A 243,793-nucleotide genomic window follows, 5' to 3' on the forward strand; every position below is an offset into this window, starting at 1 on the left:
TACCAAGTGCCATAAAAATGTGGAATTTCGTATTTTTTGCCAGAAGTCAAATCACGGGTGCGTGTTTATTTGTTTGTTTTTTTGTTTTTTTTTTTCCCCCAGGGGTCATCGTATCGACCAAGTGGTCTTAGAGTGTCGCAAGAGGGCTCATTCTTACGTAAATGAAAAATTGTAGTGCCCTTTTTAAGTGATCAAAAAAATTGGAGGGCACCTAGGCCCCCTCCCACGCTATTTTTTTCCAAAAGTCAACGGATTAAAATTTTGAGATAGCCATTTTGTTCCGCATAGTCAAAAACCATAATAACTATTTCTTTGGGAATGACTTACTCCCCCACAATCCCTGGGGGAGGGGCTGCAAGTTACAAACTTTGACCAGTGTTTACATATAGTAATGGTTATTGGGAAGTATACAGACGTTTTCAGGGGGATTTCTTAGTTTGGGGTGGGGTTGATGGGAGAGGGCTATATGGGAGGATCTTTTCTTGGAGGAATATGTCACGGGGGAAGAAAAATTCAATGAAAAGGGCACAGGATTTTCTAGCATTACTATAAAAAAACAATGAAAAAATAAACATGAAAACGTTTTTTTCAATTGAAAGTAAGGAATAGCATTGAAATTTAAAACGAACAGAGATTATTACGCATATGAGGGGTTCCAAAAATACTTCAGCATAAAGAGCGAGGTATTTAGGAGGAGATAAATACCTCGCTCTTTATGCTAAAATATTTTTAGTAATTTCAACTATTTATTCAACGGCCTTTTTGATTCAGGGGTCATTCTTAAAGAATTGGGACAAAACTTACGATTTAGTGTAAAGAGCGATGTATTAACGAGGGTACAAGCCCCCTCGTGCACATAATAAAAATATAAGAATATAAAAGTTTGTTACGTAAGTTAATTCTTAAGTTACGTATATTTTTTACTAATAAAAACGTTCGTTAAAAATTAAAAGTTCTTGTAGCCTTTTTAAGTAACCGAAAAATTGGAAGGCAGCTAGGCCTCCTTCCCCACCCCTTATTTCTCAAAATCGTCTGATCAAAACTAAGAGAAAGCCATTTAGCCAAAAAAAAATTAATATACTAATTTCATTTCAATAACTTATGTGCGGAGAGCCAAAATCAAACATGCATTAATTCAAAAACGTTCAGAAATTAAATTTAAAAAAACTAGTTTTTTTTTAACTGAAAGTAAGGAGCGACATTAAAACTTAAAACGAACAGAAATTACTCCGTATATGAAATGGGTTGTCCCCTCCGCAATCCCTCGCTGTTTACGCTAAAGTTTGACTCTTTGCCACAATTCTACTTTTTAAAACAATTAAAAACTTTAGCGTAAAGAGCGAGGAATTGCGGAGCAGACAACCCATTTCATATACGGAGTAATTTCTGTTCGTTTTAAATTCTAATGTCGCTCCTTACTTTCAGTTAAAAAAAAACTAGTTTTTTTTTATTTAATCTTGTGCTGAAGACGCCTTGTTTGGATACAGGCGAAATATCCGCGTTGTTTTAGTCTTTCAATTCTACTGGCCGTCGTCTCATTTGAAGTTTTCTTTTTGTAGTTTTATCTCTCTTGGTTGCTTATTGTCATGTCTGGCCAGTTCGGCTTAAGAACTTTCACTATATCTACATGATTTTTATAATGTTAAAAATAATACTTGATACAACAGGGTTATAGAAAAAGGCAGTTTTTTGTAAGAAATTGATTCTTGTAATTATGTATTTCTTACATTGTTATCTTGTCGAAAGACAGGCTTGTATAAACATTGCATTCACTTATTACGCCTTATATGTTTTTAACTTATACAATTATAACATCATTCATCAAGCTTGTGCACAAAAAAGCAGTTTTTTTTTGTCAAAATTGATTCTATTTTAAAAATTATTATATTTTTAATTTAGTTAAATTGGCTGTTACTTATGCACTTATGATTTTGCATTTGGGTTGGCCCCATTCTCTAAGAGGTATTCACAATTTGATCACTCTCAATCTTGAAAGGGAAACTAAAACTTCTGATTACAAATCCAACAAGGCCCCCTCCAAAGTTTATATGATCACTCTTTCTATATAAACTTTATAAGCCCCACGGGCACAATTTTCAACCCTTGAAAATACGATCGTGATTATGAACATACAAGGATTGGGGGGGGGGAGGGAGAAAAACGCCCCTCGAATTTTTTACGATCACTCTTTCCATATAAATCTTATATACCCCAGGGTATAACTTACAACCCTTGCCCTGAGGGCTGTGGGGAGAGGGGTCGTCATTCTCAAAGACTTATTTTATGGGCCTTTCAATTACGTTGAAACAAATGGCTATCTCAAAATTTTCATCGAATGTGTTTGGGAAAATGGTGGGCGTGGGAGGGGGGTTGGTTGCCATCCAAATACTTGGGAATAATAAAAAGGGCACTAGCCCCCTTTAAATTTCCAATCGAACGAGCTCTTTTCAAAGCTTTTTGACAACAAATGACCATCTCAAAATTTCTATCAGATGCATGTAAGGAAAGTATGAGGTGTGGAGGGGGGGGGATTTCCACCCTCCAATCACTCCCAATCTTAAAAGGAGTGCTAGAACTTCTGATCACCAATCCCGTTTTGGCCGAATTCGGCCTAATTTAAACGAGATTAAAACGTAAACGAGATTTTCTCCTTTCTCATTGGCTTAATTGCTCCTTGAGGGGTGTGCGAGAATATCTAAAGACTGTTGACTTAAGCTAACTGGCCAACTTAAGCCAATGAGAAATATGGAAATCTTGGATATTAAAAATTATTGCTAAAAATCATATCTTATAACTACAACCTTAAGAATCTTTGGGATTATTTATCGGTATAAGATCTACAAAACGACACAAAAATCTAAGCTGTATGATTAGTACAATCCTTATAGATAGTAAAGGAACCATATCTTAAATGGCCAATTTTAAAGAAAACTGATAATAATAATAAAAAAAGAATTCAGGGCCAGAAATTTTGGAATCTTGTGGCAAATCGAGAGGCTACTTTACAATGCTCTACGTCTTGTAAGAGAAGTTTTATTACTACTTTTAAACATTGGAGGTGTCCCCACTAATTAATTTTCTATCAAGCTCTAAAGAAAAAAATGCATATTTGTCCGGTCTATTCATGTTAAAGCTTTCAATGAAGCCACAGTAATTTTTCCATAAAAGATTCTGCTCATGTCTGTTGTTAATACACATTTCACCGTTATTAAAAATTGCATTGGCATAAAACCTGGGAGATCGACCTTAAGGTCATTTGATCCCGATTTAAGATTTTCAACTCCCTGAAAGTTTATACACAAAATTAATAAAAAATTAAAGCCAATATCGATTTGCATCTGCATGCTCGGCTTTTTCCTGGTTAAGCACATTTAACTCCAATTTAAACTTTTCAACTCCCTTAAAGTTTATACACCAAATTAATAAAAATTAAAGCCAGTATCAATTTTGAATTTGCATACTCAACTTTTACTTGGTTAAGCACATTTAACTCCTATTTAAGCTTTTCAACTTTCTATAAACTTATATACATAATTAACAAAAACTAGACCTAAGCTGCATAGGCAACGTGTGGTGTTGCCGCAACCTTTGTTCGGCTTCGTCAAGTAAAGTGTTGCGAGAGCAACGCTTTGATTTTGTTTCGTCGCTTCGATTAAACGCTGATGTTGTTAATCTGTAAGGATCTGAAAATAGATACTAGGTACACCAACTCGCAAAAGTTGCCAACCTCTCGTTGCAACAAGCAAAAGCTGTAAACCCCTCGTCGCTGATTAAATTTTAATTAAATTTAATTAAAGCCAATAGAATATAATACCAAATTTACAAAAATAAAAGTCAATATCAATTTTGGATCTGCATGCTGAACTTTTTCCAGGTTAAGCACATTTAACTCCTATTTAAGCTTTTCAACTCCTTGAAAGTTCATATAAACAAAAAACAGAACCAATATCGATTTAGCATCTACATACTCGAAATTTTCTTGGTTAAATTCACTTAACCCCGATTTAAGCTTTTCAGCTCCATGAAAGTTTATATAACTTTCTTAAAATCGACCAATATCGATTTTAAATTTGCATGCTCGGTTTTTTCCTGGCTAAGTGCATTTGACTCCGATTTAAGCTTTTCAAATCCCTTAAGATTTAAACACACATATAAAAAAAAAAAAAATTAAGCCAATGCAGCCAATCGAATTTGAATTTGAAGGATTGGCTTTTTCCTGGGTAAGTACATTCAATTTCGATTTAAGCTTTTCAACTCCTTGAAAGTTTGTACAGAACACAAATAAAGATTCAAAACTAAAAAAATATATCGAATTGGTGATATGGCCAGTCAATTTAAATTGTGCATGCTCAGCTCTTTCTTGGTTAATAGCTTTAAACTCCGATTTAAGCTTTTCAACTCCGGCAAAGTTTATTAAGGACATAAATAAAGATCAAGAGTGGACATTCGTTTATAATAGATTTTATCAAGTGGGCTTACCATTTTCACCTGTTTGTATTGGAACAATATACAGTGTATTCTTTTATCGAATAATCTTAATTCCGGCTTTGTTCAACAGGCAATTCCAAAGACCATACTGCCTTTCTATGACGATAGACAAAAGTTCGAATAGGGATATATCCTTTTATTAGACAGTGATGTTTTGTGAAAGTTATTATCGCTATCTAATAAAAGCATTTATCCCTATTCAAACTTTTATTTATTAATCAACAGGTAAGAGTACAATCAAAATGAAAATAAAACCAAGTATTATAAATAGGTCACTGCTATAAAAGGGGCTCTTCCCTCTTAGATTCAGAACTCCAGGCTAGCTTGAAATGCATTTAATTCAACACATTCACTTCGTTATGCCGAAGAGCAGGAATAAAAAACAAACCATAATTCATTTACATATATCCATTTTGCAAAATTACAAGATACTTTATCGTATTAGGGAAAAACTGAACCATTTCAATGTTGAATATAAATTTATTGATTCCCAAAGACAAATGCGCTTTCAAAAGAAAGCTGAATCTTCTTAAGCTGTTCGGTGTCACAACTTTTGAGCTTCTTTTTGCTACTTTTCTGCTTTTTAATTAAACATGCACCTTCAAAAGAAAGCTGGACCTTCTTAAGCTGTTCGGTGTCACAAGTTTTTGGCTTATCTTAGGCTGCCATTCAATTCTGCTTTTTAATTTAACCAGCAACTTCAAGGAAAAGGTGGATCTTCTTAAGCTGTTCGGTGTCGCGAGTTGTAGGCTTATTTTATGCTGCCTTTCAATTCTGATTTTAATTTAACCTGCACCTTCAAAGTGCGGATTTGCATTGGATCTTCTTAAGTTGTTCGGAGTCACAATGTCTGGGTCTATTTTTTGCTGCTTTTCAATTCTGCTTTTTAATTTAATCTCCACCTTCAAAAGAAAGCTGGATCTTCTTATGCTGTTCGGTGTCACAAGTTTTCACTTTTTTTGTTGCCTTTCACTCCGCCTTTCTTCTTTTTGATTTGGCACCCGCTTCTACCAAATATTACATAACTTTATGAGCAGGTGTTTTTAAACAAAAATGAAATTCCGGATTTTTCATAATTTTACATGATATAAAGGGTTGTGTAGTTGTTTCCATTAATTCGAACAGGTTTCATTGCCGCTGTGATTAGTACTGCCAGAACCTTGGGGATTGTATTTTGCCCTTAAAAGGGTTCTTTAATTGTAACTAAATAGTCATGTGGAAAAAGATAGTCACCGAAGTCACGTCCAATCGATCCATAATCCGGAAGCCTCATCCAACTGTATTCTATCACATAAATTTGATAGCAGCAAAATTTCATAAATAGCATTGTTTTTCAAGGGGATATAAAGCTGCTCCAAGGGATTTTGAGGTCTACCTTGAGTTATCTAATTTATACATTAGGTTGTTTTAGGGGAATTGTGTGGAAGCGCAGATGGCAGTGACTTAATTTTGTTGGGTATTGGTGTTCTTGTTTTGTTTTGTGAATACGGCCACTGGCTTTGAACTACACATAACATAGGATTTATTTCTGAAATGTTTCTATCATAAGTCCAGATGGGCCAAATTCAATTTTTAGTCAATAAACGAAAAAAAAGCACAAAAAAAGCAAGACAATACAATAGGGCTAGTGAGGGGGAAAAAATTCAGAACGTCATATATACATAGGTATACATGTATTGTCCTTACGGATTCAATTACATAGTGGTCAATAAAAGCAAACAATACCAGCAGTAGTTCCGTGGCAGGGAAGATTGTACCATTAGCTAAGAAGCTATCCTTAAAAAAACAGGAACCCTCATCTTGCCCTAATTTTCCAGCTCTTGAATTTGACTGCACACATTTTCAAACAAAATTTTATACATGGTACATTCATCTGTCTGTAAAATTGGTTGTGTTGGTAACTCTCGCCTAACTATCAATCTTAAGCTCTGGAAACGATTGCATGACTTTATACAACGAGTACCCGAAGTGAGAATTTTTTACGATCAGTCAGTAGGTATTTGATGCTCACAAGGGTGCACATTACTTTTTTTACTTCCTTTTTTTATCCTGACGAGCAACAGGCTCTATTGCTAGTGGCTACTAACAGCAAATAATGACAGCAATAGTCTCTTATAAGAAAGGGTGTGCCACTTGTTTTGAGGATATTACTACTTTTCAAGGAAGCCTTACCTTGACCTGATTTTCCAGCTCTTGAATTTGACTGCAGGCGGAGTCCAGCTGAGCGTTATAAGCAGCACATTGCTCTTCTACTTTTGACTTTATCTCGAGTGCTAGATTAGCCTCCTTTAGAGCGCAAAGAGCAGATTCTCTCTGAGTCTGAAAAAAAAGATTTAATTGACAAAAAAAAATTCAAGATGTTCGAAATAAAAGAACATTCGCAGATCTTAAAGCTTTAATAAGAGCAACTAAATTACCACCAACAAAACTAATTACTTATTTGGACAAAATAAATATTTCAAAACGACATGACAAGAACTGCCTCTGATCGGCATGACCGTGTAAGGCGTTTAAAAAATCAAATCGTTTATTATTATTTTTTTTATGTCACGACCTGCATTTAATGAAGAAATGGTCACTGGTATTCAAACAGCATTCGGAATATAGAGCTTGGTTCGCCGGCTCTACAATGCAATGCAACACGCAGAAGACCCATTCGGAACTTATTTTTTATTCGGTTTTTATACCGGGGCAATCGATCTAATTCTCCACTAAAAAAAAAAAAGAAAAAAAAAGAAAAAAAATTCATACCTGGTTGGGAAAACGTAGAAAATTATTGGCGAAGTAAGGGACACCTTAGGGTGGTAGATGGCTATATTAAAATAATTATTGCAAAAAATTAGTACCTGAAAGTACACTTCCGAACTAACTCGGCCACTTAACGTTTCCCTCTTCAAAATGACCCAAATATAAGCAAAATCAAAAGCAGCTCAATTAGGTGGCTTCAGGAAAATACCCAAGGCACAAAATTCGAGTTTCTCAAGATAGGTCATTTATACTAGGCAAGGTAGAACACAAATTTAGATTTATGAGTTTGATAAGTTGTAATTCCCTGTAGGTCCCAAAGGGGAACTGATTTGTAGTTGACATCAGTTTCTGTGTGTTTTTCTATATATGGTGTCTATAAATACATGCGTCGACGTTAAGGATTGAATATCTATAAAAATCCGAAAGTAAAACAGTTCAAAATAGGGATGATACCTTTTTATTGACAGTGAAATATAAAATTATTTAACTGGATATTTCAAAGCAAAATACCAAACCTGAAGATTTCACGTCGGCCCTCGCGGAGCATATCTTTAATTTTCCAAATCATTTTATTTTGTTTGAAAATGTTTCTTTGATTTCTAGGGACCAAGGTTTAAAGCAAACTTTCAGGGAAACAATCGAAATTAAAAAAATTCTATTCAAGAATAATTCCATAAACAGAGATACAGGTGAATTTGGATTGAACTCAATTTATGATAATTTACTGAGGTCAAATAAAGTAAATATCACTTCACCTAACAGCTATGACCTCTGTCCACGTAATACGTCAGTTAAATCTAATGAACCGGAACCGAAAAGGTCAAGGAGATTTGCCTCGGCTGTTGCATTGAAAAAAAATAAGAGCAATAAACTATATGTAATTGGTTTATTAGGTATAAATTCTGTTTATTTTTATTCATGTCTTTTAGTTTTACTGCTGATGATGAACACTGTATATGTGTTCGAAATATCCAGTTAAATAATTTTATATTTCACTGTCAATAAAAAGGTATCATCCCTATTTTGAACTGTTTTACTTTCGTCATGGAAAGGCAGTGTGGTCTTCGAAGTTATCTACTATAAAAATCCGCGATAAAAATAGTAATCCCCGGATCTATACCCTAAAATACAGCAATATTCATAAGTTTTTTCACAGTATCTTAAAATGTTCCAATAATTTACTTTTTTCTGATGCTTCCACGCATACTCCCCCACTTCATAGTACACGTACAAACCTACCCCTTTATTGTGGTCCTTTTGGATCATTCAAAATTAATCAAACTTTGAAAATAAATAACAAGACAGTCAAAGTTAGCAGCTTGTTTATCAATAATGAAGTCACTCATTTAACAGAACACTTAAATTCACATATCATAAAACATAAGACTGAAATACTGATGCTCTTAAATATGTGCAAAAAAGACGGCAAATTAGCAAATTGTTAATTTACTTTACCATGTACAATCTTTCTTTTTTAGAAAATAGAATAAGATCAGATAGAGCAAATGATCTGAAAGTGGGGACAAAATGAATGAATTTGAGAGGCTTCGAGAGTCAAGCGTATGAGAGTTGGTCGAAAATTATAGCTTTGTTTCAATAGGCAGCATCATTAGTATTGATAGTGGATACAGCAAAGATATAAAAAGAGGAAGTGGAAAAGTGGCAAGACACATAGTGTTTATTTTATAAATGAAAGAGAATCAGGATTAATACGTGATTGCCCGAATTCAAACGAGGGGATACCTTCACTTAAATAGGTGGCATTGTCAGTAAGGATGGTGGATGCAGTGAAGATATAAAAGGTAAATACCGAAGGTAAAGGGTATCTTTTTAACAATTAGGGGGAAATTGAGACAAAGAGGTACTTCGCCAAACTGGACAGGTAGAAACACTATTAAATGGGTAGCCTTATTAGTGAGGATGGAGCTTGTAGTTACATCAGGATCATGTGTTTTCCGCCCCATCTCGTATCTGACATCAAAAAAGTAACTGACCAAGGCAAGGGGTGTTTTTTTGCGAATAAGGGAGAAATGAGGATGAATCGGTGCCTAGCTGAGTTGAACAAATGGGTAGTTTCAATTAGCTAGGTAGCATTAATAGAAAAATTGGTGGATACAGTCACAATGTAGAAAGTAAACAGCAAAGCCAATATATTGTTATTCTGTAGTCAATTAAAGTTTGGAAGAATAAGAAGATACATCTTAGAGCTGAGACTAGGATATCAAGAGACACGGAAGCAACGGTCATCAAGTATGCATTGAGCTAAAGCTGCTTGTTACTACGATAATCTTTAAAATAGGTAGAAATTAATCGTTTAATGGTATATTATACCTTTGACTTAGTCTAGCAAGTAGACAGGAACGTAATCCCAGAAAGGAGGGCCCAAAATTACAAAAAGAGAAATAAACTAACATAAAACTGCAATTAAATAGAAAGTATGAAAAAAATAATGATATCTACATCAAGCAGGATCCTGAGCCCACCTTGCAGTGCAGTTGCCTAGATGAAATTATCGAACATATCGAGACAAGAGATAAGAAAAAAACGAACCTCTAATGTAGCATATTCATTCCTGAGATGTTTCAATTCGTATTCAGTATTTGCCACCATTGTCATTTTCTCCTCTAATTCAGTAATCTTAAGAGCAGAGTCAGTTAACAGATCCTGAACTTGGTCAAACTCTTGAAATTGACAATTATTAACGGCAAGTTCTCCAATCTTAACCTGCAATGACTCAGCTTCAGCAATTTTTGCGTCTAGTTTCATCTGAAAGTCTTTTTCACACTGAACAAAACGCAGCAATTCTTGTTCTTTCTCATCCTGGATGACTGTTAGTTCTTGACGTAATGACAGAATCTCTTCATTCCCTTTAGAAATGACTTCATTTAGTTTTTCTTTTTCATTTTCAGCAGAGGATATTTGTATTTGAAGTTGGCCTTCCATGTCCGAAATTCGTATTTTTAAATGGTTAATTGATTCTTTCTGATCATCAATTTGTTTTTGTTTTTCTTGAACCGAAGCGAGTAGCTGTTCATTTTCTTCTTGCAGAGTCTGGCTGTTGGCTTTGAACATGACCACTTCATTTTTAAGGTTACCTAAGCATATTTTTAGCTCTTCATTTTTAACATCATCTTTGATATTAGCTCGGGCTTCACTAAGTTGTGCAGTAGTCTCGTTTAAACTTTTCTTCAACAACTCGATTTCTCTAACTTGTTCATTCAATACAGTCTGGTTAGCTTCCAACTCACTAATATGTCCATTCAAGCTAGCCAAAAGCTTTTTCTGTTCATTAATCAAGCCTTCTTTTTCGTTCAGATTGTCACGTAGTGTTTTAAGTTCTTCTTCAAAGCCTTCTTTGTGTATACCTAAATCTCTGATCTCAATTTGGAGGCTAGAAACATGCCCTTCCAATTCCGCAATCTTCACCATAGCTTCCCTATTCTTTTCTTGCTCTTCTTCTATTATTTGTTGATGATTTTTAGAAGCGACATCCTTATCAGAATAAGCCTCATCAAGTTTTGATTGAAGTGCATTAATGTTCACTTCTAGGACCTTTAAATCAGATGGGCGTTCAGTCAATTTTGACTGCAATTCAGCCACTTCTTCCAACGCCGATTGGTTACTCTCGTTCGTACTCTTTAATGACTCCAAAGAAAGTTGAAGACACTTAACCTCTTCATTCCTGGATATAAGTTTTTCAGTGTAAGATTCAACTTCATCTTCAAGCTTTTTGGTCAGGTCTTCCAAGAGATTAATTCGTGATTTTTTTTCATTCATTTCTTTTTCATAACTCTGCTTAACTTCTTCAATCTCAGTTTCATAGTAAGCAACTAAACATATCGTAGTATCACTGGCTTCTTTAGTTGATACTAATTCCTCCTTAAGCGTATTAATTCTCTCTTTCAAATCTTTTGTTTCTTCAAAATGACAATGAGTTCGGGCAATCTCTTTTTTAAGATTTTCTATCTCTGTAAGGCGATATTCAGCTAGCTTGGTTAATGACTCTGATGATATTTTTGTATTTTTGATCTCCTCTGATATTTCAACAAATAATCTTGTTTTCTCGTTCAAATGCTTTTCCAAAACGTCCTTTTCATGGGAAATGGTTTTGATGTCACTTTCCAAAACCTCAATTTGTGATTCTGACTCTTCATAATGGTTCTTGGAATCCAGGAGAGTTTTTTCAAAGTTGGCTAACTTGCTAGAGAGATTATAGATGGCATCTTCTTTCTCTTGGATTATTTTTTTGTATTCTTCACTCATTTCTTTTTCTTGTTGCAATTCTTTGATTTTGGTTATGTAGTCACCAGCGAGACAAATGGCTTCATCACTGGCTTTCTCTTGAGCTGATTTTAATTCTTCTTGAAGAGTGTTAATTCTTTCTTTAAATTCTACTGTTCCTTCAAATTGACAATGAGTTAAGGCAATCTCTTTCTTAAGATTTTCAATCTCTGTAAGACGATCTTGAGCTAACTTAGTTAATGATTCTGATGATGTTTGTGTATTTTTGATCTCCTCTGAAATTTCAACAACTAAACTTGTTTTCTCATTCAATTGCTTTGTCAAAACGTCCTTTTCATGGGAAATGGTTTTGGTGTCACTTTTCAAAATCTTAATTTGTGATTTTGACTCTTCATAAAGGTTTTTCAAATCTAGGAGATTTTTTTCTAGGTCGACTATTTTATCAGAGAAAGTATGGATGATGTCTTCTTTGTCTTGGATTGTTAGGTTGTATTTTTCTTGGTCTTCTTTGATTACACCCTTGAGAACGGCCAGCTGATTCTTGACAACTTCAATTTCATTAGATGATAATGTTTCAGCTGAAAATTAAATAACAAAATCAATTCAAAAATAAGAAAATTAAATCTGTTTAATTCGGTACATTCAGAAATATTCAATGCTTTATCAGTATTATACAAGGAAATTCTCAACTTATATTTACAAAAATATTAAATTCTAAATACTTTCTTCGTAATTGTCAGTCTTTTTGCCTAATGAAGAACTCAACAAAGCATGTGTGTGACGTATATATATATATATATATATATATATATATATATATATATATATATATATATATATATATATATATATATATTCTATGCTAGATTGTAGACTAATTTCTCCTAAAATGTTCCAGGGCATTTCTAAAGCATTTTATCCCTTAGCCCATGAAATATTTGGTCAAAGCTGTCGAATTTTGTTATAAGGGAAAATGTTATTTTTCGGTTATGTCTTATTTAAATTGTAGTTTCTCTTGAACCACTTTTCTGCTCATCCTTAGAAGTAAATTATGGCGTTCCCCAGGGATTAATTTCAGGGCCTGTGGTATTTTCATTTCATACAAAAATCTGTTTTATATGGTATATAAACAAACACCTATAAGTTATTGTAGACTGGACCACCTACATCTTTTCACATCCTCAGTGGCAACTACAGTTCGCCACTTTCAGATGATGTACATGCTTCTTTCTGTGATGACCACGCCGTCGGTACTTTTGGAACAAATGAATCAGAGCTTAGGTCAAATCTAGCATTTTTTTTCTCTCTCTTTCTAAATTCAATGGTTTGATGTTAACATATTACCCTAAATTTACCCAAAAATTGAAGTTTCTTTTTATTTTCTCACACGTTTTTTATGTTTTTCCTCAGTTATCTAAAATCCACCTGTCAAATCGGACTAGATCTAAGGATTGATACGTCCGATTCGTAGGCATTCTTATTGATAAAAAACTGTCTCTCAAAAGTGACACTGATTAGATTAAAATGAAGAGATACAGAAGTCTTATGTTTTTAAGAAAGCTTAAGCATACTTTTCCCTCTTTTTAAAATCACTTTCTCAGGTTTATTATAAAGTCAGGAATGTAATCGTTCACAAGTTATCCCTTTACTAGCTCTTGAGTCACTAAATATTCTTTTGTGAGCATCTTCTACTTTTTCTGAGGTTCCTGGTGACCTCCCTTAGCCCCTGTGTAGTACGTCATCTTCTATCTTTGGTTAAAACAATTATCATTTTCATAATACAAATTACATTCAAATTCCTTTTATTCCCTGCGTAAGGTCGGTTTTCACTCTTATAATTGTTAATAATGCTGTAGGGAATAAGATGCCTGAATTCGCTCGAAAGTGCCACTCCTTTAGCCAATTCCAAAAAATTGTAAAACATTTTTGGTTTCCTAGAATTTTTAAATTCCTTCTTTTCTTTGCTATTCTTTTTCTCTTTTTTGTGTTGGACTGATTAAGTCAATTTATTTATTCAATGCATTTAAATTTGTTCTTCTATTTTCCCCCCTTTTTTGGTGAGTGATATTTATCTGTATAACCTTTTTTTATTTAATGCTTATTTGAATCATACATCTCCCCCTCCTTTACAGGCTTAGGAGCCTTATGGGGATTACTACCATGTATTCAATGTATGTTTAATTAATTGTAAGTAAATTTTATCTTGTTAGGTGTGTTGCTTCAACAGTTAACTATAATTAAGCCAATGAGAATATAAAATAGTGTGAAACAAAAAATCACCAACTGGGATTAAACCTCCATTAAAAAAAACAAAAACTAAAAAACTTCACAGGGTGGCATCATTACTCAGATAGAAAAAAGTAGGGTTGATAAAATTCATACATAGCGTCCTGTAGGGGTACAGTGGGTTATATCTCAGCTTGGTAATACGAAACCCTGAGTTCAAACCTGGCTGTATAAGCACAGTGCAGGGCTCAAAATTTGATTCCGTGAATGAGATTATGCGGATGCGTCTCCAAATTAATCCAAACAAGAAGAAGAAGATAAATAGGCATATATAATAGTTTGAGCAACCTCTAAAAATGGTTTGGGCCTTGGGTTTCACTCCCATCATAGTATCATTGATACTAGATCAGTACTGTTTTACTATTCTTTTTATTTTTCATTCAAGTAGTATCATTGGACCATTCAAGTACCGTCTTCAAGACATGTCAGTTCTACACGCAGTTTATTTACTATTATTATTCATTGATTTGTTCGTTATCTATTATTGTTCGTTATATTTATTGTAGTCTAATGACTCAAATAATATCACGATGAATAATCTTAGAAGAGTCTTAGCTACTCGGCCCCCGGTTAATCGTCAAAGGGAACGTATCAAGTACCATGTGCCCACGGAACCTGAGACATGGGTGGAATTCATCGAAACTTAGAAAGGCAACTAAAAGGGCAAGAAAAGTCCTGAATTTGAGCAGAAGCCCTGAATCTTTTGAGTCTCTTCTGAGCAGCCAGATTTTGGAAACCAACGTTTTTTGTTCCCTTTGAATGGAACCATAAGGGAATCGCTAGGGAATTGAGCAAAATTGTCCCTGAATCGATAGAAACAAAGCGAATTCAATTATGCATCTTTAAATAGAAACATAGCGCATGCAAAACTTGGTCTAAGAAAAATTCACCTCGAGCAAAATCGAACTTCAAAAATTTAAACAAAACGAAAATACTTAAGGCGTTAAAAACACAATCCACAACAAACATAACCAAGGAAAATCCATCTACTCAGCATGGGAAAATCAACCACTTGGGAAAGCCAACAAGCATAATCTCGGAATGCTCAATACAGAAGAAGATATCTTAAAACCCGAAATATACAAAAATGTTGCTCCTGTTAATCTTGAATCATACCAGGACACAAGGACAGACTTCAAAAGTGATTTGGCCTACCGGTCCCAGGCCTACTGGAGAACCTATCTTAAGTTTCAGGCCTAGAAACCCGTTTTACGCGTTTTCAGTACCATGTACCCGCGGAAGCAGTGGCATCGGTAGAATTCATCCAAACTTCTAAAAGTCTAAACGTCTAAAAGAGCAAGGGAAGTCCTGAATTTAAGTTGAAACTCTGAATCCTTCTGAATAACCTATGAGCAGCCAGATTTTGGAAACGCCCCCTTTTTGTTCCTTTTGAATGAAATTACTTTGATAAGGAATAACTAGGAAATTAAGCAGTTGTCCGAAGAACGATGGAAATAAAGTGAATTTAAGCAATAATACATCTATTAATGGAGATATAGGGAATACATACCTAAGATTTTGTACACTAATCTAATAAAAAACAATATTATGCAATCTAAAATAAAGGTAAAATTATGAACTTGTATATAGAAACAAATTCAAGCTAAACGCCCTGAATTTGAAAATACATTTTTAACTTCCATGATACTAATACGCTAAGACTCTACGTTTGGGCTTTTAATTTGAATTTGATTTGTACCGGGGAGTTTTTCATCGTGAGTTGCTTTAATGGTACTTATTTAGTGTTTCTTCTTGTTCGCTGAGGACGGTAACTGGTCAAGGCTGAATTGAACCGTAATGTTTTTCTTAAAGGAGGGGGGGGCCAAATACCCAAAAATACCATTATTGGTTACCATTTCTCAAATATCGAACAGACAGAGAATTCTTCAGACTCCCACTATACTACTTTCCTCCCTATCTCTTCAGTTTACAAGTAGGGCTCTGGGGAAAACCATGATGTGCTGTCGTTAAATTTAATTATACTGCTCTTCTTAAAGGGGGGGAGGGGGCTTTATCCAGTACAGGTACTCATCCACTCTTTTTTGTGTATTTCAATGGTTCTTTATTCATAAATAGGAAGTGTATAATGAAGCTCCAATTTTTCCCATTTTTCTTCAGATCAATATTAGTGATAAGAGTCCCATTCTTGCAAAAATTAATTTGAAAAACTTTTTTTTACAAAATAAATTTTTCAAAGAAAAGTAAAGAGCTCGAAAAAGCCAAAAATTAGCAGAAATAAAGTCAAATAATCTTCCAAGCGTAAAACTACCAAAAATCACTATCAATAAATAAATAAAAATCAAAAAAGAGAGAAACTACAATAAATAGCCAAGTCGAACTCAAAACGAGCAAAAACCAACATGAGTACGAACAATCTTATTAAACAAACAATAATCACCGGGCAAAGATCTGTCCCCTGGTATGCAAATTATTATTGCTTTTTTCACATTTAATGCGAAGCAATTAAGGATCTTAGAATAATTTAACAGCTATCAATGCAAAAATATCTTTCTGAAAAAGCTTGGAATCAACCGGTGTGCCAGTAAACAATTTGCACTTCAAAACTCCACCTGCTGATCCTGAAGACTTTCAACCTTAAGGTCTGTCTCTAATTTCAGTCAGCAGACGATTTATGAAAATACTCACGGGGCACGAATTTCCCCAAAGTCATAACCTATCTAGATTGTTTTTTCACACCGAAAATGGTAGTATATAAATTTTTGAAAGAATTAAAGTGCCAACTTTCGAGAAAAAAAAATAAACATGTGTATTTACATATATACAATTATTGCTAGTTTAATATATATGACGTTAGAGATCTTCTGTCTGGAGGCTTATCTTGTTACAGTTGTATGTCTGCAAAACCATAGGCTAATGTCTGGAGACTGATCTTGCTGTACATTTACTTATCCCCTTTTACTACGAAATTTTCAAGGGTTCAACCACTTTTCATTTTACTTATTAGTTATACAAGAAACTATGAGAAAGTTCCATGACTCAAAATTGGCATGTTGTGGCCGTTTGAAGGTATAGAATCGTATCAATTCGGCTGTGTTTAAAGCTTGTCAGTTACAAACTAGGATTTGACATTTTTCTCATTTTTCTTTTTTCTCATTTTCATTTCTCATTTTTATTTGTTCAGCTTTCAAGGTATCAACACACGTTGCTTTATTATAACGATGATCCGATAAATGAGAGTAAGAAACCGTTAACGTCAGAGCTCTTTCGAAGGATCAGAATCGAATAAATTTTCCCGACTCTCAAAAAGATCCCAGGGTGTGATCAAGCTTCTCTTTAAAAGAAAAAGAAAAAAAAAATCTGTTTTTCATCCAAATAAAAGATCATACTTCAACTCTCTAAGGCTGGATAATCGAATGCGCATGCTGTGACTTGCAAATATCACAAAAACTAATCTAGGTAGCATTAGATAGTGCTTAAGTCTATTCTCGAAGAGATTTTGTCGAGATTTAGCTAGCGCTAATTTGAGCCAATAAGATTTCTGATGGGCTGAAACGTCTATGAAAAATTCTGATCGGCTCAAATTAGCGCTGGCTAAATTCCAGTGTGAGTAAAACCTAAACCCAAGCCAGAATTAAAGTATAACAGCACAAACTTGCACTAAAATGAGCAGATACATTTTGCCTAGTAAAACTGCTTAAGACCTACATGGACAAAGATTGTTTTTAATGAGTATTCTTTTATTCTTTTTATGAATAAAAAGAAAAAAAAATTTCTTTCTCTTTTATTGATTTCGGAAAGTATACTGAATTCCTTTGAGCCAAATGCCATAAAAATACTGTAGGTTCATAAAGAACAATTCTTACGAACTGATTAAAAGTAATCTGAAAAGCAAATTTTGTATAAGAGCTATCTAAGGGAACAAAGCAAATTTGTTAGCAAATTTACCAGAAAATAATACTAAAGAAAGACAGAAAAGAAAATACAAAGATCTAAACAGTTAATAAGACCACATTGGCTAAGAATGACAACAGAGCAAATGTAGAACAAGGTAGAAAAATGGTACTAATCATAGCTAGTGAAAAAAAGAAACTGCAAATAATCTGGCTGGGACCTCGCATAATCATCATAAGACCAAAAAAAAAGAATAAAAAACTATAGGGGAAAGTTAACAGGATAATACAAAAAGAAAAATATATAAAAAAAATTGGAGAAAAGGCAACTGAATACGTCTGGTGAGCCATTCAACATCTGGTTTTTCTTTCATTTGGCTTTCCACTGTTGCTTGACTTTTACTTATACTTTACTTTTCCTCCTTTTTCACTGGTTGTGATCTACCACGTTTTAATTCATTGCCCTACGTTTTCTCACTATATCATAAGTTGATCCCTACATTTTTTCGTTATATCTTAGGTTTCTACAAAATTCATCAAGCTATTCTTTTGAAACATAATATTCCTAAAACGTACCAAAGTACTGAGGAAAAACTACTACTATTATTACTACTACTAAGAACTTACTTCAGCACCAAGCCACCGGAGGCCAACAAAGCTACGCACACTCCTCCTCCATTCTAATCTACTTAAAGTCTCCCTCTTTACACCCTCCCAGGAAGTTCCCATTTCCCTTAAATCTTTATGACATCCTTCCACTCCAACAGCAAACGTCCCGCTATCCGTTTAGCCCCAGACGATTGGCCAAAAAGGACAATCTTTGATAATATGCTGAAGCAAAAACTACATCGACGGAAAAAACTACGATAGCGTAAATGAGCTTTAAAAGCAAAAAATACAAACACATAAACTCTTACATTCTTCATGTAGAGAGGTGGGTGTTTGAATGTTCAAACTTCGCTCCGCTCGTGGAAGCTCAAATGACAATCTCTTCAAATTCTTAGAAGAAGATGGACTCCATGTTTTTCGTCGATTTGCTCGTTCCAACTGCAAAACAAGGGCGATATTCCGAAATTTAAATAACTAAAGGTGACATGAATTGTGACTAGGGGAGAGAGGTAGGATTGGCCAGAAATTTCTCCTGCATTTCGAGAAATTGTTTATCATTCTGGACAGAGGGGGGGGGGGGGGCTCGAACCTTTCCCTATAAAAACATCATAGATCGATTAAAAAAATTAGAAAACATTATATACCATACACTTCTTATAATATATATATATATATATATATATATATATATATATATATATATATATATATGTATATATATATATATATATATATATATATATATATATATATATATATATACATGCATGTATGCGTGAGAATGTGTCAGTGTTTATCTGTCTGCACTGCTTCCAACATACAGAAAAATCGCAAAATACACACATACTAAATCTTATTTATATATAAGTCCGAACGTGTTATTTGAACCTTTAGCTTTAAATTGTCTTTTGTTTGTATTTCCTTGTATTTTCTCTTAGGTTAGGCTTAGAAGAAGTTTAAAAATGGTCATGCAGAGATTGATGGATGATTAAAACAGTTCGTGGTAACGAACTGTAAGCAAGGAGCAACCAGGGCTAGTAATACCCCAAACACTCAGGAAAGGAGATTAGATAGCAATATATATATGTATGAATTAAATCTGATTTTTATGCCGATTCCACATACATAAAATGTATCACGATTAAAGTTACACATCAAAAGCTAGGAGATTGAGAAAATTTGCCTTACTTTCAAAAAAGAGGGGAAATTAAGACAACTAGAAATTATTCTTTGTACAAAAGGGTTTTCCTCCCCCTGAACTTCGCTACAATTTAAGCTAAAGTTTCCGTGATTTAGAAATTTTCTGATCTCAATTCTTATTTTATTGATATTACAGTGTTAAGAGCAGTTGTTCTCAAAGAATTTAGACAAAAGCTAAACTTTAGGGTAAAGAGTAGGGGTTTTGGAGGTGGAAACCCCCCTCATATACATAATAACTTCTGTTCGTTTTTAAGTTTTAATGGTGCTCCTAACTTCATTCAAAAAACATTTTTTTTTTCTTTTTTTAGGTCTAAAGAACAAGCAATAGTTACGGATAAGATTACATCCATATTCCCGCCACTTCAGCTTAGAGGGGTAGTTAATTAAACAAATTATACATAAAATGCTAAGTATATACATTTACACATAATAAATTTTAATCAGGCGGGATCTTTTTTTTTAATTATCAACATTTGCATAGGCTTGAATGATAAGTTCTTTTTAAGTATAGTACTGACAATATGGAAGTATGGTACAATAGTTCTCGTGTGGTAAATTCTTGCTCGTCTGGAAAAATCTCATTAGAGAATATTGGTAGAATAGTTCTAACTTATTGGTAGAATATCAATATTGATAGAATATCGGTAGAATAGAATATATATATATATATATATATATATATATATATATATATATATATATATATATATATATATATATATATATATATATATATATATATATATATATATAATACCTCGGCAGCATTCCAGCCTTTTGGCGTTGGATCATAAGTGGACACGATGAGCTTTTCTTTAAGCTCACGAATCATTCTATCTTTTTCTTCGATAAGGGCAGAGACATCTAACATGACTGTCGATTGGTTCAAATTTGAACCACTTTGCTGTAAAAGAGAAGAAAACATAAGGAACATGAATGATCCAAACAGTTAAGGATTAGCATATTCAGAGGTCTATATCCAAACCCGAGCAAGTGTGGAGGGGGTATAGTTTGGGCTTAGGCCTCCTTCTCATAATATGAACAGCTGGATAATTTTTTATAAAATTATACATTCCTTTCGTGCGACAAAATTGACCCAAAACCAAAATGAAGATGAAATTTAATTTAAAGCTCAGTGAGATAAGAAAATTATAATAGGAGAATTTAAAAGATAATAGGAGATAATAGATAATAGGAGATATAATAGGAAATTTTTTTCTGCCAGAAATGTTTATGGCGGTACTTATTATTTTGAATTTGGCTCATTTCCATCATTTGCAATATTTTGCAGATATTGCGGTATTTTCAAAGCTGCCCATACTAGTATTCGGTTCCCCTTTTTAAATATCTGGATTGTTTGGATTCATCTCCCTTCATAGTTTCCTACATTTAACGTACCCATTAATTCTAAAATTTGGTGGACATTTTGTGTAGTTTGTCCAAGTCTTAAACGAAAAGAGAAAGCCCAGGAATGTACCTCCTCTCGCTCCTCATCCGTACGGATTTGGATCAAACCCCTTACCAACGCATCACCGTTCCCTATAGTAATGCATCCATAAATTCTAAGAGAGAAGTTTTAGGCCTCGCAAACAAGTGAGGTGTTTCTCAAATACAATCCAGAATGCAGGGCTGAAGAAAATTCGAAGCCAATTAAGAAAACATTCACGTGTTTAAGTTACACGACTTAGCAATTTTAGCATAAACGAAAAAAATCTAAAAAATTGTCAAAATCTCTAGATAAAATTTTATAAAAAAATTAATTACTTACGAAGAATACATACAAATAACGGATCTAAAGAAAGAACAAATTAGCTAAATTACAATGTATTTCTAAGACTTTGTTTTCCTTGTTCGAAATTCTTTGCCATGAACTGGGAAACTTAAAAAGTCTATGACATATTATTTCATTACATGTGAAGGGGTCATTCTAACCACCCAAGTTACCGCTCTTTTTCCAGTTGACATTGAATCAACATTGAACCAAAGACGCTTTCCAAATTTTTATTTTAAAAAACACTTAAGAGCACAATTAAAACCTGAAAGGAGCAGTAATAGTAATATAATAAGTAAGAATTAAACAAACAGAAATTAACAAGAATGGATAAACGAATTCTGAAACTAAGTGAAATCCAAAACTATTAATAAAGCCATACTTAGTCGAAATAGAAACTACTAAAAGTGAGAGTTGAATAGTAATATAAGCAATACCCATAGTACTTGAAGTCTCCTAAGGACCTGTGACGTTTGTAATTTACTAAGAACGACATATACACCTATATTTTGAACAGTGTTTTCTCCTCCATACTATTAAAAAAAAAACTATGTATTGATCAACTCACCGGGAAAAAGAATCGTTCAAGTAAATACATTTGTGACAATTGATTCAGATATATACTTTTAATTATACTATTAAATTTTAATTTGTCTTAAAATAAATGCCACGGAAAAGTAAACAAAACTTAAAGGATCACGTGTAAAAGGAACACAGTTTGTTTAAGTCATATCTGTTTTTTTCCTTCTTTTTCGCGTACACCAGCTTCGTATTTGGATACCCTAAAGGACTAGATAATTCTAACTTTAGGACACTACTTGGGGTGAGTGGCCCTCTTCCATCCTAAAACGATTGAACACATTCTAAACAATTTATTACCTCTCACATTGGGTTTTGATTCTAATTAATATTAGTGAGTCCAAGCCAGGTAAATAAGTAGGAAGGGGGCGACTTTTGATTCTTGTCCTTCTATACCTTTTCAAAAATTTCCTTCTTTTCTCTTGCGTTTCCAAATGACTCGCTTGTTTTTGAATTTCATTGTTTTTGAATATTATTATGTCTTTGAATTTGAACTTATTTCTTTCGCTAGTTTTTCCTTTGAATAGCCTTTTATTCCAAGTTTTTCAAGTTCTAGACAATTGAGAGCTAAAATACAAGCTTCATAAAAGAGTTGGCAGTTTTCCAGCCACTTATGAAATTTCTAGTTAAACACAAATCCCTCTATCCCTCCAATGAGTTTTGGGGACTGGTAGCCCAAAAACCCTTAGTGCAAAACTAAGAATGAAATTCTTAGTTATTAAAGAATTAGCTGAGTCTTAATTCTTAGAATGAACTTACTTTCGTCAGAAACACGTTTCTTTTTGTTTACAATTAACCTTTGTTAAATTTAGAGTATTTAGGTTTTGAAAATATAGACAACCAATCTTATAAAAAGGTCTTTTTCCAATTTAGGCAAAAAACTGTAGAAGTCATCATGAGTTTTTGCTAAAAATAGAGCAGTAAATGTAAGTTTAATTTCGCGTCTCTCTTAAACATTCCGGAAAAAAAAATCTGAAGCTCGTCCTACTAAGGGCCTATGGTGTATATTATCCTTGGCACATTTTAGAAGTTATAAAAAAACATTCAAGTATCTATGAAACATTATCTTATATGAAATATATACAGATTTTAGAAATCTGAAGGACATTAAAAGAACTTTAGATGTGAAGTTAATATACTTACGCTAATTCCGGTTATTACTAGTGCAATTTTTCTGCCACAACGCGGCAACCAATTCGAACTTCTCATCAGAAAAAATATTTTGCTGATTTTCTCTTCTTTAACTATATCATTTTAGGAGAATTGATGATTAGAAACTATTAGGTCCTTGAAAGAGATTTTGTTCGTTCAGCGTTTATCTTAGCCTCATTTAAATTGTTCTGATTAGTTCCGACATTTCGTACTTTGTAGTAAATCCTACTTGTAGTAAAATCCATTTTCGGCCTTTTTTTACTATCAGTATATCAACTCATTTTCCTCCGATTTCTTTGTTTTTGTCAACAATATTCAGGCAAAAGTGGCAAATGTTTACCTAGATTACCAAATTACCATAAAAAGTCATAAGACTTTCAAAACGTAGGTTTCAGTGCTTAACTACCCTCAACTTACAAAGAGAAATGGCGGGTACTAATACTATTAGGCACTGTACTGTGGCGGTTCTGGCCTCTCTTGCGACCGGATCAAAAGCCCGAGGCAAAAGTCCCTCCCCTGCATCCCAAAAACTTTCAGGCAAAATTTTCATTCATTAACGAAATTTTCATTTATCAACAATTTTTTGCATATATTCAAATCTGACTTTCCTTGCTATAGCCTCTTCAAAATTACTAATCATCTTGTTAGGAATGGTGATGAAGATATTGGAAAAAATGAGAATTTTGGATTCAATTTGCTTATCCTTGCTGCCAACTACGTCCTCTACTTTATTTTAATAAAATTTGAAAAATTACAAATGGTTATAACCGTTAAATCTTTTATTTGAAATTTAGCGCCCCAAAAGTTTCTTCACGCGGGGCAAGTGCCCCCTCTGTCATCTCCCTAAAACCGCCTCTGGCATTGCAGCACCGAGCCGCCAGAAGCCAACAGAGCTACCTATATTAGGTTCCCCTTTGTCCCAATCTCTTCAAGGCTTCCCTCTTTACTCCTTCCTATGGAACTTTTAAGGAATGCAATAGGGTCAAAATGAATGTACAATAGGGATAGAGGAAAGTGAAAAAGCAAAAAAAAAGAGAAGAAACGGAATAAGTGGATAAGTAGAATAGAATAATGGAGAAAACAGAAATGGAAACTAGAAATGGAATACAATAGATTTAACTCTTTAAAACGGCTTACCAGTTGAAGCTGAAGGTCTTTGATCTTCTTTTCGTACCTCTTCAACATAGCCTTGTCATTAACGACCTCATTGACCACTGGCTTGTTCATGATTGTTTTTGCTCCAGTTGCAAATCTACAAAAGAAACGTTTATTCGGCTAATATCTTCACTTGTTTTTTTTATTTCAGCACATCCTCGCAAGCTCCGCTTTTTTTGTGCTACTATTTAAAAAATGATTCTTTTCAAGAAAATTGTTCTACTACTACTAATACTCACTTCAGTCAATCACTCAATTCGTTCAGTGTCGATCTTGCTATCCTTAAGTCTTGTTATACAGAGGGAAAAAATCGAGATCGATTATAAAAAAAAAGTAGTACTTCAAACTTGTACAATGGAATACGAATAGGGCTACAAATATACAAACCATCAAGCCTCTGAATATAATAGCTCTATTCCAGCAATCTTCATTTTGGCCTGCCTTTTTGGAAAAAAAAGGCATATCCGAGATCACAGACTACGGTAAAACCAACCAGAAACCAAATAGAATATTTTGCAAAATCATCTTTTTTACAAAAGTTTGCAAGGCATAATTAGGCTATTTACCACACCTCCTCATCGTTTTTATATTATATTTAAAGCAGCTTTTTTCTTTTCTGCTTCATCTTGAAGGCTGCCCTCAATTTCAGTTTACGTTTATAAACAAGTCTATAGTCTTTATAAACAAGAATTTATTAGCTGAATTCATGGAAGATACGTCACAAGCAAGAGTATACAAACAAATAAAACTAAAGATAGTGAGTTATTGAATAAACTAAAAACACAATGAGAGGGACAAAGATTAAGAAACTAATAATATTTAATTACCTGTTAATAATTATTAATTATAATCTTTAATCATTTGTTATTAACTTCAGTCTAAAGTGGAGGATAACAATAAATTTAGACCACAAAATGTTTATAATAACAAAAAGGTCAACATTGAAGTCTGTTTACATATACTACAAATTACTTAAAATTTAGAGGTATTCGGTGTTTTGAAACGAAAATAATAATAATAATAATAATTTAACTATCATTAATGATACTTGGGTTGTAGAACATGCTGTACACGTGGTCTGTAGCAGTCACTACAACAACTGTAAAGTGTAGTGAATTAAAAGTTGTTACTTAGTTAAAAGTGTTGGAGGAGAAAGTTGTATCATCTTAGGGATATTAGAGGCTCTAGTCGTAAGGGACACATTAGTCTCTTTCTTTTCCCTTCTCAGTAGTTCCCCCATCGCTTTTCTTTCTTTGGCTTACTATAAGAGTTTTACAAAATATTAAAAAGGATACTATATGAGAAAAAACGTTAGTCAATTTTGATTCTGAATAACTCTAATGAGGTAATGAAGGATCGATCCTGATTGGTGCAAAAGATGTTTTCGAATCCCTGGGTCTAAAATTAAAAATTGAAAATTTAATAAATATTCTACAAATCGTTCATCCTTAAAGGAATAGCTGCCTCGCAGCCATTGCTATTTTAACTTATACTTTTAATACAACTAAATTATACTTTGAATCATTTACAGTGATTGAATACGAAAAAAGAAATTTACCTGAAAAAAAACCCTTTTGGGTTATGTTTCTTTGTTTAACCTGACTCGCAGCTAGCTCTGGGATGCTTTTTGTTATTAGCTTTTAAACCTTAAATTCGGAAATACCAAATACTTGATGGCCTAATACTGCAATTAGTTTGATTATTTAATCATTATTTAATTAGTTTAATCATTAGTTAATGTGGATACCAAATGTTAATACTATCTTACTTGTACTTGGGTCACGTTCGAGCCTTGTCCAGGCCCATCGTGGCATCCAGAATTTGCCGACAAGCGCCCCTCCATCGTTATCTTTCAAGTGCGACTGGCTCGATCAACTGAATCCATTGTCTATTCCATCGATGCCCGTGCTTCTTGAAAACTCCCATTGGCTCGAGGTCGGCTCTAACTGTCAATAACCATGTCTTTTTCTGTCATCCATGCTTCTTCTTCCAGTGCGTAAGGGGTTGGCATTTCAAGCACTGTTTGCTGAACGAGTCATCCGGTCGGCGCAGTGCATGCCCGAACCACCGTAGACGTCTCGCTTTGACAACATCTGAGACAAGTGGTATATCACCACATCTTCTGATGACATTATTAGAGACGCGGTCAGAGACGCAGGCCAAGAATACAGCACAGACACTTGTGGAGGAAGACATTCAGGTCATTAGCTTCCCCAGCTCTGAGGGGCCACGTTTCGCAACCATAAAGAAGTACAGAGAGGACCAACGAGTTTTATATCCGGAGCTTTGTTCGAAGATTGCATTTCGTAACCAAAGACACTTCTGAAGCTGAATGAATGCTGCCCAGGCTGCGGCGAAGCGGCTTTGTATTTCGTTTAGAGCTCCGCCCTTGGGATTTATTAGGGAACCTAGATATTTGAAATTCTGGACCTCCTCGATTGGGACGCCATTTAATGTGATCGGAGTTTCACTAGCCCAGAGGTGCGCATTGATTTTGTTTTCGATTGGCTGATCTTTAGTCCGGTAGCAAGGGATCTAGCAGCAATGTCGTATATCATTAGCTGTGCTTCTGTTACAGACTCAGCCAAGATATCTACATCATTGGCGTAATCAAGGTCTGTTATTGATAGTGTTTGACTGATTGCCACACCTTTGTATTTGTCAAGGGTCTTCATGATCTGGTCGATGACAAAGTTAAACAAAATGGGCGATAGGGCACAACCCTGTCGCACTCCTTCGTCAATTGATAGTCCTTTAGAGATTTCTCCGTCTGCTCTTACAAATGTCCTCATTCCCTCGTAATAAGCCTTAATTAAACGGACATTTTTTTCCGGCACTCCATCATCCCTCGCGATAAAGACTTGAATTGTTTCCTGCTGGTGTATAAGGCGGTGTTCCAGGATCTGTCTCAGGCTAAAAATATGATCGCAGCATCCCATACTAGGTCTGAATCCTGCTTCATTTGGCCTCGTCCGACCGTTCCTTATATTTCTGAACCTATTTAATACTATTATAGTAAAAACTTTTGCAGAAATCGGTATCAAGGGAATTCCTCTATAATTTGTACAATCGGCTCGATCCCTTTCTTAAATACAAGAATTATTACAGAGGTCCTCCGCTCTTCAGGAATGTATTCATTGACCCAGACATCCGTAAGTAAGTCGTGGAGCTCATCGATAGCCGCTTCTGGAAGGGCCTGGAGAAGTTCAACTGGTAATTCGTCAATGCCAGAGCTTTTATTATTTTTCAATAGTTCTATGGCATGGATAATTTCTGCTCTGCTTGGAGGGGCGATATTGTAATCTTCATACACGGATGGTGGCTCAGAACTGTTATGGGATGGGATGGGAAGGTTGTGGTCATTTTCTGGCGGGTGAAGGAGCTCCTGGAATGTTAATACTATCGATAGTGTAAGAAAAACACCAAAATGATATACAAAAAAAAACAGCCAATAAGTGACCTTGGAATCATATCAAAAACTGTATCGGAACCAAAACGTCAATGAGAAATCGGGATTAATATTAGGCTCAAGAAAAATTTTGGCATCGTTTCATTAATGCTAAAAACACATTTTAACGTAAGAAATCATGGTAATGACCGCGGCCTATTTTGTCGGTGAACATACATTCGTTTCTTCTCTTCTTCTAATCAGTTTACTGTATTTCTGCGAAATCAGATCATAGGCTTGTTGAGTCTTAGTTCAGCACAAAGGTATCGTAAGTTCAAGGCTATTACCCTTAGTTCCCACATGCTTCGATTCGTGGAAACACACGATTCGAGTCACGCCTTTATTTTATAGAGAAATAGCACAAAAAGACTGAAAATTACAGGCATAATACGTATAAATCGCAAACATCCTTACCTTTCCTTGTATAATCTGACTCTAAACACGTTTGCAGCTGTTATAATTTCATTAATGCAACAAAATAATCAACAAACCCCTGGAATTAGGTTAGACATCTCACAGAAATAGTCTGTTTTTAATAATTCGTACGTTTATTTTAATAATTCGCAAGGCTTGTCATATGCGATGGAAAACTTCACCGCATGCGGATCTGGGTTATTCCAACAAAATGCTGGTAAAAAATCTTTCGTAATCCGCAGAATCGTTGCGTTCTCCACAAAAAGCAGCGTGTGAAAACAAGGGTCCCAGGAAGTACTGTATCTCGAATGTCTGCGTTCAAGTTTTTCATTTGAAAACTCGTGTCCAAGTTTCTGCATTTATTCGAATTTAAGTTCTACTGTAAGTAAGTAAGTAAGTAAGCAAGACGGCACTAAACCCTTAAGGTCCAAACCGGCGTTGCTGATCTCCATTTCATGGCCCTTCAGCCAGGAAGTGCAATGGGGGGTTGGGGGCCAACCATCCTGTGCTTTCGCACACCCTTCCTGCTTACCTTCCCTATATTTCTCCAGGTACCCATTTAGAGCTGGGTCGACTCTGGCTGAGCTTACAGAGTCGTGCCACTGACCCCCGTCCCAAACTAAATAACTGGTCACAATTGGGATTGAACCCATGCCCCTTGGACACAGAACTCCCACGCCAGCGCGCCAACCACTCAGCTACTGTATGATTTCTACTGTATGATTTCAAAAACGAACATCCGATATTTTCGTTTTCGACTGGCGATAATTCAATAAACCATGATACAGCACACCTCCGAAAACTTTTTTTTTCGCTTACCTTAAGGTAGAGAGAGTTTCATCAACCGATGCAGGTGATATGGCACATATGATGGCTGTCCTTGCGTTGCCACCCAGCGAATTGCGTAGGATATGTGTGAGTTTGTTGTCTCTGAAACTTACGTGCCTGCAAATGAAATCACCAAATTGGTAAAAGGAAAATATCATGGGTAAGGAAAGATTAATAATTAAAGAAAAAGTAAGATCTCAGATAACACTACCCAAATATGCAAAAAAGCAAGGAGAAAACAATATACATTAACCAAGTCCTTTTTACAATTAAATTGGTCTTTATTTAAATTGCATAGAAAGGTTGTTCTCTTTAGTTTAATTATGTTTCTTCGTGGTTTAGTTTTACTTATTCCTAACACATACAGAGTGTACATCTTTATATAATGAAAACATTATTTTGCTTCATCGTTTAGAGTTTAAGGTTGTCTCTCCAATTGGAAGATATGAACATTACTTATCTCTATAAATGTTAGTATATAATATGCATTTATGGCTATAAGTATTAATATATAATATATATTTATCTCCATAAATATTACTATATAATATACATTTATCTCTATAAATATTAACATCTTATATAAGTGTTATAATGTATAACATTGTAAAGATTACATTATAACGATTAGAATATTATTATTATTAATATAATAATTAATAAAATATAATAATTCATATAATAAAATATTATTATTATTAATATAATAATTATGTTATATATTTATCTCCATAAATATTACTATATAATATACATTTATCTCTATAAATATTAACATCTTATATAAGTGTTATAATGTATAACATTATAAACATTACATTATAACGATTAGAATATTATTATTATTAATATAATAATTAATAAAATATAATAATTTATATAATATAAGATTATTATTATTAACATAATAATTATGTTATTAACATTATAAAGATTAGAATATTGGAAGCTACAGTGATGACAGTGGTCAAATATGGCTCTGAAGCATGGGCACTCCGAAAGGCAGATGAAAATTTACTAGAGGTTTTCCAGAGAAATTGCCTACGGATTGTTCTGGGTACCCGGCTGACTGACCGTATTTCAAACAGTAGGTTGTACGAAAAGTGTGGTTCAATCCCGCTTTCTGGGGCTATAATGAAAGAATGGTTGAGAAGGCTGTACGGATGAAGGATGACAGATTACCGAAGATTGTCCTTTTTGGCCAACCGTCTGGGGCTACACGGAAAGCAGGTCGTCCTTGTCTGGGTTGAGAGGATGTCATAAATAGAGATTTAAAGGAAATGGGAAATTCTTGGGAGGGTGTAAAGAGGGAGGCTTTAAATAGATTAGGTTGGAGGAGGAGCGTGCGTAGCTGTGTTGGCCTCAGGCGGCTTGGTGTTGCAGTGAGTCATTAGTAGTAGTAGTAGTAGTTATAATGTATAGAACATGATATACTTTTTATATCTCACTAAAATTATATTAGATGTCTTTGTGGTTCACTGCTCAAAATTTGAGATTGTCTCTCCAATTAGGCGAGTTGGATTATCTATTTTGCTGTGATTCTATTAATAAGACCATCGGTCTTGTGCATCTGTTACTGCGAAAGCTTATCAAGAAAGGGGCTTAGGGGTTGGAAACCCCACCCTAAAAAAAGTGTTTGTCGAACCCATAAAAACGCAACGAAATGAATATAACATTTTTGTGATGCATTTTTAACGTTTTACAAACCCCCCACCAAAAAAATCTTTTTTGTAACCACCCCCCCCCCAAAAAAAATAAAATATTTTAATGCCCCTCTCCCTCAAAAGATCCTTATATACCCACACAAATCCCACCCAGTCGGCAAGTAATACTGGAGTTAAAAAAGAAAAAAAAATCACAGATTGTCGAAATGGTTGCCCTCCAAAGAGGGGTAATTTTTCCGTTTTATGTGGAACCCTATCAAGAACAGTCTAAGCAGTCTATCAGAAGGGCATTCCGAGTACACTCAAGTCTACGCTGATAAGTATCCAAAATTAAATTTTCTGTAATTACTTACAATAGATTCCCACAATATTTTACAAGATTACTCTGTTTTCAAGATAATTTACCGGGGCTTTTCTTTCCCGTTTCTCAATGCTGCTGGAAAGCGACACAAAGAAGATAAGGAGATGAAGCTATGAGAAGGCGAACAAAATCTGCACAGAAAGGTGAGGTACAACGGAACAAAAGAAATGATTCAAGAGTCAGCACAGAACAAAATCTGCACAGAAAGGTGAGGTACAAAGAAACAAAAGAAATGATTCAAGAGTCAGCACAGAACAAAATCTGCACAGAAAGGTGAGGTACAACGAAACAAAAGAAATGATTCAAGAGTCAGCACAGAACAAAATCTGCACAGAAAGGTGAGGTACAACGAAACAAAAGAAATGATTCAAGAGTCAGCACAGAACAAAATCTGCACAGAAAGGTGAGGTACAACGAAACAAAAGAAATGATTCAAGAATTGGACCCCAAGCTGACAAAGCATCTATTATGACTTAATAGGCCTGAAATACGAATGGTTATGGAAACAATATCACAGAGAATTTACAGGGAGTCATCGTACCAAACAGGAATAGCTAGTTCTCTGGTTTGCGAAAAACGCTATATGGCTGTAGAAACAAAAAGGCATCTGATGGAAGAATTTCCGGTCGGCATTAGAAGCCAGTTGGAGAAATTTTATCAACTGAATATTAAGCTGAAAAACACGATATGGGTGTAGAAACAAAAAGGCATCTGATGGGACAAATTCCAGTCGGCATTAGATGCCAGTTGGAGATATTTTATCAACTAAATGTTAAACTGAAAAACACGATATGGGTGTAGAAATAAAAAAGCATCTGATGGGAGAATTTCCGGTCGGCATTAGATGCCAGTTGGAGATATTTTATCAACTGAATATTAAGCTGAAAAACACGACATGGGTGTAGAAACAAAAAGGCATCTGATGGGACAAATTCCGGTCGGCATTAGATGCCAGTTGGAGATATCTTTATCAACTGAATGTTAAACTGAAAAACATGATATCGGCGAAGAAATAAAAAAGCATCTGATGGGAGAATTTCCAGTCGGCATTAGATGCCAGTTGGAGATATTTTATCAACAGATTATTAAGCCGGATGACACAGTTAGTGATGGTAATGCCTTACAGTTTGCAAAATACATGGTATAGATATGAAACTAAACATCCCTCCTCCCTTTCCACTACCAATAAATAGTTTTGTTTTTGCATGTGGAGGTAAAAGGCGTTTGTGGTCTGGGCCTCGACTCAGTTTGGTAATAACAATAAGCTATATAGGGCTGAATTCAAATACCAAACATAGAAAGCGAATATAATTTCGTAGATGTCTTTGTCGTGATAATAATTAATGCACAGAAAAATGAAAACAATGCAGATTATAAACTCATATGTAAGCTGTAACTTCTAAACGAAAACCTTAAATGTCTTTTAATAACATATTGAGAAAGCCCGCCGGATATTTTTCCTTTTTTTCTGAATAAAGGATAAGTCAACAGATATAAGGTGATTTCTAATTAAACAAAGAATTTGTTTAATTAGCTCTATTACTATCTACCTTAGTTCTGCCCTAGGAATGACGCATGGACGGATGATAGATAAACTTATCTGTCAACAAATGGACCAACCTCATTTTTATATGATCCTAATAAGGGCTTATGCCAATTTGCCTCTCACTCACTCAGACTATCTGTCTTGGCTTTTTCTACAATTAGCCATGGCTTGATGCCTACAACTAAGTAAATTTTGAACCAAAATCAAGTAGTTGTGGACGTCAAGCCATAGCTAATTGTAGAAAAAGCCAAGACATATAGTCCGAGTGAGTGAGAGGCAAATCTGGCATAAGCCCTTATAAGCACCTTGATTTTAAAAACATATTGAGACAGCCCGACGGATATTTTTCCTTTTTTTTAAATAAAGGATGAGTCAACAGATTTAAGGTAATACTTAATTGAACAAACTGAAAATACAGCGAGACTTTAAACCAAGTCGAAAAATTTACCTCTCATTTTTACTCAGTTGGTCAATAACCTTTCCCAGGGCGCTGAGACTAACGTTGATGGCACACCCTTCAAAAAAAAGGATGAGTCATAATTCAGTATCGCAGAACATAGGTAGAAAGTACATGACCAAACCTTAGAGGAGAGGAGATTTGGGAAGCTTTTACCAATTGAGATGGGGTAGGGGGGAGGATTCAAACTCGAAAGAAGTTGATTATGAGATCACTAGTTTTCAAAATCTCTGGCAGGAAAGAAAGAAACTTCACAAACAGCAGAAAAAACAGCTTTATAGTGTAAAAGGGTGCTGAAAAAAAAACTGCACGACCTTCCACATCACGACTGGAACCGAACAAGTATTACTGCAAATAACGTAAGGTGGTTATTCGCAACAGGCCATGTATTAACGTACGAAAAATGTCGTTCAGTCCCGACTTTTAGGGCTACAATGAGACACGTTCTGAGGATGAAGAGCGACAGATTACCAAATATCCTTGTCGGCCAACCGTCTAGGGTAAATGAAAAGCAGTTCGTCCCCAAATGTGGTGGATGGATGTCGCAAGGAAAGATTTAAGGGAAATGACAGCTTCTTGGGAGGATGTAAAGAGGGAGCCTTTGAATAGATCTTCATGGAAAAGGAGCGTGCGTAGCTGTGTTGGCCTCAGACGGCATGATGCTGCAATGAGTTGTTAGTAGTAGTATGAATTAACGGCAAAAAAGTGTCGGCCTTAAATATTCAATGGAAGACAAAGCTGGCTTATAAGACTGGTTGTAAAAATTTCTCAAATGTCACGTAATTGAAAATTACCTGTAATCAATTGTGGTAATTGCAAAAAAGCAAGGTAATTGAAAATTGACTATACTTCCATTGTCTTATAAACTTATCTTAATAAACTGTTATTATTAACTGTGTCTCGGTTATAGTTTAGCAAGCTTTCAAAATATTATCCCCTACAAGAAAATACTGATTTAAAAAAAAGATAAAGGAAACGTAAAGATTGTTTGAAGTCAAAAATATAATAATTTGAATTTGGCACCAAAAACCTTTCGCAAAAGCACTTTCCGCTAGTAGCCTAGATTCACTTTCCCGAGTCTAGCCGATTCTTGTCTTCTCACGAATATCAGTCTAGTAGCTTCTCGCTAGTCGCAAATATTAAATGCAAAGCTAAGTCAGCTTCGCTAGCCGGTCCACGAATAGCACCATACACCACAACTGTTATTCAACTTAACACAAAAAACGTTAGCCGACAACGGATAGCAGATAGTAGGATAGCGGAGCTCGTGGGTCTACTTCAAAATATAATGTTCCTGCCCGATGTCATTTACAGAGAGTGGAAGAAAAGATTAACCGGTTGGATATAAAATCTTTTGCTTCAAGTTGTAATTTTCTTGTGAGTATTGGTGATTCTTTGTATTTCTGTGATTACTTTACCATATTATACTTTAGACAATCGTGATTGCAGCTGAATGCTTCAGTTGCCTGACCAGGGTTTACCTGGTCCCACCCAAAATTTCCATCCCCCTTACTCTCAACCTCTAATTAGAATTCTCCCTAATGGACAAAGTGTAACAATATATACGCCAGGAGAGCTCCAGAGAAGCTCAACTCAACCAATTGTTACTGCAAGCCATAACTCAATCCCGCCACCCCAAAGTTATATTATACGTCCCACCTACCCAAGCTACTCCATCCCGACCTCAAACAAATTTTCTGCACTCAATGAAGAGAGTTATCCAGCATTACCCTCTTATGACAGTGATGAAGAGCTCAGAACATCTGTAAATCCAATGGAAATAGAAGGTATCATAACGCATGAAAATGGATCAGTATTACCAAGACTAGGACAGAATCCAAACATTGGTACAAAAAGGAGAGATTTGTCCCCAGATAGTGAAAATGGTGTAAATACAAAGTGTAAACAAAGGAAAGCTGCAGCACCTCAAGCAGAATACACTAACAAGGATACACCAAGCTTGCCAGAGCAAGAACAGTATAAAGTGTTAATAGAAATCATAATTGCAGAAAATGGGAAAACATTTCCCCCTGATCATGAAATAGCAAAGTCAATCCAGACAACATTGAAAAATTCAAAATTTGAGCTTGAAGTAAAGAAAGAAAGAAAGAATATGTTCTTATATCTACAAGGGGAGAATGATAGTGAAAATATTCTTTCCATTAGCACACTCTGCAACATATCTGTAATAACTAAACGAATACAACCTACAGTAAGAGGAATAATTAAAGGTATCCCTCTTAACCTAACCATAGAGGAAATCAAGGAAAGCTTACAATCTCCTACAGCGGTACAAGATGCTATAAGGCAGAAGAGATATAATAAAGAATCCAAAAAACTTGAAGACAGTCTTGCTATATTAGTTGTATTTGAGGGTAGGACCCTACCACCAAATGTTTGGTGCTTTGGAAGAAAGAGGGAGGTATACCAGTACTATCGCAGAGTACTTCAGTGTCACAAGTGCCAGAAATATGGACACACTCAAAAAGAATGCAGAGCTAAAGAGTCAGTCTGTTTGAGGTGCTCAGAGAAACACCAATCAGGCCAGTGCCCACTGAAAACAATAGACCCAGCAATTAGACAAAAATCATATTCATGTGCCAATTGTGGTGGAAGCCACTCATCAACATCCAACTTATGCCCAGTAAGACAACAAAACCAAGGAATCCTTCAAGTGGCCGAAAAATATCAAATAGGATTCCGTATGGCACAGGTAGCCTATAAAAGCTATGCAGACGTTCTAAATAAGAAGAGATTTCATAATAATAAGTTTAATCAGACTGCACCAAACCAAACTACTGAAAGACTCATTACATCATCAAAAACAGAAGTAGCTGAAAGGTTAGTAATTGGTCTACTTTGCAGCCCAGATCTTATAAATTTATCAAGCCTAAGCTTACCAGCTCGAATTGAAAAACTCTGCAAATTGGTAAAAGAATTAAATTTTGGGGACCTTAATGAACAAAAGATTTCAAATGTCTGTTTACTTAATAGAGCCTCATTAGGTAACCACCATGGCCCTTAAAATACTGTCTTGGAATGCTCAATCTATAGGAAAGGAAAAAAAGGATATTATTCTTGACCACTGCCAGGAAAATTCTATAGATATAATATGTATCCAGGAAACTTGGCTACAACCCCATATGAGAATGAACTTTAGAAACTATAATGTCATCAGGAAAGACAGAACTAATGGCACCAAAGGAGGAGTAATTATTTGTTTAAAAAATAACATTCATTTTACTAGAATTGAGCCAAAAATCGAAGAAAACCCTCAATGGAATTTGGAAATTACTGGATGTAAAATTATTCAAGATAATGGCAGTTTTTTAAATATATTCAATGTATACAATGCCAATGGAAGCAATCCCACTGTTGGAGACATAATGAAAAAACTACACCAATTGATCCCAAGTAATGAGGACCTAATTATAGTGGGTGATTTCAATGCCCACAGTAAAGTATGGTGTAAGTGCGATTTGATTAACCCATCTGGAAGAAGCTTGGAAAAGTTGCTGCTTGATACCAACATATGCCTGATAACACCAAAAGGACTACCCACCAGATGTAATCCCCTTTCTCAAATTAGAACTACAATTGACCTGATTATGACCAGTCCTAACATAGCAGGTATGACATCCATTTGTATCCCATCTGATACTTTACTATTTAGTGACCATTCTCCTATCCATTTGGCAATAGAGTCTAATAGACAAACCAATAGTAGGTCATTTTCAGCAAGTCATGGTAACAGATTCAGGTTCCAGGTAAAAAGGGCTAACTGGTCCCATTTTAAATACAATTTAAATCTAATTCCCATAAAAAATATCTTGACTACAGATACCTTTATTGATGACAAAATCCTCCTATTTCAGAATAAACTATTAGAAATTGCAAAGACGTCCATGCCATTTACTGCAAGCACTAATAAGAGGGTAAAAAGCAGCATTTGGTGGAACAGAGAGTGTGAAGAGTCAAAAAAGGAATATAAGAAACAAAGCAGAATATATTCGGCTGCAACTACTTTACCTAATCTGATTCAAATGAAAAAATCATATGCAAAATTTAAAAAATCAGTTTCAGCTGCAAAAAATAAAAGCATCAGAGATTTTATGGAGCACCTTGATTTCAAAACTCCAGCAAACAAAGTCTATTCCTTTGTAAGACACATGATGAACAAGCCCTCTCCAAAAAGTAATAACCCTCCTATGATTTACAACAACATTCCTCTTTTCACTGAAGCAAGCTTAGAGTTCCTCAGCCAAACTATGGGTAAAATGGATCATGATACAACTGGAATCATTTGCCAAAACTCAAAGATCAACAGACTCTCCAGTAGAGAACTACATGAGCCATACAATAAGCCATTTACACTAGCAGAAATACAACATGTTATATCTTATCTTCCAAAAACTGCTCCGGGATCTGACATGATATTTCCTCAGTTTATTTTCAATCTCAATGATGAGTGGATATCATGCCTGCTTGACTTAATCAACCAAGCATGGGATATTGGCTATTTCCCAAAAATATGGAAAACAGCAACTTCAATAATGATTCCTAAAGCCAGTAAAGATAGCTCAAAGATTGAAAATCACCGCTTTATAACACTTTTGCCTGTTTTGGGCAAAGTGTATGAAAGACTTATTAAAAGGAGATTGAATTGGGAAATAGAAAAAAGAAAGTTCCTCAAAGACGTCCAGTGTGGCTTTAGGAAGAATAGAAGTACCATTGACAACCTGGTGTGTTTCCAACGAGATGCCACTAATGCTATTCAGAACCAGCTAATAATGATTGCAGTATTTTTAGATGTTGAAAGTGCCTTTGATTCTCTCACCCATAGACAAATTTTGAATGGCATTATTGAAAGTGGTATACGTGGAAGACTATTAAAATTTGTCAAGAGTTACCTGGAAGACCGGGAAATTCACATTAGAGTAGGAAATACCATATCTACCAGCACATTGAAGGTCAAAAGGGGTGTGCCACAGGGCTCAGCACTAGGACCTGATCTATATAACATCGGCGTGTATGATATACCACTAGATGATGGGACATCCAGAGCAAGCATATTTGCAGATGATAAAGTCTTTTGGGTCACAGGAAGAACCATCAGTGAGGTCACTAAAAGCATAAAAGCTGTATTGCAACAACTAGAGAATTGGACAGCCAGTATTGACATCAATTTTTCTTTACATAAAACCAAAGGTATGCTTATAACTAGAAAAACTGCTATAAGTGCTCCAACATTGACTTTAGGAGGTAGGAAAATTGACTATGTTAATCAAATGAAGTTTTTAGGCTGTATTATTGATAGAAATCTAAATTGGAATCCTCACATAGAATACACCAAAGCAGCATGCATCAGAAGACTAAATGTTATGAAATCATTAACAAGGTCCTCTTGGGGTAGTAGAGCAAAATTCCAGATTGAATTTTACCAAAAGTATATTCGATCAAAGCTTGAATATGCTGCAGCAATTTATCAATCAGCTCCACAATCAACCCTTAAAAGACTAGACACAATCCAGAATGCAGCTCTGAGGATTTCCTTTGGAGCAAGGAACACAACACCAATTCCATTCCTGCTATCAGAAAGTGGCCTAGAAGACCTTGAAACAAGAAGAAGTACTACAGTATTAAAATATATCAAGAAACTATGGGCAGCTGACAGAACACATCCAGTAAAATCAAGAATAGTAAAACCAGGTATCTTTATCACAGATAACAGCCAAAAGAAACGCAATCAGAAAAATATTTTTGAGAAAGCCATTGAACTCTGCTCTCAATTTGATTACTGTTTAAAAATAACAGATATGCTAAAGGTCCCAGAAAACAGGCCATTACCTCCTTGGGAACAGAGTCATCTTGAGTGTGTAAATAATATTGGTGAAGTATCCTGGTTCAATCTTGCAATCAGTTTTAGATTACACATGGCCAACTTATATAGCGACTTTGTACATATATATATACAGATGGATCAAAAATTCAACATGACACACCAGTTGGGGCTGCATTTGTAATCCCTAAGCTGCAAATTACAAATCAATTTAAGTTACCAGTTGAAACATCTGTATTCCAAGCAGAAGTTATTGCCATTAAGAAAGCCTTGGAATATATAGGAACCAATCTTCAAAACTATCCAAAGATAGTTATATGTTCAGATTCTAAAGCCTCTATTGATGCCATTAGTAATGCAAATAGAAATAGGATGTCCATAATGGAAGTAATTGCTTGTTACTCTATGTTTACATCTGTCTGCAAAAAACACAAAGTAATTCTACAATGGGTACCAGCTCATGTTGGGATTGATGGTAATGAAAGAGCAGACAGAGCTGCAAAGCAGGCCACAAAAATGACAGGCCCCTTTACTGAATGTGATTCTCCCATGGAAGTTAAGATGATTGACAAAGTAATAAAGAATCTAGATAAATTTTCTTTTGAGGAAAACCGGAATTTGTCAGGCAACTATTTTGTCACCAGCAAAACCACAAGGAGGCATGAATTAAAAATATACGACAAATTAACAAGAAAAGAGGGAGTTATTTTGTTTCGGCTAAGATCTCAACATACAGGGGTTCAATCCTATCGTGCAAGATTTTTTGGAGAGGATGAACATTGCAGATGTTGTAACAACGAAGAGACAATTGCACATGTTCTTCTAGATTGTGATAATTATCAACATCAAAGACAAAGTTTTGTAAAGTTCCTTACTCAGAATTCTATGCAATGTAATATAAATCTTCTTTTGGGTGGAGTGGCTGACGAAAAACTTAGTATACAAATCTTTCGACTAGTAGTTCAGTTTCTACAAAATATAGGAGTAGACAAGAAGATATAAACTAGTGTGTTACTTAAACCTGTTAAATGATGTGTATCAAGGCGAGACAATATTAGTGAAATGTTTAATTACTGTTGACCAATCTTAGCTTTGGGAGGCAAATCCGCCTTCCCTTGTATTTTCAACCTTCCAGGATGATTTATTTAGAACCATTGAATGAGGACCTAAGTGACATCTGCAGTCAAGAAAGGTCCGAAATCTGCTGCTGCTGTCATTTACAGAGTAAAATGTGACCAGAGTCAAACCTCTCAAATCTGGCACGCCAACCTCCCAATATCTAAAGATACATTTTTAGAGGGAGGTAGGATGGGCAGCAAAACAAACCAATATATGAAAAATACATGAAATAAAAAATATATAATAAATATAAAAACAAATGAAATATATAAAATCTTAGAAATAAAGAAATTTCGAATATACACCAATCAATAGAGACTGAAATCATTGCAAAAGTAACAAAGGCTGAAGTCTGGAGGCTTCGTACAGAAATTTATTTAGTTAAAAGATCAGGCTACATAACGAATTCAAATGAATTTTTATGTATTTCACGGTGCAAAGCATCAGAGATGTATCTAAACTTTTTTGTTTTAGCTTCTTCTATCATGTCAGTAAGCCTGTCATCCTTATTCCTAAATAGATATTTGAGTTTTGCAGTTTCCACATAATTCTATTATGTCTATAAAAGTTGCGGGTGTAGAGATTTTTGTTCTTTGTTGCATAGTAAAAAGGAATGAAAATAATCCTGAATTAGTAGGGATATTGCTTAGAAATGGCTAATGTATTTTCTTTTAGGGCCTTAATAATGGCAACATCAGTATTCATTGTATAATATCTTTTAAAACTTTTAATATTATTTATTTTCTTATGCATACTATATAATATTATTATACGTGGTGTAACCTACAAAGAAAAAGGAGAAAAAACAAAAAATAATAGGAAGAAAAACTAACAACTGAAGAACCTAAAAGGGCGGTGATGTGGTAATTCTTTCCTTTTAGGTGATTTTTAGATCTTTGCAGAAGTACCTTTTCCGATAAAAAAAAATATTAGGATATGAACAAAAAAAGACGGAAATTCTATAACTTGATTTAAAACATCAATAAAAAAATCCCCCATCCCCCGAAAAAATCCAAACAAATGTTGCCTACTAGTCAAATAAACGAGGAAAACCTATATACAAGAGATATTTACAATTCTGAATATAGTGTGCGACCGAGAACTCCTCTCGTTCATGTTTGTACACGCTATGTGACGGAGTTTTTCACCCTTTTTCATAACGTCTATTACCTATGAACAGAAACAATTAATAGAAGAAAAAAGAGCTAGAAAACAGCATAATTAAATTTAAAAGAATTGGCAACTGGCGATACTGGGAATAAATCGTTCTTAGTCTTGAAAATTATCATTATTAAGACACATATTATTATACTAGCTGTTGGGGTGGCACTTCGCGCCACCCCAACACCTAGTTGGTGGGGGCGCTTCGTGCCCACCCCCAAGCCCCCCCGCACGCGTAACTCGTTACGCGCCATTGTAGTTGTGTCCCTGTGATTCTAATGATTGCCCTTGAGCTTTGTTGATGGTGATTACTAATCGGCCATTCCCTGTGTCACAATCGTCATCTTTATATATCCCCCTGTGCCCCCGGCGTCCCCGTTGTAGTTGTGTCCCTGAATCCGGGTCGTCATTTATATTCCCTGTGTCCCGGTCGTCATTGGTGTCCTGGTGTCCCAGTCTGTAATTTCTCTTTTAGTGTCCCGGTCGTCATTTATATTCCTTGTGTCCCGGTCGTCATTTGTGTCCCGGTGTCCCGGTCTGTATATACATTCATTTTTGAATTGGTCTTTTTTTAGTTTTTAGTTTTTTACTTTTTTTAGTTTTTTTTAGTTATACCTCATGATTCTAATGATTGCCCTTGAGCTTTGTTGATGGTGATTGCTAATCGAACATTCTCTGTGTCCCCGTCGTCATTTATATATCCCCCTGTGTCCCGGTCGTCATTTATATTCCCTGTGTCCTGGTCGTCATTTGTGTCCCGGTGTCCCGGTCTGTATATACATTCGTTTTTGAATTGGTATATGATGAAATAAATTTTTGTCTTTTTCCCCTTTTTTTCTTTTTAGTTTTTTAGTTTTTATCTTTTTTTTCTTTTTTTCCTTTTAGTTTTTTTTGTAGTTTTTACCTTTTTAGTTTTTTTTATTTTTATTTTCATTTTTTTTTAGTTTTGTTTTTCTCCTTTATTTTCCAGTCGACAAACATGACGTCAGTCGACACACAAACATGACGTCACTCGACACACACACAGACAACTTATTTTTATATATATACTAGCTGTTGGGGTGGCGCTTCGCGCCACCCCAACACCTAGTTGGTGGGGGCACTTCGCGCCCCCCAAGCCCCCCCGCGCGCGTAAGTTATGACTAGTCACATAAGTTACGCGCCATTGTAGTTGTGTCCCTGTGTCCCACCTGTGAATATAGATAGATATATATATTTATGTTTTTAACTACGTAAAACCTTCGAATATACAAAATTCTTCGCTGTCCCATTGTCTGTACATATAAATAGATTGTCAGGTTTACCGACTCTTGAACATGCAACATATAATTGTCCATGGGAAAAACAATCCATATTCAGATCTATACCTCATTATTCTAATGATTGCCCTTGAGCTTTGTTGATGGTGATTGCTAATCAAACATTCCCTGTGTCCCCATCGTCATTTATATATCTTCCTGTGCCCCCCGGTGTCCCCGTTGTAGTTTTGTCCCTGTGCCCCAGTCGTCATTTATAGTCGACAAACATAACGTCAGTCGACACACAAACATGACGTCAGTCGACACACACGTCCCAGTTTTTTCTTCTTTTGTATTAATGCTAAAGCCAAGGTTCGAATCTGGAACCTCTCGGACCTAGAACCTGGAACATAACGCTTTACCAACTCAGCTACTTCGGCTTGAATACATTTACCTTTTTTAGTTTTTTTTTTTTTATTTTTATTTTTTAAGTTTTCTTTTTCTCCTTTATTTGTCAGTTTTTTTCCTTTTTTTAGTTTTTTTTTCTTTTTCAGTTTTTAGTTTTTTATTACTTTTTAGTTTTTTTCTTTTTAGTTTTTTTGTAGTTTTTACCTTTTTTGTTTTTTTTTTACTTTTTTAGTTTTTAGTTTTTTACCCTTTTTTTTAGTTTTTTAGCTTTTTTAGTTTTATTTAGTATTTTTTTTGTAGTTTTTATCTTTTTTAGATTTTTTTCTTCTTTTGTGTTAATGCTAAAGCCAAAGTTCGAACCTGGAACCTCTCGGACCTAGAACCTGGAACATAACGCTTTACCAACTGAGCTACTGTATTTGTATTTGTATCGGATTAACGACGCTTCTTGACTACTAAGGTCCCTGTGTTGGCCTTGTAGTGCATTCCTGCAGCATGGTTCGATCTCTGGGTCCCGTATTACCACGCTAAGGTCAAACCCACTGCGCCAACACAGGTAGTTATATAACTGAACTATTTCGGCTTGAATACATCCGTTTTTGAATTGGTATGTGATGAAATAATTCAGACGTCATATGTTGACAGTGACGTCAATCGACACACAGACACACAGACAATTTATTTTTATATATATAGATAGATGTCCCGGTTGTCATTTGTGTCCTGGTGTCCCGGTTTGTAATTTCGTCAGTCGACAAACATGACGTCACTCGACACACAGACAACTTATTTAGATATATATACAAGCCCCCCCCCCGCGCGTAAGTCGTTACGCGCCATATTAGTTACGCCCCATTGTAGTTGTGTCCCTATGTCCCACCTGTGAATATAGATAGATATATATATATATATATATATATATATATGTTTTTAACTACGTAAAACTTGCGAATATACAACATTCTTTGCTGTCCCATTGTCTGTGCATATAAATAGATTGTCAGGTTTACCGACTCTTGAAAATGCAACATATAATGGTCCATGGGAAAACAATCCGTATTCAGATCTATACCTCATGATTCTAATGATTGCCCTTGAGCTTTGTTGATGGTGATTGCTGATCGACCATTCCCTGTGTCGCCGTCGTCATTTATATATCCCCCTGTACCCCCCGGCGTCCCCGTTGTAGTTGTGTCCCTGTGTCCCGGTCGTCATTTATATTCCCTTTGTCCCGGTCGTCATTTGTGTCCCGGTATCCCAGTCTGTGATTTCTCTTTGAGTGTCCCGGGCGTCATATATATTCCTTGTGTCCCGGTGTCCCGGTCGTCATTTGTGTCCCGGTGTCCCGGTCTGTATATACATTCGTTTTTGAATTGGTCTTTTTTTAGTTTTTAGTTTTTTACCTTTTTTTAGTTATTGTAGTTATACCTCATGATTCTAATGATTGCCCTTGAGCTTTGTTGATGGTGATTGCTAATCGAACATTCCCTGTGTCCCCGTCGTCATTTATATATCCCCCTGTGCCCCCCAGCGTCCCTGTTGTAGTTGTGTCCCTGTGTCCCGGTCGTCATTTATATTCCCTGTGTCCCGGTCGTCATTTGTATCCCGGTGTCCCGGTCTGTATATACATTCGTTTTTTAAATGGTATATGATTAAATAAATTTTTGTATCTTTCCCCTTTTTTTCTTTTTAGTTTTTTTTTTTGGTTTTTACTTTTTTTTAGTTTTTTAGTTTTTAGTTTTTTCTTTTTTCTTTTTAGGTTTTTTCTATTTTTATTTTTTTTTAGTTTTGTTTTTCTCTTTTAACTTTCATTTTTTTTTTCCTTTTTTATTTTTTTTTATTTTTCTTTTTTAGTTTTTTTTTAGTTTTTTAGCTTTTTTAGTTTTCTTATTAGTTTTTAGTTTTTTTTTTCTTTTTAGTTTTTTTTAGTTTTTACCTTTTTTTTAGTTTTTTTTTACTTATGTCCTGGTCGTCATTTATACTCCCTGTGTCCCGGTCGTCATTTGTGTCCCGGTGCTTTGTTGATAGTGATTGCTAATCGAACATTCCTTGTGTCCCAGTTTCTTTCTCTTTGAGTGTCCCGGTCGTCATTTATATTCCCTATGTTCCGGTGTCCCGGTCGTCATTTGTGTCCCGATGTCCCGGTCTGTAATTTCGTCAGTCGAAAACATGACGTCAGTCGACACACAAACATGACGTCACTCGACACACACACAGACAACTTATTTTTATATATATATAGATAGATATGTAATAAAATTCACTCTTCAGAAAAGCATAGGGTCATTGTTGAAGACAAAAAGTAACAGCTAAAAAAAAGAAAAATCGGCATGCCTTGTTTACCTCTCATTCCAGACAATCTAATGATAATCCTATGCCAATTTTAAATTCTTGGTCGACTTGCCTGGGACTCTAGGCAGGCATGACTTATTAAAAGATAACAAACAAGTATTAGTCCAATAAGAGAGGTAAGCTCAGTCCCCTATTACCCGTGCCATTTAACAAAACACTTGGAAAACTATAGGTTCTATGAATATATTAGCTCTATGACTATCTATCTACCTTTGTTATACTGCCCTAGGAGTGAAGCATGGACGGACAATAGATAGACATATTATTGAATTGAATTGAACTATCTGTCTTGGCTTTTTCTACAATTAGCCAGGACTTGATGCCCACAACTATTCTATTTTAATTCAAACTAATGTGTTAATAAATTGAATAAAACATTCTCTGTCTGACACAAAAGGTCTGTTCGAGTGCACCTTTAGTTTTATTGTGATGAAGGATCAACCCCAAGCAATCTCAATCATCAATAACTCTTCCACAATTCATTCCCCAGACATATTTCTTCTCAGATTCCCAAGTGAAAACGGGCACGTAAGCTAAACAAAATGTATCTTCTTCCATACTGTCACACACAGAAGCATAAGAAAAGGGCTCCAACACTACCATATTTTTTTTATTAATTTGAGCTAAAGCACTAGACTTATGTTTAGCAGTCTTCGTGAATAGGCCTTATCTTCTCCCTTCAAAGTACTAGTAACAAGAATCAACTAAAAGTGAATCCATTAAATTGGCACAGATTCCCGTCAAGTGTAGGGTTCGACTTCTTAACTAGTCAAAGAGAAGGGTTGTCCTTGTATTGTAAACAATCATTTGACTTTCCAGATTTGCGCGAAACAGGCACGAATTCTCGGAAGCTCTATGTTCAATCCTCCCTGCCTTGGAATTTACAGTCTTCAGTTTCATACTTTCCATTAGTCTGCATACAATTCGCCACCAACTTCATGCTATTTCGACAAATTTGTGCTTTGGTACTTATTAAAACCATTCCTCATTTCTGTGCCCGGCGTTCTGAACTTTTGCCCGAAAAGTCCATTAGTTACCCAACTGACAGTGAGCTCATCCCAGCAAATAATAACGAGCTCCTCTGCAACTCCTCTCTATTTGAAGCTTCAGTCATTACTCCCTCTCACAAAACTCCACCTCCTTTAAATATTTTTACTACCAATTCCTATCACCATTGAAGACATCCTACATTTCGGTTGACACCTGTTGGATTGCCATTTTGACTTCTCCATTATAATGAGCCGCAGAATGATGGAATGAGCCACGTTTTTGTGCAGCTTTTTGTATGATGTGTAGTCACTCAAACCAGTCCTAATTTAAAAAAACTTCCAAGAAGAACATCTGGCATTTCTTCTCTTTTTTTCCAATGAAGTTTAAAAACAAAATCAAGCAAAACAAAAAAAAAAAAAGAACAGGACTTCAATCTTCCCTCTGATAAAACATATATAGCATATATTCCCTCTGATAAAAATATATAGCATACAGACACAAATACACAAATAAGATCCTCTCCACTGAGGCCCTCGATTCCAACTACTAAAATTCTATCGTTTTTTCCCTTTTGTAAAAAACTAATATGAACTGAAAACATCAACTTTCAACTTGAAAACAAATCAGTCCTTCATCTACTTTCAAACTGCTCAAGCAAGGTCATATCCAGTTTTTTTTTCTGGGGGAGGGAGGGGGGGTACATAACGATTTTTTCGAGGGGGTCACAAGAGGATTTGGGGGGGGGGGTACAAAAAACTTTAAAAACACGTCAAAAACATTTAAAAATAAATATATACAAATTTTTGTATATATTTAAAAATATTTAAATATTTAAAAATAACAAAAATATACAAATTTTTGTTATTTTTTTTTAGTCGGACAGTCCTTTCAAGGGGGGATTCGAGCCCCCTAAGCATCCCCCTTCTGGATACGGCCGTGTGCTCAGTTTTCAGGAACATACTTAAGAACTGTCATTACACTGCTTCTAGAATCCAGACCTTATTGCTAAGACTTTTACCTTGTTCTTCCAAACGTCTCAATTTTCTAAAATGAGGCACCCTTCACCATCTCCTCTTTCTAAATCTTCACTGTATCTCCCTTCCTTACTATTAGTATTACTACCTATGCAAGAACAGCTATTGCCACAATTATTTGTAAACCTTGATTATCCCTGTGATATTACTTTTTTTATGACAAGTAAAGACACACCACTCAAAATGCAGATCTCTTTCAGTAAAAGGCAAATGACACTTTAGTGTTTAGAATGCTCAGGGGACTGAAGCCCTACGTCTTTTTGTCGTACTTGTTTTTCGTTATAAGTTTGAATTGATTGCTCGTTTTAAATTTTGTTCATTTTAAGACTGATTTGTTAATAAATAGCAGGATCTGTTATCTATATTTTTAATGTGATGATTAATTTGATTTCTGATCGTTTTGGGGTTCGTTAATTTACTGGTAGTAATTTCTATTGATTTGAATTGTTTGAAGCTTGAATTATTATAAAACCTAATTTCTCCTCGTCTTAGGGTTTAATATGGTTTAATTTATTATATATATATATATATATATATATATATATATATATATATATATATATATATATATATATATATATATATATATATATATATATATATAGAGAGAGAGAGAGAGAGAGAGAGAGAGAGAGAGAGAGAGAGAGAGAAGAAACACTTCCCTTGGATCCTCTATTCAGACTAAAATATGTTTGCCTTTTTTCCGGAAAACCAAAGTGTACTGAAACAAATAAAAATTCGTTCTGAAAGAAAAACCCTTCCTTCTTTAATTCTCCCCCTCCCCCCAATTTTTCAGGACCATTTTAAAGACAGACGTTACAGCGGGTTCTAGAATCCTAACCTTAGTTCTGAGACTTTTCTTCCCATCCTTCTGAACTTTCCAAAACCACGCTGCCCCTTCTGTACTTTCCAAGTCTTTACTTCATCTACCTTCTTTACTATTAATATTACAACCTATTTAGTAAAAGTAATCCGTTTTGGTCAACTTTCTAATTACCAAACATCATTCATCCATTACATTTTTTCCTAGTTCAAGCAATAAAATCTTCTTAACCTTAATTTTCAGATCTGTTCTAACCCATCAAAACCTGTCAAAATTATTAACCACAGTTATACACGAGAGAGACATCTATGTTAACAAAATGTTGTGATTTGGGCATTTCATTTGCTGTTCAACTTTAGCCGAAACAAGGACGACAGGAGGACACAACTTGTACCCCTGGGGCGAATTCCTGTTTTGCAATATTTTCTATTAAAAAATTGCTCTTGAAGCCCAGTTGACTTAATTAGTCAACTTTTATTTAAGTATAGATATTTTATATTATAAATATAGATATTTGATATATTATATATGTAAACATGGATATTTTTATGGAAGTACAGATATTTATAATTTATATTCAAGGGAAACAGAGCGAACCCATTTAAAACTAAAAACGATTCAAAAGTAAATAAGAAAGCTAATTAAGTTATTGTATGTTAACTACTAGTAAGTATTGCATTTAGTCATGGCAAAAGAAAAGATGCATTATGAGAATAGAGATAGAAACATTAAATAGGGGCCAGATTTTTGCCAGTTGGTGTTTATTTATTCTATTTTCTTATTCTACAGTATATTATTTATATTCAGAATATATATATATATATATATATATATATATATATATATATATATATATATATATATATATATTCTAAAACATATTTATTCTAATAATTACTCTGGAATATCTTATTCTAAATATACAGTGTGAGTCGCTGTTAATGACGGAATCTGATCATGAAATTTTGTACTCCGGCCTCGATTCTTTTTTCTTTCTCTATGAAAAAAAGCTATTCCATAAAACATTTAAAAAATCATAAATTTTAGAATTAATTCTCTGCTTAAAATACTAATTTCATATTCACAAAAAAAAGAAAGCTCAACAAAAGCACTGATACGGTTCTTTACAGAAACAAAATGGAATGGAATGGCCACAATAGAATACAATGGAATGGCCAAAACAGCGGAATTACTTTCGCTTTTTTGGCAATACATAAAACACTGTCATTTTTTATCTCATAAAAAGGTTCGTTTAAGGACCTTGCAGAGCCAATTTTTCTCCAGAAATAGCTTTTTAAACACATTTAGTATTTTCTCCGTTTTTCGCTTGCAATCAAAAAATCTCAACAATATGTATCTAAAAAATACTTCAGCCAAAATTCATTTCTATACTAAAATAGACGCGTTAAAGTTACAGTTTATCGCCTCCAAAAAAATTTGATTAGACAGATTTGCATCATGTAGGATTCGCACAAATTCGCAACAAATTTTTCTGTACATACTTGTTGATAACTTTAAAGACAAAACTGCCTTTCCATGACAAAATATAACAGTTCAAAATAGGGGTGAAACCTTTTAATTGACAGTAAAACAAATAGAATTTTTCTTAAGTGGATATTTCGGACACATATACAGGGTCCATCATCAGCAGTATATTTGTATTTTTTAAGCATATCGAAAAGAGGAAAAATACATACACTATCAGGAGTGCAGCACATTTCTTCTGATAGCTCCTTAATGACGACTTCGTTGTGAGTATCCCTTACTTTGAGTCGAGTGGAGCCTGTCAGCAAGTCAGTTATCTGCTCTTGATAGATCTCAATGAATGAAACTCTGAAAGCAACATGGAAAGATTAACATCTTGAGCACACAAATAGCAATTTTCAGAAACAAAAAGAGTAATTTTGAATCTTTCATTCCCCCTCCCTCCCCCTAAACTCACCAAAAAAAACAGGAAATACCTTATTTTGGGGCATTTTCACAGAAAAAATGCTGTTTTTTGGAGATTTCAAATTATTTTAACGGGCAAATTGGCTTCCCTCCCCTCACTAGATACTGAAAATATTGTTTTCCCTCTTCCCAATTTTGGTGAATTAGCGCTTTAGCCCCTTCCTCACTTGGGAATCCTTTCTTTTCGGCCTACCAGGCAGCGTCTTTTGATTTACTGGGGTTCGGAAATGAGGTCATCTTTCTCTGCGGTAAATAGTATCCCCAAGTTGGTGTCTTATCTACTGTTCCATTTTTGGTTTATTGTGGTGACATCATTCTTATATGACGTCCATGATTTCTACCTTGAAAAACCGAGAAATTGACCAAGTTTAAACCAAGAAAACTTGGAAACTAACCATTAAAAAAGTCACTAGACTTTCACTGCAAGAAAATTAATTTTATGAATTAAGTTAATTAATTGAATTAATTTTTTTGAAAGTTAAATTAACTTAATTTAACAACTCGAGGGTCATAGTTAATTAATCTTGTAAAAATCAATGAATTGGTAAAAAAGTGGATAAATTGGCAAAACCATCAAAAAGTAACCTATTATATATTTTCTTACTTGATTTTTACAATCGACTTTTACGATTAAATCCATGAGTCAAGGCCAGCGAAAGACGCTAATATCAAAGAGTCCAGAATCAAAAAGACCTTTGGTTTGTTTTGGGGCATGGTTTAATAAAACAAAAATAAATGGCTATTCCTTTTGGCGGATAAAATACAGCCATTAATAAATTTCTTTACAGTTGGGAATACTGTTAAAATTTGATAGGTTTATTTTTGTACAAAATTATTGTTGAACTATGAGAATTAATACATTATTAAATGTATTAATACATTGTATTGTATGGTCCCTCCCAGATACATAATTATAATCTATAAAGAACTGTTTCCTCCTTTTCAGTTCAAAAATGTTGTTCCATCTTCTTTCACATAAATTGCGCCTATTTTCTATATAGCTAAATATAAAAAAGATTGTGACAATTTTCTATATAGCAAAATATAAAAAGATAAAGATTGTAAGAAATACCAGAAGATAGGTAAACGTGCATCCCTTCTCAGAAAAAGAACGATTACTTTTAAGTTTGACAATATAAGGAAGGGGCAGATCCTAAGGGGGGCTGGAGGACCCTCTCCCCCCCCCCAAGACTTCTCTGGCACCTTCCTTTGGTTTTTTCTCTTTTTTAACTTTTTAAAATGAAACTTGTCAATTATTGGTCCCTAATCACATTGCCAACCCTCCCCCCCCAAGACTTTACTCTAAACATACATTTGATATTGGGGGTATGATTTTCATCCTCCAGGGGGTGAAGAGTGAAATTCTGATGACAAATATAAGTAGATAAAATATTACGGGATACATAAGGAAACGTAAGCCTATTTGTAATAATATTGGCTACCCTCTCAGACAATTTTTTAACCTTTTGGGGTTAAAAACAAACTCTAATTATCGTTTGTTTGTTATAATAAATTTTTCTTTCTCTGTCCAGAACAAACAGGCCTTCAAAAGTTAAAAACAACAAAGATATTTAAAAGATGGGAGATTTAATCCCAAAAAGATTGCATACATTTTGAAAATCTTCTTTGAACCTACAACTTTTTTTTTAAATTAAGTCTTCTTATAAACAGCACTTACTGGAAGAGAATGTTAAAAAGCATATCGCTTATTGTTAAGAATGTCAAAAAGAGTCCCTTGGTTATTTTCGCCCATTTCAGAGATTTTATAGTAAAAAATAAATTGTAAGACATGTTGTAACTCTTACTTCGATGTTGTTCTTTTAACATGAGCACCACCAAGGATATCCTGGGAAGGGGGAGGCATGGCATTACCAGAAGTTTTATTCTTACCGAAATTTCAATGGGAATGTTTCTCATTTTCCAAGGTTCTATGCCTTCTTGCTTCTAATGAGTGAGACATTGATTGAAACCCCCTCCCCAGCCTCTGTGTATTATAGGATCGTAGCACTGAATGTTTGCCTCAAAGAGCGATGTAAATTATATAGTGCTTACCTGAGCAAGTACTCCCGGTCGGGATTACTTTCAATACCGTCAAATATCTCGTTTACGACGAGTTCCAGGACCCCTCGTTCTGTTTTACTACCCATCATAGTGTGGGTTTTACCTGAAAAAGAAGATTGTAATAAAATATAAAATGAATGACAATTGGAATAACTGCTGGGTCAGGTTTTGCCTTTAAGAAAAGATACACCCGGGTCATCGCAGAAGGCTAAACTTTCATCGGATCACTATTTTGTTTGGATTATTTTATTTATTGTATTACAATACTTTAATGCATCTATTTACTGCAATTGTTATTTCCCTATAAACGGTGGCTTAAATATTACTGATAAATTAACTAAGTGTATATTAAAGCTGCGGTATATTCTTTTCAATGGAATTTATGCTAAAGCAAAAGATAAAAGTAATGTGTAGACATAGGCTTTTTACCGATTCGTTGTGAAGTACCAAGGACACTGAAAATGAAATTTTGTTCTTTGAATTGGTTAAATGGTGAACCATGTACATCTTAAGAGATTAGGAAAAACAGAGAATTCAACTTTTAATGAACAACACCTCTTATGCAGTTCTCCAGTTTGGGTAGCAGCAGGCGTCCAATTCATGAATAAAAAAAAAATCACCCAAAAATATAAGCTAAAAACATATGGTAACACCTCTTAGATTTGGAAATATCTTTTTTGACAGAGTATATTTATTGAATATATTTTTTTATATTTTCAGCGAAAACGAAGCGACAAATTTATCCCCCTAGATTTTGAAAATATATTTTAGCCCCGCCTAAATCTTTGTAAATTGTCACCGCTGGGTACCAAATAGCTTAAGACGATATACCTTTCCTTTAAAGTTATCAGAAATTAAATAAAAAAAACAAGTTTTTTCAACTGAAAGTAAGGAGTGACATCAAAACTTAAAACGCACAGAAATTATTTCGTATATGAAAGAGGCTGCTTCCTCATCAACGCCCCGCTCTTTACGCTAAAGTTTGACTCTTTCTCTCAATTCTTCTTTCTAAAACAGTGAAAAACTTTAGCGTAAAGAGCGGGGCGTTGATGAGGAAGCAGCCTTTTTCATATACGAAGTAATTTCTGTGCGTTTTAAGTTTTGATGTCACTCCTTACTTTCAGTTGAAAAAACTTGTTTTTTTTATTTAATTTCTGAACGTTTTTGAATCAATGCATGTTTTGATTTTGGCTCTCCGCAGTGGAATAATCAAAACGAAATTTGCATTTTTTTTTTTTTGGCTCAATGGCTTTCTCATAATTTTGATCGAATGATTTTGAGAAAAAAAGAGCGGGGGACGAAGCCTAGTTGCCCCCCGATTTTTTGGTTAATTAAAAAGGCAACTAGAACTTTTAATTTTTTACGAATCTTTTTATTGGTAAAAGATTTACGTAACTTATAAATTAGCTTACGCAAAGAACTTTTGTATTCTCATGTTTTTATTACATATATGAGGGGATTCGCCCCATCGTCAGTACCTCGCTCTTTACATTAAAGCTTAAATTTTATCCCAATTCATTAAGAATGACCCCCTGAATCACAAAAGCCGTAGAATAAGTAGTTGAAATTACCGAAAATACTTTAGCGTAAAGAGCGAGGTATTAGAAGGAGGTGAGCCCCTCATATGGGTAATAATTTCTGTTTGTTTTAAGTTTTATTGCTGTTCCTTACTTCCAGCTGAAAAAGCTTTTTCACTTTTATTTTTTAATTGTTTTTTTTAAATAATGCTAGTAAATCCTGCTCTCCCTTCATGGAAATTTTCTTCTCCCATTACAAATTCTCGAAGGAAAGTTCCCCCAGCATATCCTCCTCTTCTCAACCCCTCCCCCAAACCAAAAAAATCCTCCTGAAAACGCCTGTATACTTCCCAATAACCATTACTATATGTAAGCACAGGTCAAAGTTTGTAACTTGTTGCCCCTCCCACGGGGACTGTGGGGGAGTAAGTCGTCCCCAAAGACATAGTTATAAGGTTCTTCGACTACGCTGAATAAAATGGCTATCTCAGAATTTTGATCCGTTGACTTTGGGAAAATAATTAGCGTGGGAGGGGGCCTAGGTGCCCTCCAATTTTTTTGGTCACTTAAAAAGGGCACTAGAACTTTTCATTTCCGTTAGAATGAGCCCTCTTGCAACATTCTAGGACAACTGGGTCAATACGATCACCCCTGGGAAAAAAAAAAAAAAAAAAAAAAAAAAACAAATAAACACGCATCCGTGATCTGCCTTCTGGCAAAAAATGCAAAATTCCACATTTTTGTAGATAGGAGCTCGAAACTTCTACAGTAGGGTTCTCTGATACGCTGAATCTGATGGTGTGATTTTCGTTAAGATTCTATGACTTTCAGGGGGCGTTTCCCCCTATTTTCTAAAATAACGCAAATTTTCTCAGGCTCGTAACTTTTGATGGGTAAGACTAAACTTGATGAAACTTATATATTTAAAACCAGCATTAAAATGCGATTCTTTTGATGTAGCTATTGGTATCAAAATTCCATTTTTTAGAGTTTTGGTTACTATTGAGCCGGGTCGCTCCTTACTACAGTTCGTTACCACGAACTGTTTGATTGTTGTCTTTGATAATGCACAGATTGTTAACGTTTAATTACTAGGGATGAAAGGCGACGTCAAAGTTATTTCAGTTTTGCTTATGACCTGAAAAACTAATTAACTTAAAACAGCCTCAAGAAAATCTTAGAAACTCATGGTTGTCCGGTACAAATAGACAATAGATGGGTAAAGGGGGCATACATAGAAAAAAAAATATTTTTTTTATCTTTGATACTTTAACTGTTTGAGTCACAAAAAAAAAATTCTCATCTTACCTTTCAATTTCTATTTCTTTTTTCACAAATGGCCTATTAAACTTAAGACATATCAACAATACCAAAAAAGATGTACATTAACACACTTGTGTGTTACTACTGCGCCGTATGTTCCCTTAAGAATGGGTGAACCTTTTTTAACATTTGATTTCAATTATATAAAGACTTCCAGGGATCTTTTGTGCTCTTTTTTGAATATGACTATTTTCTGAGTGCAAGTTTTTTCTTTTTTTCCTAATTTAGAATAATAATTTCTAATTTTTTCTAATTCGCATATTTAGAGTTTATTGGCTTTAAAAAAAACTGTATATTTTAGTTGTTAATTCCACTTACATCTTTCTGTTCCTTTTTTTGATAAAGGTTTGCAGAGGCGAAGCCGAAATATTCAGGCCTTTTTCAGTTTATGTTATTTGTTATCTCGATTACAATTTTTACGCTTATATATTTCTATATTTACATTTTATTTGTGATATTCAAGATTATTTGTTTGTATAATCCAAATTTTAATGGCCATTTTAAATATTTTGTGTGCCCCTCTGAAGTGAACTTACCAGTCTTTCATATGCTATATTATATCCAGATAATTTTTACAGCATTCAAATTTAAATTAATAAGTATTATAGAACATTTAGTTTGCTTTGTTTTAAATCTAGCTACCAAAATGATTTTTTTTTTCTCATACTGTCTCGTTTTCGGGACAATTACAATTACCATAGAAAATATATTTCACTGCCAAACTCTTGGTTAGAACGTAATACGTTATGGGTACATTTTTTTCAAATGGTAGCTAGATGGCCTAAAAATGCAGCAGCATAATAAGTGGCTACTGCTGAAATAGCTGATAAACTAGGGTTACCACGCTTTGAAACCTCCATGTTATGGCAACTATAAGTGCTGGAAAATTAAGTTATGAAATCAAAACTTCGAAGAAAGTTTTCGCATAAGCATAGAACCTTAACAAAAAATAACTATAAACATAATAAATTTAGTACAAACGTAATACAATCATAATAAAAACTGAAAAGAATAGAATAAATAAGGAATTGAATTAACCAAAATAGAGCGAAGTCAAAACTTAGACAAATATTTACGTACCAGCGTGAAGTTTTTTTAGTATGGAAGACAAAGTAAAAAACTAAGAGGAATAGAATAAAAAAGAAATCAAATCAAATAATAAAAAAGATGCTCGATCAAACTTCTAAAATAATTAAAAGGTAAAAAGCAAAAAAAAAATTTGCTTAGAAACAAATGAAGCTTAAAGACACTACTTAAGAAGCGAAATTAGCTTCTGTAGATTTGAACATACAAAATCCAGGTGCAGTTTCAAGTGGATCATTCTAATACAGCAGTTAAGACATATTCACAAATATTATTTTGCTAATAGCGGTATAAAGACTAACGCTGACTTTGACCCAATCATAGAATTTTCTGATTGGCTAAAAAAAAATTGATTGGCTAAAATTAACAGTAGCTAATCTCGACACTAGTAAATACTTCGTTGTGAGAGGATACTTACCAGAGGATGTTTGACCATAAGCAAAGATTGTGGCATTAAATCCGTTGAAAGCCGAATCTACTAAAGGCTTAGTGACCTTCTCGTAAACATCCCTGTTTGTGGCCTTCATATCAACACATGATCTGCAAAATTGATAACATGATAATTACAAACCGACTGAATACATAAGTATATACTTATATTAATAATAATTTATTTATAACCAACTGCATAAAACAATGTGAGGATAGTGGAGTAAAAAGAGAGAAAACAAAATAAACATCATAAAAGAAAACAACACAAGAAAAGAAAACAACACATAGGTACAACAAAATCAAAAGAACAAACGAATGAGAACAAAGGCAACAATGACAACAACAATCAACAATGACAACAAAATCAACAAGGAAAAGGGTCAACAAAACAAACGGATGAGCCCGTGATATGGGATAAGCCGTCGATATGCTTGTGCCGATAACTTATCATGAAGCTCCTGCAGTTTTGCGGTTATATCGGGAGCTTTATATTTTCGGATTATTCTCCGATTTCGACACGATGGAGGTAGATAAAGCAGGTATTTATAGTATTTATGATAATATCTACATAGTTTACATAAGTCACTCTTTTTCAGTAGAATGAAGGTCTCAGAAAGAAGTACAGAGTGATCACTTGCCCAGTAAATAATTTTTAAACGAAACTTCAAAACAATATGGAAGTGATCTGGAATATCACTCACCAAGGCATAGCTCCAAAGAATTTTAGGCATATTCTTCAAGAGCAGCTTTGACCTCAGTCGTTTTCTTCTTAAGAGCTTTGGCTATTCCCAGTAACAAAAACACCCCTATGAGAGCCGTAGTGAAATAGCCTATAGCTCTTGTGACAGTTCTTTGATTTAATTTTTAATATACGTGACAGCCAGACGGGGTAACGGACAAAATTTGCTAGAGCCGTATCTCCAATTTTTAATTTAATCATCTTGATAATAGATATATTTGTTAAAAACTAAGTTTTTCTGATGAAAGTAAAGAGCGAAGCTGAAACTTAAAACGAACAAAATTACTGTTTCACGGTTTATGCAATATATTTTTGAAAAATTGTTTCAAAAAAACTGGCTCGTGATATTTCTTTATACTTACAGAATTCTGAAAACTAGCACTTTACTGAAAACACAAAATTGGCACGACAAAATAGAAATTGAAACAGGAAAACTCTAAAGTGGTCTACAGAAAATAAAAGAGTAACTTATAAAGCTCTCAATAGTCTATTACCAGCCATGAAATCAAAAATTCTAAGATACGATTTTAACTCTATTAACTCTCTAAAAACTCAAGAGAGCTTAATTTTCAAAAATGTGTTGCAAAAATAAGCAATAGTTTTTGTTCATTATAGGCTCCAACCTCGCACTTTACTTTCATCAGAAACTGATGAAACTTACCACTCGATGCACCTATTAAATGCTTCATTATAAATCTATAAAAAGCACGCTGAAAAGATCAATAGCTATAACTTGATCCTTTAAACGTCTCACTATAATTTTACCTGTGTGCTACTTCTCTTGGTGGGAATGGGGGGAGGGGGTTCCCGTTCTCCCTAGTTTTGCCCCAGCCTATATTCTGAAATATACCTTTTTAAAGGTTTTCTCGGAAAAGTCCTTTTTTGGGCGTTTTCAGACAAAATGAAAAAAAGCACATTTTATGTCATACGGTGGCGTTATCAATTCGACTTTATTAGATATCAAAATTGGCTTTTAAATAAGCCCTAAAACAGCTCTCTATCATGTTACATTTGCCTCCTAGTTTTGCTTGTCATTGGACAATTTATGGAAAATATTAGAGGGACTATTAAAGAGGGAGGATTTAAAACTTTGACATTTCCAAACCATGAGTCAAACCTTTGAGTTTCCAAACCATGGAGATTATTGCAGTACTCATTTCATTCTTCGCAACCTTTCCATTCCAGAAATCAGCTTTTAAATGAGCCCTTAAACAGCTCTGTACGATGTTCCAGTACTCCACGAGCAAAGAAGAAAAAAGAGCAGCAGCAGAAGAAGAAGAAGAAAAAAGACGACAGTGCTACCCATGCAAAAAAGTAATTTTCTTTGTTGTTAAAGGTGGGGGAGGGGGGAGGGTGAAGTTCTTAAACAGGGTTTTCGACAATGGCAATTCCAATTGGGTACCTTTTGTTTGGCTCCACCACCATTTTAGAGTGGTTTCAGGCTCTTTTTAAAAATCTCTCCAAATATGTTTTCTAAATAACATTTTACTATTAGAGTAAATCGAAATAATAGCTACCATTCCTAAATCATTTACAACTGTAAATGATAACGGTTCAAAATAAGGTTAAAAAAAATACCTTTTTCTGGGACAGGCCCTTACTAGCAGTTGCGAACACCTTAAACAAATTCAAAGGTCCAAAAATCAAGTACGTAAATATTAAAAAAAAACCAGATCAAATTTAGTGACCAACCAGAAAAATATAAGCACTAAGTCGCTGCATTAATTATGTTCGGTATAATTAGAGACCTAAAGAACTTCTCTTTATTTCACAATTCATAATAATCTCTAAATAGGGTTCATACAAGTTTGTCCAGTCTAGATGTTTAACACTAAGTCACTGAATTAATCATTTTCGATATTTTCAATGCACGTAATAGATTCTCCTTAGTAACAGAATTAGTTCGTAAACTCGTATTAAATCAAAAATAGGTTTCACATAAGAAGCCTAAATACAGTTTATATGAAGCCTAAAAAGTACTTTTGAGGCTTCAATCTTCTTCCCCCCATCCGCTACAATACTACAGATTAAAGTTGTTCTGTATTTTCCGATAGACGTGCTTTTTGCATTACTAAATAAAAAAAAGTGCTACTTTATGTCTGCTGTTTCAAAGGTATTGCCCCCCCCCGAAAAAACTGCGTACTTGCCTGAGTTGGAGGTGTCGGGATTTTTTTCGGGAGGGGGACTCGTACTTCTTTCGTTTTCTTGTCTGTCGTCTGACACGTTCTTGAGCTAGGTAAGAATTATACAAGCTAGAGGACATCAAAATTCTTATTTAGTGAATTCATAAAATTTTACCATTATATCCCAATGCAAAGCTATTATCAATAACACACTTTAGAATAAAACATATTTTATCACCATTATTGCGACTCTGTTAACAAAAAGGTTGGCCTGTTTGACCTCATTTTGAGTAGCATTATGCAATAGTCTTCAGTCTGTGGAGACACAAAATAGGTCTTTGGGTCGTAAAACACCTTCAAACCGTCCATCCAAGGACCAGCTTTTGTAGGAACTGTAGGGGAAGGTAAAGAAAGGAAGGCGAAAATAATTTTCAACCTGAATGATTGAACCAAGGGGTGCCACTGGCCCCTCCATACACCTGAACAGCATGCTAAAAATTTGCAATTCGCGTCGCTTTGCAATGCTTGCCGGCAGTTTCGTTCTATTTGACGGTTTCACCCAAAAGGTTTATTTTTTGGAGCAGAGACTTTTCCAGAATAATGGTTTAGACATATTGTCCATACATTTAGCTTGGAAATTTTTTCATGGAGCCAACAGCCAGGTTTCCATTTCAATTAGTTCTGGCCATATTGAGGGCCATTTAGAAGGCCTACTCTAGGGATTTGGTCTCTGTCTATCTGGATTATATAACCCAAACACCCAAGTCAATTATTAATTCAAATAGAACCAAGAAATTTTGCTAGAGCAACTAGAACCAAGGAAATGTCCGTCTGGGTTCAGGTCTACGTCCCTCACAACCCCCAAAATTATGATACTTTAATAAGGTTCCAATAATTTCTTATACTTTCCAAGTGATTCGTCCATTTGTGTTTCAATCTTAAGTTAATAATTGAGAAGTACCTTAGTTGTCAAACACCTTTGGTACTCAGTTTTAAAGATTGTGAGCAAGCGTTCGATACTTTTGATAGAAGAGCTTTAGCAAAGGTCTTATCCTTGCATGGTATTAAATAAAAAAAAAAGTTGTTTTTTTTACTGCAAGTAAGGAGCGACACTAAAACTTAAAACGAACAGAACAGTTTTCCCCTCCTTAACGCCTCGCTCTTTACGTTTAAGTTCGACTCTTTCTCACAACTCTATTTTTTAAAACAATAAAAGACTTCAGCGTAAAGAGCGAGGCGTCGAGGAGGGGACCACTCCTTTTATATATGGAATGGTTTATGTTCGTTTTAAATTTTAATATCGCTCCTTACTTGCAGTTAAAAAAAACTTTTTTTATTAAATTTCTGAACGTTTTTCAATTAATGCATGTTTTGACTTTGGCTCACCGCATATGAATAATTAAAACGAAATTTGCCTATTAATTTTTTTTGGGCTAAATGGCTTTCTCTTAGTTTGAATCGGACGATTTTGATAAAAAAGGGGTGGGGGAGGAGGCCCAGTTGCCCTCCAATTTTTTGTTACTTAAAAAGGCAGCTATAACTTCTTTTTTTTTACGTACGTTTTTATTTAGTAACACATATACGTAACTTACGAATTAACTTACGCAACGAACTTCTATATTTGTATATTTTTATTACGTATATGAGCCCCCCCCCCTCGTCAATACCTCGCTGTTTAAAATGAAGCTTGAATTTTGTCCCAATTCTCTAGGATTGGCCCCTGAATCACAAAGGCCGAAGAATAAAGTCGAAATTATAAAAATGCTTCAACGTAAAGAGCGAGGTATTGCGGAGGCGATGGACCCCTTATATACGCAATAATTTCTGTTCGCTTTATGTTTTAATGCTAATTAAAAATTCGTTAAAAAATACTAATTAATTAATTTATTTTCTCATCGTTTTTTTTTAATAATGCTAGAAAATCCTGCCCTCTTTTATGGAAATTCTCTTTCCTCATGATGAATTCCTCCAAGGAAAGATCCTCCCACGTAACCTCCTATCCCCGACCCCCCCCTCCAACATGAAAAAATCCCACTGAAAACGCCTGCATACTTCCCAATAGCCATTACTATATGTATACAATGGTCAGTTTGTAACTTGCAGCCCCTTCTCCGGGGACTGTGGGGGATTAAGTCTTCCCGAAAAACATAATTATTAGGTTTTTCGATTATGCTGAACAAAATGGCTATCTAAAAATTTTGATCCAGTGACTTTGGGAAAAAATGAGCATGGGAGAGGGCCTACGTGCCCTCCATTTTTTGGTAAAAGGCACTAGAACTATTAATTTCCGTTAGAGAGAGCCCTCTCGCTACATTCTAGGACCACTGGGAGTATACGACCACCCCTGGGAAGAAAAAAAAAATAAAATTCCACATTTTTGTAGATAGGAGCTTAAAACTTCTACAGTAGGGCTCTCTGATACGCTGAATCTGATAGTACGATTTTCGTTAAGATTCCTAGATTTTTATGGGGTGTTTTCCCCTATTTTCTGAAATAAGGCAAATTTTCTTAGGCTCGTAACTTTTGATGGGTAAGACTAAACTTGAAGCAACTTATGTATCTAAAATCAGCATGAAAATGCAATTCTTTTGAAGTAACTACTGGTATCAAAATTCCAATTTTTAGGGTTTCGGTTAATATTGAGCCGGGTCGCTCCTTACTAAAGTTCGTTATCACGAACTGTTTGATACCAGACAAATACACTAGAGTGATGAGTGCTATGCACGATAATAACACTACTTTGGTTAAGGTAGAATATGAGGTTAGCAGCTAGTTTTGTATTAAATCAGGAGTTAAGCAGGGTTGTGTTTAATCCCCCTCTATATCAATCGTTTTGAAGGACTTTGCCTTAAGAACCCCAGGAAAGGCAATGGGAAACCACGGAATCAAATGGGGAGAAAAAAATTTCATGGACTCAGATTATGCTGATGATTTAAGCATTCTAGATGAAAGTGTGAGCAAAATGAATAAGCCTTTAGATATTTCGAGTTCAGGGTGCTAGAATAGGTTTCAAAATCAACGTTAAGAAGACTAAGTCGCTAAGGCTACGAATAAGTGTAGATGAAAAGCTGACGTTGGGTAAAGAAAAGATTGAGCAGATGGGCAGCAAACATTTCCCCAGGGGCTGTAGTGGGTCATTTTATCTCTAAACTCCCAACGTTCTTGGCCCGATAGGTTAATATAATCAACATTGGAAAAAAAAAAAAACAAATAAGCATGCACCCGTGATCTTTCTTCTGGCAAAAATTACAACATTCCACATTTTTGCTGATATGAGCTTAAGACCTCTACACCAGGGTTCTTTGATATGCCACACATACTGTATTAGGCTACCCAGCGCTGAAATAATTGCTGAAGGTGTATTTGCCTGTAAAATTAAAAACAGGCCCGAAGCCCCAGCCTCTTCCTTGTCAGAACTTCACATAGCATTAAAGCAATAATATAGGCTATTTTACATGTGAAAAATGTTGTTATTCTCGTAGTTATTCATGCCGTTTCAAGTGACACGTGGCCAGATAAGTATTTGCTGTTATCTTTTAGGGGTTAAACTCCGATAAGTGGAAATCCCATTGGAAAAGTAAAAGAACACGGGGTAGGTTTTCCATGGAACATATAGCCGAAACTGGCGCAATTACTAGCCCAAAAAGAGCGAACGCTCCCAGCCTTTAATACCATAACACTCTTGGAAGACAATAGAAAGTCAGCTTGGAAGATGATGTGACTTGTCATACCCAAGCATCTCGCACACTCTATCCGATGCTGTTGTTGCGCGGCGGTGCCAACTCTAAATTGTTGGAGAAGGGTTCTTGAACCATAGCTACCATTTGATCACCTTTACTTAGTGGGCTTAAATTGCATCTCTCCAGCACTCTCTAGTCCTGATGGTTTGTTGCTTGACCTTAACACTAACCAGATCTATAGCCATCATCAACTACGGAGCATGACAGTTCTTGAAACTGATTCGCTCTGAAGTGCAAATTAAGGTAATAATCTATGCAGACGGCTTTTTGAGAGAGTAGGGCAAATACATTTGGCGGAAATGGCAGTATTTTCAGTGAGACAATCAAGAGAATTTGCTGTCTTTAGCTTGTCATATTACGTATTTCCCAAAGACAAGATAATACACCATTTATTGATTCCTAAATGCAATAAATAAAAGCCTTTATGCTGCAGTGGCAGTGTGACGCAAAGAGGAAAAAAGTAAGAGGAAAAGAATCGCCGGCAATCAGAATATTCTTTCAATTTCCTGTTCTTCAAAGTCACAAAGCATCCACTAGTTTAGATTGACTACAAATTAATAAAAAGGAATAACTAATAATAGCATTCATGACGAGTGATCGACCTTCAAATTAGATAAAAACATGATTTTGACTTTTCAGAGTTGTTACTTCAGCAGAAACCCCAAATGACGATAAACATTACAAATATTTCAACTTTCCTGCAGAGTAATTAAACACAAAGCACATGTTTGTTTCAAAAACTAGTTATGGATGAGCATATATAGGCAAGATCTGCTACCATCACAATAGACTAATGCTTTTTTATGGCTACTTAAAGGGAAAAGTCAGATACAAAATAAAAGACCACGCCCCAATCATGAATGTTCAGTAGCTTGAACCTAGTAAAGAGCTAATCCCGACCCATACTATCTGAAAATTGAAAAGTGTGGTTTATAAAAACTCTGTGGTACAAGAAAATTTTCGCTTAACACTGATTCAGGAACGCAAACAGTAGGAAAGGTTTTGTGGTCTACACTGCAAATACTATGTAAAGCCTCTCCTCTCTTTTTTTGGCAAGTAGTTTACACGACAAATCCTTGACAAATTCTTGCACCAGGATTGGGAACTAAAAATTATGTTAAAAACCACTTACCAAAAAGAGATTGCAGCTTCTAGGTAGCGTTTTGCCGAATGAAAAAAGTAATTGCACATGCTGCACAGGCAAATACACCTTCAGCAATTATTTCAGAGCTGGGTAGCGTAATACAGTATGTGTGGCCAGAAGTTTAATTGTAATATTGCAAATTGTGGTTGTCATTTGCCTTTTTTGTCTTTCCGTTCAAGATGCTTTGGATATTTTTTATTGTGATAAATTGTCTTAATGCTCTGAAAAGGGAAAAATATTTCAATTGCATAGGATAGGAAAATTTCAGTAGGCTAATCAATATAAAGTCCTAAATTAGCCAGAGAAGTGTTTTTTTTTCACTAAAAAATCACCATCTTCTTTGAACTCCAATTATATAGCCCTGTTTTTGGCCCCCTTGAGCCAGTATCCAGATCCTGATTGTCATTTACACTAAATTTCACTTTTTCTGTAGCTCATTTCTTGTCAAAATTACTAAGGGGTCATAGTTAAGCACTAGAGAAGTCATTGTTAAATAGCATGTGCTTATGTATATATAGCCTCTTGCTACTTATTCTTCTCTGGTTATATAATGCTTGATGTGGTATAAGCCAAGAGAAGGACCTGTAGACCTATAGAAGAAAACCTGTTAAAAAAAGATGATTCTTTATAATTTACATCATAATTATAGCTAACACATTCTACATGCAGTCCTGCTCTACTTTAGCCCCAACCCTCCTAATATGGAAGTCTATAGCTGAAATTACATATTTTCTATTGATTCTGACAATCTATCCCTCAACCCTAGTACCTGTTAATTGAAGCAACTGTGGCAAAACAAGAACTGGAAAAACAAGTAAAAGGTGGCAGAAAACATTGGAAATCTATAATTTGGGCTATATATTTGCAAATTAGGCATGTTAGGGGTAATTTTTTTGTTGTTCATATTTTGACTTACAAATAAAGTGAACATACCACTTGATACCTTTTTGTATGTTCTTTGCAAATATAATAATTGCTTATATTGCTAGTTCAAGTTTAAGCACTTTTTGACCTTACTTAACCTAACAAATTTTGGCAGTGAAAAACATACATTATTTTGTCAAAAATGACCAAAAACACATACTTTAATTGGAAATTTGGCATCAAAGAAGAAGAAAAACAGCATAATATTGTATAATTTATTAATCCAACTTAACTGTGGAAAACCAGTGCTCATAGGTTATACAACATTTAAAAAATGGATTAATAATGAAACAGTAAGTTTGAGACCAATGTTTTAAGCTTTTTTATACCCAAAAACTATTTGGGTATATTTTGGTAATTTTCAAGAGCTCAAAAACTTGCAATTGAAGCACTTATTATGTTTGCAAAGAACATAAAAAAGGCATCTAGGGGTATGTTCACTTTATTTGTAAATCAAAAATATGAACAACAAAAAATTTACCAATTATTAGTATAGCTGCATGATTTTCCCCTGGGTATGTAGGCTAAGTAGAAGGTCACTTACACCTGATCCTGTCCCTACTGTTTTTACTTGGTTGAAAAAAATCCAAAGAAAGTTCCCATTGAAAAGGAAAGAGACCAAAAGTGAGATTGAATTTGTCATAGCTTGGAGGTTTGCCCCTTCAGTCTGTTTAAAGAAAACAGATTCATAATTGAAGCTTTGTTCATTTCAATCTTAGGGATGATCTACATTTGTTACACTTCATTAAATGGTTGTAAAGGGATACTTTTATTCATTTGTCTTGTTAGTTTTCTACATGATTTTTTAAATATTTAAATTGATATACATTTCTTACAAATTAATTAGTCATACCACAGTTCCATTTGCAAGTTTTGACCTACTTCGTAACCCTGGTCTCAGAATTGCATATAAATTTATTGAAGCTAGGAAACATAGAACTCCTCTCTATTTAAAAGAAAATGGATGGACATAAGTAGGTTTTAATACACTAAAGTCCTAGGGCCATGGCCATTAAAACAAAACAATGAAGATTAACTTTAAAATGCTTGACATTACATAAATATAACATTCACAAAATTTTACTTTTGTGCTCAGTTGCCAACCTGAGCAATTGCCCTAGATTTTTAAGCCTTGCAAAACATTCACCAGCCACCTCTTATGACCTACATACTTGTCTGTACATCAACAATTCATTGAAAAGGAAGGACCACCTTACTGGCATTGCTTCCTTTGTAATTATATTTAATGGATTTAAAAGAAAGCTTCTATGGCTAAGTCAGAAGCCCAGTAAAGGACCAAGTGGTCCTTTAGCCAGGAAGTGCAATAGGAAGCTAGGGGCCAGTCATCCTATGCTTTTGCATGCCCTTCCTGCTTACTGACCCCCAGAGGCGCCATTTGGGGGGTCAGGGGTGGGCAAATGCCCACCCCAGATTTTCCAGGGGGGCACAAGCTTCCACCACAAAAGGCCCTTTGCCAGCCATATTAATCCATTATGTCCAATATAATCCATTCTGTCCAATTGATTTTAAATTACTGCACACCTATTAACCAAAGAGCATAATTACTTGATGACCCTTGGGGTAATTATGCTATTTGCTATTAATCATTGTAGACTTTGAAAGTAGGTAAGATACATAATAAAATTCTTGAGTTCTGTCAAATGCCCATTTCCTAGATGATTGCGTGACACAAAGTGAGTCGGGGGGGGGGGGCCAAGATGGAGTTCATGCCCACCCCAAGATTTGGTCCAAATGGCGCCTCTGCTGACCCCAGATTTCTCTAGGTAACCTGTCAAGTTTGGGCCAAATCTGGCTGAATTTACAGAGTCACATCACTTATCTTTGTCCCAGACTAAATAAACTGCTAATGCCAGAAATTAAACCTGTGCCCTTTGGATAAAGGATTCTCAACCTAGAGTGCTAGCCACTTAGGAAGGAACACAAATGTCACCAGAGAACAAAAATTATTTGGAAAAAGAAAATATTGAAAAAAAAACAACTCAAGTCATAGTTGGTCTCATTTTTCACTGCTGTTGACAAACAATATGTATTTTATTTTGACAAATAAATTTTATGAAAGGTATCAACAAAACTTCATCAGAGATTGTATTTACTTAAGATACAATCAGCAATATGAATGCTTAGTTTTGTGGTATTCTAGTCTTGAAATAATAAAAAAGAGAAATTAGACCATGTTTGGAGGTGGGGACCATCCTGGCCACCCCTCAATTCAAAAAGGACAAGGTAGTGCTTGAGCAAATCCAACGATGGGCCACTAAGCTGATTGCCGGTATGGAAAACAAACCCTACAGTGAATGGCTGAAGGAACTTAACTTCCCCTGTTTAGTCTACAGGCAGAAACGTGGGGATATGATCCAGGCACATAAAATCCTCTCTACCAATCAAGAAAATGAGCTCCTGGAGATTGACTCCTCCCACATAACATGAGGACACCCAAAACAAAATCCGCAAACTTCATGCAAGGACTGGACCAAGATGCAGCTTCTTTTTGTACCAGATTGTGAACCTCTGGAACAGCCCCAAGGAGAACAATGTTTCTGCTGAATCAACAGATGTATTCAAATGCCATCTGGATGCTGAGCGGAATGACAAACCATGGAGATTTGACTGGGATGCACCAGAATCTAATCAACCACATATGCAACTGTCATCACAAGGAGTGATTCAACATGATCAAAAGTCCTTATTTCACTCCAAGCTGTGATTTAAGGTGATTATATGTTTTATTTGTTTTCCACCAGCCCATTTGAGAAAAATCATTTGTGACAACAATATACCCATGGTTGGCTCAGAATCTCTCTAAAATGCTTTAAACAGAAGGAATTTTAAAAACAATCATACTGATCAGCAAGAAGAATATTAACATAGCTCTCTAAACTTGGTACTTTTTAAGAAAATTTTTAGCAAAGCAAATGCAAAACTTTAATGGTGTCCAATGTCATCTAAAAAAACAAAACAAAAAAAAAACATTAAAATGTGTCAGATGTATTTTGATATAAGATACCTCAAAGACTTTTAGTTGAATCTATGAAATTAAGGGCCAGGTATTCCTTTACATTTTATACAACATGTAAAAGGAAAAACAGTTCAATTTTTTTCACAAAAGAAGAAGTTTGATGTAAAAAAATAAATGTATTTTTAAAAGAAAGCAACTGACATCAATGAAATCAACTAAAAAAAATGCATGGAGAATAAATAATATAAGCCATATATTTAACCTATAATGAGGTGGCATAAAAGATTATTTCTAAAATTAGAAAAAAAAACAGTGTTATGGCTTAAAGTTCTGCGCAATCAACAGGAATTGTATTTTCAGAACTAAGGCTAGAGAAAAAGAAACTGAAAACAAAATAATAAGGCACCCACAAATTTCAGGACCCTCTAGAGAGAAAAGAAGTAGAAGTAGGTACTTCAAAATACCTTCCTGGGAAGTACTTTAGCCTGTACATATCCCTGAAAGTTTCATTTTCCTAGCCTAACCTCTTTCAAAGATAGCCAAAAGGAAAATTTTACCCCTAATTTACCTTAAAAATCCAGTTTAAATAGCAATCTCAGGCTATAGCCTAGGTATTGGCCTAATCATTCTAATTTTTTTCAACTAAAAATTATAGGATGGTTTAGAAACTAAACCTGTTTGATATAGTAATATTTTGCTAACTTACCAATGTGAAAGCTGCCTTCCTAAGAACCAACCTTTTTAATAACCAAAAAACTTTTCTTCTGACTCCTTTTTGAGCTTAGCCTATGCAAGACGGGCCTTGAGCACCAAAAACCTTTGAGATCCTAAGGAATATGCATAAGATTACTTACAGGTCACAGAAAAGCTAAGATTATTTCCACTATTTACAGTCTCCTTGTCTTTTCTCTAGACTTAACGATTTCACACGTTTATCCATTTAAAAAAATATGTAACATTGACGTCATTTATCCTCGATAATCTTTTTTTTTTCGGGGTTAGAAAGTGCAAGCCCTATAATTCTTTTTTTAGAAGAAAGAACGAAAAAAGCGCTCTCCTTTAAATGCTTTGAAATGTTTTCCTGTTATCTAAAGCCTCCATTTGCTGTTGAGTTGCTTTTGTTATTCTCAGCATTGTGTGGCTGTCAAGGTATCCTATGAACCCATCTTTCATATTTTAAAACTTTGGCTCGTGCCATGTTTTAGTCATATTGTAGGCCAGCCTACCCTGTGTCATCCTCATATCCTAGAATTGTTATGCCATATGTAAATCCTGTATTTCTGTCCTTTAAGTTGCACTTTGTTTGTTTCTATAATATACAGGTATCAATGCATAACTCTTGCTTGAGAAGGGAATACTCTAAAATTCTGCAAAGAAATTTATAAAATAGTTAGGCTACTTAGCCTTAATCACTTCTCAAAGTAGGCTACTTCACATCATCTTATTATATCCCCAACCTCCCTAATATGCAAATATATATAGCCTAGATAATATATTTCCCATGTATTTTTCTGTTTCCTGATTACATAACAGCCTAGTTCAGGCACCAGCAGACAAAAAGATGCTAATTTTCAAATCATCCAGACACCTGTTTCAAAGAGTCTGAAGCCACTTCCTATTCCTATCAAACCTGCTGATTATGATTATACCTAAGAATAGGTTCCTCTAAGGGGTGCTTGACTCTGAAAATTTACAAGCTGCTATCAACCAAGTTTTACTTGCATCTTTGTCAGATTCACAAATTTACGTTTTGTGTGTTTACGGAGACAATTCAACACACCGGATTTTGGACGACCGCTTTACCTCCATACCGAGAACCAAAACTTAGCATCTTGACACGCTTTCACTAGCTCTCGATTCTTTGAGAACCCAGGGATTTGAGTATGTTTACGAATTTTCCTAGCGGGAACAGCAGCCTTTTCTGCAGTTAGTAGTGCATGGGTGATTTCACACAAAAGTTATTGACCTGTATTTTAGTTTCTTGGATATTCCTTTGCACGTTGGCTTGTAGGAGATTATATGGTACATTGATCTTCTGCAGCGTCTTGTCGAGCACTGTCTGATAAAGAGGAAAGTCGGCCTTTAACCAATCCTTTATTTCGTACCACTGTGAAGAACTTTTTTCCTTAGGAATACACACATTAACAGATGCTTCAATGGGGATATGGTCGGTGGAGTGACTTCCCATTAGCACGCTAACTGTGCCACTCACGTTTAATGTGCAAGCGACATGGTCTATATTTGAGACTGAACCACTAGTGTGTATGAAAGTAAAATCATTGTCTTTTGGAAGCACACAATACCGATTTTCCAATATGCTTAGGATCAACTGGGACCGAGGAGACGAGTCGTCGGCTAGATCACAGTTGTAGTCTCCAATTATAACACATTCCAGTTTGGACAACATAATGGTATTGAGGCACTCTGCAAGAGCACGCACTGCCTTTGAAAATCGGTTATCTGATTCGTCGTTGCTGTAGTTTGTGGGGAGGTAGACATTGACGATCACAAGATTCCCAGCTCTTATAACCATAAAGTTTTCAGCTGTATGAAGACTCTCGGAATCAACTGCAGAGCTACATACGATCGCCAGTCCGCCAGAGGGTCTTCCACGTTGACGAGACTTTGCTGGGACAAAATAAAATGTATGATTGTCTGAAAACTTGAGCAGGCTGAGACTATCACTTGTCAGCAGATGTTCTTGGATGCATAGAATATTGCCTCGCCAGCATAATTCTTCATTTAAGGGGATTCTGTGAGACACGCCTCCGTTCATGTTCCACGATACGATCTTAGTACTTGCATGCTGTTCATTCATTGGAGCGTTTTTGCTTTCCAATTTGCTTTTTCATCTCAGGACATTGGAATGACTGACAGGTATGTTTTGTCGATTTACATGCTGCACAGCCAATTGGATTCGTGCAGGGGGTAGTAGCATTTGACGTATGGCCAAGGACACCGCAACGGGGACAAACCTGGGGAGCAGAACACGCCGCTGAAATGTGACCGAATTTCTGGTAGTTATAGCATCGTTTTGGAAGGTACACAAACTCTTCAATCGGAAAATGTTCAAACTCTAGTTTTGGCGGACTTTTCATGGCCAGACCTAGCTGATAGCAGGAGGAAAAGTACAACTTATAGGTTCGACTTCTACCACACTGCTCTGCCCTTTCGCAGCCTGAAAGGCAGTTTTTCACCCTATCGGCATCATATGTAGTCGGAACGTTTTTGATCACGCCTATAAAAACTGGGGATTTCACTCTAGCTCCTGCACTTTGCAACTTCTGGTTGATAGAAGAGGCAATGCTGTTTGCCTTGACCTTCGTTTTAACTACAAGCCGCCATTCAGATCGACCTCTTTTCAATTCACCATCATCGACTGACAGGTCTTCTCCACACATACTCATCAAAAATTGTTTTCGTTCCTCTGGTGTGGTAGTGGGGGGTGGATTCTTCAAAACTATGGAATAGGGTAATGGAGAAAGTCTATCTGGTGCAGGATTGGGTTGGTTTCCGTCAATTACAGATTTGCCGGGAGGCCACGGGATTGGGACTTGGTTGTAGCGCTCGAGAAAACCCGAGAACTGCCGTTGCATTTCATTCACTGTCAATATGACACATGCGCCTACTTCTGCTCCACTGGCCGGTACTTCTTGAGGATCAAATATAACCAACTTGGGAAGTTCTATTCTTTCTTTAGCGCATCTTGCAAAAAGTTTAGCAATATCCATTAAATTGTCCTCATCTTGGACGCATTTCGTAAATCGGTCACCAGTTTTGGCCTCCTTAGTGAACAATTCTTTGGCCTTTAAGATTGAGTCTCTATCAAAAAACTCTACAGCTCGTTTCAAAAATACTTCCTTCTTTATCCCGTTATTCATTGAACGCGATATGTAGTCCAACACAGGATTTAGTATTATAATCTCCCCAATGCTTGAAGCAAGTTACTGAAATCACCCAGGAACAAGGGAAGTGTAAGGACCCCCTCACCTATTCCCCACAATTTACGGGTAACTGAATACCGGCGGGTACAGTACGACGCTTCAGGGGGGTTCCTTCCTCTCTTCTGCTTGTTCTGAGAAAAAATCAGCACCTTAATGAAATGAAAACAAAGATAGCGCTCTATGAATTTTTCAATATAGATGGCGGGCCAGTCCACTTGAGAAAAAAGATGGCGCTAATAAAAATACCCAGAGAGAAAGACCTATTCTAGGAATTGGAGAAAATCTCTCAAATAAATGTAACTATATATCTATCATTAGAGGGTATATATCAATGTGAAGATAGCCTCAAAGCAATGCAATAGCCTTATCCCATTAACAGCAAACAAGCAAATTCAGCTGCAATAACTCTGGCAATAAGGTCTTTTTCTTCAGAAATTTAACTATCTAATTCTTCAAAATTATAACTGTATAATATATAAATATTATTTATCTACGAGTCTAAATATTATTTTGGTTCACTGCTCAAGATTTGAGATTGTCTCTCCAATTAGTCGAGTTGAATTATTTATTTTGCTGTGATTCTATTAATAAGACCACCGGTCTTGTGCATCTGTTCTTGCAAAAGCTTATCCAGACTTGGGCTTAGGGGTTGGAAACCCCACCCCTAAAAAAAGTGTTTGTCGAACCCATAAAACGCAACGAAATGAATAACATTTTTGTGATGCATTTTTAACATTTTTTAAACCCCCCCCCCCAAAAAAAACAAAATCTTTTTTGTAACCCCCCCCCCCAAAAAAAAAAATTAAAATGTTTTAATGCCCCTCTCCCTAAAAAATTTTTATATACCCACACAAACCCCACCCAGCAATGGATTTCCCATATGATCAGGGATTGGCAAGTAATACTGGAGTTAAAAAAGAAAAAAAAATCAGACTTGTCGAAATGCTTGCCCTCCAAAGAGGGGTAATTTTCCATTTTATGTGGGACCCTATCACGAACAGTCTAAGCAATCTATCAGAAGGGCATTCCAAGTACTCTCAAGTCTACGCTGATAAATATCCAAACTTAAATTTTCTGTAATTACTTACAATAGATTCCCACAATTTTTTACAAGATTACTCTGTTTTCAAGATAATTTACCAGGGCTTTTCTTTCCCGTTTCTCAATGCTGCTGGAAAGCGACACAAAGAAGATAAGGAGATGAAGCTATGAGAAGGTGAACAAAATCTGCACAGAAAGGTGAGGTACAACAAAACAAAAGAAATGATTCAAAAGTTGGACCCCAAGCTGACAAAACATCTATTATGACTTAATAGCCCTGAAATACAAATGGTTATGGAAACAATTGCACTGAGAATTTTCAGGGAGTCATCATACCAAACAGGAATAGCTAGTTCCCTGGTTTGCAAAAAAATGCTATATGGCTGTAGAAACAAAAAGGCATCTGATGGAAGAATTTCCTGTCGGCATTAGAAGCCAGTTGGAGATATTTTATCAACTGAATATTAAGCTGAAAAACACAATATGGGTGTAAAAACAAAAAGGCATCTGATGGGACAAATTCCGGTCGGCATTAGATGCCAGTAGGAGATATTTTATCAACTAAATGTTAAACTGAATAACACAATATGGCTGTAGAAACAAAAAGGCATCTTATGGAAGAATTTCCGGTCGGCATTAGAAGCCAGTTGGAGATATTTTATCAACTGAATATTAAGCTGAAAAACACAATATGGGTGTAGAAACAAAAAGGCATCTGATGGGACAAATTTCAGTCGGCATTAGATGCCAGTAGGAGGTATTTTATCAACTAAATGTTAAACTGAAAAACACAATATGGCTGTAGAAACAAAAAGGCATCTGATGGAAGAATTTCTGGTCGGCATGAGAAGCCAGTTGGAGATATTTTATCAACTGAATATTAAGCTGAATGACACAATATGGGTGTAGAAACAAAAGGCATCTGATGGGACAAATTCCGGTTGGCATTAGATGCCAGTAGGAGATATTTTATCAACTAAATGTTAAACTGAAAAACACAATATGGGTGTAGAAATAAAAAAGCATCTGATGGGAGAACTTCCGGTCGGCATTATATGCCAGTTGGAGATATTTTATCAACTGAATATTAAACTGAAAAACACAACATGGGTGTAGAAACAAAATGACATCTGATGGGACAAATTCCGGTCGGCATTAGATGCCAGTTGGAGATATTTTTATCAACTGAAAAACACAATATCGGCATAGAAATAAAAAAAGCAGCTGATGGGAGAATTTCTGGTTGGCATTAGATGCCAGTTGGAGATATTTTATCAACAGATTATTAAGCCGGATGACACAGTTAGTGATGGTAATGCCCGACAGTTTGCAAAATCCATGGTATAGATATGAAACTAACCATCCCTCCTCCCTTTCCACTACCAATAAGTAGTTTTGTTTTTGCATGTGGAGGTAAAAGGCGTTTGTGGTCTGGGCCTCAACTCAGTTTGGTAATAACAATAAGCTATATAGGGCTGAATTCAAATACCAAACATAGAAAGCAAATATTATTTCATAGATGTCTTTGTTGTGATAATAATTAATGCACAGAAAAATGAAAACAATGCTGATTATAAACTCATAGGTAAGTTGTAACTTCTTAACAAAAACCTTAAATGTCTTTTAATAACATATTGAGAAAGCCCATTAGATATTTTTCCTTTTTTCCTGAATAAAGGATAAGTCAACAGATATAAGGTGATATCTAATTAAACAAAGAATTTGGTTAATTAGCTCTATTACTATCTACCTTAGTTCTGCCCTAGGAATGGCGCATGGACGGATGATAGATAAGCTTATCTATCAACAAATGGACTAACCTCACTTTTATACAATCCTAATAAGGGCTTATGCCAATTTGCCTCTCACTCAGTCGGACTATCTGTCTTGGCTTTTTCTACAATTAGCCATGGCTTGATGCCTACAACTACTTGATTTTAATTCAAGTAGATTTTGAACCAAAATCAAGTAGTTGCGGACGTCAAGCCATAGCCCCCCAGATGGTCGAATCTGGGAAAACGACTTTATCAAGTCAATTTGTGCAGCTCCCTGACACGCCTACCAATTTTCATCATCCTAGCACGTCCAAAGGCACCAAACTTGCCAAATTACTGAACCCCTCCCCCCAACTCCCCCAAAGAGAGCAAATCTGGTACAGTTACATCAATCATGTATCAAGGACATTTGCTTATTCTATCCACCAAGCTTCATCCCAGTTCCTCCACTCCAAGTGTTTTCCAAGATTTCCCCCTCCAACTCCCCCCAATGTCAAAAGATCTGGTTGGGATTTGAAATAAGAGCTTTGAAACACGATATCCTTCTAAATATCAAATTTCATTGAGATCCCATCACCCATTTGTAAGTTAAAAATACCTAATTTTTTCTAATTTTTCATAATTAACCCCCCCCCCCTAATTACCCCAAAGAGAGCGGATCTGTTCTGGTTATGTCAATCATGTATCTAGGACTTGTGCTTATTTTCTAAATAAGTTTCATCCTGATCCCTCCACTCTAAGTGTTTTCCAAGATTTTAGGTTTCCCCCTCCCAACTCCCCCCCCCCATGTCGCTAGATCCAGTCAGGATTTAAAATAACAGCTCTGAGACACAATATCCTTCCAAACATCTAATTTCATTAAAATCTGATCAACTATTCATAAGTTAAAAATACTTCATTTTTTCTATTTTTTCCAAATTAACAGGCCCACCACTCCCCCCCCCCCCTAGATGGTCAAATTGGGAAGACGACTATTTCTAATATAATCTGGTTGGTCCCTGATATGCCTGCCAAATTTCTTTGTCCTAGCTCAAATTGGGAAAACAACTATTTCTAATTTAATCTTGGTTGGTCCCTGATATGCCTGCCAAATTTCATTGTCCTGGCTTACCTGGAAGTGCCTAAAGTATCAAAACTGGGACTGACAGACAGGCCAACAGAATTTGCAATTGCTATATGTCACCTGGTTAATACCAAGTGCCATGGAAATTCAATGAGAACATATATATTTGGGGTATATATCTGAACATCAAAGGGGAAAGTGGTATTAAAAAAAGGCAGTACACTTTTATGAATGATAGTATTTAAAATAGTTTCCTTACTTTTAAAGCGCATTAGTTTATAATTGGGTCTGTTCAAAGGAAAAACTATAAAATTTGGAGAACAGCTTTTTTCAAAGCTGACATACTTAAAGCATTCCAAAAATGGCTTCAATTTACCCTCTACCCCTCCCTTAGACAGACAAATTCATACCAAAGTTTATATTTCCTATGTAGTTTTGTTTCTTGTTCTGTCACTCTTTCCTAAAAATAAATTTATCAGCAAAGAAGCATTGGTAAAATATAAAAATGGAAAATGACCCAAAAATGTTTAATTTGGGCCATATATCAACAAATTAGGCAGGGGTAGAATAGAGTAGTGATGCAATGGAAAAAACAGTAAAGAATGGAGAAACAACAATATTACAAGCCAGTGAAAAACATAGATAACAATGTAAATATTTCAGTCAAAACCTCCACTTGACCACCCTCAGTGCCTAATATTAAAATAAAAACTACTGACAAAAACCAAAGATAATATAAAAAAAAACTTTGAAACAAACACAAAAACTAAAATATGAAGATCTACTCAAAGTAATGGTGAAAGAATTACCCTTTCACCAAAACAGTACTTTAAAAGGTTCTTCATAATTTCCTATGCATTTGTCTTACCTTTATTTTGCAAATGTTGCTTTTATGGTGTTAAATCAGTGAACAAAAAGGAAGTCTAATCAAGAAACAGAACAAAAGAAGGGAAATGAAGAATTTGTACTATATATTTAGGGGGTTGTAAGGTATTGTAAAGAACTTTTAGAAAAGATATAAGTACATGTTTTAGGATTTCTTAAGTGGTTTTCATAAGTGTAAATGGTTAATGGTAAATAGCCTTGATTGTGCACACAATTCATTTGTTTCATTTTTAAAGAGATGTGTCTAACACTATGCTGGGAGCCTGTTAGCCTACAACTGGGGCTATTGAAAAGGAAAAAATGTTAATGTTAAAAAATATTACTTTATATTAATGAAAAATTTTAGTTCATAGGGTATAGCCTATTTTGAGGGTACTACTACCATACTTTACTCCCCCTCTCTCCCCATTTAATAATAAACTGTATAGATTACATATTTCCAGTACACTTTCCTGTTTCATAGTTTCATTATTGTTGATTCAAATTGTGGATGTTAAGTTGAAACAAGGGTCTATAACCATAAAACCCATATCCAAGGAAAATGCATGGGAAATCTAATTTGGCCCATATATTTGTAATTAAGGAAACTTATTGCAAATATATTTGCAAATAGGAATAAGTCATAGAGGAAACTACAATTTGCCTACATATTACAAAGAAAAATTTGTTTTGTTAAGTTAGTCTACTTCTTTCTCAACATTTCCAACTGTAGACTAAAACCCAAGGCTGAAGCAAGTCTAGCCATATTTAGCTCAGAAATAGAATGTTGCAGTAAATTTTAAAGAGGCCCATTACTGAGATTCTACATTTTCTATGTAGGCCTACTATGCAATGTATCAGTTATATTTCAACCCTTCTCTCTGAATATTGAATCAATGCTAACAAAACCAAGAGCCATAAGCCCATTACCTAGGAAATATACAGCTTGGTGTATTTGCACATTAGGGTGAGATTTGAAGGCAAAGTATAGTGAAATCACATGAAAAACATGTTAGCCAAACAATATCTAGTCTACTTTCTTCTTAAACACCCTATTTTCTAGACTTCTAGCCAAAAACGGAATTTTGTATTGACAGTTTAAAAAAAAACTATTAGCAGCCTATTCCAAAAATATCATTAGCAACCTACCTAAATAAAATAATATGGCCTATATTTTTCACTGCAATGTGCTAAGCCTGCGCCTGCTGCTCATTTCTTTTATAAACATTCGACGGTAGCTGAGTTTAGTAAAGGTAGCGTTGTGAACAGAAAAACCCGAGGCTTATTCGAGATCATTCGATATCAAGTCATTTTTTAATATAGTGTTTCGAGCAGTGGTTCCCAGGTTTTTTTTTCTAGCTCACGAACCAATTTTCATTCTAAGAATTTTTTCACCATCCCAGCCGGACTAATAAACTACAAATAAGGAAAATAGGAAATTTTTAATTTTAATGAATAAAGGGTAAACAGTGGCATAAAAATAAAATATTTTGGGGAGAAATGTTAATTGAAATTGTAATTTTCGTTTTAAAATAAAATAAAATAAATGAATGACTTAAAGAAAAACAATGGGATAATACAAGTGTAATTATACTTCAACCAATGTTTATAAACATCAAATATAAATCTCCACGAGTTTAATGTGTAGTCAGCACTGAATCAACACAAAATCAAATAAGAAGACGGATAAGCAATCAATACCTTTTGTATCCATAATGCTGACTATAAATTGTGATTGAATTTGAAGCCTATTTCTTGTAAATATTTTTGTAAATAATTTTTTATTTGTAATTTAATTGTAAATCTATTTTTTGTAAATAATCTTTGTAATAATTTAGCATTTCACCGTTTTTCAAAGGATGTCAGTGAATCCCATCCTTCTCGGTATAAAATTCACCCAGGGAATCCTCCCCAATCGAAAAATGTCCATGCAATTCAAATTAAAAAATACAATATTTAATGATGGGTAAATTTTATAGCCTATGGCCTTATACACAAGAATTAATAGGGGTCATGTCATTCCCAAAGGCACAGCTTAAAGACTTGACAACTAAGCTGAAAATAATATCTATTTAAAAAATGTTGTCAGATATATTGGGGGAAAACATAGGTGTGAAAAAAGAACTATTTGCCTTTCAATCTTTTTGGTCATAGGCAGTGCCCTTAATATACGGAATAGCTTCTGTTCGCTTTAAAATTTGATATTGCTTCTTTTGAAATATTTTAGTTGAATGTTTCTAAGTATTTACCATCTCACCATTTTTCAGAGGATGTCAGGGACTGCCCCCCCTCCCCTTCCCGGTGTAAAATTTACCCAGGGAATCCTTCTCATTAGAAAAAAGCCCATTCATTTCAAAATAAAAAATACAATGTTTAACGATGGGCAAATTTTATAGTCTACGGTTTTATACCCAGAAATTGATAGGGGTCATGTCATTCCCAAAGGCAGAGTTTAAGGACTTGTTAGCTATTCAGAAAATAATAGCCATTTAAAATTATTTATCAGATATCCTTGTGGAAAGCATATTTGTGAAAAACTGACTATTTGCCTTTCTATTTTTTGGTCATAGGCAGCACAATAGCACTGCCAGAGTAAACAGGGATGTGGGCACAATGAATTGTTATTCTTTTTTGTTGGTACAGTGGGGCAAAAACCTAGGAGGGGCAAAATTTCTTATATAAAATATAGGAAGGGGGTGGACAACTATGCTCTTCCCTTTTCTCACAGAGCTGAAAATATTTTGGTTGATAAAACCACTTTATCAAACTACAAAACTTTGACGACAAAGCAAAATGAAATAATATTATAATGTGCCCCTTAAAAAATAATATTTTAAATATATTAAGAGCAAAATTTCACTGTTACTTAATATTAAATTTTGTAATAAGTGCATTACAACAAATATCTTTATTACAACAAATCTTTCTTTGTTACAACAAATATTTACAATAGCACTACAGGTTTCATGGCCCATAGTAAGGGGGCTAAATAACACAAAATTTAAAACAAATAAACAATAGAATTCACTTCATTAAGTTTATACAATAATAAAAAAAAACTCAAGCAACAAGAGAAGACATCACTCCCTGGTCGATCCCAACATTTAAAACCAATCGATCCTTTGACCCCATCCAGTGCATAGGGCAAAAACAGCTACTGTCCATCCCAAGAAATTGCTGCCCCATGATTACTTGTTGAAAAGTATTTCCCTTGTTGAAATAAGGAATAACCCTTATTTCTTAAATAGGCAATAGAAATAAGGAATAGAAGAAATGGAAATAGGAAAAATAAGAAGTCGAAGAAGAAATAAGAACATCCAGTTCTGGAAGATGAAAAATCCTGTACCTTATTACATAATAATATTTTCCTATACCATATTACATGAATAAAACTTCAAAATTGACGTCTAAGAGAATTTTTCTGTGACCAAAAGAGGAAATGGTAAGAGAAAATGAGAGCAATAAGCAACGCTATCTAGCAAAAAAAAAACATCATATAAGTTTCATCAAAATACTTATTTTTTAAAAGTAGTCTTTTCGTTTTGCCTTAACCTTGATCAAGGATTATGGTGGTATTTCTCTAAAAAATAGACCCATCTGTGCCGCGTTTGTTCTTTAACTAACATAGTCCTTGCCAAATTTACTTCTTCAACCGCCCCTTTTCATGATAAAATATAACTCAGGGCTCCCCTGCGGATTATTTATTTTCAAATTTTAATAGCAAATAAACAGAAAAGAGTAGAAAATAATAAATCTAACCTTTTCGTAAATCATACTAAAGAAAGGAAGAAATTAGAAAAACTTATGCTATTACTAAAACAATTTTTATTATAAAGTATAACAAAGTGACAAAATTATCTACAATGAGATTTGTTTTTCGACAAAATCTTTAAACTAGCTGTCGAGCTTAGAATAGAAAAGTAATGCAAAACAGTTCAAATATGCAAAATCATCTCATTGAGGAAGATGAAACTTGTTTGCTGCTAATTTAGTTAGCTTTGGGGCAATAGTAGTCTTATGACACCTACCTTATTCTGAAAAATCGTTTTTTTTCTTTTTGAAAAACAGACAATAAAACATAATTACAAAAACAAACAAGGAGCGTTTTCTGACCTCATCAGGAATTATTAGACCATTATAAACATGAAAAAAATATCAAAAATTTGTAATTTCATCTGCTTAATAAGATTTATTATTTAAATATGTATTGTTTAGGATAAAACTAATTTATTCATTTGGTTGCGTATTATTTTTTTGGGTTAGACAAGGTGTGAAAAATAGCAACAGACAAAAGTGCTATAATAAAGATATGAAGGAAATTGTAAGCCGAATTTAGGTTGAGTAACAGGGGAGTCTGAAGTTATCATTATCTCACCATTATTTACTTTTAAAAAACCAAGACATTTCTTAAAATAAACTAATAGTTTTAAAGGGAAATGAAAAAAAGGCTTAAACAATGAATAAAACGCATCATAATTATGATTTAAAAACTAGGCTTTTTTTAATCTAAACTTTAATTTACGATTTTTTATGGGGTAGTCAAACTATTTGTTTAAAATGAAGTGCATTTTATGGTAAAAATCAAATGAAACAAACAAGTTTTTTCAACTGAAAGTAAGGAGCAACATCAAAAATTTAAACGAATAGAAATTAATAGGTATATGAGGGGGTTGTCCCCTCCTCGACACCTTGCTCTTTACAATAAAGTTTTTTAGTTCTTTGAACAAGTCGTCTTGCTGCTCTAATTAAACGACCCCAGTATTTCAGGAGTCATTCTTAAAGAATTGCGAAAAAATTCAAACTTGAGGGTAAAGAGGTTTTGAGGTGGCAACCTCCTTAACATAGAGAAGAATTTCGTTTTGTTTAATTTTTAATGTTACTTCTTACTGTCAGTTGAAATAAACTTGTCGTTTTACTATATTTTTGATCATTTTTAAAAATATTTTCAGAAAATATTACCCCATCTCCACAGAGGAACCCCTTTACCATGGCAGTATCCTCTAGATAATTCAATCCCAGTAAAAATTTACCCCGGACAATTACTTTTAACCACTCCTCGCGTAAAATTGAGACGGAAAGAGAAAGCAAGACATATAAAAAGAATTTTGTATAAGAATTCTGGCAAATTCTCTTTACAAGTTCACTCCCTGGAAACTTACCTTCCTATGGCATATTCCCCTGTGGAAAAACTCCCAGCAGACAATTCGTCCCCTCTCCACCTGAAAATGTATGCATGTATCTTAATAACAAATACTATGTGTAAACAATAGATAAATATTATGACTTAAATACCTTCCCATGGGGCTGTACGGAGGAGAAGTTCATGTTATACCCCAAGAATCAGCTATTAGGTCTTTCAACAACGATGATCAAAATGACTATCATAAAATTTTTATAGGACGATTTTGGGAAAAAAGTTGCGGGGAGATGGGCTAGTCGCCTTTCAATTCATTTGCTCACTTGAAAAGGGTACTAGAACGTTTAACTTTCGCTCAAATGAGCCCTCTTCCAATATTCTAGGACCACAGGGTGAATACGATTACCCCAGGGGAAAAAAACAACCCCCCCCAAAAAAAATAAACACGCATCCGTGATTTTCTTCTGCCAGAAATACAAAGTTCCACATTTTTGAAAACAGTAGCTTGAAACCTATGCATTAAGGGTGTCTGATATGCTGAATCAGACTGTGTTGCGAGAGCAACACTTTGGTTCTGTCCCGGTTTTCTTTTTTTCCTATGCCGCCGATCTCAGCTTATTCCTGGAAACTGGTAAGAGTCTAACCTGTGCGGTTTTTACGGAAAGTGTGGACCTCAGGCCGGATTGATGAATATGACATTACATTTTGGGAAGCTCTGCAGAACTCTTGCCTGGGGCCAAAAAAGATGGTTTTTGCTTCTCCACGAGCCAGAGCTTATGGTGTGCAAAGTAAAGTGGAGTTATATAGTCTATGTCAGAGAGGAGTATCTGAAGTTGTGCAGCCAAGCTTTCGATTCATCAAAGTATGTTTCTGCTTTCAAGTGAAAAGCTCCGTTCTAGCAGGCAAGCACCACTTTCAAATTGAAGATGGACTAAAATCTATAAGTGTTAAATATATGCGGCAGTTACCCGGCCCCACAGCCAATATATCTTCTTTGAGTGATAAATAGAAAAATTTATAGAAGCAAAAATGTGGCATTTTCCCACGGGTCCGGAAGTGCTGCCATCAATTGTTTCTACCCATTTCTGGTCGTGATTTCAGCTGAGTTTATCATTCGATTTTTGGACTTGGGATTGGCGTAGAGAAATGTTATCAGATGTGCCTAATAAACTTTAAAAGTTCTCTCTTTGCTAAAGAAATTGGAGTTTATCCTTATCTCCTTTCTAAGTTGAGAAAAGTTGAAAGTTAAGTCTAAGTTGACGTTAGAAAGTTGCCCTAGGGCAAACAAAATCAACTTTTGAACTAAGACAGATCAAATATTTTTTTTCGACGGCAATCGATAGCTCTTGATGAGCTGATCAAAGTATATGGCATTCATTTTTGGTACCTTTATGAGGTACACCAGTTTGAAAGTTTCAAGGGGTTGACAACTTCAGTAGTAAGGTACACAATGAAATGAAATCTAGGCCGATACAAATTGTGAGACATATAGAGGACTCGTCACCAACAGGCGGCTGTTAGGTAATAATAACGTGCGGTAAAGAGGGGTTGCAACTTTTACTAGTTGGTGTATCTATTATTTGCTTCCAGTGTATTCGATGGTAAAACCAATTTGGTTTCAGTGGTAAGACATGTAGGGTACTTGTAGGTAATAACCTGCTGTTAGGCTACAGTCAACTTCAGCGATGAGGGGTTTGCAACTATACTAGTTGGTGTACCCATTTATTTGTTTCCGGTGAACTTGATGCCTATCATGGGAGAAGGACTTGTAAGTAAGAATCATTTCACTTTGTGTAAGAAATTTGTGGCATTTGGTGCACATTGTATTCGATCTCTATAATTCTGACAGAATTAAGTGTTTACGCAACGGGTACAAGCGATAACGTAAAATAATGAGGTAAATTCGTAATAATTAGTGTCACCTATGGTATTCTAATCCTGAAAAGTTGCGGATAGCTTTATAAGACCAACTAGATTATATAAGATATTCTTCCAAGTTTTCATCAGTCACGATGTCTACGATTGAAAAGGATAAAGTTCAACAGGCTGCAAAGTCAATTTAGTCCCTTCTTTCGATACTATTGTTGTTGTTTTTTGAACGCTGAGGAAGAGCCTTTGATTATGTGATTACTGATCGATAGCGAAGAAACAAAACCAAAGTGTAGCTCTCGCAACACTTAAGTCGGCGAAGCCGGACAAAGGTTGCTGCAACACTTCACGTTGTCCGGGCCACGTAGGTCTAGTTTTTATTAAGATCAATCGATTTTTAGGGACTGTTTCATTCTTTTTTCGACAATCAAGAATATATTCGCAGGCTCGTAACCTTTGATGGAGAAGACTAAACTTATTGAAATTTTTTATATTTGAAGTCAGCATAAAAATTTGTTTCTTTTGATATATATTTTTGTATCAAAATCCGTTTTTATATAACCGTTATTTCGAGTTTTGGTTACTATTCAGCCGATTCTATGATTTTTAAATGAAGTGTGGTGGAAATAATGGTTTTTAGCAGTTCTTAACAATAATGAGATGGCTAGAACCCTAATTTAAGGGCTTAGAAACCTATTTTTAGGTACGTTTTGTTTAGAATGTATTATATGGTAGATATAAAACATTTAGCATTCATTAGTCATTACGAGACACCCTGACCCTCTAAATTAACCGCCGATAAAGTTATTTGTAAGCACGATTTATTAAAAATGAATTGTATTTCATGTTAAAAATGAAGTTTTTTTTAGCAGTACTAAGCCATTATGAAATAGCCAAACAACTAAATTAATGGCAAATAAACTTATTTGTAAATACTATTTGTTTAAGATGAAGTGTAATTTATGGTAGAAATAATGATTTTTAACTGTTCTTAGCTATTATGAGATAGCCAGGTCCCATAATTAAGGGATTATAAACCTGTTTGTATATTTGATTCATTCAGAAGAAAGTATATTTTATGAAAGAGATAAAAAAACTTAGATGTCCTTGGCTATTACTATATAGAAAGACCCCTAAATTACGGGTCTATAAACTTATTTGTAAGTACAATTGTATAATAGAAGTGTTTTTTTCTTGTAGAAATAACAATTTTTTAGCAGTCCTTAGCTAATACGAGATAGCCAGGCCCATTAGTTAAAGGCCTATAAACTTATTTGTAAATATGATTTATTTACAGTAAAGTATATTTAAGGTAAAAATAAAGATTTTTAGCCGTCCTTAGCCATTAAGAAATAGCCAGGTCCCTAGATTAAGGGCCAATAAACTTATTTTTAAGTACGATTTGTTTAAAATGAAGTGTGTTTTATGGTAAAAATTAAATAAATACAATTTTTATCTTCACAAAAACTGAGAGTAATGAACAGCATTAAAACTTAAAACTAACAGAGATTACTGCGTAAATGAAGGGGGTTGCCCCCTCCTCAAAACCTCGGTCTTTACGCTAAAGTTTTTCAGTACTTTTAAACAAGCCATTTTGTTCTATTTAATGTTTTTGTGTTTCAGGAATCATTCTGAAAGAATTGGGACACAATTCAAACTTTAGCGTACAGATGGAGGTCCTGAGGAGAGGGCAACCCCCAACATATTAGAAATTATTACTGCTTGTTTTAAGTTTTAATGTTGCTCCTTACTATCAATAGAAAAAAAAACTTTTTTTTATTGAGTTTTGGTTATTTTTAAATAATTCCAGGAAATCTGATCCCATTTCCACGGACGGAGCCCCCCTTACCATAGAAATATCTTCTATATAATTCAATCCCGGTTAAAATCTGCCCCAAACAATTACTTTAAACCAATCCACGCTTAGGATTGAGACGGGAAAAAGAAAGCAATACACATAAAAAGAATTTTTTATGAGAATTCTGGCAAATTTCTACAATCTATAATTTCCCTTGACAAGTTCACTCCCTGGAAACTTCAACCCTATAGAAAATTCCCCCGTGGAAAAACCCCCAGCAGAAAATTCCCCATCCTCCCTGAAAAGTTATACTCAAGGGCATAGTTTTTGGGCCTTTCAACTAGGATGAAGAAAATGGCTATCTCAAAAAATTTATCGCAGCATTTAAGAAAACAAAATTTGGCAGGGAGGTTGCCTAGTTGCCCTCCAATTTTATTGGTCAATTAAAAAGGGTAGTAAAACTTTTCGGTTTTCTTGAAAAAGATTTTCTTGTCATATATTTGCGGTTGCCATCTTATTACCCCGTATTATATTCAGCTGCCTGTCTGATTTGAAAGTCGTGACCAGTTGGAGTAGCGATAACAATCTTACACAATTGATTTTAAGCGTTGATTGGGGTAGTTTTTTATGCTGGCTTCTTTTTCATAGTCAGACATGGAGAATTATTTAAAATATCTGTTACCTCAACAACACCACCTGATACTGAAAAAGTGCCAAATCATGGACAGTGCAATAGATTTTATAGATACCTAGAAAAATCTTAGGAAGATTGATTTTCCTGTACTGCTTGCTGGAGCTGTAGTAATAAAGAACAGTTTTCAATTAAAAGCTTCGGTAGGAAAACCAACTCGATTCTACATTTTGAGTAATAGGTGGGGATGAGTAAAAAAAGTAGAGATAGGAAGGAGGTCCGAGTAGAATCCTTCTTTAAAAACTTTGATCTTGTGACTGACAAACGAAGCAACAACATGATTTAAGTTAAAGTTGAGGAAATTAGCTCAGAATATGAAGTTATCCTTCTTAGGCCACTTTTTTAAGAAACCTGACTAAAAGCTTGCACACAGACGCAAATCGTGAATCAAATTGTTCTTGTTATAATTTGTAGGCATATACACGTTAATTACTACACGAGCTTCTACCTTTGCTGAATCAACCTTTTAATCAGGGTTCCTTAAGTAATTACAAATAAAAAAAAAAGTTTTTTTTAACTGCAAGTAAGGAGCGACATTAAAACTTAACATGAACAGAAATTATTCCGTATATTAAAAGGGTGGTTCCCTCCTCAACACTGCGCTCTTTACGCTAAAGTTTGACTCTTTGTTACAACTCTACTTTTTAAAACAATAATAAATACATAAATGATGAAACTTATATATTTTAAATCAGCAAAATCAGTATATTTAAAATTTTCAATTTATTTTCTTGACTCAGGATGACTCATGCTGGAATTTCTTGGTTGAGTAGACTTCACGAAGAGCAGAAGAGCTGGGATGTGCAGTAAATTTGTTTAGCAAAGGATGAGCAAAAAATATAATTAGTTCAAAAATGTTAAGGGCTCTATTTCTTTTAAAATTTGAAAAAGAAGAAGAAAAAAGGCACAAACAAGAATTTTACTGAGAATGAAACGAATTTAAGGTTGAAATCCCTTGATTTTTATTTTAACTTTAACATTACAAGAAGCCTGGTCTGATGCAACGCCTTTCTCTGTGAAAACTAAGGCTATAACACAAAAAGACGGCAACAGTGTACAGGCTTACACAGTTAGTTTTGCAAAATTTACTGCTCAGCTACTGCTTAGCCTAGAAAAGAAAAAAGGACGTTAATCGATTAGAGATAAAAGACATGTAAAGAAGTGATAAAATAAATAAACAAAGACCAGATCATTACTTTAAAGGAGAAATTAGAATGGGTCATCGGGTTAAGATCATAATTCTGACCCGGGTGCAAGGAAGACTACAACCGCCACTAGTCATTTTTAGGCGATCTATTCAATTAACCTATTATTATGCTCAAAAAACTGTCATTGTATCAAGCATCAAGATTCGAACCCTATTGCATTTGTTGTTTTTCTTTGACAGAATTTGGAGTGTTGTCAAACAAAGGAATCAATTTTTTTCCTGTGCATGTTTTTGGTATGCTATTTTTCTGAAGTCTCGTGGTTTTAACCCTTCAACGTAATTCGACATTTCCATTATCCTTACACATCTAAGCTTCAGCTCTACCTATCCACTAAATTTAATTAAAAAATTGGTTTTTTGAAGATTGAAAAATAAATTGAAAATATGCCAGATAAATAAATTTCATTTATTGCGAAATAAAATTTTGCGAAAAATTTTACTATTGCGAGATAAAACTTGCAAAAACTTTTTTTTTGCAAGTTTCCCATTATCACCTCAAACCCCTAAAAAAATTTAGTGATTCTTATTTTACGACAAACAACAAGATGATTTTCTTCACTTCTTAAGTTTCAGGCAGCTAAATAATCCTCGAAACGCATTGAAACTTTTCTAGGTCTACAGTGGCACTGGTGTTCTTCCTTTCTTCTGTTTCTCTCTCCTCATTTGAATAATTTACCACAGATGATAAATGAGACCCAACAATTAGAGCAAATTCTGTGGATGCTGTTGAACATGTAAAAATCAGCTAATGGTTTGTACATGCCTTTATTATTCTTCCCTACTTGTGTTCAGTTCTTATTAGAACTTAGAACTTATCAAAAACGGTATTTCCAGAACCGGCGAAAAACCTTTTCTTTTTTCACTAGTTCATTCATGTAAACCAGTTTTAAGTTCTATAAATTTTTTCCCGATCCTACAGAATTAAGAATGTTCACTTATCTACTAAATTTGATACGAAATGCAAAATGGGAATCAAACTTTCTTACAAAGAAAAAGGCTGTTTATTGTCCTTCAAACTCGGTGCACAACAGATGAGAACCGATATTTCACTCTGCCGCTATTGGTATGTAAAATAAAATTGATTTATTAAAACAAATTAACTTTTTTAATATATAAGAGAACTTTAATATGAGAACCAAAAACTTAAACTTTAAGTAGAAGCAAAAACTTTTGTGATTGGACTTGCATCTCAATGTTGTCCTTTTCATAAGTCTTGAACCCCCCCCCCCCCCAAAAAAAAAAATGATACTAAGTCTCTCCATCACTAAATTCACAAACTGAACAATTTCTTTTATCAGTTCTAAATAAAAATGAATTTAATTTACAATAGCTAGTGAAATCCAGAGAAAATAGCTTTTTTTCTTTTTTGGTTAAGTAATAATTTTTCTCGGTTGTGTGAAGTATTATTGTGTTTATGTGCTCGTCTGTAAATTCACCTTAATTTGGTCAGTCAATGGTGAGTCAATTTGGTCCAACGTCTTATATTCTTGTAGAAAATTATGGACTAAATTAACCCCCAGAAACTCTCAATAATTCAACTCTAACACTCAAGCTGTTTTTATAGTAATATAGATACGCGATTCAGACAACCTGGGTACACATAGTTTCTGTCCTTCTAGATCCCTGCTTCGAATCGGTAACAGATTCTAGTAAACTGACTGAGCAGTATTTCACAGATCGTTGTAAAACGAATATTACTGCGCGAAATAAGACGTCTCGTTGAATTGAGCCATGCAACTTCATTCCATAGACACAGGCCTCAGGGACATACGACATCCAATAAATCCACATAAATGCAAGTGTTTTCTCGAGAAGAGCTACACTGGGTCTTGGTACATGAGTCATCATTGACTATTCTTGTATAGTCTGTATTAGCAATTGATAACCTTTAAATGCAAATTTTTATTTAAAATTCTATTTCGTTTTCAATTTGGTGGCTGTCTTATATATTATCCTGAAAATTTTCATCTATACTTTTTATGGCACTTGATATCTTTCAAGTGACATGTAGCTATCACAAATTCTGTTGGTCGGTCGGTCTGTCTCTCCCGGTTTTCCTACTTTAGGCACTTCCAGGTAAGCCAGGACGACGAAATGTGGCAGGCATGTCAGGGAGCAGCCGAAATTAAAGTAGAAATTGGCTCCGACCGGCATTAAGCCTCTGATTTTCTTCAGATCTCATATTTCAAATCCCGACCAGATCGGTTGACATTGGGGGGAGTTGGACGGGGAAACCGAAAATCTCGGAAAACGCTTATAAATGTCGTAGATTCACGATTGACGTAACCGGACTGGTTCCGCTCTATTTGGGGGAGTTATGGGGTGGGGTGCTTTAGCGAGTTTGGTGCGTCTGGATGTGCTAGGACGATAAAATTGATTGGCGTGTCAGGGAGCTGCCCAAATTGACTTGATAAAGTCGTTTTTCCCGATTCGACCATCTGGGGGGCTGAAGGGAGAGGAAAAATTAGAAAAATTGAAGTATTTTTAACTTACGAGCGGGTGATCGGATCTTTATTAATTTTCATGTTTAGAAGGACCTCGTGGCTCAGGCTCTAATTTTAAATTCCGACCGGCATTAAGCCTCTGATTTTCCTTTTAAAGCAATCTATTGATTCTTGGAATTTTGCTAGAGCTCATACCAAATGAGCTCTTGGCTCTTTCAACCCCGTCACAAGGGTCATATGAGCTCTTAGCTCTTGTTTATTCTTCTTCCTACACTGAGGACGGAAGAGTGGACATCTCTGTTCTCAGAACACTTCGCTTAAGAAATCAAAAATGTACAAAATCTCTCGGTGGAATATATTTTCATTCAATATATACATAATTTTTATAATTGAAAAGTAATTTTAAATGGTGATTTACCTATAAAATAGGTTTTATTTTAGAAAATAAAAATATAAAAAAGAATTTTAGATAATAATAGAAACTTCCTAACATACAAAACTGAAAAAGTAAATCTCCCCAAATTTAGGTACTCTAACCACTTATGCCCGATGAAAGTTTTATTTTTGTTTTTAAGAAAAATGTTGGTCAGAAATTTGGCTCTTTTTCACGTTAATTTATTTTAATACTTTTAAGGTTATTTCCAGTAATACAATTCTTTCTTCCTAGTCTAAGCAACAAGGAAAAGTGTAAGGGAAACAGTGGTGCCAAATGAGGGTATTTGCCCCCCCCCCCCAAGATGTTTGAAAAATGGACTTCGTTGGTGTTTTCATTGAAGTAATTAAATGAAAAAAAAATATTCCTTCCCAAACGTTTATTCGCGAGGGAACAAATCCCTCGCGAGTAATTTTGTGAATTGACAGCATTGTTGGGATATAGTTCAACAGAGGTATTGGTTTGTGTTGGACAAATTATATGGCAGCGACGTTCAATTTTGTCTATAGCTTTAGACAATTTTCTCTTGTTTCTGAACTACAAAAGAGAATTCATTATATTAGATTTTAGGATTGAAGATAATGCTTGTTTATGTTAATACATATGGGGAACGGCACTAGAGTTCAGGGTCACTTTGCAAATTTCCCCCTTCTTTGTGACAACCGTAATTGCCAAATAAGAAATAACTAGTAAATAAGTCTATATTCTTTTATTTCCGAGTATTTGTTCAAATTCTTTCCCGAATTTGTCTGAGGGCTAAGGGGTTGCAACTTAAGCTTTATGGAAATAAGTTTAGGTTGTATAAACAAATTAAGTCCTTTGTATATTTTTTTTTTTGTATAATTTATCCTTTTGTATTTCCTAAGCCTAGAAACCTAAAATAGTAACTAAAATGATGCCATATTTCAACAAAATCAGAAGTTACAATCTATCGCTGAGAAAGGTGATTGATACCACCCATCCCTTCCGTGTAAACTACCGAAGCAGCTATAACAACGTGATTAATTTATAAAGCAGCATAAGTAAAAAAAACAACAAACAATTATAGAAGGTTGGAGGACGACTAACATCCCTCCCTAATTGTCCTCTCGCGCCACAGACTTACTAAACTTGCAAATTCACTATATCCCCCCTACTAAAAAAATTAACATTTCTAAAAACGTAGTTAAAAATACAAAATTAGAATCCAAATCAAAAGCACAAATGGCACTTAACAGTTCTTAAGGAAGAACGAAAACTGGATGCGGTGTGTTTGACACGTCACTACGCCATGACGGCAAATTCTTAATAGTATCTCTGACTGAATAAGTATATCACAAATAAAACCTATTAAAAAATAATGTCAATTATCTCCTTCTATTTCTGCATAACAAAGAAACTATTCACTTTTAGACAACTTTCGGCCAGAGAAGCAAATTTGTCTATAGTCAACATTTGATGCAAATCGAATATTGCTTTTTTTATAACTTTTTCTGCGGGTTGCGAGAGATCCGGCATATGAGGCAAATTTCACAATAAAGGAATACCTATTTAAAAATAATACCAATTGAATATTTTTAATTTTCCATCAATGAGAAAATTAAATCGTGCTGAACAAAAGTTTTGGTCAGACAAATAAATTTGTCAATATTTTTGTATATTCTAAGCCTAGAAACTTAGAAATAGTAACTAAAATGATACCATATTTCAACTACTGTACAACAGAGGCGAATCGAATACTACTTTTTTTGGAGACTCTTTTTTCTGCGGGTGGCGAAGGATCCGGCAGACGATGCAAATTTCTCAAAAAAAGAAAAAAAAAATGCCTAGTTAAAAAGAATTCCAATTTTAATTTTGCCTTATGAAAAAATTTAATTAATTTTAGCCAACAGTTTAGGTAAGAGAAGCAAATTTGTAACATAGTCTACCATATGTAGACGTTTTTTTCGGAGATTTTTTTCTGCAGGTGGCGAAAGATCCAGAAGTCGAAGAAAATTTCACAAGAATGAAAAAAATACCTACTTAAAAAGAATGCCAATTGAAAAATTTTAATATTGCCTAATGAAGAAATTCAATTTATTTTAAATAAAACTTTTAGTCTGAGAAGCAAATTTGTCAACTTTAGTCTACTCCACAACAGAGGCGAATCGAATAGTATTTTTTTTCCAGAAACTTTTTTCTCTGCGGGTGGCGAAAGATCCGGCTGTTGAAGCAAATTTCACAAATAATAAAATAAGGCCTATTTAAAAAGAATACCAATTGAATACTTTTAATTTTGCCTAATGAAGAACTCTAATTCATTTTTAATAAAACTTTTAGTTGGAGAAAATAATTTTTAAACTTTAGTCTACGCTACAACAGAGTAGAAATCGAATAGTTTTTTTTTTAATACTTAAGTAAAACAGTTCAAAATAGGGATGATACCTTTTTATTGACAGTGAAATATAAAATTATTTAACTGGATATTTCGAACACATATACAGTGTTCATCATCAGCAGTAAAACTAAAAGACATGAATAAAAATAAACAAAATTTATACCTAATAAACTAATTACATATAGTTTATTGCTCTTATTTTTTTCAATGCAACAGCCGAAGCAAATCTCCTTGACCTTTTCGGTTCCGGTTCATTAGATTTAACTGACGTATTACGTGGACAGAGGTCATAGCTCTTAGGTGAAGTGATATTTACTTTATTTGACCTCAGTAAATTATCATAAATTGAGTTCAATCCAAATTCACCTGTATCTCTGTTTATGGAATTATTCTTGAATAGAATTTTTTTAATTTCGATTGTTTCCCTGAAAGTTTGCTTTAAACCTTGGTCCCTAGAAATCAAAGAAACATTTTCAAATAAAATAAAATGATTTGGAAAATTAAAGATATGCTCCGAGAGGGCCGACGTGAAATCTTCAGGTTTGGTATTTTGCTTTAAAGTACCCTCTCGGAGCATATCTTTAATTTTCCAAATCATTTTATTTTGTTTGAAAATGTTTCTTTGATTTCTAGGGACCAAGGTTTAAAGCAAACTTTCAGGGAAACAATCGAAATTAAAAAAATTCTATTCAAGAATAATTCCATAAACAGAGATACAGGTGAATTTGGATTGAACTCAATTTATGATAATTTACTGAGGTCAAATAAAGTAAATATCACTTCACCTAAGAGCTATGACCTCTGTCCACGTAATACGTCAGTTAAATCTAATGAACCGGAACCGAAAAGGTCAAGGAGATTTGCTTCGGCTGTTCCATTGAAAAAAATAAGATCAATAAACTATATGTAATTAGTTTATTAGGTATAAATTTGCTTATTTTTATTCATGTCTTTTAGTTTTACTGCTGATGATGAACACTTTATATGTGTTCGAAATATCCAGTTAAATAATTTTATATTTCACTGTCAATAAAAAGGTATCATCCCTATTTTGAACTGTTTTACTTTCGTCATGGAAAGGCAGTGTGGTCTTCGAAGTTATCTTTTCAATACTTTTTTTCTGCCTTTGGCGAAAGATCAAGCAGACAAAGCAAATTTCATAAAAAAGAAAAGACAAAAAGACCTATTCAAAATACCTATTTTAAATACCAATTTAAAAAGAATGCCAATTGAATACTTTTAATTTTGCCTAATGAAGACTAGAACTTTTAATTTCTGTTATACTGAGCCCACTCGCGACATTCTAGAACCACTGGGTCGATTCGACCATCCCAGGAAAAAAAAAACAACGAAAAAAAAATAAACACGCATCCGTGATATGTCTTCTGGCAAAAATACTAGATTCCACATTTTTAAAAACAGTTCGTGGTAACGAACTGTAGTAAGGAGCGACCCGGCTCGCTCAATAGTAACCAAAACTCTAAAAAATGCAATTTTGATACAAATAGCTACATCAAAAGAATCGCATTTTAATGCTGGTTTTAAATATATAAGTTTCATCAAGTTTAGTCTTACCCATCAAAAGTTACGATAATTTGCGTTATTTTAGAAAATAGGGGAAAACACCCCCTAAAAATCATAGAATCTTAAGAAAAACCGCACCATCAGATTCAGCGTATCAGAGAACCCTACTGTAGAAGTTTCGAGCTCATATCTACAAAAATGTGGAATTTTGCATTTTTTGCCAGAAGGCAGATTACGGATGCGTGTTTATTTGTTTTTTTTTTTTCCAGGGGTGATCGTATCGACTCAGTTGTCCTAGAATGTTGCAAGAGGGCTCATTCTAACGGAAATGAAAAGTTCTAGTGCCCTTTTTAAGTGACCAAAAAAATTGGAGGGCACCTAGGCCCCCTCCAACGCTGATTATTCTCCCAAAGTCAACGGATCAAAATTCTGAGATAGCCATTTTATTCAACGTAGTCGAAAAACCTTATAACTATGTCTTTGGGGACGACTTACTCCCCCACAATCCCTGGGGGAGGGGCTGCAAGTTACAAACTTTGACCTGTGCTTACATATAGTAATGGTTATTGGGAAGTATACAGGCGTTTTCAGGAGGATTTTTTGGTTGGGGTGAGGGATTGAGAAGAGGGGGATATGCTGGGGGAACTTTCCATCGAGAATTTGTCATGGGAGAATAAAATTTCTATGAAGGGAGAGCAGGATTTACTAGCATTATTTAAAAAAAAAACAATTAAAAAATAAACTTGAAAAAGCTTTTTCAGCTGGAAGTACGGAACAGCAATAAAACTTAAAACAAACAGATATTAATAGATAAAAAATCTATTTTTAGAACCCCTCATATGCGTAATAATCTCTGTTCGTTTTAAGTTTCAATGCTACTTCTTCCTTTCATTTGGAAAAAACGTTTTCATGTTGATTTTTCATTGTTTTCTTATAGTAATGCTAGAGAATCCTGCGCCCTTTTCATTGAATTTTTCTTCCCCCATGACAGATTCCTCCAAGGAAAGATCCTCCAACATAGCCCCCTCTCCTCAGCCCCACCTCAAAACAAAATAAAATCCCCCTGAAAACGTCTGTACACTTCCCAATAACCATTAGGCTACTATATGTAAACACTGGTCTAAGTTTGTAACTTGCAGCCCCTCCCCCAGGGATTGTGGGGGAGTAAGTCATCCCCAAAGACATAGTTATTATGGTTTTCGACTATGCTGAACAAAATGGCTATCTGAAAATTTTGATCCGTTGACTTTGAGAAAAAATCAGCATGGGAGGGGGCCTAGATGCCCTCCAATTTTTTTAGTCACTTAAAAAGGGCATTAGAACTTTTCATTTCTGTTAGAATGAGCCCTCTTGCGACATTCTAGGGTCACTTGGTCGATACGATGACCCCTGGAAAAAAATTAAAAATAAAAAATAAACACGCACCCGTGATTTGTCTTCTGGCAAAAAATACAAAATTCCACATTTTTGTAGATAGGAGCTTAAAACTTCTACAGTAGGGTTCTCTGATACACTGAATCTGATGGTGACTTTTTCATTAAAATCCTACGACTTTTAGGGGGTGTTTCCCCCTATTTTCCTAAAAAAGGCAAATTTTCTCAGGCTCGTAACTTTTGATGGGTAAGACTAAACTTGATGAAACTTATATATTTAAAATCAGCATCAAAATTTGATTCTTTTGATGTACCTATTGATATCAAAATTCAATTTTTTAGAATTTTGGTTACTATTGAGCCGGGTCGCTCCTTACTACAGTTCGTTACCACGAACTGTTTGATTTCATATGGTTGTGTTCTAGCCCCCTTTATATGGATCATTTTGATGGACTTTCTCTTAACGAGCACTAGAAAGGCAATGGAGACCACAGAATCAAATTGGGAGAAAAACTCTTCTGGACCTAGATTATGATGATGACTTAAGCTTCCTAGATGAAAGAATAAGCAAAATGAATGAACTTTTAGAGGTTTTGCGAGTTCAGGGTGCTAGAATAGGTTTGAAAATTAATGTTAAGAAGACTAAGTCACTAAGACTGGGAATAAGTGAAGATGAACAGGTGGGCAGCTTCACTTACCTTAGCAGCATTGTTAGCAATGACGGTGGGAGCGGTGAAGATGTTAAAAGTAGAATAGCCAAGGCTCAGGGTGTTTTTTCACAGTAAAAAAGGTTAGAAGAATAGGAAGAAAAGTCTGCAAACCAAGATTAGAATATTAGAAGCTACAGTGATGACAGTGGTCAAACATGTCTCTGAAGCATAAGTGCTCCGAAAAGCGGATGAAGATTTACGATATGTTTTCTAGAGAAATTGCCTAAAGATTGTTCTGGGTACCCGACTGACTGACCGTATCTCAAACAGTAGGCTGTACGAAAAATGTGGTTCAATCCCACTTTCTAGCGCTATAAGGAAAGAAAGTTTGAGATGGCTAGGGCACGTTCTGCGGATGAAGTATGACAGAATGCCGAAGATTGTCCTTTCGGCCAACCGTCTATGGCAAAACAGAAAGCAGTTAGTCCTCGTCTGGGGTTGGAGGGTGTCATAAGGAAAGATTTGAAGGAAATGGGAACTTCCTGGAAGGATCTAAAGAGGGAGGCTTTAAATAGACTGGGTTGAAGGAGGAATGTGCGTAGCTGTGTTGGCCTCAGGCGGCTTGGTGCTGCGGTGAGTTGTTACTATTAGTAGTAGTATTATTAGGGCCCCTTGAAAACAAACTCCTATGTACTTTTCTGTTTGACAAGTTAATATCACATTATTTCTAATCAAATTAACAAGCTAGACGGAATTAAAAACTTAATGTTTTTAATGCCGATGAGGGATTTCACCATAAAATGTAACAAACTGAAACTAATTTTTTAATGTAAGGAGTAAGGTAAGGTCGTATACAGGGGATAGGGGTATTACAGGTTTTGAACACCTCCGTCCCAAAAATTTTATCCAACTCGTAAAAATGTAACAAAAATACCTATAAACAAATATTTGATGCGCTTTTGTAGTTTTTTTCTGTGTAAAACACCCCCCCCCCAAAAAAAAAAATCCTGGATACGTCCTTGGAGTAGGGTATAAGTAGCTTACTATAGATGCTTGGCGTCCTCTTCTTGGTCGAGTATTTTCTGTATTGGTAGTAGGTTCGCTGCTTTCAGTTTCATCTTCAAAAAGTAACTTAGTAGCTAACTCTGCCTTTGACGCCAAATTTTCTGAGAAAATTTAAATTTTAAATTTTGAAACTTGTTCATTAAAAAGATTGAAAAAAGTTAAAATAAGGTATGATATTTATTCTGAAAATGACATAACAAGAAAAAAAGAGAAACAGCACTAGTAAAAAAAAGAAACAGTCCAGCAAATTAAAAAGAAAGTAAAACAGCTTGGAATCAAAAGCGTAAAATTGTTCAAAAACAAAAACTCACATAAAAAGTCTAAGGAATAAATTAGAACATAACAACACCGTTTAATTGCATATACTCTTTTGTGAAACTTTTGAAGTGAAATTTAGCATGTATGAGAACCCTAAATCCCTATCTGAGGAACTACGTAATTTCATGTTTCTTCAAAAGATTGGTACACATACATGTTTTGTTAATTATTTTTTCCAGGGTAATTCCCTTAAAGTAGCTAAGTATTCCCTTAAAGTAGCTTTTGTTGACAACCAAAGCAATCTAAATCAAGAACAAATCATCCTTTTGAACCTTATAACGTCCATAAAGTAAGTTTCATTTGGAAAAACAGAGAAGCAACTACAAATAAATTTTTTGTGGTAAAAAAATTAACAAACAACAAATCATAAATTCATCTTTCTATACAGCTTCACATATTTTGCAAGTACTTGCTTTGCCTTGGTATGAGTAGTATCAATAGGGGGAGGGGGGAGGAGTGACCCCTCCCCTTTATCTCTTCCCTAGATTTTATATAGATAATTGTGTTAAAACATTAGATTAAGATGCGTAATCTTAGTGGCACCATTCGTAGGAAAAGTTGGTGGTGAAAAATGCCTTTTAAAATTTAAAGGACATTTTTTTTTTGCTTTTTAAAGTTAAAATGCTAAAAAGGGAAGATTTGATAATATCTTTTACATATGCTCAAGGGATAAACCAATTGGCTTAAAAATGTGATGATTGACATCTCAAAAAGAAACTAATGGCATTCAACACTGTATTTGGCACACTTGGTATATAATGTCAACACATTTTGGAAGGTCGATTGGGGACAAGAAGGATCTAACCCCACCCACTCAAAGAGACTATAAATGTACATTAGGCTAACTGCGAAATTCAAATAATCAGGGCATTTTTCTGACGAAAAGACTGCATACTAATACCTTTGTCCTCTCTCTTCCTAAGAGAATTTCTAATTTCTGTCTTGGATATGAAATCGTCAAAAATACACACATTCTAAACCTTTAACCGGAGTCAATTTTGGAATAACTTTAGTTTTTGTGTCTTTTATTCTCCTTTCCTATAAGTTGTCCAATTAACATTTGTCAGTTCTATGGGCTAGGGTACGGGGATCTCCTGCCTCAAGCTAATGGTCTGGATTCTTACACTATTAATTTAAAAAAGTAAATCTTTCAGGGAGAACTAAAGACCAAACTATAAACTTAAAACAAACAAAATGTATTTGTTCACAATCTTATCAAATATATATATATATATATATCGATAAAATTAGTGCAAATAAACCAACTGATGATATTTTTGTATATTTTTCGAATGGTAGAAAACTAGCGCTTTACTGAAAACACAAAAGCCAGTCATAAAAAGCAAGAATATTAATTTAGGAGTCAAAAGTAAGTAAATAGCCTGACTACAACAAACTAATCTCTAACGCTTATCATAGTCTTATACCAGCTGTGATATCAGTAACTGCAACATGCGACTAAAATCATCTTAAAAACTCATTATAAAAATTAAAATAATTTTAATAACTGCAAAGTCATTGAACAGCTTATAAAAATAATGTGTTGACTAATCCGGTAACATCTTTGTCTCGCCAGCCAATAATACCTATATGGTAGTGACTAATATACAGTTTTAAATTATAAAAAGCACGCTTTAATATTACTCGAAATGAAAAAGAAATAAACCATAATATGAACTCTGGAAATTTGGTCATATCTCTCTATACAATGGAGAATTTCAAGTTGTTTTACAAATTATAAAGCTAATCTATAATCCTAGTAATATCAAGATGGCTCAACTTCAAACTTGTCCGCAAATAAATAAAAAAAAACAAGTTTTTTTAACGGAAAGTAAGGAGCAACATTAAAACTCAAAAAGAACAGAAATTACTTCGTATATGAAAGGGGATGCTTCCTCATCAACGCCCCGCTCTTAACGCTAAAGTTTGACTCTTTCTCTTAACTCTACTTTTTAACACAGTAAAAAAACTTTAGCGTAAAGAGCGGGGTGTTGATGAGGAAGCATCCCCTTTCATATACGAAGTAATTTCTGTTCGTTTTAAGTTTTGATGTCGCTCCTTACTTTCCGTTAAAAAAAACTTTTTTTTATTTCATTTCTGAACGTTTTTGAATCAATGCATGTTTTGATTTTGGCTCTCCACTGATGAATAATTAAAACGAAATTTGCATTTTTTTTTTTTTTGCTAAATGGCATACTCATAGTTTTGATCGAATGATTTTGAGAAAGAAAGGAGAGGGATAGGGGGCTTAGTTGCCCTCTGATTTTTTGGTTACTTAAAAGGCAACTTTAATTTTTACGAATTAAAAAAAAAAAATTTACGAATGAGCATACGTAACGAACTTCAGTATTCTCATGTTTTTATTACGTATACGAAGGGGAACACCCCCTCATCAGTACCTCACTCTTTACACTAAAGCTTTAATTTTATCCCAATTTCTTAAGAATGACCCCTGAATCACAAAAGCCGCAGAATACATAGTTGAAATTACTAAAAATACTTTAGCGTAAAGAGCGAGGTATTAGGAGGAGGTGATCCCATCATATGCGTAATAATTTCTGTTCGTTTTAAGTTTTAATGCTTCTCCTTACTTTCAGTTGAAAAAACTTGTTCATATTTATTTTTTGATTGTATTTGTTTAAATAATGCTAGAAAATCCTGCGCTCCCTTCATGAAAATTTTCTTCCCCCGTGGCAATTCCTCTAAGGAAAGTTCCCCCAACATATTCACCTCTTCTCAACCCCCCCAACCTATAAGTCCCCCTGGAAACGTTTGTACACTTCCAAATAACCATTACTGTATGTAAGCACTGGTCAGTTTGTAACTTGTGGCCCCTCCCACGAAGGGCCACAAAAAGGGCACTAGAAATTTTCATTTCTGTTAGAATGAGCCCTCTCACAAGATTCTAAAACCATTGGGTCGATACGATCACCCCTGGAAAAAAAACAACAAAAAACAGACAAACAAACACGCATCCGTGATCTGCCTTCTGGCAAAAAATACAAAATTCCAAATTTTTGTAGATGGGAGCTTGAAACTTCTACAAAAGGGTTCTCTAATGCGCTGAATCTGATGGTGTGATTTTCGTTAAGATTGTATGACTTTTAGGGGCTGTTTTCCCCTATTTTCTAAAATAAGGCAAATTTTCTCAGGCTCGTAACTTTTGATGGGTAAGACTAAACTTGATTAAACTTATATATTTAAAATCAGAATTAAAATGCAACTATTTTGATGTATCTATTGACATAAAAATTCCATTTTTTAGAGCTTTGGTTACTATTGAGTCGGGTCGCTCCTTACTACAGTTCGTTACCACGAACTGTTTGATAATCCATCTTTGTCCGTTTTTAATTAAAAAAAAACTTAAAAAAATGTTTATGTAACTTAGGTAATGATAGTTTAACATTTGCTTTTCACCATAATGTTTGCTTTTCTGAAACTTATCCTCAGTACCTCACTCTTTACGCTAAAGTTTTTTATTGCTTTAAGCAGCTCCTTTTCTAGTTAAATGGCCCTTCTCTTTCAGGAGTTGTTCTTAAAGAGTTTGGATTAAGGATCAAACTTTAGCATAAAGGGCGGGGTATTAGAGAGGGTGTATCCACAGTTTCTACGCGGAATAATTCCTGTTTGTTTTAAGTTTTAATGTAGCTCCTTTCTTTCCGTTGAAAATATCTTTTTTTTATTTAATTTCTGTTTGTTTTTCAAATGATTCAGGAAAATTCATGATATATTACATCGTAGTGACACGGCCACGATATTTATTTTACTTTTTGCAACCTCTAAATCGTGATTTATTGCCGTAGTAGGAAAACACCATTGGTTAAGAATTACTAAAATCAGCCTTAACAAAGACAGGTTTTCCACATATCATATACAAGGCGCGCGGTCTTAACTGGGAAAAAACACCCGATGCCACTTAAAGCCCTTTCCCCCATGGACTATGGAGGGCTATGTCATCACCAATAGCATCGTTATTGGACCTTTCACCTGTGCTCAAAAAGGTGGTTATCAAAAACTTTTTATCGAACCACTTTAGGGATGGGGGCTAGCTGCACTCCAATCTTTTTGGTCACTAAAAAAAGGCACTAGCCATTTTTATTTCCGTTCAAATAAGCTATTAAACATACATCTATTATGTTTTGTTAACCCGCTAGCCGGGGTAGAAAAACGAGGCATCAGTGCTACTTAGGCAGCAAAGTGATTTTCCTTGTTTTTCAGGGTGTGCGCCTGTAATTACCCTCTACAAGGTCTTTGACCATGCTGAATCCAAAGGTGCAATCTTATTTTGAAGTGACGCCATTTTTGAGGGTTTTCATGCTCTTTCGAAATCACCATAAATTTGTTTTGCAATAATCTTTTAGGTTACTTGTAAAATTAACCGAAATAATTGTTACTATTGCTAAATCAAGTATCGGATGACAATTTTTTTCATTAGGCATTTTTTTTCAAAATTTGTTTTTCGACTTTTCTCACTATGGGCTGTGGTTGGCTCTTTAATAGGTTGCAGCTACTGCTGCAACGCTTTTATCAGTGTTTCAACTATAATTAAAAATTGGCAAATTAAATTATAATTAGGAATTTCGCAAGGTTTGGAAACACTTGCAATTTTGTTTTCCAATACTGGCTGGAAGGACAAGGCGCGACAAAACATTTTGAAAACAGCTTTAAAATGCTTTAAAGTCTGAAAGTATGACTGCATGTATTAAAATATAAACTTAAGTTGATGTGACTGAATAACAAAATAAAGCAGAATGTACGTCTGTATTTATTAAAATATGGTTATAATAGGGGATGAACATCAGAATGTATTAAAACGTTATGTCTAAGAACGAGCAGCTTCCTAAACGCTGAATATTTAAAAAAAATGGTAGTTTTATTTATTATTTTTTTATGACATTCTTTCCAATCATCTATCTGTCTTTGCTTTTCTATTCATGTTCCTTCTGAAAATCTCAAAAGACCAAAATTCTCGAAAATGTCAACTTCATTTTGGAACTTAACTGAACCATCAAATACGTTTTACTTGGGTTTTCATCCGTATTTTAATTATAAATAATACTTTGTTGAGGATATGAATAATCAATATTAATAACCAGCAGAAACAACCAACATCAAATATCCCCCACCCCACCCGCAAGACTCTATGGTGGAGAATTCAGAGAGAAGAAATAGAAAACAAAACCAATCAAGAAAAAAAACATACATACAATGACATCAGCAAAAACATTTAACATTAAATAGCTCCCTGCAAGGCTCTATGGCCAGAATTGTGGGAGAAACAAAAGGGAAACAAATAATAAATTATAACACAAAAAAAAAATCAAACAACCATCCATGACTACCGTAAGAACACCCAGCCAGTGAAGGCATCCTCAGTGGCGTCAATTTATAGATATTGGGAGGAAGACAAAAATCTATCTATTTATATCGAGGGATGAGGGATTTATTTCAAATTTTTCAATGAAAATCTATCTATCTATATAAAAGTATACTGTTTGTTTTTCACAAAAAAAAAAAAAAAAAAAAGAAGAAAACACCAGACAAACTCAAAAAAAGAAACAGAAAGAGAAAAAAAATCCATTTTTTTTAATAAAAATTTTGGTGTCAAGAAATTTGGTGATGCATTGTATGTCATTATTAAAATGCCCTATTACAAAATTGTTCTTTGCCTCAAAATACCAGCTGTCTGGTATTAAATGGGTGATACTTTTTTTTAACCTGTTTCAAATGATTGCTTTCAAAAGAAATTTTTTCAAATAACTTCCTCAGCTACTATTCACTTATCTTGTACACAAGTCGACACAAAACAATGTCGACAACTTGTGTCGACATTTTTGCATCAACCTCATTTTCAAAGTAAAGATGTAATCCTTTCCGGACCTTCTAGAGGCTTCAAATGAATGTTATGTTGAGTTATTGTCTTCTTGCTTTTCTGCGTGTCTGCTTCCTACTTGCCTGATACCTACAAGAATTTCACCTAGTTCTGCTCCTCTAAATTGATAATATTTTTATATCTTCACCAATTCAAGCAAATTTTGCTGTTTTAAGTGATATATCGGATGATTCCCAGCTGGTTACAGATTTAGCTTTTATTTATAACATACCCATGGTAAGTAAGCTCTGATTCAAACTAATATCAATTATTGTTCTCTAGTATATAAATCTACATTTAAAAGCATATTAAACTAATACAGATTTTACAAAATAATACCCTAAGAACCCTTAAACTTTTTATTCCATGAACTAATGAACTTCCTAGAAAACACCACTTAACTTAACAGTTCCTAATGGCGGTGGTGACATCCGTTTCATGGTCCTTCAGCCAGGAAGTGCAATGGGAGAGGGGAGCAAGCCGTCTTGTGCCTTTGTGCACCCTTCCTGTTCACTTTCCCCAGATTTCTCCAGGTGACCATTTAGAACTGGGTCGACTCTGTCAGAGCTTGAGTTACGCCACTGACCTCCGTTCCAAACCGATTAACCAACGACACCAGGACAAAAACGCTTATCCTAACAGACGAGGTATGCCAAGTTTACCGTGCCAACCACTCGGCTGGGACGGCTTTAGCGTGGCAACACTGATCAAAATGTAGTATTGCATTAAAAACTCGATAGGAAACAACCAAAAGAAAAATCTAAGAAAATATAAATTTTCAGGCATGAAAGAGGGGTCCAGAGGAAAAGGTTTTATTTTCAAGTCACTGGTACATTAAGAGCAATTTTACTGATTCTATCACTGACAAAATCTAGCTTAGAAATAGAAAATAAATCTGGTGTTTGCACAATATTTGCGTCATATAGCAGATATACAACTATATGGACAAATCTTTATTCATCATACATATTAAACAACTAATAAACTTATCTACTTGAATTACAGATAAGTACCATATACGTATAAGTTATGTCATTGGGCAAAAAAGAAAGAAAAGCAAACTAACAACAAGACGCGATTCTTACGAATAATTTTGCTTTTTGCAACACTGACAACATCCAACGGAAAAATAAAGGAAAACGAATCTATTTCGACTTATGCTTTGATTAAATAAAAAAAAACTGATTTTTTTTTAGCTGAAAGTAAGGAGCGACATTAAAACTTAAAACGAACAGAAATTACTCCGTATATGAAATGGGTTGTCCCCTCCGCAATCCCTCGCTCTTTACGCTAAAGCTTTTAATTGTTTTAAAAAGTAGAATTGTGGCAAAGAGTCAAACTTTAGTGTAAAGAGCGAGGGATTGCGGAAGGGACAACCCATTTCATATACGGAGTAATTTCTGTTCGTTTTAAGTTTTAATTTCACTCCTTACTTTCAGCTATAAAAATCAGTTTTTTTTTATTTAATTTATGAACGTTTTTGAATTAATGCATGTTTGGTTTTGGCTCTCCGCCCATAAAATATTAAAATAAAATTTGTATATTAATTCTTTTTTGGCTAAATGGCTTTCTCTTGGTTTTGATCAGACGATTTTGAGAAATAAGGGGTGGAGAAGGAGGCCTAGTTGCCCTCCAATTTTTCGGGTACTTAAAAAGGCTACTAGAACTTTTAATTTTTAACGAACGTTTTTATTAGTAAAAAATATACGTAACTTAAGAATTAACTTACGTAACAAACTTTCTTAACCTTATATTTTTATTATGTATACGAGGGGGTTTGTACCCTCGTTAATACCTCGCTCTTTACACTAAATCTTAACTTTTCTCCCAATTCCTTGAGAATGACCCCTGAATCAGAAAGGCCGTAGAATAAATAGTTGAAATTACTAAAAATACTTTAGCATAAAGAGCAAGGTATTTATCTTCTCCTAGATACCTCGCTCTTTATGCTAAAGTATTTTTAGAGCCCCTCCTATGCGTAATAATCTCTCTTCGTTTTAAGTTTCAATGCTACTTCTTCCTTTCATTTGAATAAAAGTTTTCATATTTATTTTTCAATATTTTCTTATAGTAGGCTATTGCTAGAGAATCCCGCGCCCTTTTCATTGAATTTTTCATCCCCCATGACAGTTTCTTCCAAGGAAAGATCCTCCAACATAGCTCCCTCTCCTCAGCCCCACCCCAAACAAAATAAAATCCCCCTGAAAACGTCTGCACACTTCCCAATAACCATTACTATATGTAAACACTGGTCGAAGTTTGTAACTTGCAGCCCCTCCCCCAGGGTAAGTGGGAGAGTAAGACATCCCCAAAGACATAGTTAGTATGGTTTTCGACAATGCTGAAAAAAATGGTTATCTCAAAATTTTGATCCGTTGACTTTGAGAAAAAAATGAGCATGGGAGGGGGCCTAGATGCCCTCCATTTTTTTAGTCACTTAAAAAGGGCACTAGAAATTTTCATTTTTGTTAGAATGAGCCCCCTTGCGACATTCTAGGACCACTTGGTCGATACGATGACCCCTGGGAAAAAAAAAACAAAAAAAAAATAATAAACACGCACCCGTGATTTGTCTTCTGGCAAAAAATACCAAATTCCACATTTTTGTAGATAGGAGCTTGAAACTTCATCAGTAGGGTTATCTGATACGCGGAATCTGATGATGTCATTTTCGTTAAGATCCTACTACCTTTAGGGGGTGTTTCCCCCTATTTTCCTAAATAAGGCAAATTTTCCCAGGCTCGTAACTTTTTATGGGTAAAACTAAACTTGATAAAACTTATATATTTGAAACCAGCATTAAAATGCGATTCTTTTGATGTAGCTTTTGATGTAAGTATTGGTATCAAAATTCCATTTTTTAGAGTTTTGGTTACTATTGAGCCGGGTCGCTCCTTACTACAGTTCGTTACCACGAACTGTTTGATAAGGGCATTCCTGATCTCGAATTTTTTCATCAATCACGACAGACTCGACAGCAACTTCTTCAGAGACATTTTCTAAAACTTCATTCTTAATGAACTAAAACAATAATTTTATTGCAATATAAAATACAGCAAAAACCAAACAAATAGAGCTCCGTAAAGAAAAGAAACTTTTGACAATAAAAAGCAGACAGAGCTCCTAGTTGCTATAATTCTAACAAATAAAGAACTTTCCATTTTTGCATTAGTCTCCCACCCATTATGATAAAACTTTCACTCTAGTAATCAAAATTAAAAGAAGGAAGTAGAGCATTTGACATGACCAAGATAAAGTCAAAAACGAAACATCAATAATCAAAAAACAACAAAGTGAAAGATTATATTATGCTGATTTTAAAGTTAGAATTCAAATATTTAATAAAATACCATGCCCCACCCAAAAAAAAATTCTTATGTTTTTGTATCCTAATACTTTTTAATGAAAACAATGTCAACACAAGGCAAAAACATGCAGCTTCAATAGCATATATTTAGGTCTAAAAAGATCCATTGCATACAAGGTACTTCAGAAATCATTTTTAATGGGTGGGATATGACACAAGCCATAATGATTTCACCAGTCCCCCTTAAAAATGGTCAATAAATTCTTTTTCAATTATTATATTGGTATTAGGCATTTTCAATATCCAGTTCTACCTCCAACTCCTCCCAATGTCACTGGATCCACTCGGAATTTAAAATATGAGCTCTGAGACACGAGGTCCTCCAAATATCATTCTAGAATAATATTTTTTCTAGAACTAAATTTGATGAGGGCACAACTTACAACCTCTTACACACCGTATATACCCCTGGGCATCCTGTATTCCTAATTATGGTATTTGGTTCAAATTTAGAGAAGGCTATTTTGACGTAAATGATCAAAGGCTTCCAAAAATATCCGTCGGGGTCAAAACAAAAGAGCAATCCTCCCCAATCGGGGAGCTTAACTATCCAAATCACACAAATGGTCTATATGGTAAATACACATAATTCATTGCTAGATTTCAATAGAGAGGTTGAATTAAAAAAAAAAAAAAATCAAAGTCATGTAAGAATTTCCAATGCATATGATTTAAGGACACGCTATGATTAGAGTCCCCTTGAAGTCCCTTGCATCCAAATTCTCAAATATTTGCATATTCCAGTGTTTTTAGTATATGATCATGTAGGGTTTTTAAAACAGTGGTTTAAAATAGTTAAATTTTAATCATAAAAAATATAATATGGCTGTTCATGATGAAAACAATAAAAAATATAAAGATAAAATATGGATTCTCAAGATGAAACCCATAAGGTACATTTTTTACAAAAAGTGTCAATTGGTTCATCCTAATGATAAGGAAAAAAGAAACACCATCATGAGCTTGGTATGAAAAATGAAAAAAAAACAGAAACGCCCACTGAAACATAATCCAGCATTTGAAGAAATTTATGAAATAGATATTATTATTTAAGACCAAATAATTTAAGACCAAAATATTATTTAAGACCAAATAAACAGAAAAGAGTATACAATGATGCATCTACCTTCTTTATAAATCATTCTAAAGAAAGGAGGAAATTGGAAAAACTGATGTTATTATTAAAACAATTGTATTATAAAGTATAACAAAGTAACAAAATTATCTACAATGAAATTTGTTTTATGACAAAATCTTGAAACTAGCAATTGAACTTAGAATAAAAAGTAATACAAAATAATTCAAATATTCAAAATCATCTCATTGAGGAAAACAAACCTGGTTTGCAGCTAATTTAGTAAGCCTTGGGGCAATAATAATCTCAGGACACCTACCCTATTCTGAAAAGCTCTTTTTATATTTGAAAAATAAACAATAAAATATAATTACGAAAATAACCAAAAAACAAGGATAATGGTCCTTCCAGATTATATTATCAAACTCTAAATCCATTTTTTAAACGCGTTACTGGTATAAGGTTAGTGTAGTTTTGCAATTAAGACTAATGTAGTTATCTAATTTTTTAGATTTTCTAAAGGAAATGCTGAACAAGATATATTGACATAAAAGTTTAAAATAAGACTAAACCATTTGACAGGGCACTAAAAAATACACATAAATAACAAGATAAGTGAACAATAGCTGAGGAAGTTATTTGAAAAATTCTCTTTGAAAGCATTCATTTGAGATGAAAGTTAAAAAAAAAACATCACCCATTTAATACCAAATAGCTGGTATTTTGATGCAAAAAACAATTTTGTAATAGTGCATTTTAATAGAGACATACAATGCATCATCAAATTTCTTGACACCAAAATTTCTATTAAAACAAGAGCTAAGAGCTCATATGGCACTTGTGACAAGGCAAGAAGAGCTATTAGCCAAGAGATCATATTGTATAAGCTCTAGCAAAATTCTATGAATCAATATATTGATTTAAAAGGAAAATAAGAGGCTTAATGCCGGTCAGGATTTAAAATAAGAGCTCTGAGTCACGATGTCCTTCTAAATATCAAAATTCATTAAGATCCGATCACCCATTTGTATGCTATAAATACCTAATTTTTTCTAATTTTTCCTCTCCCTTTAGCCCCCCAGATGGTCAAATCTGGGAAAACGATCTTATCAAGTCAACTTGTGCAGCTCCCTGACACGCCTACCAATTTTCATCATCCTAGCACGTCCAGAAGCACCAAACTGGCAAAATCACTGAACCCCTCCCTCCAACTCCCCCAAAGAGAGCAAATCCAGTACGGTTCCGTCAATCACGTATCAAGGACATTTGCTTATTCCATCCACCAAGCTTCATCCCGATTCCTCCACTCCAAGTGTTTTCCAAGATTTCCCGCTCCAACTCCCCCCAATGTCAAAAGATCAGGTCGGGATTTGAAATAAGAGCTCTGAGACATGAATTCATTCTAAATATCAAATTTCATTAAAATCCGATCTCCTATTCATAAAATAAAAATACCCCAATTTTCACGTTTTCCAAGAATTCCGGTTTCCCCCTCCAACTCCCCCCAATGTTATAGGATCTGGTCGGAATTTAAAATTCGAGCTTTAAAGTGCAAGACCTTTCTAAATATCAAATTTCATTAAGATATGGTCACCCTTTTGTAAGTTACAAATACTTCAATTTTCAAAGTTAACCCCCCCCCCACCCCCAACTTCACCAAAGAGAGCAGATCTGATCCGTTATATCAGTCACGTGTCTTAGACAGGTTTTTTATTCTTTCCATCCAGTTTCATCCTGATCTCACCGCTTTAAGTATTTTCTAAGATTTCTGGTTCCTCTCAACTGCCCCCCCCCAATTACGCTGGATCCGGTTGAGATTTAAATAAAAGATCTGAGTCACGAGGTCCTTCTAAATATGAATTTTCATGAAGATCTAATCACTCCTTTGTATGTTAAAATACGTCATTTTTTCTAATTTTTCAGAATTATCTCCCCCCTCAAAAAAAAGAACGGATCCGTTCCAATTATGTAAATCACGTATCTAAGACTTCTGCTTATTTTTCCCACCAAGTTTCATCCCGATCCCTCCAATCTAAGTGTTTTCCATGATGTTAGGTTAACCCACCCCAAATTCCCCCAATGTCACCAGATCCGGTCGGGACTTAAAATAAGAGCTTTGAGATACAATATCCTTCTAAATATCAAATTTCATCAAGATCTGATCACCCGTTCTTAAGTTAAAAATACCTAATTTTTTCTAATTTTTCAGATTTAACCCCCCCCCCCAAATTACCCCAAAGAGAGCAGATCCGTTCTGGTTATGTCAATAATGTATCTAGTACTTATTGTTGCCACCAAGTTTCATCCCGATCCCTCCACTCTAAGTGTTTTCCAAGTTTTAGGTTTCCCCCTCCCAACTCCCCACCCAATGTCACCAGATCTGTTCGGGATTTAAAATAAGAACTCTGAGACACGATATCCTTCTAAATATTAAATCTCATTGAGATCCAATAACCATTTTGTTAGTTAAAAATACCTCATTTTTTCTAATCTTTCATAATTAACCCCCCAGCTACCCCAAAGAGAGCAGATCCGTTCCGGTGATGTCAATCATGTATCTAGGACTTGTGCTAATTTTTCCCACCAAGTTTCCTCCCAATCCCTCCACTCTAAGTGTTTTCCAAGTTTTAGGTTTCCCCCTCCCAACTCCCCCCCACAATGTTACCAGATCCGGTCGGGATTTAAAATAACAGCTCTGAGACACGATATCCTTCCAAACATCAAATTTCATTAAGATCTGATCAACTGTTTGTAAGTTAAAAATATTGTAATTTTTCTATTTTTTTCTGAATTAACAGGCCCCTCATTCCCCCCCCCCCCAGATGGTCAAATCGGGAAAAAAGACTATTTCTAATTTAATCTGGTCTGGTCCCTGATACGCCTGCCGAATTTCATCATCCTAGCTTACCTGGAAGTGCCTAAAGTAGCAAAAGCAGGACCTACAGGCCAATAGAATTTGTAATGTCACTTGATTAATACCAAGTGCAATAAAAATGGAGTGGATCAAATCAATACCTGAGCAGCTCTCATATGGTTTAATTCTCAATATATTGAGACTCAACCTGATTACACTGTTTTGTCTGTTTCACCTGATATCTAATTGATGAATTTTGACCATTATTCATTTTTCAGAAACCTAAACCTTATTTTTGTAAGAGGGTTTAAAAATATAACTTATTTTTAAAAATCACAAGGAAATTGTGAAAAAAAACGTATTGTATTCAGTCCATCATAAATTAATACATTTATGGGTTGAACAAAATCACAGCCAAAAAAAGGAGTTTTATCACACTTCATTGCAAAATATTGGCTTAAAGCAATATTAATATATATATAAAAAATCTGGAATTCGTAATTTCATATGCTTGATAAAATTTAGTATTTAAATATTTATTGTTTAGAATAAAACTAAGGTATGCCCTAGCCATCTCAACCTTTCTCTCATTATAGCCCTATAAAACAGGTTGGAACATAGGCAATATCTCTCAAAAACATATAGCAAATCTTCATCCATTTTTAAGGAGTGACCATGCTTCAGAACTATATTTGACCACTGTTATCACTGTACCTTCCAATATTCTAATCTTGGTTTGCACACTTAACTTTCTATTCTTCCAAACTTTTTTTTTTACTGTGAAAAAACACCCTGAGCATATGCTATTCTACTTTTAAAATCTTCACAACTCCCACTGTCTTTGAAGTAAGAATAAAGCAAATGACTCGGTCTTTAAGTGGTTTGGAACTAATGCAAAACTGAATAATCTGAAAACATTTTTGACCCTATCAGCAAATGTCATGCTAATACTACTTATATCCCCAATTTCGTAGTTTACAGCCCAGCCGATGTACCCTATATTCCAGAAGTGATTTACTCTCACCCCTCATCTAAAGGTAAAACATGTAAGCAACTTCTTTATGTCGTTTCGACTCAGTTGGCTGGTTACATTGAATATTTTCCTAAGCTTTCATTAGGTACGATAGTGAATTCTATAATCTCTGATGACGTTACTGTTGCAATAAATAAGTTACATGCTGAAGTGAAAAATCCAGCAAGGTGTAAAAAATTACTTGATAGCCTTTCTGGTCATGATTCAATGACTAGTGTCTAGGCAAATCGGGAAAATTAGTGATTAAGCTGGATAAAACCGTCTCCAAATATTTCTGTAATGCCATACCAAACATATTGGAAAATGCTACTGCAAAAGTCATCGCTTGTAAGTACCTTAGCTTGTTGTCTATTTCGACGCTTACTTTGATGTTTTGCTTTTTAAAGAGTGCCCAGGAGTCAAAGAGACTGTGAGGTTCAGGAGCTCTTGTGCTGTAAAACAAAGTTTTGCTAATGTTCAATCGCTGGAGCTGCTACTAAGAGATGGTGTGAAAGTCAAAAATTTTTGTCTGCAAGTGAAAATCGTTACAATTATGGGTAGCATGAATAAATTGAAAAAAAAATAATTGAAATGACAGTTTAAAATATCATAGCAATGGATTTATTGTTGCCACATCCGATTTTATTAATTGGAATTTTTTGAGTCTATATAGGTTAGAAAAGTCATAATAGTGAACAAAATGTAGGAAAACTGTAAGAAATATATGATGGCAACAAATTTATTTTCCATAAAAGAAAAGAAAGAGGAAACATGAAAGGGATTTACATTTAGATTATCTCAGAGTAAAACAATCATAACAGGATAAAAGAAAAAAAGAATTAGACAAGAAGTAGAATAAACATTTTTTTGAATAATATACCTATCTATAAAAAACCCTCTTTCAACGATCATTTTCGGCAATATTTAAGCGTGGTTTGCAGGACATTCCTAGTTTTTCGTTAAAATTCTGTACAGTTCTATTGTAGCATAGTTGAGATTCTTCTATAGTATTTTCATTAGCATTTCTATCTTGAAAATTTGCTCTGGCCTTCAATACAGAACTTAGAGATACCCATCAAAAAACAACAAGTATTCTAGCTTTGAACACTTCTCCGTCTACCTGATTCTATCAGCAACATAAAAGTACTGTTTACACAAATACGATGCTATTTAAAAAAAAAATCAATCAAATTAAAATTATGCTTTCTTTTCAGCATAAAGAAGACACAATTTTAAAAATTACGAGCATAAATGCACTCCTGTAAGTAATGAAACTGAAAGAATCGCTTTTCCAATTAACTGCACTATAATTATATTTGAAGTAAGAGACTATTTTATTTATTTTATAATTATTAATCTATTAATTTAGCAGTATAGATTAAAGAGCGCAAAGATACTGCACTTCTTTTTCAAAGATAAAAAACAATGACGAATTCTGATTAGGATTAAGAGCAAGATTGTATTTCCAATTTATTCAATCTTTTTATCTGGGTCTCTTCTATAAAACCTAACTTTAAGAACATGAAGTAGTAAGTATATGATAAGCTATAAGAAAACGATATAATAAAGTTCTACCTCAACAAGTTTTTCAATTATTATTAAAATAAAGGAAAAATAAAATGTCCTGGATTCTTTATTTTTACTGTTTTTTGAATCCAAAAGCGGTTTCTTAGCTTAGGAAGGCCATACAATGAGCAAAAGGAACATACAGGCCACATAAGGATCAAAAGGAGAATACAGGTCATAAAGGAGTAAAAGATCTTGGATGAGCAGTAAATTCTTTTAGTGAGGGGAGAGCAAAAAAGATAATTTATTCCAAAAATGTAAAGAGTTCTGTTTCTTTTAAAATTTAAGAAGGGGAGAGAAAGGAGCAAAAGCAAGAACTTCACGGATAATTTAATGGATTTAAGATTGAAAATCCTTGATTTTTATTTGAATCTTACAATTACCTGATGTCTGTTATGTTGCAACGACTTTTTATGTAAAAATAAACACCATTACACAAAAAGAAGGCAACAGCAAACAGTCTTCCACAGAGTTGTTATGAATTACTGCACAGCTCTAAAATTCAACATAGAAAAGGAAAAGGACGTCAATCGATTGGAGATACAAGACAAGGAAAGAAGTGATAAAAAGAAAAAAAGAACAGCTCTAAAACTTAAAACCGACCCTATATATAGAGGACAAAATTAAAATCTGCGTTTGTTTTAGCCATCCTTCGTTTTTAGTTCTACTAAGATGTCCTCACTACAGGATCATTGGTTGCTACTAAACAAGAATGGAGGACAATCAAATCATCAAAAAGATCTTATTGTCTTTTTCTAGGCAAGAACAAAGCATTGGGCAGCAAACAAAACTTTACTGAGTTAAGTAACTGGTAGATGAAACCGAGAAGCCCTAGAAAAGTACAGTATAATCTGTATTTAAGACAGGGAAAGGCTAAGGAATTCCGGTCAAATTAAAAAGCTTAGAAAAGATACAAAATGTCAAAAAGGGAGCTATAGAACAAGCAAATAGCTAGAAGAACTCATCAGATAAGGAACGGAAACCGCATAGCTAAAAAGTGGGTAAGAATTTTGCATCGTCAAGACATTTAACACAAACAAAACTTAATCTATGAGACACTAAATATTAATTAGCACATTTTCAAAATGGAACAAAAAACAACCATTAAGTAAAAGCATGAGTTCATTTGATCTGCAAAAAAAAAAAAAAATGTCGTTAGTCATGCGCTTGGACGGTGAAAGAATAGAAAAGAATTTTAGTAAAGCAGGGTCAATAATTATCTCAATTCCACAGAGTTCGTTAGGAATTACTTCTCAGCTCTAAAATTCAATTTAAAAAAGCTCGTTTTGGCCATCCTTCGTTTTTAGTTCTTCAAAGATGTCCTCGCTTTTATGCTTATAATATGTTTTATTTTGTTGTAGTAAAAATGTAGTTTCAACTGAAAAAACGCCTTACAAGCCTTAGCCAGATTGATTAGCAACTACAAATACAATTTCAATCAACCACATAGAATTTCAACCACAACTAAAATGGAAAGGATGCCTACTTGGAACTTCAAAAAATTTGCCTGATTTTGAAAAAGGTGGGAAATAACCCCAAATCATCAAGTGATCCTTATAAAAATCTCCCCATCAGACCCAGGGTATCAGAGAACCCTCTTGTAAAGGTTTCAAAGTCTTATAAACAAAAATGTGATTTTTTTCCGAAAGAATGATCACGGAAGGATATTTATTATTTCATTTGAAAAATGTTTACTACTCATACTACAACTATTGCTATATAATAAACAGAGGGTATTACGCTGAAGCTTTCGAGGAACATTTAGACGGACGTTGAACTAAATCAAAACGAACATTTATCATGAATATTGTCAAAAGGGTGACAAGTTAATATCTAAAAAACGGCTCAAATTATTAAGTTAGACCTTTCAGGGTCTAAATAGTTCAGATGTCTCTCTGTAACCAAAAGAGGAAATGATAAGAGAAAATGAGAACAATAACCAACGCCATCTAGCTAAAAAAAATCAACATCATACAAGTTTCATCAAAATACTTATTTTTTAAATGTTGTCTTTTCCTTTTGCCTTAACCTTGATCAGAGATGATTGAGGTATTTCTCCCCAAGAAATAGGCCCATCTGTGTCACGTTTGTTCTTTAACTAAAATAGTCCTTCCAAACTTACTTCTTCAACCGCCCCTTTTCATGAAAAAATATACCTCAGATCCCCCTGCGGATTATTTACTTTCAAATTTCAATACCAAATAAACAGAAAACAGTAAAAACATAATGCATCTACTTTTTCGGTAAATCAAACTAAACAAAGCAGGGAATTAGAAAAATCGATGCTATTACTAAAACAATTTTTATTATAAAGTATAACAAAGCAACAAAATTATCTCAATTTGTAGATATTATTATTTATTAGATATTATTAATATTAGATAATTATTTGTTTTTTAACAAAATCTTTAAACTAGCTGTCGAACTTAGAATAGAAAAGTAATACAAAACAGTTCAAATAGTCAAAATCATCTCGTTGAGGAAGATGAAACTTGTTTGCTGCTAATTTAGCTAGACTTGGGGCAACAGTGGTCTTATGACACTGTCCTATTCTGAAAAATCATTTCTTTTGTGTATTTGAAAATTAAAAAATAAAATAAATTACAAAAATAACAAAAAACCAGAAGATAATGGTCCAACATTTAAAAACGTCTTGTTTTCAGACTGACAAGTTTTTTCAACTGAAAGTAAATAGCAACATTAAAAATTAAAACGAACAGAAATTAATACCTAAATGAAGGGGGTTTGTCCCCTCCTCAACGCCTCGCTCTATACGCTAAAGTTTTTTAGTTCTTGGAAAAAGCGTCTTGCTCTTTTATTTAAACGACCCTAGTGTTTCAGGAGTCATTCTTAAAAAATTGCAACAAAATTCAAATTTAAGAGTAAAGAGAGGTTTTGAGGAGGTGGCAACCCCATTCACAGACAGAATAATTTTGGTTCTTTAAATTTTTAATGTAACTTCTTACTTTCAGTTGAAAAAAAAACTAGTCTCTTTACTATATTTTTGATCTTTTTTTTAATAATTTCAGAAAATATGACCCCATCTCCACAGAGGAGCCCCCTTACTATAAAAGTATCCTCTAGATGATTCAATTACCCGGGCAATTATTTTAATACCCTGGACAATTACTTTTAACCGCTCCTCGTGTAAAATTGAGACGGAAAAGAGAAAGTAAGCCAAATAAAAAGAATTTTATTTAAGTTTTGAATTTTATTAGGAATTTTTATTTAAGAGTTTTATGTAAGTAAGATTTGTTAAAAATGAATTGCATTTTATGTTAAAAATGAAGTTTTTTTTAGCAGTACTTAGCCATTATGAAATAGCCAGACCCCTAAATTAATGGCAAATAAATTTATTTGTAAATACTATTTGTTTAAGATGAAGTGTAATTTATTGTAGAAATAATGATTTTTAACTGTTCTTAGCTATTATGAGATAGCCAGGTCCCATAATTAAGGGCTTATAAACCTATTTGTATATTTGATTCATGCAGAAAAAATATATTTTATGGAAGAAATAAAAAAACTTAGATATCCTTGGCTATTGCTATATAGAAAGACCCCTAAATTACGGGCCTATAAACTTATTTGTAAGTACAATTGTATAATTGTACAATTGTATAATGTGTTTTTTCTGGTAGAAATAAAATTTTTCTAGCAGTCCTTAGCTAATACGAGATAGCTAGGCCCATTAGTTAAAGGCTTATAAACTTATTTGTAAGTATGATTTATTTTCAGTAAAGCATATTTAAGGTATAAAATAAATATTTTTAGCCGTCCTTAGCCATTAAGAAATAGCCAGGTCCCTAAATTAAGGGCCAATAAACTTATTTCTAAGTACGATTTGTTTAAAATGAAGTGTATTTTATGGTAAAAATTAAATAAATACAATTTTCTTCTTCACAGAAACTGAAAGTAAGGAATGGCATTAAATCTAACAGAAATTATTGCGTAAATGAAGGGGGTTGCCCCCTCCTCAAAAACTCGGTCTTTACGCTAAAGTTTTTCAGTACTTTTAAAAAGCCATTTTGTTCTAATTAATGTTTTTGTGTTTCAGGAATCATTCTTAAAGAATTGGGACAAAATTCAAACTTTAGCGTACAGACGGATTTCCTGAGGAGAGGGCAACCCCCATCATATTAGTAATTATTACTGCTTGTTGTAAGTTTTAATGTTGCTCCTTACTTTCAATAGAAAAAAAATTGTTTTTTTATTGAGTTTTGGTTATTTTTAAATAATTTCAGGAAATCAGATCCCACCTCCACGGACGGAACCCCCCTTACCATAGAAATATCTTCTATATAATTCAATCCCGGTTAAAATTTACCCCAAACAATTACTCTTAACCACTCCACGCTTAGGATTGAGACGGGAAAAAGAAAGCAATACATATAAGAAAAATTTTGTACGAGAATTCTGGCAAATTTTCACAGTCTATAATTTCCCCTGACAAGTTCATTCCCTGGAAACTTCAACCCCATGGAAAACCCCAAGTAGAAAATTCCCCCTCCCCCTGGAAACCCCTGGATACCTAGAAAAATCTTAAGAGGATTGATTTTCCTGTACTGCTTGCTGGAGCTGTAGTAATAAAGAACAGTCTTCAAATTAAAAACTTTGGTAGGAAATCCAACTCGATTCTACATTTTTAGTAATAGGTGGGGATGAGTAAAAGAAAGTAGAGATAGGAAGGAGGTCCGAGCAGAATCCTTCCTAAAAACTTTGATCTTGTGACTGACAAACGAAGCAACAACATGATTTAAGTTAAAGTTGAGGAAATTAGCTCAGAATCTGAATATATATATATATATATATATATATATATATATATATATATATATATATATATATATATATATATATATATATATATATATATATATATATATATATATATATATATATATATATATATATATATATATATATATATATATATATATATATATATATATATATATATATATATATATATATATATATATATATATATATATATATATATATATATATATATATGAATTTCTTAAAAAGAATATGTATTTTAGTTTTAATAGTGGCTTAGGGGCTGGAAAACCAACACAAACCAAAAAATGTTAGGGTTGTCGTAACGTTTGTTACGAGCAACCTTCAGCCCAACGGTTGTTTTATGCAATGGGAAATAAATATAACTTAATATGAACAATGACAAGATGGGATTTGATATGCACAACAGGGGTTGAGAGAAGACGACAAATTTGTTAGCGAAAACAGCCAAGTGAAGTGGCTTAACAGTCTCAAACAACCTTACGGCTATTAAAAGGAGTATAAGAGGGGGTTTCCTTCATGAGCTATATTTTACACTCAGGCCGGATTAGGTTCAAATTAATTTCTACAAATAATATTCAGGCTCAAAAAAAATATTCAGGCTCTAAAACTCATGGTATAATATTATAATTACTATATTAATGGTATTTCCTATTTCACTAACAATAAGAGCGCTACTAACAATTAGCTATGGGAAACTCCTGAAGCGAAAAAGGATACATAATGATGCAATTGAAGCACAAGAGATGCATCAATTGAACCCTACTGCTCAATCAATCAATCAGTCAATCAATCAATTTATTGATACTAAAAGAAAAAACTATTACAAAAGTAAAGTGGAGGATGTAATAATACGAGAAAATTGAGAGGTCTTTTCCCGTACGTTAACATCTTTTCCCTACTGTAGGAAATATTGTTGGTTTATAACAGCTATAAGGCTATGATGCAATATACTGTATTACTTTTTGGCATATACATCAAAAATACTCTTGTCAGAAAAGCTCATGTAAATATAGACCTCCAACAAGCACGAAAAATTCGTTCCTTTCTTTTTTATGTGCAAGAGATTTAAGAGGTCGTCCCTTGTAATTATGCTACACTATTTCCAAACTAAAAATATTTCAAGGCGTGATGATTGAAAGGCTATGATGCAAAATGTATTACTTTTTGACTTATCATGCATTGGAAGTATAAAAAATTGGATTAAAGTATGATCCAGAATAAATTAAGACCTCTATGTAATCTTATATTTAACGACCCTCTTTTGTTCAGTGTTTTTATATTTACATTTAATCATAATAATATAGTAATACCGTAATACACATAAAAATATTCTTAATTACTATATAACCTCATATACCTCACGTTACTTCGAATGTACCTAAAGAATTATTGGAATTTAAAATTTCAATTTCCACTTCACAATTTATTGTACATTCAATTTCCCTTTGAATTTTTAAATAGTATTACTATTATGCAATTTTATGTTATTATTATGCAAATTTTATATTATAATAATGCTTCATATTATCGTATCGCTAGTATCATTTCATGTGTTGACAACATGATTCTGCTTGGAAATTTTTTATTACAGAATTTGGCATACTCTTGACATTGGCCGACGATACGTCATGGTCAAAGACTGGAAAACACCTATCACGATTTATCAACCGCCGAAGAATGCCCAAAAACACATCTGATTCAACCAGACAGCTATCACCCAAGTGACATCCCAAATCACACCAACTATTTACTACACTCATATTCATCTTTCTGACTGAACACCGTAGACTAGAAAAGACGCAACATCCAGCCAGCGGGTACAGCCACAACATACCCACGAAGACTCCATAGATGATAACCTAATTCAATATGGAAACCCAATATCAGCGAAGTCACAGACCTAGATGAAAATTTAGAACAGAACATCCTAAATCCTTATTTTATAAACTTAGGAATCAACTACAAAGTAAGGTCTTAAATACTACCTCAGTTGATTCAATTAAAGACAATAAAGATAACACTTAAATTGCAGAAGAGAGCGGGAACGTGACGGAAGAGCAGTAGTACTGGCGGTACTTTTGTACTTAAACTGCTGGGGATAGGTGATTCCGGGTCCCGCGCTTCCCATTTTGTAAAAGCGTAAAAACAAGACAGTCTTTACAATTGCTAAATTTTTAAACAACGAAAACACTTAAAGGTACTAACTAATAACACTAATAGAGACTTCAATACCAAAATCTAAAAGGCAGACATTCCTTACTTACTTATTCATATAAATATAATGATTGTAAATGTGTCAAATACTTTTTTTACGATTAGGCTAATTTGTGATTTCTATTGTTTGATATTAAACAAACTCAAAAATATACTCCAGCAAGGGACACTCCTCAGGTTACAAATAGTTTAGTTTTAAGTGGTATGTATATTGAAATTTTATATAGGCTGTGATTAAAACATATAAAACAATTCATTTCCACTCCCTCCCCTCCCTCGGCATCTCGAAACCTTACAACGTAATTCTTGTCTTTTTAAATATGATACTAGAATAAAATGAAATTCATTTTCACTGGGATACGAGTTTGACACTTTCAACCTCAAATTTAGGTGTAGTTTCTTATTGCTTTATCTTTTCTGTTTTTAGTTGGACTCTCGGAATTAATTTCAGTGTGATTTTGCAAACACACATGCATGTATGTTACATTGTCTGAAAGCACTTGTACTGGATTTCACTAATAAAAAACAAAAGTGGACATCGTGGATCTAAATTTCTAGCAAAAATTTGCTTAGTGACATTGAACACTAGTTTTGACGGATTTCCACTATTCTCTGCCCTTTTGCTGGCAAATTACCATGGATGAAGCAATGAAAAAATGTCTAACTACAGAAAAATGACCTTTCTATCATTTAGTTTAGGTTTCGTTCCTCAAAAGCTTACCTAATCAAAAATTCAAATAAAGCCTTTTCAAACAAACACAAGCATGGCCGAAATTCCTTAGCTCACGCACACAGACTAATGTTAATTCGGGTACGGTGGCTTCCAACTTTGAAAATAAGCATGTATTCAGTATTCAGCCGCACTAGTAACAGAGAAAAGTAGACAAGATGTGAAAACGTCTGAAATTGAAGCTGAAGTGGCACCAGCATCTGTGGAATCCCAGAGCATGGCTTCAATAGCCAAGAAGGAAAAGAAGGCAAAGGCTCCAAAACCAGATAAGGCTGCAAAACCTAAAGGGGATAAAAAGATCAAGGCACCAGGAAACCACCCAAACTACATGGAAATGATCGTCAAATCCATTGCTGACCTGAAAGAACTTGGGGGACCTAGCCTTCAGGCCATTCTCAAATACAAAATGGGCAATTTCCAGGTTGGCAATGATGCCAAAGTTGTGAATATGCATCTTAAGTATGCTTTGAAGCCGTTGCCTCGCAAATAGAATTGTTATAAATCCCAAAGGTGCTGGCGTAACTGGTTCTTTCCAGCTTGTGAAGCCTGTAAAGGCCGAAAATTCCAACGCTGTAAAGCCTGCCAAGCCCACAGCTAAGAAAACCTTAGTCAAGAAAACAGCCAAACCTACTGCAGTTAAAAAGTCAACTTCACCCAAAAATGCTACCACGCCAATGGCTGGTAGCAAAAAACCTGTAAAGGTTTTCCAGAAATCCACTGTTGCCAAAAAAGCAGTGGCAGCAAAAAATTGACACCCAAGGAGGGGCTTTCAGTCAAGAATGCTCCGGCCAAGAAAGTGACATCTAAAAAGTCAGTAGCTAAGAAACAAGCTAAAAAGTAATGTGTTCAATAAGTTATCCTGCAGTATCAAACAGCCCTTTTCAGGGCTATTAAAGTAAATGCTCGAAACTGTCTGTTCAGAAGGTTATAATGCTATAAATTTCCAATTTTGACTCTCTACTTTTCCCTTTCAAGCATAATTCAGCCGTTGTTTGAGCCCAAAAATACGTTTATTAATATTTACTTTTGTATTCTAGCGCTATTGCTGTCTAAAAAAATACTACCCCATATTAAAGACAAGACTTGACGGCTGGCTCGTAAGGATCAAACTTGATATTAAAGTGTTCATATTGATAAATATACAAATATATCGCCAATGCCGAATGGGTAGAGCGGTGCCTTCAAATTGCGGGAGCGGAGGTACCATTCCCGACTAGTCTGAGCGAGGCTGATGAATCATAACTAATAAGACTACGTCAATCAAAAATAATAACAGATTAAAAATAACAAAGAGTAAATCGCGAGAGTGGAGGTGTCATTCCAACTAGACTTATAAATACTAGTACTATTTTACAGTAAAGCAACACAAATATAAATGGTTTTGCTTAATTTCTTTTTTTCAAATCTTCGACAAAAAAGAAAAGGTTTAGTACAAAAAGTTTAGACTCTAAGAATGACTGTTGTGTTTGGTATTGTTTTCTTATTTAACCATAAAACACATGAATCCCAATCTTTGCAAAAACAAAAAAGAAGAACCACAGATTACCTAGAAATGACTCGCTAGGCCTCTGAGGAGAAATTGTTCACCCAGGTGGAGTGATTCCCTGAATATACGTCAGAATATACGATACAAAAGTTTAGACTCTAAAACTGACTGTTGTTGTTGGTATTTATTTCTTATTTAACAATACATGACATGTATCGCAATCTTTGCAAAAACAAAAAAGAAGAACCACATATTACCTAGAAATGACTCGCTAGGCCTCTGAGCAGAAATTGTTCACCCAGGTAGAGCGGTTTCCTGAATATAGGTTAGAAGATAGAAGATAAAATACATTATAAATCTTTGATTAAAGTCAGTTGTTTTTGCAGGGCTCTTGAAGGAGCAAGTACATTGGTGCTATTGATGCTACTGAAAGACAAAAATAATTGAACTGTACAATGAAGTTGAGGCCGAAATAATTTGAAGGGACTTTGAACATAGACCAATCAAAAACTAATTTTAAAGTTAGTTTTCGATCTAAGACGATTGCTTAGGCGGTGCTATTGAAGGAACAAGTAGATTGTTGGTATAGATGCGATTGAAAGACCAGGGCAATTTGAACTTTACAATGGTGTTAGGCCTGACAACATATTGAGAGGATTTGGATGTGAACGGATTAAAGACTAATTTTAAAGTAAATCTTTGATTTAAATGAGCTATTTATGCGGCGCTATTGAAGGAACAAGCAGAATTGTCGTGTAGATGCTAGTGAAAGACAATGGTATTTGAACTGTCCAATGGAGTTTACCCCGAAAAAATATGAAGACGATTTGGACTTAAATACACTGTTCAATCAGCTTTGCTCCCAATGGAATATATTGTATGACGCGCCATCTTTTTGGAAATCAGAAATGAGTGTGAGTCCACTGTTTTTTTTTAACTAGGCATTTTATTTCTTTTCAGTTTGTAGACCAACAATCATTTTGTTACAAAATTTCTCAGCCAATGGCCATACAACGTTAAAAGTACCTAGTCTCGTCAGATCTTGGAAATCACACAACGTCGGGCCCAGTCAGTACTTGGATGGGCGACAGCCTGTGAACACTGGGTGCTGTTGGCATCATATATATATATATATATATATATATATATATATATATATATATATATATATATATATATATATATATATATATATATATATATATATATATATATATATATATATATATATATATATATATATATATATATATATATATATATATATATATATATATATATATATATATATATATATATATATACATGTATATATATATATATATATTATAATGATTTTTTGTTCAAAGTAAAATAATATTCTTGGTAGCAAACTCGTTTCCTTATTCTAATAGCACCAAGCTGATTACATCTTTTATAAGAAAACAGAAAAACAGAAGGAACTAAGTTGGATATCTCCTTGATTTCCGTCTGTCGTTATTAAATAAATGCCAACACTTGAGTCATATTTATCTAAGCCAATAAATAAAGTCAAAAATTGTAATCAAAGGGACATTATAAGCCCCCAAGATATTTTAATGGCGAGTTTGGAGATTGAAGTCATTATGAAATTGGTTTTTCTTGCAAATGAACATTCTCTTTATTTTGGTTTTAGAGATGAATTTTATAAACAGATGTTTGGTTTGGCTATAGGGGCATCTCTCTCCCCTTTGTTGGCAAATCTCTTCATGGAATATACTGAAACTCCACCATAAACCGTTCTAGGCTCTGTCCTTGTTTCTGGGGCAGATTCTTGGATGATGTGGTCTGCATTTGGAAACACGGTTTAGAATCTTTAGACCTTTTCCATAAACATTTTAATAGTTTTGAAAAACGTAAAATTTACAGTGGAGTTTTAAGAAAGTGATAAACTACCTTTTCTGGATATCTTATTGATCAAAAGTGAGTTCCATTTACTTTTTCAGTTTAGAGAAAGCCTACCCACAGTGATAGGCATTTGAACTTTCATTCTTGCCACCCTATCTCAGTGAAACGAGGGATTCTACCTTTTCTGGATATCTTATTGATCACAAGTGAGTTCCATTTACTTTTTTCAGTTTAGAGAAAGCCTACCTACAGTGATAGGTATTTGAACTTTCACTCTTGCCACCCTATCTCAGTGAAACGAGGGATTGTGATTGCACTGGTGGATATATCTTTGTTACGTAATAGATATATTGTTTACATATAGAAAAAAATCAATTTAAAAACAGATTGTAATAATTAACATTGGAATTAATTAGTAAAAAAACAATATATAATAATCAATATGTAATAAGATTATTACTTTCTTAAATAATATTATAAAGACAATTATTTTCAGTATAATAAATACATGTAATCTATATTTTACTTATACGGTGTTATGTGATATTTTCTTTGATAAGATTTCATTTGGATTTTTAAAATATACTGCTGTCATCAATAATTAAAATCATGTTTGAAAAAAATAGTTTAAATAAAATTTGAATATCTTTTAAACCAATAAAACAAGTGTTTATTCTTATTTTATTTTCTTATGATTTTTGTTATTTCAAAAATACGTTAATCCACTACGATTTAAATTTCAATTCAAATAAAAAATTTATATTTCTAGGCTTTATTATTTATAATAAAACCTTATTTTCTGCAAGATATTCTTAAGTAATTCAAATAAAAATCTTTGTTTTAACAAGATGATTAAAAGCATATAAATGTGCTTATGTTGTGCAAATTCTAGTGCATATTTACCTTCTTTAAAAGTATCAATCTTTATATCTTATATAATCTTAAAAATCCACGTTTACTCTTTATATTACAATAAGAATAATAATTTTACAATATTATCTATTAATCGATGTATTTTTTTTAAATTATGACATTCAAAGATGAATAAAACACTTTTAAGCATTAAAAAATATTCTTAACAAGATTTTTTTTGAAAGAACTAAACAGAGATTTTCAGTTGAATTATCACAAAACTCTGAATAAATTGTAGAGATATCATAAACTATTTGTTTAATGTGCTAAGCAAAACATAAGAATTCAAACATCACATTGAAGGAATATGTGGTTTAAGAATGAATAAATGTTCCAAAACAAGAACATTTCTTTTATAACAAGAATTCAATCATCAAATTGAAGGAATATGTGGTTTAAGAATGAATAAATGTTCCAAAACAAGAACATTTCTTTTTTTAAAGTAAAAATTAAAAGAAGTTATCATCAATTAAAAGCCTTCTAAGAAATTTAATAATTTAATCAGACTCTTAGATAGCATTTATGTTGTTTGAAATCATGTAGAACAAAATCCGAAATGAAATCTGAAATATCATCTAATGAAGAATTCTGTAACAGAATTATAAGAAATATTTATTGCAATAATCTTAAAATACCTAAATAGCAAGAATATGAATCTTTTATCTTTAATTAGCTTTTACAAATAAAATAAAAAGGTTGAAAGTTTAAGCATTAGATTAATACATCTTTGTTTATTTTAGATATACTTTTTTGCCCTTATAAAACATGAATCATCCTTTTTTATGTTCTATATATGATCACTTTATCATATTAATTATCGGATGAGTCAATAGCAAAATGTAATAGTATAAAAATAGCAATGTTATACAAGATCATCATCGTTTACTAGATCTTTATTTTATTTATCTTCTTTATTGTTGTTATTTTTATGGCATGACAATTATTAATTACTCAAGAATGCCAACAGAGTAAAGTTCTAAATCAAGAAATCTAATAAAAATTATAACAAGATAAATTTATAATTTACTAACAAAATAAAACAAATAAAAAATTTATTATTAATCCCAATTCTTTATTGCTATAGAAAATAATTTTCTTATTTTGATTCATTACATTAATAAATTTATTTTACATAAATAAAAATAAAAACAATTAAAAATAATGATAATATTTATTTGAAAAATTTACGCATAATATATTCTGATTAATCTATTGAGTAAGAAAAAACAATCAGAATTTCAATGAGTGACCCCTTTCATAAATTAATCACTAGCATTAACATTATAAACCAGGAAGACGTAGTATTATATTATAACTATTATTCTATCATGTATTTAAATTCAATCGGCATATCAACTTTATAGACATAATTATATTTAGCTTTATAAATAGGAAATAATATGTTAACATGATATTCAATAACCTTATAAATTCTTAAATATTTTAACCAATTTTTATATTTTTCCTATAATTTTCTAGGAGATGAGTTTTCCTGTGTAAACATAATTAATATTATTTAGCCAATAATAAATTAATTTACGTTCTTTACTGTATGAATCTTTAACTCTTTGTGTTATCGTATTAACCAAAAATAAATGTACTTTTTGTTTAGTACAATATACTCAAATTCCAAGTAGCTTTATGATTCATAACATTGCAGCACATATATTTTCTCTTGATACATTCTATTATTCAATATTTTCCATTATTCATCACTGCTTTTAATGAAACCAAATTTATAAAAAGTACTATTTTATTGAATTATCAACTTTTGAGTCTCTACAAATTAATGCTACTTACTATAGTAACTACATGTTACTATTGCTGTAATTATTGCTGTAGACATTAACTAGTGGGTCATAAACTTTAGTTCATTTAGCAAACATTCAATATTAATGTCTTTAATTTTAATCAGTAATATAATCAATGAATAAATCTTTAATATTTTGATAATATTCACCATGTGCTACCAAGCTTAGTTGTTCATCAACTACTATCTTCTAATAAGATTACCATCCTTAATGTATAAAAAATACACTAAGTTATAATTAAAGCAAAATAAATGTTCTAAGATTTCAATGTTTCTTTTTCCTTAACTTCGCATATTCAAAAGTACATTCCCACAATACTATTTAAATTAGATTAAAAGCTTTTTTACATCATTCCTTGATTTCTTTATGTATATGTTATAAATTGAAGTGTTCCAATAAATTGCAAGTCGTTTTATAACTAACAATTAGATTATCATTCTATAATATTTCTCTTTCTTTGCTATCGTAATTAGTAGATATAAAACTTTATAATATTATTTTATTTGACTGGTTTATTTAAATATTAATTTTCTTTAATGAATTATAAAAATTGTTTGTTAGTAAAATAATAAAAAACATAATTAGTTAAGTATTAATCGTATTTTTTTAATAGACAATCCCAAGAGATGATTATATCTTATTCACAATAAACCAAGTTTATCATAGATCATGATACCAAACAAATCCAATGACATTTTATTTGAATAAACACAACATCTGTTGATTGTTGCTTGTTGATTGTCACAACACATCTGTTGATTGTTACGAAATAAGTTTTGTATTTAACATAATAGCAGTTGATTTTGATTACTACGATCTATGTGTTCTCAATATTAATTATTTCATATTTAACCACCTCTTTAAAATGGTCGTATCTTGATGTTAGTCAAGAATTCTTGATGATCAATCATCTAAGTTGTATAAATCTAAGTTATTTAAACTAGAAATGTAATGAAATATAATATAGTAAATAAGTTTGATCATATTCCTCTACTGTTCGACCAAGTATCTCTTCATGGTAATCACAGGAAAGTAAAAGTTAGCCATCGCTATCTTCTATAAAAATAAGTAGTGTCGAATGGTGAGGATTACCAATTCTGATTAGTTTTTATAGGATTTAAAATACTTCCTATTTTTATGACTTAAGCTGATTTTCTTTCCATATGAATTAACCAAATAGTCATTGATTATTTTTTAAATTAAACTTTGGATATTCAACGGTATTTTCACTTCTTTTGATAAAAACATTTCATTTGATCTGTTGTAACCATCATTATTCATTGGTATTTATCAATAATTAAAGACGTAAGCTAGTTAGTTATTAATAAAATCTTTATAGTTTCAATACGTTATTTCTTTATAAAGTAAAGTTTGCTCCTGTATTTTTTTTATAATGAATGTTGCTAAATTCATATTCATAAATTAATTTAATATTATATATTGTACGTTTGCAGTAAATAAATAATAATTCAAATTATTAAATAATATAATTTTCTTTTTCAACCAATCATTATGATAATTTTTATTTTTTTTTTAAAGCTTCTAAATATTTAATTAAAAGCAAACCAATCATTTTAAATAAATATTAAATTACATTTAAATGATAATAATAATTTATAATAATAATAATAATTCTTGTTCAATCTTAAAATACAAAAAATTTCTTATATTATATATTTAGTAAGAGAATCTTAGGAAAAAAACAATTAAAAATTGTTCTGATTATTCTTTAAAACAATAATGTATTAACATTTACTATATTTAAATTTTATACCTTTGTTTTATACTAGACTCTTTCTATTCCGAAAAAATCAATCAATTTTTCGATTGCTTTTGAATACTCTGACTGTATTTATTTTATTTATTTATTTATTTTCTTTATTTCCCTCAAAAAATGAGGAGTACGCTACAATATAATATAAAGAAATTTTATAATATTTATTAAATATCACAAGGCTTTATTTAATCTAAGAATAATTTAAAATATTTAATTCCCGCTTTAAAATGTTAAATAGGCTCTGTTAAAAGCGAATTAGCTCTTTTTTATATTTATCTTAAAAAAAGAGAGAAAAATTTTGATAAAATTTAAATCGTAAAAGATTACTATATTCTTATTTGTCAAGAGTTAATAATCTCTTAATCAAATTTCCAGTGTTATTATTAAGATGTTTTTTTCTATTCAGCATAAAAATTTAACCATATGCTCTTGCAGGATAAAAGATGCTTTGTCATTTTTCAATGTTTATAAATTCTATTTCTTAGATTATTTTCAGCCGTCTTATTGTATTATTCAATACATTTTTGTATTTATATTTCTAATAATTTAGATTATATAGCAATAATTGTTTTGTTTTCAATGTTCTTATATAATTTTTAATTTCTCTTTAATCATTATTAATCTATAATGAATCATTTTCATAGAATTTTGGTTTGTTATTTCTTCAAAATTACATAAATCTCATTTTCGATTATGCCATTCACTTGTTTAAGACGAAAATTGCCTTTAGATACTAAATCAAGCTTCGGTATTTATTATAATACTTTTTTTGATAACAGTTATTTGGATTTGTTTTCTTTGTGGCTATATTTTTTTTTAATATAATAAAAATTAATTTTATATTTACATTTAATAAAAAATATATAATAATAAATATTTAATACTATTTTGTCGTTTTAAAAATACATAGAAAAATAAAGAAACATGTAATTATGTTTACTTTCTAAGGCTTGAATAACAGCAAAATTGTATTTGCAATTTTTAAGTTTATATAGTATATAAAATATAATGATATTTTCCATATATTACTATTGAAGATTGAATAAATATTTTATAAATTTATTAATAGTATTCACTGAGTTGTTCTCGAGTAATAATAAATATCCAATTTAATTGCAAGATATTAAATTGTATATGCATCTTATTATTAAGATAATAAGTATAATGATCTTAAAATAGATATTCTAAAACTTAAGAAGTGTTACGATCTTATTATAAAGTCAATAATTATGTAAATTATATGAATAATTGTTGAAAATCTTTTATTATATATAGATTATCAAGAATATAACCATTTATTCCGTAAATCATTTTTCGATAGAACTTTATTATCGAAGAGTTTGAGTTCAAGTTTTTAAGAAACTCAAAACTATATTTCAAACATTGTTTTTTTTTATTCACATGTAAATTACATAAAGAAATATAAATTAAATATAATATTTTTTGAAAAATCATAAAATAACACGTAAATCAATTATTCGTTTGATAATATACATAATAAGTTTAATGAAAATTATTTTTCGGTACTAAATCAGAAATTTAATTATTTTGTTTTAATAGATTATATCATCAAGAAATTAGCATAAGTATATCAATAAATATGAGATTAAAATATAATCTTTAACTTATTTTTTTATCTAAAAATGGTTTCACAACATAAAATATAGCTAAAAAAATAACACAAGTTTTTCCACAATTAACAATAAAACAATTATGAAAAATAGATTTATCTTTTCTACTTTTTAAATTAAATAGACAATTTGTTAATTAACAAATCCTTAGAAAAACTTAAAATTTATATTGTAAGATTACAAATTATGGGAAAAATGTATGAAGATTTATTTTAAAAAATGAGATTTAACAATATAATGTCATTCGTATCTTACTAAACGGTTTCTTATATAAAAATTAGTATAAAACTAATTATATTTAGTTAAAGGATAAAATCTTCTAAATAATTTAATTATAACAAATCACATTAATATAATATTGAGTATAAATATAATATAATTAATATAATATAATATAATTAATATAATATTGAATATAATATAATATAAGTAAAAATTAGCCATTATATTATATTTAGTTAAAGGATAAAATGTTCTAAATAATTTAATTATAACAAATCACATTAATATAATATTGAGTATGGTCAAAATGTTATTTGACTTATATATTATAAGTCGAAATACTTTCCCTTTATATTCTATCAAAAATTCTCTTTGTTTATGGGTCATTCTACAAATTAGTATATTTTATTTATTACTTTTGTTTCATATCTGTTTACGTCCTATATATTTACTTGTTTAAATTTAAACAACAAAATCATTGCTTATTATATTAAATCTAGATCTATCTCTTAGAATTATGCTATAAATCTATAACCTGTTACAAAAACATTTTGTTTATTTATTTGAATGATTTTCTTAAAATCCAAATTGAGTGATATATGCCACCATTTTATGTCTAATTAAATTTATAAAATTGTTTTTAGATAAATATTTATTATAGTTATTATTTTACATCAAATATTCTGTGATCCAAAGAGTTTATATTGTAGACTAGTATTTATTTGCAATTATTTAGACACTAGGTTTAGCTTTTATATCTAAAACTCTAGTTGCAACGTACATGGATTTAATATAGTTAATTTTATAATTACTAGTAATTGATATATACAAACTTTATTCTATTTTATATCGTTTAATATGTTTCTTCTCTAATTAAATATCGTATAATAATAAAGTTTTACATCATTATTGTTTAAAACATAATTCTATAATTTCATATTTTTTATTTAGATTTTGAACTATAATTTATGGAGTATTATAACATCATAGCAAATATTTAGTTTATTTAATAACATTTTATAAATAATATATTCGAAAAAATAGATAGAAACTGTCAACTGGAGATTCAAACATGCGTCTAAATATGAATTTTTATTTTATTTTAAAACTTCTATGGTAATATATTAATTATATAAGATATTTCATTATTTTATCTTAAAAAAACAACAAAATTTTATCATATATGAATAAATTTATTAATATATAGAATTATCAAGTATTTAGTATATATAAAAGATTTTACTAAGTAAATATAAAAATATATGTAATTATTTCTATTGTATCAAAAAAAATTTCCGTACAAAAACAAATTTTTTTCCAAAAACACAATTCCTGGTTCGAATCTTGATATTTGCACATTTGTACCATAATATTTTTATAATAAGACAAAAAAAGATACCAAAGAAGGTTAAAAAATTTAGAAGAGGCAATTTTATTTACCTGTTTAAATGTTATAATTATATTTATAACTACTTGTATTTTTATACTGTATTACAAGGATAAACATTTACAACTTAAAAGAGACTATATAAAGTTTTCATTGCGTTATGATATATTATATTAATATATGAATATAGATTATATAGTATAAGTTAGCTAAAGATTTTGTATTCTTCTATTTTGTCAATAAGTTGCCATTATAGAAAAAAATTTAATAGAATCTATAAGAATTTAAGAATAAAAATATCATTTAATTTCTTTAAATCATTATATAAATTAGTTATCACTTAATTTGGTTTAATTTAATTAGTTCAAATTTTAAAAAATATAATCAATGATATAGAGTTAAGAAAGTTTTCTTAGCAGTGAAAAAATATTTTCCTATAAATTTTATTATTACTTTAACGCTAAAAAGAATTCTTCTACAATATATGATACCAGTTTTCATTATTTGTACTGATAAAAAAAGATACTTACTAATTAAAGTAGATAATAATTTTGATCACCATCCTGTTTCATTTATCAATAAGTATGTTTAATTTAACTTTACCTTAAACACCTGGTTCGAATTTCAATATGACATTTTTTTGTTTTAAACTTAAATCCGACTAGATTATTTTACTGATAATATTTACATCTTTTATAGAATAGAATAGAATATATTTATTCACTACAATAGCCGGAGCTAGCATTAGCATGTCATGACAAAAATAATTTATACCTTCAAAAACACTCACAGGAAAATTTAAACAAACAATATATTAATCAAACATTAAATATTAGTCGCGTCAATATTATTAAAATGACGGGTAAAATATGGAATAAATGATTTGCGATATCTCTCAGTACTATATGCTGAGCAAGTCAGTAACTGTGGACAATTGTTTTTTATTTGTCGAAGTCTAGTAACTGGTCCTCCAGTTGGGGGGCTCGCAAAGTTGGGTAGTAGACGACAATGAGCTGGGGAATTTAAACAATTTAGTCCAAATCTATATGTTAAGCCATGTCTACGACTATCAAGTGATTCCAAATTGAGTTGTTTCAGTGCATCTTCGTAAGTTGAGTAGTTTTGTCCAAGTATAATTTTTACAGTTCTTTTTTGTATCGTCCCAAGTCTATCTGTTTGATCTTTTGTCAATCCCGGATGCCAAGCAGGGCATGCACACTCAAGAGAAGGTCTAACATAGCTGCAGTATACAGACTTTAAAACCTCAGTTGGTGTACCAAATCTTTTTAGGTTGGAAAATGAATGTAAAAGCGAGGCGCCTTTTTTAGCCAGATAGTCAACGTGCTAATTCCATCTTAAATCATCGTCCAGAAGAATCCCAAGTATTTTAACAGTTTTATTTGTTGGCAGTATGGAATTATGAGAAGAGTGGTTGTTACCCTTTAGGAAGAAAAATGTCATATAAGAGCTCTTAGTTTCACTGACCACCAGTTTTACCTTTCCTAATTCAGCTTTTAGATCATGATAGATTTTGATCAAGTCAGACTGTTCAGTAGTCGGAGGGCTTTGTCGCAGTGATAAGACAGTTAAATCATCAGCAAATTTAAAACGCTCACGTATTGTTGTTAAAATACAGTTAAAAACAATAAGAAAAGAAAGCGGGTCTAATTTAGTCCCTTGTGGCGAACCACAAAAAATATTTACAAATTCAGATGGCTCATGATCAGGAAGTTGGACACACTGAGATCTTTCAAAAAGAAAACTAGCTAGCATTCGTACAACAAATGGACGGGCACCCATAGCCTTTGCTTCTTCCACAACTACATTATGATCAAGACTATCAAAAGCCTTAACTATGTCTGCAAATAATGCTTCAACATAGGCCCCATTATTCTCTAAGTGCTTAAGGATAGTATCCAATAATGCAACCAAATAATGAACAGTACTATGCCCGGATCTAAATCCAAATTGTTGGGGATCAATATTATCATTTATGTCCTCAAATAAACAATCAAAAATAAGACTTTCAAATACTTTTGAGAGAGCTGGAGTTTTCGAAATCGGCCTCATCTCGGTTATATCTTTAGGTGCCTTGTATTTGGCGATTGGCGTTACATATGCCTGTTCAAAAATACATGGGAAAACACCATCAATAAAACACTGGTTAAAAATTGCCGTTAAAGGAGTAGATAAAAGATCAGCACACTCAATAATCAATTTAATTGGTATCTCACTAGGATAACTAGATTTACGAGAATCAAGTGCCTTTAACTTTTCAGCAACTGAACAAATCTCTAGTATAGGGATATTTGAAACTGAATCATTCGGTGGTAATTTTCTTAGTTGCGGATGAATTTTACAAACAGATGCAAAAAAGTTATTAATTTCACTAGGTAACAGGGGTTTACCATTGACATCTCTCACTTCAACTCTGGTTACTTTTTTCCCGATAATGTTCTGAACTAAGTCATGGAACTTCCTTGGGTTGGATTTATATATTTTGCTTATTATTTTAGACCCATACTGCTTACGAGAACATCTTATTTTATATACAATTAAATTTCTTACTCTTTTGAAATCTTTTACAGATCCAGTTAAATGCAATTCGTTCCTCAATTTTATCAGATTCCGAATCTCTTGAGTAATCCATGGTTTATCATTAGATTTCACATATATTTTTTTTTGTGGGAAAATTTCACAGTATTTTTCGAATAGTTCCTTACAGAATAAACTTGCCATTTTGTCACCGTCAGACAATGAGAGAATATCACGCCAGTCACGATCTGTGAGTCATTTCTTGTAGAGATTTACTAGTTCAGGTGAGAAAGGCCTGTACACCACACTATTTATTTGTCAATTTGGGATAAAATGATTGGGTGTCCAAGCAACACACAAGTGATCACTCAAACCTAATATGGGTAATATAACTGGAGTATTATAATATTCAGGACAGTTGCTAAAAATGAGATCCAACATACGGTTACCTCTTGTGGGCACATTCACAACCTGCTTAAGTGGAATTACTTAGCCATTTGGCATCTAAGTCATTAAAGTCACCACACATTATGATACCAGCATTAGGATACAAAGATCGTACATTGTCAGTGCAATTCTGTAAGTAATTCACAAGGTCTTTACAATAGGGGCCACGGGGCGGATAGTAAACAACACATATCACCAGTGATGCCACTTCCTTGGGAAGCTTCTTAGGCCTGCACCACAACCATAATACTTCAAAACCATGCTTATTTGGTATATTACCGAAAGTGAGAACTCGATTTCTTATAGACGATCGACAAATAATACCAACACCACCACCATGTGTTACTGAAATATCATTGGGTGTCATTCTAAGTTTGAAATGGGTATCATATCCTTCAAATGCTACAACATCTTCAGTCGCGGACCATGATTCACAGATACAAGCGATATCAACCAGTTCATTCTTCAAGCAAAGTTCAACCTCTTCTAACTTGTTCATAAGTGACCGGAGATTTGATAATAGTATTTTCGGAAATATATAGGGATGAAAGGGGGGCTTTACACTGCGGTCTCGAATCTCCTTGCCAACATATTGAATCGGTTCCAAGTTGGGATACTCGGAAGACATGGTTTGAGGGGTGGGTGAATCTTTGATTTCTTTGAAATTCCAAATTGGTTGGTTGTTAGTACTGGAAATATTGTCAGAAGGCTGGCAGATGTTGGTTCTTGCCAGTTTCTCCAAGTTTTCACGAGGAGTGGTTGGTATGAGGGGGGAGGGATCTGCATTGGCTGATTTGAGACAGGTGGTTTGAGCTTCAAACTCATAAGTGGGACTGTAAACTGTTGTCTTTGGCAACTATGTTTTATCAGAGGTGGAATTTTTTGCTCCCCGTTTTTTGAACTTCGCAATTCAGTATTGGAACGTAGCTTTTTCCTTCTGGGGGAAGTGAGATGCATATTAGGACAACAGTTCATGAAACAAAGGCCATGAGCAAATTTTTTACACAGAGATCTCTGAGGCAGAATACAACACTCATCACGGCAGATGCCTTTGAAATAATCCAAGCAAATATGGAGAAACGTGCAATTCTCCGCCTTTCTACAGCCTCGCCTTATGTGAAATCTGCAGACACATCGTTCAGGAATATGATCTTTGTAACACCCTCTTCATCTGTATGCGGAGACTGAGAATACTCTAGGTCGGTTTGTGTTGTTTGACTAGTAAGAAAGCTACTGCATTGAACAGATACATTATTACTGAGAACTTTAGAGCTGGTTATATTACCCTGGTTTAAGCACTTCTCACAGGTAAAAAGAAAGGAACGTCCCGAGGGTTTCTGCAGAGCAAGAACTATGTCTGCATCAATTGCAGTGCAGGCCGCATGCATGCGGTGTAAGCAAAGGTGACAATCAAACGAAGGGCTGTCTTTTGGCGGTTCGTCACATAAGAGGCAGCTCAGATCAGAACCTGAGTAGTCATTTCTTTCCTCGGTGATATTTTCTATAGTATCGATTCTTTCCTCGGTGATATTTTCTATAGTATCCATAATTCTCAGTGCACCGGCAGGAATGCTTGGAGATTTAGATGACAAGTTTTCTACTGGGAAGATAGTGTTCTTTTTAAGTTGATCCTGGATTTTATCATTGTTACTTTGCTGTTTCGGACTATTATTTTTCGATCTCAATTTTTCAGAGTAAAGGTTTTAGGGGAATCTTTTTGTGTACAAATTACGCACACAAAGGTCTTCTTCAAGTCATTAGAGTATTTAGTTTTTCCACAACTAAAATTAGACCATTTATTACATTTGATATACTGCACGCAACCTGTTTTGCTTGTAATTCCTTTTAAACAGATACCACACTGCTCCAGATCCATAATAAGTATCGCTACTGAGTACACCAAGTTCGAATTGCAAAAATGCCAATAGTAAATAGATCAAAACAATCGGATACTAAATGACTCTAGGGAAATCACTCAGGTTAATTCTTAATCAAAGTTCCCAAGGGAATTTTCACTCAGAACATCGAAGTTCAAGGTTGATTAAGAGAAGTCCATAGGGAATCACGATTGAGTCTTACTGTATAATGAGATTATATCCAGATTGTATCCAATAAAGGTGTTTACTGTATGGATTTATTCAGGTTATACTTGATCTATATTTAAATCTAGATGTAAAGTCGGAGTCTTTTATTGTGATTTAAAATTATTTAGTTATTTGATTACTATTTCTTACCTAGTTAAAATAAATTTCATATATTTATAATATCATTCATTACTTTAATAAAAGAAATCTTTAAACACTAACACACAGGTTTAATATAATTTTGCATATTGATGAAATAAAATTATTCTTATTGATTGTATTACAATCTTATTTTAACAATGTTAATAAATATCAGAAATTATTAATTTCTTCTGTATAACTATATAAACTTAAATCTCGAGATATATTTTATTAGTGCATTTTATACATAATTTCTAGAAATAAAGTATATTAAATTGCAAGTTTTATACCATTTAATTTATTATGTATTCATATGAATATATAAATATCATATAATATGTTTTTGATAGCATAATATAATTTTATTGATTATTAAACAAAAAAAGTAAATACTGGGATTCGAACCAGTTACTTATAAAAATTAGATCAATATTTGATCTAATTTTATATTAGAAATAGTTTATTAGCATATTAGCATATGAAGAAATGGTTTATTAATCACAAAAATTTAGACAAGATATTGTTCTATTATTCATAGTAATAAGAAAAATCATTAAATTTTAATAATATAAAATATAATATAGTAGAGGGATTCGAACTTTTTTACAAATATAAAATATAAAATAAAATACATCATTATATGATAATAAATAATTCACTCTGAAGTATTAATTTATAATACAAGAACATAATAATCAATATACAAAATAGAAATAAAAAAGTACATTAAAAAACGGTAGTTAAATAATACTGTAAATTTTAGTTTTAAAAATATAAATTTTTTTCAATGATATATAATATTTTTAATAAATATTTATATACTGATTATCATGTATTGAAACGAACACTATTTAAAATAATATTAAAATAATTTAAGAAACCTAATAATTCGTACAATTTATTCAAAATAATAGTAAAAATCATCACAATTTTGTACTCCCAATTTCTGAATATCATTTTCAACTACATTTATATATACATTAATAAATTATTTAAATATTTTATGAGAAAGATAACTTTTTATTTCTATTTTATTTATTAGTCTATATCCGAAAACGCTATTATCCTTTGTTTTTTTTTGTATTTCACTTTAATTGCATTCAATGTTCTTTTTAGATGAAGAGAGAAAGGATAATTATAATATGCATCTCTAATATAATCCTTAGATCCATTTAACCTGTATATTTCTACTGCACACAACAATTCTTGTATATCATTATCATACCAAATGCTACATCTTCTAATAATATTTTCTCTTTCTTTACAATTTTAACATTTTTGAAGTATTCATAACCAGGTAGTATATTATGATCAAACTTTACATATCTTTTATATTTCTATTATAAAAATTATCATCCACTGATTCAGATACAATAAATTATTGATCATAACTACTCTTGTATATAACAACAAATTGTTTCAATATACTATAAAATTTTAATTTCTCAAAGTATATATAATTATTGCAATTATAAAAGTAAATAACCAATTCTTCGTTACCTTTAAAACAATTTTGGATATTATTATAAAACATTTCTCTATATCTGAACAAAACTTTGAATTTTACAATTTCATCTATATCACATGCTAATTTTCTATACTTAGACGATTTTACCAGTTTATTAATCATAATTTAAATTCATCTATATTCTTTAATAACTTTAGATCATCCAATAAATACATTTGACTTCTCTACATTCCTTTGTAGATAACTTCGAAGACCACACTGCCTTTCCATGACGAAAGTAAAACAGTTCAAAATAGGAGTTTTACTGAGTTTTACTGCTGATGATGAACACTGTATATGTGTTCGAAATATCCAGTTAAATAATTTTATATTTCACTGTCAATAAAAAGGTATCATCCCTATTTTGAACTGTTTTACTTTCTACATTCCTTTGATAATACTTCTTGACCATGGTGTTGAGAATGAATGATGAAAATAAGCACCTTTCAAAATATGATTTATAAACAATGATTTTAAATGTATTAAGTATGGATTATCAAGAAAAGATTTGCAAGTTTTCATTTCACTTATGATTAATTCTAGATCTTATAGAGCTATCGCAACGTATAAAACTATGAAACTAGGAAAACAACTTCTTTTTTATAGATATAAAACTGCACAGTGACTGTTTTATTCTCAAAATTTGAGAACATTCCGATAGAGTTATCGGAATGTATAAAACTATGAAACTAGGAAAAAAGCTTCTTTTTCATAGATATACAGTTGTAAAATGGTCATTTGTTCTCAAAATTTGAGAACTTTCCGATAAACGTATCGGAATGTATGAAACTATGAAACTAGGAAGAGCTTCTTTATTTTATAGATATACAGCTGTACAGTGGTCATCTTGTTCTCAAAATTTGAGAACATTCCGATAAACTTATCGGATGTATGAAACTATGAAACTAGGAAGAGCTTCTTCATTTTATAGATATACAGCTGTACAGTGGTCATTTGTTCTCAAAATTTGAGAACTTTCCGATAAACGTATCGGAATGTATGAAACTATGAAACTAGGAAGAGCTTCTTTATTTTATAGATATACAGCTGTACAGTGGTCATCTTGTTCTCAAAATTTGAGAACATTCCGATAAACTTATCGGATGTATGAAACTATGAAACTAGGAAGAGCTTCTTCATTTTATAGATATACAGCTGTACAGTGGTCATCTTGTTCTCAAAATTTGAGAACATTCCGATAGAGTTATCAGAATGTATAAAACTATGAAACTAGAAAAAAGCTTCTTTTTCATAGATATACAGCTGTAAAATGGTCATTTGTTCTCAAAATTTGAGAACTTTCCGATAAACGTATCGGAATGTATGAAACTATGAAACTAGGAAGAGCTTCTTTATTTTATAGATATACAGCTGTACAGTGGTCATCTTGTTCTCAAAATTTGAGAACATTCCGATAGAGTTATCAGAATGGATAAAACTATGAAACTAGAAAAAAGCTTCTTTTTCATAGATACACAGCTGTAAAATGGTCATTTGTTCTCAAAATTTGAGAACTTTCCGATAAACTTATCGGAATGTATGAAACTATGAAACTAGGAAGAGCTTCTTTATTTTATAGATATACAGCTGTACAGTGGTCATCTTGTTCTCAAAATTTGAGAACATTCCGATAAACTTATCGGATGTATGAAACTATGAAACTAGGAAGAGCTTCTTCATTTTATAGATATACAGCTGTACAGTGGTCATCTTGTTCTCAAAATTTGAGAACATTCCGATAAACTTATCGGAATGTATGAAACTATGAAACTAGGAAGAGCTTCTTTATTTTATAGATTTACAGCTGTACAGTGATCATCTTGTTCTCAAAATTTGAGAACATTCCGATAAACTTATCGGAATGTATGAAACTATGAAACTAGGAAGAGCTTCTTTATTTTATAGATATACAGCTGTACAGTGCTCATCTTGTTCTCAAAATTTGAGAACATTCCGATAAACTTATCGGAATGTATGAAACTATGAAACTAGGAAGAGCTTCTTTATTTTATAGATATACAGCTGTACAGTGGTCATCTTGTTCTCAAAATTTGAGAACATTCCGATAAACTTATCGGAATGTATGAAACTATGAAACTAGGAAGAGCTTCTTTATTTTATAGATATACAGCTGTACAGTGGTCATCTTGTTCTCAAAATTTGAGAACATTCCGATAAACTTATCGGATGTATGAAACTATGAAACTAGGAAGAGCTTCTTCATTTTATAGATATACAGCTGTACAGTGGTCATCTTGTTCTCAAAATTTGAGAATATTCCGATAAACTTATCGGAATGTATTAAACTATGAAACTAGGAAGAGCTTCTTTATTTTATAGATATACAGCTGTACAGTGCTCATCTTGTTCTCAAAATTTGAGAACTTTCCGATAAACTTATCGGAATGTATGAAACTATGAAACTAGGAAGAGCTTCTTTATTTTATAGATATACAGCTGTACAGTGGTCATCTTGTTCTCAAAATTTGAGAACATTCCGATAGAGTTATCAGAATGGATAAAACTATGAAACTAGGAAAAAAGCTTCTTTTTCATAGATACACAGCTGTAAAATGGTCATTTGTTCTCAAAATTTGAGAACTTTCCGATAAACTTATCGGAATGTATGAAACTATGAAACTAGGAAGAGCTTCTTTATTTTATAGATATACAGCTGTACAGTGGTCATCTTGTTCTCAAAATTTGAGAACATTCCGATAGAGTTATCAGAATGGATAAAACTATGAAACTAGAAAAAAGCTTCTTTTTCATAGATACACAGCTGTAAAATGGTCATTTGTTCTCAAAATTTGAGAACTTTCCGATAAACTTATCGGAATGTATGAAACTATGAAACTAGGAAGAGCTTCTTTATTTTATAGATTTACAGCTGTACAGTGATCATCTTGTTCTCAAAATTTGAGAACATTCCGATAAACTTATCGGAATGTATGAAACTATGAAACTAGGAAGAGCTTCTTTATTTTATAGATATACAGCTGTACAGTGCTCATCTTGTTCTCAAAATTTGAGAACATTCCGATAGAGTTATCAGAATGGATAAAACTATGAAACTAGGAAAAAAGCTTCTTTTTCATAGATACACAGCTGTAAAATGGTTATTGTTCTCAAAATTTGAGAACTTTCCGATAAACTTATCGGAATATATGAAACTATGAAACTAGGAAGAGCTTCTTTATTTTATAGATATACAGCTGTACAGTGGTCATCTTGTTCTCAAAATTTGAGAACATTCCGATAGAGTTATCAGAATGGATAAAACTATGAAACTAGGAAAAAAGCTTCTTTTTCATAGATATACAACTGTAAAGTGGTCATTGTTCTCAAAATTTGAGAACTTTCCGATAAACTTATCGGAATATATGAAACTATGAAACTAGGAAGAGCTTCTTTATTTTATAGATATACAGCTGTACAGTGGTCATCTTGTTCTCAAAATTTGAGAACATTCCGATAGAGTTATTTGAATGTATGAAACTATGAAACTAGGAAAATAGCTTCTTTTTTATAGATTAAATAAAAAAAACTTATTTTTTTAGCTGAAAGTAAGGAGCGACATTAAAACTTAAAACAAACAGAAATTACTCCGTATATGAAATGGGTTGTCCCCTCCGCAATCCCTCGCTCTTTACGCTAAAGCTTTTAATTGTTTTAAAAAGTGGAATTGTGGCAAAGAGTCAAACTTTAGCGTAAAGAGCGAGGGATTGCGGAGGGGACAACCCATTGCATATACGGAGTAATTTCTGTTCGTTTTAAGTTTTAATGTCACTCCTTAATTTCAGCTAAAAAATTAGTTTTTTATTTAATTTCATAACGTTTTATAATTAATGCATGTTTGGTTTTGGCTCTCCGCACATGAATTATTAAAATGAAATTTGTATATTAATTCTTTTTTTGGCTAAATGGCTTTCTCTTAGTTTTGATCAGACGATTTTGAGAAATAAGGGGTGGAGAAGGCCTAGTTGCCCTACAATTTTTCGGTTACTTAAAAAGGCAACTAGAACTTTTATTTTTTAACGAACGCTTTTATTAGTAAAAAATATACGTAACTTAAGAATTAACTTAAGTAACAAACTTTCATAACCTTATATTTTTATTATGTATACGAGGGGGCTTCGACCCTCGTTAATACCTCGCTCTTTACACTAAATCGTAAGTTTTGTCCCAATTCCTTAGGAATGACCCCTGAATCAGAAAGGTCGTAGAATAAATAGTTGAAATTACTAAAAATACTTTAGCATAAAGAGCAAGATATTTATCTCCTCCTAAATACCTCGCTGTTTATGCTAAAGTATTTTTAGAGCCCTCATATGCGTAATAATCTCTGTTCGTTTTAAGTTTCAATGCTACTTCTTCCTTTCGTTTGGAAAAAAAACGTTTTCATGTTTATTTTTCATTGTTTTCTTATAGTAATGCTAGAGAATCCTGCGCCCTTTTCATTGAATTTTTCTTACCCCGTGACAGATTCCTCGAAGGAAAGATCCTCCAACATAGCCCCCTCTCCTCAGCCCCACCCCCAAACAAAATAAAATCCCCCTGAAAACGTCTGTACACTTCCCAATAACCATTACTATATGTAAACACTGGTCAAAGTTTGTAACTTGCAGCCCCTCCCCCAGGGATTGAGGGGGAGTAAGTCATCCCCAAAGACATAGTTATTATGGTTTTCGACTACGTTGAACAAAATGGCTATCTAAAAATTTTGATCCGTTGACTTTGAGAAAAAAATGAGCGTGGGAGGGGGCCTAGATGCCATCCAATTTTGTTTTTGGTCACTTAAAAAGGGCACTGGAAATTTTCATTTCCGTTGGAATTAGCCCTCTGGCGACATTCTAGGGCCACTTGGTCGATACGATGACCCCTGGAAAAAAAAACAACAGATAAACACGCACCCGTGATTTGTCTTCTGGCAAAAAGCACAAAATTCCACATTTTTGTAGATAGGAGCTTGGAACTTTTACAGTGGGGTTCTCTGATACTCTGAATTTGATGTTGAAATTTTCAAGGGGGTGTTTCTCCCTATTTTCCTAAATAAGGCAAATTTTCTCAGGCTCGTAACTTTTGATGGGTAAGACTAAACTTGATGAAACGTACATATTTAAAATCAGCATTTAAATGTAATTCTTTTTTGTACCTATTGATATCAAAATTCAATTTTTTAGAGTTTTGGTTACTATTGAGCCGGGTTGCTCCTTACTACAGTTCGTTACAACGAACTGTTTGATATACAACTGTACAGTGGTCATTTTGTTCTCCAAATTTGAGAACATTCCGAAAGAGTTATCGGAATGTATAAAACTATGAAACTAGGAAAATAGCTTCTTTTTTTATACATATACAACTGTAGAGTTGTCGTTTGTTCTCAAAATTGAGAACATTCGTATAAAGTTATTGGAATGTATGAAACTATGAAACTAGGAAAATAGCTTCTTTTTTATAGATATACAACTGTACAATGGTCATTTTGTTCTCCAAATTTGAGAACATTCCGATAGACTTATCGGAATGTATAAAACTATGAAACTAAGAAAATAGCTTCTTTTTTATACATATACAACTGTACAGTTGTCATTTGTTCTCAAAATTGAGAACATTCATATAGAGTTATTGGAATGTATGAAACTATGAAACTAGGAAAATAGCTTCTTTTTTATAGATATACAACTGTACAGTGGTCATTTTGTTCTCAAAATTTGACAACACTTCGATAGAGTTATCGGAATGTATAAAACTATGAAACTAAGAAAATAGCTTCTTTTTTATACATATACAACTGTACAGTGGTCATTTTGTTCTCCAAATTTGAGAACATTCCGATAGACTTATCGGAATGTATAAAACTATGAAACTAAGAAAATGGCTTCTTTTTTATAGATATACAACTGTACAGTGGTCATTTTGTTCTCCAAATTTGAGAACATTCCGATAGACTTATCGGAATGTATAAAACTATGAAACTAAGAAAATAGCTTCTTTTTTATAGATATACAACTGTACAGTGGTCATTTTGTTCTCAAAATTTGACAACACTTCGATAGAGTTATCGGAATGTATAAAACTATGAAACTAAGAAAATAGCTTCATTATTATAGATATAATAATATTATTCATTCATTATGATAGCTAATTAGGGTGACATTGATTATTTATGGTAATTTTGATTATGTTATGGTATAATTACCAGGATTACCCATCCTTATTTCAGGTTGAAATCGACTTGCTCTCAACTTTTTTGTAATCTTGAGTTGAGTGAAATAATTTCCAAGACATTCAAGTGAGATGCGAAATCCCCATTGGGTAGACAACTTGAAGATTTGAATTTAGTTGGTGATAATTCTGAAAAGAAAGAAGGATCGGGTAACTATATATGCCTTACCGTTTAGGGTCTTCCAGAAAATTAAGTATTGCTCAACTGAGCATTTAGTTGAGTTATTTAGAAAGCTAAGGCTCAATTATTTGTAAATTATAATAGACGGTGTGGGGTGAATTAAAACTAGCCTACGTATGTATGGGCAACCAATCATATTTTGGAACAACATAAATAGTAAGATGGGCTGAAGCAAGACCGTAATAAGGAGAGGGGGGGTAAAAAGGAAATAAAAATGAATTTAAATAAATTTCTTATATGATTTTTTTTCGAATCGCAAAAAATGTAATGAAAATGCATATAAACAAATTTTTGATGCGTTTTGTATAGTTTCTTTTTGTAATCCTCTCTCCCCCTCCTTGTCCAAAAAAAATTCTACATTCCGTCTTGTTTCTATTGTTCCTTCGATTTCTAGCTTAGTTTCTAGCTTGCTAAATATAAATTGCTTTTTAAGAAAAATAATTCTAGAAAAAAGTGATGAGGGGTTTCAGAAGTATCACTCAAAACCAAATCTGCAGATTCAGAGTCTCTATCCATATTTGAGACTTTTGCAAATATTAAAATTTCCTTATTACCCCTAAAAAATGTATATATTAAAAAGACTCCAACAAAAAGGGATCCAAATTGGATCCAAATTTGGATCCAGATTGGATCCAAAAATCCAATCCATAAAATTTTTTTAAATCACACTAGTGTACAGATGATCGGATTTAGTCACATCAGCTCTTAATTTCCTAATCATTGTTGAATTTTCTAATAAGTTTTTCTGAATGTTCTAAAATTTTATATCATTGGAAAGGGATAGGGAATATGGTGTTTATTAGATTTACTGCAATATCTAAGTCTCGAAGGGAGTTTTAAAAGGAACTTAGACTGTCAATAGAGTGTTAAGCCATTGCTGTTGTTGAAGCTTTGCTAACTTTTCGATGGACTCTTCGATATAACTGTCTCTGCGCTGTAATTCGCATATCCTTCTTGAATAAGTTGGTGGGGCCTTAACTTTACCTGAGTCAGGAGATTCTTAACATTGAGGCTGCTTAAAAAAGTTTCACTCAGAGTCAGAAAATCCAGTTTTTTTTATAAATTTAAGACTTTTTTCACTTGTAAATAAAATTAATTCATTACCCATCAAAAATATATGCGTAAAAGACGGAGTGTAGAATTTTGTTGGACCAATATATTCCAAGCATATGTGTAAGACAGTTATTATCAAATGCTGCAACAGCTACTCTTTTTAACTTTTTGGTGAGCCTTACCATAATTAAATAAAAAAAAACAAGTTTTTTTTAAATGAAAGTAAGGAGCGACATTAAAACTTAAAACGAACAGAAATTACTCCGTATATGAAAGGGGCTTTTCCTCCTCGACACCCCGCTCCTTGCGCTAAAGTTTTTTATTGTTTTAAAAAGTAGAGTTGCGAGAAAGAATCAAACTTTAGCGCAAGGAGCGGGTTGTCGAGGAGGAAAAGCCCCTTTCATATACGGAGTAATTTCTGTTCGTTTTAAGTTTTAATGTCGCTCCTTACTTTCATTTAAAAAAACTTGTTTTTTTTTATTTAATTTCTGAAAGTTTTTGAATTAATGCATGTCTGATTTTGGCTCTCCGTACATAAATTACTAAAATGAAATTTGCATATTAATTCTTTTTTTGGCTAAATGGCTTTCTCTTAGTTTTGATCAGACGATTTTGAGAAATAAGGGGTGGGGAAGGAGGTCTAGTTGCCTTCCAATTTTTTGGTTACTCAAAAAGGCAACTAGATCTTTTTATTTTTAACGAACGTTTTTATTAATAAAAAAAACGTAACTTAAGAATTAACTTACGTAACAAACGTACATAACTTACGTAACTTACGTTACGTTTTATCCCAATTCTTTAAGAATGACCCCTGAATCAGAAAGGCCGTAGGATAAATAGTTGAAATTATTTAAAAAATTTTTAGCATAAAGAGCGAAGCATTTATCTCCTCCTAAATACCTCGCTCTTTATGCTAAAGCATTTTTAGAACCCTTCATATGCGTAATAATCTCTGTTCGTTTTAAGTTTTGATGCTTCTCCTTACTTTCAATTGAAAAAACTTTTTCATGTTTATATTTTCATTGTTTTTTTTTTATAGTAATGCTAGAAAGTCCTGCGCCCTTTTCATTGAATTTCTCTTCCCCCATGAAATACTCCTCTAAGGAAAGATCCTCCCATATAGCCCCCTCCCCTGAACCCCACACCCAAACCCAAAAAATCCCCCTGATAACATCAGTACACTTCCCAGTAACCATTACTGTATGTAAACATTGGTCAAAGTTTGTAACTTGCAGCCCCTCCCCCAGGTACTGTGGGGGGTAAGTCATCCCCAAAGACATAGTTATTATGGTTTTCGACTATGCGGAACAAAATGGCTATCTCAAAATTTTGATCCGTTGAATTTGGGAAAAAATGAGCGTGGGAGGGGGCCTAGGTGCCCTCCAATTTTTTTGGTCACTTAAAAAGGGCACTAGAACTTTTCATTTCCGTTAGAATGAGCCCTCTTGCAAAACTCTAGGACCACTTGGTCGATACGATGACCCCTGGGAAAAAAAAAAAAAAAAAAACAAATAAACACGCACCCGTGATTTGTCTTCTGGCAAAAAATACGAAATTCCACATTTTTGTAGATTGGACCTTGGAATTTTTTCTATAGGGTTCTCTGATACGTTGAATGCGATGGTGTAATTTTCGTTAAGATCCTATGACTTTTAGGGGGTGTTACCCCCTATTTTCCAAAATAAGGCAAATTTTCTCAGGTTCGTAACTTTTGATGACAAAGAGTAAATTTGATGAAACTTATATATTTAAAATCAGCATAAAAATCCGATTCTTTTGATATATCTTTTAGTATCGAAATTCCATTTTTTAGAGTTTCGTTTACTATTGAGCCGGGTCGCTCCTTACTACAGTTCGTTACCACGAACTGTTTGATAACTCCTTCCGCAATTATATGATTGTGTTGGTCTACGACGATTTGTTACTGCCAAGTGTTGTTACGTTGTAAAAATCTTTGGGAAAGTGTCCCGTAATTAAGTCAGGGGTGTATTTTGAGAGAGACTGGGCTCAGGTCCCTCCTCAAATCCTAAGTTTTTCATAGATTCCTGGGAGTCTCTAATTCATATTTTCAAATAAGTTTCGATTTCTTATTCGCCTTTTGGAACAAATGTATTATCCCGGTTCCCCCGAAAAAAAAAATCTTATGCACATGCTTGAATTAAGTCTAACTGTTTAATATTTGGCTCCGAGGAGAAATGAAAATAATGATTCATTTCGGAAATAAAATTTGCCTTCTCCGATTCGGGAAGGATGATTGGATTTAGAGTGAAGGTATCTGTTATTTTGCGTGGGTTTGTATATCTGGCAAATAAATATATAGCCGGGGTATTTTTTATATATTGTTTTGCGTATCTTGACAAACAAAGAAAAATCTGATTGATTTAAAGTAATTTTTTCTTGCAGCGTAGAAAAGCAGTGTTATCTTTATAGGTTTTAGTATGCTTATGAATAACTTCTACATTCGTATGTTTTATTTTTATATGAGGAAGTTCACCCCTCGTCGATACCTCGCTCTTTACACTAAAGTTTAAATTCTGTCCCAATTCCTTAAGAATGACCCTTGATTAACAAAGGCCGTAGAATAAATAGTTGAAATTACTAAAAATACTTTAGCGTGAAGAGTGAGGTATTACGAGGAGGTAAACCCCTCTATGCGCAATAATTTCTGCTCGTTTTAAATTTTAATGCTGCTCCTCACTTTCAGTAGAGAAAAACTTTTCATATTTATTTTTTCATTGTTTTATTTTTCATAATGTTAGAAAATCCTGCGCTCCCTTAATGGAAATTTTCTTCCCCCATGATAAATTCCTCCAAGGAAAGTTCCCGTAACATATCCCCCTCTTTTCACCCCCCCCCCAAAAAAAAATCCCCCTGAAAACGTATGTACACTTACAAATAACCATTACTATATGTAAGCACTGGTCAAAGTTTGTAACTTGTAGCCCCTCCCACGGGGACTGTGGGGGAGTAATTCGTCCCAAAGACATAGTTATAAGGGTTTTCGACTACGTTTAATAGAATGGCTATCTCAGAATTTTGATTTGGTGACTTTGGGAAAATAATTAGCTTGGGAGGGGGCCTAAGTGCCCTACAATTTTTTTGATCACTGAAAAAGGGCACTAGAACTTTTTATTTCCGTTAGAATGAGCTTTCTCGCAAGATTCTAGGACCAATGGATCGATACGATCAGCCCTGGGGGAAAATAACAAAAAAACAACAAATAAACACGCATCCGTGATCTGTCTTCTGCCAAAAAAATACAAAATTCCACATTTTTGTAGATAGGAGCTTGAAAATTGTTCAAAAGGGCTCTCTGATACGCTGAATCTGATGGTGCGATTTTCGTTTAGATTCTATGACTTTTAAAGGGTGTTAACCCCCTATTTTCTAAAATAAGACAAATTTTCGCAGGCTCGTAACTTTTTATGGGTAAGTCTAAACTTAATGAAACTTATATATTTAAAATCAGCATGACAATGCAATTCTTTTGATGTAACTATTGTTATAAAAATTCCTTTTTTTAGAGTTTTGGTTAGCCTACTATTGAGCCAGGTTGCTTCTTACTGTAGTTCGTTACCACGAACTGTTTGATAGTTGAAACTTCAAATAAAATGTCATTCCTTGATGTGCAAATTATTCTTAGCTTAGATAAACTCAATTTTACTATTTACAGAAAATCTATTTACCATGAACTGTTAGAAAAGCATTATATGGTATACCAGATCAAATACATCAAAGGGATTAGTGCTATATACGATGAAAAATTACTGTTGCGGTTAAGGTAAGACATGAGGTTAACAGCTGGTTTTGTATTAAATCAGGAGTTAAGTGCCCTCTTTATGTGGATTATTTTGATGGACTTCGTCTTAAGGAGCAACGGAGAGGCAATGGGAGACAACGAAATCAAATGGGGAGGAAAAGAAATATCCAAGACTTCGATTATGCAGATGATATAAGCCTCTAGATGAAAGTGTGAGCAAAATGAATGAACATCTAGAGGTTTTGGGAGTTCAGGGTGCTTCAACAGGTTTGAAAATTAATGTTAAGAAGACTAAGTCACCAAGACCAAGAATCAGTGAAGATGAAAAGGTGACGTTGGCTAACGACAAGATTGATCAGGTGGGCAGCTTCACTTACCTTGGTAGTATTATTATTAAAGAAGGTTGGAGCAGTGAAAATGTTAAAAGTAGAATAGCCAAGGTTCAGGGTATTTTTTTACAATTAAAAAAAGGTTTGAAAGATTAGGAAGATCTGCAAACCAAGATTAGAATATTGGAATGCACGGTAATGACAGTGGTCAAGTATGGCTCTGAAGTTGTTCTAGGTATCCGGCTGACTGATCGTATTTCAAAGAGTAAGCTGTATGGAAAGTGTGGTTCAATCCCACTTTCAAGGGTTATAATGAAAGAAAGGTTGAGATGGGTAGGGCACATTCTGTGGATGAAGAATGACAGGTTGCCGAAGATTGTCCTTTTCGGTCAACCACCTAGGGCTAAACGGTAAGCAGGTCGTCCTCGCTTGGGGCGGGAGGATGTCATAAAGGGCGATTTAAAGGAAATGGGAACTTCTTGGGAGGGTGTAAGGAGGAAGGCTCTGATTAGATTGGGATGGAAGAGAAGCGTGCTTAGCTGTATAGGCCTCAGTCGGCTTGGTACTGTGGTGAGTTGTTAGTTCTAGTAGTAGTAATCTTCATCCGCTTTACGGAGCAACAATGATTCAGAGCCATGTTTGATCACTGTCATCACTGTAGCTTCCAATATTCTTATCCTGGTTGGCAGACTTATCTTTCTGTTCTAAGTTTATGTTTGCATACTAAATCTTGTGAAAAAGCCTAGACAGTCAAACCCAAGACACAAGCACAGACATTTGAATTTTTATCAGCCCAACTGTCTTAGATTATAATTGCAAGCTTACTTGCATAACATTTGAGTCAGACAGGGGGCCCTTGTAGGCTTTGGACTCTTATTCCCCTTTACAATTTTAGGCAACTTGTTGTTCAAATAACGTTAAATTAACTTTTTAATTAGTCTAGCAAATGTCTGAGTTTATAAATTGGATCAATTGCCTTGCCTGACACTCATTGCAGAATGACCTCATTTGGACTTTAGACGCTAGTTTGCCTCAGATTCTAGTCGAAACCAAGGGTCTCATGTTTCAAATCTAAACTCTTGGTTCAATCTGCCTTAAGACCATAGGTGAGCGTCCCTTGTATTGGTCACCCTTCCTGGGACTCTAGGCAGGGGTGACTTACTAAAAGATAACAAACAGATATTGGTCCAATAAGAGAGGCACACTTACTCCCGCCGTTTACCCGAGCCAAATTAACCAAAAACTTGCGAAACTATAGGTTATATCGCTATCTTAGTTCTATGACTATCTAAGTTTGTTCTACTACCCTAGCAATGACGCATGGACGGATAATAGATAGACATATCTATTAACAAATGAACTAATCTCCTTTTTATACTATCTTAATAAGGCGGGGGGGATTAATGCCAGATTTACTTCTCACTCAATCGGACTATCTGTCTTGGCATTTCTATAATTAGCCATGGCTTGATGCCCACAACTATTCCATTTTAATTCAAACAAACTTTATGATATTTGCTGATGTTTGTAAAATTCTAGAAAAACTACTGTTTTATTGAAAACATTAATCCGACGATAAAAATTAGGAATAGAAACATGAAAAGGGATAGATAAACATTGTTCTACAACCCAACTGTAGTCCTAATTGCAAAAATGGGAAGAAAAGCCAACTAAATATAGATATCTAATATAGATATATATATAGATATAGAATATATCTATAATTAATATATCTATATTAATATTATAATTATTATATTATAATAATATATTATATTATTATTATTATTATATATTATATTATTATATAATTATTATATAATATATTATATTATTATATAATAATTATTATTATTATTATAATTAATATTATCTATATTAATATAAATATAGATATAGACTCTTTCACCTTATGGGGTTGGGTTGTACTAAGCAGTTAAAAAGTCAAGGTGGCCCGTTCCTTCCCTAAGTCTTCAAAAGGACATTTTTCTTCAAGCAATAACGAAGAAAAGTTACTATTTAGCAAAGACGATACTTGCACTATTCCAGCAGCCCCGTGCATCGAGTCATTCAGTTGTATGTGATTTGAAAATGGTGTCTTAGCATATCAAAAAGTAAACCCTTCAAATTACCATAACAGCAGTTTTTACATTGGCAACAGCAATATGTCCTTTTTTATTTTTCTTTGTCCCTATTGAGACACTGGAACATCATAGAGAGCTGTTTAAGGACTCATAAGAGATAAATCTTATGTCTTATAATTTTTATATGGCAAGACTCGATAAGGCAGTCATTAAGTACCACATGGTGCACTAAAAGCGTAATATGGGTGTCATTTTTGGAACGGAAAGGCTGGACCGGACACATAGACATCACAGAGAGCTAATTAAGGGCTCATTTATAAGCTATTTTTATATTTAATTATTCTTTATAGAGTGCTTTGGCTTATTTTTTTTTCCTTTTTTCTAAATAAAAAATTACAAAAAGGGTGTTGTCTGGTGAAAAAACTCGGCGGATAAATTGTCTTTCACCCCTGTGGAAATTCTCCTCTGTGGAGAATCCCCCGGGAAATTTTCTTTTCATTTGAAATAGCGACAATATTTTTACTTTAAAGTATTCGAAATGAATGTGTAAATTATAAACTTACTCGCTGAGCATTGTTTGAGTAAGAATATCCAGAAAATTTAAACGCTTCTTGCCATAAGCTATCCTTACTCTTTGGCTACGAGGTTAAAATTTCGGATTGTACCCTCTGATATGTAAAAAATAGTCCCAGATTCTTGAGATACTTAGTGGTTTCGTTGAGGCCCCTCCCCCAATAATTTTAAAAATATAATTTATTAAGTAAATTTAAAACTGCTTTAAGAAGCTTTAAAATTTTAAAGTTCGTTCTTAGCGTCAAATTTGCTCTTTACTTTCAGCAGATACTTTTTTTAATTAATTCATGCTCTTTTTTAACATAAGGAAAACGAGAAAAACAGGGTTACATTAAACTTCACAATAAATGCCACATTACTATTTTTTCACATATACAGCCATAGTTTCCTGAATGAAAAAGAAATCATTGACAAAGAAAATAAGTTTCGTTCCAGGAATCATGTAATTGTTTTAATTTTCATTTCCAGTATTAAGTTGAAACTCCCATTCTTTTATTTTTCATTGAAATGCCTAATAAGTGCTGATAACGTCCTATTTCTTATCACATAAACCCACATAGTCACAAAAACTCATAAATATAGAACTGCCTCTACGTATAATACCATGCTGACTTGTTGTTTTTTTTGTTTTTCTAAATATTTCTTCTTATCAGCTCCAAGAAGAAAATTGCCATAAATGTTCTAAAAATTATGACCACAATTAGTCGTATTTCACACAGCACCAGCGCTACTTATGAAAAATTTATCTCTGCATCAGCATGCTGTACGAAATGTCTGCTGATAATAGAATAAAATGAATTTAAAAAAAATATGTGTATTTTTCTCATTATGTAGAAATTTTGTGTGCACGTATAGGCTAAGTGGTACCGATCCATTCACTTTTTCTATTGTTAAAAGTTTTATCAAGCAGTACTGCGAGACCAGGCTTTGCTTGTAAAGAGAATTATGCTCATATGATCGATATCAAGTGTAACCCTCCCCCTCCCCCAGAAATGTATACCCCAATATCCTGATTCACGTAAGAAAAACTTTTGAGTAAATTTTTATAGAATTAGTTTTTCTTAAAAAATGATACAAAGAAAAAGGCATTCGAACTCTAGGAGTCACTTTTCCCTTCCAATTGGCTTCCCTGGCAATTTCTAATTAATCTACGGTTTCTACCGCCGTGATGGCAAGAATTGTTTTTATTTTCTGGATATTCTAGGCCAAACAATTCCCGACAGATAAGTTGATAATCCTAACTTTATTTTTTGAATAATTTATATTTTAAATGTAGTGCTATTTAAATGTGGGGAATATGTCACAATATAATGCTACCAAATTTGTGATAATGCTTTTATTTATCCTGTATTTTTGCTTAGGTAGCACAATTTTGCTGCCATTGATTTTTGTTTTGGCTTGATTTGACATGCTGATATCAATGCTATTTATTAATATAAATCTGCAAACCCACAAAAAATCATGATTTAATAAATAATCCTAAATAATACTTCAATATTTCACGTCTATTAAGAATTTAGTACAACAAATTAAATCTTACAGTCAAAATTACAAGCAAATAAATAGCACAATACCCTGGCTATTAGAATAGCACTTGGTTCAATTATGATATTGAGCATTTTATGCTGGGCGTACGGGTATGGGCGTACGGATATGGAGAAGTAAAGGAGGGATGTGTAATAAGGCATTAGCGGTGAGTTTGGCTGAAAAAAATCTTATTGTACATGACATACACCTTTGCCCACCCGAAAGCTTGTTGGTGCAATAGTACTGTTGTCTTCAGCATTTCATTGCTCACATTTTATTGCTGGCAATTTTAGTCAGCAATTTTAGTGCCAGCACTTTTATTCAAAATTTTTTATATTATAGTGTGTTATGTATTTTTTTTAAATTCACCAAGAAGTGTGTTTGTTAAAGTTACGTTTCTTAACTAGTGCTTGAATAGCACCTACATCAATAGGACCCCCTCTTGCCCCCCAGTAAAAATACTGTAGCTACGCCCCTGAAGATATTATTGCACCTAAATGTTAGACTTTCAGTTTTATTCGTCTTGATTATCACCTAGAAATCTGTTTTCAAAACTTTAACCATTTAAATATTTTTCGCCTGAGCCTTCAGTGCCATTAATTGTGATTATCAATACCATTTTGGGACTAACAATGGGTCACCTACTGGAGCAAATCTCAAGCATTTTTATTGGGAGGGGGGCAAGAGGGGTCCATATCTGGAAAGTCAAGGGGCATAAGATATATAATTTTTTTGTCCAAATTATAAGGAACCTTGTCCCTGGTAACCAGCGACTTCTAAACGACGCCCCTGGTCACCAAATTTGAAAAGCTGCTTGCCCAATGTGGCCCGCACCATGCTTGACGTGAAGTTTTCCACACGAAACACGTTCACACGTTCGAGTGACACATGAATTTCACACGAAGATACAAGCCAGAAGTTTGCCAGACGTCTTGGTACTAGCAGTATACACCAGGTAGCTAAGAGTGCGCGGCCCTTCCAGAAGTAGCTACTATAACTGAACTAACTAGAGATAAGAAATTGGGCAATATCACTAATGTAAATAAACTAAAATTAATTTCAAACCGCAACTGTTCAGATTGTAGTTAACTTTTGATGCCAGGAAATCTCTTTTCCGTTTCGCGCAGGTGACATTTCTAAGTCAAAGGCTTGGTTTTGTTAGAAACGATAGGAGCTTCAGTTAGTTTTATCAATGATGGGCGTATACTCCCACAATTTTTTGCAAGACGGGTTAAGCTACAAAATATTTAGAGAGGGATTTGGATTTACAAATTAGTGGGTAATCATCCAGGTACGTGCTCTTTTTTAAAAACAGTTACTATCCAGGACACACCAAGGGGTAGGGGGCTTGGGGTCTGACCCTCAAGAAACTTAGGATTTTTGAAAATACCAGTATTTAAAAAAATATTTTTGTCCCCTCCCCCCGTTCAAAAAGAGAGGTCGCGCTTCTTTGCGGCAAACTTCATTTTGCTTACTTTTGGGGGCTTGAAACAGCCCGTAGTAACTAAAATTTTAAATATACGTTTTAACTTAAATTTTAAATTTAAAAATGAAGTTTAAAAATTCATCTAAATGGTAAAATATTATTAGAAAACAAATCTGCAATAATTTTTAAAAAGAGACTGAAACCTAACGAAAATGGTTTCAGAGATAAACAATAGTATATTACAGGAGTCACCATTGTTGAATTATCCTAAATAGGAAATTCCCAGTCCCCCCTATTAAACAACAAGGAAAATTGCATTCTTTGCATGGCTAGCACTTATCTCTTTTTTTGGTTTTGCATTTTTTTATCTTTGTTGCTAGCAGGGCACGGAAGCGTCATAGAGAGTTGCATAAGGGCTAATTTAACAGCTAAGTTTTTATATCTAATTAATTCCTAACTATTTTTTAACCTTGTATATAGACTGAAAACTATGATAACTTACCTTTTGGGGTCCCATTAAGGGCTCAAAATGGAATTTGCCTCAAAACTGCTAATTATTGTTTAACCTTGTGTATAGATTGAAAACTATGATAGCTTACCTTTTGGGGTCCCATTAAGGGCTCAAAATGGAATTTGCCTCAAAACTGCTAATTATTTTTCAACCTTGTATATAGATTGAAAACTATGATAACTTACCTTTTGGGGTTCCATTAAGGGCTCAAAATGGAATTTGCCTCAAAACTGCTAATTATTGTTTAACCTTGTGTATAGATTGAAAACTATGATAGCTTACCTTTTGGGGTCCCATTAAGGGCTCAAAATGGAATTTGCCTCAAAACTGCTAATTATTTTTCAACCTTGTATATAGATTGAAAACTATGATAACTTACCTTTTGGGGTTCCATTAAGGGCTCAAAATGAAATTTGCCTCAAAACTGCTAATTATATTGGGAAAGAGCATAAAAAAGGCAACCATTTACTTTCTTCCTACTCAAAATGTATTTGCTTTCTTCTTACCCAAATTATATGAAAAAGTATAAATTAACTGAGAGACGTTCGCAGAACTTGGTTCAAGGTGTGTATTTTTACAAAGGGGGATAAATTCAAGGCAACATCGTAAATAGGCGAGTTAAGCAAAATACATAAAAGATTTTAGAACACTCAGAACTTCTCTAGCTTTTAGAGGGACACGGGCCTAAAGATGTTGCGTAAGCATATAGGAAGGGGTATACTTCAATCTATTTATTTAGATTCAAAACTTAGGTGGTACAATCCAGGTATTTCTTATATTTATGTTTGGGAAACAGGTACTATACTTTGTGTATACAATAGCTCATACAACCTACACGAAAACATTAATTTAGAACACTGCCGTTTGCAGAGGGAGATAACTATCGTTGCTACCGTCAAGCTTATGTCTCAGACTTTTCATCAAACAGTTCGTGGTAACGAACTGTAGTAAGGAGCGACCCGGCTCAATAGTAACCGAAACTCTGAAAAATGGAATTTTGATACAAATAGTTACATCAAAAGAATCGCAATCCATGTACAATCAGTTACAATCTACAATACTACAATACATACTATACTACAATAGTTACAATCACATTCAGGTATTTCTTATATTTATGTTTGGGAAACAGGTACTATACTTTGTGTATACAATAGCTCATACACTTACACCAAAACATAATTTAGAACACTGCCGTTTGCAGAGGGAGATAACTATCGTTGCTACCGTCAAGCCTATGTCTCAGACTTTTCATCAAACAGTTCGTGGTAACGAACTGTAGTAAGGAGCGACCCGGCTCAATAGTAACCGAAACACTAATAAATGGAATTTTGATACATAGTATATAATATAAGTTTCATCAAGATTATTCTTACCCATCAAAAGTTACGAGCCTGAGGAAATTTGCCTCATTTTAGAAAATAGGGGAAAACATCCTCTAAAAGTTTATACGATTTTAACGAAAATCACACCATCAGATTTGGCGTATCAGAGAACCTTATTGTAGAAGTTTTAAGCTTCTATCTACAAAAATGTGGAATTTCGCATTTTTTGCCAGAAGACAAATCACGGATGCGTGTTTATTTGTTTATTTGTTTGTTTTGTTTTTTTTTCCCAGGGTTGATTGTATGGACTCAGTCGTCCTAGAATGTCTTAAAAGGGCTCATTCTAACGAAAATTAAAAGTTCTAGTGCCCTTTGTAAGTGACAAGAAATTAGAGGGCACCTAGGCCCCCTCCCACGCTCATTTTTCCCCAAAGTCACCGGATCAAAATTCTGAGATTGCCATTTTGTTCACCATAGTCGAGAAACCTAATAACTATGTCTTTGGGGACTACTTACTCCCCCGCAGTCCCCGTGGGAGGGGCTGCAAGTTACAAACTTTGACCTGTTTTTACATATAGTGATGGCTGCTGGGAAGTGTACAGACGTTTTAAGGGCGAAGTTTTTGGTTTGGGGGGAGAGTTGAGGGGGGGCTACTTGGGAGGATCTTTCCATGGAGGAACTTCTCATGGGGGAAGAGACTTTCAATCGAGGGGGCGCGGGATTTTCTAGCAGTATTTAAAAAACAATGAAAAAATAAATATGAAAAGTTTTTTCTACTGACAGTGAGGAGCAGCATTAAAACTTAAAACGGACATAAATTATTACGCATATGAGGGGTTTACCTCCTCGTAATACCTCGCTCTTTACGCTAAAGTATTTTTAGCAATTTCAACTATTTATTCTACGGCCTTTGTGATTCAGGGGTCATTCTTGAGGAAATGGGACACAATTTAAGCTTTAGTGTAAAGAGCGAGGTATCGAAGAGGGATGAGCCCCCTCATATACGCAATAAAAACATATGAATATAGAAATTCGCTTCGTAGGCTAATTCGTTAGTTACGTATATTTTTTACTTATGAAAGCGTTCGTAAAAAATTAAAAGTTATAGTTGCCTTTTTAAGTAATCAAAAAATTACAAGGAAACTAGGCCTCCTCCCTCGCTGCTTTTTTCTCAAAATCTTCCGATTAAAACTATGAAAAAGCCATTTAGCCCAAAAAAATTAATATGCAAATTTCGTTTTAATTATTTATGTGCGAAGAGCCAAGATCAAAACATGCATTAATTCAAAAACGTCCAGAAATTAAACAAAAAAAAAGGTTTTTTTAAATGAAAGTAAGGAGCGACATTAAAACTTAAAACGAACAGAAATTACTCAGTATATGAAAAACTTTGCTTCCTCATCAACGCCCCGCTCTTTACACTAAAGTTTTTTACTCTTTTAAAAAGAGGAGTTGAGAGAAAGAGTCAAACTTTAGCGTAAAGAGCGGGGCGTTGATGAGGAAGCAGCCTTTTTCATATACGGAGTAATTTCTGTTCGTTTTAAGTGTTAATGTCGCTCCTTACTTTCATTTAAAAAAACTTGTTTTGTTTTTGTTTAATAACAAGGCAAGATTTAGCCCAAGACCATATGAAAAACTAAAGCCGTTCCTAATGTTAGTGGTAGCAGAGTAAACATTAATTACAGAGGCCCCCTTTCCCGCAAAAAAAAGCGAATCAAACGTCACAGATTTTACAAAACTGGGCAACTGCCCCCTGATGGTCCCCCCCAACCTCGCCACACAAGGCAGCTGCCTTACATGCCTACCTTCGTAGCTCTATACACAACTGCTGATTCTGTTAGTTTTTATTATTTCAATTTGTGAATTTATTTTGTTATATTATTTTCTACTTTTTTCTTAGTCATATTTGGTTCATAATATGAAACAGTAAATATTTGAAGAAAAAAGCAAAACAGCAGCAACAGCATTGGAATCTTGTTTTTAGCCCAAAGTTAAATCTGGCTCCATTAACAAAGGGGTGAGACAAATATTTTATCGTAGCAAGTTTTTAGTTCAAGTTCAAGTTTTTACTTCAAAATTCACAAATAAATAACAAAATACAACACTTTCGCGCTGGGAAAAACCTATGAGGGTTTGTATTTGCGCGAAAGTCAACATATCTACTTACCTATAATAGCAAATCCAATCTCTCTTACCCATTAATACACAACTCTCTCTCCTCCCTTTCATTCTTCCCAACCCCATCTTACTCCCCTGCGCACCCTTTCCTCCCTAGCCCACCCTTACCTCCCAAGCCCCACCCTTACCTCCCAAAACCCACCCTTCCTTCCCTAATCCCCCTACCACCAATAGTAAAATTCAGCATTTATCCCCCAAAAATAATCTTTTAATTTCTTTTTAAACTGAGGTACGTGTTCCGCCGTCCTAATGCTCACTCATTGTTCATTCCATACATTTGGACCCAGGTGCTTCATTGAGAATGAAGACCGGGTACCAAGACGTAAATCCACAACTATATCATTATTATGCCTTGTTCCATAATTATGAAGATCACTATTTGTTTGGTAAAAACTCTTAAAGGCATCCGGGGCTAGGCCATTCATACACTGAAACACAAATACAGCAGCCCGGTAATCTCTATTCTGACCGATATTAAGGAGCTTCAGCGATTTAAAGGAAGCACATGTGTCATGCACATCCTGGATACATCTACCTATCATTCTAACAGTTTTATTTTGTACAATTTGCACTCTTCTATAGTTAGATAAGAGGTTGCTGTTCTATAGGTGGCAGCCGTTGGAGATATATGGATCAACCAACGAATAATATATAGTTAGAAGTATCCTATGTGGGAACAAGTGCTGCAGACGCCGAAGTATGCCAACCCCATGGGCGATTTTTGATGAGATAGCGTCACTGTGACATCTCCATGACAGGTGGTGATCCAGATAAAAAACAAAATAGCGGAGATGATCAGCTTTCCAAATTGGTTTACCACATAAAGTTGGGAGTCCATACACATTTAGCGGTGTACCAACTCTGCAGAACGTCATAAAAAATGTCTTGCGCACATTTATGCACAGCAGGCTTAATGAGGTAAATACCTCTAGCCTTTCCACTGGAAGATTCGCTTTTCTCACCAGCTCTTCCACAGATGAGGCAATCACAGTTAAAACTGTATCATCAGCAAACGAGGTAAGACACACAACTTTCAGGTAAAAACGCATGAGATCAACATAGATAAGGTAAAGAAGCGGACCCAACACTGAACCTTGTGGTGCCTAAACACGTGACAACATTTTTGCCATTTCTATATCAAACAGTTCGTGGTAACAAACTGTAGTAGGGAGCGACCCGGCTCAATAGTAACCGAAACCCTAAAAAATGGAATTTTGATACCAATAGTTACATCAAAAGAATCGCATTTTAATGCTGATTTTAAATATATAAGTTTCATCAAGATCAGTTATATCCATCGAAATTTACAAGCCTGAGAAAATGTTCCTCATTTTAGAAAATAGGGGGAAAACACTCCCTAAAAGTTATACAATCTCAACGAAAATCACACCATCAGATTCAGCGTATCAGAAAACTTGGTTGTAGAAGTTTCAAGCTCCTATCTACAAAAATTTGGAATTTCGCATTTTTTGCCAGAAGACAGATCACGGATGCGTGTTTATTTGTTGTTTTTTTTTGTTTTTTTTTTCCCAAGGGTGATCGTATCGACTGAGTGGTCCAAGAACGTCGCGAGACGGCTCATTCTAACGGAAATTAAAAGTTCTAGGGTCCTTTTTAAGTGACCAAAAAATTCGAGGGCACCTAGGCCCCCTCCCACGCTCATTTTTTCCCAAAAGTAACCGGATCAAAATTCTGAGATAGCCATTTTATTCACCATAGTCGAAAAACCTAATAACTATGTTTTTATGAACGACTTACTCTCCGCAGTCCCCGTGGGAGGGGCTGCAAGTTACAGACTTTGACCTGTGTTTACATATAGTAATGGTTACTGGGAAGTGTACAGACGTTTTCAGGGGTATTTTTTTGTTTAGGGTGGAGAATTGAGGAGGGGGGTTACATGGGAGGATATTTCCATGGAGAAACTTCTCATGGGGGAAGAGAATTTCAATGAAGGGGGCGCAGGATTTTCTAGCATTATTTGAAAAAACAATGAAAAAATAAATATGAAAAGTTTTTTTCTGCTGAAAGTAAGGAGCAGCATTAAAACTTAAAACGAACAAAAATTATTACGCATATGAGGGATTTACCTCGTCGTTATGCCTCACTCTTGGGACAAAATATAAGCCTTATTGTAAAGAGTGAGGTATTGACGAGGGTTGAACCCCCTCATATACGCAATAAAAACATACGAATATAGAAGTTTGTTACGTAAGTTAATTGGTAAGTTACGTATATTTTTTACCAATGAAAACGTTTGTAAAAAATTAAAAGTTCTAGTTGCTTTTTTAAGCAATCAAAAACTTGGAGGGCAACAAGGCCTTCTCCCTCGCTCCTTTTTCCTCAAAATCTTCCGATTAATTGCAATTAATTAATATACAAATTTCGTTTTAATTATTTATGTGCGGAGAGCCAAGATCAAAACATGCATTAATTCTAAAAAGTCCAGAAATTGAATTAAAAAAACAAGTTTTTTTTAAATGAAAGTAAGGAGCAACATTAAAACTTAAAACGAAAAGAAATTACTCCGTATATGAAAGGGGCTTTTCCTCCTCAACGCCCCGCTCTATACGCTAAAGTTTCTCACTGTTTTAAAAATAGAGTTCAGAGAAAGAGTCAAACTTTAGCGTGAAGAGCGAGGCGTTGAGGAGCAAAAGCCCCTTTCATATACGGAGTTATTTCTGTTCGTTTTAAGTTTTAATGTTGCTCCTTACTTTCATTTTAAAAAACTTTTTTTTTAATTTAATTCATAATAAGAGAGGAGGTATATGCATCCAGCGTATCATAGTATAAAAGTGTAAAACACTCTTAAAATTGTGGAACGAACAATTAGTCTTCATTTAACTCTATTTTTCAGGCAGATCAAGGGAAAAGAAAGATATTCGGGAATTTTTCGACTGTGGCAAATTCTATGTAGGGAGAACCCACCAGAATTTCGAGAAACGCCTACAACAACATAAAGATGATATCGCCAAAGCTCTGAATTCTAATAATATTACTTCTGTTTCTTTTGATTCTGCTTTAATCAGCAATGTTTTCGAAAATCCTCACCACAAAATATTTTTTGAAGAATCCGCAACTATTAGCAATGATCTAGGCATAAAGCAAGTAGTTCGAGAAGCAGTTGAAATCCGACTTAAGATCAATAATAATATTAGTGTAAGTAGAGATTTAGGAGAATATTCATTGAACGCTTTATACAAAAAATTTAATTAAAAATGACCTTAAAAAATGTTATAAAAAACCAATAGATATTAACACAGAACCTGTCACAAATAGACCTATAAGATCAGCAGCGAAAAAAGCTAGGCTGGCGTTAAAAACGTGTTTTAAAATAGTTTTCTTTACTTTCAAGGAATTGCCTGGTTTTATAAAAATTTATCTATCAATCCTGGTTGAACTTCGCTGAGGTAAGGATGCTGAGACTGTTTTGAAAAACTGTTAATTTTAGTTTTATTGATTTTATCCTCTTGTAAGTTGTTTTTTCTTATTTGTATTGCTGAGGACGGCCCTTGGACATAGGGCCAAAATATTCATTCTAATTTGTTTCCCACTGTCTTAAGAAATTCCCTATTGTTCTTCTTGTTTTTGGTGTTTGTGACGGAAAGGCAGTGTGGTCTTCGTCGTTATTTACTTTCAACAATTGTTGAATGAACTAGCTGTTTCTGTGTTTTGATTGGATGTATTTAGAGAAATTATGAGCTTGAGGGGGGACTGACTGCCTTTAAATCACTCTTGACTCTTAAAAACAGTACTAAAATCTCCGATTTTTAAAATCAGATGAGCCCTATCCGAAGTGTATACGGCCATCCATTACTTAAAAAAACGTTATATGCTTTCGAGGCATATTTTCTAACTCATGCCCCAGGGCTGGGGGGTTGTCATCCCTGGAGGAATTGTTATATTATCTTTGGATTATTTTTCACAAAATGAGTATCTGTAAATTTCAATCGGATGTACTTAGGAAAAAGAGTGTCTTTTTTTAGGGGGAGGGGGCCTCCACCACTTTTGACTCTTCAAATTGAACAAGAACTTTCAATTTCCAATCAAAATAGCCTCTCCTAAAGTTCATACGATCACCCCTTCCGTAAAAGAACTTAAACTCCTCCGGGACATCAAACAGTTCGTGGTAACGAACTGTAGTAAGGAGCGACCCGGCTCAATAGTAACCAAAACTCTAAAAAATAGAATTTTCATACCAATAGCTGCATCATAAGAATTGTATTTTAATGCTGGTTTTAAATATATAAGTTTCATCAAGTTTAGTCTTACCCATCAAAAGTTACGAGCCTGAGAAAATTTGCGTTATTTTGGAAAATAGGGGGAAACACCCCCTAAAAGTCATAGAATCTAAACGAAAATCGCACCATCAGATTACGATAATTTGCGTTATTTAAGAAAATAGGGGGAAACACCCCCTAAAAATCATAGAATCTTAAGAAAAATCACACCATCAGATTCAGCGTATCAGAGAACCCTACTGTAGAATTTTCGAGCTCCTATCTTCAAAAATGTGGAATTTTGCATTTTTTGCCAGAAGGCAGATCACGGATGCGTGTTTATTTGTTTTTTTTTTGTTTTTTTTTTGTTTTTTTTCCCAGAGGTGATCGTATCGACCCAGTTGTCCTAGAATGTTGCAAGAGGGCTCATTCTAACGGAAATGAAAAGTTCTAGTGCCCTTTTTAAGTGACCAAAAAAATTGGAGGGCACCTAGGCCCCCTCCCACGCTAATTATTTTCCCAAAGTCAACGGATCAAAATTCTGAGATAGCCATTTTATTCAGCGTAGTCGAAAAACCTTATAACTATGTCTTTGGGGACGACTTACTCCCCCACAGTCCCCGTGGGAGGGGGCAACAAGTTACAAACTTTGACCTGTGCTTACATATAGTAATGGTTATTGGGAAGTATACAGGCGTTTTCAGGAGGATTTTTTTGGTTGGGGGAGGGGTTGAGAAGAGGGGGAACTTTCCATCGAGAATTTGTCATGGGAGAAGAAAATTTCTAGGAAGGGAGAGCAGGATTTACTAGCATTATTTAAAAATAAAACAATTAAAAAATAAATGTGAAAAAGCTTTTTAAGCTGGAAGTAAGGAACAGCAATAAAACTTAAAACAAACAGAAATTATTACCCATATGAGGGGTTCATCTCCTTCTAATACCTCACTCTTTACGCTAAAGTATTTTTAGTAATTTAAACTATTTATTCTACGGCTTTTGTGATTCAGGGGTCATTCTTAATAAATTGGGATAAAATTTAAGCTTTAGTGTAGAGAGCAAGGTACTGACGAAGGGGTGAATCCCCTCATATATGTAATAAAAACATGACAATACAAAAGTTCTTTACGTAAGCTAATTTATAAGTTAAGTAAATCTTTTACCAATAAAAAGATTCGTAAAAAATTAAAAGTTCTAGTTGCCTTTTTAATTAACCAAAAAATCGGAGGGTAACTAGGCTTCGTCCCCCGCTCTTTTTTTCTCAAAATCATTCGATCAAAATTATGAGAAAGCCATTTAGCCAAAAAAAAATAATATACAAATTTCGTTTTGATTATTCCTCTGCGGAGAGCCAAAATCAAAACATGCATTGATTCAAAAACGTTCAGAAATTAAATAAAAAAAAACAAGTTTTTTTTAACTGAAAGTAAGGAGCGACATTAAAACTTAAAACGCACAGAAATTACTTCGTATATGAAAGAGGCTGCTTCCTCATCAACACCCCGCTCTTTACGCTAAAGTTTTTTACTGTTTTAAGAAGAAGAATTGAGAGAAAGAGTCAAACTTTAGCGTAAAGAACGGGGCGCTGATGAGGAAGCAGCCTCTTTCATATACGAAGTAATTTCTGTGCGTTTTAAGTTTTAATGTCGCTCCTTACTTTCAGTTAAAAAACACTTGTTTTTTTTATTTAATTACTGACAACACTTGCCTCCAGACTCTGGGATTTGTTTCTATCCTGAAGGCCTTGTTATATGATCTTTTGACTATATTGAATAAAATGGCTATCTCAAAATTAATTGTTGGATGCATTAAGGAAAAAAAGTGGGGAGCTAGTCTCCCTCTGATTACTGGTGACTCTTAATAAGGGCACTAGAACCTCTGATTTCTAATCCAATAATACCCCTCCAAAGTCTATACGGTCATCCATTCCATAAAAACCTTATTGTATTGTATCGTATTAACGACACTTCTTGACTACTAAGGTCCCTGCGTCGGCCCTGCAGTGCATTCCTGCAGCAAGATTCGATCCCTGAGTCCCGTATTACCCCATAAAAACCTTATATGTTAATAACGGCAACTTTTGTAACTTATAGCCCTTACCGTGATGGCTTTAGGGTAGGGGGGGTGGTCATCCCTAAAGATTTGAATATAGGACCTTTTAACAATATTGAACAAAATAGTTATCTCAAAATATCGATTGGTTGTGTTTGGGGAATTGATGAGCCGGGGAGGGGGGCTGGCTGCACTCAAATCACTTTTGACTCTTAGAAGGGAACTAAAACTCAATTTCCAATCAATTGTGCCTCTTTAAAAGTTTTTACGACAGCTTCTTCTTTACAAAGTGCCTTGGTCAGATACATTGAACCCATAATGCTCTTTACTTAGGCGGATCTATTGCGCTCCCTATTATATTACAGATTCCGCTACATCAATGGGAACGTTTATTAATGTTTAGACAAGTTATATATCTAAAACACGAACGTACCACTCGATCACAATATAAGTATATACAGTGTATGTGCATATACTTTCAGTTTCTTCCCAAGAAAATACACAAAAAAAGGTATTTTTAACTAAATACAAAAAAGTATTTCTGGAGTAGGATGGGGGAAGTACAACCCCCCCTTAATTTGTGTCATTTATAATTCTAAATGAAGCCAATCGCAGAAAAAAAAAGTCTATATATCGCCTAGGGCTGTATCTAGCCGTATTAGCGGAAAGAACTGGGGCTCATTTGCAAGAGTAATGATGAGGAGCTTCAGTACAAAAAAAATGATGAGGAGCTTCAGTACAAAAAATTGGAGGGGGAGCAGAGGCATGACAAAAAATTACTTTCTAAATTCTGTCGTTTCGCAAAATTTTTCAATGAAAATGCCAGAAAAGGTAGTCTACAAAATATATAGGGGGCAAGAATTTAGGAGGGTAACGCTTTTACCTCCCCCAATTGATACCCCAAGTAGCGATTAATGTACTCTATAAGCGGTAAAAGAAGCACTGCGTTCATGTTCTTTTAGCTTGCAAAATTATCTATACATCCATGAATTTACAAAACAATAGTGTAAAAAACTACAAACCGTGCAATCTTGTTGACGTACCTTGACCAAAGTTAGTTCGTATTTGGCAATTACTTTAACCAAAGGTAATTGCTAAATTCAAAATTTAGCAATCAAAATTATAGGCAAAAGCATTATAAAAGCGCGGTTATCCCTTAAGGAACTTTTGAAACTTGTTATTGTTGTGACGACAATCCTGTGCACCTCATAGGGTACCTCGTGCTGAGAAATCTTCGTCAGATAACATTATAAATCAGTGTATTCTTTGATCTGAATTAGTCGATATCGGAATGTGATTACTCTGAAATTATGTAAGATAAATGTTAGATTTTGCATAAAGATGCAATCAAACCAGTTTTTTCTTGCGCGGGCTGAAACGTTCGTAATTTGTTTCTGAGGCAGGGACGTCGTTTGCGGGAGGGGGTTGGTCACCCCTCAACAATGTAGCAAAATTACTATATAACACAGGCCCATATTGCCCCCCCCCCCCAATGAAAATGCTGAAGATTTTCCTGTACAATGTTTTTTAGGGTTACCCATGTAGGAGAGGGACATGCCCACCCCCCCCCCACCAGAATGTTGATGATTGCATTAATTGTTGAGACGAATAGTTAATTTACTTCTTGCTATCTCGGAAAGGGGTTAGGTTAGCAAAATGAAACTTTCAGAGATGAATCTATAGACTAAAGTATCGGTAAAATTCTAATTAATTGACTTCTGGCTATCTTGGAAAGGGTTTAGGTTAGGAAAATGAAACTTTCCGGCATGGGTCTACAGACTAAAGTATGTCCCGGGAAGGTATTTTAAAATACCCACCTCAACCCCTTCTCCCTCTAGAGGGCCCAGAAATTTGCCTACATGACAGGTCTATGCCTATTGAAATTTTAACAAAATAACATTTTACCCTTAATTTTCAGATACTAGTTGCTTTTTCTCTGCCTATAGTTCTGAAAAATGCAATTCCTGTTATTTGAGTAGAATTTTGAGCCATATCAATGTTTTTTTTTTAATTTAGGAAATGTATTTGCATATCTTTAAAACCTTATAAAATGGAATTGAGCAAAGTTATGAAGCTGAAAACAATTTTGTAGTACTTCATTCAAATAAAAGATCTATCTTGCAAGGTTTCACTTTCATAACACACATGTTTTTAAGGGTCATCAAAGGTCTAGACCCTCTAGAGGGAGGAGTGGAGGTAGGTACTTTAAAATACCTTCCCGGGATATACTTTAGCCTTTAGACCCATCCCTGAAAGTTTCATTTTCCTAAACTAACCCCTTTCCAAGATAGCAAGAAGTCAGGATAAAAATTCTACTCAAATAACAGGAATTGCAATTTTAGAACTAAAGGCAGAGAAAATGCAACTAGTAACTGAAAATTAAGGTAAAATGTTGTTTTGTCAAAATTTCAATAGGTATAGCCTAGACCTGTCATGTAGGCAAATTACAGGGCCTTCTAGAGGGAGAAGGAGTGGATATGGGTACTTTAAAATACCTTCCCGGGACATGCTTTAGTCTGCTGATTCATCCCTGAAAGTTTCATTTTCCTAGCCTAAACCCTTTCCGAGTTTCATTCTTTCACTGATGTTCGGTAATGTTTTTATTCAAAATTTTACGTGCATCCACCTGAAGGAAGCTTTAAAGGTCATAAACTTGGTGATTTTTTTTATGGGGGGGGGGGTAATCCTCTTGGGCAGGCATGTACGCAGGAATTGGTTGGGGGGCAATCCTTCAAAATCTCTTATTCTATGAGAAGTATCAGAAAGTAATGGGAAAACAAAAAAATCATTGGGATTCGGGTGGCCAAGCCTGGAGCCCCCTCCCCCTCCTGCTACTTGACAGCTCTGGGCATATTTTGTACTAATGAAAAATATTGTCAAAATACAAAACATTTTATACAATTTAAAACGTCATTGTAATGCTATCATGTATCTTTTTTTTGCTCTTTTGATGCATTTGAATGTGGCGTCATTCACATTAAATTTTTTTTTTTCAAAATTAAGGCTCTAAAGTAGTCAGCTGAAGGGTGCAACTCCTGCCCATTACCCACCAAAAATTGCCTTGGCCCAGCAGTGGAGCCTGCGCCCCACGCTGGGAATCACGACCCTAGAGAAATAGAGAAAAATTTTAGACGAAATCAAAATTCAAATTTTTTCTTTATCAGTGAAAACATTCAGGGATCAAACAGTTCGTGAAAACGAAGCGTAGCAAGGAGCGACCCGGCTCAATAGTAACCGAAACTCTAAAAAGTGGCATTTTGATACCAATAGTTACATAAAAATATGTATTTTAATGCTGATTTTAAATATATAAGTTTCATCAAGATTAGTCTTACGCATCAAAAGTTACGAGCCTGAGAAAATTTGCGTCATTTTAGAAAATGCGGGTAAACACCCCCTAAAAGTCATACAATCATAACGAAATTCGCACCGTCAGATTCAGCGTAACAGAGAACCCTTTTTTAAAAGTTTCAGACTTATGTCTACAAAAATGTGGAATTCCACATTTTTTGCCAGAAGACATCACGGATGTGTGTTTATTTGTTGTTGTTTTTCCAGGGTTGTTCGCATCGACCGAGTAGTCATAGAATGTTACGAGATGGCTCATTCTAACGGAAATGAAAAGTTCTTGTGCCCTTTTTAAGTGACTAAACAATTGGGGGGCAACCAGGCCCCTTCCCACGGTCATTTTCCCCCAAAGTCACCGGATCAAAATTCTAAGATAGCCATTTTATTCACCATAGTCGAAAAACCTAATAACTACATCTTTGAAGATATTATACTCCCCCACAGTTCCCGTGGGAGGGGCTGCAAGTTACAAACTTTTACCTGTGTTTATATATAGTAATGGTTATTGGGGATTTTTCTGGTTTTGGGGGAGGGAGAAGTTGAGTGGGGGTATGTGGGAGGATCTTTTCATGGAGAAATTTCTCATGGGGGAAGAAAATTTTGATGAAGGGGGCGGAGGGTTTCCTAGCATTATCTAAAAAAAATGACAAAATAAATATAAAAAGTTTTTTCAACTGAAAGTAAGGATCAGCATTAAAACTTAAATCGAACAGAAATTATTACGCATATGAGGGGTTTACCTGCTCGTAATGCCTCGCTCTTTATGCTAAAGTGTTTTTAGCAATTTCAACTATTTATTCTACGGCCCTTGTGATTCAGGGGTCATTTTTAAGGGATTGGGACAAAATTTAAGCTTTAGTGTAAAGAGCGAGGTATTGACGACGGGGTGAGCCCCCTCATATACGCAATAAAAACACACGAATATAGAAGTTCGTTATGTAAGTTAATTCGTAAGTTACGTATTTTTTTACTAATGAAAACGTTCGCAAAAAATTAGAAGTTCTAGTTGCCTTTTTAAGTAATCAAAAAGTTGGAGGGCAACTAGCCCTCCTCCCCCGCTCCTTTTTTCTCAAAATATTCCGATTAAAACTATGAGAAAGCCATTCAGCCAAAAAAAAAAAAATTAATACACATATTTCGTTTTAATTATTTATGTGCGGAGAGCCAAGATCAAAACATGCATTAATTCTAAACATCCAGAAATTAAATAAAAAAAGTTTTTTTTTAACTGAGAGTAAGGAGTGACATTAAAACTTAAAACGAATAGAAATTACACCGTATATGAAAGAGGCTTTTCCTCCTCAATGCCCCGCTCTTCATGCTATAGTTCTTACTGCTTTAAAAAGTGGAGTTAAAAGAAAGAGTCAAACTTTAGCGTAAAGAACGGGGCATTGAGGAGGAGAAGCCCCTTTTATATACGGAGTAATTTCTGTTCGTTTTAAGTTTTAATGTCGCTCCTTATTTTCAGTTAAAAAAGCTTGTTTTTTTAATTTAATTTTTGATAAAGAGTGAATTAAACACGATGTTCATTTGATAATCTTAGTCGCCTACACCTTTTTTTTCTGAAGCAGCTAAAGTAAGGAGATAAGAGCAAAACCATTCGATTCCCAAGTCAACTCTTTTCAAAATATTAATTGGTGCTACCACGACATGTCTCCCCCCTAATGCTTGGCTTCAGTTTTGGTCATAGTAGATAGATAGATATATACAGTAGCATTATTCCCTATCTCAACCATTATACAAAGCCGGACCGAGATGCAAGTACTCCGTAGAACGTTAAAACATAAGCGACATTAGATTTTTTTAAGGGTAGACAAGTCAGATATAACAGTTCGTGGTAACGAACTGTAGTAAGGAGCGACCCGGCTCAATAGAAACCAAAACTCTAAAAAATGGAATTTTGAGAACAATAGCTACATCAAAAGAATCGCATTTTAATGCTGATTTTAAATATGTAAGTTTCATCAAGTTTAGTCTTACGCTCCAAAAGTTACGAGCCTGAGAAAATTTGTGTTATTTTAGAAAATAGAGGGAAACACCCCCTAAAAGTAATAGAATCTTAACAAAAATTACACCATCAGATTCAGCGTATCAGAGAACCCTACTGTAGAAGTTTCAAGCTCCTATCTACAAAAATGTGGAATTTTGTATTTTTTGCCAGAAGGCAGATCACGGATGCGTGTTTATTTGTTTTTTTGTTTTTTTGTTTTTCTTTTTCCCAGGGGTGATCATATCGACCCAGTTGTCCTAGAATGTTGCGAGAGGGCTCATTCTAACGGAAATGAAAAGTTCTAATGCCCTTTTTAAGTGACAAAAAAATTGGAGGGCACCTTGGCCCCCTCCCACGCTAATTATTTTACAAAGTCAAGGGATCAAAATTCTGAGATAGCCATTTTATTCAGCGTAGTCGAAAAACCTTATAACTATGTCTATGGGGACGACTTACTCCTCCACAGTCCCCGCGAGAGGGGCTACAAGTTACAAACTTTGACCAGTGCTTACATATAGTAATGGTTATTGGGAAGTGTACGGGTGTTTTCAGGAGGATTTTTTGGTTGGGGGGAGGGGTTGAAAAGAGGGGGATATACTGGGGGAACTTTCCATCGTGGAATTTGTCATGGGGGAAGAAAATTTCCATGAAGGGAGCGCAGGATTTACTAGCGTTATTTTGAAAAAAACAATGAAAACATAAATAGGAAAAAGTTTTTTTCAGCTGGAAGTAAGGAGCAGCATTAAAACTTAAAACGAACAGAAATTATTACCCATATGAGGGGCACACCTCCTCCTAATACCTCGCTCTATGCGCCAAAGTATTTTTAGTAATGTCAGCTATTTATTCTACGGCTTTTGTGATTCAGGGGTAATTCTTAATGAATTGGGCCAAAATTTAAGATTTAGTGTAAAGAGAGAAGTACTGACGAGGGGGCGAACCCTCTCATATGTGTAATAAAAACATGAGAATAAAAAATTCTTTACGTAAGCTAGTTTATAAGTTACGTATATCTTTTACTAATAAAAAGATTCGTAAAAAATTAAAAGTTCTAGTTGCCTTTTTTATTAACCAAAAAATTGGAGGGCATCTAGACTTCCTCCCCCGCTCTTTTTTTTCAAAATCATTCGATCAAAATTATGAGAAAGCCATTTAGCCAAAAAAAAAAAAAAAAATGCAAATTTCGTTTTAATTATTTCTCTGCGGAGAGCCAAAATCAAAACATGCATTTATTCAAAAACGTTCAGAAATTAAATAAAAAAAACAAGTTTTTGCAACTGAAAGTAAGGAGCGACATTAAAACTTAAAACGAACAGAAATTACTTTGTATATGAAAGGGGCTGCTTCCTCATCAACGCCCCGCTCTTTACGCTAAAGTTTTTTACTGTTTTAAAAAGAAGAGTTGAGAGAAAGAAACTACTTTTTTGGTTGGTTTACTCCGTATATGAAATGGGTTGTCCCCTCCGCAATCCCTCGCTCTTTACGCTAAAGTTTGACTCTTTGCCACAATTCTACTTTTTAAAACAATTAAAAGCTTTAGCGTAAAGAGCGAGGGATTGCGGAGGGGACAACCCATTTCATATACGGAGTAAACCAACCAAAAAAGTAGTTTCTTACTCTCAACTCTTCTTTTTAAAACAGTAAAAAACTTTAGCGTAAAGAGCGGGGCGTTGATGAGGAAGCAGCCCCTTTCATATACAAAGTAATTTCAATTAAAAGTTCTAGTTGCCTTTTTTATTAACCAAAAAATTGGAGGGCATCTAGGTTTCCTCCCCCGCTCTTTTTTTTCAAAATCATTCGATCAAAATTATGAGAAAGCCATTTAGCCAAAAAAAAAAAAAAAAAATGCAAATTTCGTTTTAATTATTTCTCTGCGGAGAGCCAAAATCAAAACATGCATTGATTCAAAAACGTTCAGAAATTAAATTAAAAAAAAACAAGTTTTTCAACTGAAAGTAAGGAGCGACATTAAAACTTAAAACGAACAGAAATTACTTTGTATATGAAAGGGGCTGCTTCCTCATCAACGCCCCGCTCTTTACGCTAAAGTTTTTTACTGTTTTAAAAAGAAGAGTTGAGAGAAAGAAACTACTTTTTTGGTTGGTTTACTCCGTATATGAAATGGGTTGTCCCCTCCGCAATCCCTCGCTCTTTACGCTAAAGCTTTTAATTGTTTTAAAAAGTAGAACTGTGGCAAAGAGTCAAACTTTAGCGTAAAGAGCGAGGGATTGCGGAGGGGACAACCCATTTCATATACGGAGTAAACCAACCAAAAAAGTAGTTTCTTTCTCTCGACTCTTCTTTTTAAAACAGTAAAAAACTTTAGCGTAAAGAGCGGGGCGTTGATTAGGAAGCAGCCCCTTTCATATACGAAGTAATTTCTGTTCGTTTTAAGTTTTAATGTCGCTCCTTACTTTCAGTTGAAAAAACTTGTTTTTTTATTTAATTTCTCTTGAACGCGAAACTTGGCTTCACCCTTGTAGTACTAACTTTCAAAGAATTTCTTTTTACAATAATTTATTGCAATACATATATAGAAATCGGTAATTAGTAGTGCAATGTTATTATTCGATTTTTTTTAGAAATTGCAAGCAGGTTGCAAAGTCTCAAGTTGGTTTCAAAGGCATTTTGAGAAACCTTCGGAGAAAATGTGTTTTTCAGGATAATGGGTAATATACACTAAATTGTTGATGGGCGAGGACGTACGAGGATATGGGCGGAGCTTTTATACCTATTAAATAAAAAAAAACAAGTTTTTTCAACTGAAAGTAAGGAGCAACATTAAAACTTAAAGCGAACAGGAATTACTTCGTATATGAAAGGGGCTGCTTCCTCATCAACGCCCCGCTCTTCACGCTAAAGATTAACTCTTTCTCTCAACTCTTCTTTTTAAAACAGTAACAAACTTTAGCGTAAAGAGCGGGGCGTTGATGAGGAAGCAGCCCCTTTCATATACGAAGTAATTTCTGTTCGTTTTAAGTTTTAATGTCGCTCCTTACTTTCAGCTGAAAAAACTTGTTTTTTCATTTAATTTCTGAACGTTTTTGAATCAATGCATGTTTTGATTTTGGCTCTCCGCAGAGGAATAATTAAAACGAAATTTGTATATTTTTTTTTTTTTTGGCTAAATGGCTTTCTCATAATTTTGATCGAATGATTTTGAGAAAAAAAGAGCGGGGGAGGAAGCCTAGTTGCCCTCCAATTTTTTGGTTAATTAAAAAGGCAACTAGAACTTTTAATTTTTTACGAATCTTTTTATTAGTAAAAAATATACGTAACTTATAAATTAGCTTACGTAAAGAAATTTTTATTCTCATGTTTTTATTACACATATGACAGTATTCGCCCCCTCGTCAGTACCTCGCTCTTTACACTAAATCTTAAATTTTGTCCCAATTCCTTAAGAATGACCCCTGAATCACAAAAGCCGTAGAATAAATAGTTGACATTACTAAAAATACTTTAGCGTAAAGAGCGAGGTATTAGGAGGAGGTGAGCCCTTCATATGGGTAATAATCTCTGTTTGTTTTAAGTTTTAATGCTGCTCCTTACTTCCAGCTGAAAAAACTTTTTTCATATTTATTTTTTCATTGTTTTTTTTTTTTAAATAATGCTAGTAAATCCTGCGCTCCTTTCATGGAAAATTTCTTCCCCCATGACAAATTCCTCGATGGAAAGTTCCGCCAGTATATCCCCCTCTTCTCGACCCCTCCCCCTAACCAAAAAGTCCTCCTGAAAACGCCTGTACACTTCCAAATAGCCATTACTATATGTAAGCACTGGTCAAAGTTTGTAACTTGTAGCCCCTCCCACAGGGACTTTGGAGGAGCAAGTCGTCTCCAAAGACATAGTTATAAGGTTTTTCGACTACGCTGAATAAAATGGCTATCTCAGAATTTTTATCTGTTGACTTTGGGAAAATAATTAGCGTGGGAGGGGGCCTAGGTGCCCTCCAATTTTCTTGGTCACTTAAAATGGGCACTAGAACTTTTCATTTCCGTTAGAATGAGCCCTCTCGCAACATTCTAGGACAACTGGGTCGATACGATCACCCCTGGGGAAAAAAAACAACAAAAAACAAACAAACAAATAAACACGCATCCGTGATCTGCCTTCTGGCAAAAAATACAAAATTCCGCATTTTTGTAGATAGGGGCTTGAAACTTCTACAGTACGGTTCTCTGACACGCTGAATCTGATGGTGTAATTTCTGTTAAGATTCTATGACTTTTAGGGGGTGTTTCCCCCTATTTTCTAAAATAACGCCAATTTTCTCAGGCTCGTAACTTTTGATGCGTAAAACTAAACTTGATGAAACTTATATATTTAAGATCAGCATTAAAATGCGATTCTTTTATTGTAGCTATTGGTATCAAAATTTCATTTTTTAGAGTTTTGGTTTCTATTGAGCCGGGTCGCTCCTTACTACAGTTCGTTACCACGAACTGTTTGATCAAGACTGTCGTAGCCGAATATTACTGAGTCGTGATTCTACTGGAGTATAGATTTCACAATTATTTAAAAAATTTGTCAATAGTGTTAAGCTAACCTGTAAAGTTTAAAGCTCAGCCAAGACAAGATTTCATGCAGTCTAAAATGGGCAACTATGAAATTATACCTTACACTACCACTCTCGGCTGTATTCAGGTCCGTGGGGGGGGGGGGTACTGGTTTTAACCCTCCCCCTCTTCCTGCAAGCAAAAAAATAAATCGTATGACTCAAGTTAAAATAACAAAAATTCATATAAACAAAGTCTCGATGTGATTTGTAAAGTTCTCCCCCCTCGCGAAAAAACTCTGGATTCGCCTTTTCTACCACTAATCAATATTTAAAGTATATAGCTTAGCTACTAGGGTACTCTCTGAGTAGTTGAGATGTCTAAGTATTTGTTTTAATTAATATATTATCTTTATTTTTTATTTCATTGATTACTTTGATCAACTATTGTTTTTCTTGATTTTAATTTGACTTGATAAATACATCAATTGATTTATGTATATATGCACATACATATACATATATATAAGTAAGTAAATAGTTATGTATAACTAATTATAATTCTTGTGTAGTTTAACTATAATTATTTCATTTATAATAAATTTATTTAATTAATTGATTTGATCAATTATTTAGTTTTATTAATTTTAGGTGAAGCAGTAAGGATGTGAACATGTTTAAGTCAAAACTGCTTTTGATCAGTTGTCTGTTGTTTAATTATCTGCTCTGCGATGAAATAATCAAGATGAAACTCTGCAGAAGGAAAACAATCATTAACAACAAATATTGTTGTTATAACAAACTGAATCAAATTGAATGCGAACATGAATCATATGTTGATGAAAGCATTGCTGGTGTCCATGACGAATTAATTGTAATCAACAGTAATTTAACGATTGGTCCTTATTTAATTACAAATGTCAACTTCTTAAAAGTCGTGAATAGTAACATAACTATTGGAAATAGCTTCAATGATGGGTGTTATAACACACAAACAGAAATATTCAGTGTACCACTGAATATTGATCATTTTGAGATAGTAAATTCGACGTTAATCTACAACGGTGAGATTAAACTGCCTAATTTAGTGAATATTACAATTGTTAAATCATCAATCAGTGCCAATTTCCTTGACCTTACATGGACAATGAAGTCAAAAGACATTCGTAGCGTGATGCTTGTTGACTGCATTGTTGTAACAGAGCCTTGTAAAATGAAGTGTGTAAGTAAAGAGCATAAGGAATTTATTCGACCCTTGAATCTTCGCCATGTGAGTCTAAGAGGTAATTTTTAAATCTACTTTGACATAACTTTCTCTACTACTGGAAAGTAGGAGTAACACTATAAAGTTAGGTGTCCTCTGAAGGGAATACGATATAAAATATAAGTAACACAATTAGATTCCTCATAGTATGCTGTTTGCATGTATTAAAGTTGCTGTTTCGACAATCCCCCCTCCTAATAGTCCTATATATAGTCCCAATGATATATTTCTTCTCAATGTTTCATATTGTGATGCTTTGTATAATGAAAGTCATACGACACTTCATTCTTGGCTTGATGAAGTCCAGTTTTGTCTAAATAATTACAAAAGAACGGTGAATAAAAATTGTTTGGAATGATTTAAAGATATAGGCTACATTATTAAATTCTTGTCTCTCCAGTTTACTATTCAACTATTCCTGGCTCAATAATTATTCTCAAATAAAACAGTTCGTGGTAACGAACTACAAGTAAGGAGCATAATTGAGCCTTGAGAGATGGCTCAATAATAACCAAAACTCTAAAAATATAGAATTTCGATGCTAACAGAAATATCAAACAATTTTGCTCATTATGCTGATTTCAAATATGTAAGTTTCATTAAGTTTAGTCTGACCCACTAAAAGCTACGAGCCTGAAAAAATCCGCCTGATTTTCTGAAAAAGGGAGAATCGCCCAATAAAAGTCATAAAGTGCTAATGAAAATCAATCCATCAGATTCAGCGTACCAGAAAAGCCAACTTTAGAGGTTTCAAGCTCCTATCTGCGAAAATATGATTTTTTTGTTAAAAATATGATTTTTTTATTCATTTGTTTTTTTCCCCAGGGTTGATTATAGCGACCCAATGGTCCTAGAATATCGTGAAAGGGATCATTCAAATGGAAATTAAAAGCTCTAGTGCTCTTCATAAGTGACCAAAAAGATTAGAGGGCAACTAGGCCCTCTCCACCACCCCTTTTACCCCAAATTTGTCTGATCAAAATTTTGATGTAGTCATTTTGTTCATCATAGATGAATGGCTCAATAACTATGCCTTTGGATATAACATGACCCCACCATTCACAGCCGCAAGAGAAGTTATAAAATTTGCCTGTTGTTTGCGCTTAGTATTTGTCATTAGTAGCGATACCGCTATGGATCCCATGAGACCCATAGGGGTGTACAAATGGATATACCAGCCCTTCAACACGTTGTTACGCACACCTGGGCTTGAAGCAATAATCTAGTGCACCTGTAACAGCATAATAAGCTACATCATAAGATTTGGCTGTTACATAATAGGCTTTGATTGTTACCTACTAGCCAGTGTTTTTTCCTTAAAAAACCCACGAGACCCCAACAAATCCTGCTTTCTTTGGTTTTTATGGTGGAGTTCCTATGAGGGTTTGCTAGTGGGGAACCTTCAAGACACCGGACCCTAGCAAACAATTCTGTCGGCTCCTAGCTACCAATTTCACTGGAAGAACCCAGCATCCAAGTTCACTGGGGGCCTAGCAGTCAATTTTAATGGGGGTGATAGCATCCATTTCCATTTGGGTCCCCTAGAATCCAATCTCAACGGGCTCCCTAACCTAACCACCGGGGACCACTAGAATCCAATTTCACTGGGAGGACCATAGCATACAATTCCAACAAGGGCCCTAGCGAGCAATAAGCGAGCACCGGGGCCTTAACATCCGATTTCACCGAGCCATAGCATCCAATCCCAATAAGTGGGTGGGGAGCTGGCAAGCGATTTCAGGGGGGCTAGCAGACAATGCCAACGGAGGTCCTAAAAACCAATCCCAACGGGAACCTAGCAACCAATGCCGAAGTAACTTTAGCAACCAATTCCAACGGGACCGTAGCACCCAATTCCGTTTGGGGCCCTCTTAGCACCCAGTCTCACCGACAAGACGTTTTTCAAGATGTTGAAAGATTCCTTTGAATATTATGTAAAGAGACTTGTAAGAGTCCTCTAGTCAAGGGCGGAATCCTAGTTGTAACTGAGGGGAACTCACATGTGGGTTCACATAATACTTTCAGAGATTTCATTTTCTTTCATGACATTTTTCTCAGGGAACCATTGTAATGAAAAGATTTTTGTCCACATTAAGATTCGAATATAACACCAGCGATTTTCCCAATGACCAGAAATGAGTCTTGACCATATGGACTATGAAAGTCTTTCCAGTATTTTGGTTTGATGAATACTTTCTTCATGATAACCCATCACACGCAATGAGAATCCCCTTTTCCCGCATACTAGAATTATTTAATGGATTGCGTGTCCCAGTATTGCTGCAATAGACCTAATTGACCTGCAGGGTGGAAAGCCGATATCTAGGAATCGCTTACATTTGAAGTACACCTGCTTGTTAAGTAATGTTTTAGATGCTGTTATCAGATAATATTGGGGGTTGTTCTTAGCTTTTTTTAGTATAAGTCTTTTACTCTGTTTGAACTTGAATATGTTATCGAAAATGAAATAAAAGCGAGAGTATCAATATTGCTAGAATATGGTACATCTCTATATATGATCAAAAGTCTTTCTGTTTGGTTTTTACTACTCAGAATTTACCAATTTATATTAGAGGCAATCTTGAATGAGCGTATCTATGTACATAGTCAACAAGATGCTTAAATTAAGAAAACGATTACATATTGAAAATTCTTACTAGAACAAGAAAATTTAAAGATACAAATTTTTTGTGCCTACAGTTTTATTAATAAAAACAAGTTTACAAGAATTATTAAAACATATTAAAAAAACAATTAAAACTCAACAAATGGTAACAATGAAACGTAAAAAAAGCTTATAACTGATAAAACATAAGCAAAAAGAACCGTGAATTAAAGAAACACGGGGACCCTCGCGATCAATTCAAGAGGGGAGACTTGTTATTAAAGATAAATTTTAGTCATATTAAGAATTATTTCTGAGAGGTCTTTATGACAATTCCTTGTTTCTATTGCTCCATTAAGCAAAGAAAAATACATTTTAGGGTGGGGGTGAATTTTCTGCTGGGGTTTTTTCTATGGGAGAATTTTCTATGGGGAGGGTAGTTCCCAGGAGTGAAGTTGTCATGGGAAATTATACGCTTGTGGAATTTTCAAGAACTCATACACAATTTTTTTTATGTCTTGCTTTCTCTTTTCTGTCTTAGTTTTACGCATAGAGTTATTAAGGGTAATTGTCCTGAGTGAATTTTCACCGGGATTAAATTGTTTAGAGGATATTTCTGTTGGGAGGGGCATTTTTCCGAGGAGGTAGGACCAGGTTTCCTGCGATTATCAGAGGCAACGCTATAGTAAAGGCCTTTTTTTTATTAAAACAATTTCCAGAGGCACTTCGTCTGGGAAGGGTATTCGTGTCAACTTTGTAGGGGCTCATTCGATTGGAAATCGAAAGTTCTAGTGCCCTTTTTAAGAATCAAAAGTGATCGGAGGGCAACTAGCCCCTCCCTCCACGCTCTTTTCCCCCAAATGTATCCGAAAACGATTTTGAAATTGCAATTTCGTTCATAATAGTTCAAAGATCAGACAACAAAAACTCCGGTGTTGACACAACCCTCCAGGGCCCGGAGGTGGGCGTTCGTCTTATGGTGTTATACTCTGGTGGCACATATGGTACTTATGGAAGGGATGCTCGTATGAACTGTAGAGAGGGTTGTTTGACTGAAAATTGAAAGTAATAGTTCACGTTTTAAGAATCAATAGCAGTCAATGGGTAATTAGCCCCTCCCCCAAGCCCTTCCCTTCCCAAAGCCCATCCAATAAAAATATTGAGATAGCTATTTTGTTAAAAATAGTTCAAAAAATTAGATAACAAATCTCCGGGGGTGACACAAACACCCAGAGCCCGGGGTTTTTATGTAACGGTTAGTCGTTTAATCTTCAGAGGTGGTTCATTTGATTAGAAATTGAAATTTCTTGTTGTCTTTTTGTGAGTCGAAAGGAATCAGAGGCATATAACCCCCACCCTTCCACACACACACACCTTTGTTTCTCCAAATGAATCTGATCAAAATTTTGAGATTTGCAGTTAAAAATAATCCAACAATTAGATGAAAACAAATTCATGGTCAAAATCAACCCCCCCCCCCTCTCAGATCCCGGGGGAAGGGCTGTAACTTATGTCTTTGGGGCATATAAACTTTTATGGAAGAAGTGGTCGTAGAAACTCTAGCGATAATACAGCCCCCCAAAAACTGGGGAAAGTGTTGTAAATTACTGCTGCACACCAACAAAAACGTATTTTTTTCCATCAGTGCAGTAGATGTGTAATTGTAGATGTGCAGTAGAATGTAAAGAGTTATAAGTGTGTTATTAATGAAGTATCGTATCACATCTTAGAAACCTCAGGGACTGAAATGATTATAAATTGAAAGTTCTAATTCTCTTTTTAAGAGGCAAAAGTGATTCGATGGCAACTATCCCCTTCCCCCAAGCCTTCTTTTACTCAAATGTGTCTGGTCAATTTTTTATATAGCCATTTTGTTCAAAATAGACCAAAGATCATGTAACGAAAATTCCAGCGATAATACAGCCCCCCCCCCAAAAAAAAAAAAAAACAACCTGGGGCCAAGTGTTGTAAATTATACTCTGAGGGCATATAAATTTTTTATGGAAGGAATGGACAGGGGAAAATTTGATTGTAAATCAGAATTTATAGAGACCTTTTTAAGAGTCAAGAGTGATCAGAGGGCAACTATATCCCCCTGGCCCTTTATTCCTCAAATGCATCCTATCAAAATTTTGAGATGTTTATTTTGTTCAAAATACAGAAAATGAATAATGATCAGATAACAGAAACTAGGGGGTAAACAATATCTCCTAGTGCCGGGGGGAAGTGCTGTAATAAATATCGTATAAATATCGGAGATGTCTTGTTTTATTGGAGATTGAAAATTCTAGTTACCTTTTCAACAGTCATCGAAAGTAATCGGCGGGCATATTCCTTCTCCCTCACTCTCTTTTCCCAAAATGTATTAGATCAAAATTTTGAGATATCCATTTTATTTTAAATAGTCCAGGGATCAGATGACATAAACTTCAGGGTCTAAATAACCTCTCCGAGACCTGGGGAAGGGTTGTAATTTATGCCCCGGGGCATATAAAGTTTTTATGGTAGAGGATGTCGTATAAACTTAAAAGTTCTATTTTTAGAACTATACACAGAGGGCAACTATATTTAGAAAGGATAGAGATAAATTGATAGTTCTAATCTTTATAAGAGTCAAAAGCGATCCGATGGCAAATAGCCTCCCCCTACCAATCCTAGGGCCACAAGCCTCCGATCGGAAGGTGTTCATTGGATCGGAAATCAGCAATTATAGTGCTCTCTGTAGGAGTCAAAAGTGACCGGAATGCAAATAGCCTCCCACATCCTTTTTTTCCCAAGTGCATCCGATAAAAAGGACATGGACGGTGACTCTTGGTCCTCCATGGCCTGTAACTCCTCCCTCCTTTGAAAAAAAATCAATGATTGATAAATCATGGGATCTTGCCCCTGGCCCTACCTCCCTCCCTGCATGGCCCAACACCTCCTCCCAAAAAAACAAACAAACTTATTAAAAATATTTTATTCCGAAAATCATGGGAGCTTACCCCTGGCTCTCCCTATATGGCCTGACCCCCTCCTTTCCCCCAAAAATTATTACCTATATTCTATTCCCAAAATACGGGAAATCAGTTTATTAGCTCTTTCCAAAACCGTTCAAGACCCCTATATTTTTCACGACAAACAAGAGTTTGGCTACTGTCCGTTTTTCTAACCTTAAAATCATAATGCCTACTGCGTATTTGGCGCTTTACTAAAACGAATGATAGTACAAATATGTTCTTTTGTACTTATTACAGCATTGAAAACAAAAAGAAAATTACAGTGAAACCAGAATAGGATTTACCAATAGGATAACAGGCCCCGTGGCTTTCACTATTCCTGAAGTTTTGGGGATTTCCCCAAAAATCTTGCAAAATTGGAGGGGCAAAAACGCTTAGGCCTAGAAGTGTCAAAGCTGTATATTCGGCCCTGAGTGAAATTTTTTTTAAGCTAGTGAGCTTTCAGCAATAAATGTCATTATATATCGAAAATTCAGTTTTATTTTATTAGTTCTTTCCAAGACTGCTAATTTATTTTGGCAAAAAAAAAACAACTTTGAAATAAGAATTTTGAAAAACTTGAAACTTTGGCCATAAAAAACGAACAGAAATTAATTTAAAAAACTCCAAAAAAGAAGTTTTTAAAGAAAAGTAAAGGCCAAACTAAACTTAAGATCAGAAGAAATAGAAACCTACAATAAATTAAACTCGAAACCATAAAAATTATTATTAAAGAATTAAAGAAACCCAAAACGAACAGAAAATAAATAAACAATCTTAGCAAAAAACATACAACAGGTAGTAATATAAAGCAATATATAAATGTTAAAACAAGTAACGAGTCTAAATTGAATATACAAATCAAGTTTAAAACCAACAAAAATATTTTGCCATTGAAGTATAAATGAAACCAAACCAAAACGAACAGAAATTATATAAGTAATCATAGCAAACAAAATACCATAGGTACTAATATAAATGAACAAATAAATCTTAAAACCAGTGAAACTTAAATTGAATATTGAAATCAAGCTTGAAGCAAACAAAATCACTATAAACAAAAGTTTGGGTTTTGCCTCCTTCTCTCACTGTTAAGTCTAAAATCTTCTGCATCATCGGCGCCTTACTGAAAACTATATGTGTCTTAAATAGTGTTGGAAAGTACAAATAAAATCAAACTGATTGTTTGATATATGCTATTAATTATTGAAAGATCATCAGTTCAAGGTTTTTATTTCATTTTAACTTAATTTTAATTTTTAATGCTGAGATAACTGGAAAAGCAAATTACACTACAGTCGGTGATGACTTTTACAGTCAGTCAAGGAGGCACACTCGTGCCTCTTTAAAGAGGCGAACGACGACAATGTTAAGCGATCTTCGGTTCCAGTGGTTGCAGAGGGATGGGGAGGGATGCATTTCGTAGCCCGAGCTCCAAGTAAGAAACCTGCCAAATTTCATCCCCCTCCGACTTTTCCTTCATGGGGAAAATCTGGCCGAAAGTTTCGACCCACCAACCCCAGCCCCCCTTTAACGTTGTCCGATCGGCCTGAAATTCACAAGTTAAGGTCCCCTAGGGCTCAGGAGCTTATCCGCGAAATTTCAGCTCGATCACATAACTCCTTCTCTGTTTTCCAGAAACCACGCATTGCCACTTAATGTTCATATTCTTTTTTTTCTGCCACGCCTACAGGTCACAGCCGACATCGGATCTGGGTGTACGAAGACTCATTCGACGCGGAATTCTCCGAGTAATTTTGCTTGAAAGCTTCGTCGGAAAATCTTAACCCCCCGATTTTCTAGCTTAGAAAAACCCCATTTCCCTATAAGAGCCCATGTTAAGTTTTTTGTTGTTAAAAGTTACGAATTTCAACATCAAGTACATCAAAATGATCAGATCGACATGGTGAGACTGACTGAAAGCTTCAGAAAATTCTGTCTTAATCTGTAAAATTTTTATTTGAGAAAAATGACATAAACCCTTTTTTTTCTACCACGCCTACAGGTCACAGCCGACATCGGATCTGGGTGTACGAAGACTCATTCGACGCGGAATTCTCCGAGTAAGTGCCCTTGAAAGTTTCGTAGGAAAATCTTAACCCCCCGATTTTCTAGCTTAGAAAAACCCATTTCCCCATTGAAGGTAAAATTTTCTCTTGTAATAACATCAATTGTTGGAAAAATTCTCACACTGACAGCGGCTTGGCCTAGCGGAAGCGTGCTGGGCCCACAACCCAGAGGTCGGTGGATCGAAACCGCTAGCTGCTAAATTTTTAAAATTTGTAAAAATAGGTAATTTTGTCAGTTTGAATTTATTGATACAGAAAGGGAGAAAATAAACATGGAAACATGTGATCAGAATTACATACTGGAATGTTCACAAGAATTTATACTGAAGCGGGGGTAAGGCTTGATGGCAGCAAGTTAAAAGAACCATTTAAATTGATTTCCTAATTGAAGCCGTTGGTGAAATTTTCTATTGTAATAACTTGTTTGATAACAAGCATAACAGCAGCTTGGCGCAGCGGAAGCGCGCTGGGCCCATAAACCGGAGGCGGGTGGGTAAAAACCACTAGCTGCTAAATTTTTAATTAAGCTGCTAAACTATTAAAATTATCAAAATTAGATAATTTTGTCAGTTTGAATTTATTGATACAGAAAGCGAGAAAATAAACATGGAAAATTATTATTAAATTACATCCACCATGGATTGTAGAAAAACGTATAGAAATAATATGAAAAAAACTTCGTTTTCTTAAAGAGTTAAAGAGGCTGCGTCCCAAAGTCGAACCTTAAAACGTACAGGAATTACGAGAGGCAGTTGGGGGGCTGACGCCCCCCAAACCCCCAGCTTTTAAAGGCTCTTTTGTACAGGTTTTTTGTTGTGGGGGGCTGCCGCCCCCCTAACCCCCCGCTCTTGGCTTTAGGAGGCCCTCTTTTAATTAACAAAAAATTTAAATGAATGAATAATGGAATAACTTCGAAAAATGTTAAACACAAGAGGACAGGAGAACCATTGCGCCGAAACTAGTAATTAGTAACAATGAAGTTGACCACTTCATTTACATTTTAACATAATTATTGAAACTGTCTTTCAGACACAGAGCACACAAGCTAAGAGCTGGGGGTTTGTTGGTGTATAACAAAAAAACCTGTACAAAAGAGTCTGTAAAAGCGGGGGATTTGGGGGGCGGCAGCCCCCCAACTGCCTCTCCTAATTCCTGTACGTTTTAAGGTTCGACTTTGGGACGCAGCCTCTTTAACTCATTAAGAAAACGAAGTTTTTTTCATATTATTTTACTATAAAAGTCACTTAGACTTTTTCAGTCAGTGATGGGGGCAGTATCCAACTCTTGTTTGTAGTGAAGGTATATTTGTCTTGAGCAGTCTCGGGAAGAACTAATAAAATTAAATTGAATTTTTGATATATAATGATATTAATTGCAAAAAGCTCATCAGTCCAAAATTTAATTTACTGTAATATTGATGTTTTATTTTCAATGTTGTAATAAATACGAAAGAAAACTATGTAATATAATGCGTTTTATAATTCGTAATATATTTTGCTCCTCCTCAACACCTCGCTCTTTACGTTAGTATTTTGGTCCTTTTAAAAAAAGGTTTTTATTTTTCTAATTAAACGAACATAGTGTTTCAGGAGTCTGTCTTAAATAATTAGGACATAGTTCGAACGTCAGCTTAAAAAGCGAGGTGTTGAAGAGGAGGCAACCCTCTTCAAATATGTAATAATTTCTGTTCCTTTTAAGTTTTAATGATGATCCTTCCTTTCAGTTGAAAAAAAAAAACTTTTTATTTTAATTTTAATTCTCTCCTGGAGTCAATCAAGATCATAGTTTTCTGGAATATAGTTAGTTACTTTTCGAGCACTTGTCTATTAAGCGAAACACACCAAAGAAATGAAGTTCTGTTAATCCTAGTAAGATTACTAAAACATGATGGTGATAAAATACTATAGAATCAAAATTATGGAGACTACGACAAATAATTATGGAAAGCAGGTTGCGCAGAACCCACTATATTAAATACTTAACATAACCTAAGTTTACCCCTACCCACCTCTACATATTGAATATTTAAAAATATACATACTTCGCAGTTTTTCTCACTCACAAAAAGCGAATCTAAACCGATCCCAGAGAGGCATATCGGTTTCTGTCAGATCTTACTAGCCTACGTAATTCTTGAACCTGTTTCTTGAATCTTGAAACTGTTAAGTACCACCCTTCCTAACAATTAAAGCTTGCTGTCGGCCCATTTTGGCCCCAGACCATCTAACCGGTGTCAAACGAAAAACAGGCTGTCCACATATGGGATCGGAGAGGTCATAAGGAAAGATTTAAAGAGATTTAAAAATTCAATGGGTGGGATAAAGGCTAAAACTTTGACTCGATTGGGGCAAAGGAGGAGCATGTGGAGCAGTGTTGGCTTCAGGCGATTTGGTGCTGCGTTGAGTTGTCAGCAGTAGTAGTTGTTAATAATATAATTAACAAATACACGTTTAAAGGGGAAGACCGCATGGATGTAGGATGGTTGATGCTCTGGGGGAGGGGCGTCGAAACGTTTTTTTTTTTGGGGGGGGGGGGGGGGTAAACACAAAATTACTTCTATTGACCCAAGATTCTCAATTTTTCAAAGCACATAGTTCCGACCAGTCTGAGGAAAATCCAGAGTACAAATACGGGAAGCCAATCCTTCCCTTCAATCTTGCTCTTATAATCTTGATTTCAACTCCTGTTCCTCCTTGTGCCATAGCCATGTGCCATTTGCCCATCAATCTTGCTCTTATAATCTTGATTTCAACTCCTGTTGCCCTTTGTGCCTAAGCTAGTTTTGCAAACGCTCTATTTTTCTTAAAATCGGCAGTTTACCTTCAAATCAGTTAATTTCGTTTACAGAATTGAAAGAGAAATGTATACATATTTCGTACGATAGACACATCCAACTTTCCTTCTAAACATTTCTTAGAGTCAATCTCTAACAGGTGAGGAAAATTTACCGCCTTTTTAATGACTGAGTTTTCTTGATAGTCGCCAAGTCCCTATGACAATAATACAAACATTCGAGGTCAATAACCTGATTTTTGGCTGTACTCAAACATGAATTCTTTAAACGACTTTAAATTCCAGAAACCTTTGGAAATCGATTTCTCCTGTGCTTATGATCTTATAATTTAAAATGCTGATAAAATAAAAATCAATAAAATGGGCTTCACCAACATTTAGATTTTTTTTTGAGAATTTACGCTAAAAATCACAACCACGGTAACTTAGAACCCGTGTAGAAATGCAATGAAAAATTGATTCAAATATACACGGTTTTTAAATCCTGGTCAAATATTGAACTTTAAAATAACCCTAGATCCCAGATGACCAGAAATGCGAAGAAAATCATTCACGGGCCTAACTTTGCTGTGGTCGTCAGGTGATAGCTATTATTCTGGAGGTTGCAAATTTTCTAATCTGGTAAAATTAGGTTCCTTGTAGTCATCCCCCTCTCCCACCAGGGAAAATTCAGGTTGTTTTCCCAATTGGAATACTGGTTATAGGATTCGGCTTATTCCTCGCGGAGGATTCACCCTGCTTAGAATTTTCCGTGAAAAATTCACCCTGCGAAAAATCCCTCCTCCCCACGGACAAATTCGTGTAAAATTCCAAATTTTATCGAATAAAAATACCCCAAGTATGAAAGACAAACAAGCCACTATAATAGGATTTAAGTAAAAACAGCATTCTTGAATTCGAAGAAAGACGACTTTGTTTAGGCGACCTGTTAAAATTCGGGCTATTTTAAATCATATCACGCAGGCCGACGAAACTTGATAGCTTTATGGGCAATGTGTTCATAATTGGTATGTCGTAAAAAACGCAAATTTGATACTGTACAGTGGAGACTAATTTATTTTCTTAAATTGTAAGTAGGGTTAATGACCACCATTAAAAAAGAGGAAAAATAACATTAGCACGAGGGGCTATTTACTTAGTTGGCAATACTGTTCACCCTTAATGGTCCCCAGGTTAGCTGCGATAACTGTAAAATGCGGTATGTTACATGCAACTTTTAAAGGATAGGGGAAAGCTGAAAAACGTGTTTCATTTTCTTATGTTTGAAGGACCAGTTATATGTGCAAGGATGTATTTTTAGGGATTCAAGATGCACCAAAAACAGTTTTTAAATCAAAAGTGAAGGGTCTCCACTTTCAAAAGTCGTTTACATTCATGCGGTACGCGTGAGGTGTCGCAGACATATGACATCAGGGTTGCCACCCGGTGAAAAAAATAATTAGATGTTAGTAATTTTTTGGTTGATTTATTGATTTTCTTCTGTAATCTAGTGATTTATGTGGAGATTTAGTGTTTTTTGGCAATTTAAAAAATCACTAAAAATAGTGGTAAATCACTAGGGGTGACAACCCTGTATGTCATGCTTGACGCAATGAATAGTGCTATGGCTTGGGATTTGAGACCTTTGGATTTATTCCATGCGGTGAACGGGAAACTCCTGTACCATAAGCTCCATTTACCAACTATGTTTTTGGGTAACAAAAGAGGATAAAGGCCAAACATAACGAAACAATCAAAGTCTGATAAATATCTTTAGAAATAAACAAGCTTGTTTAAAATGCAGAAGGGTTGTTAACTATCAGAAATCATGTAGGCTTTCATCGGGTAGCACGTGCCACGAGTGGCGAAACTGGGCAGCGCGCATGGTGCTCCGGGATTTGCGCAAAATGGCGGACAGTTGACAACCCCTTTATTTAAATAATTGATTAATATTATTTTTTGTGAGGACAAATTGTTAATTTAAGTTTACTTAAACGACGGACGGTTAATTCCGAAAAATTAGATAGAATAAGATATTTAAACTTACGAAAGGGTGATCGGATCTTAATGAAATTTGATATTTAGAAGGATATCGTGTCTCAGAGCTATTATTTTAAGCTCCGACTGGGTCCGGTGACATGGGGGAGGGAGTTGGAGGGGAAAACCTAAAATCTTAGAAAACGCTTTGAGTGGAGGGATCGGAATGAATCTTGGTGGGAAAAATAAGCACAAATCCTAAATACGTCATTGACATAACTGCAACGGATCTGCTCCCATTGGGGAGTAGGGGGAGGGTTTATTCTGAAAATTAGAAAAAATGAGGTATTTTTAACTTACGAAGGAGTGATTGAATCTTAATGAAATTTCATATTTAGAAGGATCTTGTAACTCAAATCTCTTATTTTAATTCTCAACTGGATCCAGTGTCATTGGGGGAGTGGGGGACCGGATATCTTGGAAAACGCTTAGAGTGGAGAGATCAGGATGAAACTTGGTGGGAAGAATAAGCACAAATCCAAGATACATGACTGACCCAACCGGACTGAATCAGCTCTCTTTGGGGGAGTTCGGGAGGGGGGTAATTGACATTTTTTTTAGAAAATATGAGGCTTTGTAACTTCGAACGGTTGATCAGATCTTAATGAAATTTGATACTTAGAAGGATCTTGTGCTTCAGAGCTCTTGTTTTAAATCACGACCAGATCCGGTAACGTTGGGGGGGAATTTGGGGGGGGGGGACTGGAAATCTTGGAAAATGTGAAAATTGAGGTTTCTTTATCTTATGAATAGGTGATCGGATCTTAATGAAACTTGATATGTAGAAAAATCTTATATGTCAGATGCTCCATTTTCATTTAGAATTGGATCTGGGGACATAAAGGGTTGGAAGGGGGAAACAGAAATCTTGGAAACTGGAAATCTTGGAAAACACTTAGAGTACAGAGATCGGGATGAAACTTGATGGGAAGAATAAACACAAGTTCTAGATACGAGATTGACATAATTGGTAGGCCTACGGATCCGCTCTCTTTGGGGGAGTTGAGGGGGATGTTAATTCGGAAAAATTAGAAAAATTGTGGTATTTTTAACGTAAGACCGGGTGACCAGTTCTTAATGAAATTTGAAATTTAGAAGGATCGCATGTCTCAGAGCTCTTATTTTAAATCCCGACCAGATATGGTGACTTTGGGGGGGGGAGCTATGGGGGAAACCAGAAATCTTGGAAAACGCTTAGAGTGGAGGTATCGGGATGAAACTTGGAGGGTAGAGTAAGCAAATATCGTAGATACCTGATTGACGTAACTGAACTGGATCCGCTCTCTTTAGGGGAGTTAGGGGGTTCCATTGCTTAGGTGAGTTTGGTGCTTCTGGATGTACTAGGACGATGAAAATTGGTAGACGTGTCAGGGACCTGCACAAATTGACTTGACAAAGTTTTTCCCCGATTCGACCATCTGGGGGGGGGGGGGGTTGAAAGGAGAGGAAAAAAATCAGTTATTTTTAACTTACGAATGGGTCATCGGATCTTAATGAATTTTGATATTTAGAAGAACCTTGTGTCTCAGAGCTCTTATTTTAAATCCCGACCAGCATTAAGTCTCTAATTTTCCTTGTAAAACAATTTATTGATTCTTAGAATTTTGCTAGAGCTCATGCCAAATGAGCTCTTGGCTCTTCCAACCTCGTCACAAGTACCATATGAGCTCTTGGCTCTTGATGAATTAATGCATGTTTTAATTTTGGCTCACCACGCATGAATAAATAAAACCAAAATTTCATTCACAAAGACCGCTTAGAGTGGAGGTATCGGGATGAAACTTGGAGGGTAGAGTAAGCAAATATCGTAGATACCTGATTGACGTAACTGAACTGGATCCGCTCTCTTTAGGGGAGTTAGGGGGTTCCATTGCTTAGGTGAGTTTGGTGCTTCTGGATGTACTAGGACGATGAAAATTGGTAGACGTGTCAGGGACCTGCACAAATTGACTTGACAAAGTTTTTCCCCGATTCGACCATCTGGGGGGGGGGTTGAAAGGAGAGGAAAAAAATCAGTTATTTTTAACTTACGAATGGGTCATCGGATCTTAATGAATTTTGATATTTAGAAGAACCTTGTGTCTCAGAGCTCTTATTTTAAATCCCGACCAGCATTAAGTCTCTAATTTTCCTTGTAAAAAAATTTATTGATTCTTAGAATTTTGCTAGAGCTCATGCCAAATGAGCTCTTGGCTCTTCCAACCTCGTCACAAGTACCATATGAGCTCTTGGCTCTTGATGAATTAATGCATGTTTTAATTTTGGCTCACCACGCATGAATAAATAAAACCAAAATTGCATATTTTTTTTTTTTTTGCTAAATGGCTTTATATAGTTGTGTGTTATATACTTTATATATGTTTTTTCATAGTTGTGGTCGGACATAGTGTGTGATAAAAAAAGGGGGTAGGCGAGGAAGCCTAGTTGCCTTCAATTTTTGTTTGCTTAAAAATGCAACTAGATTTTTTATTTTTCTTACAAACCTTTTTGTTAGTAATAAACATACGTACCTTACGAATTAACTTACGTAACGAACTTCTATATTTGTGTATTTTTATTACGTATATGAGGGGGATCGGCAAATCTTTAAGAATGATCCCTCATTCACAAAGACCGTAGAATAAATAGTTGAAATTACTAAAAATACTTTAGCGTAAAGAGCAAGGTATTGTGGGGGAGACGAACCCTCTTACATACGTAATATTTTATGTTCGTGTTAAGTTATAATACTGCTTACTACTTCAAGTTGAATTTTTTTCTCATTTTGTTATATAATGCTAGAAAATCCTGCCCCCCCCTTCATGGATATTCTCTTCCCTCATGAAAATTTCTCCATGGAAAGATCCTCCCACGTAACTCCCCCCCCCCTCTGACTCACCCCAGCCCCAACGCAAAATTGTTCACTATATGTGAACAATGATCGAAGTTTGTAACTTGCAGCCCCTCCCCCGGGGGGCTGTGGGGTATTAAGTCATCCCCAAAGACATGTTTATCAGGTTTTTGACTAAGTTGAACAGAATGGCTATATAAAAATTTTGATCCAGTGACCTTGGGAAAAAAATGTGTGGGGGAGGGGTTTTAGGTGCCCTCCAATTTTTGTTCACTTAAAAAGGGCAATATAACTTTTAATTTCCGTTAGATTGAGCCCTCTCGCTACATTCTAGGACCACTGGGTCAATATGATCACCCCTAGGAAAAAACAACAACAAACAAACAAACAAATAAACACGCATCCCTGATCTGTCTTCTGAGAAAAAATACAAAATTCCACATTTTTGTAGATAGGAGTTTGAAACCTCTACTGTAGGGTTCTCTGATACGCTGAATCTGATGGTGTTAATATCGTTAAGATTCTGTGATTTTTTTGTAAGATTCTACGTTTCCCCCTATTTTCTAAAATAAGGGAAATTTTCCCAGGCTCGCAACTGTTTATGGGTAAAACTAAACTTGATGAAACTTATATACTCAACATCAGCATTAAACTGCGATTCTTTTGATGTAATTGTTGGTATTAAAATTTTATTTTTTAGTGTTTTGATTGCTATTGAGCCGGGTCACTCCTTACTACAGTTCGTTACCACGAACTATTTCATTGGACATGTCTTGCCAATTCATTATTTGCAAATAGTACTTGTAAAAGTGGTACTTTGCGGCAGCCAAAGTTGGCGGAAGCCACTCTGTCTAAACGAAAACATTTGAACTTGCAACCCACATAGTAAATAACAGCACCCAGACATCCTTCAGGGTATTCTAATTACTTTCCTCTTTGTATATTCGGAGCAAAGCTTTCTCTCCAGCTTTGGTTATCTCCTTTTGGTTGAATCCTGGTGTCATGAAGATCTTGCAAGAATTCTTAAAAATACCATCTTTAAGTGACAAGGAACTACACGGTAAGTAGTGACGCATCACTGGTTTTCATGAAAGTCATAGGCGCTACTCTTTTCTTTCTTTAGTGACGAAGAAGTTTAACGATGATTCCCCTCATGACACAGGTGCACGTTACGTCATAGGGAATGTTTAGTTTTGCTTATTTTACGTAATAGAACTTGTTACGGTCAACAAATCAAGCCAGGGAATTTTATTATGACACTAGACGTTTTGCAAGACGTTTCAAGACATTTCAGGCCGTTTTTAAGACGTTTTTCTTCAAGATATTTTTCAAAACGTTTCAAGACATTTTTAAGACATTTTTCTCCAAGACGTTTTTCAAGACATTCCAAGACATTTTTTAGACACTTTTCTTCAAGACGTTTTGAGACATTTCAAGACGTTTTTAAGACATTTTTAAGACATTTTTCTTTAAGACGTTTCAAGATGTTTCAAGGCACTTTTTTGACATTTTTCTTAAAGAGTGTTTTCCTTATGATTATTTATTCCTCACGCAATAGGCAATGTTTACTTGTGTTAAAAATGACGCATTCTTGTATGACTTGTTTCTTCAGGGTCCGTGGGGAATCCTGTCTTGTAACTGAAGTGGATACACGCGTAGGGTGTTACATAATACTTTTAAGATATTTTTTCTTTCAATGTGTTTTTTTTTCATGTAACCTTCATATTTCATAGATTTTAAGTCCACATTAGGATTCGCAAGGGAATCCCCCTCAATAGAATGGAGCGCGAAACAGTTGGATTATGAAATCTTTTCTAAAATTTTGGTTCAGATAACACTTTGTACATGATAAACCGTTGCGCGCAAGGAGAATCCCCTGTTCGCGCATACTCGAATGATTAAGTGGATTGCGTGTTCCCATGTGGCTGCAATAATTGACATGCAGAGGGGAAGATCGATTACTAGAAATTGCTTACATTTGGTGAGCACCTGCAAATTGAGTAATGTTTTAGAGTGTTATTAGATAATTCTGTGGGTTTCTCTCAGTGCATTTTTTAATAATAGGGTCTTTTACTCTATTCGAACTTCAATGTCCTATCAGAGATGGAATAAAAGCGAGAGTATCATTATGGCTAAAATATGGTACACCTTCATATAGGTTCGAAAGTCTTTCTTTTCGTCTTCGCTACACAGAATTTAGGGGGTGCGTTGCTATTAGAGTAAAATCCAAGCCATTTTAAGAGTTATTTCTGAGAGGCTTTAATGAAAATATCTCTTGTCAATTGATCTATTGAATGCACCTGCCTGTTACATTCTATAGATTTAAATCTTGATACTAGAAAAATCACGTTTTGAAAATTAGACATGCAAACGAACAAAAAGACATATCTTTGTATTAGGTTATTGCTGAGATAGTTTAATGAGAATGCCACGTTTCTTGAGCCAAGACAATGTATTTTAACGCCACCGTGCCAATATGTGGCTAGCCCATCGTAGCAAGCAATTCTAGAGAGGATTTGTTGTTATTAGAGAATTACGCCATATTAAAACGTATTTCTGAGAAATCCTAAGGAAAATACCTTGTTTCTTTGACTGGATGTTAGGTGTCACCACCATGCTACGAAAGAGTTCTTAAACACCTCCCACCTTAACTTTAAGGTGTAGAACATGTTAGTCCAAGCAATTCAAAAAAAAAGAAAATGAAGTAAGATGTGAATGTCGCAGTGAGTTCCGTCTGTTTTTTCGTTTTTTTCCTTGTTTACTAATCGTCAAATGATAATGATATGAACGATGCAGTGATTACCATGGCTTTTAAGAAATTGTCAGCAGATATTGACCTTTTAAAGTAAGATTAAATAATAAAAAAACAAGTTTTTTGTAACTGGAAATAAGGAGCAACAATAAAACTTAAAACGAACATAAGTTACTTCGTACATGAAAGGGGCTTTTCCTTCTCAACTTACCGCTCTTTACGCCAAAGTTTGACTCTTACTCTTAACTCTACTTTTTAAAACAGTAAAAACACCAGTGTAAAGAGCGGGGAGTTGGGGAGGGAACAGCCCCTTTCATATTTGGAGTAATTTCTGTTCGTTTTAAGTTTTAATGTCGCTCCTTACTTTCAGTTAAAAAAACTAGTTTTTTTTATTCAATTTCTTAACGTTTTTGAATTAATGTATGTTTTGAATTTGGCTCTCCCCACATTGAATAATCTAAACGAAATTTCCATATTAATTTATTTTTTGGCTAAATAGCTTTCTCATAGTTTTGATCAAATGATTTTGCAAAAAAGGAGCGGGAGAAGGGGAATAGTTACCCTCCAAGTTCTTGGTTACCTAAAAAGGCAACTAGAACTTTTAATTTTTTTCGAACGTTTTTATCAGTAAAAATATATGTAACTTACGAATTAACTTACGTAACAAACTTCTTTATTCGTATGTCTTTACTACGTATATGAGGGGGTTCGCCCCCCTCGTCAATACTTCGCTCTTTACACTAAAGCTTAAATTTTGTCCCAATTCCTTAAGAATGACCCCTGAATCACAATGGCCTTGGAAAAAATAGTTGAAATTACTAAAAATATTTTAGCGTAAAGAGCGAGGTATTAGGAGATGAACCCCTCATATACACAATGATTTATGTTCGTTTTAAGTTTTAATACTGCTCCTTGCTTTCAGTTGAAAAAACTTCTTAATTTTTTTTTTCATTTTTTTTTTAAATGCTAGAAAATCCTGCTCAACCTTCATGGAAATTTTCTTCTTTCATGACAAATTCCTCCACGGAATGTTCAACCCACGTAACCCTCTCCCCTCAAACCCCCCCCCCCCAACCAAAAAAAAATCACCCTGAAAACGTCTATACACTTCCCAATAACCATTACTATATATAAACGCTGGTCAAAGTTTTTAACTTGCAGCTCCTCCCAAGGGGACTTTAGGGGCGTAAGTCGTCCCCAAAAACATAGTTATTAGGTTTTCCAACTATGCTGAATAAAATGGCTATTTCAGAATTTTGATCCGGTGACTTTGGGGGAAAATGAGCGTGGGAGGGGGCCTAGGTGCCCTCTGATTTGTGTGGTCACGTAAAAAAGGCACTAGAACTTTTATATTCCGTCAGAATGAGCCCTTTCACGACATTCTAGGACCGCTGGTTCGATAGGATGCCCCATGGGTAAAATAAAAAAAAAACAAAAAAACATGCATCCGTGATCTTGTAGCAAATAATACAAAATTCCACTTTTTAGTAGATAGGAGCTAGAACCTTCTATTGTATGGCTCTTACACTGAATCTGATGGTGCAAATCTGATTTTTGTTAAGATTCTATCACTTTTAAGGAGTATTTCCCCCTATTTTCTGAAATAATGCAAATTTTCTCAGGCTCGTAACTTTTGATGGGTAAGTCTAAACTTAATGAAACTTCTCAAACAGTTCGTGGTAACGAACTGTACTAAGGAGCGACCCAGCTCAACAGTAACTGAAACTCTAAAAAATGAAATTTTGATACCAATAGTTACATCAAAAGAATCACATTACAATGCTGAGTTTAAATATATAAGTTTCATCAGGATTAGTCTTACCAATCAAAAGTTACGAGCCTGAGAAAATTTGCCTCGTTTTAGAAAATAGGGGGAAAAACCCCTAAAAGTCATACGATCTTGACGAAAATCACACCATCAAATTTAGCGTATCATAGATCCTTATTGTAGAAGTTTCAAGGCCCTATCTACAAAAATGTGGAGTTTCGCATTTTTTGCCAGAAGACAAATCACAGATGCGTGTTTATTTGTTTTTTTGTTTTTTTCCCAGGGGTGATCGTAGCAACTCAGTGGTCCTAGAATGTCGCGAAAGGGCTCATTCTAACGGAAATTAAAAGTTCTTGTACCCTTTTCAAGTGACCAAGAATACCACGCTCATTTTTTCCCAAAAGTCACCGGATCAAAATTCTGAGATAGCCATTTTATTTACCATAGTCGAAAGACCTAATAACTATGTCTTTGGGGACGACCTACTCCCCTGCAGGCCCCGAGGGAGGGGATGCAAGTTACAAACTTTGACCTGTGTTTACATATAGTAAGGGTTACTGGGAAGCGTACAGATGTTTTCAGGGGTAGTTTTTGGTTTGGGGGGGGGAGTTGAGGATGGGGTTACGTGGGAGGATCTTTCCATGGAGGAACTGCTCATGGGGGAAGAGACTTTCAATGGAGGGGGCGCAGGATTTTCTATCATTATTTAAAGAAAAACAATGAAAAAATAAATATGACAAGTTTTTTCTACTGAAAGTGAGAAGCAGCATTAAAACTTAAAACGAACAAAAATTATTACACATATGAGGGGTTTACCTTCTCATAATACTCCGCTATTTACGCTAAAGTATTTTTAGTAATTTCAACTATTTATTCTATGGTCTTTGTGATTCAGGGAGTCAATCTTAAGGAATTGGGACAAAATTTAAGCATTAATGTAAAGAGCGAGGTATCGAAGAAGGGTGAGCCCCCTCATATACGCAATAAAAACGTCCGAATATAGAAGTTCACTACGTAATTTAATTTGTAAGTTACGTATATTTTTATTTATGAAAACTTTCGTAAAAAATTCTAAGTTATAGTTGCCTTTTTAAGTAATCGAAAAACTGGTGGGCAACTAGGCCTCCTCCCTAGCTCCTTTTTTCTCAAAATCTTCCGATTAAATCTATGAAAAAGCCATTTAGCCCAAAAAAATTAATATGCAAGTTTCGTTTTAATTATTTATGTGCGGAGAGCCGAAATCAAAACATGCATTAATTCAAAAACGTCCAGAAATTAAACAAAAAAACAAGTTTTTTTTTAAATGAAAGTAAGGAGCGACATTTAAACTTAAAACGAACAGAAATTACTATGTTTTTGAAAGGGGCTTTTCCTCCTCAACGCCCCGCTTTTTACGCAAAAGTTTTTTACTGTTTTAAAATGTAGAGTTAAGAGAAAGAGTCAAACTTTAGCGTAAAGAGCGGGGCGTTGAGGAGGAAAAGCCCCTTTCATATGCGGAGTAATTTCTGTTCTTTTACTGTTTTTTACTGTTTTAAAATGTAGAGTTAAGAGAAAGAGTCAAACTTTAGCGGAAAGAGCGGGGCGCTGAGGACGAAAAGTCCCTTTCATATACGGAGTAATTTCTGTTCGTTTTAAGTTTAAATGTTGCTCCTTACTTTCATTTAAAAAAAACTTGTTTTTTTTAATATATTAAAAATCAGCAGTAAAATGCAAAGTATAGTACCTGTTTCCCAAACATAAATATAAGAAATATCTGAATGTGATTGTAACTATTGTAGTATAGTATGTATTGTAGTATTGTAGATTGTAACTGATTGTACATGGATTGCGATTCTTTTGATGTAACTATTGGTATCAAAATTCCGTTTTTTATAGTTTTGGTTACTATTGAGCCAGGTCGCTCCTTACTACAGTTCGTTCCCATGATCTGTTTGAATTAGAGATGGTGCCACAACAAAGTTCTGTTTTCTGTCACTTTGTGCCTTAGAACATCAGTTTCTGCCCAAAAAGGATAAAAATACCGAGAACTGTAAATTTTAAGTTAGTTAGGTTAACCGATTCAAATGATTTTTTAGGGTTTAAAACACTAAACGAGAGGTTAACCCCCCCCCCCCCTTAACTGATTTTTAGGCTTTAAATTACTGCAGAGTGTTTCCACTTTCTGTAAAGTGGCAAAGTTTCTGTAAAGTGGCAAAGTTTCTGTAAAGTGGCAAGTTTCAGCAAAGTAGCATTTTCTGCTATTGTGTACCACAAAACATTTTTGCCCAAAGAGGGTCAAAATGCCAATTCATGCAAATTCTAATTAATTCAAATGATTTTTTAGGGTTTAAAACACTAAACGGGAGGTTAAACCCCCTCCCATCATCAAAGATGGTTCTAAAGTATGATATGAATGCCGCAGTGAGTTCCGTGTTTATTCATAAATCATCGGCGGATAATGACATGAATGCTGCAGTGATTTTTAAGGTTTTTTCATAATTCGTGTTTAATTAGCCAAAGAGATCATGCCACAGTAAACTAGCCTTTTCTACCCTTTTGTGCTACAAAACACCAGTTTCACCCAAAGAGGGTCAAAATCACTATTATAAAACACTTAAGTTAAGGGCTTGCACCCCTTAATGTTGAAAACTGGTTAGCATACATTATTTGTTTCAAAATTTCTTTCTGTCATGCTAGCAGGTTGCTACAAAATCTCAGAAAGATGTGAAATGGCTCAACTAATTGCTGCCGACTCTCTACGTCCCTTTTAAAATAAATAAAAAAAACTAGTTTTTTTAAAAAGAAAGTAAGGAGCGACATTAAAACTTAAAGCAAACAGAAATTACTCCGTTTATGAAATGGGTTGTCCCCTCCGCAATCCCTCGCTCTTTACACTAAAGTTTTTAATTGTTTTAAAAAGTAGATTTGGGGCAAAGAGTCAAACTTTAGCGTAAAGAGCGAGGGATTGTGGAGGGGACAACCAATTTCATATACGGAGTAATTTTTGTTCTTTTTAAGCTTTAATGTCGCTCCTTACTTTCTTTTAAAAAAACTGGTTTTTTTATTTAATTTCTGAACGTTTTTGAATTAATGCATGTTTGATTTTGGCTCTCCGTGCATAAATTACTAAAATGAATTTTGCATAATAATTCTTTTTTTGGCTAAATGGCTTTCTCTTAGTTTTGATCAGACAATTTTTAGAAATAAGGGGTTGGGAAGGAGGCCTAGTTGCCCTCCAATTTTTCGGTTACCTAAAAAGGCAACTAGAACTTTTAATTTTTAACGAACGTTTTTATTAGTAAAAATTATAAGTAACTTAAGAATTAACTTACGTAACAAACTTTTATATTCTTATATTTTTGATTATATATATGAGTGGGTTAGTCCCCTCGTTAATACCTAGCTCTTCACACTAAATCTTAAGTTTTGTCCCAATTCTTTAAGAATGACCCCTGAATTATTAAGGCCGTAGAATAAATAGTTGAAATTACTAAAAATTCTTTAGCATAAAGAGCGAAGTATTTATCTCCTCCTAAATATTTCGCACTTTATACTAAAGTATTCTTAGAACCCCTCTTTTGCATAATAATCTCTGTTTGTTTTAAGTTTTAATGCTACTCCTTACTTTCAATTGAAAAAACTTTTTCATATTTATATTTTCATTGTTTTTTTTTAATAGTAATGGTAGAAAATCCTGCGCCCTTTTCATTGAATTTCTATCCCCCCATGAAATATTCCTCCAAGGATAGATCCTCCCACATAGCCCCCTCCCCTCAACCCCGCACCCAAACCAAAAAAATCCCCCAGAAAACGTCGGTACACTTCCCAATAACCATTACTGTATGTAAATATTGGTCAAAGTTTGTAACTTGCAGCCCCTCCCCCAGGGACTGTGGGGGAGTAAGTCATCCCCAAACTACGTAGTTATTATGGTTTTCGACTATGTGAAACAAAATGGCTATCTCAAAATTTCTATCTGTTGAATTTGGGAAACAATGAGCGTGGGAGGGGGCCTAGGTGCCCTCCAATTTTTGGTCACTTAAAATGGGCACTAGAACTTTTCATTTCCATTAGAATGAGCCTTCTTGCAACACTCTAGGACCACTTGGTCGATACGATGACCCCTTGAGAAAAAAAACAAAAACAAACAAATAAACATGCACCACAAATAAACAGCAAAATACGAAATTCCACATTTTTGTAGATTGGACCTTGAAATTTTTTCTATAGGGTTCTCTGATACGCTGAATGCGATGGTGTGATGTTCGTTAAGATCCTATGACTTTTAGGGGATGTTTCTCCCTATTTTCCATAAATAAGGCAAATTTTCTCAGGCTCGTAACTTTTGATGACAAAGACTAAATTTGATGAAACTTATATATTTAAACTCAGCATAAAAATCCGATTCTTTTTATATATCTTTTAGCATTTAAGTTCCGTTTTTTAGAGTTTCGTTTACTATTGAACCGGGTCGCTCCTTACTACAGTTCGTTACCACGAACTGTTTGATTCTTCCTAATGTTTGCATCATAAAGCGCTATTTTGCATTTTCTGGGATGGAAAGGCTCGGAAGCATAATGAATGGGGAAGCGTTTTCTCCATATCCTTAATAAACAAGAACATTATTTGACAAAAAACTGCATAATTGAAACATTTTATTTATTTATTTTCGTTGTCATTTAAATGGTTGGATTTCTTTATTGAGAAATTCTCAAAGACACTGGTGACACCACACCCCTCGGAATCTTTAGTTATGTGAATACGTTGCACTTTTCTTATAGGAAAGCTTAAGGAAGATAGGATGTAAAATCTATGTTCAGTGTCTTATTTTAGCAGAAAAATCATACTGACTTCTTCAGTTTCTTTAATAAATTCAAAAACTTTTTGCAAGCTCTATTTTGAATGTTAAAAAAAAAAAAACATAATAGAAAACAGGTTTTCCACACGGAAGTAAAGAAGACAGTTGAAACTTAAAACAAACAAAATTTATTGCTTCGCAGTTAAAACAAGATGTTTCTACAAAACTACCTTAAACTATGTGGCATGTGATACTTTTCAATATCTTTAGAATTCTAAGAACTTGTACTGAAAACTGAGCTTGCATGTATTTTTGTTCTAACTTAGCGCTCCATACTTAAAATCCCAATGTCAGGGGGTGTGAGTCCTGATGTCGCTAGTTATTTCGTTTGTAACGGGGGTCAAAAGTGTAACTCTGTAAGCATAGTCAGAGTCGATCCAGCTTTTAATTCCTTTTAATTTCGTAAGAATGTTCCTATTTAACAAAATTACTTTAGCTCAAGCCTGATCAATCTGAAATGTTGACGCAAACACAGGAAGATGGTTTCATAAAAGTAACCATAACATAAGGTGAGGTATTTAAATAAAAGGAAATTGTCTTTACAAGTCACGGAAGACCAAAGTCGAATTTGGGGGTTTAGAACAAAAATAGGACAAGAACATCGAAAAGTTTAAAAACCAGGATAAAATTTGTCATTTCATAAAATACATCGAAAAAAAAACACATAGGCTATATAGGTGAAAATATCAAAAAGGTTAAAAAGAAGTAAAACTATAAAATATGAAAAAATAATTCAAGAAGCTATAAAGAAATCAAAAGAATGAAAAACGAGCCAACATATACAAAACACAAGCAACAAATAATAAAAGGTGAATAACTAGTGGGATATTTTGTTATTTATTTTGAGCAAGGCCATAGCCAGGGGGGATAGGGGGTTTTAACCCCTCCGAATTGTTTTCCGATTTTAAAAATGTAATAACAATGAATATATAGAAAATGCTGATGTGTTTTTCAAACCCCTCCCCTCTTCTCCGAAACAAATAGGGGATATGTGTTTGATTGTAAGTATATTTTCGAGTCTTGAAATAAACGAATTAGGCTGTTACTTCTTCTTTTTTTTTATTTTAAATAGTGCAACCCCTCCGCCTCCTTGTGACATTTTGGTGGAGGGGTGTAGATTTGAAAAAAAAAATCATAGAAAAAGCAAACGATGTATAAAATATGATAAATTGTACGAAAACTCGTAATATTTTGGACTCAATGGTCCTCGAAATGTATTAGCCTCCAAAACTCTTTGGTCAGCAGTTTTTTTTTTTCAAAATGAATTTTGTTTTTTCTAGGAACAGAATTCCGTTGTTCTTACATAGCTACAGCAGCAACGCAATGGTTTTTGGGTTTGTCTAAAGATATTATAGATGAGCCGGAGAAAAATTGCACTGGGGAGTTAGCTCAATTTGGTACCAGTACTTATCTAGAAATATCAAAGGTTTCACAGGCTTTCAATGTGAGTATCTTAGTCAATGCATTTTAGAATTCATGCTCTATTGTTTATTTCAGAGTCTTTTCAACTGAAAAACTTAGGCTTTTGTTTTGGCCAGGTTTTTCTAAGTAATAAAACCTGAGATACTTCAACTGAAGAATTACTCTTGTAGTGACTAGAGTTGTTAAAGTACGTAACCTGAAAACCCTCAGCTGAAAAACTTTGAATCTTGCTCTGGTCAGATTTGTCTAAATAATAAACTTGATAACCTTAACTGGAAAGCTCAGACTGTTGCTTTGGAATCCAGTAAACTGGGGACAGGGGTCGGGAAAGCCCCTAGATTTTTTGCCCCCTCTCTAGATTACGAAAATACCTTGCTTTTTATATTTTCCTTGAAAAATGTTTTTTGTTAGTTTTGTTTTAGGGAGAGGGGCTGGAAAAGTTCTATGAAACCCATAAGATAGAAGTAAGTCTTTATATAATAATTCCCTATGTTCGTAAACTTCAACTCTGCCCCAATCATGTGACGTCTTGCGTCGGAAACGTCAAGCTTCGGGACTCTTTTTCGTCTTATTAGGCTATAGAGTTGATTCCATTTAAAGTACGGCGAGGAGATCACATGGCTAGACAATTAAGCTGAAGCTTTCCATGAAAGTTTGTTGGGAGAAGGGGACAAGGATGGTGTCAATTTTTGTGTCGGCAGAAGATGTTGTTTTTTTTTGTTTTCTTTTATCTTCGTGAAGAGTAACGCTACGAGACGTCGAATCTGGGTTTTCATGGCACTTTTGTCTTCTACCTGTCGTCTGACAGCCTTTACTGCTAGTATCTTAAAAGCATATGACAAGGTCTATATATAAAAGTCAATAGAAGCAACATAATATAATTTGTATAAAAATTAATTTTGTTAAATAAATAAACTTTGAAAATATACATCAGTAAACTTTTCACAGTGGATAAAATGTAGACAGTAACACCTACGTCTTTAAGAATGACCTGAAGAAACTCTGCCAAACATCCCATAGCTTTAAAAAACAAGAGCTAAGAGCTCATATGGCACTTGTAACGAGGTCGGAAGAGCCAAGAGCTCATATGGAATGAGCTCTAGCAAAATTCTAAGAATCAATAGATTGCTTTAAAAGGAAAGTAAGAGGCTTAATGCCGGTCGGGATTTAAAATAAGAGCTCTGAGTCACGAGTCCTTCAAAATATTAAAATTCATTAAGATCCGATCACCCACTCGTAAGTTAGAAATACCTCAATTTTTCTAATTTTTCCTCTCCCTTCAGCCCCCCAGATGGTCGAATCGGGGAAAAGTACTTTATCGAGAAAATTTGTGCAGCTCACTGACACGCCTACTAATTTTCATCGTCCTAGCACGTCCAGAAGCACCAAACTCGCCAAAGCACTGAATCCCACCACCTAACTCCCCCGAAGAGAGCGGATCCAGTCCAGTTAGGTCAATCATGTATCTGCGACATTTATAAACGTCTTCCAATATTTCCCGTTTCCCCCTCCAACTCCCCCCAATGTCAAAAGATCTGGTCGAGATTTGAAATAAGAGCACTGAGACATGAGTTCCTTCTAAATATCAAATTTCATTAAGGTCCAGTCACCCGTACTTAAGCTAAAAAATACCTCAATTTTTCTGATTTTTCCAAATTAACAACCCCCAGCTCCCTCAGAGAGAACGGATCCGTACCAATTATGTCAATCTCGTATCTATAACTTGTGCTTATTCTTCCCATCAAGTTTCATCCCGATCTCTCCACTTTAAGGGTTTTCCAAGATTTCCGGTTTCCAAGATTTCTGTTTCCTCCCTCCAACCCTCTATGTCCCCGTATCCGATTCGAATTTAAAATGGAGTTTCTGAAACATAAGATTCTTCTATATATCAAGTTTTATTAGGATCCGATCACCTATTCGTAAGATACCTCGATTTTCACGTTTTCGAAGTATTCCGGTTTCCCCTCCAACTCCTTTCAATGTCACCGGATCTGGTGGAGATTTAAAATGAGAGTTCTAAAGCACAATATCTGAAAGAAAGCAGATCTGGTCCGGTTATGTCAGTCACCTATCTTGGACTTGTACTTATTCTTTCCACCAAGTTTCATCCTGATCTCTCCGCTTTGAGCGTTTTCCAAGATTTCCGGTCCCCCCCCCCCCCTAATGACACTGGATCCAGTCAGAATTTAAAATAAGAGATCTGAGTTTCGAAGTCCTTCTAAATATGAAATTTCATTAAAATACAATCACTCTGTCGTAAGTCAAAAATACATCATATTTTCTAATTTCTTAGAATTAACCCCCCCACCAATTCCCCCAAAGAGAGCTGATCCGTTCTGGTTGTGTCTGGGTATGCCAGGGGGGCTCACCCCCCAACCTCCCCTTTATCGGATCCGGTCGGGATTTAAAATAAGAGCTCTGAGACACGACATCCTTCTGAACATCAAAATTCATTAAGATCCGATCACTCCTTCGTAAGTTAAGAATACCTCATTTTACTTAATTTTTCAGAATTAACCCTCCTTCCCCAACTCCCCCAAAGAGAGCGAATCCGTTCTGGTTATTTCAATCACGTGTCTAGGACTGGTGATTATTTTTACCACTAAGTTTCATCCCGATCCCTCAACTCTAAGCGTTTTCCGAGATTTTAGGTTCCCCCCACAAACTCTGTCGGTCGGTCGGTCTGTCTGTCTGTCTTTCTGTCTATTCTGGCTTTGCTACTTTAGGCACTTTCAGGTAAGCTAGGCCGATGAAATTTGGCAGGCGTATCAGGAACCAAACCAAATTAAATTAGGAATTAGCGTTTCCCCGATTCGACCATCTGGGGGGGGGGAAGAAAAATGAGGTATTTTTAATTTACGAAGTAGTTATCGGATCTTAATGAAATTTTATGTTTGGAAGGATATCGTGTCTCAGAGCTTTTACTTTAAATCCCGACTGGATCCGGTGACATTGCGGGGAGTTGGGAAGACCTAAAATCTTGGAAAACGCTTAGAGTGGAGGGATCGGGATTATACTTGGTGGTAAAAATAATCACAAGTCCTAGATACGTGATTGACATAACCGGCATGGATCCGCTCTCTTTAGGAGAGTTGGGGAGAGAGGGTTAATTCTGAAAAAATTAGAAAAATGAGATATTTTTAACTTACGAAGGAGTGATCGGATCTTAATGAAATTTGATGTTGGGAAGGATATCGGGTCCCAGAGATTTATTTTAAATTCCGACTGGATCCGGTGACATTGCGGGGAGTTTGGGGGGACTAAAATCTCGGAAAACGCTTAGAGTGAAGGGATCGGGATGAAACTCGGTGTTAAAATAATTTAAAAAAATGCTCTCTTTGGGGGAGTTGTGGGGGGAGAGGGATAATTCTGAAAATTAGAAAAAATAAGGTATTTTAACTTCCGAAGGAGTGATCGGATATTAATGAAATTTGATGTTAGGAAGAATATTGTGTCTCAGAAATATTATTTTAAATCCCGACCGAATCAGGTGACGTTAGGGGAAGTTGGGGGGACCTAAAATCTTGGAAAACGCTTAGAGTGGAGGCATCGGGATGAAACTTTGTGGGAAAAATAAGTGCAAGTCCTAGATATGTGATTAAAATAACCGGAAAGGATCCTTTCTCTTTGGGGTTGTTGGGGGGGGGGTTGATTCTAAAAAAATAGAAAAATGAGGTATTGTTAACTTACGAAGGAGTGATCGGATCTTAATCAAATTTCATATTTAGAAGGATCTAGTAACTCAGATTTCTTGTTTTTAAATCCCGACCGGATCCAGTGTCATGTGGGGGGGGCGGAAATCTTGGAAAACACTTAAAGCGGAGAGATCAGGATGAAACTTGGTGGGAAGAATAAGCACAAGTCCAATGTATGTGACGGAAATAGCCAGACCGGATCTGCTCTCTTCGGTGAAGTTTGGGGGGGGGGTGATTCGGAAAAATAAAAAAAAATAGGTATTTGTAACTTGCGAACGGGTGATGAGATCTTAATGAAATTTGATCTTTAGAAGGATCCTGTGCTTTAGAACTCTCATTGTAAATCATGACCAGATCCGGTGACATTGGAGGAGCTGGGGGGGGGGGGGGAACCGAAAATCTCGGAAATCGGAAATCTTGAGCGGAGAGATCGGGATGAAACTAGGGGATGAAATAAGCACAAGTTATCTGATTGACATAATTGTAACGGATCCGTTCTCTTTAGGGGAGCTAGGGGTTGTTAATTTGGAAAAATTAGAAAAATTGAGATATTTTAACTTAAGAACGGTTGACCAGATCTTAATGAAATTTGATATTTAAAAGGAACTCGTGTCTCAGAGCTCTTATTTCAAATTCCAACCAGATCTGTTGACATTGGAGGGAGTTGGAGGGGAAAACTGAAAATCTCGAAAAACGTTTATAAATGTCGCAGATACATGATTGACGTAACCGGACGGGATCCATTCTCTTTGGGGGAGTTAGGGGGTGGGGTTCAGTACTTTGGCAAGTTTGGTGCTTCTGGGCGTGCTAGGACGATGACAATTGGTAGGCATGTCAGGGAGCTGCAAAAATTGACTTGATAAAGTCGTTTTTCCCGGTTCGATCATCTGGGGGGCTGAAGGGAGAGGAAAAATTAGAAAAATTGAGGTATTTTTAACTTACGAGTGGGTGATTGGATTTTAATGACTTTTGATATTTAGAAGGACCTCGTGACTCAGAGCTCTTATTTTAAATCCCGACCGGCATTAAGCCTCTGATTTTCCTTTTAAAGCAATTGATTGATTCCTAGAATTTTGCCAGAGCTCATACCATATGAGCTCTTGGCTCTTCCAACCTCGTCACAAGTGCCATATGAGCTGTTAGCTCTGATTGAATAGTCTAAATGAGAAGATTTTAATGATTTTACACGAAGAATATGTTGGTTTTATGAATTCTTATGTTAGCCTAGCGTGAAAAGACTTTTTCTAATGGGAATGTTACATTTAATGTAACACAACTATACCACTTAGCATAGAAAACTATGTGTGTAGTGCGAAGTCGCTTTAATTCGGCAACTCAATCCTTGGTTTCCTTCTGGATTAGAATTTCATTGAGTTTTGTGGTCTAGAGCGCTTTTATCTTGAGAGCAGTTTTACCTTATTTTATATCAATTAATAAATTTGTATTAATTAATAACTAACATATTTTGGATTTAATCCATAACTATTTTTTATTTTCATTTGGGTTCTTTGGGTTCTATTTATTTCATTTGCGTTCATATTATTTGGATTCTTCAGCCAGCTTTCATGGTGCATACGCCATATTACACCATGTATACCATAGGCTATGCTACATTGCTTTAAAGAATATCTTCTGCAACATCACACGATGTGGAAATATTTCAAGAGTGCCATGAAACCCCTTGTAAATTTCATACGCTATTTCCAAAATTTCTTTAGTCTTTCAAGTCTTTCCCTCTGTTATTTGAATTCATTAAACCGCAATATTGCACCGCATTACACCATCAGTGCTTCACATTACCATACTGTTTTTATACTATATTTAAGCTACTACATATTACACAATTTTATTGTACAATATTACACCTCTACCATTACATCATATTATGCTGTTTTTTATCACAATTATACAATCATACCTTATTATTGCCATATAATAAACTGTCACTACTATATCATCTTTGAAGCCAATAAGCAGGCTAAGTTCATATAGTTTATGTTTTATATTTATGTTTTAGCTTAAGATTATCGTAATTTGTCTTTTGACTTTAATAAGATATTTTTTTTTCTTGTCTGGCGCTCTAGTCTTTACATCTGCTATGTTAACATCTAATGCATCATATTTTATACCGTGCCACACCATATTATTCTACCATATTACACTATCGCCATTACCCGATTTTATAGGCCTTTTTCATATAATGCACAACACCAAACTGCACCATTACTTTTATGTCATATTACTGTTATCGTTACGCCATATTACATACATTGCCATCTATTTTTTTAGAGTATGACAAGAGACTGCCCAACTGAATGCTGCTGTTGGTATAGCCAAATGACTTATAGCAAGGAAAAGGAAGATTTTATTTACCGGGTCGAAGTTAACTGCTCTCACAAGAATCTCACGGCAATCCCCATTCAGAAATTCCCGAATTACGTATCTGTACTTGACATATCTCATAACAATGTAAGTAAAAATACAAGATCTTCTATGACCTTTAAGTCCAATTCACACGCAGCCTATCTTGAAACTGATCTTCAGCCAAAATCATTACATACCAATAATTAATTGCCTTCTCATTTTTAAGCAGCTGTGATTGGTCAAGAGAGATGATGGCTAAAAATTTAAGTATAGATAAAGACATGTGTGAACTGGGCTTTAGTTCATTAAATAAAAAATAAACAAGTTTTTTTAAACTGAAAGTAAGGAGCACCATTAAAACTCGAAACTAACATAAATTATTCCGTATATGAAGGGGTTGCCCCCTTCATAACACCGTTTTCTTCACGCAATAGTTCTTAGCACTTTTAAAAAAGCTTTCTGTTCTAATTAAACGGCCCTTGAGTTTCAGGTGTCGTTCTTCAAAAAGGGAGACAAACATTCAAACTTTAGCGTAAAGAGCAAGATATTGCGGTTGTGGCGATCCCTTCATATATGGATTAATTTCTGTTCCTTTTGATTTTTAATGTTGCTCCTTACTTTAAGCTGAAAACACTTGTTTTTTCCTGATTTTCTGATTGTTTTTCAAATAATGCCAATAAATTTGGCTCATCTCTATAAAAAATTTCCTCCTCTCATGGGAAAATCCTCTGTGGAAAGTTTCTTCCATGATAAATACATCCCTTTAAAATTTCTTCCGAATATTTCCATCGTTGCTGAAAATCCCCCCCCCCCCTGCCGTGTAAAATATCCTTCACATGATCCGGCCTGAAAAATTGTCCTTAGCATACTTTCATTGTAAAAAAGCCTTTAAGCTCTAATCATTTTTCCGATTATTACAGAAATCTCCTTCCATGGAAGTTTTTACCTGGAAATCAAAACACGCTTAAAGCTTACCCCAGACAAATCCCCCGGAAATCTCTTCATGCATAATTGAGTTGGCAAAGAAAAAGTAAGAAATAAAAGGAAGTTTGTATTGGAATTCGGTCAAATCCCCCAGTATAAAATTTCCCCTTAATTATTCGCCCTTGGAAGTTTCCCTCCCCGCGGAAAATTATCCCCATGGAAACTCTACCCAAGCACAAAATCCCCCCCCCCCCTGAAAAACGTCTCTATGCTTCCGAATAACAAATACTACACGTAAATAATGGGCAAACTTTTATAACTTAAAGACCTATCCTGAGGGGATGTGGGGGTAACTGTTATATTCAAAGACAAAGTTTTGAAATCTGTCAACTATGCTGAACAACATGGCTATCTCCAAATTTTGAGAAAAATTTCCTAAATTTTTGGTAAAGGGAAGCGGGAGGGGCCAAGTTGTATTCTAATCTTTTTGTCACTTAAAAGGGACGTTGGAACTATTAAATTCCATTCAAATGAGCCCTCTTTCGCTGTTGTAGGGCCATTTATTTGATACGATCATCACTGGGAAAAATAGAAATACGGATCCGTGATCCTCTTCTGGCAAAAAAATAGAAAATTCCACAATTTGTCAGATTTGAGCTTGAAACCTCTACGGGGGGGGGGGCTTCTGATACGCTGAATGTGTTGATGTGATATTCATTTGAATTTTTTGACTTTAGGGGGTAATTCCCCCCTTTTTGGGAATCAGGGAAATTTCTCTAGCTCGTAGCCATTTATAGGTAGCACTAAGCTTAATAAATAAATATTGTACATTTGGAATCAGGATAATAATTCGATTCTATATTAAAGTTATGTTTTTTTGAAGTTCCGGTTACTATTAAGCTGTGTCACTCCTTACTTACAGTTCGTCACCCCGAACTGTTTGATAATTTTCCCAGTTCTGCAAAAGCAGAAAAAATCAGGATCATTGGTAGATTAATCAGAATCTACTAATCATTATTTGCCTTCTCATTTATAAGCAACCCTTATTAGCCAAATGAGCTGATGGCTAAGAATTGAAGTGTAGATAGATGTGAAGGGCAAATGTGAACGGGGTTTTAGCTAACAATTTTTCCAGTTCTGCGAAAACAGAAAGATAGGGAAGAAAAGTCCGCAAAACATTGAGGACGATCAAACTTATAGGAGTAAAAAAAGTACATATTAGAAAAACAAATATAACGCAGTAGTTTATTATGATTATATTAATTTATTCAAGTATAAATGAATGCCCTCTTAATTGCTGAATTTTGTTGACATCATCAGGGTACACGTAAGTAAACGGAATGCGATTTTGAAATCTAAACATATGTTAATTGTTACCGTTGCCGGAATCCAGGTCCATAAGAAATAAGCAATGCGTTTGGGTATACTCTAATGAAGACTCAAAAACAAGTTAAGAATCTTTTCAGGTAAATAAACTTAGTTGTCCGCTTCTCAACACAATATTTGCATGTGTAGATGGCGCTGTAATTAGCTGAATATGTTTATGTAATAGATGAAGGGTTGCACTAGGTGGCACGTGCCATATGTGGCGGGATTAGGCCATACGGGATGCAAATACACGGGGCGTGATAGAAGTGTCCAAGTTGTCGCTGAAGAAGTGTTGCTCTAACACTGAAAAGTGTCACTGACAAGTGTTGCTCTGAAAAAGTGTTTTGCTTATTTCAGGGAAGAGAATAGTTCCTTAATGTCAGGATCTTCAAAATAATTTTGAAAAGTTGTTTCACAATAAATGGGGGGGGGGAAGTTTTTCTTATAGAAATTTCATTTTTTCAATGGAAACACAAAAATTGCGTCTTTTATGATCTCCTTCCAAAAGACAAAAATCCAACTACATTAAAGTATAAAATGGTTTTCAATTATGAAAAAAGCACATTTATGCACGATATCAAATTACATGCAACCTTAATACCATATAGGTGAAAAGCCATTATTTGAGAAATGAATTTTACAGATTCGAATATTTTTTTATGAGAAATATGAATGCAGATTGAAAAATGTGTGAATAAAATTTATAATTAATATTTGATGCGTGTGATTAATATTAATGATCTTTATGTCTTTGAATAGGAAGGGGGGTTTCTGGAATGAATTGATTGAAATATTTGACCTCTTTTATTGTTCTGTGAATGTTTTCATTGTTTAGTTTTCGTTTACCTATGCTATTTAATTTAATTTTATTCTTATTTTGTTTTTCTATTTGGCGCAGAAGATGTGAACAAGGTTCAGCTCTTGATTAGATGGGTTTTATAGTGTTTTAAGTGGAGGGGGAGGTACCAATCTCCTTGTGTGTAGGTATCATTGTAATGATCTAATCGAAATATAGTTTTCATTAGTTTTCATTCAGCGGTCATTGGGTGAACATCGTCTAAAAAAAAAAAAAAAAAAAAAACAGAAAAAAAATATTTCAAGTGAAATGCACAGTGATGAAATTTAAGTTAATTGTATAACGATAAAGGAATTCTTTGTGAACATTTTTGTAATCATCAGATACTATGCTGGTATGTCTTTTAGCAATGACTTTTTGATCGCAACAGTAGCTTTTGATTGAAGTTCCTAATAAAGATTGAAATTCGGAATTAAGAGCTAGAAACAAGTTATACCAGAATTAGTAAAAAGGAGTTAATTGTCAGAAGTCGTTTGTTAAAGGTTATTGCCACTATTTTTTAAGAATAAATTTTCCCTTGAAATGTCTATCAGAGGAGGAGCGAGCGCTCAGTTTTTAGAAGAAATTAATTTCTAGTTGGACCTAATGCCTCGCTTGACTGAGACATTGGAAAAGACGCTTCCTAGGGTTTTAACTAAAGTTACTTCCGTTGAAAGCCAATTAACTGCCATAAAAGAGATATTGGCAGGAAATGCAAGAGCTAATTAAGAGATGAAAAAGGAAATTGAGGTATTGAGAAAGTATTTAAGCGCAACTAGTCAACGCTCAGATGCTTTAGAGGAAGAACTTAGAAGGTCAAACATAGCACTCTATAACTTTCCTCCCATTAATACAGCAGCGACTTCTCTGAAAGAAGAAAATCTTAAGACTCTGAATAAGTACATACCCAATTTAGGCCTTTCCCGCTATGACGTCAAAGATGTGTTTAGAATTCGTTCTGGTCTATTGGTATTAAAACTAAATTCAGTTGAAATTCGTGGCGTCATTTTGAGATCTGACCTTCTTTTAAAGAGAAGTGGGATATCTGCAGGTCCAGATTACACCCAAAGGCAAAGGGAAGCACGCAAGCATTTGAAATTGGTCTTAAATGATGCCCTTTCTAATTGCCACCAATCAAAGCTGATTTTAACCAGATAATACTTGTGTTGTGAAATATTTATGTTATGAAGTTTTTCAACCAAATCTGCCAATACTAACAATAGTTAGTAGTTTTGACATTGTTTCCATGTATACAAATATAGATGTGACTATTTATGAGGAATTATTAAAAAACAGAATAGAAGAAAATTACCACTTGATCGAGGTTTCAGCGACGGGAATTGATTGTGAACTTTAATGACTCTGGTTAAAATTTGTAATAAGTTTTCTATGTATTTTCAATTTCGCGATTCTTTTTATCGGCAAAAAAATGGGTTACTCATGGGGGCACCTTTATCCGGGCTACTCGCAAATATTTATGTCAAAAACCTTGAAAATTGGGCATTAAATTCTTATTTTTTAAAACATGTCTATTGGGGTCGTTATATGGATGACGTAATTTCACTTTGGAATTATGGGGAAGCTGAATTTCGGGACTTCTTAGATCATCTTAACACTTATGACCGAAATTTGCAGTCCACACTAGAAGTTGAAATTGAAAATAAACTACCGTTTTTAGATGTGTTAATTATTCGTAATGCTGATAAACTGGATTTTACTATCTATCGAAAGCCAACTCAAAACAATAGATATCTTCACTTTGATTCGAATCACCCCCCACAAGTTAAAAGAGCAGTTGTAACTTCCCTCATTGATCGTGTCCTGAATATTTGCTCCGATTCGTATATAAATGCAGAAATAAACTTTATCAGAGATATTCTTTTTGGTAATGGATACCCCATTCCTTTTGTCAATAAGATAATTAACCGTAGAATTAAAAGACATTCTTGTAAAATCGAAGAAGATATTTCACAATATGAGGCTACTGATAAGCCCTCAAATATTGTCTGTCTTCCGTATATCCCAAAAATCACAACAAAATAAAAAAATATTTGCACAAAAAATAATCTGTATGTAGTTTTTACTAATAATTTTAAAATCATTAATTTCTTAAATTCCGGTAAAGATAAGACCCCAGTTACTTGCCAAAGAGGGGTCTATCAAATACCTTGTGATTGTGGAAATTACTATGTCGGCAGGACCCATCAGAATCTAGAAAAGCGGTTACAACAGCATAAAAAAGACATAGACAAGGCATTAATTTCAAATAGTTCTAACAACTCCTTTGACTCTGCTTTAGGTTGGCATAAATTTAATAATCCGTCCCACACGATACTTTTTGAAAAATCTTCACTCATCAGTAATGATTTGGGGACGGACAAAACAGGTGGTTCGAGAATCAATCGAAATAATTCTCAAAATAAATAATAATATTCTTTAAACAGGGACTTAGGGGAATACTCACCAAATTCTTTATACTCAAATCTAATTAAAAATGATCTAACAAAATATTTTACTAAACCAATTTATAATAGTATTGAACCAGCTACGAAAAGGCCTTTGAGACAGGCTGCTAAAAAAGCAAGGTTGGCTCTGAGAAACTGCATTTAATCACTTTGTTCTTTTTAGTTTGAATGAATTTATATTCTCACTTCATTCTTTTTGTTAGTCCTGGTTGAACTTCGTTGAAGTAAGGATGCTAGGGCTGTTTTTAAAAGAGTTTTCAAAAAAAAATTATTAGTTTTAATTCTCACAATTTAATGTAAGTTTATTTATATATACATATTTTCTCTCTCGTTCTCGTATTGTGCTGAAGACGGCCCTTGGACATAGGGCCGAAATATTCACAGAACTGATTTCCACTGTCTCTAAAAGATTTTCCCTATTGTTTCTACTTTGTATTTGTTTGTTATGGAAAGGCAGTGTGGTCTTCGTCACTATTTTATGCTCTGATAGTGCCCTTGTGGTCGGAAATGGACGATTTGGTAAGGATGCAGAGGTGGGTGAGTTTACCTGTCTGTAAGGAAAAAATCCAAGCATAATTCATTATATATTGGTTGGGCTCGAGCTTATGAAATATACAATGTACGTTGAGGTTCTAAGTATCATAGGGTCAGGTCATTTTCCAGTGGAGGTTAAACTAAACCTTGTAACGGGAATAATGGGAGAAACAAATGTAGTGAAGAAGAGTAATGATAATTTTGAAAAAAAACTGTTTATTATAAGAAGCCTTTAAAGACCGAGTGGAGTCGCGAGGAGCTGGAGTTGTCGGGAAATGAACTTTTAGGGCCCGAGGTAATTGAAAGGCTTGAAATCATGTACAAATCATCAATGGATGTTGATACGACTCTGAGTGAATTGGGTTCAGTTATTTATAATTGTGCTCAAAAGGCTGAAAGGTTTAATAAGAAAATAAGTCTAAATATCTTTTACAATGAGTGTAAAGTTGTGAAAAGTTATTTAGAAAATTTACTAGGGGCATTTAAAAATTACTCTTCATCTGAAGAACATCATGAATTATTGTTGATATTTAAAGGAAAAAGAGGAGAATATAAAAGGTTGATAAAGAGAAAAGAGTGGCAGAAGCCTAGAGAAGAACAAAAGGAGTTTGAGCAAGCTTTTAATCTAGGTAATACAAAAGATTTATGGTCAACAACAAAATCAAAAGATGATAGAAGAAAAACCCTATCAGATATTCCAGCGGCCGATACATGGCCCAGTTATTCAGAAAGTATAGAAGAGGAATGCGTAGAAATAAGTAATGAAAATCGGAGTGATTTTGTATTGTTCCCTATGAGAGAAAAGGATTATAATTTAGTAAGAAAAGTTTCTTCAGAAGAAATTAGGAAAATTGTCAGGAATATGAAAGAAAGGTCTGGACCAGGAACAGATGGTATACCAGCAATTTTGATAAAGAGGTCACTTAATGTGATATTACCTGTTTTAGTTTATATATTTAATATAATTATTAGTGATGGAGCATCGCCTTCTACATGAAGGACATCGATAATGATGCCTATATTTGAAGGGGGGAGAGCCAGGGATCATGAGAGCTACAGGCTGATAGCCTTAGCTCCTATACTTCGCAAAATCTTAAAGAAAATTTTAGATAGCCGGTTAAATGATTGGCTAGAAGGTATTGGAGTTATGAAAGAAGAACAGGGAGATTTTAGAAAAGGTTTTAGTACTGCGGATTGAGTTTTTATTTTAAGTGGATTAATTGAAAAGTATGGATCAGGAAAAAATAAGCTGTATGTTGCATTCTTGGACCAAAAAAAGCGTTTGATAGTGTCAATAAAGTTCTGCTTAAAAAGCCTGAATGATGTGGGGCTACCTTCTTGTATCATTCCTTTGGTTGTAAATATGTATTTTGAAACTAGTGGAATGGTAAGAGTACGTGGGTCGGGTATCTCGAGGCCTTTTAAAGTTAAGAAAGGAGTAAAGCAGGAAGTGCCAGGTCACCTCGACTTCTTGTTTTTTTTAATAATGACATTGTTGAATTTTTAGCAAAAAGATGGGCTCCAACACTGAGATTAGGCAATAAAAACTTTTCAGTGATATTGTTCGCGGGTGACCTTGCTTTAGTGACAAATTTGGCCCATAATCTACAGAAGCTCCTGGATTTAACAGATGATTATCTAAAGATGAAATGCCTACAGGTAAATGTTTAGAAATCAAAAGTGATTTTATTTAACAAGAGGAATGATAAATGTTAAAGTAAATTTTGGGTTTAAGGGGGAGGAGGTACAGGTTGCGGATAAAATTAAGTATCTTGGATATATTTTTCAAAGTAATGGAAGATGGAATTCTCATAGAAAGGAAACGTTAAACCGGGGAAGAGCAGCAATGTTTACAATTTTCCAGAATAATGTAATGGGAATAAAAAATTTGTCGTTACATAACAGGGTGTTTTTATCGAGAATAATGCCCATTCTACATTACGAAGCAGATATTTCGGGGCATGAGAGAGTGGCTCAGATAGAGAGTATTCAATTAGGGTACTTTAAGAGATCGTTTGGGCTGCATAGAACAACTCATTCCCGGTTTTAAACGGCTATCTAGGTATATGACCGCTAATCATTTACAGACAGGCAGCTTATGAAGATTTACTCTCGCAGGGGAAAAAGGTCATGGCCACTAAAAATAAAAGACATTTTAGACAAAACAGGGTTTTCCTTTGTTTGGAATGAAGGTAGAGGGCCAACAGATATTAATGCAAATTGGGAGAATGAGATTAAGACAGTACTAGAGAATCAAATGATTCAAAAATGGAGTGAGGAGATAAAAAAAAATCAGAAACATTAAAGTTGTATAAGGATGTTAAGGTGGTTTATGGGCAGGAGTTCTACTTTAAGCTGAATTTACCAACTAGATATTTGACGTTTTGGATGCAGCTCAAGGCTAACTGCCTGCCAATTAGTGCAAGATTTATAAAATATTCTAAAGAAGTATGTCCCAATGAAAACAGATGTACTTGCCCGCTTTGCAGAGTTAAAGAGGATTATTTAGTGCATTGTTTAAGCCGGTGCCTTGGGCTCTCTATGATAAGGGAAGGGATATTTGGAAATAATAAGTTGATACTTCCAGGTGTCTTAAATTGTACGTCGCCTCAGTTTGTTTGTAGAGTAGTAAGGCATCTGGAAATTTAGTTAAACAAAAAAAAAATAATAAAACATAAATAAATAAAAAAAATCTCAGTATAAAGTAAATGTAATGTTTTATTTATGTCTTTTTCCGAGTGTTAAGAGTTCTTTTCAATGGCCGTTTTTGCAAGTATTAAGTATTAGTATTAGGTTAATGCAATGCTTCATTCAAGCGTTTTATGATGATCGCTGACCAAAGTTTATAGTACTTGTGTCTTTCGTTTATATTATTGTACTGGGTGTATATTTGGCTTTAAAATACACTTATCTATGTATCTATCTATAATCCATTGTGAAATTTTTAATAGAATTTTACACAGCTTTTGAGCGATAAAATTTTTTGTTATGTGGCCCCAGATTACTTGCAAATTTGGTTCCAGATTTCCTGGTTGTTGATCCTGAATTTGGTTCGAATTTTATTAAGGATATTGACTTTTTCAGATTAAAAGTTTGAGAACCATAAAGGAAAATCCTCATAAGTTCGAAAACTTACTTGTTCTCCTCGCCAATAATAATAATTTGCAGTCGATCAAAGACCTGGAAGCAAGCAAATTTGGGAAACAATTTGCTGCAGTGTCCTTAACTTCCAACAGTATTTCCATCAATGAGGTAAGGTCGAGTTTTCTAGATTAACTATTCAAGAAGTATATACAGACTCTATTTTACAGAAATAATCCCACCCAAGACAAGACTATTCTTATGCTAGGTTCTAATGGAATCAAATTCTGGTTTGACAACCAGGCTCAACGACTGGCCACTGAGCAAGGAGAAAAATATTTTTGACAAATTTCAATGTTGAAAAAAGTTGGCTCAAAGTTGACAAATCAGTTTTTCCCGTGCCTCTTAAAAGAGTGGCGGATGAATCAGTCCCAATTCACAAAACATTTTTGTCATACCCCAAAATCTGTTCTTGAAATACCCCCACAAAAAGGGAAAAAAGAATAGGAAAAAGCGAAAACAGACACATCACTCCTAGCCATGTTATTTGGCGATTTGCTTATTTTTTAAGATGGGACTTTATCTTCACCTTTTTAAGTATATAAGCCCCCAAAATTCAGTACATTATCCAAGGAAAATAGTAACAACCCTCATAGAAAATTAAAATTTGGGTCTAAATCTCAATCTTGCAGCTCCTAAACCTTTGTTTTTTACGGTGTTTTAACGGGTTTTTTTTACAGTTTTAACGGTTTTAACTTTGTTATAACGGTTTTTAACGGTGTCGAATTGAATTTAGCATTTTTATTTTAATGTGACTTCATGTTTGAGGGGTTTTGGCCTCATTTTCGGAGCTCATGAAATTTGTTTTCGTAGTTACAAAATATAATACCGTTCATTTGAATATGGATAAAAACTGGGGTTTATTGGAGGTTGTTTTCTACGGGACGCTTTCTCAGAAAGAGCCCTTGGCTATATTGGTAGAGGTTCCATCTTTGCTAGATTTTAGCTGCTTTTGCAACTCCGATCCTGCTTATTAGAATTAAAAGTTCTTTGGGAGTTCCACGAACCGTTCAAAAACCATGTACAGCGTTGAAAATATGAACTGAGTGTGCACTGCTTTTACTACTAATCATAACCCGTCGCATCATCAACCCACCTGAGGCCAACACAACTTTGCACGTTCTTCTATATAAAAACTAAGCATGGAATATAAAACTATTATGCACTGCTTCTCGCAACTCATTGAACCACGAAGCAACCTGAGGCCAACAAGCTATGCACGTCGCCCCATCTAGAAAAGCTAGAATATAAAATCATATATGTACTGCAACTACTGCTACTCACAACTCATCATATCACCATGCCAGCCGAGGCCAAGACAACTATGGACGTTTCTCCATCTTATTACAGCGTAGGAGATCAATACCAATTATGAACTGCTACTACTGCTGACCACAACTCATCGCGTCGCCATACCAACACAGTTTTGTGTGTTTCTCTATCTAATAAAGGGTTGAGAACTTGAAAACTTAGATGGGCTGCTGGTAGTGCTTTTAACAACTCCTCGCATCACCTAGACACCTTAGGCTAACACAGTTGTACACGTCTAGCTATCTAAAATCAGTGTTCGAAATACAGTACTATTTTGCACTGCTACTACTGCTGCTCAAAACGTATCGCATCACCAAACCACTGGAGGCCAATATAGATATGTACGTTTTTCCAACTAGTTGCCGCGTGGGTAATCCAAACCCACAGAACTTCTACTAATGCTACTCACTACTGATCGCTTCACCTAGCCACTTGAAGCCAGCACAGCGTTGTACAATCTCTCCATCTAAATAGAGTCTGGGAAATACAAAACTGATATAGGCTGCTAGTACTGCTTCTCTCAACTCATAGTATCCTCAAGCCACCTGAAGCCAACACAGCTAAAAATATTTCTCCATATAAAACCCCGTGTTGCACATACAAGACTATTATGCGCTGCTACCACTGCTACTCACAACTCATCGCAACTCCAAGCCGCCTGCGGCCAATATGGCTTTTTATGGTTATCCATCTAAAAACACATTGGGAAATCCAAATCAGCGTAGCTATATACGCCATCTAAAAGATTGTGAAATACGAACCGAATAAGTACTGCAGCTGCTGCTACTCACAGTTCATCATATCACCAAGCCACATGCCACCTGAGACTAACACAGCCTTCTGGGTTTCGCCATCTAAAAACCGCATGGGAAATACACAACTATTATGCACTGCTACTACTTCTACTCCGAATTTATTGCTTGAGTATTAGTAGTAGCAATTCATCTTTTGGTTTGAGTTTTCCCTGCTAGGTTTAGACAAAGAAACGTACATCACTCAGCTGGCTTCAAGTGACTTGGTGATGCGATGAGCTGTGACAAGCAGCAGCAGCAGTGCATAATAGCTTTAAATCTCCCATAGTATGTCCAGATGAAGAAATATACATAGCTATGTTGGCCTCAGATGGCTTGGTGAGGCAATGATTTGTTAGCAGCAGTGAAAGCAGTGTATGTTGGGCTTGTATTGTCCTGCTGTATTTAGAAGGAGAACCAAGCATAGCTGTGTTCCCCTCGGGTGTCTTGGAAATGCGGAGCTGGGAGTAGCAGCAGTAGCAGTTCAGATTTGGTTTGAAATTTTCCATAGAGTTTTCAGACGAAGAAACACCCATAGCTGTATTGGCTTCAGGTGGTTTTGTGATGTAGCGATTTGTTTGTGGCAGTATTAGCAGTCTATATTTGGTTTGGATTTTTTGCACTATTTTTGATGGAGAAACGTACATATTTGTGTTGGCTTCAGGTGTCTTGGTAATTCAGTGATTTGCTAGTAGCAGTACATATTCGCGTTTTATTTCCCGCACTGTTTTTTTAGATACAGAAACGTGGATGGCTATGTTGACCAAACCAAGTAAGCCTGCTATGTAACTATGTACATAGCTATGCATCTGAAAATAGCGTTGGAAATAAAAGCAAAACTTGAACTTCTATTGCTGGTACTCAAAGTTCATTGGGTCCCAGAGCCACCTGAGGCCAAAACAGCTATTTAAGTTTCTTCATCTAAAAACAGTGTGGGAGATACAAAGCTATTATGCAGTGCTGCTACTGCTTCTCACAATTCATCGTAGTTCATAGCCTCTTCAAACCAGAGGCTAACACAGCTGTGCACGTTTCTTCATCTAAAAAGAGTTTGAGAACATGAACTCCTACTACTGCCAACCATAGTTCATTGCATCACCAGGCCACCTGAAACCAAGACAGTTTTGTGCATTTAATCACCTAAGAACAGTGTAGGAAATAGAAAACTACTGTACACTCCGACTACTGCTTCTCACAACCCACCAAGCCAATTGAGGCCAACACAGCTATCTATACTTTACTGTCTAAAAACAGTGTTGAAAACAAAGACCGAATATGCGCTGCTACTGCAGCTACTCACAACCCATTGCACCGTCAAGCTACCTGGGACAAAAAAAGCTGTGTACCCTCCTCCACCCTGATCTATTCAGAGTTACTCTCGTCATTCCCTTCCATAAGGTATGTATTTCCTTGATTTTTCCTTTTTGCTTTGCCTCAGCTCGATTTCCAAAAATAACGATTGATTAGAAGTCACTACAATCATTACTAAATCTTGACCTATCTATTTGTACATTTGTTTTGCATTATTCCTAGAGGCTAGTATTTCAATCTTCAAATTTCTCGATGGAATAATGTGCATAGTTTTTCATTTTGGCTTCTTTATTTCAGTATGGACTATGGAGTCTGTTTAAGTGCTTTTTATAATACTGCTACTACTACTAATAACCTACTGCAGCACAAAGTCACCTGAGGCCAACACAGCTACACACGCTCCTCCTCCAACCTAATCTATTCAAGGCCTCCCTCTTTACGCCTTCTCAGATTTACTCAAATTTTATGTTTATACTAGTATATGATGTTTTCTTCTTTTTCGGTATAAACCTTATCGAAGGGATATTCTTCCGGACTGTCTAAAATATGCACCAGAATTCTTTAAAAACTTGGCAGCTTAAGTCCGAAAAAAGTAGAAATTGATATTGTTTCTTTGAAATTTAAATCCTATTAAATTAAAAAAATATATAATTCAAATAATTGTCGTAAATAAATTTACAATAAAAATCATTCTTTTGCTATTTTTCCAAAACTGGTGAAATAAATCCGAGTACCAGTTACAGACGTGTGATTCTTTTCTCTTTTTTTGCTTATATTTCTTGTTAATCTACCTCTAAACTAACGTACCTCTTAAAAACCAGAAAATTCTCTCTAAATAACAGACATCTTGAAGGAAAGATACATTTGATGGAGCATATGTGACAGAGTTGTTAACCATTTCAGAATTGTTTGGCATTCAATTTCAATGTAGTAAAATGGCAATAAAGAAACGAAAAACAAGTATATTATAATTCCTAAATGTAATCTAAATACTTGTCGTGATGCCAAAAACGAAAGGGCACTTCTCTTGTTTTATAATCATAAAGAAAATCTGAACTAAAATAATCATGACCTTCTAGCGGGAACAGTTTTATACGAGAATCGAGGGGCGGAGTCTGTGAAAGTCGTAGTGACAGCTGAATAATGTGGCTTCATTTTAAGTGAATTCTGGTAAGAGCCATTGAAGCCAGCTAACCAGAATTCTTGTTGATGTGTTCTTTATTTGTTACCAAAAACCAGCTGGAAACTAAGTGAGAATTATACTTTAGTTATTAACACTTTCCTTAATGACGGTCTCAGAAAACGCTGTTTCTGCTTTAAAATAGATTTATTCTCTATTTTCCGACTCCGAGTCAGTGTTCTTGCTTGAAAGTCAGAGTTCTGGCTGATGTTTTCTTTATTTTTACCAGAACCAGTTACAAATCAGGTGAAAATTAGACTTCCGTGTCGCTGACAAAAGTATTGCGGAAGGAAAACTTTGATTTTGTTTCTTTATTTTTAAGTAAACGCTCCAGTTCGTAATCGTCAAAATGTTTTATATATCACAATATAGATTTTTTCTTCAATAGAATAATTACGCACTCCCCAAAGTTGGTCTTGGAAAACCTTGTATCCGCTCAAGAATAAATCTATTTTCTGTTTCCGGACTCCCAATCAACTTTGTTACTTAAAAAAAACACCTTTGTTACTTCAAAGTAACAAGCTAATAAAAGTAATAAGCTAAAGCTTTGTTACTTTGCCTCAAAAGCAAAAACCTAAGAAAATTTTAAACTACAAAATGAAATCTAAAAACTATAAAATCTAAGCTCATCCTCTAAAACACTTTACTTCCACATAAACACTTTACTGATAATTGTGAAACCTTGTCATCCCGTTCAATTATCATTTATAATCTTTGTAGAATCATTTGAACGACTACAGATATTTCTATCCTCAGATGTGTAGGAAAGGAATAAAAATAGAACTACTTCGCAGATATGTGGTTCCTCAGCTGCGCAGGTATGTGGCTCCTCAGGTGCGCAGGTATGTGGCTCCTCAGATGCGCAGGTATGTGATTCCTCAGATGCACAGGTATGTGGCTCCTCAGCTGCGCAGTTATGTGGCTCCTCAGCTGCGCAGGTAATTGGCTCCTCAGCACTGAAAACAAACATGCTTTTCAATTTTCATTTTAAGTCTTTCTCCGTGACAGGTATTAAAAGAAAAATCTCTTTATCCTCAAATATATGTTTCAAACAATCAATTTATGCTTGCCGGAAGTATAAGCCCCATTCCCCTGAAAAAAAATACGTCTTTCGGTTCTGACCTACAAGTATCTCACTGTAACAGAAGCGAAATCTCTGAATTATGAACTTTGAGGCCAGGTAACGTCCTGGCATTCTAGGTACTTTCTTGTGGAACGTAGGTGAGGCTCAGAAATTTCGAGACCTCTGAAGTACATCCATCTATTTTCTTGGCTTAAGGCACTTATCTAATCAAGAAGTTTTAAATAATTTTATGCAAAGATAGCTGAAGGGTACACGCTTCTGAAAATCATCATTACCATGATCAAAAGGCTGACGGTAGTTGCCTCACAATCTTCATTCCAATCGGGGACCAAACACTTATCTACATTTCTGCTGAGAAGTTGCTTATGGAGATGCTGTTGGAATGATTACAGGTTCACTTTGTGCCTAAAGTCATACAGAAAGAAAATTATGCTATGATTGCCATGCAACGTATATACCCTTCTACTAAAAGGTGCCACATATATACCCTTCTACTAAAAAAGCATGATTGCCATGCTGTGCTGTGATTCATGCAGGTTCAAAAAGGGTGCCATATATATACCCTTCTACTAAAAGGTGCCACATATATACCCTTCTACTAAAAAAGCATGATTGCCATGCTGTGCTATGATTCATGCGGGTTCAAAAAAGAGAGCCACATATATTCCCTTCTACTAAAAGGATTGCAGTGGCAGGCAGTAGTGGAATGGCGGCGGATAGTTCCATTCCACAATGACACAGATGGATCTCACTTACATCATTGCGTCTTTGGCATGATGAAATTCGCCTAGGTCTCACTTCAAATTTGGTGATAGGAGAGTAAAAAGAGGAGACACATGTTAGAAGGACTATCGGTTAACTCTGACTCTTGAGTCGCACAGATCATAATTTTGAGTGATTCCAGTTCAAACAATGTGCAATCTGGCTACCTTTCTATTAAAACTTTGGCAGTGGGAGGGGTAGGGGTATGTTGAAGGGGCTACAAACCCACTTTATGCTTTCAATAACATGAAGTAAGTAATCTTGAATGTTTTCACTTCAAACAAGTTACAACACGACTCATTCCATAGATAATTGTTATCTATATCTAGTTTTCTATCTATATAAGCTTATTTTTTCTTGAATTATATTTTTTTTGTCACAATCATCCCTTTTACGTCGATAGTAAGCTTTTTCTATCAAAAAGTTTTATATCACCATAACTATGTTTTTTTGTGCGGAGAAGTCTATGTCTGTCTAGATTTTTTTTTTTCTAGAAAACTGTTTCTGTACAAACCACGTGTGTTCTGTACGACTATTTCCTGTTTAGAACTGCTTTTATGCTAAAACTGGCTAGGACAGCTATTGGTTCACTACTTTTGTATACTGTTTTATGTGTCAAAATAATAGTTATGAACAACCTCTTTGGTTATAACTTTTTATTTAAGATTTCGTTAAAACTTAATTTAATTCATTCAAGTTAATAAATTAAGTTGAAGCTATTGAACTAACATTAATTAAATGACTTAAATTAAATAAATAAGTAATGAATCAACTCAAATTCAAAATTTAATTCATTAATTAAATTGATTGTCCTAAAATTAATTTAATTGTCCTTAAAAAAAATTTTCATTTTATACCATCTCATGCAATTTCTTATAACAAAGAATCAACAGCTGATAAGACATACAGCTGATACGGCCGTATGTACATACATGAGACAACAGCTGATAAGGCTGTTTTTTTTTTCAGAATAGTTGTTTCCTTACTAGAACTTCTTCTGGTATACCAATTTTTGTATTCAGCGCTAATATATCAAAATTATGGTTATACGAATTCAACTTTTCTTTAATTTTTTATATTGATATCCTAAAATCAAGTGTTTTGTAGGATCTCATGAAATTTGTCACAACAAGAAGGAAGAGTAACAGATACGGAAGTGAAATATGGCTGTCTAATAATAAAATTGAACCTTGCACTTGCCATATGGCACAGGAAATACGGGTAAGTTTGTTCATTGTTCCTGGTCGTTCCAAACAGACTATAAATATTCTAAGAGACAAGTGATCATTCCGATTTAATATAAATGAAAAGAAATATGCAACATATCTCGAAGTGGAATCCTCATAACGGCATTGTGTGGTCGTTTTCACTAAACAGAATATGAACTTTTTACAACGGAATACATTTCACAATCGATCAGACCTAACACAAAACCGTAAACACACACTTACACTCCCAAATATAACACTTATGCTAGCAAAATCTGGCTGTCAAATAATAAAATTGAACCTAGCACTTGCCATATAGCATAGAAAATACGGATACCGTTCCAAACAGACTATAAATATTCCAGCTGACTTTCGATCATTCTAATTCAAAATAAATAAAAGAAATATGAAACACATTTCCAACTAGAATCCATATAATGATATCATCTGTCGTTTTGCTTAAAAAAAATATACGGGATATAAAAGGATATAAGGGATATGAAATTGCACAATAGATCAGACCTAACACAAAACCACAAATTCACCAACACTCTCGCACACATAAATAGAATACTTATGCTTGCAAAATCTGTCTGTCAAATAGTAAAATTTAACATTATACCTGCCACATGGCACAAAATAAAATGCGGGCAAGTTATCTGCAAATATACCTGATCTTTCTGAACTAATTAAAAAGACTACCCTTTATATTTAACTAATTTAAAATAATTTAAAGGACTAGTGAGCCACCAAACATATATTCAAATCTGTATTAGACGTTTGAACGTAATTCTAGACCCGTAGAATAATTTATTTGATTTAAAAAAGGAAGTGGAAAATACTGGCATAAATTTTTGTGTTAAAAAGTGTCCTTCAATTCCGCTGGTAAATTCTTCTGACGAATTTTCTAAATTAATAATGTGATCCTTTAAGCAGGTGTCAGAAAAAGAATTCAAATGACTCCCACTTTTTATCCGATATTTTATTTACCCAATATCACTATATAAAAATTTGAGACAGTAAACAGAGCATAGGATTTTATTTTCCTTTTTTGTATGAAATTTTAAACCAGTACAGAGAAAGAAAAGTTTTGAGTCAGAAAATATTTTACACATAATCCGTCTGTTTCTCTGTTCTTGCACTCATATACCCTAATCCTTGCCATTAGCATAAAAATATTTTTAAAGTAATATCTCTATTTCTCTATGGTTAGGAGAATTTGTATGATTGAAAGACATGGAGATACCTAGACATTCAAATTCTATCTAGAATCAGATATTATTACCTACCAGCAATTTTGCATCTGATGTTTTTAATGTAATCAGTCAAACATGTGCTCAGAAATCTATTTTTGGAGGAGTAAAAATTCTAAATAATGCAAAAAGAGGGAATTATATAAGAAAATAGGAACGTTGGATAATATAATATAAACCTTGACAGGTAGAAAGGAGTATCAAGGTAGAAAGGGGTATCAAAAATGAAAACTAAGACGAACAGAAATATCAAGAAGTGTCCTAGTGAAACTCAAAACAAGCAGAAACTAAGAGGAGTAGGGCTTAAGACCCCCGCGTCTTCTAAAGACCAAAACTTAGTTTGCTCTCGAATGAAAACAAATACACTTTAAATGTTTTCTCTTTCTTAAACTTAACAGATCTATCAGGAATTAATTTTAGCATATATATTTCCATTCACATTCATTTATTTTTCATTGTCTTTTCCAATAATCCTGGTTATAATTTTGATTTTTTTTTTCATTTTTCGACATTATGAAAAGAATACATAGCTCAAATCCAGAATAGTATTTAGTAAGGTGCAAATTATGTTCTAGTCTTTAGAAGGTACGGGGGTGTCCGCCACCCTCCTCTTAATTTCTCCTCGTTTTGGGTTTACTGCTACTACTACTACTACTGACAATTCACCGCAGCACCAAGCCGCCTGAGGTCAAAACAGCTACGCATGCTCCTCCTCAATCCCAATCTTTTCAAAGCCTCCCTCTTTACATCCTACCAGGAAGTTCCTTAATCCTTCAAATATTTCTTTTTTGACATCCTTCCACCCTAGACATGGACGACCTGTTTTCCGTTTAGCCATAGGTGGTTAGCCGAAAAGGATAATTTTTGGTAATCTATCATTCTTCATCTACTGAACGTGCCCTATCCATCTCAGTATTTCTCTCACTATAGCCCTAGAAATCGGGATTGATCCTCATTTTTCGTACAGCCTACTGTTTGAAAATACCGTCAGTCAGCCGGGTACCCAGAATAATCCGTGAGAACTTTCTCTGGAAAACATCTAGTAAATCTTCATCTGCTTTTCGGAGCACCCATGCTTCAGAGCCATATTTGACCGCTGTCATCACTATACCTTCCAATATTCTAGTATTGGTTTGCAAACTTATCATCCTAGTCTTTCAGCCTTTTTTAAATGTGAAAAAACACCCTGAGCCTTGGCTATTCTACTTTTAATATCTTCACTGCTCCCACCCTCTTTACTAATAATACTACCACGGTATGTGAAGCTGCACACCTGATCAATTTTTTTGTCATCCAACGTTACCTTTTCATCTTCACTTATTCCTAGCCTTAGTGACTTAGTCTTTTTAATATTAATTTTCAAACCTATTCTAGCACCCTGAACTCGCAAAACGTCTAAAAGCTCTCTCATTTTGCTCATGCATTCATTCATTTCTGTTCGTTTTGGGTTTTATTTATTTATTTAATTTGATATATGGTCTTTTTACTTTTGAAAAATTATTGCTATTTATTTCTGTTCGTTTTTGGTTTGATTTAGCTCTACTTTTTTTGAAAAGCCTCTATTATGGAAAAAGTTTTTAAAATTATTTATTAGTTGGAGCTAAAAACCTATGTAATGTATAAAAATTCCTTAGTCAGGAAGAAGCATAATCCTAAAATATTCATGACAAAGAGATTTATTTTTATTGGCTTTTTATTGTTTCTTTTTTGTGTGTCAGTATAGGATTTAATGAATTATTCAGAATTGCAAATCTCTTGCAAAATCAGCTTTTTTGTAGCACACGATTTTTTGACTAGTCAGGAATTTTCATTTGGAACGTATTTTTGGCGATCGAAAAAGAAACGAAAAATAAGCTATCGAATGTTTTCTGTTGCTTCGTGTTAACGTTAATCTAGGGAGCTTATGGTTATTTGCTGTTTCTATGTAGGTTCCAAGCATGTTAATAAATCTAAAAAAAATAATCCGTCTTATAAACTCCAAAACCGGCTTCCGCAAAAAAAGGGGGGAAAATATCAGCAGTGAAAGTGGCAATAGGCTATTTTATTCAGAAAACATGATACAACAGCATTTGGGATGAATCGACACTTGGGAATTGACTTTTTGTTACCGAAAATAAAAAGGAAATTCTTAGCTGTGTTTGGGGTTGGTGTGTTTGGGGTGTGTTTTGAGGTTGGTTCAATGATATCAAAGATCAGTTTAAAGTGTTTTCAAGGGTCTGGTGTTTCCAGGGGGTAAGCCCCCCCCCAATCCAAGATAAGAAGGTGGAAATTGTATTTCTACATTATTGTTGAGTTCATTTAAAGGTTTCTCGACTAGTATAATGTGCTTAATAAGTTCAAATGCATTTTGAAGGTCTAAGGAAGTTAAATTCATCCAGGAATTAGGCTTTTCGGGGATTTTCTTAATGTACTGGATACGAAAAACAAAGAAGTGAGAAGTAGAAGTGGATTTGAGGTCCCTGAATTGCCTTAGGTTACTAAGAGGTAGTATTTTTATTCAGGTCATTTAGAGATAGGATTTTTATTCAGGTCAAGAGGTAGGATTTTTATTCAGGTCATTAAGAGGTAGGATTTTTATTCAGGTCCTTAAGAGGTAAGAGTTTTATTCAGGTCATTGAGAGGTAGGCTTTTTATTCAGGTCATTGAGAGGTAAGATTTTTATTCAGGTCATTAAGAAGTAGGATTTTTATTCAGGTCATTAAGAGGTAGGATTTTTTCCTTTAACCAATCTGCAAGGAGCCCCGGCTTTTTCATGGAATTCACTGAAAGCAATATAAAGAGTAAATAGGATATCCAAAGGACAAACACTTGTTTTTCTTATTTTGCCAATTCTTCTTTCGGTACTTGGATGATATTGCCCCTGCCTAATATTCTTCTAATATGTTTCTCTGACGCTCAATCCTAATGAAATATACCTAAGTATGATAAAAATATAGTGCTTTAGAAACAAATTTGGGGTATATAATTGCACATTAGGGTGAGGGGTAAAGTATAGCGGATCTGCACGCCTAATGTATTAGGTTAAATTATTTTGCACATTATGAAGTAAAAATTGTTTTCTGGCCTCACACTGTCCAAATTTCCCCTCCCTAATGTGCAAATATGTAGCCCAGGTTATATTTTTCCATCTATTTTTTCACTTCTCTTGGTCTTGTCTCACTCTAAGCTGAAAGAAACTAACGAAAAAATGATTCTATAATGTAAACCGCCAAAACCGCAATAAAAACTGCAGGTTATATTTTTCCATCTATTCTTTCACTTCTCTTTGTATTGTCTCATGCTAAGCTGAAAGAAACTAACGAAGAAAAAATGGTTCTGTACTGCGTCAATGAATGAACAACTTGACCGGTAGGGTCCATATCATACAAGTACCCTTTTTTTGATCTCAGACGGATAAATAGCAAGAAAAGAAGGAGAAAATTATCTGTTAGTAATTGATAAGACAATGCTGGAAGACTCAGTAAAATGGAAGCAAGGAATCTGTTAAGATTATTGGGAGTAACGTTAGGGGACTCAGATAGACTGAGGTTATGCTGATCTGTCCTCCTGCCACACATCTTTTTAACCCAATTTTTGTATCCAATTATTGTTTTTATAGTTTGATTTTATTTAGGGTTTATCAGTAGTCTTTTAAAACTTTTTTTTTCTGGGAAACAAATTATATGTTTATCAATAAGCTTTATGTGGAAAGTAGCAATTTTTAATCAAGATTTTGTAAAATTGTATATATCGGATGATTCTTCAGCATTCAGCCACATGCCTAAAGAAAGAAGGACAAAATGCTGAAGAGGGCTGTACGAGTCATAAGTTGTTGAAAAGTAATGCTTGAGATTTTAAGAGGGGAATAAAAGAAGGCGAAGATGATATCTCCCACCCAATGGGGGCAAAGCTGAGGGAAACCGTAAAATTATTCACATTAGTTAGAATGACATGAAGATAGGTTTTCTCCCTAGTAGTGGTATTTTAACAATTTGTTTTACTTTAAGAGGAGCATCAATAATTTTGGTTTGGCGAGTAATAGAAAACAGCTACGGTAAAGTGACGGAGGAGTACTTATGGCCAGAGGATTTTATCATATTCGAATAGACTAGGGACTGGAATAATCCTGAAGGAGGACATTTTTTCCCGAATGGGTGATTTAAAGAACTGAGTTGAATAATTTGATAGACGACCTGGGACCCGGGTCATGCGACTGCGCTCCTGTAACGGCTATGACATCAATCTGATTTGATTTTGATAGAGTATCGAGTTCGGTGAGCTAATTATAATTAAGACTTTGAATATTAGTATTAAATATTTAGGAAATTTTAAACGATTTGGAAAACGCGACAGTCGATGTGTTTGGGTAATCTCCGGGTAGAAGGTTAACTTAAGGTTATGGAACCTCGGAGAAGCAAAGCAAGGGATCATATTATTTTAGCAGTAATAAAGGTGAGGAAGGGGGCAAGGATATAGACGAAGTACAATCAGGAAGTTGAAACTCGTTTCCAGTTAACTGTAAGGAAAATCAATCAGTATTTTTACAGGACAATTTTCATATGCCAAAAGTCTCAAATCTGAGTCACGATGATAGGGTGTTGAGGATAAAATGGATGCGATGGGAGTAGGGTTTCACGGAAATACCGATCGGGCATTGTTCTTTCTTTGCTTGATTGCTGCTATCGCTGCAACCATGATGATTGGAAATTACTAATTAATATATTATATGCCAGGGGCTATGTTTCCTTTTTGAGTTTGCATCTAGCTATAGGAGATTCAGGATAAGAAGAACTTATAGCATAGTAAAACACTGCCTGTTAAAGGTATTGCCACTTTAATTTACTTCTTTTTTCCCTGTCTATTTATTGCTACTCATACGTAGTGCTGAAAACCGATGGGAGTCTAATTTCTATAAACTGGTATGACTAATCAAATGGCGGTATTGAAATTTCCGTTCTATTTTAAAAAGTAATACGAAAAGTTCTATTGAGCTCTATATTTAACCTTCAGGAGTAGGAGGGGGTGAGTTAAGCCATGCATCCTTAGGAATTGAATTAGTAAGTATTTGTAATTTTTTTTTGTTTTTAGTAGTTCTAAAAATTTTAGTTATGAGTTTTTGCTGACAAATAATAAGGATCAGTATGCCACTTTAAGGGTCCGTTTAAAAGCTTCAAAATAAAATTTGCGAAGGAAGTAAAAGGACATAAAAAGATGCTTTTGTTGGTATGTTTACTTTCTACCCAGGAAGGTAATGAGAAAAATATCCGTATTTACCAATAATGATGATTAGAAGCTTATACCTGGTAAAAATTATTTTGAAACTCCCTGTTTTATTAAGTTGACATACTTGTAAACGAACACGTGTGATTGACTTATTCCTTGCCTAACGTGTGATTTACAACTGAATTGCATTCAATCAACCCATTTTAAAAAAAATAATTTGATTCCAAGAATAATTGTTGACCCACCATTTTGGAAGCCTACTTCGATTGGTCTTTCTGACGGTATTCCTGTTTTAAACTTACAATTGACCAGTTATGCTAAACTGTAAATAATTTCTGAGACCACACTGGCTAATCATGACAAAAATCATGACAAGTTACCCTTTCATCGTTACTAAGAAAGGGTCATCATATTTCAGTTTTGTTTTTAGGTTGTTTTTTTTTATTAGCTTATTCTGAACTGAGAACGACCAAGCGGAGGTCTTGAGCGACATATTTTCGTAATTTCTGGTTTTTTTATTGGCTGTTTATTGTCTTCGTTTTTCTTCTCTTTGAGATTTTATGTTTTTATTAAAACGTAAGTTATATTATCCAAAACCAGATATATTCTACCAAAGGCTACCTTTCTGGAGAAGGTACACAGGAAGGGTGTGCGAAAGCACAGGATGGCTGGCCCCCAAACCCCCATTGCACTTCCTGGCTGAAGACCTAAGAAATAGAGATCAGCACCGCCGGTAATGACTGTAAAGTCTGATGCTGCTTTCTTTACCTTAAAGGCAACGAAGCAACAAAGTGAGCAAATAAAGAAATAGGATAACATAAGCGAACAAGTACAACCAGCTGTCATCATCAGCACATTTAGTGTCTTCTTAGAAAATTGAGATAAGATTTCGAACAGGGATTTTATCCCAAGGGGTCTGGTCGTAAGAACAGATGGTCATGAACGGTTGAAAAGGGCCTATTTGAAAGCAGATTCGTGATCTAACTTGCTTTTAAAAGCAACAAACTCTAAATGGCAACCTACCAGCGTTACAACATCAAATGTAAGAGGCTGCTGATGTAATTTGCTGATGTTCCGGCAGGCTTTGCTCCTAAGCAGATCAGCTCCACAAAGCAGATGCAGTTCTACATCTGCGGGGTAAATTTTGTCCCTGAATTGAAGACGGTTCTGTAGGTTTGACACAAATTGAATGCCCATTTGAGTTTGATCGAAATCAAATGAATACAAATTGTCTGTAATAAATACAATTTGTCTGAATTGGTAGACACCGAGTAAGTCCAGAGAGCCTCTGAATTCTTGTCTAAATGACAGGAACAGTGAATATAATAAAGAAAAGCTAAGAGTTTTTTATACAATTCTCTCATCTCTAAGTATTTTTAAGTCAGTGTTTACGTTTTTGCTCTCATTGCAAAGTTACAGACGGTACTAATCAGTGGTGTCAGTCCAAAAAAATTTTGCCTAGGGGGTGAGGGGGGAGGGGTGAAATATATTTTTCAATATCTGGGAAGGACAAATTTTTTGTTATTTTTTATAATGAAAACACAAAAAAAGGCATTCTCACTGAAAATGTCCTCAAAAATAGGAATTTCTAAAAATCTAAAGGGAAAGGCAAAAATTCTGGGGGCACATGCCCTCTATTCGATAATTGAGCCCACTGGTTCCAGTAGCATCCAAAGAGAATGTCAAAATGTGATTAAAAGATGATGCTTTTCTTATTTTAGCCTTGGCTGTGGAATAATTCTCACTCAATAAAGGATCATAGAGGGATATATTGTCTAAACAATACAAAACACGTAAGTCTTTTTTTCCTCTTCTTCTTCTTCTTCATTTATGTGGTAATTTTCAAACCGCTCATTTTTCTTTTTTCTTTGTTTTTATCGTAATATATGGTTCATTTTTCATTCTTCACTGTCATTTTCACTTGATTTGGGAAAACTGGCTCCAACTCCCCCTCCTCCTCCCAGGATCTTGAAGAACTCACGTTCCTGCTCCTAAGTCCTTATATCATAGGGATGTGGAAGAAAATAAAATGTGGTAAAAAATACGATTGTGAATGCACTACCAGATGTATTAAAATGTGGGGTAATCTCAATGTTGTCATTGTCACTATCATTATCATTATATAGCTGCAAGCCTTTTGGCATTAACTCTTTGAGCCGCTTCCTCGGCTGTTTCTTCTGCCAATGTAGGATTTATACTAAAATTTCTCTTTGAATTAACTCTTTGAGCAGCTTCCTCGCAAGATTCTTCTGCCATTGTAGGATTTATACTAAAATTTCTCTATGAATCGCCCCCCTAAATACTTATAATGACGTCATATACAAAGCCTTATAGACTTATAATGACGTCATATGCGTACAAACACACAAACGTACAACTTATTTATATATATATACTAGCTGTTGGGGTGGCGCGAAGCGCCACCCCAACACCTAGTTGGTGGGGGTGCTTCGCGCCCCCCAAGCCCCCCCGCGCGCGTAAGTCGTTACGCGCCATATTAGTTACGCACCGTTGTAGTTGTGTCCCTGTGTCCCACCTGTGAATATAGATATATATATATATACATATATATATATATATATTTTTAACTACGTAAAACTTGCGAATATACAACATTCTTGGCTGTCCCATTGTCTGTGTATATAAATAGATTGTCAGGTTTACCGACTCTTGAACATGCAACATATAATTGTCCATGGGAAAAACAATCTGTATTCAGATCTATACCTCATTATTCTAATGATTACCCTTGAGCTTTGTTGATGGTGATTGCTAATCGAACATTCCCTGTGTCCCCGTCGTCATTTATATATCCCCCTGTGCCCCCCGGTGTCCCCGTTGTTGTTGTTTCCCCGTGTCCCGGTGTCCCAGTCTGTAATTTCTCTTTGAGTGTCTCGGTCGTCATTTATATTCCCTGTGTCCCGGTGTCCCGGTCGTCATTTGTGTTCCGGTGTCCCGGTTGTCATTTGTGTCCCGGTTGTTGTTGTTTCCCTGTGTCCCGGTCGTCATTTGTGTCCCGGTGTCCCAGTCTGTAATTTCTCTTTGAGTGTCGCGGTCGTCATTTATATTCCCTGTGCCCCGGTCGTCATTTGTTTCCCGGTGCGTTGTTGATGGTGATTGCTAATCGAACATTCCTTGTGTCCCGGTCGCTTTCTCTTTGAGTGTCCCGGTCCTCATTTATATTCCCTATGTCTCGGTGTCCCGGTCGTCATTTGTGTCCCGGTGTCCCGGTCTATAATTTGGTCAGTCGACAAATATGACGTCAGTCGACACACAAACATAACGTCACTCGACACACAGACAACTTATTTTTATATATATAGATATATATATATATCATGAAAAGAGAAATCACCAATGCAACAGCACAAACACAAAAAAAAGGAGAGACAGAAGGAGAAAAGGAAGACTGTTTTCCTAAATTAGTGATTAATATAGACTAGCACTTGAATGAGGCCTTAACCCTACTCATCCATACAATCACATAGGTCAAACAGCATAGCCATAGACAATCAACCATAAAGAATAATCCATGGACAGGCATACATATATATATATATATATATATATATATATATATATATATATATATATATATATATATATATATATATATATATATATATATATATATATGTCTATATTATTTTTTCTATTGTTTGGTAAGTGACGACTTATACTTATTGACGACATGACTGCCTGTACATGGATTATTCTTTATGGTTGATTGTGTATGGCTATGCTGTTTGACCTATGTGGTTGTATGGATGAGTAGGGTTAAGGCCTCATTCAAGTGCTGGTCTATATTAATCACTAATTTAGGAAAACAGTCTTCCCTTTTTTCCTTCTCTCTCTTCTTTTTTTTTTTTTTTTTTTTTTTTTTGTGTGTGTGTGTGTTTGTGCTGTTGCATTGGTGATTTCTCTTTTCATGATATATAATCTGAATACAATTGTCCAACGGGTCTGTTGTGCAAATGTTAAAAAGATGCCAAGTTCCCATCGTCCCTTGAAGCTATTATTGTTAGTAACGATTTATATTTCAAGAGAGTGTTTTTCTTCTTATTCAAAGATCGATTTAACTATTCTTCACTGTGTTACAAGGTTGGGGCATTTCGCTTCAATTGGGTATACATTTTGAAAAAGTATTGAGTATCTTCCGCTAAGTGATCCAGAGCCCAAGTTTTCCCACACTCGAGCCAAGGAACCAATTTAAATAAAAGACGTTATAGTCAGCGTAATTTTAATAGAACATTCCAGTGTTTGAACTTTTCTAGGCTATTCCCTTCAATTGGGCTATAAAATTTTCACCTTCGAGGGACAAGTGACTAAGTGTCTTGGACTATGGTTACTTCCTTCTAATTTTTGGGTACCCTACTCCGTATCTTCATCGCCATTCCTTGAAAATAAAAGTACGTTGACTGTTTACCTTCCCCAATAAAGGTAATACACAATAGGGTATTACCTTCCCACAATACCCTAACAAATTTTTTATGAGCATACACTTCCGGCTTCTAAATGCCAGACGCAAGAAATTTATCCTTGTTACAAACTCCGATTGAAAAGTTATCGAAAAATATAATAAAATTTTTCACTCTGAATATTATTAATTTAAAAGAAACTTAATTTTAAAGAAGTTTTTTGAGGAAATTAAAGAGCAAAATTGAAACTTAAAACGAACAAAAATTATTGCTTTACAGTCTATCAAACACATATCAATAAAACTACTACAAATAAACCAAATGATCATATTTGTCAATGTCTGTAGGATTATAGAAAACTAACGCTTTGCTGAAAACACAGAAACCAAGTATTAAAAACAAGAATGTTGATTCATTAGTTAAAAGTAACACCAAAAAACTTATCTATAAAGTCTTTCACAGTCTTACACCAATTTTGATATCAGTAACTTTCAGTATACAATTAAAATTATCTTAAAAACACAAGCATAAAAATAAATACTTTTTAAATAACCGCAAAGTCACTGAACAGCATACACAAATATTGGATTGATTTATTGGGTAACAATTTGGTCTCACCAGCTATAATACCATATTCCTACAGACATTGGGAAATATGATCATTTGGTTTATTTTTACTAGCTATATTAATATATGTTAGACTGTAAAGCATTAATTTTTGTTCGTTTTAAGTTTCAACTTCGTTTTTTACTTCCCACAACGAAATTCGTTTTTGAAAATTAATCTTTGCCTGTTTTTAATTTAATTTAATCGAGAAGCAACACTGTAATGATCTTTTTAAAAAAAATCGAGGGGGGGGGCAGCACCCTCATATACGGAATAATTTCTATTCGTTTTAAGTTTTAATGTCCCTCCTTACTTGAAAAAAGAAATATTGTTCAATATCTGATCGTCTTTCAAATAATGCTGAAGAATCAATGCTACAAAAAATGGTGTACACAATTTTTGAAGGTGGGCAACCTAGACAGTTAGAAAAAAGTAACTGTTTTTCTAAAGAAGATTTTTAAGGTTCTTAAAACCTAAGCAAAATTTTGGTATGTCTAACTTATTTAATTAGACATCTGCCACTTCCCCCTTAATAGACACCGAAAACCATTAGACATATAAGTGTGAAATGGCAACAAACAAGAAAAAGTTGGAAAGTAACATGACAACCAGAAAAATATCACAGAAAAAAGGGCTAATAGGTTCGTAGTGCTATGATTTCTCTATATACATTACAAATAGTTCTATTCTGTCTATTAAATAATACAAAAAGAAAATAATATGAATAAATAATTATAACAACAAGTAATCCTCTTTTGAAGATACAAGTTTGAGTGGTTCAAGAACCATATATCTACATTTCTCCAACCCCTAAGTGGCAAGGGGCTGAGGTCTGGGGTGTAATTTGTACCAAAAATAGTGTGTGGAACATTTCACAATTCACAAAAAAATAACAAAAATAGTGAATTAGCTGAAAAATAATCATACATAAGGCAGAAAATTATTAATGAAATAAAGATGTATGATTAAGGAACTGAACCCTTGCCATTCTGATTCAAAGTCTAACGCACTAGCAACCGAACTAGGGCGGCTGATGATCAAATTCAATCATTTGTTCTTGCAGGACCAAGTTGTGTAACTTACAACCCTTTTTCCAAAGACTGATTAGCTATGTCATCACCAAAAGCATAGCTATTGGACTTTATTGAGCAAACACATTTGGAATTGGCTATTATAAAACATTAATTTAATAAAAAGCTTCTATTATAAAGAGTGAGAGCATTATACTATATTTGGCAAAGCTCAACTTTGGTGAACAGCAGAGGGGAGCGGGTACGTCAAGGAATGGTCATTTGGAATTTTGAGATTAAGTTATTTGTTCTTCTATAAATTCTTCCTCTTAAGAACAATTGATATTTTAAAAATCATTTTGCGAGCCCCGGTGTCGGCTGACCGTGTTGAAGTTCATAGGGATTTCTTCCAACGAATTAAAGAGATTTACTCAGGGGAATAGGAGGGGGAGCATACGGGAGGGGTTCTTGTAAATCTCTAGTTAAGAGTTGTGGACCATAACTACTACAATGGTACCGTTTTATGCCTCCAAGCTTTTCCACTTAAGAAGTGGCACCAAAACTGCCGTTTTAGTGCTATTTGGCAATTCCGGACGGTAGAACTGATAAAATGCATGTAGGTATGAGGAATAGCTTCCAAATAGTCCATTAAACATGTCTCTAAGATGTTCTAAATGTTCACTAGCCTCTGCTTTTCCACTTGAGACTTGGCACCAATAGTGCTTTTTTAGTGTCATTTGGCACATGCAGATGGTGGATTTTATACGGGAAACGTACATATGAGCAATATCTTTTGCATGAGCTATAAAAGATCTATCTACGATTTTTTGGTAGCCTGCTAGCCCCACCCCATTAGAAATATTACAAAAAGTTCTATTTGAGTGCCATATGACACTTGTAGATGGCGCAATTTATAAAAAAAAATCTAGATATGAGAATTAACTTTTGAATGAGCCATTAAGCATCTTTCTATGATGTTTTGATAGCCCGCTAGGCTCGCTGAAAAAGAAAAAAAAGAAACGGGAGACAGATCAGTAATAGATGCAAAAAAGTGATTTTCCTATTTGTTCGAGGAGTAATTTCCCTTTTTTAAGGCTTTTGACCATGCTCATTCCAATGGTAAACTTTTCATTTTGATCTGACGCCATTTTGAGGGGTTTCAGACTTTTTTTAAATCACCACAAATTTCTTTTCAATTTCTTTTGTCACAATGCATACGTGATATTAGCCTCAGTAGTGATTTCACCATTTTTGGTGTCTACAATGCAGGCAAAATTGCACAAGAAACAAATGATTGACAAGCAAAATCATATGATTGACGTCATGATATGAGTACATCTGAAAAGAATAAATTTTATCATTCTTCCTCCTCTCCAAGAGTGAACGCATCTTTTTTATATCTATGACGCATGTGACATTACAAAAGTAACATAGATAAGCATAAATCCCCAAATTTAATTAGTCTATTTACAAAAGGTGTTTGTATTCGAACGGGAATTGAAACTTCAATTGTTTCTTTAAGTGACAAAAAGAATGCAGGGCAATCACCCTTCTTTTTTCCAAGATTGTACAATCGAAATTTTGAAATAACCGTTTTGTTTAGCATAATCGAAAGGTCTAGTAGCCATGTCTTTGGGGATTACAATTTGCCATTTTGCTTTTATTTAGTATTTGCTTTCGGTGAAGCACTAATCGACCGCATACACAGAGGTTTTTTTTATTTTTGTTCGTTCACAGAGCTCTATGTTCCTTTTGACCTATACTTATGAGTAGGTTATCTGATATGCCGATTGTATTTCTCCCTCGTTTTAACCATAACAGCACTATAATAGGGCATAGTAGGGTTATAATGGCGTGCCCTAGTTTTGGGCTAGTTTAGGCTATTTTTGGGTCAGTGGGCTATACGTTCTGCTGAAAACCTGGCGACCGTGATTCTTCATGATAATGGTTGGTTTTCAACCATTAAAACTAAAATTAGAATTTTAAAAAGTCCCAGCATCCTTACTTTAGCCAAGTTCAATGGACTCAATCTCTGGGTCTTAGTTGAACTCCACTGAAGTAAGGATGCTGGGACTGTTTTCAAATTCTAATTTTAGTTTTAATGGTTGTATGTTATTGTAAGTCTCTTTTTTCTTATGTGTTTATGTTTTGCTGATGACGGGCCTTGGACACGGGTAGAAATATTTATTTAAATATAGAATTCCACTGTCTTGCGAAAAGAATGTCCTATTGTTCTTCTTTTTGTTGATTTTTTTGATATTGGAGAACCCTCTGCACTACCATGCCAACGAGACAAAAACTGTAAATGTCTCATGGATTGAAACAACTAGAAAATGTTTTAATGTTCCTGCAAGTGGACCCCTTGAAATCTGAGATGCTTGGATGAGTAAATTCGAAGAAAAAAATAGAAGAAGTTAATGCTGTCACGATCCAAGGACAAAGGTCTATGATCAAATCTTCATATTGAGACCCACCAATCAAATTCATGAATTTATTTTCCGTTCTTCAACTCATACATATTTTCGGGGCATCTTTCTTGGAAAACCCACAATCATTGTATCAAGTCTTCCAGCGCACAAAAAGCAAGGAATAATTCTTCATTGGAAAATAATTCTGTCTTTCTTGATTATTTCTATAAGTCATGATTAAGACCAACTATTGAATATAGCTTTCCTTTCTATGCTAAGACTCCCAAAACTGACCTAGGCTTACTCCACAAGACCAAGAATATTGTTACTAGGAAACGCTGTGTCACAGTCAGGGACTAGCAGCAACTTTCAAGGACAAGATGTGTCACAACTGGCCGTTTTCTACAATGACGTCTCTTACTTAGGATCTTTCACAGGTTATGCCTCCATTCATAAATAAAAGCCAAAACTCACTTGGTTTTAAACCACAAGACCCTGAGTGGGGCTATTGCAACAGACTGTATCACCAAGACTTTTTTCTATTACACCCCCCCCCCCCTCTCCTGCTTGACCAGGAACTTAAGAAGAAACTTAAAATGAACTAATATGAAAATGAATAATAAAGCCAATTTTGATCTATCAAAATTAAAACAAATAATGGCGGTGTTTCAACCCTTCCAACACTAATTGCTTACTTGTCAATTGTGCTTTACAAAAAGCAAAATTTAGTCTTTTTTGCTTAGTAATGAAATCAAGTAAATTTAAATGTCTTTTAAACTGCCTGTAATTATTTTTTCATACTTTTTATAATTTTTTAACAATCTATTAGCCAAATTAGTTTAGTATGCAGTTTTGTTTAACATTTATATTTATTTGTATATATTTAAATTTTTACGTTTATTTGGTTCCTTGGTTCAGTTTGTAGAATGTAAAGCTTGTTTTTGCCTAATTTGAATCGCTTAACGTGTTTTTAAATCTTTAGTTTCAATCTAAATCTAATGTTTTAAGGTTTAATTTGATCTTTTGAGTTGGAAATCCTGGTAGAATCGGCTAAAAGCTAGCTTAGAACAAACGCACTTTTCACCGTCTACTTGCCAAATATGTAACATTTTATAGAGGTTGAAAGTATATGACTTTGACCGTTTCAAATTAGAGCTTTAAAATACCCTCTCCTCAATAGATTTTAAATATCTTAAATATTTATTGATGGAAACAGATTAGACCCTCATGCAGAAGGCTTATCACATAATTTCATTTGAAGGAATGGTTCCATATCCGAAAAGGAAACTCCTTATCTTCGAACTGCAGGGAGAAATATTATCTAACCCCCTGAAGGTATGCCGAAACCTGTTTTTGGGTCGTCCTGTTATTAAAATTTATAAGGTGCAGAAATAATTAAGCCTCCTCCCTCCCTTCAATGCATTGGGAATCGCTTATACATATGTATGGCTTATAAATATGTAAAAATGGGTTGGGCCTTCAGTGGGGAACCAAAACGCGCAGTTCTTTGGTGAGGTGTATTTTTAAAACCCAAAAGGAAATCCTATCCCTGCCAACCCCCTCCCACTCATTTGGACAGGCTTTTAAATATATTTCCAATCGCTTGCAACTTCTTAGGAACAATCGTTTCTTCTTTAAAAATTATATGAAATATTTAAGATCATATTTCTATATTTAGAAAATAGGGAAAACCGGGGAATAAAAATTATAATTTAATAAATCAATTGATTGACATTATAATTTTTGAAAAAAAAAATTAAATTGAAAGCCGTTTTTGAAAAGCATTTTTGGATGCCTCCTTTATTACTTAGTCAAGATCTCATTTATTTATTTTTTCCCCATTGTTTTTTCTTATGTTTACTTATTGCATAAATGTAGTTTTCATCTTATTTTTCTCTTTTCTCATTTTTTTCATTTTATTTTTGCTTTTTCTCATTTTTTTTTCTTGCAGAAATGTAGTTTTTACTTCATTTTTCTTACATCTCATTTCATTTTTTTTTCATTATTTTTTTTTTTGTTTTCTTCTTATTTTTCTTCTTTTTTTCAGGTGAAGATGCTTTTCCTCTACGAAGAATCAATATGCAAAAAGGAGCAGAATGGGATAAGTCAATTTCCATGGGATGGTTTTATTATCTTTCTAAGCCTTTTAATAGCATTATGTCTTTCAATATTTTTTTATGATTTTTGGGTTTACAAGAAAACCTCACAATTACCATGGATTGTTCTGAAGTTATCTAAATGAGTGTGCTGCCGAAGTGCGGTGATGAAGTTGTGCTAGAGAGCACTTCCGAAGTTGTTTTGATGAATATAATGCTGGAATTGTTCTGGGGTGCAGTGTTAAAGTTGCTTTAATTATTAGTGTATTTCATTTGATTTTCTTTTGACAGATCTCTAATATTTATTTTTATACTTATTCATGATTATATTCCAAACAAATAATCTCTTTAAGGAAACATTTTCCAGAATATCAAAAGCATAGATAAGACTACTACTACTAGAAACAACTCGCTGCAAAACCAAGCCGCCAGAGGACAACGCAGAAGCACACGCTCCTTCCTCCATCCCAATCTATGCAAAACTCCCAAGAAGTGGAGTCCACACCTTCCCAAGAAGTTCGGTTTCCCTTAAATATTTCCTTACCACATCCTCCCATGCCATTTGGGGGCGGCCAGCTTTTCGTTT

The 243,793-nt window shown here is 34.4% G+C and overlaps 2 protein-coding genes, 1 long non-coding RNA gene and 1 pseudogene across 11 annotated transcripts in view; 3 read left to right on the top strand and 1 right to left on the bottom strand.

Moving 5' to 3' along the window:
* LOC136026569 (kinesin-2b-like) overlaps window positions 1-77,660 on the bottom strand; it is a 97,824-nt gene extending 20,164 nt beyond the window's left edge. Inside the window, exons 1-8 of one of the 4 annotated variants that reach the window (XM_065703267.1) lie at window positions 77,613-77,660; window positions 63,864-64,096; window positions 56,116-56,237; window positions 51,766-51,877; window positions 49,461-49,596; window positions 18,533-18,662; window positions 9,787-12,056; window positions 6,661-6,807 (exon numbers count right to left, since the gene is read on the bottom strand). In XM_065703267.1, coding sequence (XP_065559339.1) covers window positions 6,661-6,807; window positions 9,787-12,056; window positions 18,533-18,662; window positions 49,461-49,596; window positions 51,766-51,877; window positions 56,116-56,224 — 2,904 coding nt within the window. In that variant the 5' untranslated portion in view covers window positions 56,225-56,237; window positions 63,864-64,096; window positions 77,613-77,660. Of the gene's footprint in view, window positions 1-6,660; window positions 6,808-9,786; window positions 12,057-18,532; window positions 18,663-20,181; window positions 20,329-24,063; window positions 24,179-28,762; window positions 28,889-49,460; window positions 49,597-51,765; window positions 51,878-56,115; window positions 56,238-58,446; window positions 58,745-63,863; window positions 64,097-77,612 lie in introns of those variants that run through there. The other 3 variants (XR_010617337.1, XR_010617336.1, XR_010617338.1) reach the window with 3 other exon arrangements.
* On the top strand, window positions 68,811-85,248 carry LOC136026570 (uncharacterized). The gene is made up of 2 exons (XR_010617339.1): window positions 68,811-68,925; window positions 85,093-85,248. It is a non-coding gene; the product is annotated as an uncharacterized LOC136026570 (long non-coding RNA).
* A 37,476-nt stretch (window positions 85,249-122,724) lies between these two features.
* Window positions 122,725-243,550, top strand: LOC136026571 (protein halfway-like). Of its 6 annotated transcripts, XM_065703270.1 has the most exons (9): window positions 122,725-123,224; window positions 144,857-145,008; window positions 176,559-177,190; window positions 203,100-203,263; window positions 209,226-209,405; window positions 218,511-218,678; window positions 226,114-226,227; window positions 234,391-234,462; window positions 243,159-243,550. In XM_065703270.1, the coding sequence occupies exons 3-9, from the start codon at window positions 176,581-176,583 to the stop codon at window positions 243,351-243,353; spliced, it is 1,503 nt and encodes a 500-aa protein (XP_065559342.1). In that variant the 5' UTR covers window positions 122,725-123,224; window positions 144,857-145,008; window positions 176,559-176,580; the 3' UTR covers window positions 243,354-243,550. The 6 variants fall into 6 exon arrangements, with proteins under 6 accessions (XP_065559342.1, XP_065559343.1, XP_065559344.1 ...); XM_065703271.1 differs by lacking the exons at window positions 122,725-123,224; window positions 144,857-145,008 and adding an exon at window positions 155,469-155,492; XM_065703268.1 differs by lacking the exons at window positions 122,725-123,224; window positions 144,857-145,008 and adding an exon at window positions 155,506-155,656.
* LOC136026718 (5S ribosomal RNA) lies at window positions 123,309-123,427 on the top strand (annotated as a pseudogene).
* Window positions 243,551-243,793: the final 243 nt, after the last annotated feature.

This window comes from Artemia franciscana, chromosome 4 (assembly GCF_032884065.1).
Source record: "Artemia franciscana chromosome 4, ASM3288406v1, whole genome shotgun sequence".
In the NCBI taxonomy this organism is placed as follows: domain Eukaryota; kingdom Metazoa; phylum Arthropoda; class Branchiopoda; order Anostraca; family Artemiidae; genus Artemia; species Artemia franciscana.

Bases quoted from the DNA above. Each gene is read 5' to 3' on its own strand.
- LOC136026571 (XM_065703270.1), top strand. From the start codon at position 176,581: ATGTTTAAGTCAAAACTGCTTTTGATCAGTTGTCTGTTGTTTAATTAT. The intron at 203,264-209,225 runs GTGAGTATCTTA...CTATTTTTTTAG, and splicing joins AGGTTTCACAGGCTTTCAAT to AGTATGACAAGAGACTGCCC. The intron at 218,679-226,113 runs GTAAGGTCGAGT...AGTGTTTTGTAG, and splicing joins ACAGTATTTCCATCAATGAG to GATCTCATGAAATTTGTCAC.